The 288,358-nt window shown below is 39.6% G+C and overlaps 3 protein-coding genes, 3 long non-coding RNA genes and 1 pseudogene across 10 annotated transcripts; 1 reads left to right on the top strand and 6 right to left on the bottom strand.

The window, feature by feature from the left end:
* Positions 1-2,345: 2,345 nt before the first annotated feature.
* LOC143888550 (serine/threonine-protein kinase/endoribonuclease IRE1a-like) lies at positions 2,346-76,056 on the bottom strand. Its single transcript, XM_077393000.1, has 5 exons — positions 75,878-76,056; positions 3,740-3,933; positions 3,385-3,634; positions 2,995-3,280; positions 2,346-2,659 (listed from the first exon to the last, which is right to left on the bottom strand). The coding sequence occupies exons 1-5, from the start codon at positions 76,054-76,056 to the stop codon at positions 2,528-2,530; spliced, it is 1,041 nt and encodes a 346-aa protein (XP_077249115.1). The 3' UTR covers positions 2,346-2,527.
* A 584-nt stretch (positions 76,057-76,640) lies between these two features.
* Positions 76,641-77,922, bottom strand: LOC143888551 (F-box/kelch-repeat protein At1g57790-like). The gene is made up of 2 exons (XM_077393002.1): positions 77,374-77,922; positions 76,641-77,222 (listed from the first exon to the last, which is right to left on the bottom strand). Exons 1-2 carry the CDS (start codon positions 77,653-77,655, stop codon positions 76,641-76,643), a joined length of 864 nt encoding a protein of 287 aa, XP_077249117.1. The 5' UTR covers positions 77,656-77,922.
* A 12,809-nt stretch (positions 77,923-90,731) lies between these two features.
* Positions 90,732-92,875, bottom strand: LOC143888552 (serine/threonine-protein kinase/endoribonuclease IRE1a-like). Its single transcript, XM_077393003.1, has 5 exons — positions 92,769-92,875; positions 91,994-92,190; positions 91,639-91,888; positions 91,210-91,522; positions 90,732-90,869 (listed from the first exon to the last, which is right to left on the bottom strand). The coding sequence occupies exons 1-5, from the start codon at positions 92,873-92,875 to the stop codon at positions 90,732-90,734; spliced, it is 1,005 nt and encodes a 334-aa protein (XP_077249118.1).
* Positions 92,876-117,486: 24,611 nt separating this feature from the next.
* On the top strand, positions 117,487-213,341 carry LOC143888553 (putative protein phosphatase 2C 27; annotated as a pseudogene).
* A 1,289-nt stretch (positions 213,342-214,630) lies between these two features.
* Positions 214,631-215,604, bottom strand: LOC143887081 (uncharacterized). The gene is made up of 3 exons (XR_013254020.1): positions 215,427-215,604; positions 214,976-215,087; positions 214,631-214,849 (listed from the first exon to the last, which is right to left on the bottom strand). It is a non-coding gene; the product is annotated as an uncharacterized LOC143887081 (long non-coding RNA).
* Positions 215,605-216,312: 708 nt separating this feature from the next.
* On the bottom strand, positions 216,313-217,687 carry LOC143887079 (uncharacterized). 5 transcript variants are annotated; one of them, XR_013254018.1, is made up of 4 exons: positions 217,581-217,687; positions 216,691-216,854; positions 216,495-216,592; positions 216,313-216,389 (listed from the first exon to the last, which is right to left on the bottom strand). It is a non-coding gene; the product is annotated as an uncharacterized LOC143887079 (long non-coding RNA). The 5 variants fall into 5 exon arrangements; XR_013254019.1 differs by lacking the exon at positions 216,495-216,592; XR_013254015.1 differs by lacking the exon at positions 216,495-216,592 and having other exon boundaries at positions 216,659-216,854.
* A 181-nt stretch (positions 217,688-217,868) lies between these two features.
* LOC143887626 (uncharacterized) lies at positions 217,869-219,638 on the bottom strand. The gene is made up of 3 exons (XR_013254307.1): positions 219,154-219,638; positions 218,118-218,164; positions 217,869-217,983 (listed from the first exon to the last, which is right to left on the bottom strand). It is a non-coding gene; the product is annotated as an uncharacterized LOC143887626 (long non-coding RNA).
* Between the last annotated feature and the right edge of the window lie 68,720 nt (positions 219,639-288,358).

The following is a 288,358-nucleotide window of genomic DNA, read 5'->3' on the forward strand; positions in this document are numbered from 1 at the left end:
ATATATATATATATATATAGGATTGGCTTGTGAGAGCTTTTTGGGAACTGTAATAACTTTTTTACAGCTCTTTAAATACTAAAAGACAAGGTGCGTAAGTGAAAATATAAAATCACGGTTGTGCTGATATCATTTCCTTCCCAAAAAGCTCTCAAAAGTGATTTTTATAAAAATGACTTCGAATATACTTGAAGTAAGGTTTTTTTTTTTAATAAAACAATGGCAGTTCTGTCATGAAAAAAACTTATTCCTATAGGGCAAGTTGGCTGCCAGGAATTTGTTTTCATGATAAATCGGGCATCTTCAATTGTGAAGACCCTGAAAATCAGGAAACATGATCCCAGAAACGACTGTTTCCATGATGAGAAGTTGATAAAAATTGGAAACAAAAAACTCTGTTCAAAACCAGGGTAACATTTTCCGGTTTTGTAGCAACTTCTCATCACGGAGACAACCATTTTTCGGATTTGTCTTCCTGATGTTCAGAGACTTCACACTTGAAGATGCCCGATTTATCATGAAAACAAATTCCTCGCAGCCAAACGTGCCCATAAGCTTCGACACGGCGCAATAGGAAGGCTGTTAGGAAAATCCTTTACAAGAGTGTCTTCCAACATTCACAAATTTTATTGAAAATCAGGAAATCACATATTTGCCCCTTCTTTTACTTGGGACAGTGGCCGCTAGTGTAAAACGGTAGTCATAAATGCATGAGACGGGCTGTCACAAGTAAATATAAAGGGCTGAATATATGATTTCCTCTGTTTGGATGCAGGTCTGAGTACAAACAATATAGAAGTAAAAATTATGTTGTACTTTCCTTTCCTCTTAATTTGGGAGGAAACTCAAAAGGCTATAATTTGGTAATTCCTCCTTCCATGCAAGAAAAATAGAATAAACTGTGCATGGCAACTGAACGTCCCCGGAAAAGGAATTGACGCTAAGCCCAAGGACAATGGACAAAAACCATTTAATCCGGCAATAGTCCTTTGTAATCTAAACATCCAAGCTAATACCTCTAGTGATGGTCTTATAGCAAGTTAACAAAGCAAATCACAGACCGGGCATCAACTAGTACAAATGTCAATTCTAAGCAATTGACAATAAACACTTTTACCGGTTCTCATGAAAACCACCATTTCCAGTGAATCTAAGAAACATTGTAATTAATATTTAATGCCGTAACAAATTCAAATCCAATAACAATTCAAATCCAATAAGGGCCCGTTTGGATGCCGAGAGGATTTGGATTTGGATTTCTCTCATTTGCAGTCCTTTTTGCATTGTAATTTGGATCTGATCAAATTCTTGGATTTCTAATTCAGCAGCTGACAGTGAAAAAAATCAGATTTCTAAATATGCTTTGGAAATAAGAAATTGGAAATCCACAGATGTGGCAGTATCCTTCACCCTCTTTGCTCCTCAACCTCTCCCCTCCACTAGGAAGTACGCCCTTCCCTCTCTTTCTCCCTCTACATGAGCTGCCGGATCTACTCATTTTGTATTCAAAACTCAATTCCAAATTCAAATACAAAATGAGAGGCATCCAAATGGGCCATAAGCTTATTATAAGGTCCACGTGACATGTTTACGATTCATGTTAATTTATAGCTTTTAGACTATTTTCTCATTGGATGATAGGATAGTGTTAATTTTCTATATAAGAAGCTTCAGGAACTTTTTTGAGGTTTTTTATTGTCAATACAGGATTACTGTCCTTTCCGCGAAACTTCCGAGCAAATCCCTTTAATAATTGCACACTCAGCTTGTCTTTTTCTACTTTAATGGGCTTCTGAGAGCTGTAATAACCTTTGACAGCTGTTTGAATAATAAAAGACAAGATAGCTAGTGCAATTATTAAAACACGGTAGTGCCGATATCAGTATCCTTATTTTATTTCCTTGATTAAGGGCCAGTTTGGTAGGCAGGAAACTGGTGCAAAGGAAATATCACCACTTTTCTCTGTTTAGTGCACATAAAGGCTTTCCAGAGTGGAAAGACCTTTCCACCTTGAAAGGACAAGACCCATTTTTCGGCTTGCCCCCTATTTCATGTTCACTAAATGCTGATGAGTTGATGATGTTCAGCATGTGAGAAAGAACCATCAAAACTTAAAGCCATGAGAGGCCTACAAAAGTGCATCAGGACGGTACATAAATAAGGCCGCCCACATCAAAATACACAAAAAGATGTCAAAAGGACAATGAACGTAGATTACCTCCTATACTTGGGTGTCACTTGGTTCTTCCCAAGGCACCACTATTGAAATTTGAAATGAAGATGAGCATCTCCATTGAAATCAAGATGGCAATAGGTACTTGGACTATAACTTGCGTAAAAACAAATGAGATCTTCGTAACTTTTATGCTAAGTAATAAAAGAAACCAACCAATTTATTTAAAGGCTCCATCTTCCAAATCTCAACAACATAATCACAAATTAGGTACTGAACTTACTACTGAATCACTCATAAACCTTACAAGTATAAGACTACACATTGCTGTGAAGATCAATAGTCACTATTGCTTCAAAAATAATCTTGAAAGCATTGCTCTTCCTTGAAGTGTAGAGATACAACTGTATACACTTCAATTAGCAGATCTGGATATCGACTTGCAATATAATCGTCAAATCCTTCAGGAACTGGCCCAAGAAGTTCCTAATATAGCAACAATAAGCTGCACTCAGCATTCAGTATGAAACAAAATAAGAGAAAATAAATTTGTTCAAAGCGATAAAAGTATCAATATGATAATCAATTATCACTACAACTTTTTTTTTTGGGGGAATGACATCTAGGGAATTATGCATAAATCTTTTTAGCATAGTGAGGACATGTTTTGTTCAATCAAGGGAGTGGGTTTGTCTTAACTATCACCATAACTTTATCCATATGAAATAAATTCAAACAAATTAATTAATTTAAATAAAGAACCCAGTAGGCACATGAGAAATAAAATAGAAATCATATAATTATTGTGTTTAAAAGCAAACCTGGATATTTTGAGGTAGGTCTCCATAATGATGTAACATATTTCTAATAGCTCGCAACAAATCACATGTGGAGCTTCCATTGTAGTTTCTATGAATAAAAATGTCTTTTGTAACTGTAAATCCCAACCTTTTATCCCACATTTTATATACCACCATACTTTCTATTTCCTTAGAAAGAGGACCACCCCTATCTGATTGTACCTTGTCACTAACCTCCTGAAGAAACAACATGCGCTTCTTAGATTTCCAAAGCAGAGGATGGCGCATAACTGTAGTCGCTTTTGGCCTGGGAATGATTTTCATGTTCTTTGTCAAAAGTGTGATCTTATTAACAACAACAATAACAACAATAATAATAAAATACAGAAAGAACATTGAAGATTTGCTTACCTCAATTCTGGGTTAGGGTCTAGCAAACAAGAAATAACATCTACAGCTTCTTTGATGTGTTCTATTAGAAATAGTTCTAAATTGTTGGACGCAATATTGGATTCACGGTCAGAGGAAACACCAAATGGGTGTCCACCCCCTGAAATGCAGAAGAAAAGAACACAACCCAAGCTGAATAAATCAACTGCATTTGTTTGACAATGACCTCCAGCAATTTCAGGTGCTTTCCAACCTAAAGTTCCATAACGATCTACAAATAATGACAAATATGATGAATTTAAAAGAAAAATCCCAAGATCCTACAATATACTATATGTTAACAACAATAGGATGCTTGTCGAGGTTCAAAAACTACCCTTACTCTGAGAATGACTGAAAGATGTCATGGCCGTAGGAAGGTGCTTGCTTATACCCATGTCTGAGAGCTTAGCACGTAAAAATCCTTCAGTGCTTGCTAATTCGTTGGTGTTTATCAATACATTCCGGAGCTTCAAATCTCTGTGTACAATTTCTTTGTCGTGTAAATAGACAAGCCCATTGACGATATCACTACATCACACATAAGCAGATGCATTACTAAATATGAAAACTTAGGAAAACAAAAATTTTGGAAGATTAATAGCCCTTTGAAATAGCCATTCAGTTTATGCTCCAAAGATTTTAGATAAGGAGTGAGAATACAATTGAATACATTAGCCCATGAATGTGCTGAAATACGAGATTTAATAAATTTTCCCCTACATTCGACACACACCATCATATGATTAACAGTTAATACTTGCAGATTAAATAAATTTTACCCACAACACCATCTGTTTAGGGGATATAATTATCAAAATCCTATGGACAAAAAAGATAAAAAGAGAAAGAAATTTATAAAGGACTGTATGGTGTATACACTCCAAATCAGCTGTGAACATGTAGCAATGAAGATCAAAAGAGAGAGAACAAAGCCCTTTCATTGATTAGAAAAATAGTGACTATAAGTTTATAACATTAGAATCATCTGTAAATGGGTAATCTCAGAAATACCCAATTTCTTTCTCTCCACAGAACAATTGGAAAATAGATGAAAGAGAACCGATCAGCCAGCAGCTTACTCATGAAAGAGAACCGATCATCCATCAAATTAAACCCAATACAGAGCTCTCCCATAAACTCCTCTTGTCCCAACTTATCTTCCATAAAATCCTCGGAATATACTGATTTCCTGGCCTTTTCATAAAGTTGGGAGAAGCTCTTCAAAGAAAAATCCTGGCTCTGATGCGGACTTGCACCCATTTTTTGAAGAATGACCATGAAGAACGTCTGGTTTCTAGTGCAAAGCGAGCGAAAGAGAAGACAAGGAAAGATTGGAGAGAGTTGTCGAGGAAAAATGAGAACCTAAAATTCCTTGGGTTCGGCAACCATCTTAAAAGTAGTTTCTCCCGAATTTTTTAGGGGAGTAAAGACATAAAAAATGAAGAAATTAGGAATTTCACTAAACTTGGATCATTTTCATTAATAACAGAAAGTGCTTATATAGAGCACATAAAGAAAAAACATAGAAGGAGATTTAGATAAGAAAGGAAATAACAAATCCTAATCTAATAGAGTTACCTAATATAGCCCTAAATACTTAAATTACTTATCCTGCCACCTAATGTAATAAAATCAGATCTCACAATATCCCATAATCAAATCAAATCTGATCTCACTCAAATGTATATGGAGGTTTGATTACAATAAATATCTCCTAAAATATAGAAAATTTTGCCAAATTTGATGTACAATTGCAACAATTTGCACAAGAGAGATAGGAGGTAAAGTCAATGAGATGGACACAAGATTTACGTGGTTCGGAGCAAGTTCAACAGTACAAAACATGTTTACCACGTTCTTTCCATTTCCTAAGTTCAGTTTGTTTGTTGAATTTATTAGATTGGGCTGAGTATTACCATCAAAACTTGACTGCACGCAATGTAAAATCTGGTAGTTAAAAATTTATATATTTGTTGCCCAAGTTTGAGGGATCTCTGTACATTAATAGATGAGTGTTTACAAGTGTTTTTTCCCCTTCCTGTTTTTAGTTGTATAAAGCTTCTTTAAAAAAGAATTTACCTTACTTAATGCCATGTTAATGACTTACTATGGAGGGTTAGCACCGGACTAATATTTTATGAAGGGAGGATTATTGACCTACTATGCAGAATCAAGGGTGGTGCTTTTGACGTGCCGCCCCCACGGGACTTGCCGGTTGGGCACCATACCCTGCTTCTATCTTTGAATTAGAGGTAAAATCTTAAACCGTCAGGGTTTTCACACCATACATATATGCCCAAACTCTAGCCTCACAACCTCTCTCTCTCTCTCTCTCTCTCAGAGCCTTTTCTAGCCCTAAAACGCAGATTCGATACTTTTATGACCCTACCTCTCCGCTTGATGTATGTTGTTGATGATGAGGATTGATGCTAATTGCCGAAGAAGACGCAGCTTTGTTAATGTACTGCGAAGACGGCTTATAAAAGCCACTGAATCATGGTCGTAATGGGCCAAATATACCCAAGTCTCGATGGGTGAGTAAGAACAGGTCACTATGGACCAATGCTAGAATGGGCAAGAAATGGGTCATAATGGACCAATGCTGGAATGGGCAAGAAATGGGTCATAATGGACCACTGCCGGAATATACAAGAATGGGCCACGGTGAGCGAGACAACATGAGTCGGCTCTTACCGATCCTCATGGAAATGAAACTCTTTCACGCACTTCAAAGAGAAATGAAGCACCTCACTGAAAGGAGGGAATATTCAGGGCACGCACCTCAAATGAGGTACCTCAACCGAAATATATCAACAAAAGAAACAAAATTTAAGAGAGAGAAGAAGAAGAAGAGATAAAGGAATGATGAGAAGCGGCAATTAGCGGATAAAAATGTAATGGCAATTATCAATCATCTTGGAAAAGGGGCAGTGATATTAGGACATGGAAAATGCATTTTTTTAAGGAGTGCAAGTATAAAAAATATATAGGGAGAAAAATTTTGTCGAAGAGAATATGATGGGTTGCAATTTCCTACCCCTTTCGCACGGATGAAAATTTTTGGAATAACAAGGGGTGCCAATATAAGATTTTATAGAAAGAATTGTCATTTTCCAAAAGGCTCTTTTCAAGTGGCTATGACAGAAGTATGTCGAGATAGCTTCACCAGAATAGATAGTGGACGTCTTCCTTTAATCTTGAAGAACAAGGGCCAAATAATAAAAAGTATGTCTGCAGCATCCATGTAGCAAATATGGATGTCCATGGAAGCATGCCATTCAAGCAATGATACAGGGGCAGCATCAGATCTGAATTCAATATGCCAAAGATTGGAGGTGGGCGATCTTTAGGGGATCAAGCAAGAGGGTTACAGAAACAACAAGGACGGAGACGGCGCAGCAAGTGCAACAACAACAGCCACGCGAGGATGAATGGATGGTAGGACTTATTGTAGCCAGGCAGACGGCATCATCGGCCGTCTCCGTCCTTGTTGTAGCCAGAGAACAAAACTTGATGGATTGTGATCGGAGCAAGGTCCGGGTCGAGAAATTAGGAATTTCACTAAACTTCATTTTCATTAATCACAGAAGGTGCTTATATAGAGCACATAAAGATAAACATAGAAGGAGATTTAGATAAGAAAGGAAATAACTAATCCTAATCTAATAGAATTACCTAATATAGCCTTAAATACTCGACCTACCACCTGTGTAATCAAATCAAATCTCTCAATATTCCATAATCAAATCAAATCTGATCCCACTATCTCCCATATACATATTGTGGGACCCGATCCCGCGAGAGGAGTGGGGCACGAGCCGCCACGCTCTCTCTCTTGGTCTCTCGTACCCACGCGATTGGCGTGTGCATTTTATTATTGGTTTTAATTCGTCTTTTATATGAACTTGGGATCACTAAGGCAATCCGAATTCCACACAAAAGAAGCTGACAGAGTCGCCACCTAGATGTGAGATCTAGGACTCATAATTAACCAGAAATCTAGACTCGCTACCTGGTTACAAGAATGGAAGGTATGGGGAGTTATCCACCACATGCACCATTCCTGCCCGATAATCGGTCTTCAATTCCCAAAAGCTAACTCTTTTAAATTTATTTTAAATGGCTCATTCAACTCTCTGTTAATGTGCTAACTACGGGACATGCATCCTATGATCTAATTTCAATGTGAATCCTAAATGTGTATCTTGATTTCTTAATTTGTCTGGATTCAATCTAAGTGAAAGTTCTCCTAAAGTTCTAATTTCATGAAAAATCCTAAGTGATTTGATTAAGCATTTACAAGAAAATTAATATACAAAACACCACAATTTGTTGTGGTGCCGACTCGCGGTTGGTATGCCATCAGACATCCAAGCTGCCTACGTACCCAAGCCTCACTGGGATCAGAGTCGACGTAGTTCGGTGCACCTAAGCTAAGCTACTTATGCCTAACTCAACTAAGACACCGATCTAGACGGGATCGACTGTTTCAACAGTTTTAAGAGAAGTTATTTAATTGAAGTTGTGGATTTTATTATCCTAGGATTTCATTTAAGATGCTATATGATTCTTATCTAAATGCAAGTGGTTCCTTAGACTAATGCAGGTTAACCTACATCCTAGTTTACTAGGCTTGTCCTAGGGAAAGATTGGGTGACTAGTGTAACTAGACCTATGGCACGGTTGCTATCCAAAGCAAACGTCCGTGATGAGGCTGGACTCCTAACTCTAGGACCCCCTAAAATCTAAGACTCCCTAAAACCTAGGACACGACCTGACACCAGTGTTCCTAAATTGGGCTCTAATGGTTCTTACGACGGAAACCGCGATCCAACGGTTCCGAAAGACACAAGACAAATCGGTTCAAGTTCTTGAAGTTAATGAATTTTAGATTTCAAGGATTTTCAGTTTCTGGACATTCAAGGATTACCAATGGTTCTAGGGTTCACCAATTTTGGCCCAGAATAGCATCCAAGGAAGGGAATCGTGCGCTCTTTCCTTGTGCAATTTAATACTTAGGTTATAGCACCTTATTGCCTGGCATATCTCAGGATTTCCGTGAACAGTAACCTCGGAGCCAACAACGTGCTATAGCTTAAATATTCAAATTGTCAAAGATCAGTTGCAATTGGGATACGATTATGGATGCACTGGCCATTTTTCCAGGGAAATCTAAAGATCCTAAGATTTCTGTTTCAATGGATTAAGGAGTTAATATGTGACAGAGATTTAAGGTTCTTTAGAGATTTTCAGATTATTTTCAATTGATTTCGATTTTTCAATTAATTTTATCAATTTTAAACATATGAGTGATTTTACAAGTGAAACTGTTGCAAACGAATTCAACATGAGTTGAAACTTCTACAGCAGAAAGATATGATGAAATGCAGCTTACTGAAAGATTTTTACAGATTTTTACATTAAGCTCATATTTAATTTTGATTTAACAATTAATTGATCAGATTGCCAAAATAACACAGAAACTACTAGAAATAGAAATCTAAATTTAATGAAATTTCTACAGAAATAAGATATGAGTAAATATAGCATGCTGTGAGATTTTCATGAATTTTAGAAACTATATACTATCAATTTCGGATTTTTCAATTTCCAGCCTAGATTATGAATTAACACTACATCCCATATGAAACAAGATCCAACGCACTTGAAACTTTTACAGAAACTAGAAATATGGAATATAAGACTACTATAAAAAGTTTGGGAATTTAATCTATGATCTGATATCAGTAAAAATTCTCCCAAAATATGATAATTTTCAAAGAAAGCATAAAATAATATACTAAACAGATTCAATAAATTCTCAAAAATTCCTGGTAGAATGTATCAGTATCATATTATTGTCCGACGAAATTTCATTAATTTTGGAATTCATTTAGTATATATTTTATTTTTCTTCATCGAAAAGATATTTTTGAAGAGTTTTCTATTTTTAAAACACGATTTTCGAGAAAATTACGACTCCAGAAAACATCCTTTAACCTTGTTCTGATGTGATGAACACAAGAAAAATTTAAAATTCCATAAAATGATCATCCTGAGATGGCTATTTTTTCGAATTTCGTAATTACTCAGCCATTATTTTAAATAAAATTCCACTCTTTATTCAAATTTTTGAAACCCTTTGATTCAATGTCCGATCCGATCCGATGGTTACCTATACTCTTCTTAGATAGAACATTGTATTAAATTTTGGGACGAAACGGATTTGAAACGCTCATGCAGATCATGATTTTAAGCACACGCATTTAATATTCAATTAAATTCAATTAAAATGTTTAAAAATCATGCAAAATACGTGAAAAATACCAAATAACCTTGGAAAAATCCAAAAATTGAGCACCTACCTATGATCGAGATCCTCGCCGAATCCAAGAGCCGAAAAGTTCGAGAAAGCCCGCCGACGCTGCGATCCGATCCGATTCACTTTCCTCCTTTTCTTTCTCTTTTTTGTTTTTTTCTTTTACTGTCTCACTGCTGATGGGGAGGATATGGGTGATTGACAGAGAGAAATATAGAGAGGGTGTGAGTAAGAGAGAGTGATAGGGAGGGAGAGTATGAGAGTGAGAGTGATTGAGAGATAGATAGAGAGTGTGGAGAGATGAGAGTGCGAGAAGTAGAGTGGGAGAGGCATATAGGAGCTGCTGTTGGGATGCTCTGTTCTTTAGGGATCGTGAGCGAGGAAACTTGATGAGAGAGATGAAAGGGCTGTAGGGTAGAGATTTAAAGGGAGGAGAGTAAGAGAGATGAGGAGAGCATGGGAGATGGAGTGAACGTGACACACACACACACGCAGAGAGAGAGAGAGAGAGAGAGAGAGAGAGAGAGAGAGACGTGAAAAAACAGAGCACGCAATGCTCTGTTTTTTCACGTTTTTTTTTTCTTCTTTTTTTTTTTTTTTTTTTTTTTAAGAAAAATGTGTTGTGAAGGTGAAGGAGATGAGAGGGTGAGTATGAGATGGACCAAGAGAGCAGAGAAACTGAGAGAGGGAGATCTCCCGTGTGAGGGTGAGAGCTGTTTTGAAATGGAGATGGGGTATGAGTATCGGCTGTGGAGAGATGAGAGGGTGAGAAAGATGAGAGAGTAGGAAAAACAGAGGGTGGGAGAGGCAGAGAGAGATCTGTGGAGAGTGGGAGAGATGGAGGGAGCTGGAGGAAGCCGAGAGATGGTTGGGAGATCTATCTGTGGAGATTGGTCCCCTCCGAGAGAAAGAACCGAGGGAGAGAAAATCAGAAAAGCCGATCCTCCCTAGGTTGCTGTGTTCTCCTTCTTTTCTTTCTCTTTTCTTTCTCTTTTTATCCTCGAATTTCTTTTTTTTTCATGCAATTGCTATCTCTTTCTTTCTTTCTTTTTTTATCAGAAAAGGACTCTTGCTTTATAAACCTCTCCCAGCTCAGAAAATTACCCAGATTTTCCCCTCTTGTAGACGTGTATCCCTTCCTTTCCATGGTAGAATCAGTTACTTAAAATAAGGATTTTCCCTTATCGAGCCATGCAAAGAATCTTATTGGTTGGCTAAAAAAAAAATCCTCTTCTATTAAAAACAGATCACACAGAATAGGCCCGCATCATAGTGTTTAACTATACCAAATGAATGGTTTGGATCATCTCATTATCAGTAATAGTATAGTCCATCCTGATGTATGTTGGTCTACCATTTGCACATTAAATGGATGGTTCTGTTTATTTGGTGGACCTTGGTGCAAATTAGGTGTGTACCTTAATTATTTCCAAAGACCGATCTGAACCGTTTACTTTGACAGGCCATGACACGGACAACTTGTATTCCCCAAACATCACCCTCATGGGATGGTCCAAGCCTTTAATTTATAAAGATATGCCCCAAAATCGCTTCCGAGGATTATCCGAACAGTTCAATTTGCTGGCCACAACAAAATTAATTGTTTTAAAATAACCTTCCTGAGATCGTGACTATTCCCTTGATGGACACCTTTATGCATTGAAGTAGGCTTGAAACTCATTTTTCATTAAAATAATATGCGGGCCCCCCGTTTGATCCGAATCGCAACAAATGTACAATGCGGGCCCACCAAACGGGTCCAAATTCTCCCCTTTGCTCGGATTCTCACGAACAACCCCTCTCAACACTTAGCGAAAAGAAAAATGCGGAACATTGCGGAGAAGATCAGAAAAATTGAGAAAACACAAGGGACGGACACGAGAATGGGGAAACACTGACAAACTGACAGCGAAACACTAACTTCTTTGTTGATTAAGGCGGAGCAAAATGGGGGTGTCTACACACACACACATATATATATATATATAGATTTGCTAGCGTCCATCGCAGATGGTCTGTTGCATGTCAGATAAGGCACCTCATGAATGAAGATAGAAGCTGCTGTAAAGTGAGCTTGTGTGGCTGGTCTGACATGCAGCAGACCATCTGCGATGGATGCTAGCAAATCCCATATATGAAGGCATCTCATTCTAGCCGAACAAATCGGGTAGAAGCGGATATGAGATTCTGTCAGCAGAATCTTAGTGTTACATGCCTAAATGGAATCCACTTGTGGTGGAATAAATTAATATGCTATATGAAATATTTTCGGATCGTCAGACAGGCGGAGAAAACCTAAGGACCTTCCAAAATGATTTTCTATAAATACCATAAATACCCTTAGAATATATGTAATTACACAAATTATACAGCGCATATTTCCTTAAAGAGGAATCATATAATGGTGGGATTCATTCCACTTTTCCATTTTCAAACGAAAACCCCGTTCTTCTTCCTCAGTCCCTTTCTTCTTGAAATCCTAATCTATTTCCTACACGTCGGTCGTTGCTAACTTGCTAGCCACTCGTCGTCACTGCAACCTGGCCCTTACCACCCCCAACCTTGTTGTAGCCAGAGTGCTCTTTACCAGTTTTACATCTAGGTAGGCATCTTAAGATTTTAACCAGTCAGTTTTTTATTTTAAAAAAAAGATCTGCATGCTAAGAGGGAAAAATTAGTTTCTAATGTCATCTTATGGGAGTTGAAACTTATGTTATGCCTTGGGGTTTTCTTGGTATTATTCTTGCAATCTGTGATATGATTTCTAGTGTCATCTAATGGGAGTTGAAACTTATGTTGTGCCTTGGGGTTTTCTTGGCACTATTCTTGTAATCCGTGATCTGAATGTGATCTGAATATAGAGTTTTTCTGACTCTCTACACTCGTCACTAGTAAGTATAATGGTGGGGTTGATTTTGAAGGAGAGGTTATTCAAAAGTAGTCATGGAAAAACATATTCTTTGTTTTCTTTCTGATTGCATGTTTTAATTGGCAATAATAAACTCGGTAGATTTGGAGCTTGTAGTTTATCTACAGTAATGATTGTGCCTTACATAGATATCATAAACTAATGTTCTTGTTTGAAAGTGATTTATGTCTTCATCTTGACAAAGAGGCTATTGTTATTGCTTTCTTCTTAGCTAAAGAAGGATTCCATTAGTTATATTAGTTGTGAACAAGGAAATCTCTGCCAATGGTGTAATCCTGTGTTTTATTTTGAAGGAGAGTGTAAGCCCAAGGGTCTACTCTCCTATCTTGTTTTGATGATCCTAAACATAATTGATTGTGTTTTTGAATACTAATCAATTTGCTTTAAAGTGTTGTGTTTGAGATAGGATTGATCATTGAAGAAACCAACACACAACATGGTCATGCTTGGAGATATCCCATACAAGAGTCAAATGAGCTAAGTGAAGCTCACCTCATCTCTCAAGCAAGCATACACAAGATGGAAGATCAATTGAAGACCAAGACTAAAGAGAAGTTGAAAGCTACATAAGTATCATTGTACATCCTTTCTCTTTAGATTTCCAAGTCAAGGCAAAGTGTTTTCAAAATGTTTTTTCAAAGAACACTTAAGAACTTAAAATGGATTAGTGAATGGTTATGTGGTGGACCAACATGTTGGGACCCTCATAAACATTCCAAAATAATCATAGGAGATGAGTTCCAAAAGCCAAAAATCAAACAAGAAATAAAATCTCAAAATATGTGGATTTTTAGGCTTCTCGGAACTCCGAGATTTTTCTCGTAGCTCCGAGCTCGGAACTCCGAGAGTTCCCTCGGAACTCCGAGAAAAGGTCCAGTAGCGTCTGGACATTTTCTCGGAACTCCGAGAAATGGTCCAGTAGAAATTTTATTTCTTCTGGCCGTTGTCTCGGAACTCCGAGAACCCTGCGACAGCTCAGAATATAGCCGTTGGGATTTGAATTAATTCTTGTTTTTTGATATTTCCACCCCCAAACGGTCATATTCTTTTGAGAGGCTATAAATACAATATGTAGAGAAGTTTTTCTCTCTCTCTTGATTTTTGAAAAACCCTCTTAAGCACTCAAGCAAACTTGCAACCCTTTTAAGCTTAAGATTTTTGGTTTTTCCCAAACTTGCCTTTCACTTGTGAACCTATTGAGTTTGGATATTTTAGAGCTATCACTTGCAAATCCTTATTGAAGAGCAATCAAGGAACTACAAAGGGCATCAAGCTTTCAAGAAGAAGCCAAGCTATCAATCTTTCATATCTTGTATAGGTGGCTAGGGCATTCCGTTTTTAATTCCCTAGAGAGCAACCGCTTAGAACTCGGCGGAGAAGGAGAGTCTTTGTAAAGGTGTAAGGGCATCCTTGTTTAATATCCCTTGGAATTGTAATCGCCTCGGAGCCGGGCATCGTGGAGGTCTCCAATAGTGGAATCCCTCAAGTGCGACCTTGAGTAGAGTGGAGTAGGCCGTTGGCCGAACCACTATATATCGGTGTGTCATTTCTCACTCTTGCATTTCCATTATTGTTTGGTTTGGCATTTCTTTTTGTTTTTCAATTATATTTGCACTAACCAAATATTTAATTTAGTGAAGAAAAATTCCAATTAGGATTCATAGGAAATATTAAAAAGGCCTAATATTGAGATAAATTCAATTCACCCCCCCTCTTGTTTATTTCAATTGGTATCAGAGCCTCGTCTCTAATTTTTAGAAAACCCTAACCGGTCTAGAGTAAAGATTCTAAAATGGCAAACTACCCTCAACACCATGAAGGTTATTCAAACACTAGGCCACCCTATTTTGATGGAACAAACTATGGTTTTTGGAAAACCAAAATGAAAATCTTTTTAACCCAAGACTATCAAATGTGGAGAGCAATTAATAATGAATACATCTTACCCACAAGAAATTTAAATGATTGGACCGAAGCCGAACAACAAGCTTCGAATTATAATGCCAAAGCCATGAATTCTCTTATTTGTGCTCTATCTCCCGGAGAATTCAATAGAGTATCAAATTTGAATTCGGCTAAGGAAATTTGGGACACTTTAGAAGTCACCCATGAGGGAACCAATCAAGTAAAAGAATCTAAAATGAACCATCTTTTTCGGCAATACGAACTCTTTCAAATGACACCCGATGAAACAATTGCCGACATGTACACTAGATTCACCAATCTTGTAAATGGATTAAGGGGTCTTGGAAAATAATTTTCCAATAGAGATTTAGTGACTAAAATCCTTAGGTCCCTACCTTTGTCTTGGGAATCCAAAACCTCCGCAATCACCGAAGCTAAGGACATGAACACATTGAACCTAGATGAACTAATAGGGTCCTTGATCACCCATGAAATGATTTTCAAAACAAAAGCACCCGAAATCGAAACTAAAATCGAAAAAGGAAAAGGAATTGCTTTTGCTTGTAATGTAGGTGAAAATGAAGATGCAAAAGAAGACATGGAAGATGAAGTTGCCCTCCTAACAAGAAGGATCAAATTCTTGCAAAGGAACATGGGAGGGATGAGAAATAGAAGGACAAACCCTCCATTCAAGAAGAAAGAAGAACTCGGTGATGGATCTTCTCAACCACGATGTTACGGTTGCAAGAAGCTTGGACACATTCGCCCGGATTGTCCACTCAACAATGAACCCACTTCAAACAACCGCTTCAAGAGAAGAGAAGGCAAGAAAGGAATGACCGCCACATGGGATGAGGAAATTGATAGCGAAGGCGAACAAAATGATGGCGAAGATTGCTTGATAGCAAGGAACGTATGCTTCATGGCCTCAACAAACGACAACAATGAGGTAAACACTTTAAATGATGTTATTGTTTTAAAAGAAGTTCTTGATTCTCTACAAAATGCAAATGATGAACTTGAAATTCAATTTGATAAAATTGCATCACTTGAAAATTCTCTTGCTAACATGACAAAAGAATTTGGTTGGTTAAAAAAGGATCATGAATTTTTAGATGATAAGAATGAAAAATACAAAGTAGAAATTCATGAGTTAAATGCTTCTATCAAAATCTTAAATAAAAACCGACAAGAACTCTCAAATGAAAACAACAATCTAAAGCATGAAAATGGTAGATTATCTTTTGAGTATGATGAACTAAAGAAACTTTTTGAAAAATTTGAAAATAGTTCATTAAAATTGGATAGGCTTGTAAATCTTCAAAGAATGTCAAGTGACAAAAGTGGACTTGGACATAAATGGAACACCACAATATCCAACTATAAAACTAAACTTGAAAAGGTTTCTTCTAGCGGTACCAAAATTTGCTTTTATTGTGGTCTAGAAGGTCATTACAAGGTTGCTTGCTTACATGCTAAACAAGATAAGATTAAGTTGAACTCTAATGTGAAAACAAATGAACATAGCAAGATTAGGAAGATTTGGGTACCTAAGGGATCTCACTTGCCTATTCATATGTAGGTATGCCTTAAAAGCCATAACAAGAAGAACACATGGTACCTTGATAGTGGATGCTCTAGACATATGACCGGAGAACTTACTCAATTCGCATCCCTATCGCTCAAGGATGGTGGAGACGTTACCTTTGGAGATGATAAGAAAGGAAAAGTCAAAGGTGAAGGCACCATAGGTAACTCTACCTCTCCCATACATGATGTACTATTTGTTGATGGCTTGTCCCATAATCTTATTAGCATTAGTCAATTATGTGATAATGGTTTCGAAGTTGTCTTCAATCCCGATAAATGCATTGTTAAAAATAAGATAAATGGAGAAGTAAAATTCATAGGGTTTAGAGACAATAACATTTATACAATTGGACTAGATGATCTTAGACTCCAAAATGTGACTTGTCTAAATGCCATTAGTGAGGATTCTTGGCTATGGCATAGGAGGTTGGATCATGCCGGAATGGATCTCATTTCGACCCTCTCCTCAAAAGAAAGTGTTAGAGGATTGCCTAAGTTCAAATTCATCAAGGATCACATTTGTAGAACTTGTCAATTAGGAAAACAATTGAAAAGCTCATTTGCACCTAAAAATATGATTTCAACTTCCTACCCCTTGGAGCTACTTCATATGGATCTTTTTGGACCAATGAAGACTAGTAGCCTAGGTGGAAAGAGGTACGTGTTTGTAGTTGTGGATGACTACTCACGATTCACATGGGTCATATTTCTTGGACATAAAGATGAAACTTATGAAAACTTTCTTACATTGTGCAATCAAATTCAAAATGAAAAAGGTATTGCCATCTCCCACATTAGAAGTGATCATGGAACGGAATTTGAAAATGTACATTTTGACACTTATTGTAATGAACATGGCATAAAACATAATTTTTCCGCACCTAGAACACCTCAACAAAATGGAGTGGTTGAAAGAAAGAATCGAACTCTCCAAGAAATGGCTAGAACTATGTTGCATGAAAATGATCTCCCTAGATATTTTTGGGCGGAAGCGGTTAGCACCGCTTGCTATATTATAAACAGAGTATATTTAAGGCCAATTTCTAAGAAAACACCTTATGAGCTTTGGAAAAACTTGAAACCAAATATAAGCTATTTTAGAGTGTTTGGATGTAAATGCTTTATTTTAAACATCAAAGATAATCTACATAAATTTGATAGGAAATCGGATGATGGAATATTCTTAGGGTATTCTTCTCATAGCAAGGCATATAGAGTATTTAATAGGAGAACCCTAGTAGTAGAAGAATCCATGCATGTGACATTTAATGAAAGAGAGCCAACACCACAAGAAATGCCACATGATGAGGATGAACCCATTGAACATCTTTTTCCAAAATTGAGTGCTCCTCCTCATGCATCAACAAGTCATACATTACCTAGTGAGGAAGTAGAAACTGAAAATGATGACTCATTGCCTAGGGATAGGAGAACATTGGTAGATCATCCTGAATCCCAAATTTTAGGTGATGCCACATTGCCAGTAAGAACTAGATCATACTATCGTAGTGTGAGTAACAATTTGGCGTTCCTATCCGAATTAGAACCAAAATCCATCAAGGAAGCTGAAAAGGATGAATATTGGTTGATGGCCATGCAAGAAGAGCTAAGTCAATTCGAAAGGAACAAAGTGTGGAGGCTAGTGCCTAGACCTAGTGATCATCCAGTCATTGGCACGAGATGGGTGTATAGAAATAAATTGGATGAAAATGGAATAATCACTAGGAATAAAGCTAGGCTTGTAGCCCAAGGGTACAATCAGGAGGAAGGGATAGATTATGATGAGACATTTGCTCCTGTTGCCCGTATGGAGGCTATTAGGATACTTTTGGCATATGCATCTCATAAAGGATTTAAACTATATCAAATGGATGTCAAAAGTGCCTTCCTAAATGGCTATATCCAAGAGGAAGTGTATGTTGAGCAACCTTCAGGTTTTGAAGACTTCAAACATCCAAATCATGTCTTCAGGCTTGATAAAGCTTTATATGGATTAAAGCAAGCTCCTAGAGCTTGGTATGAGAGGCTTTGCACTTTCTTGGTTGAAAAAGGATTTGAGATGGGAAAGGTGGATAAAACACTGTTTATCAAAAGAGAAAATCAAGATATCCTCCTTGTCCAGATCTATGTGGATGATACCATCTGTGGCTCAACTAATCAAAAATTATGTGATGAATTTGCAACTCTTATGAAAAATGAATTTGAAATGAGCATGATGGGTGAGTTAACCTACTTCTTAGGACTCCAAATTAAACAATATAAAAATGGAATATTTTTAAATCAAGAAAAATATACAAAGGAGTTATTAAAGAAGTATGGCATGGATAGCAGTAAGATATCAAGAATTCCCATGAGTACTACTGCTAAGCTAGAAAAGGATGAATTTGGCAAATCTGTGGATCAAAAGATGTATAGGGGTATGATAGGTAGTTTACTCTATTTGACGGCCAGCAGACCAAACATTATGTTTACTGTCTGTCTCTTTGCTCGATTTCAATCGGATCCAAAAGAGTCTCACCTATCGGCAGTTAAGAAGATCTTCAAGTACCTAAGAGGAACCCAAAGTTTAGGACTATGGTATGAAAGATCATCTTCCTTCACTCTCATCGGATATTCAGATGCAGACTTCGCTGGATGTAGAGTAGATAGGAAAAGCACTAGTGGGACTTGCCAATTCTTGGGTAAATCACTTGTTTCATGGTTTAGCAAGAAGCAAAATTCAGTAGCTCTGTCCACAACAGAAGCAGAATATGTGGCAGCTGGAGCTTGCTGTGCTCAAGTCCTATGGATGAAAAGCACATTGATGGACTATGCAATTAAAATGGACAATATTCTCATCCAATGTGACAACACTAGTGCTATAAGCTTAACAAAGAACCCCATACAACACTCAAGAACAAAACATATTGAGATCAGGCACCACTTCATTAGAGATCACTCACAAAAAGGGGATATTTGCTTAAAATATATCAACACTGAAGAACAATTAGCGGATATCTTTACAAAACCCCTTAGTGATGATAGAATTTGCTATATCCGAAGTGCCTTAAACATATGGAGTGCGGATCAAATCAAAGAAATTGCCAAATAAATACTTTGTGCCTTTCACCAGCTTATCTATATAGTGTTTATATATATATCATCTTTGTTTGGTAGTATCTGCATGAATGAGATGTAAAATACTAATCTTAAAAATCACTCAATTGATATTCTTAGCCTTCTTAGTTTTCTAAGTTGGAGAGGTATCTTCACTTTAATTAAAATACCTAACATTTTGACATATGTCAACATCTGGATCATGAACAGGTATATGTACATTACTTGGTTATATATTTCTATACCATAAGCATTGATGTAGGGGGAGTTATCCACTCCTAAATTTTTTTTTACACCCTTTCTGTCGATGACAAAAGGGGGAGAAGTTTGAAATTGATTATCTATTCAATTGACTATATGCACCACATGCTCATAACTTGTATCATTTATATGTGTGCATATATTGAGGGGGAGTTCCAGTATTCACTTGCCTACTACTATGTCACTCCACACACACCTCATAATCAATTTTGTTTGTCATCATAAAAAAGGGGGAGATTGTAAGCCCAAGGGTCTACTCTCCTATCTTGTTTTGATGATCCTAAACATAATTGATTGTGTTTTTGAATACTAATCAATTTGCTTTGAAGTGTTGTGTTTGAGATAGGATTGATCATTGAAGAAACCAACACACAACATGGTCATGCTTGGAGATATCCCATACAAGAGTCAAAGGAGCTAAGTGAAGCTCACCTCATCTCTCAAGCAAGCATACACAAGATGGAAGATCAATTGAAGACCAAGACTAAAGAGAAGTTGAAAGCTACATAGGTATCATTGTACATCCTTTCTCTTTAGATTTCCAAGTCAAGGCAAAGTGTTTTCAAAATGTTTTTTCAAAGAACACTTAAGAACTTAAAATGGATTAGTGAATGGTTATGTGGTGGACCAACATGTTGGGACCCTCATAAACATTCCAAAATAATCATAGGAGATGAGTTCCAAAAGCCAAAAATCAAACAAGAAATAAAATCTCAAAATATGTGGATTTTTAGGCTTCTCGGAACTCCGAGATTTTTCTCGGAGCTCCGAGCTCGGAACTCCGAGAGTTCCCTCGGAACTCCGAGAAAAGGTCCAGTAGCGTCTGGACATTTTCTCGGAACTCCGAGAAATGGTCCAGTAGAAATTTTATTTCTTCTGGCCGTTGTCTCGGAACTCCGAGAATATTTCTCGGAACTCCGAGAATTCTCGGAACTCCGAGAATGGTTCTCGGAACTCCGAGAACCCTGCGACAGCTCAGAATATAGCCGTTGGGATTTGAATTAATTCTTGTTTTTTGATATTTCCACCCCCAAACGGTCATATTCTTTTGAGAGGCTATAAATACAATATGTAGAGAAGTTTTTCTCTCTCTCTTGATTTTTGAAAAACCCTCTTAAGCACTCAAGCAAACTTGCAACCCTTTTAAGCTTAAGATTTTTGGTTTTTCCCAAACTTGCCTTTCACTTGTGAACCTATTGAGTTTGGATATTTTAGAGCTATCACTTGCAAATCCTTATTGAAGAGCAATCAAGGAACTACAAAGGGCATCAAGCTTTCAAGAAGAAGCCAAGCTATCAATCTTTCATATCTTGTATAGGTGGCTAGGGCATTCCGTTTTTAATTCCCTAGAGAGCAACCGCTTAGAACTCGGCGGAGAAGGAGAGTCTTTGTAAAGGTGTAAGGGCATCCTTGTTTAATATCCCTTGGAATTGTAATCGCCTCGGAGCCGGGCATCGTGGAGGTCTCCAATAGTGGAATCCCTCAAGTGCGACCTTGAGTAGAGTGGAGTAGGCCGTTGGCCGAACCACTATATATCGGTGTGTCATTTCTCACTCTTGCATTTCCATTATTGTTTGGTTTGGCATTTCTTTTTGTTTTTCAATTATATTTGCACTAACCAAATATTTAATTTAGTGAAGAAAAATTCCAATTAGGATTCATAGGAAATATTAAAAAGGCCTAATATTGAGATAAATTCAATTCACCCCCCCTCTTGTTTATTTCAATTGGTATCAGAGCCTCGTCTCTAATTTTTAGAAAACCCTAACCGGTCTAGAGTAAAGATTCTAAAATGGCAAACTACCCTCAACACCATGAAGGTTATTCAAACACTAGGCCACCCTATTTTGATGGAACAAACTATGGTTTTTGGAAAACCAAAATGAAAATCTTTTTAACCCAAGACTATCAAATGTGGAGAGCAATTAATAATGAATACATCTTACCCACAAGAAATTTAAATGATTGGACCGAAGCCGAACAACAAGCTTCGAATTATAATGCCAAAGCCATGAATTCTCTTATTTGTGCTCTATCTCCCGGAGAATTCAATAGAGTATCAAATTTGAATTCGGCTAAGGAAATTTGGGACACTTTAGAAGTCACCCATGAGGGAACCAATCAAGTAAAAGAATCTAAAATGAACCATCTTTTTCGGCAATACGAACTCTTTCAAATGACACCCGATGAAACAATTGCCGACATGTACACTAGATTCACCAATCTTGTAAATGGATTAAGGGGTCTTGGAAAATAATTTTCCAATAGAGATTTAGTGACTAAAATCCTTAGGTCCCTACCTTTGTCTTGGGAATCCAAAACCTCCGCAATCACCGAAGCTAAGGACATGAACACATTGAACCTAGATGAACTAATAGGGTCCTTGATCACCCATGAAATGATTTTCAAAACAAAAGCACCCGAAATCGAAACTAAAATCGAAAAAGGAAAAGGAATTGCTTTTGCTTGTAATGTAGGTGAAAATGAAGATGCAAAAGAAGACATGGAAGATGAAGTTGCCCTCCTAACAAGAAGGATCAAATTCTTGCAAAGGAACATGGGAGGGATGAGAAATAGAAGGACAAACCCTCCATTCAAGAAGAAAGAAGAACTCGGTGATGGATCTTCTCAACCACGATGTTACGGTTGCAAGAAGCTTGGACACATTCGCCCGGATTGTCCACTCAACAATGAACCCACTTCAAACAACCGCTTCAAGAGAAGAGAAGGCAAGAAAGGAATGACCGCCACATGGGATGAGGAAATTGATAGCGAAGGCGAACAAAATGATGGCGAAGATTGCTTGATAGCAAGGAACGTATGCTTCATGGCCTCAACAAACGACAACAATGAGGTAAACACTTTAAATGATGTTATTGTTTTAAAAGAAGTTCTTGATTCTCTACAAAATGCAAATGATGAACTTGAAATTCAATTTGATAAAATTGCATCACTTGAAAATTCTCTTGCTAACATGACAAAAGAATTTGGTTGGTTAAAAAAGGATCATGAATTTTTAGATGATAAGAATGAAAAATACAAAGTAGAAATTCATGAGTTAAATGCTTCTATCAAAATCTTAAATAAAAACCGACAAGAACTCTCAAATGAAAACAACAATCTAAAGCATGAAAATGGTAGATTATCTTTTGAGTATGATGAACTAAAGAAACTTTTTGAAAAATTTGAAAATAGTTCATTAAAATTGGATAGGCTTGTAAATCTTCAAAGAATGTCAAGTGACAAAAGTGGACTTGGACATAAATGGAACACCACAATATCCAACTATAAAACTAAACTTGAAAAGGTTTCTTCTAGCGGTACCAAAATTTGCTTTTATTGTGGTCTAGAAGGTCATTACAAGGTTGCTTGCTTACATGCTAAACAAGATAAGATTAAGTTGAACTCTAATGTGAAAACAAATGAACATAGCAAGATTAGGAAGATTTGGGTACCTAAGGGATCTCACTTGCCTATTCATATGTAGGTATGCCTTAAAAGCCATAACAAGAAGAACACATGGTACCTTGATAGTGGATGCTCTAGACATATGACCGGAGAACTTACTCAATTCGCATCCCTATCGCTCAAGGATGGTGGAGACGTTACCTTTGGAGATGATAAGAAAGGAAAAGTCAAAGGTGAAGGCACCATAGGTAACTCTACCTCTCCCATACATGATGTACTATTTGTTGATGGCTTGTCCCATAATCTTATTAGCATTAGTCAATTATGTGATAATGGTTTCGAAGTTGTCTTCAATCCCGATAAATGCATTGTTAAAAATAAGATAAATGGAGAAGTAAAATTCATAGGGTTTAGAGACAATAACATTTATACAATTGGACTAGATGATCTTAGACTCCAAAATGTGACTTGTCTAAATGCCATTAGTGAGGATTCTTGGCTATGGCATAGGAGGTTGGATCATGCCGGAATGGATCTCATTTCGACCCTCTCCTCAAAAGAAAGTGTTAGAGGATTGCCTAAGTTCAAATTCATCAAGGATCACATTTGTAGAACTTGTCAATTAGGAAAACAATTGAAAAGCTCATTTGCACCTAAAAATATGATTTCAACTTCCTACCCCTTGGAGCTACTTCATATGGATCTTTTTGGACCAATGAAGACTAGTAGCCTAGGTGGAAAGAGGTACGTGTTTGTAGTTGTGGATGACTACTCACGATTCACATGGGTCATATTTCTTGGACATAAAGATGAAACTTATGAAAACTTTCTTACATTGTGCAATCAAATTCAAAATGAAAAAGGTATTGCCATCTCCCACATTAGAAGTGATCATGGAACGGAATTTGAAAATGTACATTTTGACACTTATTGTAATGAACATGGCATAAAACATAATTTTTCCGCACCTAGAACACCTCAACAAAATGGAGTGGTTGAAAGAAAGAATCGAACTCTCCAAGAAATGGCTAGAACTATGTTGCATGAAAATGATCTCCCTAGATATTTTTGGGCGGAAGCGGTTAGCACCGCTTGCTATATTATAAACAGAGTATATTTAAGGCCAATTTCTAAGAAAACACCTTATGAGCTTTGGAAAAACTTGAAACCAAATATAAGCTATTTTAGAGTGTTTGGATGTAAATGCTTTATTTTAAACATCAAAGATAATCTACATAAATTTGATAGGAAATCGGATGATGGAATATTCTTAGGGTATTCTTCTCATAGCAAGGCATATAGAGTATTTAATAGGAGAACCCTAGTAGTAGAAGAATCCATGCATGTGACATTTAATGAAAGAGAGCCAACACCACAAGAAATGCCACATGATGAGGATGAACCCATTGAACATCTTTTTCCAAAATTGAGTGCTCCTCCTCATGCATCAACAAGTCATACATTACCTAGTGAGGAAGTAGAAACTGAAAATGATGACTCATTGCCTAGGGATAGGAGAACATTGGTAGATCATCCTGAATCCCAAATTTTAGGTGATGCCACATTGCCAGTAAGAACTAGATCATACTATCGTAGTGTGAGTAACAATTTGGCGTTCCTATCCGAATTAGAACCAAAATCCATCAAGGAAGCTGAAAAGGATGAATATTGGTTGATGGCCATGCAAGAAGAGCTAAGTCAATTCGAAAGGAACAAAGTGTGGAGGCTAGTGCCTAGACCTAGTGATCATCCAGTCATTGGCACGAGATGGGTGTATAGAAATAAATTGGATGAAAATGGAATAATCACTAGGAATAAAGCTAGGCTTGTAGCCCAAGGGTACAATCAGGAGGAAGGGATAGATTATGATGAGACATTTGCTCCTGTTGCCCGTATGGAGGCTATTAGGATACTTTTGGCATATGCATCTCATAAAGGATTTAAACTATATCAAATGGATGTCAAAAGTGCCTTCCTAAATGGCTATATCCAAGAGGAAGTGTATGTTGAGCAACCTTCAGGTTTTGAAGACTTCAAACATCCAAATCATGTCTTCAGGCTTGATAAAGCTTTATATGGATTAAAGCAAGCTCCTAGAGCTTGGTATGAGAGGCTTTGCACTTTCTTGGTTGAAAAAGGATTTGAGATGGGAAAGGTGGATAAAACACTGTTTATCAAAAGAGAAAATCAAGATATCCTCCTTGTCCAGATCTATGTGGATGATACCATCTGTGGCTCAACTAATCAAAAATTATGTGATGAATTTGCAACTCTTATGAAAAATGAATTTGAAATGAGCATGATGGGTGAGTTAACCTACTTCTTAGGACTCCAAATTAAACAATATAAAAATGGAATATTTTTAAATCAAGAAAAATATACAAAGGAGTTATTAAAGAAGTATGGCATGGATAGCAGTAAGATATCAAGAATTCCCATGAGTACTACTGCTAAGCTAGAAAAGGATGAATTTGGCAAATCTGTGGATCAAAAGATGTATAGGGGTATGATAGGTAGTTTACTCTATTTGACGGCCAGCAGACCAAACATTATGTTTACTGTCTGTCTCTTTGCTCGATTTCAATCGGATCCAAAAGAGTCTCACCTATCGGCAGTTAAGAAGATCTTCAAGTACCTAAGAGGAACCCAAAGTTTAGGACTATGGTATGAAAGATCATCTTCCTTCACTCTCATCGGATATTCAGATGCAGACTTCGCTGGATGTAGAGTAGATAGGAAAAGCACTAGTGGGACTTGCCAATTCTTGGGTAAATCACTTGTTTCATGGTTTAGCAAGAAGCAAAATTCAGTAGCTCTGTCCACAACAGAAGCAGAATATGTGGCAGCTGGAGCTTGCTGTGCTCAAGTCCTATGGATGAAAAGCACATTGATGGACTATGCAATTAAAATGGACAATATTCTCATCCAATGTGACAACACTAGTGCTATAAGCTTAACAAAGAACCCCATACAACACTCAAGAACAAAACATATTGAGATCAGGCACCACTTCATTAGAGATCACTCACAAAAAGGGGATATTTGCTTAAAATATATCAACACTGAAGAACAATTAGCGGATATCTTTACAAAACCCCTTAGTGATGATAGAATTTGCTATATCCGAAGTGCCTTAAACATATGGAGTGCGGATCAAATCAAAGAAATTGCCAAATAAATACTTTGTGCCTTTCACCAGCTTATCTATATAGTGTTTATATATATATCATCTTTGTTTGGTAGTATCTGCATGAATGAGATGTAAAATACTAATCTTAAAAATCACTCAATTGATATTCTTAGCCTTCTTAGTTTTCTAAGTTGGAGAGGTATCTTCACTTTAATTAAAATACCTAACATTTTGACATATGTCAACATCTGGATCATGAACAGGTATATGTACATTACTTGGTTATATATTTCTATACCATAAGCATTGATGTAGGGGGAGTTATCCACTCCTAAATTTTTTTTTACACCCTTTCTGTCGATGACAAAAGGGGGAGAAGTTTGAAATTGATTATCTATTCAATTGACTATATGCACCACATGCTCATAACTTGTATCATTTATATGTGTGCATATATTGAGGGGGAGTTCCAGTATTCACTTGCCTACTACTATGTCACTCCACACACACCTCATAATCAATTTTGTTTGTCATCATAAAAAAGGGGGAGATTGTAAGCCCAAGGGTCTACTCTCCTATCTTGTTTTGATGATCCTAAACATAATTGATTGTGTTTTTGAATACTAATCAATTTGCTTTGAAGTGTTGTGTTTGAGATAGGATTGATCATTGAAGAAACCAACACACAACATGGTCATGCTTGGAGATATCCCATACAAGAGTCAAAGGAGCTAAGTGAAGCTCACCTCATCTCTCAAGCAAGCATACACAAGATGGAAGATCAATTGAAGACCAAGACTAAAGAGAAGTTGAAAGCTACATAGGTATCATTGTACATCCTTTCTCTTTAGATTTCCAAGTCAAGGCAAAGTGTTTTCAAAATGTTTTTTCAAAGAACACTTAAGAACTTAAAATGGATTAGTGAATGGTTATGTGGTGGACCAACATGTTGGGACCCTCATAAACATTCCAAAATAATCATAGGAGATGAGTTCCAAAAGCCAAAAATCAAACAAGAAATAAAATCTCAAAATATGTGGATTTTTAGGCTTCTCGGAACTCCGAGATTTTTCTCGGAGCTCCGAGCTCGGAACTCCGAGAGTTCCCTCGGAACTCCGAGAAAAGGTCCAGTAGCGTCTGGACATTTTCTCGGAACTCCGAGAAATGGTCCAGTAGAAATTTTATTTCTTCTGGCCGTTGTCTCGGAACTCCGAGAATATTTCTCGGAACTCCGAGAATTCTCGGAACTCCGAGAATGGTTCTCGGAACTCCGAGAACCCTGCGACAGCTCAGAATATAGCCGTTGGGATTTGAATTAATTCTTGTTTTTTGATATTTCCACCCCCAAACGGTCATATTCTTTTGAGAGGCTATAAATACAATATGTAGAGAAGTTTTTCTCTCTCTCTTGATTTTTGAAAAACCCTCTTAAGCACTCAAGCAAACTTGCAACCCTTTTAAGCTTAAGATTTTTGGTTTTTCCCAAACTTGCCTTTCACTTGTGAACCTATTGAGTTTGGATATTTTAGAGCTATCACTTGCAAATCCTTATTGAAGAGCAATCAAGGAACTACAAAGGGCATCAAGCTTTCAAGAAGAAGCCAAGCTATCAATCTTTCATATCTTGTATAGGTGGCTAGGGCATTCCGTTTTTAATTCCCTAGAGAGCAACCGCTTAGAACTCGGCGGAGAAGGAGAGTCTTTGTAAAGGTGTAAGGGCATCCTTGTTTAATATCCCTTGGAATTGTAATCGCCTCGGAGCCGGGCATCGTGGAGGTCTCCAATAGTGGAATCCCTCAAGTGCGACCTTGAGTAGAGTGGAGTAGGCCGTTGGCCGAACCACTATATATCGGTGTGTCATTTCTCACTCTTGCATTTCCATTATTGTTTGGTTTGGCATTTCTTTTTGTTTTTCAATTATATTTGCACTAACCAAATATTTAATTTAGTGAAGAAAAATTCCAATTAGGATTCATAGGAAATATTAAAAAGGCCTAATATTGAGATAAATTCAATTCACCCCCCCTCTTGTTTATTTCAATTGGTATCAGAGCCTCGTCTCTAATTTTTAGAAAACCCTAACCGGTCTAGAGTAAAGATTCTAAAATGGCAAACTACCCTCAACACCATGAAGGTTATTCAAACACTAGGCCACCCTATTTTGATGGAACAAACTATGGTTTTTGGAAAACCAAAATGAAAATTAGGTGTGTACCTTAATTATTTCCAAAGACCGATCTGAACCGTTTACTTTGACAGGCCATGACACGGACAACTTGTATTCCCCAAACATCACCCTCATGGGATGGTCCAAGCCTTTAATTTATAAAGATATGCCCCAAAATCGCTTCCGAGGATTATCCGAACAGTTCAATTTGCTGGCCACAACAAAATTAATTGTTTTAAAATAACCTTCCTGAGATCGTGACTATTCCCTTGATGGACACCTTTATGCATTGAAGTAGGCTTGAAACTCATTTTTCATTAAAATAATATGCGGGCCCCCCGTTTGATCCGAATCGCAACAAATGTACAATGCGGGCCCACCAAACGGGTCCAAATTCTCCCCTTTGCTCGGATTCTCACGAACAACCCCTCTCAACACTTAGCGAAAAGAAAAATGCGGAACATTGCGGAGAAGATCAGAAAAATTGAGAAAACACAAGGGACGGACACGAGAATGGGGAAACACTGACAAACTGACAGCGAAACACTAACTTCTTTGTTGATTAAGGCGGAGCAAAATGGGGGTGTCTACACACACACATATATATATATATATATATAGATTTGCTAGCGTCCATCGCAGATGGTCTGTTGCATGTCAGATAAGGCACCTCATGAATGAAGATAGAAGCTGCTGTAAAGTGAGCTTGTGTGGCTGGTCTGACATGCAGCAGACCATCTGCGATGGATGCTAGCAAATCCCATATATGAAGGCATCTCATTCTAGCCGAACAAATCGGGTAGAAGCGGATATGAGATTCTGTCAGCAGAATCTTAGTGTTACATGCCTAAATGGAATCCACTTGTGGTGGAATAAATTAATATGCTATATGAAATATTTTCGGATCGTCAGACAGGCGGAGAAAACCTAAGGACCTTCCAAAATGATTTTCTATAAATACCATAAATACCCTTAGAATATATGTAATTACACAAATTATACAGCGCATATTTCCTTAAAGAGGAATCATATAATGGTGGGATTCATTCCACTTTTCCATTTTCAAACGAAAACCCCGTTCTTCTTCCTCAGTCCCTTTCTTCTTGAAATCCTAATCTATTTCCTACACGTCGGTCGTTGCTAACTTGCTAGCCACTCGTCGTCACTGCAACCTGGCCCTTACCACCCCCAACCTTGTTGTAGCCAGAGTGCTCTTTACCAGTTTTACATCTAGGTAGGCATCTTAAGATTTTAACCAGTCAGTTTTTTATTTTAAAAAAAAGATCTGCATGCTAAGAGGGAAAAATTAGTTTCTAATGTCATCTTATGGGAGTTGAAACTTATGTTATGCCTTGGGGTTTTCTTGGTATTATTCTTGCAATCTGTGATATGATTTCTAGTGTCATCTAATGGGAGTTGAAACTTATGTTGTGCCTTGGGGTTTTCTTGGCACTATTCTTGTAATCCGTGATCTGAATGTGATCTGAATATAGAGTTTTTCTGACTCTCTACACTCGTCACTAGTAAGTATAATGGTGGGGTTGATTTTGAAGGAGAGGTTATTCAAAAGTAGTCATGGAAAAACATATTCTTTGTTTTCTTTCTGATTGCATGTTTTAATTGGCAATAATAAACTCGGTAGATTTGGAGCTTGTAGTTTATCTACAGTAATGATTGTGCCTTACATAGATATCATAAACTAATGTTCTTGTTTGAAAGTGATTTATGTCTTCATCTTGACAAAGAGGCTATTGTTATTGCTTTCTTCTTAGCTAAAGAAGGATTCCATTAGTTATATTAGTTGTGAACAAGGAAATCTCTGCCAATGGTGTAATCCTGTGTTTTATTTTGAAGGAGAGTGTAAGCCCAAGGGTCTACTCTCCTATCTTGTTTTGATGATCCTAAACATAATTGATTGTGTTTTTGAATACTAATCAATTTGCTTTAAAGTGTTGTGTTTGAGATAGGATTGATCATTGAAGAAACCAACACACAACATGGTCATGCTTGGAGATATCCCATACAAGAGTCAAAGGAGCTAAGTGAAGCTCACCTCATCTCTCAAGCAAGCATACACAAGATGGAAGATCAATTGAAGACCAAGACTAAAGAGAAGTTGAAAGCTACATAAGTATCATTGTACATCCTTTCTCTTTAGATTTCCAAGTCAAGGCAAAGTGTTTTCAAAATGTTTTTTCAAAGAACACTTAAGAACTTAAAATGGATTAGTGAATGGTTATGTGGTGGACCAACATGTTGGGACCCTCATAAACATTCCAAAATAATCATAGGAGATGAGTTCCAAAAGCCAAAAATCAAACAAGAAATAAAATCTCAAAATATGTGGATTTTTAGGCTTCTCGGAACTCCGAGATTTTTCTCGTAGCTCCGAGCTCGGAACTCCGAGAGTTCCCTCGGAACTCCGAGAAAAGGTCCAGTAGCGTCTGGACATTTTCTCGGAACTCCGAGAAATGGTCCAGTAGAAATTTTATTTCTTCTGGCCGTTGTCTCGGAACTCCGAGAACCCTGCGACAGCTCAGAATATAGCCGTTGGGATTTGAATTAATTCTTGTTTTTTGATATTTCCACCCCCAAACGGTCATATTCTTTTGAGAGGCTATAAATACAATATGTAGAGAAGTTTTTCTCTCTCTCTTGATTTTTGAAAAACCCTCTTAAGCACTCAAGCAAACTTGCAACCCTTTTAAGCTTAAGATTTTTGGTTTTTCCCAAACTTGCCTTTCACTTGTGAACCTATTGAGTTTGGATATTTTAGAGCTATCACTTGCAAATCCTTATTGAAGAGCAATCAAGGAACTACAAAGGGCATCAAGCTTTCAAGAAGAAGCCAAGCTATCAATCTTTCATATCTTGTATAGGTGGCTAGGGCATTCCGTTTTTAATTCCCTAGAGAGCAACCGCTTAGAACTCGGCGGAGAAGGAGAGTCTTTGTAAAGGTGTAAGGGCATCCTTGTTTAATATCCCTTGGAATTGTAATCGCCTCGGAGCCGGGCATCGTGGAGGTCTCCAATAGTGGAATCCCTCAAGTGCGACCTTGAGTAGAGTGGAGTAGGCCGTTGGCCGAACCACTATATATCGGTGTGTCATTTCTCACTCTTGCATTTCCATTATTGTTTGGTTTGGCATTTCTTTTTGTTTTTCAATTATATTTGCACTAACCAAATATTTAATTTAGTGAAGAAAAATTCCAATTAGGATTCATAGGAAATATTAAAAAGGCCTAATATTGAGATAAATTCAATTCACCCCCCCTCTTGTTTATTTCAGAGAGGTTATTCAAAAGTAGTCATGGAAAAACATATTCTTTGTTTTCTTTCTGATTGCATGTTTTAATTGGCAATAATAAACTCGGTAGATTTGGAGCTTGTAGTTTATCTACAGTAATGATTGTGCCTTACATAGATATCATAAACTAATGTTCTTGTTTGAAAGTGATTTATGTCTTCATCTTGACAAAGAGGCTATTGTTATTGCTTTCTTCTTAGCTAAAGAAGGATTCCATTAGTTATATTAGTTGTGAACAAGGAAATCTCTGCCAATGGTGTAATCCTGTGTTTTATATTCTTTGTTTTATTTCATTTTTATCATTCAACAAAAAATTAAAATTATGCAACTCTTAGTAAGACCTACGAGGACACTCCGATGGACGGTCTGATTTGAAATGTGACGTGGGAAGTAGAATCCAAAGAACAATCCCAATCCGATTCAACCGATAAGGAATCTAAATTGATCTTGACTAGGACATAGGTGGATCCGATCCGAAGTGGATCTAAATGGATCTTGAATAGGACATAGGTGGATCCGATCTGAAGTGGATCTGTTGACACCCCTACGCATGGGGCTTTTTACTTTCCTGGAATGATTTCTTTTTTTTATATAATAAAAACGAAGGAAATGATGTTCTTTAATTGATTTTCAGGCTACATTTTATGGAGCGAACGCTTCTCAGTCCAGGGAATTGAATTCAAAAGAAGGATATTTCGGGTTCGATATACTCATGTCCCCCCCTCTCTTCCTTCTCTCCTCTCCACCCTCTATCCATATTTTCACAACCCAGCTCTCCGATTTCCACCATTTCCCTTCTAATAGTGTTTTTTCTGATCTCTTCAAATCACTCTCCCAAAGACCCAAACCATATCCTATGTTGTTGCACTCACGGCTAACTCCTCTATGGGAGCTGTAGATACAGAGTGATGTTGATTCGATCTCATCAAGGCTTTATCAGCATCTCCTAGAAAACAGCAGAACCTCATCAAGAGCGTGTGCACCGGGAAATGGCAGATCAGGATTTCAGAATGAAAGAATTCTGCCTTGAATTTGCCACAATCTGCTTCAGATCATTGAATACCAAAGTGGGTTTACGAAGGAGAATGGCATTTGTGGTGAACTAGGATCAGATGGCAGCCGAATCATGGTATAAAGGGCGTGGTCTCGCGTAGTCTTGGGATGGTATAAAGGTGAGAGGGTCTTTGTGGTGGCTGATTTTAGATGATTTTAGAGGGTCTTTTGCAAACTTTGGGAAGGAGGATTAGACAAGGATTTAGGCTGAGATTGAAGATGGTCTTTGGGCTGGGAAATTAAGGGGTTTCGGATGCAATAGGATGAACAACAAGGAGACGTCAAAGGCTGGGTCACTGGGTCAAAACAGAGAGGGAAAAAAGAGTGGAAGGGACTGGGTTATTGCTGAACTTTGGGAAGGTGAGGCTCAAGGTAAAAGAAGACGAGCAGCAGATGGCTCATTTTGTGCTACTCTTCAAAGGCAACAATGGAAACAATTTTAATTGGCAAACTGAATTTTATTTCCAATATAAGATGATGAGAAACTTAAATTTGTCCATGTACTCATGTCAAGACATGGTGGAACCTAAACATGATGGACTTCTAGTGGGGACACGTGACTGGCATTTGGGATATAGGTTTCTTAATTGTAAAGTCCAGAGATGAGGGAATATGGGCAATTGTGCACATGTGAGTGTGTTTGGTATGTGTACATATTAGGGGCAAGTAATAGGGTGTGGTAAATGAGCCAAATCAGCATTAGATGGCTCAAGGAGAGGAGTTTTCTCCTCCATTAGAGGTGAATGAAGCTTCTTTGTGTAAGAGTTTCTTTCCTCTATTTTTACTTTCTTGTAATATGTTCCTTACCAAAGATCATTATAAGGTTTGTTTCAGCTTTAGCCTGAATATCAATCTCTGTTTCATGCTGTTTTGTTCTTACTTCGATCCAATTCTTGACATTATTATGTTCGTCATATGGTAAAGTTTGTCCAAGATTGAATCCTTCTTTTGCCTCCACCCTGGTGAACAACATTTCGGTTCAGATCTATGCATTAGATCTAGCCTAGAAGTTGTGTCTTTTCTAGGTGTTGAATGATTTTAAAAGCCTAGCTTAAGATCTGGAGCTGATCCTTCAAGGTGTCTGCCATATTTCCAGTTCTCCAAAGGACAAATCTCATGTTTAATTCCAAGATTCTTCTATAATCAATTTACCCGTTGTTGTTTTTTTTTTTGCTCTCTTCCTAGCTCAATTTCTTACGATCTAGTCTATGATCTTCAACTAAGAGTTCTTAATCCTATATTTTAAATTCTTTTGAAACTCTCTGCTTTACGTTATGAAAGATCACAACACCTCACTGCTTACTGTTGCACTTCACCCCACTGGTTTCTCAACATCTTTCTTCCTCCGTGATTCCAATCCGCATCATCTGGTATCAGAGCACAGCTTGCAAAAGATTCTTATCTTTTGCAGATCCTAGTGCTGGAGTACTCTGGATTTATAGAGCACTAATAGATCTGATCTACTTCTTGTGGTTTGCACACTTTGAAAACCTTGATCTCCTAGTTGATCTTGAGACCAAGGGCAACAAGGTTCACGGGAGTAGAAAACAACGCATTGCCAATTGCTCCGATTCATTTTTGGCAGATGCAATCCACAAAATACTCTGATTCCTCCATTTTTTTGTGATCTTCATTGCTCAAAGTTCAATTATTCCTCGCCTACAATATTTTTTTTGTAATCTAGCAGTTTCCTTTCCTCAACTTTAACTCTCTGTCGAATCATCACATTCATGTTTAAGTACTACAGAGAGAGAGAGAGAGAGAGAGAGAGAGAGAGTATCATTTTTGCTCTGTTCTTTTAATCACTATTCCTAGTGTGTTCTAGCAAATCTAATTGTACATCGTCTGCCTTAGAGAATCAAAAGTTTTTCCAGCGTGTCCATCTTTCTTTCTTTCTTTCTCTCTCTCTTTTTTTTTCTTTTTTTCGGTAACAAATCAACTAGATCCAATAGATCTCAGGAAGAATAGTAGAATATTTGCTCGTTCTTGATGGATCCAGATTTCACTCCTTGAAGGAAGCCTTGGTGGTCACGGGTTAGAGCAACTAAAACTGCAAAGCAGAGGTAAGGCTGTGTACATCTAGCCCTCCCCAGACCCGAGTCTTGTGCATTGGGTCGCCCTTTTATGTTATTCAAGAGATATTTACGAAGGTCATAGTATATCTATATAAGCCGGGCCGGTTTTTGGGTTTTTTTCTCTAAACCCGACCCTACCCAAGATTTGAGCCGAGTTTTTCAAACTAAAACCCGACCCAACCCGAAACCCATGATTCCTAAACCCGACCCATGTTATTTTCGGGTTGGGTCGATGCACCGACCCAAGTTGCACCCCTAATTTAACCTGGCGAAAGAATGAAAAACGTCTACAAGTGATTTTATTTCCAATAGTTTGAAAAAAGAAATCCTAATTAAACTTAAATTACTTAATTTCCTACTTTAACTCAAACTACTATCCTAATCCCACTAAAAAAAAATGAAAAACGTCCAACTCTGTCATAGAAGGAAACACGTCTTACCCATTTCAAGTGATTTGTCACTAGACCTATGTTGGTGTGAATCATTATTGTACAATATCACTTATGACACCACTTTTCATGGATACGCGTCACATGATGAGAAATTATGATTAATAGTGATCCTTGTGTGCCTCAACCTGCTGAACGATTGCTCATTAGTATGCTTCAACATGCAACTGCACTAATTTAGATGAAGGTTTTATTGTTAACCTATGGAGGTTTGGTTTAGTAGACTACGAGATTGATAGTAAACTCTAATCATAGTGAGACATCTATTATTAATAAATTAGGCTTGTTATGTTCGTCTCACAAATTAGTAATATTAGTCTAGAGTCAATTTGTTTAACAAAATAATGTGATCATGTTCTAATAAATATTGAAAAATAATTCTTACAATTAAGTTAAAGAATGCGATTTTAATACTGGAAGCGCTCCAAAGAATATGAATTGATTCTGATAATTAAAGAATGCACATAAAATTTACTGACCTCATTAGATCAATCAATAGAGATGTAGGGCGGCCAATTGGAGTCCATAATTTCATATCTTCAGAAATTTTCTCTTTTAAAATCTTCAACTCAACCTCACTTGTAGAGTGCATCGTACTCTCGGAGCAGTACAAAATGAAAGAATATAGTGTGAAATCGCAGCGCTGTAGTATAAGATAATAAAAATCTTTGGTCTCATGCAGTCCATAGAACCCAATAACGTTTTTATTTTCATGTGCAACCCTAAGAATTTCAAGCTCTCTAAAATTTGCCTTATGATGGGACTTAAGGAGGCGTTTTGTAACAATATTGTGGCCCTGATAAGTACCTTAAAAAACAATTGAACCTTTAGATAATGAACATTCGAAAAATTTCAATAGTTATAATGACAAAACCTGAATGATCATTTCAACATAAAGATTAAACTTTGCTCACAATTCCTTTGGTATTTGAAAATCTTAGTTAATGTATCATGAGCCCAATAAAACCAAAGTAAAGCACACCTGAATATACACATACTGAAATGAAACATGACCAAAAGATCCATGTATCTAAACCTAAACGAGAAAACACCTTGAATAAAACAGGGTAAAAAAAATTAAATGTGTAAAGGTTTTTGACAGAAATATTCCTTGCATTTAACACTATAAGCTGAGTTAAGGTACATAAATTGCTAAACTATAAAAATTATGACCGTTGTAGCCCACAAGTTACAAAGACACAAAGCATGCCATTAGGATATGAGGACTCTAACAACAGATCCCTAAAAGCAAATGTAAGGCTGAAATTAAAGCTAAATAAAGTGCCCAGACCCTGTCATTATGTCTTTCTGAGCATGCACTTGTGAGAGTAATATATGCAAAGCTGAGTCAAATGAAAGACCTTGTCATTATGTCCTTTTACCAAAAGTCATAAACACAAGGCAAGATCAAGACTAAAAACTACATCTCCCTATTTCTAAAAAAATTCATAGCTACAACTGCTAATGAATTTTAAACCTTATCCTATCCTTTAAATCCTCATTTAAAGTCTTCAAAAATCACAAAAATTCAATCTGAATTCCATCATTATGCCATCCATACATGACTTGAGCTCTCAGGACAACTCACTCGTTAACTCTTGCACCCAACTCAACAAATAATTTCGAAAACATGGTCTATCAATGCGAACTCTAACATGTTTTTAAAACAAAAGAGAGTCCCTATGCCACACCAAAACTATTCTGAACTCATCCTTACCATGATAGAGAAAACCTCACAACCATACCAGTGTTCCTAAGTAAACTGGAATTCAAAGATATAGAGCAGGCTATTTTGATGCTAATTAAGGCTACATGCCTACACGCACCTCACATATGTATGGATCCTAACTATATAGGTCTGGATGAAGGCTAACACGTATGACCTGTTAGTGAACTACAAGAATGTTTCACTCATAATTTTCGTAAGTCAGTCAAGAGAAAATGCACAAATAACAGAGAAAATATTTAGATATGAAGAAAAAGTACAAATGACAGTAAATTAACATGTTATTTTTAAAAATGAAATGATCTTATAGATTCTCAAAGATAAATTCTCCACAATTAAATTTAACATCACACTGAAACCTAACAATTAAATTTACCTTCAAAAACAGTTGAACCTCTGCTCCCCAAACCAATTACGTTATCCGAAATACGAAGCTTCTCCAAAATAATTCCACTACCTCCCTCTCTGACATCCTTGGATACCCTCTTCCGCATGGCAGTCAGTGAGAGGGCACATTTCAAAAGACATGGAGGAAGACTCACAAAGAGGATGATGTGGTGGAGGAGGAGGAGGAGGAGAAGATGATGGTTCGGTTGGTGGTGTCGAAGGTGGTGGTTGGAAAGGGGCCAGCTGTGTGTTTTTTCTCTGCCCTCCGTGTTTTCCGTGTTTTCCTCGAAAAACATTCTTCATTTTCTCTCAATGGTTTTGCAAAAACACCCTTTCTCTCTCTCGATCTCTCTCTGTGTGCTAATTAAGATTTACTGTGATCTCGTTCGTTGTCTGCAATCTTTATGCGAAACAAAAAAGAAGAAATATCCAAACTCCTACTCTCGCTCTTTCCGCTGTGTTTGAATTCCTCGCTCCTGAGTACTTTAATATTTGTTTTCAGTAAATTCCCATCAAAACTCACTCTCCACCAAATGATATCCAAGCTTAATAACAGAGCAAACAAGCACCTGTAACAACCATACTATACTAAGGGCGCTGATATTTGTACCCCGTTGGAGACTATTTCTCACTAACGGGAAATTCTGATCTACTTTTGACAGGTAACACTATCCCAATCCGGTTCTCTCTCCAACATGCATGAATGGTTGGTGGGCCCAACAATTAATTTGTTTTAATATGTGAGCCACCATAGGATGATCCAAACCATCCATTCGATGGCCCACAACGTAAATAGGTTTCTCTTTAGATCGAAGGGCTAGGATCATCCTTTGGAAATGATATTTTGGGGTGCAACCTATTTACGTTGTGGGCCATCGAATGGATGGTTTAGATCATCTTATGGTTCAAGTCGTACAGTGACATTAAGGCCCAATTATAGGCCCCACTTATATTTTTCAAAATGAAGTATACGGTCTACACAATAGGATGATCCAAGCCATCCATTTGATGGGCCACAATGTAAATAGGTTGTGCCCCCAAAATCATTTCCACAAGATGATCACAGCCCTCCAAAATATTATAGATCGGAGGGCTGTGATCATCCTGTGGAAATGATTTTGGGGGCACAACCTGTGGGACCCGATCCCGCGAGAGGGGTGGGGCGCGAGCCGCCACGCTCTCCCTTGGTCTCTTGTACCCACGCGATTGGCGTGTGCTCTTTTATTATTGATTTTAATTCGTCTTTTATGTGAACTTGGGATCACTAAGGCAATCCGAATTCCACACAAAAGAGACTGACAGAGTCGCCACCTAGATGTGGGATCTAGGACCCATAATTAACCAGAAATCTAGACTCGCTACCTGGTTACAAAAATGGAAGGTATTGGGAGTTATCCGCCACATGCACCATTCCTGCCCGATAATCGGTCTTCAATTCCAATAGTTAACTCTTTTGAATTTCTTTTAAATGGCTCATTTAACTCTATGTTAGTGTGCGAACTATGTGACATGCATCCTAAAATCTAATTTCAATGTGAATCCTAAATGTGTATCTTGATTTCTTAATTTGTCTGGATTCAATATAAGTGAAAGTTCTCCTAAAATTCTAATTTCATGGAAAGTCCTAAGTGATTTAATTAAAAATTTACAATAAAATTAATATACAAAACCCCACAATTTGTTGTGGAGCCGACTCGCGGTTGGTATGCCATCAGACATCCAAGCTGCCTACGTACCCAAGCCTCACTGGGATCAGAGTCGACGTAGTTCGGTGCACTTAAGCTAAGCTACTTATGCCTAACTCGACTATGACACCGACCTAGACGGGATTGACTGTTTCAACAGTTTTAGGAGAAGTTATTTAATTGAAGTTGTGGATTTTATTATCCTAGGATTTCATCTAAGATGCTATATGATTCTTATCTAAATGCAAGTTATTCCTTAGACTAATGCAGGTTAGCCTACATCCTAGTTTACTAGGCTTGTCCTAGGGAAAGATTGGGCGACTAGTGTAATTAGACCTATGGTACGGTTGCTATCCATAGCAAGCGTCCGTGATGAGGCTGGACTCCTAACTCTAGGACTCCCTAAAACCTAAGACTCCCTAAAACCTAGGACACGACCTGACACTAGTGTTCCTAAATTGGGCTCTAATGGTTCTTATATCGTAAACCATAATCCAATGGTTCCTATATCGGAAACCATAATCCAATGGTTTCGAAAGACTCGAGACAAATCGATTCAAGTTCTTGAAGTTAATGAATTTCAGATTTCAAGGATTTTCAGTTTCTGGACATTTAAGGATTACCAATGGCTCTAGAGTTCACCAATTTCGGCCTAGAATAACATCCAAGGAAGGGAATCGTGCGCTCTTTCCTTGTGCAATTTAATACTTAAGTTATAGCATCTAATTGCCTGGCATATCTCAGGATTTCTGTGGACAGTAACCTCGGAGCCAACAACATGCTATAGCTTAAATGTTCAAATTATCAAAATCGAGTGCAATAGGGATACGATTATGGATGCACTGGCCATTTTTCCAGGGAAATCTAAAGATCCTAAAATTTCTGTTTCAATGGATTCAGGAATTAATATGTGACAAATATTCAAGGTTCTTTAGAAACTTTATGATGATTTTTAATTAATTTCGAATTTTCAATGGATTTTATCAATTTTAAACCATATGAGTGATTTTTCAAGTGAAATTATTGCAAATGAATTCGAAATGAATTGAAACTTCGACAGCAGCAAGACATGATGAGATGTAGCTTACTGGAAGATTTTTGTAGATTTTTACATTCAGCTTATATTTAATTTTGATTTAACAATAACGAGACCAGATTGCAAAAATAACACAGAAACGACTAGAAATAGAAATCTAAATTCATTGAAATTTCTACAGTAGTAAGATATAAATAAAAATAGCATGCTGTGAGATTTTCATGAATTGTAGAAATTATTTACTATCAGTTTCGGATTTTTCAATTTTCAGACCAGATTATGAATTAACACTACATCCCATAGGAAACAAGATCCAAATAAATTGAAACTTTTACAGAAGAAAGAAATATAAAATATAAGACTACGGTAAAAAGTTTGTGAATTTTAATGGTGATCTGATGTTAGTAAAAATTCTCACAAAATCTGATAATTTTCAAAGAAAGCATTAAATAATATATCAAACAGAATCCAAAAATTCTTAAAAATTCATGGTAAAATGTATCAGTACCATATCATTTTCCCACCTAATTTCTTTAATTTTAGAATCCAGTTAGTATATATTTAATTTTTCTTCGTCGAAAAGATATTTTTGAAGAGTTTTCCATTTTTAAAACATGATTTTCGAGGAAATTACGACTCCGGAAAACATCCTTTAATCTTGTTCTGATATGATGAACACAAGAAAAATTTTAAATTCCAAAAAATAGATCATCCTGAGATGGCTATTTTTTCGAATTTTGTAATTTCTCAGCTATTATTTTAAATAAAATTCCACTCATTACTCAAATATTTGAAATCCTTTGATTCAATGTCCGATCCAATCTGATGGTTATTTTAGTCTATTTTAATAGATCAGTGTATTAAATTTCGGGACGAATCGGAATTGAAACACTCATGTAGATCGTGATTTTGAGCACACACATATAATATTGAATTAAATTCAATTAAATGCTAAAAATCGTGCAAAAATACATAAAAAAATATCAAATAATCCTGAAAAAATCTGAGAATAGTGCACCTACCTGTGATGGAGATTTTGGGGATCCTTTGAATAGGACAAGATTTGAAGGCGGGGGATATGGAGGATTTCTCTAGTAGTTTTCTTTGAGTCTTCTTCCTCTTTTTTTTCTCCTCTTTTGAAAGAAGAGAGCATGGGTATTTATAGGTGAGGGATGAGCCATGTTGCCATCTTTAGGGCCTAGAGGTGTAGGGTGGAGATTGAGTGATGGAAAAAGGAAGGGGAAAAAATGGCCAAGATCGGATTTTTCTAGAATATTCTCCCTCTTCTTTGGCATCTTCCATTTAAGCCATGGCTATGTTAAAAATGGCAGGCACTTATGCGGCCAGGATCAAGTACTAAAGATTTAGGAACAATTCAAGGTCCAAGATGATGCCATTTGTCCTTGGAATCTTTGTAGATTTTGGAAGCAAATTTCAAGGTAAGGGAAATGTCCAATTTGGTTGCCTTTGTAGAGAATGGCAATGATTTGGATGGTTGCGATTAACTGTAATCTCCATGTGATCGAAAGAACGGGCGAGATCGGGTCTCCAAATATCCTGAAATCTTTGCAATGATATAGAATAAGATTGGGTGGTTGAGATCAATTTCGATCAAAAGAATGGACGAGATGATGCCTCCAAATCTCCTAGAATCTTGTAAAAGATTTTTCAAATATTTTGAATGTAAAAATTGAAAAACGCAGTTTCAGGAGATTTTGAAGTTCGATTTCGATAATTCTTTCGCTATTAATATCGTTGATTTTTCCTCTTTCATTTAAGCCCAATGTTGCCATAGAAATATTATTTTCAGAATTTTTGACCAATGCGAGCCGTCGGTTTTTAACAGCGAATCGTTTTTCCAACCGTTAATCAAATTGACGATTCGATTGATCCAACCAACTTAATCAATTTTTGACGAATGATCCTAACCTTTGAAATATAAATTTTGACAACAATTAAAGTACTGAAAGCACTGTTGTTGATAATTTGGTTAAATTATTTCGACGGCTCTCGTTCACCCACATTGATCCGTGATTTTTCACTGGGTTTTTGCTCAATTAAGTGACACAATGTTTAATCTGAATTTGAGATTAACCTTGATCGATCCTATTTTGACTAAATGATCACAAATTCTTAGTAAGGAAAGACACCCAGGTTAAGATCTGCCCTTGATCTAACGATTTATGGAAATCGGGTCTCGGAATGGAATCAGGTCCCGGGCTGTGAAGTGACCCTAGCTTATTTTGTCCCGATTGATGATCCGTAAAGTCTAATCGAGATATTAATGACCTAAAACATATAAATCCATGATAGAGGGGCTCTCACATGGATTTAACACACTAAATTCACCAATCAGGGTATTTTTCAATTTTTCGGATCTTATCATCTCACCAGGTACATCTCTTTATCATTTCGGTTTTCAGAAAATTTGAGGATGCATACTTTACCAATGAAATTCAACGAATCAATATATTAGGTTATTGTTGGTTAAAGTGTAGCAAAATGAGGGTGTCTACAGATGCCCCTCTTTGGTAGAGATGACGTAGTCATCGAATACCAAAGTAAAAGTGACAGAGCCATTTTGCGTAGCTTTAATCGACAAATGACTCCCTAGACACAATGCAACCTACTATAATGCAAGACCCTAGATGAAATCCTAGAATTGGAATGATAATAAAAAAAACTCGATGCGACGCCGTTCACAAACGGGCAATTAGAGAATGAGATATCATTTTCGAATGGATTCTGAAGGGAAAGGACAAAGATCGTTCTCAAACAGTTTTTAGAAGGAGATGAGACGCCGCTCACAAGCGGGTTCAACGAGGATAAGAAGCATTCCCAAATGGACTTGGACAATGAGGCACCTTTCACAAACGGCCTCAAGGAGGATAGAAAACCATTCACAAATGGACTCGAGAAAAGAGGCACCGTTCACAAACGGGCTCAAGGAGAAGACAAGACCATTCACAAATGGACTCGAGAAATGAGGCACCGTTCACAAACGGGCTCAAGGAGGACGATACCATTCACAAATGGATTCGAGAAAAGAGGCACCGTTCACAAACGGGCTCAAGGAGAAGACAAGACCATTCACAAATGGACTCGAGAAATGATGCACCGTTCACAAACGGGCTCAAGGAGAAGACGAGACCATTCACAAATGGACTCGAGAAATGAGGCACCGTTCACAAACGGGCTCAAGGAGAAGACGAGACCATTCACAAATGGATTCGAGAAATGAGGCACTGTTCACAAACGGGCTCAAGGAGAAGACGAGACCATTCACAAATGGATTCGAGAAATGAGGCACCGTTCACAAACGGGCTCAAGGAGAAGACAAGACCATTAGCAAATGGACTCGAGAAATGAGGCACCGTTCACAAACGGGTTCAAGGAGAAAACGAGACCATTCACAAATGGATTCGAGAAATGAGGCACTGTTCACAAACGGGCTCAAGGAGAAGACAAGACCATTCACAAATGGACTCGAGAAATGATGCACCGTTCACAAACGGGCTCAAGGAGAAGACGAGACCATTCACAAATTGACTCGAGAAATGAGGCACCGTTCACAAACGGGCTCAAGGAGAAGACGAGACCATTCACAAATGGACTCGAGAAATGAGGCACCGTTCACAAACGGGCTCAAGGAGAGGACAAGACCATTCACAAATGGACTTGAGAAATGAGGCACCGTTCACAAACGGGCTCAAGGAGAAGACGAGACCATTCACAAATGGACTCGAGAAATGAGGCACCGTTCACAAACAGGCTCAAGGAGAGGACGAGACCATTCACAAATGGACTCGAGAAATGAGGCACCGTTCACAAACGGGCTCAAGGAGAAGACGAGACCATTCACAAATGGACTCGAGAAATGAGGCACCGTTCACAAACGGGCTCAAGGAGAAGACGAGACCATTCACAAATGGACTCGAGAAATGAGGCACCGTTCACAAACGGGCTCAAGGAGAAGACGAGACCATTCACAAATAGATTCGAGAAATGAGGCACCGTTCACAAACGGGCTCAAGAAGAAGACCAGACCATTCACAAATGGACTCGAGAAATGAGGCACCGTTCACAAACGGGCTCAAGGAGAAGACGAGGCCATTCACAAATGGATTCGAGAAAAGAGGCACCGTTCACAAACGGGCTCAAAGAAACAAGATAGCTTTGATTGATGAATTCAACAACGAAGAATTTAAAGATTTTTCATGAACTTGAATTTGACGTTGGATTGGATTTTTTTTTGAATCGGGGATTGGTTTTGATGAATTTTTGATTTTTTGAGAAATGAGGCACCATCCACAAACGGGCTCAAGGAGGACATGAGACCATTCACAAATGAACTCAGAAAATGAGGCACCGTTCACAAACGGGTTCAAGGAGAAGATGAGACCATTCACAAATGGACTCGAGAAATGAGGCACCGTTCACAAACGGGCTCAAGGAGGACATGAGACCATTCACAAATGGACTCAGAAAATGAGGCACCGTTCACAAACGGGCTCAAGGAGAAGACGAGACCATTCACAAATGGACTCGACAAATGAGGCACCGTTCACAAACGGGCTCAAGGAGAAGACGAGACCATTCACAAATGGACTCGAGAAATGACCCACCGTTCACAAACGGGCTCAAGGAGGACATGAGACCATTCACAAATGAACTCAGAAAAGGAGGCACCGTTCACAAACGGGCAAGGAGAAGACGAGACCATTCACAAATGGACTCGAGAAAAGTGGCACCGTTCACAAACGGCTCGAAGAAACAAGATAGCTTTGATTGATGAATTCGACAACGAAGAATTTAGAGATTTTTCATGAACTTGAATTTGACGTAGGATTCGATTTGATGAATTTTTTATTTTTTGAACTCAACGAAATCGGGGATATTATAGATCGTGCCCGACAAAGATATTGGAAACTAGGACTTTGACGAATGATGAAACGGCAAACCTTAGGAACGAAGAACCATTACTAACAAGAATGGATTAGGAACACTTTTATGAAACTTCAACAAGATTTTTCTCAAAGAGACTGCTGGTCTTGTCTTCTGGGGATTTTGATAACTGAAACCTTGAACAAGATATTTGAAATTGGTAATCTAGAACAACGACTCTCTTGGATATAATCATGGAAAAGTGGGATTTGCCTCTTGACAGGTGTTTAGATAAACATTTGTTGACCAAGATAGTATTTAACTAACTGGAAGGAAATTCTGAATTTTAATGGTTCATCTTTCAGAGAAATTGGCTCAACCACCATTGCATCTGAGGCTCTTCCAAGCTCAAGGCGCCTTCCTGGGGTATGATCTTTTTACGGAAGCTGGGCTTTCTGATGTTTCTACTTCTGAATTTTTCTGAGCTGATCTTCTTTGAAATGAAACTGCTTGACTAGATTACCGAGCTCTTTCATACGATCGCAGGGAACTGCCGAGGCCGGGCCTCGTTCACCAAGACAGTTGCATCATTTGGACATAAGAACGACGATTGACTCTTTCTAAAGAGAAAACTTAGATAAAAGGCACTACTCAAAGGATTGAGCAGCCCTGAAGGAGTGAACATAGAATGACAAAGATTGACTAACTACACTGACAGACACAGTAATGCTTCTGGCTTAGTTAACGTTTTATTTGGTAAGTCTATCCTTTCAAGGATTTTTTTTTTCAATTGGTACACACTGGACTTTTTCCTTAAAACAGTCATGCCTCAAGGATTTAATTACGACCCCTAAGATTGCTTAGCTTCAATGCCCCCAGTTTTGAGGATGTCACTTGAATTTGCTTGAACTTCAGTTGATCTTCAGTCTTGATACCGGCTGTAGCCTTCTTATAATGGTTCTCTTACCGTGACCAAGTCACCTCTTCGGGGTTTTTAACTTGGCGGACCGTGTTAGCCTTAACTTTTGCCTGAACCACCTTTCTAGGTTTTTGATCCAGCAGGCCATCCCCTTAGCTTTTGCCTAAGCCTTCCCTTTCGGGTTTTCAACTTAGCGGGGAATGATCTTAAATTTTGCCTAGACCGCCCATTCAGGTTTTCAGTCTAGCAGATCTTCAAACTCCGTTCTTTTCTTATTCATCATCATTTTTTTTGTTACTTATTGTGTCTCGGGACCTAGATCATTAGTTCTGAACACCAGAAGGACTTTATAGGTAAGATAGGGCTTTTCAAAGAATGGCTTAATGCTCGACAAAGATTTCGACCGAACCTGTGAACAGGTTGCCTACGTATCCCAGGGTAGGAATCAGGTCGTGCGTAGTTCAGGACGAATGCCCCTAGTTTGAAGATAGATTGTTTGAAGGTTAATTGATTTTTCTTTTTTTTCTCTTTCTGGAAGAATTGACTTCTCTTCTTTTGGAACTTGTCCCCTTTTTTTTCTTTTTTTTTTTTTAATCGACCGAACTCGGTTCAACCGAGCTGCCTACGTACCCCAGTGTAGGGATCAGGTCTTGCGTAGTTCGGGGCGGATGCCCCTAGTTTGATGGGTTTTCAAGAAAATTTTATTCAGGCTCGAAGGGTTTGCAAACCGGTATTCTTTTGACATTGGGTTCTGATTTTGGGATTTATTCGGCCAAAGGAGGCCTTTCGATGTTCAAATTGAGAATCGATCTAGGTTACTAGAGTCCCTCTGGTACTGATTATTTATTTATTTTTTCTCTCTTTTGTTTTTTTTTTCACGGAGTTTGACGGCATTTCCCGGTAAGAGATAATGACTCTTCTTCTTTCAAGATTCTAATAAATGCTTTCGACTTTCATAGAGCGAAACTTGTTCTTTGACATCCTTCATCTATGAATTTGTAACTCTTGATATCTGATGATCATTTTTCAATGCTTGCTCTTGAACTTCTTATCTTGAATTTGTTGGCTTCATGTTATGAATTTGAGAACCAAGGTCATTGATTGGAAATATGAAAGTTGTTTCCGCTCTATGCCTCTTGTATAGCATATGTCTCTCACTTTTCTCATTCTCTTGAGCTTCCTATCTATGTCTTGCCCCTGGTATCGGTTGTAGCTTTTCTAGACAATCTTCTTATTCTTGAAATAAGTTTATCAATTCTTCACACTCTTCAGAGGGTAATGTACTTTTAATCGGCATTCACTGAATCAAAGTTTCAGTGCCAATGTTTACCACTTCAATTTCATCTTTGAAAGGCTGGGACTGGCGCTGCTCCTCTTGTTCAAGTAATCACTGTAACTCAAGTGGAGTTTTGTCATTTTTGTCCTCATTTGAGGAGGGAGTCTTATTTTAAGATCAGAAGCATACTTAAGAAACAGACACCAGTTAACTTTTGGAACTGAAATTTTATTTAAAGAAAAGGCTATTACATCTGACGACCTATCCTGAACATTCTCAGGATTCACAACTCTAAATAAAAGGAAAGCAAAAGATAACTTGCCATGGACTAGGCATTGACCTTGAACCGTAAGACCGGACTCAACAATTGTACTGACCATGATGACTGACTCAACATAAAATAGTAAATGACTAAAACTTTAACTGCTGCAACTGTCTAGCTTCGGAGGCTCGGCGAAAACTGAATCATCATCATAACAAGTGCCTTTTAACTTCTGGTTCTTCTCATTCACTGCAACTGAACCTGAGCTTCTCAAACCCCAAGTGTCTAAACATCATCCAGCGGCGGTACAACATGGTTTTGCATAGGATTATCAATAATATTTGGCACTTGCTGAAATGGTAGCTTGCGCTCATTGATCAACTTCTGGATCACATGCCTCAGAGTTATACACTGATCAGTACTATGCCCCGATCCTCGAGGAAAATCACAGTGCTCTTCCGCCCTCCATGTCCTGGGGAGCGGATTAGGAGGTTCCTTAATGCGAGGTAAATAGATATCGCCGGATTCCAATCCTTGCTGTAGTATGACAGATGGTGGAAACAAGAGAGGGGTGAATTCCCTATTGGGCTTTTGCTGAGCTGCAATACCTGATTGATTATATTTGAATACCATAGGGTTCTGTAGCTCGTTGATATTTTTTGAAGTACAATTGCCCCCGCTATAAGCCCCATGTGCTGTGGCCACTTTAATTTCCTGACCTATGGAGACCGGGCTCAATGTATTTCGACCCATCATTGTGCATTGCTGGTTGCGATTATCGTGAGACTTTCTCTTCATTTGCTCAACCTACGGTTGGCGGTCATCAGGAAAGGATGGAGCTTCGCCGCTTGACAAAAGGTTTTGAGGGTCGAGGAGCCCCATGTCTATAAGGTCTTGAATATCATATTTCAAGCTGAGGCATTCATCAGTTGCATGACTATGACGTAAATGATAATCACAAAATTCTTTCATTTGGAAGGTCCCGGGACTGGGAAGAGGATTAGGAACAGGCTCTGATCCCAATGGTGTTATCATTCTTTCCTTGAGCAACCATTTCAAAGCATCAGGTCGCGAGATCGGCAAGTCAGTGAATTCTCTTTTAGGAGTTTCAGATGGCGGCTCTTGGTCATATTCAAGAATTAAGGGCCCAACAGAATCCTGCTGGTGCTGAGAGACAGAGATTCTGGTAACAACATCCTGGACTTTGGTATTTTTGTCAGCGAAGTGCTCCGAACTTTGGGACTGACAATACCAGGTTTGCATTTGTTGCTTCATCTGATGAACTTCTTCTGTTAGCGCAGCCATTTGTCTAGAGAGATTCACAATTAGCTCTTCCGAACCCATAACCATGGAGAGGCCCAGATTTTTGCCGTAAGAAACAACAGTGGTTGGACCAAATTTCTCAATAAGTTGAGCTTTGATGAATTGATTTTCTTCCTTCAATTCCTTCACCTGTTGGACGAGCTGGGTCAAGGCTTCCATGGTGTAAGAGAGTTGTGAATTTTTCATAGAGACTGCCATGAGTATGGAAGGAGAGGATTGGAGACGCTTCCAAAGAAAATGGGGAATTAGCTTCTTCACTGGCCACGAATAGATTCAAACCCGAGAAGCTTTCCTGGATTTTCAGCAGTGAACAATCCTGACATAGAAACAATAAATACGAGATGTAAGCTTGAAATTCAGGGAATTTTTCCTCTCTATGATTGACATGATAATTATGATACGACTAGATAAGGAATGGGAGGTAAAGTGATGGTTCCTCAAAACAAATAAACACAACAATGATGACATGATAGCATGTGGGGAATGCCCCTAGCTCAAGGATTATGAGAGTGAACTCTGAAGGACTTAGCAAAATAATTTTGAAAAAGGTAGCCCTTAGAGGAGGAAGAGACCAAGGGTACAAGCAAGATTGGATCATCTGGACCAGGCATGATCAGATCATGAGATTGCATAATCGAAAGATTGTGAGATTTTGTTCCTGCCAGTTAGGGGATGGCATGAAGATACGATCGAATCGTATGACAGAAGAATGAAAGACGCACGATCAAAAGATTAGATGAGATAGCATAAGATTGCTTTCAACGGATAGATCATGAATGACTAATCCTATGAGATCTTTGGAAATGATGGGATTTATATCCTAACCCCAAAGGGAAAGTTTTTAATCTTCACACATTTTATTAGTGTTACCTGAAGGCATCAACCCTAATCCTAATCTAGCAGAGTGGAGAAAGGATCTCGACTCATGACTTCGTTCGTGTATCTAAGGACCGATCGTAGCCATTGGAAGATGGACTACGGCCTAATCTAGACACAAATGGGTAGGATATCCTAAACTAGGCTCACACACGTGATGCACATGTGTTCGTATACTACATGCATGTGTGGGTTAATCTAGGGGTAGGCTAAGAGTTCCCTTAGCGCGAATCCATGTTCGATATACTGTACCAGTGTCCGGTGTATCAGTACGTGAACAAGAGATCCGTTTACGTACCATAAAGGTACTAGGCTAAGGGTGGAATGCTTCTCTAGCACAGAGGCACCAGGTGATGAAATCCCAGTCAACCATGCTAGATAACACTCAGGGTTCCTAAAATAGGACGTGTGTGCACGTGAGATGCAAGGGTTTAGATGCAAGTGATGTAAGTGTGTGCAATATGTTTGCGCAATCTATGATGCCTTCAGGTTTTGTTAGATTAAGTTCAAGTAAAATGTGATGAGAAAATAAAACAAGACAAACTAATCTAACAAGTATAGAGTTTTTATGAGCCGGTTAAATTAAATTCAAATGAATTATCTTTTGAAATTTTAATGAAGTTAGGTGGTCCCCAGCAGAGTCGCCAAACTGTGGGACCCGATCCCGCGAGAGGGGTAGGGCGCGAGCCGCCACGCTCTCCCTCTTGTGGGCCATCGAATGGATGGTTTGGATCATCCTATGGTGGGGCCTACCTTGCTTGATGTAGTGTTGTACAACTGTAGAGTAGATGGGGTGATTTTATCCTAGAAAGAGAGTGAAAAAGGGAGTGACTGCTTAGCCGGTAAAAAGTAGATAGGAAACATACTTTATAGTTAGTGGCCCGTCATGGGGAATATCAGCGCCCTAACCTAAATTCGAATGAACTTCATTCAGTCTAAAGAGACAAGAGTATGTCACTTCACTTAAATTTAGGGGCATTTTAATCATGTAACAAAGTTTAGAGTTTATTCCATCCAAAAAAATACAAAGTTTAGGGTTTAAGCTTATATGATGCATTCCAACAACAAAAAAAACATTCCTTTGGGTCATTCTGTGCATTTAAATATAATAAATAACAATATGCATTCATCAAATAATACGAATTCCAACCTTATAATCCAATGCAAGAATCAGAAGTTCGAAGACGTGTAAATAAATAAAAACTCACGCCATAAATTTGCCAAGCTTTTCCATTAGGATTTAGGGTTTGGGGTTTGGGGTTGAATGTTGGGGTTTATGGTTTTGGGTTTTAGGGTTTCGGGTTTAAGGTTTAGGGGTTAGGGGTTAGGGTTTAGGGTTTAAGGTTTAGGGTATAGAGTTTAGGATATAAGGTTTAGGGTTTAAGGTTTAAGGTTTAGGGGGTTAGGGGATTAGGATTTAGGGTTTAAGGTTTATGGGGTTTAGGGTTAACGATTTAGGGTTTAGGGTAGGGGTTTCGAGTTTCGAGGTTCGGGGTTCGGGGTTCGGGGTTCGGTGTTAAGGGTTCAGGGTTCAAGGGTTCATAGTGAGGGGTTCATGGTTTAGGGGTTCAGGAGTTTAGGGGTTTAGGGGTTTTGGGGTTTCCGGTTTCGGGTTTTGGGTTTTGGGTTCAGGGTGTTAGGGTTTAGGGTTTTGGGTTTAGGGGTATATGCGTTAGGGGTTTGGGGTTGGGAACTTAGGGGTTTGGCACTTAAGGGGTTTAGGGGTTTGGGTAAGTACGCACCGTGGATGCAGGTAGGATTTTAAATGTCTGTTAAAGGTTGCAAAGAGTAAGTAAAGTTCCTGTTTGGATGCAAAGTTAACAGGTGGAGAGGAGAATGAGAGGAAGAGATAGAGAGAATTAGAGAGAGGAAGGAGGATTACCTAAAAATCTCTTCCTTTTTTAGATATTTCATATGAAAAGAGAAGTGGTGCCACATCACCAGACATTCAATAATTGCACATTTTCTTGTCTGGTAAACTCTAAGGATTTGGGTGTTAATTCAAGCAAACACTACAAGCAAACCACATGTAAAGCAAAAAGTGTTTTTTTATATAGGGATTGATTGAGGATCCCTTTTAGTTTCCATCCAAACAGAGCTTAGGGATTTTGCTAGGGACTATCATAAAAAGGCATTTTGTGGCTCCTGTTGCATGTGAGAGCAGCCACCTCGGATGAATAAAATGAATAAGACAAAATCTGCTAAAAGTGAGCATTTGTAGTTGCTCTCATATGCAACTGCCAGCCACGATGTCCTTAGCAAATCCCTTATAAGTTATATCGAGAAAAAAACGAGTATGATACTTGGTCATCTGGGCTTTGAATCTGTGGACATCTAAGCTACTATGGACTTTATGCAAACTTCGATGAAAACTTTAGATCACGTGGGAATTGAGGACATGCGGTAGTTGTCAATAAATAAGAGATGTTGAAGTCTTGAAAGTTTAACATTCAATTTTTTACCGTTACCTTGTAGATTTATGAGCTCCATATATGAATTTGAATATTACTGAGGTTTATCAGCCACGCAGAGGAATCTAAATACCAGCTAGGACGCTTGCTCTAGGAACCGATTACGTCCATTCCACCCATTATTATTATGATAATGCTAGAATATCTGAGATATCGCCATTGAATTAGGTTGAGATTCACCATTGGATCATCCTGGTTGTAGATTAGGAATTGATTAGATGAGGTAACCTAGGTTGATTAGGCAACTAAGCTAGATATGGTAATTAGGTTAGATTAGGATGGATCTTGATTAATTAACCCATCACCAATGGATCTTGATTAGAATGAATTTTTCCTTGCTTGCAGAAATAAAATAGATCAAAATAAAACAAATCTTATAAAACCACTGCAAGTAAAACTGAAAATTCCAATGTAGGATCTAGAGGCAATCTGGGATGGATCTTGATTAATTAACTCATCACCGATGTACCCATAATTGTCTTGTGGGTTTTTTTTTTTGAAGTGGTCCAGTTAGAATATCTAGAACAACCACGTGCGGGGCCTTGTAATGGATGGGGTCAAAATACAAAAATTGAACTGATACTACAATATCACCATCTGATTAATTGGCTTCACTAATATGGGTTAAAATAAATCAGGTAGTCTAAATCAAGGTTTGAAGGTCGCAATATATAGGCCATATAAGAAAACGTCCGATGTCAATATATCGGCTCATATATGAGGAATATTCTGCAATATTACCAAATATTTCTGATATATCAGCATATCGGAGGGTGCTGATAGGGTGCTGATATCGATATAATTCAGTATATCGGCCGATATATATTGATAGTTATAACATCTACATTCAACATACAAAAGTCTATTAATTAGATTGGTTAGGATTGATAAGTTAATAGAATTTTGCCCTCGGGTTCATCTAGCACAGGGTATATCATATAAATGATTGGGCTAATGCGCAGTTAACCAAAATGGGCAGTTGTAGTTCACCTCAGGCCTCAAAAAGTTAAAAGTATAAACCACGTGATTGCTAAGATTCGGTTGACCTCCAACCGTGTCTTTTTTACCCTACCCTTCTCCAGCCTTGGCACTTTGGCAAAGCCTTTATCGTCACTCAGTGCAAAGTTTCATTTACAAAAAAATCACTAACAATACATACAAAAAATAAAACGCAAAATTCAAACAGAATGAAATTTGGCTACCTCCATCTGCAAGACCATGTTCATCCCCCAAAATTAACCAACAGAAAAACCACAAACCATAAGCTTAATACCCAAATTGCTCAAAACCAAAACGTGTTACATGGATGTTTTGTAAAACACTCGTTTACTGCCTTGGTAATTTTGCATGCCCAATTCGATATTTCCACCTAAACCCTTACTTAAAGCAAAATCAAGGGGTGGCTTCTGCCTTTTATACAAACACCCCTTGTTTCCTCTTTTGTGAGGTTAATTTAGAACTATACAAATTGTTTTTAATGCAATTTCGGAATCCGTTTTTCCTTAAATTGTAAACACGGATATCTGAGATTGTGGTCCGCCCTATGAAATTTTAAAGAGAAAACATTTCCTACACACTTGTGTAGGTAAGTTACCTACACAATAGGTTAAAATACAGTGGGCCCACATTGTTTGGGTGATCCAAACCATTCATTTGAATGGTCCTCACAGAGATAGGGTGTCCACAAAAAATCAGATCCATAGGATCATCCCAACCCTACGATTTGTGTAGGTAAAATGGACGTGTATAAACCTTCACAAATTAGTCCATTTTTGCCTCCATAGTTTGAATGGTTGGGATGATCCTATGGATCTGATTTTTTGTGGACACCCTATCTATGTGAGGACCATTCAAATGAATGGTTTGGATCACCCAAACAATGTGGGCCCCCACTGTATTTTAAGCTAGTGTGTAGGTAACTTACCTACACAAGTGTGTAGGAAATGTTTTCTCAATTTTAAAAGCCCGAAAATTCCTTCCATAGGACCATTACTTTATACTTCTTGTAATTCATTTGAAACATCTTACGGTATTTTTGGTAATGGGGCCCACTTTGCAAGGGCTATTTGAAGAAATTTCCAGGGCCACAAAAAGGATATAATATTCTGTTAATTTTAAGAGATTGAGGGGTTACGAGTGTTCCTCTTATCTCTTAATGATTAATTAGAAATTAAAATGGATCTGTCATAACCTGAGTCTTAATATTGAATGCAAAATGAATGGGCAATATTTTATTTCTTACTAAATTCTTTATGGGATTTGTTAGAGTTAAATTTCAATTTCCTGAATAATTTAACTGTTAACTTTGTGTTCTTTATTCGAGAAAAAATGTTCCAAAATTATTCAACTGGAAATTCTCCATGAGAAATCTTTTATATTTCTACTTGGATAAAATTGGAATTTTAATTGGGAACACTAATGGAATTGAATTGTGTAACATTAATTCTAGATGCCCCGACTATCGTATAACATCAAGGTTTATTTTTCGATCATTTTACTATAGATGCTGAATTTGATTTTTTTCTCCTCACTTTGCAAGTTTGGGTTAATTTTGGTTCAGCACTGTAATAATTGACATGAAAAATGCTATTTGATAGTGTACACGATAGATCCTGATCGTGTGATTATAACCATCGAACTATCCACATAAAATTTATGTATGCAATTCTTTGCTTTTGTGTAGTGGTACAGAATGGCTTCGAAGGGTATGATTTACGAGCTCGACAAGGGAGAGAAACTAGACGGTAATAACTATGATATGTGGAGATGTAAGATGACCTACGTTTTGCATGAACAAAAGGCCTCATGTACTCTGAGTAGGACTATGATTCAACCCGTGTCAGACAAGGGTGAGCCGGTGGTTGATGCCACATATGAGTAGACCTAGCAAACGGGTAACCCCGCGAGGGTACGGATACAACCCGTGCGGGTACGAGTACCGGCGGGTACGGGTAAGAAACACCAGCACAGGTACGGGTAGCCTTTCATAAACCCGGAACCCACCTGGGCAGGTACAGGTGTACCGGCGGGTAACCCGGCAAATTTAAAGAAGAAATTATATATATATATATATATATATATATATATATATAAATATACCAAAAGAAATTATATGATGAATGGGTGTATGAACACATAAAGGTGGTACGATGGATGTACAAGCCTTGATATTTAATCCAACAGCATCTTCTTAACAAGTCAGCTGCTGTTGGATCAAATATCAAGGATGGGATGATGAGTACGTACTTGTTTATACGCCCATTCATCATACAATTTTTCATTTACTTTAACAAGTGTTTGTTTTGGTACAACCAAAGATACCAGTCACATAGTCTGATTGCTTTGACTTTGTTTTCTTGGCCCACCCACATAGTCTAGTTTTTACTGTTTAGTGTTTATGCCATAAGAATAAAAAGTTGAAAACCGAATGGCGGGTAACCCGCGGGCACCAACGCTCGACCCAAACCCACCCGCGGGTCACGAGTCCGGGTTGGGTGCGGGTGTTTTTTTTTCGCGGGTAATGAAATTGGTACTTGCACGCCTGCGGACCGGGTGTACCCGCAGGTACGGGTCCCATTTTGCCAGGTCTACATATGAGAAATGGTATGAGGATGACAAAACCGCTAGGTACGCGTTACTTAGCGCTATACATGATGACCTTATCACCACCTTCGAGATCCATGATAATGCCAAGGGCAGGTGGGATGCACTTAAGACTCGATATGCATCGGTGACAACCAATAAGCTTAGAGTCATGGTTATGCAGTTACAAAACTGTAGGATGGAAGAAGGTTCAAACGTTTGTGACCATCGATCTGCCAGTTGACAGTTGTCGATCATGTACTCAATGACGAGAAACAAATTTGTGTCGTTATTAAATCCCGTCCCCCTTTTGGGTAATGATTAAAACTCTATTGACCCATAACGCCAATGTGAAGAATCTTAATGACCTTAGTTTTTACCTAGAGTTAGAGGCTGAGCGACGTTCTGCCGAGGGTGAGACTCATGTACATCTGGTAGAGCCTAAGACAACGAAGGCTTTATCCCCAAGGCAAAGAAAGGGTAAAGGGGGCAAGGGATTTAAGAAAGGGCAAAAATTCGAACTTGAGAAAAAGAAAGACTTTATCCCCAAGGCAAAGAAAGGGCATCAGAAGAAGCGTGCTAGAATTGACAAGTCAAAGCTCACGTGCTTTAACTGAGGTCAGAAGGGTCATTTTGCAAGGGAATGCAAAGAACCGAAGGTATGCCCATTGTCTCACCTTAATGTGAGTGCTTTAAGTTTGCTCAAAGGTTTTGATAGTTGACCAATCTTGTCTTTATTGGTTTTTGGATTCAGGGGCAACAAAGAACATGACGTGGGATAGGAGTGGATTCGTAGATTTCCACCCAATCGCCAAGGGAGTTCACCATTTATACATGGGAAATATTGTGGCTTAGGATGTGCTTGGAGTCGACACCTACCACCTTCAAACACGCATTGGCCTCACCTTAGTTCTTCATGATACTCTTTACTCTCCTGGCATGAGAAATCTGATTCCGATTTTAGGACTAGTTAGAGATGGATTTGAATTGAAGTTTTTAGGCGATAGGGTTTCTATTCGTAAAAACAATACTTTATATGGTTGGGGTTTCATTTGTGATAATTTATTTCGATTGGATTCTATTTGTTCTAAATAATGCATGAATTTAAATATTATGCGTGAATGAATCATTTAATATTATTGATGCTTCCAAATTGTGGCATCAAGATTGGGACACTTTAGTAAGGATCGTATGTCCAGGTTAGCTAAGGACGGTTAACTTGGACGACTAAATGCCATTGATTACCCCACCTGTGAGTCATGTGTGTCAGGAAAAGCGAGTAGAAAACCCTTCCCTAAAGCTAAGAGAATTGAAAATTTATTAGAAATAATCCACTCTGACATATGTTGGCCTATGAGTGTAAGGGCTAGGAACGGTTCCCATTATTTCATCACTTTTATAGACGATTTCTCCAAATACGGTTATGTATACCTTATAACTAGTAAACACGAAGCGTTGGACATGTTCAGGCGCTATAAGTTAGAGGTTGAGAACCAATTAGAGAGAAAGATTAAAATCTTAACGATTGATAGGGGTGGAGAATATACGTCTGATTTGTTCGATCAATTTTGTATGGATAATGGCATCGTCCACCAAACCTCCATGCCATACACGCACCCAAAAAAATGGTGAGGTAGAGAGGCAGAATAGGACCCTTCTTGATTCCATTATCCATGGAATCGTGAATTAGGGGTGCACAATAGCTCTAAGTCCTATTTTATAATAAGTTATCTTTCAAATGATTCCATTATCCACGGAATCGTGAATTAGCATGACCTCGCGATCAAATTCTTGGTGGAAATCATTAACTTTATATTGTTTTAATAATGGCTCACACTCCTTTAATGATCTTTTTTTTATGGTTACGCAAATCAGACAGTTCATATATGGGAATTTGCTGAAAACTGTTTTCATCTCGTTCGTCGATTGGGTGATCTGCCAGTGATTTTTGCATATCACCGTTTTCATCTCGTCCGTTAATTGGGTGATCGTGAATTGATTGTTAGAATTGATCCGATTAATATTCTAACGATCAATTTTTGGGTCCCACAAGGGGACGTGTATTTGAGACTGTTGATCTTGTAGGCCAGCACGAGTCAACCCACATGGTTCTAGTCTCATGCTGAACGCACATATCATTTGCAAATCAAGGCTTAGGAAAATCAATGCTTCTCTTGGCCGAAGGAAAAACTAGGCTTGATGGTTCAAATGGCTAGGATCATCCAATCAAGATGGGGTCAATAGAAATGGGCCGGATTTGTGGTCTCCGTTCAGATCAACAGACTCGATCATGCCAATGTGGCACATGTGCGGCCAAGAAAAGTGGGGTTACCACTTTTTAAACTCGAAACCTTGCAAAGTGATTTCCTGCTTTTATTTATTTTATATTTTTTACTAATACGATGTTTCAGAGGAATGATAGAGGCAAGGGCGCCCTTGAATAAAGAGCTGGAAAAGGGGCCCTCGATTACATTCCCAAAGAAGTTTAAAAAGTCACCGAAAATGACATGGATCCAATCAAGGGCCCTTTTTCTGTTCTTTGTGCAAGGGTGCCCTTGCCTCTATCATTCCTCAAATTTTCGATAATAATTTTGCCTCGAAAAAAATGAAAGTTTTTATAAAAATGACGGTAACAAGATGTCTATTGACGTTTGCACTGTCACATTTGGTAATTGCACTAATTCACCTTGTCTTTTATTATTTAACAGCTGTCAAAGGTCATTACAATTCCCAAAAAGCTCTCAAAAGTCAATTAAAAAAGAAAAGACAAGATGAATTAGTTCAATTATCAAACATGGTATTGCTAATTTTAGTAGCCTAGAGTGACACTGATAAATTTCTATCCGAAATGTTTTTTTTTGTAATCCAAACCACACCTGGTGGCCCTGTTTGGATCGCAAGAATTTTGTGGAAAAGTTTGAAAAGGAATTTTTTTTTTTTCTAAAATTTCTTAATGTTTACCCACTAAAAAGATAATTGGAACCGACCCTATTCAAATTTTATTTAGAGGAATTTACAATTTAGACTAATATCAGTCCAAATGATCAACAATCATTTTTTTGTTTCCCTCTAAATAGCTGGGGAAGAAATCTCCACATTTTTTTCCATCAGAAATGTTTTTCTTGCAATCCAAACAGGGCCTAGTGACCTTCGATAATTGATAATATCCCTCTAAATTAACCATAATCATATCATGTCCCACTAAATCATGGGAAGATAAAATTCTCCCAAGTAAAAAAAAATCTATGAGAGAGATTTTCTGGCAATCCAAATGGGGAGGAAAACTATTTCTCCCTCGAGGTGTAATACAGTCTCCACCACTCCCAAAAGAGGAGTCATCCCGTCTTATTCGGCAATGATCTAGGTCAGTTGGTAGTCCTCTTCCTGATTTCTAGAGACCCTTTAAGAATATGAATGGCGCAGATGAGCATCTGAAAGATCTAGCCCAAGGGTCTGTCTCTTCCCAAATGTCAGGTTACCAAAAAAGCTCAAAGTAAAGGACATGAAAAAAAATAGATAGAACAACAAGTTTGAAGACCCATTAGGATGTATGTGGGGTTATTGGGGCAATATGGGCTCAGTAATGATAAGTTGGGACAGTCGTTTTAGAGCCAAATTGACTATCAAAGACCCAGAAACGATTGCCTTATACATCAATTCTCTGTCACGTGGACGCTAAATTGACGATCATAGACCTCTAAATAACCAAACAAAGCCTCTGTATTAGCTCACTTTCTAGATCACCCGCTGGAGGAGGAAAGCCACATAAGGAGCAAGTTCAAATGGTCCTTTCAAATTTAAACCACCAGTATTCCCAATACTTAGTTGGCCCATTTCCATAATTTCTTTGATTACTCAGTCCAAGAAGAAACCCGGGTGGAATTTAAACTGGGGCAAACTGCAATGATAATTTCAAAGGAAAGAAGCAGTACAACCAAGAAAGAAAAGTGGGGGAACAATGTGTAAGATGTTGCCATTCACTTGTAGTGGTTGTTAGCCTTGTCTATTCAACCTCAATTGCACCAACAACAACAACATCAAAACCGTGTGCCGCAAGGTGTTCACCCAATTGGAAGTGTCTTTGAGCTCCATTTTAAGGCAAATTCCAGCTCATCCTGTCGCAACCAAAAGCACCGACAGATCCCCTCCCTACAGGATATAATCCCAATAGAATATGTGCATAGCACTAAGCCCAACATATTTGATGGACAAATGCAGTACACTTGAGCATGTCATGCAGAACCAGTGTTTCAAAATGCGGTTGCGACTAAAAAACGGACAAAGTAAATCTTATTCGACTCGGCAAGACACGGTCATTGTTCAGTTGACGCGGGCATAACTTGAGTCCAATGTAGGGTGCAATGATTGACTTTGTAGGGTAAAATGCGACCAAGGTAAAAGGGGGTTGACTCGGGAGTCAATGAAGATGCATGGGAGTTTTGAAACACTGTAGAACTTGTTGAAGGAAGAGAGAATGGTCCAATGTAGCAACAAATCAATTCCTCCTACTCATGCAGTACCGCTACCAGCCAATGTCAAAGTCATGGTCTCAGAAGTATCAACATTAAATCCCACAAAGTGCATTACTAGTCAAGAAGAGAGAATACGGTCCCTTGTAAACATGGTGGTGTTTCAGATGTCAGAACAAGTAAAACCATATGAACTGATCCTTGAATCAGGGAATCCAGGGTACCAACTATTTATATTGCCCAGCACATGAATTTTGCAGTTCTTATAGCCAGAGCTAAAAGTCATGGACAATCTAGACAATCCATACCATCAGATTTGAGGAGTTCTGCAAGTTGTGAATGGTACAAGAGAGTCGACCATCTTAATGAGATTCAAACATTAAGGTTCTTAACTAAAATACAATAGCAAACAAACTAAAAATGTTCAATATTTAGTGAAGACAATGCCTTGAAACAAATCTCAGTTTGAACTCCATATCCAATTGAAAAAAATGAGCATGCTAATCTAACAAGAACAACCAAACAAAGCTACAGATACAGAAGATACTATTATTCTAATAAAGGTGGCAATAGAACATTGATCAAATTTATAACATTAGCAGGTTCGAAATATAAGTACAATATTGTTACAAGAAACTTTTTAGTAAATAATATACAGTTACAATTAAATCACTTATGAACCTTACATGTACAAGATTATACATGGTTGTCATATTCAGTTAGGAACCTGGATGTTGGAACTCGCCATGAGATAGATAGTCACTATTTCTTCTAAAATATTTCTCAAAGCATTGCTCTTCCCTGCAATATTTATATACAACTTTATAAACTTCAATTAATAATTTTGGAAATCAACTTGCAAAGTAGTCATCAAACCCTTCAGGAATTGGCCCGAGAAGTTCCTAATATAGCAACAATAAGCAGTACTCAGTATTCAATATGAAACAGAACAAGAGAAAATAACTTTGTTAAGAGCGATAAAAGTATCAATAATAGAATGCAAATCTTTATCATGTATCCAAATCCTTATTCTAATGTAAAACAATGGATTTAGTTAGGGCCTCTTTGGCTACCTGTGAGAATTATTTGTCTATAATCTTATATGCAAATTGTATTGAAGTTATATATATATATATATATATATATATATATATATATATATATATAGAGAGAGAGAGAGAGAGAGAGAGATTATTAGAAAATAATGATAACAATAGTTTTAGAAATAGTATAGTTAATAGCCTCCAAGGAGAGGTGTTATTATCCCATTTGTAAATAAGATTAACTTAAAGAGGAATGCTAACTGCAAACTCAATTATTTAGGTACTATTTGTTTTGGATTCTGAGAACTGATTGTGATTGCAATATGGAATTTATTGTATGATGAATATAGTTTGTATTTTGTTTAGTGATTTATTGTATCATGAATATAGTTTGTGCTTTGCTTTACTAATCAGAGAATTTTATATTTAATTTAATGCTTTTGAATGGAAAACAGATAATTACTCAGTTTATTCTTGTTTCTGACATTTTTATATTTTCAGTAGCTTTTCTCGTCTTTATATATAAATATGAAAAAAAAATCTTATGATTTACGATTCGAACCCTGTTACGATTTACGATTCGATTCCGATTTTCAGAACCTTGGAGACATGTATGCGTGTTTGAGGTGCATAAGCAGACCTTGCTTCTGTAGATAGACCTTTCTCTGTAGCCGGCATTTTACAAACTTAAGATAATTTTATTTGCAAATAAGGTCTCGTTTTGGTGACATCCAAAGCAGCCCTAAAACTATTATCTACTATTCAATACAATAATATAGATATCCAGTTCATACTAGGGGGTATCAAGAGAAACGTTGCACTTTTTTTTCTCTTTGTCCAACCACCTTGGATTGGTCCCATGCAATGAGGAACGCCTGAAAACTCTGATTGGTCCCATACAACAGCTCAGAACCATTACATTATAAAGTTGTCATTTTTAAGCTAGATTGTAGGTGATTGTTACTCTCCTTAATTAAGAAAGTCGTCTTTTTCTTGCATTTTGCAGTCTCTTATTAATCAATATTTTTATTGATAACTTATTACTCACTGGCAGGGACCTGTCAATGGCCAGACAATTAATGTAAATCTTATCGAGAATGAGCAACAAAAAATAGACGTCCCAAAGTCAATAAAGACAACAAATATTAATTGATCATGTACATCAAAGGATTGCATGGGAAACTCTTCATCTTTGGAGGGATGCCGTGATACCACTTGGAAGAGACCCTGACTCGAAGCTCTGGTACCACTTTATACGGGCCTAGGAATCTTTCATACCAATCTCAATAATCAACATGGGACACAGTTCCAATTAATATCAACAAGCCCAAATATGGAATATCAACTACTTGAAAATACGAAGGAATCAAGAACCAATAATATGTGATAATAACCCAGCAATATGTAAACTCATCTCCAAATAATTGCCAAGGATCAAATCCAATGCTATACACAATCAAACCAAGAATCCCAAAAATAATATGATTTTACCCCCGCACCCCGCCGCGTCCCCCCCCCCACACACACACACACACGCACTGTCAATCAAGATTTTGGTTTCTTAATTTCCCTCAAATATCAACATCCTTGCTCCACAATCAGTCAAGAAACTGAAAACAAGATGAAGATAATCCCGTATCGAGGCAAGATATCTCAATAAAAGTATCAATAGCAAGGAACCCAATTGAATAATCAACAAACTGTCTGCAATAATCTTTAAAGAATCATGAATGTAATCAAGAAAGACGGAGATATTTTGGAGAGCTTTGATCCGCCTAGTGTGCCAATTCCATCGTTTGTGTATAAGTGAAGGAGTGGAGGTTTGAGGGGATGGATCAATTATATCCGAGCCAGTTTCTGCGGCAGCTCTGGGTTGGTTGTAAGCACTGTGAGGATTTGGAAGGAGGCACACAACTCTATTGACAAATGGTTAGTTGTGTATCTGCTTAATAATTTGAGTGATCTTACTCATCTGGTATTGTTAGAAATTTACAAAATTTAAGAGTCTTCATAAATTTTTGCAAATTGTGACACCATTGTTAGAATTTCACAAAGGGAAGTGATATATCTGCCCCTTTTGATTACTGTGGACCCCGATCCGAGATAGGCGCCGAGGGAACGGGTCCCTAACACCATCATCTGGATCATCCACGTGAATGAGAGCTCTGCCAAGGAACTCTCGAAACGGTGCCACCCTCATAGCATAGCACGAGTGGCGATATAAAAAGAAAGAGATATGTCTCGATCCGGAGCCAAGGCTCGAAACCAAGACATACCTGAAATAAACTCAGAGTCGCCATCCATGGATATGCCATGGAACCCTAAAATCAAATCCTCTGTGCAATGGATAACCAGAAATATATATGGGTTCGTGCCTGGTTACGAATGGGGAAGGTCTGAGAGCACCCCCAATTCGTCCGAGTGCAAGCACTTGGTCTCTTATGCCATTTTTAGTAACTCCAAAGAAGTTTGAATAAAAAATCATGTGAAATGGGAACAATCCTCAGGACTCGTCTACCTAAGCATGCATTTCCTGAGGATAAAAATAATAAACACATATAAAATAAAATGAAAGATGTGTTGCCTAAGCATAGCTAGGTTATGAGTGACAAGCCTAATGGGTGTCTAAGTTCTGATGTGCAAACACATGCAAGCTATAGCTAAAGGTATGAGATCAGTACAAAAAATGAGAAAACATATCAAATCATACAATAACTACACAACAAATCCTAAGACTCTAAATTATTAGCCTGAATCCTCGGATGGTCTGGTATTCATCCAAAGAAGCCTACGTATCCCCGCCTCCACGAGAATCAAGGCAACGTAGTTCTTCGCGCCTATTCTAAGCTATGATGCCTAAGACACCTAGACCTCTATCCTAGACTCGATCTAAAAGACCGGACTAGTTATTAAAGTTTATTATATGATTATTTAAATTCCAGTTAATTGTGGATTTTAGGACACCCTATATGCCCTAACTAAATGCAGATTAGCCCTAGGCTAATGCAGGTGGTTCCTACAACCTATGTGTAACTAGGCTGTATTTCCTAAGGAAAACCAAAGGTGGACTAGCGTATCCTACTCTAGTCATCACTCAGCGATGTGGATCGCCGACTGACCGGACGGAGGCGCTCCTATAACTCTAGGACAGACCCCTAACTCTAAAACAAGCACACAGCAAACAAACAATCAAACAACCTATCAAAACAAAAACCTTAACTCTAAAACTCTCTATCTAGGAGAAACTCCTAACTCTAGAGGAAGATCTTTTGAAAACAAGATTTTAAAGGTTTTTGAAGAAGGTTTAAAACGTTAATTTACAAAAAAGTTTGGCTGGACTTGGGATGTAAATCCCAAGCTGCACTACGTACCTCGTGAAAGAGGATCAAGCCAACGTAGTTCGAAACGAACTCTCTACCTATCAAACACTTACAGCAAATCAACTATTTTTTGTGTTTTAAGTTTCTAATGTTTTTGAGATTTTTAATGATTTCAATGTTTATGGATTTTAAAATTTCTGATGTTTTCACCCTTTTGGTCAAAGACCGGAGGGAATATACAAAACAACAATCTAGGGACGAACCCTAGAGTTAAAAGGAGAAACTAGGCTCTAATAATACCATTATAAGAGCAAATGAGTCCAAGACTCTCTAATAACAGCACAAAGGAAGCAACCGAGTCAAAGACTCTCTAATAAAAGCAACTAGAGGATAAATGAGTCAAAGACTCTCTAATAAGAGCAACTGGAGGATAAATGAGTCAAAGACTCTCTAATAAGAGCAACTGATAACACTGAAAATGAGATAACGGAGTCAAAGACTCTCTAATGATACTGCAAAAGGAAAGGCGAGTCAAAGACTCTCTAATAAATCCAACTGAAAGAACAAATGAGTCAAAGACTCTCTAAGAAAACTGCGAAAAAGATAAATGAGTCAAAGACTCTCTAATAACATCACCAAAGGAATAAATGAGCCAAAGATTCTCTGAAAGAAAATGGAAACACGATTCAAAGACTCTCTAAGAGAGAAGAAAACACGAGTCAAAGACTCCACTGACAACAACTAAAGGATATACGAGTCAAAGACTCTCTAAGAGATGGAAACATGAGTCAAAGACTCCAAAAACACCGACTAAAGGATAAATGAGTCAAAGACTCTCTAAGAGATGGAACACGAGTCAAAGACTCCAAAAACACCGACTAAAGGATAAACGAATCAAAGACTCTCTAGAAGAGAAAGAAACACGAGTCAAAGACTCCACTAATGCTAATTAAAGGATAAATGAGTCAAAGATTCTCTAATAACACTACATTAAAGACAAATGAGTCAAAAACTCTCCTATAACACCACCTAAAAGGCAAATGAGTCAAAGACTCTCTAATAACACTATCTAAAGGATGAATGAGTCAAAGACTCTCTAATCAAGGGCTAACTCCTATGCGAATGAACTATCGAATAAGGAGAAGCTCACAAGTAAAAAGGAATAAGAATTTGTGCACATTTGGCAGAGGTAAAACACCCAGCCGGGCCGGACAGCTACCTAGCCCTAGGGTGCAACAAATATGCAACCCAATACCCATAAGGGTAGGGGTATGAAGCCAAGCCGAGTAGGGTGTTCTCCCAAAACCAAACGACGCACAAAGAGGAGGTTTAGCAAGAGAGTGAGACTGGGCAAGTCTCCTATATACAAAGGAGGGGTATGCTACTTGGACTGAGCAAGTCCCCTAAGGATGGGCTTGGGCTATCGCCTTCATCGCCCTGGCGATTAATAACTTTTAGAAGCTAAATGATCTAATCAAATTGACAAAAAAAATCAACAGATGCAATAGCTAAATGGACCTGATCATTAGCAAAGCAAACCACCCAACATAATTCCTCACACTATAAAATTCTAAGACCGAATCAGTATAGCCTAAGCTCCATTTTCATCTAAATTGACTGCCAAGCTCATTTTCAACAGGTGCAATAGCTGAATTAGTTTGAAATTAAAGGATGGCACTTGAAACAAGATATGAAAGCGTATAAATTGAAGCATGCTTTAATCACACATCTAATATCAGCATCATTTCTTTTTGTAACTAACCAGAAACTCAAGGACAATTATTCCCACAAGAAAATAGACATGCAGATATACAAAACCAAATGAACTATTCATAGAGAATCAAAGAACTCACAATATGATTAGTCGCATCACCCTCTTGAAAGAAACATTAATACTATCAAAGGGCCAACATTCAGGGCTAGTTTAAGTGAAAACTCCTTGCGATAAGAACTTCTTATCATTAAGAATTTGTATCAGAGCCTAAAAGAAATAAGGGTGATAATATCAACAGTTCCATGCTCAAATACTTGCATTGACACCCACAAAGGCAAATGAAAACTGATATGGACACCCTTGTCTCGACAAAGGTATAAAGCCAATTTATCCCTTACAACAGACCATCACAAAATCTTAAGAGCATGTCAAGGGAGAGAAAAATACAATCACGATCAGGCAAAATTCCCATGTCCTTTCCTTACACTAAAAACACTAGCTTAGAAAAAAAAAAAAAAGAACCTGATTGGAGATTATGCCGGAATGAACACCCTTCGATGCCTCGCAACTAGAATTACGTGAATAGGAGGCGGATCCAAGACAGCAGAAAGCTAATCCGATTTGGGGAGGCACGAAGCGATGACCGAATTCGCAAAGAAATGATCGGCATCTCGTCCTGAGATGAACTCTCTCTTCTTCTTCTTCTTACTTCTCCTTGAAATGATCTAAAATCTCAGATCGGAATCCATGGGGCTTGCCGAAATTTTTACAGATCTAACCGGAGGAGGTGATATGGTTTACACAGAAGGACCCATGACCGCAGATCTAAGTGACAAGCTTGCCGGATTTCCAGTAGAAATGTTCTAAGAAGATGATTGGGACATGGCCGGAGCGATGGTGGAGGAGGTGGAAGAAGGCCGGAGAAGGATCGGACGGAGGAAGAAAACCCAATTTTTTTTTCTTTCTCTCTCTCTCTGCGAATTTTCCGGTCGTGAACAATGTCCCTCTTTTTCCTCTCTTCTCAGATCTGAGATTTCAAATCTCAGATCTGTGCTAGATCGGCCGGCTTGGAGGTGAGAGAGATGGCGGTGCGGTCGGAGAAGATGGAGGTTGTGGGGAGGTGGATCGGAGAGGAAGAGTGTGGAGATGGAGGAGGTGCTGCCGGCCGGAGACAATCGGACGGAGGAGGATCGTAGATCCGGTCGGATTTGCAGAGAAAAGGTTGGAGGAGAAGGAGGTTGCTAGAGGAGGAGGTGGATCGGAGAGGAGGAAGACTGCCTGAGGTGGAAGAAGGCCGGAGAAGGATCGGAGACGATCGGATCTCTCTCTTTCTCTCTTTCTCTCTCTCTTTTCTCTCTCTCTCTCTCTCTCTCTCTCTCTCTCTCTCTTTTTTTTTCTGCAATCCGCGAGAATGAGAGATCCTCCTCTCTTTCTGATATTTTTCGATTTTTTATATGAAAATAAGAGCCGTTGATATTAACACTACCATATTGATGGGCGCACCACATTTGATAGGCGCACGAATCGGTTCCGCCCCAGACGGGCTAAATCACTCCCCTTTTGTATAAAAATGATATATTTGCCTTCTTTTCTCCCATGGACAACCCCCCTTTTCAAATGACTCACCCCCCTTTTATACTGCATTACACACATTCTCTCGGTTCGTTCACTGAGCAAACGCGCTCGGATCTCAACAAAATTTTACAGAGACCTAAGGGAGACCTTAAGCTATCTCAAGGTTCAATTTGGGACCCCAGCTCACTGATTTGACGAGGCTTCACACAAACAACGCGAACCCGGGTCCGGTCAAAATGGGGTGTCTACAATTACTAGGGACACCTAGCGCCAAGCACAACAAAGCTTAGATTAGATTAGACTGCTCTAGCACAATGTCTATTATCACAAGATCTCAAACAGCTGTGAGATGAAGTTTCCTATTATTATTTTTTTTTTAAATGGTGATAGATAAATTTAAAGAAAAGGAAAATCCCTAGACCAAGGCGGTCAAAAGATGAGTACAACGGAAAAGAGATAATGCAGGAGAAGAAAAGAGCAAATCAAGAAGGAAGAAAATAAGTGCTAAGTTTTCATAAGTGTTGGCTTACATAAACAAAAGAGATGGGTGGTAGTAGCCAAAATTGGGTGTCACAAACATTGTCACCGACTTCGCCACACAAATTGACCGAGAGACTTCCATCGTCTAAGTCGAATGTGTTATCTTCAGCCGCGTAGTTGTCGTGTAAGAAACACAACGACTGCCAATACCTAAGAAGAAGATACAATCGGCACCTATGCTTTCCACCTGCACCCACTTCATTATACAAAAATCCATCTTGAAAACAAAAAAACTGTGGAATGTCTTGGTGTGGTGATAGTTGTGCTTATAAACGAGAAAGAGCTCTCCACGAGATTCCAATAGATATTTACGAATAAAAGGTCCGTATGTCAGTTCTTTGATCATGGGCTGCCAAGGAGCTGTTTCAATAGATGGGAAGCAGCCTTCAGATTTCACCAATTCCATATTTTCCTTCCCGCAAACAAAAATAAAATAAAAAACACAAGACAAGAAGTGAGAGTAAATTAAATAATCAATTTGGCAATAACAACAGAAAGCAATACCAAACCCTAGATAAGCATAGAAATCCACACTCTAAAAAAAAAAAAACCTTTAAAACCAACTATCACAGAGAAAATAAATAAAAAGTCATTAAAAGAACCCATAATCATCCTTAAAATGTTAAGATAATATCATTGAAATCGTTTTTTTGCAGGAAGAGAGATTTAATAGCAATAAAAATAAGAAAATCATTTTTTTTTAAATCGTGGGCGATTGGCAAAAGAAAATTCAAAACCCTAGATAAGCATAAATCCATACGATAAAAAAAAAGAAAAAACTGTAAAAGTAACTAAAAAAAAGGAAAAGAAATTCACCATAGAGCGAATTAAATAATCAATCTTTCAATAACAACAGAAAGTAATACCAAACCTTAGATAAGCATAGAAATCCAAAAAAAAAAACTATCACCGAGAAAAAAATTTAAAAGTAAAAAGTCACTAAAAGAACCCATAATCGTCCTTAAAATGATCGTTTCTTTTGCAGGAAGAGAGATTTAAAATAACAAAATCGTTTTTTTTTTTTTAAAGTCGTGATTGGCAAAAGAAAATTCAAAACCCTAGAAAAGCATAAATCCATATGATAAAAAAAATTGTTGTTAACTTACCAACTTCTCCAAAAGCTTAAGCTATTGGAGAAAGGCGTTATTTATCTTTTATACTTTAACACTCCCCCGCACGTGTGGCCCACTTGGCAAACACGCGGCACATGTGGTCCCACTTTGGGCCGACCATCGCATGTGGATTTTTGCTATCCGGGAGGTTTGAACTCGAGACCTTTGGCCTCTGATACCATGTTAACTTACCAACTTCTCCAAAAGCTTAAGCTGTTGGAGAAGTTGGTAAGTTAACAACTGTAAAAGTAACTAAAAAAGAAAAAGAAACTCACCACAGAGGATGATTCGTTTTCGTTTTCGTTTTAGGGAGGAGAGAGAGAGAGGTGATGAGAATGACAAGGGTTGAGAATCATCTACAAAAATCTCTTTCTGAGAGGGCGAGAGATGAAAATAAAAACTGCCCACAATATTTTCCATTATAAGGTAGGGCAGTGATAATGATCCAAACCATTCATTTGATTGGCTAAACAGGGCTTGGATGTAGTCGGGTGCATGTTAGAATGTACCTGTTACATGCGTAACATATAAGTCTAGCATTTTGGGTATTTCATTTAGTTCTTAAATAAAACATGTGATTATCACATGCAATGCAGTTAGAGTCCATCTTTATCTTCCTAGTTTGTAGGGATTTATGCTACGTATGGTGAGTGGGTAGAGTCACGGTGTTAGTGGATCTATTTTGTTGGCTAAAAATCTTGTATTGAACGTTGGGGAAGCTGTGTATAAATAATGAAACTACCTGAGAGGGTAGCCATGGAAATAAATTCAAGCAAACACTTTGTGTTTTAGAGGCAAGGTTTCCTCCAATGAACCTATCTCAACTTTTCTGTTTTTTATCTGTTTGATTCACTATAGGTACGTCAAAAAAGCAGAGGAATCATCCTCAGTAGTACGTACCGGTACCCCTAATAACATCTGCAAGAATGGGGAAATTGTCCTTTTTGTTGGGCGTTTTGTATGTTTTGAATATCTCTCCTTCCTTTTCCTCTGTCCTGCCAAACAAGAAATGCCTCACCCTCCCAGGTATGTTTTTCCCACCTAGGTTTTTTTTTAAGTAGGTCGGGTATAGAAACTTAAGAGCATGTTAACAAATTCTACGCTACTATTTGTTAATCTCACCCCTTAAGGACAAATGGTTCCGTAGTCAAATTACATGGTCATTGGGGGCCTACAGCATAGTAGGCACCGCTCGTCAATAATCTGAACCGTCCATCCACTTGATAGGCCTTGCTTTGGATGTTCCTATGGCCTGAAAATTACGTCAATTACTTAATTCGAACATCCAATAATCTGTGAATTTTTGTGGGCAAAAAAAAATACATACAGGCCCACAGTTCACATTCAACAATGAAAAAACAAATTATTTAATGAAATTGTTGCATGATTTGATGTATAAAGCTAATGCCCTGTTTGGTTTGGATTTTAGAATCATTATTTAGTCCACAACTGATTATTGGACTCAAAACTACTCCTATTAATTAGCTTTTTCTAGAAATAAGTTACAAAGCATTCTTTTGGTTCATGTAACCTAATCGTCTCCTATTAATTCTGTTCATGTGAAACATGCCCCTATTAATTAGGTTATTAATTTTGACACTAAACAAATCTTCCAAGAGAGAAAATCACCCTAAAATTTTTTTTGAGAGACACCACTATTAATTAGCTTTTGAAATTCCTATTAATTCAGTGAAAACTGCTCCTACTAATTAGCTTTTTCTAAAAATAAGCTATATATAGCCCAGTAACTTTCCTCCCTTTCCGATGTGGGACTATCACAATCCACCCCCCTTAAAGGGCCCAACGTCCTCGTTGGCACATCGTACTAGATGGGAGGTCCTGCTTTGATACCAACTGTAACGACCCGAATTTTTACTGCACAGATCGCTACGGACAAGAAAACATATTTATTCATGTAATTACACAACGGAGGGTTAAAGTACATCCTGAATTTACAAAAATCCCAAGTATGACATATTTAAAACCTTTTTACATCTGAGGACATTGACTAGGTTCATCATTTCCATATTCCTCAAGTGCTTTCACACTTCTCATAACTAAAGTTCCTCATTGACAAATACTCAACATCCAAATTTTCAAATCCTGGTGGGAAAAAGTGGGTTAGGAGAGCAGGTATAAATAAGCTTCGACAAGTAGTTGAAATCAATAATAAGAGACAGTTCTATAAAAATATGCATTATTTTGTATAGAACATAATGTGAATTTAAAACTAATACTAATAGGATTTTTTATAGAAACAATTTAACCAGATAGTAAAACAAATCATTTAAAACCCAATAGTTTCCAACTGTTTCTATTTCTGAAGTTTCCTGTAGCAATCCGCCTCACACTCGTATTGTCCGCTTTGGACTTGGCCCGCTTCCGCTTTTGGGTCAGTCGACGGCTCAGAGGTACAAACACATCACACGAGAGAGACTATCATACATTTACCTCTTCCATTTCTTTCATTTCTCATTTTCGTTCAAACTTTTTGTCCATATAAAATCCAACATTTCATTTCATTTTCCAGAATGAAACACATTTCATCATTTTGAAACAAATATGATTTGATATTTCCCAAATGTAAATAATGAATATTTGAAGTAAAACGGATAAGAAATATCTGAATAAAACAACATATAATCATATCCCTATCACTTTAATTGAGAAAAGATACCAGTCGAGTCTAGCTATCACCTGCCTTATCAAACCTGAGAAGTGGAAATTTGAAGATGGTTGACCTTGAAGATGACAACGATCAGGGAGAAGTGATTCTCCTAGCCTTTTCCTTCTTCTCCCTCTCTTCCTCCCTTTTCTTTTTCTTTCTTCCTTTTCTCTTCCTGGCTGCTCTAAACTGAGGGGAATAGTAACATGTGAATAGTTTTTATGCATAATAACTGTTATTTTTAATGGGTATTAAACAAACCCACCACCAAAGGCTCTCGATCTGACATCTGAGTCTTCTTCGTCGCTGCATCTCTCCGACGTGTCCCTCACCAAAGTTGGTGCCACTCTTGTTGATTTCTTTATTTTCCAGTGACACAATTGCAGAAAGCTTCGTGCTGCTGAAGGAGACTTCTATATCCATCTTTATGAGAAGAAGGAGGCCCAGGATTTCTATTTTCTAGCTCTCTTGACATAGCAACTTAACACGTTTTAGTGACCTACTGTCACCGGTCACTAAGGTTAAGGTATTCCCCTTTACTAGTTTTGTATTGACCTGATAACCTAGTGCAAAAGGTTACAATTGTAAGAGGTCACAGAGAGCAATAGGTAACTTTTGTGTTTATAAGTTGGTCACGTGACCACTTCTAACATAAAATAAAAAGCCTTATTACCCCACACCCCACCCCACCCCACCACCATTCTTCCCTTGGGCACTCCCCTCTTGTGTTTCTTTTAGAGGCATATCACTCCCCATTCTTCCCCTGGGCACCACTTTCCATTAAGTAAAGACCAATTAGCCCACCCCCCTCAAATAGAATCTCTGTCTCTGTCTCTCTCTCTCTCTCTCTCTCTCTCTCTCTCTCTCTCTCTTCTCTCTCTCTCACTGCTATCTAGTTTCTCTCTCTACGTTCGGGCTATTTCCGCTCGAAATTTGTCCGAGGTTTCAACAAGAAAGTTGAAGTACACGACCGGTAGAGTTCATCCATCTTATTTTCAGCAGCAGAACAAAGCAAAAAAATATTTATTTATTTATTTTTGTGTGGTTTCCCTAATGAATTGCATATTCATATGCAATTTTTGTTTTTTTTTTGTGCAATAAAAATGGAACTATACTAGTAGAACAGACACTATCGAATAGATAGCCTTGCAACACAATCATATTGATCTGAACCATCATCGTTAAACAAGTATGGGCCAGTGAGACTGAGAGTGCCCAATGGTCCAATGAAGTGATCCACATGAAGCACCCAGTAACATATGAGAAACCCATAGCTGGAATTGATAAAAACATGAAAGGAAAGAATGCCTCGTGTCGGTGAAACAATCAATGACATCAAAAGCTTAAGCTGTTGGAGATGGCGTTATTTAATCTTAAATACTTTAACACTCCCTCAAGTGTGGTCCCTCTTTTTTACGGTTGGCCAACATGTGACACATGTGGCCCACTTTTGGGTTGGCCATTACATGTGGATTTTATCTATCGAAGAGTTTTGAACCCAGAACCTTGGCTATGATACCATGTGAAACAACCAATTACTCCAAAAGCTTAAGCTATTGGAGAAGGCGTTATTTAATCTTTTATACTTGAACAGTGTCCAGAGATATGAATAAGATTTTGCATGAGTTGAACAAAAAAGTGATAAATCAAAAGAGCGACAAGTAATTGCTGTTGTGGGAAACCTAATCAAGAGAGCGACAAGTAACAAGGATTCCTTGCTGTTGTGGGAAACCTAATCAAGAGAGCGACAAGTAACAAAGGGCAAAAAAAAATTAAGAAATCAAGTGCAAAGAAGCATCCTGAGAAAGGAAGAGCCGGAATTGATACAAGAAGAACAAACAAAGATCCCCGCTGGGCGCTTTAGAATTTTATACATAAGTACCTAGAAAAAAAAAGTGGGGTAAAAAACAGCAATAAATTTTTGTCCAGCCAATACTCGGCGAGGGCTGCCAAGTTGCACCGCAACACGCAGTTGCGGGTTGACCTGCTGTAGGGAATAACTCATCAAACCCAATGCCATTTGGGAGAATTGTGGGAAGATGATTCCCTTCTCTTTATCGTTCCATCAAATAGAGTGTAGTACAGAACTCTCTTAGTGAAAGCATGCTATCGTTATCTAGGTCAGATAAGTCCCACACCTGCTTCAAGACCTCTGTCAAGGACCGATAGAAATAGTATTGTAAGAAACTTAGCATACCACAATTTGATGATAAAAAAATAATAGACCAATAAAATTAAATCTAGATATACATAACGTCATAAATAAATATTCCTCAAAAGAGACACAAAGAACAACAAAGTACCACATGATACACTTGAAGTTCAAGCAACATGGAAGACTGGAGACGGAAAAAGAAAGGGAACGAACATTGATAAAAAGAAAAAGGAGAAATCTTTGAGTATCGACTCCCAACCCTCTTGTAAGTCGTAACTAATTAACCCAGTTTCTCTCTCCAAAACAATAACTCCCACCGCACATTAAACCGCCTACCCCGTCTCTTCCCCTTACCCATCTACAAAAGCTTTCTTACCTTCCCTTTTATCACTCTACTAACCAGAACCCAGCACTCTTCTCTCAAAATCTTCAAGCCAAGAAGAAGACCAACCAGATAGGTGAGAATACTAAGGTATGCATTTGAAATTTCTCATCTTTAAACATAAAAACACGATTATTTTTTCCAAATCTTACATTTTTTTAAAGATTTTTTTCTCAAAAGAGAACAATAAAAATAAGAAATAGATCAAAATGCAACTTGTAGTCTTTATACGATTATTTCAAAGATATAGAACTTTGAAATCAAGAACCCACAAAACTCAATGAAGAACAAAATTAATAAAAATCAGCAATATTTTGTCAAATAAAATTCAATGGGAAAAAAAAAAAAAAATTAGCAATTTTCCTTTATCATTTTGTGTGTGTGTTTAAATATTACTATATAAAGGGAAAGAGGGAAATGTCCCCAAATTCAACACAACTCAACTCAACTCAACAAAGCCTTTGTCCCAAACAAGTTGGGATCGGCTAAATGAATCCTTTAGAAAAAAAATCATGAAGAAGGTAAAAGGAATCTACCCGGCTCTAATCCTAGTTCTAGTTGGGTTTCTACATTGATCATTTTCTTCCATTCTATCCTATCCAAGGTCATGTTCTCTGTTATGTTCCTAGCTATCTATTCCCAAATTCAACAATGGAAGAAAAAAAACTAATGTTTGTATTCTTTCTGTATTCCACTATAATACTTTTAACAAAAAGAAGTAAGAAAAGAGAAGTTCAAAACTAAAAAATAATATAATAAGGAAACAATAGAAACATTCGATATTAGAAAGAAGAAAGAGAAAAGTCTTCCTGCGCAGGGAGCTTCCCTGTGCTTAAGTGGCTTAAAAAGCCTCCCATTGGTTCGTATAGCGGGTCCACCTTTGCGAGTCCACAAAAAGTGACCAATGGGAGGCTTTTTAAGCCACTTAAACGCAGGGAGGTCCTTGCGCAGCTGTGTAGGAACACTTTTCTCAAGAAGAAATTATATAATGTTTGGGTATTTTCTAAGAATTATGCATGTCTTTGGTACTCCAAAATAAACATTTCAGCTATACAGGTTCTATTATAAGTTGTGTATGGTGCTTGCATTGCACACAATTTCATTCTTGTTTTTTGTTGGGCTTGGCAGAATTTTTTTGATTTGTTTTCATGCACCATGTGTCTTTGTACTAGTACCTTTTAAAGAAGTAGTTGGAAGAACACAGTTTTTCATCAAATCAAAATGTTAACTCTAAAGTATGGACAAAAGCTACCTCTTAGAATAAAGTAAACAAATACCTAAATACCTCTAGGCAATTTCCAACTCAATAAGAGTTGAGAACTTGTTCACCAGTAATTTTGCTGGTTCCGTCTGTGTCTACCTCCACACACACCTTGGTTTACTTCTGAATAGAAGATGGAGTGATCCTTGGCCATGGAATCTGGGACTGGCTAGAAGCAGTACTAACAGCTCCAACTGAAATACCAAGTCCAGTTAATCCTGAAGTACGGGGAATTGCATCAAGTTGATTCAGTTTAACCAGTGATGAATGCCGTTGAAGCTCATCACTATCAGTTGACATTGTCAATTTGCTCCTTAGTAGTTACCAGGGCAGTGGCGGATGAGTCAAATATGTTATTTGCAGAAAATATTGATGTAGAAACATATTGCTCTGCTCGAGGAGTTGCATATAAGACATCCCCTCCAAAAAATTGAGTCAGAAGAAAACCATTTCCAGAAACCGTCAACGACTTAGAATTCTTAGTTGCGGGTACTTTGAGAGTAAACTGTAAAAGTGACATTATACACACTTTGTCGTCAATTTATAATTTGAGCCAACAAAATACCATATAACACCAGCCCAAATATTTGCGTTAGGATCTATTAATAATAAATAACAAAACCATCTCCGTTACGTCTTTTCTCTAAAAAGTGGAAGGAAACAAAAGGCCAAATGCAATGGTACACGATAAAAATTGAAGGAGATATAATTATTCAAAAGAAATTATAAGTGCTCATATTCTATTTTTTCCACACAGTTTGAACTCGAGACTTCTCAAAAAACACCTGAAATAAACTTAACAACAAAACTAATCACATTAGTTTAATATCAGTTCAACTTTCCACTAGGAAAATCAATCTCTCGGGTTGTAAATCCAGATGCTATCAACATAACTCTTGGATGTTGAAATTTAATGCACCGGACTCTGACTTCATAAAGTAGGACAAGCAGCCACCAGTAAAATCACAGTGATACATGGGAAAATATATCATGTTCTCCATCCCTCTTTTCATTGCAGCTACAGAAAGGGATCTTCTTTGACTCACAAATAGTGTTTGATTGCTCAAGTCTTTTGCTTCCACCAAACGCTTCTCACAACGGTCTAACTGAAAAACACGAATTGAACCTTTGATATGATCTGTGAACGCTAATAGCAGCTCTCCATTGGACTCTACCATATAGTTCTCAGCTGTAAACGCCTGAGACCTCTCTAAGTTGACCCCTTTCAGCTTGTCAAGAACTGTCCAAGTGGACTTGCTAGGATCAAAAACCCCCAACCTCTCGTCCAGAGCCAAACAATAGAAAAGCCCATCATGATAAACATGATTGTTATGACCAACCTGGAAATGCAGACGGCTTTTGTATTCCTTTTGAGTCCATGTTTTGCCATTGTGACGATAGATGTAGATAAAGACCGAATAATCACAGGCGCAAATGTAGAAAACAATGAAGTTTGACAACATGGGCTGAGATGAGAATGAAAAACCATAAGGCATAAAATGTGTAAAATGTTTTCTAGATGCCCAAAACAAAGGGAGAGAAACCTTTTCGTTCGTAAAGGGATTAAACAAGAAAAAGGAAAAATTGGGGAGGGGTGATCGTTGAGGTAGGAGCAACCGGCCCGTCCGTGGAGAAATGGAATATAGTATCCTTTAGGTGGGAGATGGAAAAGTCATAAATCTTGTTATATGAGGGGTCAAAGAGCTTGCACAGACTGTCTCCTTCGTGGGCGAACAAGAGCTGTGGTCTCCTAGATAAATGTACAAGAGGGTTGATCAATCTCCAACTCTTGAAGACGGAACTGAAATGGATGTGATCTCTAGTTAGAAATAAATGTGATCTGGTCAACTCTACAATGTCATCTGGAAGCTCTAACCAATTTCTCTCTTTCACATCCATCTTGTCAAACTCGCTTCTGATGATGGTGATGGTGGTGGAGGGTCCTTGCTTAGTCTCCTTACTCTTTACATTTCCTTCCTTTGTGCTTTCTAGCTCACTGTGGCTTGACGGGACCTTCAAGCACAACAAAGCTTAGATTAGATTTAGACTGCTCTAGCACAATGTCTATTAACTATAAAATTATCACAAGATCTCAATCAGCAGTGAGATGAAGTTTTCTATAATTTTAATTTTTTTTTGTTTTAAATGGTGATAGATATATTTAAAGAAAAGGCAAATCCCTAGACCAAGGCGGTCAAGAGATGAGCACAACGGAAAAGAGATAATGCAGGAGAAGAAAAGAGCAAATCAAGGAGGGAAATGAGTGCTAAGTTTTCATAAGTGTTGACTTACATAACCAGAACAGATGGGTAGTAGCCAAAATTGGGTGTCACAAACATTGTCACCGGCTTGGTCACACAAATTGACCGAGATACTTCCATCTTCTAAGTCGAATGCGTAAAAGGCGTTATCCTCGGAATTAAAGAAGTAGATAACGTCGCCCTTTAGCAGCGTATTCGTCGTGTAAGAAACACAACCACTGCCAATATCTAAGACGAAGATACAATCGGCACCTATGCTTTCCACCTTCACCCACTTCATTTTACAAAAATCCATCTTGAAAACAAAAAAACTGTGGAATGTCTTGGTGTCGTAATAGTTGTGCCTAAACAAGAAAGAGCTCTCCATGAGATTCCAATAGATATTTACAAGTAAAAGGTCCATATATCAGTTCTTCGATCACGGGCTCTACTTCGAGCAAGGTAACTTGAGGATGGGGGAAAATTTCAACAACTGCAAGTCGATCTCTATGTGTATGGGCATAAAACTTTCCTTTGAGGCTGACACAATGCTGAATAACGGGCGCTCTATAGCGATATTTCCCCATTTAGTATCACCTTGCCGAAAAAGGAGGAGGAGTGGGCAATCTTGATGCAAAAAAAAGATGAGCCAATTGGGATCGGTTGGGGGCAATGGCAGAAAGCATTTGTAACGATTATCTTGCATATTCAATTCTGGTGGAGGTATCTTGATCATCTCCATGGACATACGTTGCAGAAGTAGTAAAAAGTGTTGCTTATCCTCAATCACTAACCACCCATGAGAGGAAACCCACACTTTATTCCAAGAGCGTATATTTCTCACATCACATTCCCTTTGGATATGTTCAAGAATAGTTGGCTTTCTTTCAAAGGAAAGACAAGCCAAGGAGCTGTTTCTAGAGATGGGAAGCAACCTTCAAATTTCACCAATTCTAAATTTTCCTTCTCGCAAAAAAAAAAGCAGAGACAAGAATAAACAATCAATTTGGCAATAACAACAGAAAGTAATACCAAACCCTATATAAGCATAGAAATCCACACACTCAAAAAAAAAAACACTGTAAAACCAACTATTACCGAGAAAAAAAATAAAAAAGTAAATAACAAAACCAACTATCACCGACAAAATACCATATAACACCACCCAAAATATGTGGGTTAGGATCTACTAATAATAAATAACAAAACCATCTCCATTACATCTTTTCTTTGAAAAGTGGAAGGAAACAAAAGGCCAAATGCAATAGTACACGATAATATTCTATTGTTTCCAGAGTTTCCACAAAATTTGAACTCAAGACTTCTCAAAAAACACCTGCAATAAACTTAACAACAAAACTAATCACATTAGTTTAATATCAGTTCAACATTTCCACTAGGAAAATCAATCTCTCGGGTTGTAAATCCAGATGCTATCAACATATCTCTTGGACTTGTGGAAATTTAATGCAGCAGGCTCTGACTTCATAAAGTAGGACAAGCAGCTATCAGTAAAATCACATTGAGACATGGGAAAATATATCCTATTCTCCATCCCTCTTTTTGTTGCAGCTACAGAAAGGGAACTTCCTTGACTGACAAATAGTATTTGATTGCTTAAGTCTTTTGCTTCCACCAACCGCTTCTCACAACGGTCTAACTGAAAAACACGAACTGAACCTTTGATATGATCTATGAACACTAATAGCAGCTCTCCATTGGACTCTACCATATAGTTCTCAGCCGTAAACGCCTTAGACCTCTCGAAGTTGACCCCTTTCGGCTTGTCAAGAACTGTCCAAGTGGACTTGCTAGATGTAGAAAATCCCATCAAGATAAACAGAATTGTTATGACCAATCTGGAAATACGTAAGGCTTTTGTATTCCTTTTGAGTCCATGTTTTGTGATTGTGACGATAGATGTAGATATAGACCGAACAACAATTTGTGCAAATGTAGAAAACAATAAAGTCTGGCAACATAGGCTGATGAGAATGAAAAACCATAAGGCTCAAAATGTGTAGAAGTATTTTGAGATGCCCCAAAATTAGGGAGAGAAACCTTTTCGTTCGTAAAGGGATTAAACAAGAAAAAGGAAAAATTGGGGAGGGGTGATCGTCAAGCTAGGAGCAACCAGCCGTCCTTGGAGAAATGGAGTACAGTATCCTTTAGGTGGGAGATGGCAAAGTCATAAATCTTGTTATATGAGGGGTCAAAGAGCTTGCACAGACCGTCTCCTTTGTGGGTGAACAAGAGCAGTGGTCTCCTAGATAAATATACAAGAGGGTTGATCAATCTCTTGAAGACAGAACTGAAATGGATGTGATCTCTACTTAGAAATAAACGTGATCTGGTCAACTCTACAATGTCATCTGGAAGCTCTAACCAATTTCTCTCTTTCACATCCATCTTGTCAAACTCGCTTCTGATGATGGTGATGGTGGTGGAGGGTCCTTGCTTAGTCTCCTTACTCTTTACATTTCCTTCATTTGTGCTTTCTAGCTCACTGTGGCTTGATGGGACCTTCAAGCACAACAAAGCTTAGATTAGATTTAGACTGCTCTAGCACAATGTCTATTAACTATAAAATTATCACAAGATCGCAAACAGCAGTGAGATGAAGTTTTCTATAACTTTAATTTTTTTGTTTTAAATGGTGATAGATATATTTAAAGAAATGACAAATCCCTAGACCAAGGCGGTCAAGAGATGAGTACAACGGAAAAGAGTTAATGCAGGAGAAGAAAAGAGCAAATCAAGGAGGAGGAAAATAAGTGCTAAGTTTTCATAAGTGTTGACTTACATAACCAAAAGCGATGGGGGGTAGTAGCCAAAATTGGGTGTCACAATAATTGTCACCGACTTGGTCACACAAATTGACCGAGATACTTTCATCTTCTAAGTCGAATGCGTAAAAGGCGTTATCCTTGGAGTTAAAGAAGTAGATAACGTCGCCCTTTAGTAGCATATTCATCGTGTAAGAAACACAACCGCTGCCAATACCTAAGAAGAAGATACAATCGGCACCTATGCTTTCCACCTTCACCCACTTCATTTTACAAAAATCCATCTTGAAAACAAAAAAACAGTGGAATGTCTTGGTGTTGTAATAGTTGTGCCTATAAACAAAACAGAGCTCTCCACGAGATTCCAATAGATATTTGAAAGTAAAATGTATATCATATGTCAGTTCTTTGATCACGGGCTCTACTTCGAGCTTGGTAACTTGAAGATGGGGGAAAATTTCAACAACTACAAGTCTATCTCTAAATGTATGGGCATAAAACTTTCCTTTGAGGCTGACAACATGCTGAATAGCGGGCCCTTTATAGTAATATACCCCCCATTTAGTATCACCTTGCTGAAAAACGAGACAGAGTGAGCAATCTTGATGCATAAAAAAGATGACCCAATTGGGATCAGTTGGGGGCAATGGAAGAAAGCATTTGTAACGACTATCTTGCGCATTAAATTCTGGTCGAGGTATCTTGATCATCTCCATGGACATAGGTTGTAGAACCAGTAAAGAGCGTTGCTCATCCTCAATCACTAACCACCCATAAGAGGAAACCCACACTTTATTCCAAGGGCGTATATTTCTCACATCACATTTCCCTTTGGATATGCTCAAGAATAGTTGGCTTTCCTTCAAAGGAAAGACAAGCCAAGGAGCTGTTTCAAGAGATGGGAAGCAGCATTCAGATTTCACCAATTCCATATTTTCCTTCCCGGAAAAAAAAAACAGAGACAAGAAGTGAGAGCAAATTATATAATCAATTTGGCAATAACAACAGAAAGCAATACCAAACCCTAGATAAGCATAGAAATATAAAAAAAAAAAAAAACCAACTATCACCGAGAAAAAAAATAAAAAAGCAAAAAGTCACTGAAAGAACCCATAATCGTCCTTAAAATGATTGTTTTTTTTTTGGCAGGAAGAGAGATTTAATAGCAATAAAAATAACAAAATCATTTTTTTAAAAGCCGTGATTGGCAAAAGAAAATTCAAAGCATAAATCCATACGATAAAAAAAAACTGTAAAAGTAACTAAAAAAGAAAAAGAAACTCACCGTAAAGGATGATTTGTTTTCGTTTTTGGCAGGAGGGAGAGAGAGGGAGGTGATGAGAATGACAAGGGTTGAGAATCATCTACAAAAATCTCGTTCTGGGGGGGCGGAAAATCCTCCAAACCGTTCATTTGATTGGTTAAACAACGGCTTGGATGTAGTCGGGTGCATGTTAGAGGCGAGCACAGTTTAACACAAATAAAGAGGGTTCGTGGCCGACCTTTGCATGTAAAGTAGACAAAACCCTCCATTGATTTTTCATCTAACAAAAGCCAATTTTTTTACTTTTTGTTGGACCAAAATTGAAGGGTATGGAGTTTCTCTCTCCGCCCTTCAATCCACACGGTCTGCCACAATATAATTTCTCCATAATTGTGTATGTATAAGATAAAAAAATCATCACTCCAACATAAGGATGCCCACAACCTTATGCCTCGACACAAAAACATTTCTTATCCTAAAAAAGTAAAAAGAATATCACCATCGCAGTTTTGCTTTAAATTTCTATGCACTTATGTGAAACAACTTGCACTCATATCTGATGGGGACCAAAATAAAACACCCAATCATTGCGTGCCATGCGGCGAGGGATAATCATGAAATTGCACCCTCGACGGCACCCAATCATATACAGACACCTGTTTAAGGGTACTTGGGTAATCCCATGCTTAACAGTCAACTATATATAGCCTTATAAGGCTCAAAGGTAAAGGTTTAGATCCCAAAACTCACTATTCATAGTATACCTTTCCTTATTTGTTGCAATCACCGACTTAAGCATCAAAGGGCATTACCAGAGCAATCACTCTGGGTCAGTCATCTGACTGTTTACTACCTCGCAAAATATGTTTGAGGCTCGCAATCGCTTGTCACAATCTCAAATGAACAGGGCCTAAATGGGAATCATCCATTGTTTCTTTTGTAGCTCTCACGAGTTTCCCTTAGACTAAAAACCTTCTTCAAGAGGCTTTCGATCAACCTCTCATTCTATTCAACCCCTCCTCTTTCCGTACACTTTTACCTTTTGAAGTCTTATTCCCATTTCTTCCTAAACTATAAATTTATGGCTTTATTTGATTTGGCCTTGTTTATTTTGGATTTTGAGAACCGATTGTGAGTCAAACACTGATTAATGGATTCAAAATTATGACCATGTTTAATCAGTTTTGGACTCACAATCAATTCTCAAAATCCCAAACAAACAGGGCCTAAACATAATTTTGAGTCCAACAATTAGTTTTGGTCTCACAATTGGTTCTCAAAATCCAAAAACAGATAAGGTAAACACAAATAGAGCTTTTGGATTTTGAGAACTGACTGTGACTCAAAAACTGATTATTGAACTCAACTCTATTTGCATTGGATTTTGAGAACCAACTGCGAGTCCAAAACTGATTATTGAACTCAATTTTACGCTTAGTCCCTGTTTGTTTTGGATTTTGAGAGTAGATTGTGAATCCGAAACTTATCAATATTCGAAATTCCAAAACAAAACCAAGGATCACGATTTCGCTCCCTCCATAGGTCAACGGAAGCCAGGGAGGCGGGTTCCTCTCTCTCTCTCTCTCTCTCTCTCTCTCTCTCTCTCTCTCTCATCCCTCCTCCTCTCTCTCTCTCTCTCTCTCTCTTCGTGAGTGTAGACACCCCCATTTTGACCGAACCCTTAAACATTTTGTTTGGTTAAAAACCCTTTAAATAATTGAATTACTGTCCCAAACTTCATCCTAGGGTAGTTTAGGATCCCAAATAGGTCCCTGTAAAATTTCATCAAAATCCGTTAAAATTTACCTAATAAGACGAGTATAGTTCGTAGCGTAGTGTAATATAGTGTAGAAAGAGGGGAGTAGTTTATCCGGTTTGGGTTGCTTTAGCTAGGCTAATTTGCAGCAGAAGGGTTGTCCCTGGCAACTAAAAGGGACTAATTTATCTCATAATTTTCATTAAGTCACTTTCCTATGGACCACCCTCATTTGGGTAATTAAAGGCTAAAATATACACATGAGGGTTGTCTCAACAACTTATGGGGGAAATTTTGGGCCCTGATATGCCAAATCGAAGATCTCAACGAACTCTACACCTCCGAGCAGGAAATTTTCATGAATTCTAACCGAAAATTGATGAAAAATGGCAAAAACGAGGCTGGACAGCACCTAATTCTTTTGCTATTTTCACATCAAAATTCAACTAGAACTCAAAATTTGAGGTGAATTGCTTTAGATCTTTATATGAGATATATTTTTAAACATATTTTGGTAGATTTTAGCCCTCTGTTGATAGATCTAACTATTTTTAGGCATTTTCCACTTAGATTTATCATTTTAGGCTAGATTTTCAAAGAAAACTTAAAATAAACTCAAAATTCACTAACCTTGTGTGAGAAACTTCAAATTTTAGCATCTCTTGAACTCTTCTCTTGGATCTCTCCTTGAAAGTTTCTTCTCCTCCTTCTTTCTCTCTCTAGATCTTCTTCTTTCTCTAGAATTCTCTCTCTCTAGAAAACTCTCTCTAGAATCTTCTCTCTCTCTCTAGAAAGCTCTCTCTCCCCCCTCTCTAAAATTAGATTAAGAACCCTATTTTTTTTTCAAAATGAGAGCCCACATGCTCTATTTATAGAGTTTTCTCTTAATTTTTCGCCCCCCTTCTTCCTCGGGACACCCCTCCTTCGTATATTATAACTTGCTTCTATAGAGAATAGGTGGTCTAGTGGAAAAAGTATAATGAAAAATTAAGCAAATGAATTTCGGCCCTTTCCATTGCCCAGGGACATCCCTCACTGCAAATTACACATGTTTTATTTCTCCCAGGCAACCCCCTGGCCGGGATAATACACCCCCCTTCTGCTACACTATACCACACAATGCTACAAACTACACTCGTCTTATTTGCCATTGTTTGGCGGATTTCGACGAAATTTTAAAGAGACCTAAATAGGATCCTAACCTACTCTAGGGTACAATTTGGGACTCTAGTTAATTCATTTGGTAGGGTTTTTAGTTAAACAAAGACATTTGGGGTTCGGTCAAAATGGGGTGTCTACAGGTTCTTAGATTTTGATAGATGGAAGCTTGGAATTTTGCATCTCAGAGGAATAGTTTGATACATACCTCTTATGGTGTATGTGCTGTAGTTACAAAGTAGTTATTAGATGGTTATTTATGTTAGGGTTGTGGGTTCTCTTGCCAAATTGATAGAGTAAAAAGAGGTAGGGTAGACTGAAAACAACTTGGGTAGAAGCGGTGGGGAAAAACTTGATAGCTAGGAACATAACAGAGAACATGACCTTGGATAGGATAGAATGGAAGAAAATGATTCACGTAGAAGAACCCAACTAGAACCAAGATTAGAGCTAGGTAGATTCCTTTTACCTCCTTCATGAATTTTTTTTCTTCTAAAGGATTCATTTAGCCTACCCCAACTAGTTTGGGACAAAGGCTTTGTTGAGTGGAGTTGAGATTTCAATGGAATTAGGTTAGAAGAAAAAATTTTACAGCAAAGGAAACTTTGTTTTGAGGAGAGTCACGGTTCCTCTCGAATTGAACCTCTAGGAAGTCCGGTTGCCTCGAATCAACCTCTTTCCCATATTTGTCTCTCTCTCTCTCTCTCTCTCTCTCTCTCTCTGTTGTTTATTTGAGTTACAGGCAATTAGGCACGTAACATAGTTCTCATTTTTTTGGTTATAGGACCCTACAGAAATCCTGAACTGATGTGTATCTCAAAAAGAATCCTTTGCCTCTTGTACTTTTTTCTCAAATGACCTTTGTGATTCAATAACTTTGAATGGTATGTGTATCTCTTTGAATGGTGTGTGTATCTCTTTATTAGTAGCTATTTTTTTATTTCAAAAGATCCATGCCTCTAGTTAGTTCGGTTGATATATGCCATTTACCTTAATTGGAACCATGAGGCTAGAATGAGAAACTAGCCATTAGAATTCACCCTCGGTAATTGTGACTCTAAGTAGGTGAATAGTGCTGTTAATTTGAGTGTTGCCTAGCATTGTTAATATTGATGTAATTTTCGGGGGCAAGAGATGTTTGGCTACCAAATGGTATGCTTTTATTGTGCTTTTATGTGGTGCAATCTTGTGGGTCAGTATAACCTATGAAACTACTCCTTACTACATTCCCAAAGAAGACACAATTATTGCTATAAAATTCTACTCATCTATTAATTACCCTCAATAGCCAACTGCCAATATTTCACATTTTTTGTGGTTAAGATAAGGATTTGGCTATTAATCTTAGATATTGTCCATCATTTAGCTTCAACTGATGGGCATTTCTAATGTCTTATTGGAATCTTTATCTTTTAATGTAGGGTCATTTCAAAACCCATCATGCCTCTTGAGGTAGATATGATTTTATCTTGACTATGGAAGGTATGCTTTCCTGACATAGAACTATTATGTAAGGGTCCTGCATGAGCATCTTCATTTTCCTGCTTTTATGTGAGGGTGTTTTATTGCTTATACTATGTCTCTATTTTGCCTTCTTTTTCTTAAAAAGTAAGACTGTTCTTTTATGTTACATGGAAGTTTTTTCTTTTCTCTTTCCTGAAATGATATGCTAATAGTAGTATATTGGTTTTTGGCATCGTCATTTTTCTTTTTCTTTACGGAGTTTCCAGGGGATTTCCATGGATTTGTGAGAGGGAATATGAGTTGGGGTCTTCACACCATCAAAGAAGTGTCATAGATTGTTTGAATCTCCTATTCGTTTCTCCTTCATTTTGGTTTTGCTCGTGGGTTCTATTAGAAAACACAATATGTTGTGGTGCTACGTGAAGGAAATGATTGTCGTAGGATTTTATGCGTTTCTTCGGACAGTCTCTGTTGTAACTTCCCCACTTTTACTATACTCTTTTGTGTACTACTCTGCCCACGAGGAGGAAAATTTGTATAAAGGTTTATTGCTAGTAGGATGCTTGGTTGTTGTCAAAATGGTTGAATCTTTGTCACATTGGTATTTTGGTGTGCTGAGATTTGGTATGAGGATGAGGAGGAAAATTTATATTGAATTCAAATTGTTGGCAGAATTGCAAATCAAGAAGTCTTATGGTATTGTGTTGTATTGGATGTCTCCCATGTTAATTTCCTCGGTGGTTTTTGCGGGATGTGCTATTTTGAGAAGTGCACCTTTGAATGCTAGCACCATTTTCACAACTTTGCAGGTTATGTCAGAGCCTGTGAGAATGGTGCCTGAAGCTCTGAGTATGATGATCCAGGTCAAGGTCTCACTGGATCGTCTTGACAGTTTTCTTCTAGATGATGAGCTCAAAGAAGAGGATGCGAATAGGTACCCCTTACAAAGCTCAAATGCCATTGTTAGGATGCACTCATGACCCTTTAATTGGGAACCTAATTCAGTTTTGAATACTTATTTTGTTGCCTTAATTATCCTAAGTGATTGATGTTAGTTTCTTGTTGTGTTTAGGATGATGTCTTTGGATCCATACCCTATGTGTCCCAAACCAGAACGGTTTAAGATAATATTATCTATGGAAATCCAATGAACAAGACCAGATATGATATGGCCATAAAAGTATTCGCTCTGGAGAAGGATGGAGAAGGATGTTGATAGTTTTGACTATGGAGACCTTACAGAGATCGGTCAGAGAGGGCTCAACATGAGTGGAGGACAAAAACAGAGGATTCAATTTGCATGAGCTGTCTATAGTGATGCTGATTTATATCTTCATACCCCTTTAGTGCAGTAGATGCACATACGGCTGCAACACTTTTTTAAAGTAAGAAAAAATGTTAAAACTCTTGAGAAAATTGAACACATTCATATGTACACAATCACACAAAATATTCAGTCTTGTTCTCTGCTTGAATATATAGTCTTTCTCATGTAATCCTAACATGACTTCCATTCTTCTGTTCTTCATTCAAGAAAGATATTTGGAGTTAGTTGGCTGGCCTTGAATGCATTCATCAAGGGCTTAAGCTATTGGTACTGCCCACTTCGTAACACCCAAAAAAAATTTACAGACAGCATTGTCCAAGGCATGCTGGAAGCTTTGAGGCAGAGTTGATACCACATGAAAAGGAGTTTTGCAAGGTATCTCCTAATTTTTAATACATTGCAGTTGCTAATGCATTCACCTTTGAGCTTACTTAACATGGATGAACTTACAATCACTACTTGGAAACCATTCTGGATTTTTTAATTTGTTTGTGATTATTTATGTCTGCTCTGCAAGTGCCAATACTCTTAATCTTTCATTATATAGTTCAGAGGAATGTCTGTTAATTCCCATCTCGTTATTCCTTTATCTTCATCTGAAATAATATTAATATATCACCTTTTGTTCATTTAGGCAAAGAGATGTTGTTGTATATGATTCCTTCTCATTGAAGAGGAAAGTCTTTTGACTGATTGGATGATCTTGGCAATCCAAATTGAGTTGATAAAAAACCTTTCCAATGGATGGTTAGGATCGGCGTAATGCTTCTTTTAAATGTTAGATGGTACTCATTTTTAGTTCACCTCTCTTTAATTGTTCATATTGAAGCAAGTGATCAGATACCTTTGGAGGTGTCAATGGGGCAGGACGGCTATGGTGGTTCCCAACATGATATCAGCATCCTTTTCTAGAAGGTAAAAACAAAGGTACCCTTCTGTATTCTTATGGAACTCCATGATTAGAGGATTGGTAGATAATAATGCCCCAAACAAGGCTGTATTGTTCTATTGTCAGATGGTGGAGGAAAATTCCAGGCCAAATAAGTTCACACTTCCCTCCTTGCTACATACGTGTACTATATTGCTAGAGCTATTAAATCAGGGATTCAATTGGTTGCTCATGCTGTAAAACATGGGTTTGGAGGAGATGGTTATACACAGATTGCTGGAATTCAGATGTACGCATCTTGTGGACAGATAACGGAGGCACGCCGATTGTTTGATGGGAATGTGGAGCTTGGCGCAGTCTGCTGGAATGCAATGATTAATGGGTAGATGAAATCCGGGGACATGGAAGCTGCAAGGAAGTTGTTGGAGTGTATGCCGTGTAGGAATGTCAGTGTTACTAGAATGCCATGATTTCAGGTTACACAAAGTGTGGGTTGATTGAGGATTCGTGAAGTTGTTTAAGGACTGTTTCAAGAAAGATCATAAATTTTGTAATGGATATAGTAGATGTCTTGCTTTGGTTCTGTGAACAAATGTCTTGAAATCAGTGTTCATATTCTAATCTTTGATTTGTTCATCTGAGAAATGCGTCTTGCTTTTGATTTTGTGAATAGGTTGCCATAATTCTTGTACTCATACACTCATGTTTATTGCTTTGGTTCTGTTAACATGTGTCTTGATGGAATCTATTATGGAACTTATTATTTTAACTTAAATCTGTCATGTTTCAGGACAGAATTATTGCCATATTCTGAGCAAAATGCACATCATATAAAAAACTCAGTTTTTGAAATGAAATTCCCCAAAACATCTAGTACTAGATTGAGTCAATAACCAGTTTTAGATTTGATGAAACATCTGTATTTTAGGCCCGGTTCATTTTGGATTTTGTGTCAATAACCAGATTTGGACACGAATCAATAGGGTCTGTGTTTAATCTTGAGTTCAATATTCAGACGTATGAAAATTTGCACTATTGAAAATACAGGTGCATTTACAGCCTTTCAGCTATGCAATAAAGGGTATTTTAGTCATTTGACTTTTACTATACAATCACGTAGGAAATGATGTTCACGAACACCACTTTTATCGCAACCGATTATTTTGATAATCAATGGTTGGCATAATCGGTTGCCGTAATCAGCATCACTTGCTGAATAATCTGAAACGAACAGGGCCTTTGGGTTTTGAGAACCGATTGTGAGTCCAAAACTGATCATTAGACTCAAATTTACGTTTACTTTTGTTTCCAATAATCAGTTTTGGCTTAGTATCAATTCCCCAAATACAAAATGTGCTGGGCCTAAATCAGCCAAATCAGCATCATCGACGTGAGTGTCTAAGATTTGAACCACAAATTACTGGTTAAAAAAATGACCAATGCATAAAGCTGGTTTGATGGGGTTGCTATGACGGATGATCAGAACCGTCAATCTGAATAGGCCACCATTGGTATATACTGTTGGTCTAATCCCACGCTGAAATAAGATCCATAAAATAGATAAAGGACCCAAATTTTATGACAAAACTCTTTTGCAAAAGATGGGGGTTTATAGTTAGTTTATTGCTCAGCCTTTATGATGAAAGGCTAATCATGATACCCGGAAGATGGGTTCTAGTAAAAATTTTGTTAGCATAACCTACCTAGGAAGTGAATCTTTACAAAGAAAACTTGTGTGGATTCTCAAAAAGTTTAATATACACGAATGAACAGGAATTGACCATGCATTTTGTGCACCAACCGAAATGTCAATGACAACCATTGAGAATAATCAATATAACAATGGTTTTATGTCGGCTAACACAAGCAAAATAAATAAAATTGTCCTAGGTTGTTTGTTCTTGCAAACAAATGATATCTTCGTAACTTTTATGCTGAGTAATAAAAGAAACAAACTAATTTATTTAAAGGCTCCAATCTTCCAAATCTCAACAATATAATCACAACATAGGTGCTGAACTTACTATTGAATCACACTTGAACCTTACAAGTATGAGACTACACATTGCAAACTCACCTTGAGATCGATAGTCACTGTTGAAAATATTTTTTAAAGCATTGCTCTTCCTTGAAGTCTTGAGATACAACTTTATACACTTTAATTAATAAATCTGGAAATCGGTTTGTAATATAATCGTCAAATCCTTCGGGAATTTGCCCAAGACGTTCCTGATATGACAACAATAAGCTGCACTTAGCATTCCGTATGGAAAAGAATAAGAGAAAATAAATTTGTTAAAAGCAATAAAAGTATCAATCCTATAGTCAATTATCACTACAACTTTTTTTATTTGGTAATGGCATCTTGGGAATTATGCATTAATCTTTTTAGCATAGTCAGGACATGTATGTTCAATCATCGGAGTGGGTCTGTGTTAACTATCACCATAACTTTATCCATATGAAATAAATTCAAACAAATTAATTAATTTAAATAAAGAACCCAATAGGCACATATTAGAGAAGAAATAAAATAGAAATCGTATAATTGTTGTGTTTAGAAACAAACCTGGAGTTCTTCAGGTAGCTCTCCAAAATGATGTAACATATTTCTTATAGGTCGTAACAGTTCGCAAGTGCAGTTTACAGAGTACTTTCCATAATTAGAAATGTATCGTGCAATTGGAATTCCCAACCTTGTATCCCACCTTTTAATTGGCATCATCCCTTCTATTTTGTAAAAAAGAGGACCTTGCTGAACAGGACCCCACGCACTCTCCTTCCTATCTAATTGTACCTTGTCACTCACATCATGAAGAAACAACATGCGCCTCTTAGAATTCCAAAGTAGAGGATGCCACATAACTGTCTTTGCTTTTGGCCTGGGAACAATTTTCATGTGCTTTGTCAGAAGTGTGATCTTATTAACAATAACAATAACAACAACAATAATAAAATACCACTTAGATTCATGAAAGTGCATTGAAGATTTGCTTACCTCAGTCTTGGATCGGGGTGTAGCAAAGAAGAAATAACATCTACAGCTTCTTTGATGTGGTCTATTTCAAATACTTGTACCTTGTTGTACTTCGTATAGGTTGCACGTTTGTGACCCTCACCAAATGGGTGTTTACCCCCTGAAATGCAGAAGAAAAGAACACAACCCAAGCTGAATAAATCCACTGCATTTGTTTGACGATCACGATTAACAATTTCAGGCGCTGCCCAACTTAAACTTATATGAATACCTACAAAATAATAACAAATATGATGAATTTAAAAGAAAAATCCCAATATTCTACAATATATTCACCATTATTATACTATTAGTTATGTTCAACAACTACCCTTACCCTCTTCAGAATCAGAATTACTAAAAGATGTCATGCCCCTAGGAAGGCGCTTGCTTAGACCCATGTCTGATAGTTTTGCACGTAAAAGTCCTTCACTGCTTGCCAATTCATTGGTGTTTATCAATATATTATTGGGCTTCAAATCTCTATGTACAATTTCCTTTTTGTGTAAAAAGACAAGCCCATTGACCACATCCCTACATCACACATAATCAAAAGTTAATATGTTGCATTATTAAATATGAAAACTTGGGGAAACAAAAATTTGGGAAGATTATTAGCCTTCTGAAATAGTCATTCAGTTTATGCTCCAGAGATTTCAGATAAAGAGTGAGAATACAATTGAATACATTGGCCCATGAATGTACTGAAATAGGAGATATAATAAAATTTCCCCTATATTCGACACACTCCATCATCTGATTAACCGTTAATACTTGCAGATTAAATAAATTTTACCCACAACACCATCTGTTTAGGGGATATAATTATCAAAATCTTATGGACAAAAAAGATCAAAAAGAGAAAGAAATTTATTAAGGAGAGGTGGTGTACACACTCCAAAATCAGCTGTGAATATGTAGCAATGAAGATCAAAAGAGAGAACAAAGCATTTTCATTGATTAGAAAAATAGTGACTATAACATTAGAATCATACGTAAATGGGTAATCTCAGAAATACCAATTTCTTTCTCTCCACGGAACAATTAGAAAATAGGTGAAAGCGAACCGATCAGCCAGCAGCCAAAATAAAGCCTTACTCATGAAAGAGAACCAATCATCCACCAGCAAATTAAACCCATTACAGAGCTCTCCCATAAACTCCTCTTGTCCCAACTTATCTTCCATAAAATCCTCAGAATATACTGATTTCCCGGCCATTTCAGAAAGAAAAAGCTAATATAAAGTTGGGAGAAGCTCTTCAAAGAAAAATCCCAGCTCTGATGCGGACTCGCACCCATTTTCTGAAGAATGACCATGAAGAACCTCTGGTTTCTAGTGCGGAGCGAGGGGAAGAGAAGACAAGGAAAGATCGGAGGGTGTTGTCGAGGAAAAATGAGAATCCAGAATTCCTTGTGTTCGGAAACCATCTTAAAAATAGTTTATCCCGAATTTTTTATGCGCAAGTGAGTAAAGCCATTAAAATGAAGAAATTAGGAATTTCACTAAACTTATCATTTTTATTAATCACAAAAAGTGCTTATATAGAGCAAATAAAGAAAAAGATAGAAGGAGATTTAGATAAGAAAGGAAATAACAAATTCTAATCTAATAGAATTACCTAATATAGCCCTAAATACTTATCCTACCACCTAATGTAATCAAATCAGATCTCACAATATCCCTTAATCAAATCAAATCAGATCTCACTTAAATGTATATGGAGGTTTGATTACAATAAATATCCCCTAAAATATAGAAAATTTTGCCAAATTTGATGTACACACGCAACAATTTGCACAAGAGAGAAAGGAGGAAGAGTCAATGAGATGGACACAAAATTTACTTGGCTCGAAGCAAGTCCTACCGTACAAAACATGTTTACCATGTTCTTTCCATTTCCTAAGTTCAGTTTGTTGAATTTATAAGATTGGGCTAAGTATTAGCATCAAAACTTGATTGCACGCAGTGTAAAATCTGGTAGTTAAAAATTTATATATTTGTTGCCCGACTAGTTTGGGACAAAGGCTTTGTTGAGTTGAGTCGAGTTGTTGCCCGAGTTTGAGGGATCTATGTGCATCAATAGAGAGTGTTTACAAGTGTTTTTTCCCTTCATGTTTTTGGTTGAAAAAGACTTTACCTTACTTAAGGCCATGTTAGTGACTTACTATGGAGGGTTAGCACCGGACTAATATTTTATGAAGGTATGCAGTATTAGTGGCCAAGGGCGGTGCTTTTGACGTGCCGCTCCTATGGGACTTGCCGGTTGGGCACCATACCCTGTTTCTATCTTTGAATTACAGGTAAAATCTAAAACCGTCAGGGTTTTCACACCGTACATATATGCCCAAAACTTTAGTCTCTCTCTCTCTCTCTCTCTCTCTCTCTCTCTGATCATTTTGTAGCCTTAAAATGCAGATTCAATACTTTTATGACCCTATCTCTCCGCTTGATGTAAGTTGTTGATGATGAGGATTGATGCTGATTGCCGAAGAAGACGCCGCTTTGTTAATTTACCTCGAAGACGGCTTATAAAAGCCAATGAATCATGGCCGTAAGAACGGGTCACTATGGACCAATGCTGGAATGGGCAAGAAATGGGTCACAATTGACCAATGCCGGAATATGCAAGAATGAGCCAAGATGGGCGAGACAACATGGGTCGGCTTTTACCGATCCTCATGGAAATGAAACTCTTTCACGCACTTCAAAGAGAAATGAAGCACCTCAACTGAAAGGAGGGAATATTCAGGGCATGCTCCTCAAATGAGGTACCTCAACCGAAATATATCAACGAAAGAAACAAAATTGAGAGAAAGAGAAGAAGAGATAAAGGAATGATGAGAAGCGACAATTAGAGGATAAAAATGTAATGGCAATTATCAATCATTTTGGAAAAGGGGCAGCGACATTAGGACATGGGCATTGCCTTTTTTTAAGGAGTGCAAGTATAAAAAAATATAGGGAGAAATTTTTTGTTGAAGAGAATATGATGGATGCAATTTCCCACCCCCTTCGCACGGATGAAAATTTTGGAATAACAAGGGGTGCCAATATAAGATTTTATAGAAAGGATTGTCATTTTCCAAAAGGCTCTTTTTCAAGTGGTTATGACAGAAGTATGTCGAGATAGCTTCAGCATAATAGATAGTGGATGTCTTCCTCTGATCTTGAAGAACAAGGTCCAAAGAGTACAGAGTATATCTGCAGCATCCATGTAGCAAATATGGATGTCCATGGAAGCATGCCATTCAAGCGACGATACAGGGGCAACATCAGATCTGACCTCAATATGCCAAAGATTGGAGGTGGGCAATCTTTAGGGGATCAAACAAGAGGGTTGTGGAAACAAAGAGGACAGAGACGGCACAACAAGTGCAACAACAACAGCCACGCGAGAACAAATGGATGGTTGGACTTATTGTAGCCAGGCGAACGACATCATTGGCCGCCCGCCGGAGAACGAAACTTATTGGATTGTGATCAGTGCAAGGTCCGGGTCGAGAAATTAGGAATTTCACTAAACTTCATTTTCATTAATCACATAAGGTGCTTATATAGACCACTTAAAGATAAACATAGAAGGAGATTTAGATAAGAAAGGAAATAACTAATCCCAATCTAATAGAGTTACCTAATATAACCCTAAACACTTAACCTACCTCCTATGTAAACAAATCAGATCTCACAATATCCCATAATCAAATCAAATATGATCTCACTATCTCCCATATATTCTAACAAAAATCCCTAGTTCGGGAAGGCTTCTCATTCTAGCCGAACAAATCGGGTAGAAGCCGATATGAGATTCTGTCTGCAGAATCTTAGTGTTACGTGCCTAAATGGAATCCACTTGTGGTGGAATAAATTAATATGCTATTTTACATGCCCATGTAGGATCTACAATATTTTTGGATCGTCAGACAGAGAAAACCTAAGGACCATCCGAAATGATTTTCTATAAATACCATAAATACCCTTAGAATATATGTAATTATGCAAATTATACGACCCATATGTCCTTAAAGAGGAATCATATAATGGTGAGATTCATTCCACTTTTCCATTTTCAAACGAAAACCCGGTCTTCCTTCTTCCTCTGTCCCTTTCTTCTTAAAATCCTAATCCATTTCCTACACGTCGGTCGTTGCTAACTTGCTTGCCACTGGTCCTCAATGCAACCTGGCCCTTGCCGCCCACAACCTTGTTGTAGCCGCAATACTCTTTACCAGTTTTACATCTAGGTAGGCATCTTATGATTTTAACCAGTTAGATTTTTATTTTATTTTTAAAAGATCTGCATGCTTTACATAGCCAAGAGGGAAAAATTAGTTTCTAATATCATCTTATGAGAGTTGAAACTTATGTTATGCCTTCGGGTTTTCTTGGTATTATTCTTGCAATCTGTGATATGATTTCTAATGTCATCTTATGGGAGTTGAAACTTATGTTATGCCTTCGGGTTTTCTTGGTATTATTCTTGCAATTTGTGATATGATTTCTAATGTCATCTTATGGGAGTTGAAACTTATGTTGTGCCTTGGGGTTTTCTTGGTATTATTCTTGCAATCTGTGATCTGAATATAGAGTTTCTCTGACGCTCTACACTAGTCACTAGTAATTATAATGGTGGGGTTGATTTTGAAGGAGAGGTTATTCAAAAATAGTCATGGAAAAACATATTCTTTCTCATTGCATGTTTTAATTGGCAATAATAAACTTGGTAGATTTGGAGGTTGTAATTTATCTACAGTAATGATCGTGCCTTACATAGATATCATAAACTAATGTTCTTGTTTTAAAGTCATTTATGTCTTCATCTTTACAAAGAGGCTAATGTTGTTGCTTTCTTCTTAGCTAAAGAAGGATTCCGTCACTTATATTAGTTGTGAACAAGGAAATCTCAACCAATGGTGTAATCCTGTGTTTTATATTCTTTGTTTTATTTCATTTTTATCATTCAAAAAAAAAATTAAAATTATGCAACTCTTGGCAGGACCTACTAGGACACTCTGATGGACGGTCTGATTTGAAATGTGACGAGGGAAGTAGAATCCGAAGAACAATCCGAATCCAATTCAACTGACAGGGAGTCTAAACAGATCTTGACTAGGACTTAGGTGGATCCGATCCAAAGTGAATCTAAATGGATCTTGAATAAGACATAGGTGGATCCGATCTGAAGTGGATCTGTTGACACCCCTACCCGTGGGGCGGAATGATTTCTTATTTTATTTTATTTTTATAAAAACCAAGGAAAATGATGTTCTTTTTAGGCTACATTTTATGGAGCGAACGTTTCTCAGTCCAGGGAATTGAGTTCAAAAGAAGGATATTTCGGGTTCGATATATTCACTTTCTCCCCTGTCTTCCTTCTCTCCTCTCCACCCTCTATCCATATGTTCACAACCCAGCTCTCCGATTTCCACCATTTCCCTTCTAATAGCGTTTTTTCTGATCTCTTCAAATCACTCTCCCAAAGACCAAAACCATATTCTATGTCGTTGCACTCACGGCTAACTCCTCTATGGGAGCTGCAGATACAGAGTGACGTCGATTCAATCTCATTAAGGCTTTATCAGCATCTCCTAGAAAACAGCGGAACCTCATCAAGAGCGTGTGCACCGGGAAATGGCAGATCAGGATTTCAGAATCAAAGAATTCTGCCTTGGATTTGCCACAATCTGCTTCGGATAATTGAATACCAAAGTCAGTTTGAGAAGGAGAATGGAATTTGGGGTGAAATAGGATCAGATGGATGCCGAATCACGGTATAAAGGGAGTGGTCTCGGGTAGTATTGGCATGGTATAAAGGTTTCTTTTTTTTTTTTGATCGGTAAGCTGGGGTTAGGCAGACCCCTACCAGTATATTGATTAAAGAAAGATGTTACAATAAAAGGAAAAAGACGACGCCCCGATCCTTTGAACAATGGCTAAGGAAGGGGGGCAGAACAAACAAGGACATGATACCATTGGTATCAATACTTAAAACAAGAGAGAATACACATGAACACTTTTGCAAGAGAGGGTCTTTGTGGTGGCTGATTTTAGATGATTTTAGAGGGTCTTTTGCAAACTTTGGGAAGGAGGATTAGACAAGGATTTAGGCTGAGGTTGAAGATGGTGTTTGGGTTGGGAAATTAAGGGGTTTCAGATGCAATAGGATGAACAACAAGGAGGTGTCAAAGCCTGGGTTACTGGGTCAAAACAGAGAGGGAAAAAGGAGTGGAAGGGACTGGGTTATTGCTGAACTTTGGGAAGGTGGGGCTCAAGGTAAAAGAAGACGAGCAGCAGATGGCTCGTTTTGTGCTACTCTTCAAAGGCAACAATGGCAACAATTTTAATCTACAAACTGAATTTTATTTCCAATATAAGATGATGAGAAACTTAAATTTTTCCATGTACTCATGTCAAGACATGGTGGAACCTAAACATGATGGACTTCTAGTGGGGACACGTGACTGGCATTTGGGACATAGGCTTCTTAATTGAAAAGTCCAGAGATGAGGGAATATGGGCAACTGTGCACATACGAGTGTGTCTGGTATGTGTACATATTAGGGGCAAGTAATAGGGTGTGGTAAATGAGCCAAATCAGCATTAGATGGCCCTGACTGTTACTTGCCATGTCATCAAGTGGAAAGGAGCTGGCATATTCTAACAACTGGATTCACTTGCCATGTCAACCTCCCTTGGGCAACTATAAATATGAGCTAAGGGTGCTGAAATGTGGAATTCTGAAAGATAGGAGAATTGAGTTCGGAGTGTTGTCTTTGGAGAGGGCCTTAGAGCTCAAGGAGAGAAGTTTTCTCCCTCCATTAGAGGTAAATGAAGCTTCTTTGTGCAAGAGTTTCTTTCCTCTATTTTTACTTTCTTGCAATATGTTCCTTACCAAAGATCATTATAAGGTCTGTTTCAGTTGTAGCCTGAATATCAATCTCTGTTTCATGTTGTTTTGTTCTTACTTCGATCCAATTCTTGCCATTATTATGTTTGTCATATGGTAAATTATGTCCAAGCTTGAATCCTTCTTTTGCCTCCACCCTGGTGAACAACATTTCGGTTCAGATCTATGCATTAGATCTAGCCTAGAAGTTGTGTCTCTTCTAGGTGTTGAATGATGTTAAAAGCCTAGCTTAAGATCTGGATCTGATCCTTCAAGGTGTCTGCCATATTTCCAGTTCTCCAAAGGACAAATCTCATGTTTAATTCCAAGATTCTTCTATAATCAATTAACCCGTTGTTTTTTTTTTTGCTCTCTTCCTAGCTCAATTTCTTACGATCTAGTCTATGATCTTCAACTAAGAGTTCTTAATCCTATATTTTAAATTCTTTTGAAACTCTTTGCTTTACATTGTGAAAGATCACAACACCTCACTGCTTACTGTTGCACTTGACCTCACTGGTTTCTCAACATCTTTCTTCCTCCTTGATTCCAATCCGCATCATCTGGTATCAGAGCACAGCTCGCTAAAGATTCTTATCTTTTGCAGATCCCAGAGCTAGAGTACTCTGGATTTATAGAGCACTGATAGATCTGATCTACTTCTTGTGGTTTGCACACTTTGAAAACCTTGATCTCCTAGTTGATATTGAGACCAAGGGCAACAAGGTTCACGGGAGTAGAAAACAATGCACCGTCAATTGCTCCGATTCGTTTTTGGCAGATGCAGTCAACAAAATACTCCGATTCCTCCTTTTTTTGTGATCTTCATTGCTTAGAGTTCAATTACTCCTCACCTTCAATATTTTTTTTGTAATCTAGCAGTTTCCTTTCCTTAACTTTAACTCTCTGTCTAATCATCACATTCATGTTTAAGTACTACAGAGAGAGAGAGACTATCGTTTTTGCTCTGTTCTTTTAATCACTATTGCTAGTGTGTTCTAGCAACCTAATTCGGATCTTGTATATCGTCTGCCTTAGAGAATCAAAAGCTTTTTCCAGCGTGTTCTTCTTTCTTCTTTTTTTCTTTTTTTTTTTGAGGTTACAAACCAACTAGATCCAATAGATCTCAGGCAAAAATTTTACCCATTCTTGATGGATCCATATTTCGCTCCTTGAAGGAAGCCTTGGTGGTCACGGGTTCGAGCAACTAAAACTGCAAAGCAGGTGTAAGGCGCTGTGTACATCTAGCCCTCCCAAGACCCGAGCCTTGTGCATTGGGTCGCCCTTTTATGTTATTCAAGAGATATTTACGAAGGTCATAGTACATCTATATAAGTCGGGTCGGGTTTTGGGTTTTTTCTTTAAGCCCGACCCTACCCAAGATTTGAGCTAGGTTTTTCAAACTAAAACTCGACCCGACCCGAGACCCATGATTCCTAAACCCGACCCATGTTATTTTCTGGTCGGGTTGATGCACCGACCCAAGTTGCACACCTAATTTAACCCGGTGAACGAATGAAAAATGTATGTAAGTGATTTTATTTACAACAATTTGAAAAAAGAAATCTTACTTTAACTTAAATTACCTAATTTCCTACTTTAACTCAAACTACTATCATAATCCCACTAAAAAATGAAAAATGTCCAACTCTGTCATAGAATGAAAAACATCTTACTAGAAGCAAATATGAATTAATTCTGACAATTAAAGAATGCACATACAAATTTACTGACCTCATTAGATACATCAAATGAGATGTAGGACGGCCTTTGGAATCAATAATTTCAGATCTTTAGGAATTTTCTTGTCTAAAATCTCCAACTCAACCTCACTTATAGACTGTATCTCACTCTTTGAGTTATACAAAATGAAAGCATGCAGGGTGAAATCACAGCGCTATAGTATGAGGTAATAAAAATCTCTGTTCTCCTTTACTCCATAGAACCCAATAATGTTTTTTGTTTTCATGTGCAATCTTAAGAGTACGAAGCTCAGTCTCTTTAAAACCCTTATGATGAGACTTCAAGAGGCGATTTACAGCAACATTTTGATGTTCATAAATACCTTCATAAACCGCTGCTCCCCCAACCAATTATTTTATCCGACATTGGAAGCCCATCTAAAACAACGTCACTGCACCCACTACATCCCTCGACTTTGCGCATAGGACAATTGGGGTGAGGGCACGTTTCAAAAGACATAAAGGATGGTGGTTCGGTCGTTGGTATCAAAGGAGACATGGAGGCTGAAGGAGAAGAAGATGGTGGTTCGGTCGGTGGTCTCGAAAGAGACATGGAGGGTGGAAGAGAAGAAGATGGTGGTTCAGTCGGTGGTTTCCAAGGAGACATGGAGGGTGAAGGAGAATAAGATGGTGGTTCGGTCGGTGGTCTCGAATAGAAAATAGAAAAATAGAAAAACCGTCTAGAAATAATCCCCCTCCCAATCGTGCATCATTACTGTATATGTAAGGATTCTCAAAGATTCCTAAAACTAGGGTAACTAAAAAATAGAGAAAACCAAGTCTCTCAATTCGTTCAAACTCCTAATTCCAAAAGAAGAATACGGCCACTGTAAGGCGGGATTATTTTATATTCTCTAACACCCGGCCCCACAGCAAAGAAGTAAGAGGGTTTTATCTTAGAAATTAATTATGGAATGAGGCCCATTAGAAGACACCTATAAGAGAATGCGTATACATAAGTGCATCCTAGCCAATCGAGGGTTGGATCAGTACCTCGTTGGCTAACTTCCTTCCAAATTTGGCAACCTCTGAATTAGATGGGCCTTGTTACTGCTCTCCAATAATAGAGTGGAAATGGCTCAAGGGAGTTATAACAAAGTTTGGAAATATCTATATTTCTATAGATAAATAGAGTACTTAAAAGTAGTTGGTGATACTAGTATGTGTGGAACGACTGGTGCCTTCAATTGTTAAGGTTGTTAAATTTTTTAGACTTGTTTTTACCTTCCAACATGTGTTCAGTTAGGCCACTTGTTGGCAAACTTCTATTTTGGTGAGACCACTTGTTCTCTAATTCAATGCATAGGATAAAGCATAAAAGCAAGCAGGTTGCTAAATCTGACATTTTATATGAAAAAAATAAACAACTTGTTTCTCCTGTCGATCAAGATCTATTATTTTAATTCAGCTGCTGTAATTAGAATGGGACATTCAAGATTAGGCTACCTTTCTTTGGTATTTTGATCTTCCATAGGGCCATTACTTTATACTGCTTGTTATTCATTTGAAACATCTTACGGTATTTTTGGTAATGGGGCCCACTTTGCAAGGGCTATTTGAAGAAATTTCTTGGGCCACAAAAAGGATATAATATTCTGTGAATTTTAAGAGACTGAGGGGTTACGAGTATTCCTCTAGTCATTTAATGATTAATTATAAATTAAAATGGATCCATCATAACCTGAGTCTTAATATTGAATGCAAAATGAATGGGCAATATTTATTTCTTGCTAAATTCTTTATGGGATTTGTTAGAGTTAAATTTCAATTTCCTGAATAATTTAACTGTTATCTTTCTGTTCTTTATTCGAGAAAAATGTTCCAAAATTATTCAACTGAGAATTCTCCATGAGAAATCTTTCATATTTCTTCTTGGATAAAATTGGAATTTTAATTGGGAACACTATATGGAATTGAATTGTGTAGGATTAATTCTAGATGCCCTGATTATCGTATAACATCAAGGTTAATTTTTCGATCATTTTACTATATATGCTGAATTTGATTTTTTCTCCTCACTTTGCAAGTTTGGGTTAATTTTGGTTAAGCGCTATGACAATTGATATGAAAAATCTATTTGATAGTGTATACGATAGATCCTGATCTTGTGATTATAACCATCGAGCTATCTACTTAATATTTATGTATGCAATTCTTTGCTTTTGTCTAGTGGCACAGAATGGCTTCGAAGGGTGCGATTTCTAGCTCAACAAGAGAGAGAAACTTGACGGTAATATCTATGATATGTGGAGCTGTAAGATGACCTATGTTTTTCATGAACAAAAGGTCTATTGTACTTTAGTAGGACTATGATTCAACCCGTGTCAGGCAAGGGTGAGCCGATGGTTGATGCCACATATGAGAAATGGCGTGAGAATGACACAACCGCTAGCTACGCGTTACTTAATGCTATACATGATGACCTTATCACCGCCTTCAAGATCTCCATGATAATGCCAAGGGCAGGTGGGATGCACTTAAGACTCGATATGCATCGGTGACAGCCAATAAGCTTAAAGTCATGGTTATGCAGTTACAAAACTGTAGGATGGAAGAAGGTACGAACGTTTGTGACCATCGATCCGCCAGTTGACAGTTGCCGGTCATGTACTCAATGATCAGCAACAAATTCGTGCCGTGATTAAATCACTTCCCCCCTCTTGGGTAATGATTAAAACCCTATTGACCCATAACGCTAGTGTGAAGAATCTCAATGACCTTATTTTTCACCTAGAGTTAGAGGCTGAGCAACGTTCTGCCGAGGGTGAGACTCATGTACATCTGGTAAGCCTAAGACAGTGAAGGCTGTGAAGCCTAAGGGAAGAAAGGGAAAAAGGGGCAAGGGATTTAAGAAAGGGCGAAAATTCGAACCTGAGAAAAAGAAAGACTTTATCCCTAGGCAAATAAAGGGCAACAGAAGAAGAGCCCTAGAATTGACAAGTCATAGCTCACGTGCTGTAACTGCGGTCAGAAGGGTCACTTTGCAAGGGAATGAAAAGAACTGAAGGTATACCCATTGTCTCTCCTTAATGTGAGTGCTTTAGTTTGCTCAGAGGTTTTGATAGCTGACCAATCTTGTCCTGATTGGTTTTTGGATTCAGGGGCAACAAAGCACATGACGTGGGATAGGAGTGGATTCGTAGATTTCCACCCAATCACCAAGGGAGTTCACCATTTATACATGGGAAATATTGTGGCTGAGGATGTGCTTGGAGACGGCACCTACCACCTTCAAACACGCATTGACCTTACCTTAGTTCTTCATGATACTCTTTACTCTCCTAGCATGAGGAATCTGATTTTTGTTTTAGGATTAGTTAGAGATGGATTTGAATTGAAATTTTTAGGGGATACGAGTGGGAACGGGCTCAGTTCAAAAACCATATATGTCTGCAGATTCACAAAATCTATCTCTGTTGGGAACTGTTGATTAAGCCATATTTATGTCTTTCCTCGATACCGACATTCTAAGATGTATAGGTGACTTCATCATGCAGAGGATTCAACTGCTTATTAAGGCTGAGACAGGGCCAAGCTCAATTCCATTGTTACGGGGTAACAATGGTTGGGGTTTCTATTCGTAAAAACAACACTTTATATGGTTGGGGTTTCATTTGTGATAATTTATTTCGATTGGATTCTATTTGTTCAAATCAATACATGAATTTAAATATTATGTGTGAATGAATCATTTAATATTATTGATCCTTCCATCAAGATTGGGACACTTTAGTAAGGATCGTATGTCCGGGTTAGCTAAGGACGGTTACCTTGGACAACTAAATGCCATTGATTACGCTACTTGTGAGTCATGTGTGTCAGGAAAAGCAAGTAAAAAACCCTTCCCTAAAGCTAAGAGAACTGAAAATTTATTAGAAATAATCCACTCTGACATATGTGGGCCTATGAGTGTAAGGGCTAGGAACGGTTCCCATTATTTCATCACTTTTATAAACAATTTCTCCAGATACGGTTATGTATACCTTTTAACTCATAAACACGAAGCGTTGGACATGCTCAGGCACTATAAGTTAAAGGTTGAGAACCAATTAGAGAGAAAGATCAAAATCTTAAGGACTGATAGGGGTGAAGAATATACGTCTGATTTGTTCGATCAATTTTGTATGGATAATGGGATCGTCCATCAAACCTCCATGCCATACACACACACAACAAAATGGGGTGGCATAGAGGCAGAATAGGACCCTTCTTATTCCATTATCCATGGAATCGTGAATTAGGGGCACACAAATGCTCTAAGTCCTATTTTAGCGTGACCTGGCGATAAAATTCTTGGTGGGAATCATTAACTTTATTATGTTTTAATAATGGCTCACACTCCTTTAATGATCTTTTTTATGGTTACGCAAAATCGGACAGTTCATATATGGGAATTTGCTGGAAACTGTTTTCATCTCGTTCGTCAATTGGGCGATCTGCCAGTGATTTTTGCATATCTCAGTTTTCATCTCGTCCGTTAATTGGGCGATCGTGAATTGATTGTTAGAATTGATCTGATTAAAATTCTAACAATCAATTTTTGGGTCCCACAAGGGGACGTGTATTTGAGACTGTTGATCTTGTAGGCCAGCACGAGTCAACCCGCGTGGTTCTAGTCTCATGCTGAACGCACATCTCATTTGCAAATCCAGGCTTAGGAAAATCAATGGTTTTAGCTTTTCTTGGCAGAAGGAAAAACTAGGCTTGATGGATCATATGGCTAGGATCATCCAATCATGATGGCGTCAATAGAAATGGGCCGGATTTGTGGTCTCCGGTCAGATCAACAGACTCGATCATGCCAATGTGGCACATGTGCGGCCAAGAAAAGTGTGGCTACCACTTTTTAAACTCGAAACCTTACAAAGCGATTTCCTGCTTTTATTTTTTATTTTTATTTTTACTAATATGATGTTTCAGAGGAATGATAGAGGCAAGGACACCCTTGAATAAAGAGCTGGAAAAGGGGCCCTCGATTGGTTCCACTTCATTAAGTGTAACTGATATTACATTCTCAAACAAGTTTAAAAAGTCACCTAAAATGACATGGATCCAATCAAGGGCCCTTTTTCGGTTCTTTATGCAATGGTGCCCTTGCCTCTATCATTCCTCAATTTTTTCAATAATAATTTTGCTTCGAAAAAATGAAAGTTTTTATAAAAATGACGGTAATAAGAAGTCTATTGATGTTTGCACTGTCACATTTGGTAATTGCACTAATTCAGCTTGTCTTTTATTGTTTAACACCTATCAAAGGTTATTACAATTCCCAAAAAGCTCTCAAAAGTCAATTAAAAATAAAAGACAAGATGAGTTAGTTCACTTATCAAACATGGTAGTGCTAATTTTAATAGCCTAGAGTGACACTTTGATAAATTTCTATCAGAAATGTTTTTCTTGAAATCCAAGCCAGACCAGGCCGTGTTTTTCTTTGTCACTTTTGTTATGTGGCGAGTTAAAAAAAAAATTCACAGTACAGACCTTATGAACATGGATGGGTCCCAAAATTAGTTACAAAAACTCTTAAGGGGCAGTTCGGATACGCGTATTTTAGAATCCTTGTTTTCTTCAAAATTGTAGATGGGAGACGAGAGAAGAAAGACACCAGCCTTCGTTTTCAGATTTCTCACCATTCTTTCCGACAGCAAGAGAGCAGCATATCATCCCATGTTTCCGGGTTTTAGAAATCCCAGTATGTGGGAGAGATTTTTAAAACCTGGATTTCTTACTTAAACTCTAAGAAACGCTGTCAGGACAGCATACAAGAGCTTGATCATGAATCCTCTTTTACATTGTTTTCAAACAGCAAAAAGTGGGTAAATACTGAAAAAGATGAAGATGAAGGAGGAGTATGCGGATCAAATTTGAGGGTGAAGTGATATATTCGCGACCTTTTCTTCCCCGAGCCATCTCCGTAAAGACAATTTTGGGAAATCGGGGGCACAGATGGAAATTTTAGATTTCCAATGGGTAGATTTAATACGTTGGTAAGACCAAAAATAAAAAAGTAAACAAACGGGAGTTTCCTTTTTTAGGATATAGTAGTAGATTTAGTTTCCTTTTTTTTTTTGGGAAAATGATCAGAAAAATGTACTTTTTATCTAAAATTGTCAGAAAGGGAGGGGGGGTGATTTCTAAATTCTCAAAGAAGGTTGGAGTGAGAAAACTTAGCCCATTTTCGGACCACAATGCCCTTACATGGCTGTTGAAGTTAACCCATCCAATCATTCCTTTTTCACATTTTCCAAAGGCACCTTCTCACCTTGTTTCATGATTACTACCAACAGAACCTTCTTTTTCAACCTCTTCTCTTCTCAAACATATGAAAAAGCTTCCATTAAACCACTTCTCACAGTCCCATAAAGTTTTTCCATTCTTCCACTTGAGCTTCTTCAATCACTTCTCTTCTCAAACCAATAGTATAAAAACCTTGTTACCTTGTAAAACCTCTTCTCAAAGGCTTGTAAGACCATGGTTTTGGTGAGAACTCCTCAAAGCCATAGTTTAAAAACCTCTTCTTCAATCTCTTCTCTTCTCAAAGCCAAACCTTGTATTTAAAAACCTGAAATTCTTGCGAGCTATCTATTTAAGGTATTCCCTCCCTCTTAACTTTGTTTTTTGAAAATAGAGGTTCACAATGATAAATAGTAGTTCTTATTGTTAAAATAGTAGTTCGGAGTGCTAATTAGTGTTGAATAGTGTTTCTGATTAACTAAATAGTGTTTCTTAGTGTTGAAAGAGTGGTTCGGAATGGTAAGTAGTGGTTCTTAGTGTTTAAATAGTGGTTTGGAGTGATAAATATGGGTTCTTTAGTGGTAAAACAATGGTTTGAAGTGATAAATACTGGTTCTTAGTGTTTATATAGTGGTTCGGAGTGGTATTTAGTGGTTCTTAGTGTTAAATAGTAGTTCAGAGTGGTATTTAGTGGTTCTTAGTGTTAAATAGTGGTTCTGAGTGGTAATAAGTGGTTCGAAAACCTAAATAGTGGTTCTTAGTGTGAAATAGTGGTTCTGTAGATCTGAAGTAGTGGCTAATAGTGGTTCGGAGGCCTAAATAGTGGTTCTTAGTGTATAGATAGTGGTTCGGAGTGGTAAATAGTTCTTCTTAGTGTTAAATAGTGGTTCGGATTGTTAGATAGTGGTTCTAATTAATTAAATAGTGGTTTGAAGTGTTAAAAAGTTGTTTTCAGTGCTAAATATGGTTGTCAGTGGTTTTTAGTGTTAAAATAGTGCTTGGGATTGCTAAATAGTAGTTCTAAGTAACTAGCTTGTTATTGTTAAAAAATAGTGATTCTTTCATTCCTATCATATCCTTGCAGGGCTTGTGAATATAGTAGAGCGAAGAGCTTCCTTTATCCTACATGTTGATGGATGCTTGAAGGATGCAATATCGTTCGAATACATTGGTGGGAAAAGGATGCCTCTAATAGTGAATCGAAAAATTAAATTCTTTGAATTGGATACCCTAATTGACAACAAAATTGGGACTATAGGAGCTCAAGTTGCATTGTCTATAAAATGTCGATATATCAAAGATCCATTTCAAATCATTCTATATGAAGTTGGACATGATGATGACCTTGAGCTGGTCATGATGCTTTTGACAATAATGTGATCAATTCTCTGGGCCTCTATATAACTAAAGAGTATAGAGTTGGAGGAAGTAATTCTATGGCCCTATAAATGTCGGTGTCCCTCCTTATTGTACTCCGAATGCCCCAGCTTTGGGCCCCCTGATCAATTCTATCTCTACACTCCCTCTGAATTTACCCGTTCCATCAGAAGGTCCTCTGAATGAGGGAAGAGATGGCGATGGAGTTAGCACCCATTATTGTAATTCCCCATTGTTTGAAGTGGACTTGAATGAAGTTCCAAATGTTTTCCGAAGCAGAAATGTGTCGTTTTCCAGTCAACCTACATCGGGTTTACGCTCCAATAATTCTGTCCCAGCACATTATGCGTCACCTATTCCATTCTTTGTTGCTCCCAAAGAACAAAAAAGGCATAGGTATTTTTGTAGAGGAGTTGCTATGGGGATTTCTGAAATCCTAGGAGAGATGGCAACCCAAGAGGAGGGGTGAATTGGGTTTAAAAACTTTTGCCAAATAAAATGCAGAAACTAAAAACAATGGCAAAATAAAACATGCAAGCACACGGAAGCTAAAAACACAAGTGCACAATCACACAAAGATAAAGAGAGATAGATTCAAGAGAGAGTGCACCGGATTTTAAAGTGGTTCAGTCCGAGGATCCACACCAAGGCCTACGTCCACTCCACCAAGAATCTTGATGGCTTCACTAATCCGATTCCCTTATCGGAGGGGCATCAACCCAATTACAATCCGGAGAAACTTCGTGTCTCCAACACTTGCTCTGGAGAAGGTTCTGCGTCTCCTACACTCGCCCTTGAGAGAAGGCTCTGCGTCTCTACCACCACTTGTCGTTTACAAATATGTACCAAAGAAAATGAAAATAAAATGCCTATACAAAAGGCTAGAACAAACACTCAAGCTCCCAAACAAATCTCACAAGAAAGATGTACAAGATTAAGCCTAGATCTAATCCCTTTTAGATATTCCCAAAGGAGACACAAGGGTGTTAATCACTCTCTAATATGTTTAGAATATGTTCAGGGGTGAGAGAGATGAGTTCAAAGGCTTAGGGAACTCATATATATGGAGGAAACCCAAAATTAGCCGTTACATGGGCAAAACAGTAGATATTGTGAAGTTCCCACAACTAGCTATTAGAGTCCAACGGCTCTTTTTCTATGACCAGACATCTGGGCAGATGTCTGGGCAGACGTCTGGATTCAAACAGAATGCTGGACAGGTTTTCCAAGATATACCCATTAAGTTGTAAAATTTATATCTCACTCGTTTCTTGTTGGATTTTGACGTTCTTATACTCTATTTGAATGGAAACGATGAGATCTTTCTGTTAAAAATATTTGAAAAAATATTTGAAAAATGTTTTGTATTAGTTATGATAGGATTTAGGTGCTGATCTCATATTGGCCTTAGGAACTCGATATTTTCTATATTGATTTGGAATGCCATATGGGTTTAATATATTGGTACACCACTATGATCATTCACTTATCCCTTTAGGTTGTTTGATTATTCGATTATGCCTCTAAATGGGATACCTAACTGGGATTAGATTTACAATCTAACTTAAGACAAACACAAGCAATTCTTCAAGTTTGAAGTTCTTCATGTCTTAGTTACTTCCATGGATCTTCTCTTTGATTCTTTGGCTCTTCAAGATGTCTGCTTGATTTCTCCAAGCCTTCAACTTCCTTTGGCTTTCAATGCTCTTCTTCATTTGGTTCATGCCACGATCCATGCAATGTCTTTGACTTTTGTGTTTGATTGCTTGGATCTCCAACACATACACTTAAACATCAAACACAATAGTCATACAACAAAAATCAACTTGTGTTTGGAATCATCAAAATATAGAAGATTGCCAAGGTGGGAACCATTGGGCTTACAATCTCTTATCATCCTATTATGATATTGTGAATCCATTTTTCTATCTAAAATTCATCAACCTGTGCGCAAAAATGAAGCGGAGTTGAATGAAGAGTAGGAAGATCCTAAATGTTTTGCTACAATAGACGACAGAACCCAACATATGAACACTGCCAACCATTGTAGACTCGACCCAGAGTGTATGAGGGATGTCAAAAGTGATATGCATGTTAAAGATGGGTTTGAATACAATGATTGTTACAATGTAGAAGACACTGATAATGAGTACTTTGATGATGCTGAGGACTCCGGTGATAGTGACGACCTTGGCTGGATTGCGAATGAATGCGACAATGGTAACCGTATAGAGGACAATGAGGACTTCCGTGTAGAACATGATGATGTTCATAACAATGTGGGTGATCCGTTAGGTAATACATACATAAGGGAGTCGATAGAGTTGGATGAAATGGTTGTCGATGAGTTAAATGAGGGTAATATGGGACTCCATGAGTTGAAGATCGGGGGAATCTTCCCAAATATGAGAGTTTTTAAGAAGAAAGTTAGAGAGTGCGATTCGTCGGAGGTTTGCGTACGTCCCAATGGAGTCAAAAACTAAAAAGTATGTTGTTAAATGAAATGATCGGACTTGCCCGTTTAGAATCACAGGGACAACTTACTTGGATTTTGTTATAGTAAAAAGGTTTGTGCCAGAGCATACATGCTCAACTACTTTGAGTGGGAATGATCATCCCCTTGTCACAACAGCTTGGGTAGCTGAGACCTGTCTAGCCTCATTTCCCCGTCCAGAAGACATCAAGCCTAGTTTGATAAGAGAATACATCAAGAAAGAGTGGGGTATAACAATAAGCTATCGGAAAGCTTTCAATGTGAAGGTGATTATTCATGAAATTAAGTGTGGAAATGCCGAGGCATCTTATCGCATCCTTCCTGCATATGCGCAAGAGATGGAAAGATGCAATCCTGACACCATTATGCGGGTATACCGAACTCGAGAGCTGGATTGGCAGAATGGAGACGACAGATTTGGGTGTTTATTTTGGTCATTCGGCCCTGGCATACATGCTTTCAGTCGAACTATTAGACCCCTCGACTTCTTCAGTCCAATTTACACTTGATGACATAAGGAGCCGATAGGTCAACTTCAAGGTCGACCTCTTCAGTGTTTTTTACAACCTGTTGACATTAGAAGTAAATAGGACAACTTGAAGGTCGACCTCTTCACTTCATTTTACAACCTATTGACATCAGAAGTAAATAGGTCGACTTGAAGGTCGACCTCTTCACTTCATTTTACAACCTGATCACATAAGCAGTAAATAGGTCGACTTGAAGGTCGACCTCTTCACTTCATTTTACAACCTGATCACATAAGCAGTAAATAGGTCGACTTCTCCCCAAAAAAAATTATACCAATTCAATATGTCCCACTTAATTTGAATTGATTCAAACGGACAAAGATGAAAGGAAGAAATATATGCCACAAATGGATCCCACGAATAGGCCCCACACATTTACAATAGTTTTACTTTAGGTCCCACAAATGGATCCCACAAACACGGAATTTGCCCACGATGAACATACAAACATCAAAATTGATGAACATGTTTACATTTTTCCTACTAAACATGTTGTGCCCACGGAATTTGCCCATGCCACGCCTTGCTTGACGATTTTCACTATCAGGTATGATATGAACCATCTCTAGGCCATCCCCGTCTTTCCAGAGAAACTCGTTTTCATCATCCATGTCTCTAGCCTTCTTCCTCTTCAAGTTGGCCAGTTCACGTTAAAGTTGTGAAATCCTAATTTTCATCAACTTAAATTCAGCTTGCGTTACATATTTCCCTTCCTCCTTTCCTTCCTCCTTTCCTTCTTTTTCTTTCTTTCTTTCCTTTTCAAAATCTTCTCTTCCTTTCTCACTTCTCCTCTGCCCACACAAAATGCAAATGTTATAACATAACATAGATAGAAGGTAAATAGTTATTGACAGAATGGAACGAAAATATTAAGTGAATACCGATACAGGCACGAGCCTAAGTTTCCTTCCTCTGAAGGTGGCACTCCATGGAGCTTTTCCTCCCCCACACCCTTTTCCTTCAAAACCTATGACGTGCGATGGGAGACTTATTGAGCAACAACATTAATTAAAGTACGTGCACTAAAACTGCAAAGTCAATACCCCAAATAGCGGACTACTAACCTCCGAAACCGGCACTCCGTTCTACTTCTCCTTCCCCTTTCCACTATGATCATGCATGTGACCCTCTTCATCGGCTAGTAGCTTCTCATCTACTTCAACAGGCTCTAGCCTCCTCAAAACCTGAATTCTGATGATGATTTTGGTTACAAAATATGAATAAGATTGACCAACATAGAAGCAAATTCTTAGATCTCACCTCTGACTCTCCAAGTACCGCAAACTGGATGAGCTCAATCAAATATCTATGATCCTTCATCCTCGCATCCATATGACGAGTCCACTTCAGTAAACGTGGAAGCGCATGAGGAAGAGAATGATCCAAAGCTTCGTATGCTCAAATAACCATACCTAGAATCATAATAAACTTCTTTAAGGAATATTAACAAATAAAGTACAAGTGTTTTCAACAATATATGTCAAATTTACCTGTAGTAGGATGGAGCATCCCATAATATGTCCCTTTCTGTTCAACAAATATGAATTCAACGACTGTAATTTGAAGTCATGCACCGGATACGCCCAAGCAAATTTGCTAAAAATTTCGATATCTACATAACGGAAGAGGCATGACCTGGTCCTACAATCCGACTGTGCAAACAAAATAGTGCTAAACAAGAGCATCAGCACGTGCTTCACAGTTGCCTCTACAGACAATTTCTCATCCGAATTGACCTCAGCCTGTATTACGCTCATAGTCTCATCTAAGGATGCCGTTGGAGTAGGGAACCTCCAACTTCGACCTTATCAGTGGAACCCAAATTAATTTTCAACATTTCGCCTACCATACTCAACCCTAATATTAGAGCTACGTCTCTAACTAAGAAACGAATTTCCACGCCGCCTATTATGAAAGATGATGTCTTACGTTGCCAGCTTCCTACCAATATGAACATAATTTTTTTGTGCAATGTAACATCTTCAAGGTTTCACAATTTGACCAAACGAGGTTCTATTTAACAAATCTAAATGTACATCCCTAAGGTTCAATGACTGGATGCACTCATTAAACTTCAAAGGGCAACATCTAGATGTAATATATTTTTCCTGCACAAAAACACAATATCATAAAAACATATACACTACAACTCTAAATTGATGGAATCAAATTGACAGAATAACAATGCTTTTAGCCAACCATTATGTGAGGAGATGCTACCAGGTCCGTAGAAGTAATCTGCAAAAAAACCATTGTAAAATACTCAAATATGTCAAATTATGGACGACAGCGTTCAATAACAGAGTATAAAAAAAAACCCAATCAACTGGAAATGTAGATGGAATCCAATCCAATGAATCCAATCCACTAGTAAGGTAGATGGAATCCAATCCAAGGAATCCAACCCAATGAATAAGTAGATGGAATCCAACCCAATTAATCCAATCCAATTAAAAGGTAGATGGAATCCAATCCAATGAATCCAATCTACTGTAAGGTAGATGGAATCTAACTTTAGAACGACTATTACAACTATAGAGGCCAGTGATCCACCATTGAACCACTATTGAACCACTAAAGAGTGCATTGATCCCCAATTGAACCACTATTGAACTACTATAGAGGCCATTGAACAACTATTGAACCAGTAATTAACCAATATTACAACTACAGAGACTATTGACCCAGTTTTCAACCACAATTGAACCACTATGACAAAGCTATAGAGACCTTGAACCAACATTGAACCACTACTGTACCACTATTACAACTATAGAGGCCATTGAACCACCATTGAACCAGTACTGAACCAATATTACAACTATAGTTGTTTAATGGCCCCTATAGATGTAGTGGTTCAATAGTGCTTGAGTAGTTGTTCAATGGGCTCTATAGTTGTAACCACAATTGAACCACCATTGAACCAATACTGAACCAATATTACAACTATAGTTGTTCAATGGCCTCTATAGTTGTAGTGGTTCAATAGTGGTTGAGTTGTAGTTCAGTAGTGGTTCAATAGTGGTTGAGTAGTGGTTGAGTAGTAGTTCAGTAGTGGTTCTACAGTTGTAACCACAATTGAACTAGTATTGAACCAATATTGAACAACTATTGCAACTATAGAGGGCATTCAACAGCTACTGAACCACCATTGAACCACCAATAAAGGTTACAAAAAAACTCCCACCCATGAAACCAAATAGAGGGCATTCAACAGCTATTGAACCACTAATAAAGGTTACAAAACAACTTCCACCCATGAAACCAAATAGAGGGCACTCAACAGCTACTGAACCCTAATTCCATCTATAGTGGTTCTGACCTCATAGAATCCATCAATAAAGGTTACAAAAAACTTCCACTCATTAAACCCTAATCGAAGAAAATAAATATACGAATAAAATGGAATTAGGGTTTCTGCTCTTACCGTTGAAGATGGAGTACACGTTCCCCGTCGAAGGGTGGATGAGAAAAGGGCGTCGATGTTGGTTGGGTTCACTTCGCCGCCCGTAGGGTTCGATTTCTCCGACAAAACGCGGTGGAAGAGACAAGATGGAGAAGATGGAGAGAGAAGACAGAGTGTGTACAACCCCACCAGCTCAGTTCACTTCGCCGCCGGTGGGGTTCAATTTCTTCGACCCTACGGCAGTAGAGAAGGACAGAGAGAATGGAGATAGAGAGGGTTTTGAACGGTTTGGGGTTTGCAGCAGGAAGGAAAAGGTAAAAAACAAGAGGGAAAAAGTGAAAAAATTCAAAATGAGGTAAGTAAGGGTATTGTGGTCCGAAAATGGGTTAAGTTTTCTCCCTGCTCCCTTTTTTGAGAATTTAGAAATCACCCCCCCCCCCCCTTCTGACAATTTCAGCTAAAGAGTACATTTTTCTGATCATTTTCCCTTTTTTTTCTCATGAATTTCCCAAATGATTTAGGTTTATTAAGTGCTGTTAAATCCCCCTGCGGCAAAACATGATATGGGGTTATTTCTAAGCACGTTAAGGGCGATAATGGGGTTGTTTCATTCTCGACAGTGAGTATTCCTTTTTTTTGTATCTTTTTTCTTTGGTGATAGTTACAGGTATTTTTTTATCGTGTGGATTCATGCTTCATGTTATTGATCATGGAATTTTCTTCTTAATTGAGTTGTTATAAAGTTATTATTTTTTTTGAATTTCCAATTTGGTTTTCTATGTCTACAACACACTTCCTATATGCCATAAACTCTTCTTCCATACAAAATACTATGAGGAAACAGTTCCTACCATCTGCGTTCGAGTGCAGGAAACATGGTGGGCCCACATTTTTTGGGTGATCCTAAGCATTCATTTGAAAGGCCCCAACATGTATGGGGTGTGTACCAAAAATCAGCTCCATTGGATCAACCTAACGCAAATTTGTGGAAAAACAATATATGTCCATTTTCTCACCCACAAATGGACATCCTAAGATGATCCAATGGATCTAAGTTTTGGTACACACCCCATCCATGATGGGCCTTTCAAATGAATGCTTAAGATCAACCAAAAAATGTGGGCCCAAGCTTGTTTCCTGCACTCAAGCGCAGATAAGCTATTTGAGATCAAGCGGAGGAACTGTTTACTCAAATACTAAATGCTGTTTCAGAGCTCTCAATGTTTGTAATTTTTTTGCAATCATTTTACTCAGCCGGAAAATTACAAAGGAAAATACGGAATTGGAGAAGTTTGAAAGAGGCTTCCCATCTCCTGAAACAGCTCCTTGGCTCGTCTTTCCTTTTAAAAAAAAGCCAAAGCCTAATTTTTTCAGCACTTCCAAAGAGAAACATGAAGTGAGAAATATACCCAAGCTTTGTCGTGGTATCATGTGGGTTTCCTCTCATGGGTGGTTAGTGATTGAAGAACACTTTTTACTGCTTGCGAAGACAATGTCCATGGAGAAGATCAAGATACCTGCACCCCCATTTGACAAGTATGGTTGTAGTTTCAGGTGCCTTCTGCCTTTGCCCCCAACAGATCCCAATTACGTGATCCTTTTTAACAACAAAGAGAGGCCATTCTTTCTCTTTTTTCGGCAAGGTGATATTAACTGGAGGAAACATGAATATGAAGGGTTCATTATTAGGCATGTTGTCAGCTGCAAATGAAAGTTGTATGCCCGTACAGATGATAATCAGCTTGCAGCTATAGAAATTTTCCCCTGCTCTAGAGTTTACTTGCTGGAAGTAGAGTCAGTGTGGGAACACCTGCCAAGTGAACATAATGGTAGTAGATATTTATTAGAATCTCGTGGAGAACTCTTCATTGTTTATAAGCTCAATTATCTCAACACCAAGACATTCCACAGTTTACATGTTTTTAAGATGGATTTATCTATAATGAAGTGGGTGAAGGTGGAAAGCATAGGTGCTGATAGGATCTTCTTCTTAACTAGCGGCAGTGGTTGTGTTTCTTACACGGAAAATACACTCCTAAAGGGTAACGTTTTCTACTTCATCAACTCCAAGGATAAAGCTTTTTACACATTTGACTTAGACAATGGAAGTCTCTTGGTCAATTTGTGTGACGAAGTCGGTGACGATCTTTGTCGCACCACATTTTGGCTACTACCCACTACCTCTTTTGGATATGTAAGTCAATACTTATAAGGAACTTCCTCTTACTGAATTTTGAGATATTGTGCTAATTTTATAGTTAATAGACATTGCCCCAACCTTACGAATTCGTATAGCAGTCTAATCTAATCTAAGCTTTGTTGTGCTTGAAGGTCCCATCAAGCGACGGTGATCTAGAAAGAACAAAGGAAGGAAATGCAAAGAGTAAGGAGACTAGGCAAGGAACCTCCACCACCACCATCAGCGGAAACGAGTTTGACAAGATGGTTATGAAGGAGAGAAATTGGTCAGGGCTTCCAGATGACATTATAGAGTTTATCAGATCATGCTTATTTCTAAGTAGAGATCACATTCATTTGAGTGAGGTCTCCAAGAGTTGGAGATTGACCAACCCTCTTATACATTTATCTGGGAGACCACTGCTCTTGTTCACCCACAAAGGAGATGGTCTATGCAAGTTCTTTGAACCATCTTACAACAAGATCTATGACTATGCCATCTCCCAACTGAAGGATACTATATTCCATTTCTCCAAGGACAGCTGGTTGCTCCTAGATCGACGACCACCCCTCTCTGATTTTTCCTTTGTTCTTGTTTAATCCCTTTACGAACGAAAAGGTCAATCTCCCAGGTTTATGGACAGCTGATCCTTCTACAATTTATAAGCCTATTGGCTTTTCATTCTCATCTCGGCCCATGTCTCCAGACTTCATTGTTTTCTGCATTCGAATTTTTTATTCTTCTTATGTCTATATCTACATCTATCGTCATGGTGACAAAAGATGGACTAAAAAAGTATAGGACAACCATCCATCTTTCCTAGTTGGTTAAAACAATCTTGTTTATCATGATGGGCTTTTCTATTGTTTGGCTTTGGACGGGAAGTTGGGGGTTTTTTATCCTGGCAATTCCACTTGGACAGTTCTTGACAAGCCAAAAGGGGTCAAATATGAGAGCTCTAAGGGTTTTTTAGCTGAGAACTATATGCTAGAGTCCAATGGAGAGCTGTTATTTGTGTTCACAGATCATATCAAAGGTTCAGTTCATGTTTTTCAGTTAGACCGCTGTGAGATGCGATTGGTAGCAGTAAAAGGCTTGAGCAATCAAACACTATTTGTCAGTCAAGGAAGATCACTTTCTGTAGCTACAACAAAAAGAGGGATGGAGAACAGGATATATTTTCCCATGTATCACCGTGATTCCACTGACAGTTGCTTGTCTTACTTTATGAAGCCAGACTCCTCAACATTAAATTTCCACAAGTACAAGAGATATGTTGATAGCATCTGGATTTACTATCCGAGAGATTGATTTTCCTATTGGAAAGTTAAACTGATATTATACTAATGTGATTAGGTTTTGTTGGTAAGTTTTTTGCGGGCGTGTTTTGAGAAGCCCTGAGTTAAACTGGATGAAAACAATAGAATATGGGGACTTACAAATTTTATTTATTTATTTTTGTTTCTTTTGAATAAATAGTTCTCTTTCAATTTTTATCTTGTACTATTCATTGCATTTGGCCCTTTGTTTCCTTCCACTTTTCAAAGAAAAGACATAACAGAGATGGTTTTGTTATTTATTATTAGTATTACTTACCCAAATATTTGGAGTGGTGTTATATGGTAATTTGTTGGCTCAAATTATAAATTGATGATAAAGTGCACATAATGTCACTTTTACTATCAACAGTATAAGGCAAGTTTTGTGAATTACAAGAGAATGTGGCTGCAGGGACTGATTTATCGCATCCATTTATTGTATTAGAAGTTGGATATGGTAAGGACAATGGATCTTCCATGGGCAATGAAAATTCCGAGGCTCTAGGAAGTTTGAAGCAGAAAAATGAGAAACGCCCCAGCATCTTTCAGTTGTTCAACATTACATGAGTAGCACTCGTCTGGTGAATGAAAGTGAATTCGCGAGTCATTGATATTTTCCCTTCTGTAGAGAGATTCATGCCGTTTTTTTAGTTTGTCATGTCTTACTGTTGGGGAATACAAACATGAATATCCAACAGACCTCTTCATTCCCAAGCCTGGTTCTGGCTTTTATCGGTATTTCGTTCAGGGTCTGAGATGGGACCAAAGCAGTACATGGAGGATGGACGGTCTGAGATGGGGCCAAAGCAGTACATGGAGGATGGACACATGTACATAGATAATTTACTTGAACATCTCGGTGAAGCCATGGATTTCTCATCTCCAAGGGCTTTCTATGGGGTGAAATGGTGAATAACTTAGTTATTACTACTCCAACTTGTGTGATTTCATCATACTGTTAAATTATGAGAGCCTGGCATTTTTGGGCTGTTTGGTTATACTTTTTCATTTTTTTTGTCATTGGTAATTATCTATGTTCTAGTGAATGGGTTGCTATATCATGTACTTTCAGTTTCTTTTTCTTTACTTGTCAACTGAGATCATGGGTGCCTCCCATTTTCCATCATTGATGGAATTCGTATAGCAAATGAAATGGTGAAGCGTTGTGGTGGATTGATATTGGCTTGGGAGTTATATTCATTATATTTATTACCAAAATATGGTTAGATATCTAACTGTAGACACCCCATTTTGACCGGACCCAAGTTCGCTGTGTTTGTGTGAAACCCCATCCAATCACCAAGCTAGGATCCTGATGGCGTCTGAATCCGGGTCTGCGATTGCGCGGTCGGTAGAGGGCCTCCGTGGGGTCTGCAATCACAAACAAAGGGGGTCAGGGGGTCCGGGGTGGGTCCCGAACGACCACTTCGACACCCAAGTCAGATCCTTCGACCAATCAATATAAAGAACAGCGAGAGGGGGAAGGGGTTTCGATCAGGGTTACCAGGGGCAGCGTGCGGAATCTTTTCTGGGTGCGTGAGTGAGTGGGTCAGAGGGGACTAGCAGGGAGAGTAGGATTGAGTTCCTAGCCTCCTCTGTTGTTGTCTCGCCTCTTTTCCTGGTGTCCGGAGTGGAGAATGGGTGAAGTCCTTGTTTCAGAGAAAGGGTCGAGGTTCTCTTCTTCCTTTCCCTCTCTTTTTAAAGGGAGGTATGCGGCCCTTTTCATCATTATGGAGAGAAAATCTTCTTTTGCAGGATTGGGCCGTCCCCCTGCTTCGCCGGCGCGCATGGCTTTTGGCGGCCATTTCCTTACATAATTTGTGATGATGAGGCCTGGGCGGCGAGAGGGTGACACGTGTCATGATGGTGTGGTCTTTGCCGTTTTCCAACGCCCTTCTTCATGATGATTGGGCTCTGCTCGTGCATGGATGACACGTGGCAATATCTGGGAACACAGCCGTATTTGTGTCCCATCATAACTCCCCCTTACTCCTTTGGTCCATTGAATGGGCCAAGGGAGTAACGTTTTGTTCGAGCAAAATCATGATGAGGATATTTACGAGGGCTCCGGGTTACGAGGAGGCGCGCCGTTTTATCCGGCGGCCGTCCCCGGGAATCGGTAGCGTCGTTAAATGGGTTGCCTTGTTTCGAGGTACCAGGATTCCCTTCTTGAGTTTAAAAGGGGGATCGCCCTGGCGCCTTGCAGTAGGTGTCCCTTCGTACCTTTTTCAACAACATGTCTGGTTTTCCTTCGTGAGTTAGGGGCAAGGCCCGCCTCTTCCAGGAATCGTCGAGTGACCCCGAATTGTCTTCCGATCCGAGGGAAGATCTTGCGGCTCGTCGGAAGAAGCCTAGGAGGAACCCAGGTTCTTCCTCCGGCTTCCCCCCCCTTCACCTTTCCTCCTTGCCCAGGAAAGACAAGTCGTCTCGCTCCCGTGTCGCCAGGGAGTGGTCTTTTTTCTCCCGAGCCTATCACCAGGGGACGGAATTACGTGGCCGTATTGTGAAGATGGGTAAGGAGATCGAGGTGTTGAAGCGGGAGAACGAGGCTCTACAGAATAAGGTTGACCTTCTCAATGAGCAGCTGTTTTAATATGAGGTGGACCCCATGCTGGAGAGTTCTTGGGAGGAGGAGGGGAACCCTTCGGGAAAGGAGTCTTTCTCCGATTAATCTCTGGCTCTTCTTGTGTTTTTGCGTGCCTTTTCCCTTCCTTGTTGGGGATTTTTTGGGGCCTGCGTGCCCTGTGCTTTGTTCCTTGCTTCCCTTTCTTTTGTAGGCCTGTGGGCCAGGAGGATGTGAATAGATGATCTTTATGAATTGGTGCCGTGTCTTTTTGTGTTGCTTTGTGTATTTTGATGGATATTATCTTTATTTGTAAGGAATTGCGACGTTCTGACCAAACTTGCGCGAGATTCCGAGCCTTTTCTGGCGCTTTTAATCTCCTTTGCTCATTGTGCTCGTGTGCCGTGGCCTTGCACCTGAGCTCCGGGCCTCGTCCTTTTTTTTTTTTTTTTTGAAGGCCTGCGCTCCGGGCCCCGAACCTGCGTGGGGTCGATATAGCGATACGTGTTGAATTCGTACGGTCTTGCCGTTTCCCATCGCCTTTCTTTATGAAGTTTAAGCTTTATATAGGTGTGGGGGCGACACGTGGCGTGTTCTAGGAATAGCGCCGTCTTTATATCTCATCATGATATTACCTTTAGTCCATTGATTGGTCCCGGGGAGCGGGCTTGCTTGCCTGGTTAAAGAATATCGTGACGAAGGCATTTATGGGAGCTTTGGGGTACGAGAGGACGTGCTTTCTCGTCCGGCGGTTCCTTCCCGAGGAATTGTGTTGCCATTACACGGCGCCGCTCGGTCATTCAATAGGAAACGAACACGCGGATGGCAATCGCTTCGTTTTCCTACCCCAGGGTTTCCCATAGGGTTGAGCTCTCCTGCTTTCATGCAGATTGCCTTTTGTTCTTTGTCGTTCCTTTTTCTTTTTGCTTTCTTCCGGCCTTTCTTCAGGCTTGTCAGAGATGTCGTCGTCTTTCCAAGGTCTCTCCATTAGCGGTGGGGGGAGAGTTGCTACCGAGGGGAGTTCTCCCAGCAGCCCCGAGAGTAACCCCTACGGGTTGGGGCCCCGGCAAACGATTCCTGAGAGGAACCCGCCTCCAGGGTTTTCCCCGCGTTCTCCCCTTCCTCCGTTTTACGAGAGGGAGTCCCATGAAGCTTTTGTCCATCGCCACCGGTCGTTCTTCTCCGCTGTCCATCGTAGGGAAATGGCGGTTTGCAGCCGGATGATTGACATGGATCGGGAGATTGCGGCCTTGCGGGCGGAGAATGATTTATTGAGGAATCAGGTGCGCTGGCTAAATGACCAGGCCCGATTTGCTGAGAATCGCCGCTGGGGGAGCTCTTCGGAGGGGGAGCAGAGTGATAAGGAGCTCTCCGATGCGGAGAACTCTTTTAGCGGCCAGTCGCTCTGAGCTGGAGGTGGCGGGAAGAGCAGGGTTTTGGGGGATGCCTCTTTTTGTTAGGATCTTGGGGGCCCGGGCCTGTGTGCCTTTTTGTTTTTACTCCCCCCTTTTGTAGGCCTGCGGGCCAGAAGGAAGTAGTTTATGAATGGTTCTCTTTTTTTGTGGTTCATGGTTTGTATCTTGTGTTTGCTTTCCTTTGGCCGTGCTTGACATATTTTTGTTTGGTGGTACTGCCGTATGCTGTATTTTCCATCTTGTCGATTTGTATGTCAGGCCCTTGTTGAAGGGTTCCGAGGCTCTTGCCATCGCGCGTGGCCTTTTCCATCTTGTGGATTCGTACGCCGAGCCCTTGTGAAGGGTTCCGAGGCTTTTGCCATCGCGCGTGGCCTTTTCCATCTTGTGGATTCGTACGCCGAGCCCTTGTGAAGGGTTCCGAGGCTTTTACCATCGCGCGTGGCCTTTTCCGTCTTGTGGATTCGTATGCCGGGCCCTTGTGAAGGGTTCCGAGCCTTTTAGGGATGGCTTGTTGGGGAAGTCACTTCGCGGTAGGGGTAGCGATGTCTTTTCAGTATGGCGCTTCAACTTTGGCGGTTCCCTTGGGTTTCCCAATCAGCACCACGTGTGCGTGTCCCATCGATTTAGAAAAGGAGGGAAATCAAACAACGCGTGTCGAAACCCTAGCCCTTTTTAAAGCCTTTTGGGGATTTCATTCTTTGCTTTATTTCTTCGTCTTCCTCGGGTTGAACGGGTTTTCCTCCGCGGCGGTTTTTCTGTGTGTTGCTTGTTTACCAACCTTCTGCCGGTGAGTTCTGTGTCTTTTTTTTTTCATCCGCCATTTGATAGTTTACGATGTCTGTCACGACTGTACCTCAGAGCCCTTCTTCTGAGTCGGTAGAAGTAGTGGAGAGGGCTCCTCCAAGAAAAAGGAGGCGGTTGTCTGTAGAGGGTGGGGGCGGCGTCTCTGAAGATGTACGGCCCACGGAGTTGAAAGATAGCTCCGGGGCCTCTGGGTCATCGGTGGGGGCCGCTCCTTTGGAACCTCTGGCTCGAGTTTCTTCTGCTCGTGAGGCGGAGATTGGGGATATTCGGTCTGGTGCTGTTATTTGTCCCGGTCGGGTGGCGTGTTTCAGGAACACTTTGGGAGAAGGGGCGGCGGAGAAAATTAGGAGGGAGTTCCACATTCCCGATGATTATGGGATTAGGGTTCCTTCCTTTGTAGAGGGGGTGTGTGGAGGTACCACTGAGGAAGAGGTAGCTTTCTACGTGGAGGCTTTTCGGGCGGGGGTTAGGTTCCCACTCTTAGGCATTATAGTAGAGGCCCTTGAGTTTTACCGGGTGGCCCCCTCCCAACTGGCGCCTAATAGTTGGCGTACTCTCTTGGCCTTTGTGGCCAAGGCGGGTCTTCACAAGGTTCAGCCTACCCTTCCGCTGCTCCCGGCCTGTGTTGCCCTTAGCCCATTGGTGAAGGGAGAGGACAGCTGGCTATATCTGACCCAGCGTCCTCAGGTGAAAATGGCGGCGAACTTGCCTTCCTCCATCAAAAAGTGGAAGGAGGAGTATGTGTTCATCACCCCTCCGTCGGACGCCGGCTGGGACTTTCCTCGGTCTTGGAGGCGCTCCGTTGAGTGGCGAAGGAAGTCCCTCGCCGACGAGTCTGACTATAGCAAGTTTGACTTGGGGAAGCTCGCCTCTGGGGAGTCTATTGACGTTTCCGAGTTTAGATGGGAGAGGAGCTTGAAGAGGCTTGGTTTGCTGGGAGTGGTGGAGAGGAGGACCCGCTGTATGGGCGAGAGAACGGGGGAGAGTTCCGCCAGCCGTCGTGGTGAGCGCCTCCCCTCTTTCTCTCTCTCTGTTTCTCCTCTTTTTTTTTCTTTTTTTTTTGTTGCTTTCCTTCGTTCTGAGCGGTTGTGGTTCTCCTGTTTTTAGCAGGAGGTATGTCTTCTTCCGGTGACGCTGGGAAGGGGAAAGGAGTTGCGGTGGTGACGAAGGGTCTGATGAGTCACAAGAAGATCCCTTCTGATTTTATGGCCGCGGCCAGGCTGGGCCGGTCGCAAGCGAAACTCGCGGCATCCGTGCCTTCTAGCCCCTCTGTTAGAGCGGTCGGAGAAAAGGGAACGGCTAGGCTTTTTCCTTCGGAATCGGTGCCGCCCGCCAAGAGGGCTGCCCCTTTTAGCGCTCGACAGGGGGATGCTGTTCGTGTGGCGTGTTCTCCTGCCTTTGCGGAGGACGTGCCAAGTCGAATGGAGGGGGCGGTTATGACCAAACTTCTTCTGGAACGGGTGGTGCTTCCTCCGCAGAGCTTCCAGGCGCAAGGAGAGCTGTTTAAGCCTAACTGGAAGATTGGCGTTGAGGATAGCGTTCTTGCGAATCCGCGGGTTGGGGTGGAGCTGGGGTGACGACCGCCCTTCCTGGCGACGAGGCTGAGCTGGAGTGATATGATCGTAGGGCCCTTGGGGCTCAGTATTTTCTATCAACATCTTGCGTAAGTACCGGGTGGCCGGTGTTCTGTTTGTACGTTTCTCTCTTTGCCATTTTGAGAACGTACGTTGGAAATTTTCTGATAGGTTGCTTTTGCAGTCCCAGAGCTATGCCAGGAGGATGGTGCAGTGTCTGCTCGAGGATGAGGCTGAGATAAGTGCCTTTGAGGAGCGAAACCGGCAGCTAAGCGAGGACTTGGATAGAGCCTGGGCGGAGAAAGCGACCTTTGATGATACTGTCGCTCGACTTCGGGAAGACCTCCGGACAACCATGGAGGGGAGAAGTCGTGCGGCGGACAAATTGGCGGTGGCTCGTCGAGCGCATGCCCGGGAACTGGCGGAGGCGCGGGAGGAATGGCGTGGCTCAGTGGAGTTCCTTAGGGCTGCGGCTGCGTTTAGCGTGGATGTTGAGATTGATGCTTTCGGTGAATGCCGGCGGCGTGTTCAAGAGGTTGATCCTTCCTTTCCCCTTGACAGATTGATGCATGAGGCTGAGGTCGATCCTCCGCTGGTACCAGTAGAGGCACCGGAGCTGGTCGGGGAGGAGGTGGCTGCCCTGGCGGATCCTGTAGTCACTGAGACCTCTGAGGGGGCTCAGTGATGCCAGGATGCATTTTGGATCTTATATTTTACTTTTTCTTACGGGGTCTGTAATAACTTTTGAATTCTCCTTCTTTTCTTCTTCTTTTCTGCTTTCTTTTTTTTTATATCTACGATGTGCTCCGGGTTATCCGAGCCTGTTGGTATTGAATTTCAATCTGACCGTCGAGAATATTTCTGGTGCACCCTGTGGGGTGTCTTTTTTGCGGAAGGACTATCTTCCCCTCGAGTGATCAGTCCGGGGTTAATGGGTCCCGCCTGCCCTTTAAGGGGAGGTCTTTTCTTCATGGGGAGAGTTTTAGGGTATTCTCGAGGGGATCGGCCCCGATGCTACCTCTGTCTCACTCCCTGTCTTCTCTCGGGTCCCTCGTTCATTATGGGCCGGAAAGTGGAGATACGTATGGCTTTAAGTAGAAATGCTATTCCAATGATTCGTTTAAGGAGAAAATACATCTTTGCTTCTAGAGACACAAAAAGAAACAAACAAACATTCGTCATGCTTTTAAAGAAAAACACGGAACTTACCCTGTCTTTTTACTGGTAAAATTCTCGGAGGTTGTCCATGCTCCAGCTTCGAGGGACTGGGGTCCCGTCGAGGCGTTCTAGTTGATAGGCCCCGAGGCGGAGTGCTCGAACGACCCTGTACGGTCCTTCCCATTTAGGTGCGAGTTTGCCGGTGTTGCGGGGGTCGGATAACTCCGCACGCCGTAGCACCAGGTCTCCGGGCTTTACCGAGCGCTTTTTTACCCGGGCGTTGTAGTACCGTGCCACCTTTTGCTAGTAGGAGGCGGTTCGGAGAAGGGCTTGCTCTCTTTTTTCGAGCACGAGATCGAGGGTGTTCCGGAGGAGCTCGGAATTTCCCTGTTCGTCATAATTCGCGGTGCGGAAGCTGGGGAGGCCAATTTCTAGCGGAATGACCGCTTCGGCCCCGAAGGTTAAGCTGAAAGGGGATTCTCCAGTCGCGGTCCGCGGCGTTGTTCGATAGGCCCAGAGGACGCTAGGGAGCGCCTCTACCCAGTTTTTTCCGGCTTCTCCCAATCGCTTCTTGAGGCTCTGAAGCAAGATCATGTTGGTTACCTCTACCTGCCCGTTGGCCTGCGGGTGTGCTACAGAGGCGAAACGATGTTCGATGCTTAGGTTATCGTAGAATCTGTTGAATTCAGCACTAGCGAACTGGGGACCGTTGTCTGTTACAAGTGTCTTTGGAATGCCGAAACGGCACACCACGTCGTGATAGAAGAACTTCTCCGTCGCCTTGGAATTGGGTTTTACCACGGCTTTGACGTCGACCCATTTGGTGAAGTAGTCGATGGCGACGTACAACATTGTATGCCCCCCGGGGGCTTTTGGGGAAGGGTCCGAGTAGATCCATGCCCCACATGGCGAAAGGCAGGGGCCTTGCTATCGCGGTGTATGGTGTGGCCGGTTGGCGGGGGGTGGTCGCGTACCTTTGGCATGGGCTGCACTTCTTGATGAACTCCTTGGCGTCCCTCAGGATCGTAGGTCAGAAGTAGCCGTGCCTCACAATTTTCTGAGCCAGAGTCCTGCCGCCTCCGTGGTCTCCGCAGATCCCTTCATGTACTTCTCGTAGTGCGTAGTCTGATTCGGAGGGCACCAGGCATCGGAGGTACGACCATGTGTATGACCGTTTGTAGAGCCTGGGCCCGTGGACCACGTAGTGGGCGGCTCTTGCAGTTAGGCGCCGGGCTTCCAGCTTATTTGAGGGCAGTATACCGTCCCACGGATGGCGCCAATATGATGGCGTCTAAATCCGGGTCTGCGATTGTGCGGTCGGTAGAGGGCCTCCGCGGGGTCTGCAATCACAAACAAAGGGGGTCAGGGGGTCCGGGGTGGGTCCCGGACGACCACTTCGACACCCAAGTCAGATCCTTCGACCAATCAATATAGAGAACAGCGAGAGGGGGAAGGGGTTTCGATCAAGGTTACCAGGGGCAGCGTGCGGAATCTTTTCTGGGTGTGTGAGTGAGTGGGTCAGAGGGGACTAGCAGGGAGAGTAGGATTGAGTTCTTAGCCTCCTCTGTTGTTGCCTCGCCTCTTTTCCTGGTGTCCGGAGTGGAGAATGGGTGAAGTCCTTATTTCAGAGAAAGGGCTGGGGTTCTCTTCTTCCTTTCCCTCTCTTTTTAAAGGGAGGTGTGCGGCCCTTTTCATCATTATGGAGAGAAAACCTTCTTTTGCAGGATTGGGCCGTCCCCCTGCTTCACCGGCGCGTATGGATTTTGGCGGCCATTTCCTTCCATAATTTGTGATGATGAGGCCCGGGCGGCGAGAGGGTGATACGTGTCATGATTGTGTGGTCTTTGCCATTTTTCAACGCCCTTCTTCATGATGATTGGGCTCTGCTCGTGCATGGATGACACGTGGCGATATCTGGGAACACAGCCGTATTTGTGTCCCATCAGATCCCAAATTGTATTGCAAGTTAGGTTAGTGTCTCACCGAGGCCCCCGCCAAATTTCACCAAAATCCGACTTGATTTCTCAAATAAGACGAGCGATTGAAGGAGTATAGTGCGAACCTAAAAGGGGGGTGATTTAGCCGCAGCAAAGAATATCTAGTTGAGAAGAGGGGTGAGTTATCCTGTGATAGGCGTGCCCAAGCCGAATAAGACAAATCTGGTGGGCGCGCCTCATCAATTTCCGCGCGCCTTATTAAGTGGGAGTGCGGATATCAACATTTTTATTTTATATATATAAAAAAAGAAAAGAAAAGAAGGGGGACTGTTCATTTTTTCGTAGAAAATCGAGAGAGAGAGAGATCTGAGAGAGAAAAATCCCAAATTCTCAAAATCCAAACCCTAACCCTCTTTTAGCCATTTTCTTCGGCCGGTCTCCGGCAAAGCTCCGGCTGATTAGTTCTCTGTTGGATCCTCTCATTTGCTAGCTCTTTTTACTGATTCAGTGTTTGGAAACCTTAGTTTTGAACTCTATTTCTCTTTAAACTCTTTTATTAGCTTTAGAAACCCTAGATCCAAACTCTAATCTCTTCATCTCATCATCTACTCCGGCTACTTTTGCCGGATTTTGGCTAAATCCCGGCCAATCTTCCTCTGCTGCAAGCTTTGCTTCTTTCTCCTCAAATTAGATCTATGTCCTTTTGATCTTAATTCCTTTAAATCCTAAATCTCAGATCTAAATCTCTAAACCTTAGGCTATCTCATCCAAACCTTAGATCTGAGGGGTCAAATTCTTGATCTATTTATATACGTTATAGATCTAATTGTTACTGATTCAGATCTCCTTGTTAGTGGATAAGGTTTAGACGTTCCACTTGATTTTGAGCAAGAGGACATCATTTGCAAGCAGATCATGGCATAATACCTTTGCAGAAGAAGGAAAAAGGCTTGGATCTTCACAGAGGTAACAGAAATTTCAGGTATGATTTATTTTCCTTCTCAATTTACAGATTTCTGGTGTATTTCATTTGTAGATCTGATTTGGACACGATTTCTTTAGCTTCGGTTGTAATTTGGATCTCAATATTTCATGATTACTTTAATCTATGTGGAAAGTTGGTTAGAAACTCTAATAATTTATAACTCTCTGATTTCATTTTGATTTTTTTTGATGTGCCGGTTGCCAATGATAAAATCTTAGTTTCGATACTTGTGAAAATTTCTTATGAAAATTCACTCCGAAGCATACGGTTGTGTAGTTTCATGAAGAATTCATAGTTATAGTTTCAAGATCTGAATATATTGCTCATAAAATCTGCTTGTAATTTTTTTCCTTGCTACAGATTTTGTTTTCACTCAATAGCTTAGTATAGAATCTATTGCTCTGAAAGTAGCTGATAATCATTGTTCATCTCTAACCATGTATGTCTTACAACACATGTTAGCATGGAAATCCATGGATGTATAGGTCAGTAAACCATATCTTGTATGAAAATTTGGATATTCCATCGTATCTTTATCTGTTATGAGCATTTGGTATAAAAATGGTGGCGGAAAAATTGAGAAAATTGAGAAAAATAAAACTCTTATTTAAGGCTTTATACGCTTGAACTCTTGGTTCCCTGTATGTTTGGTCTCTTATGTGATGGCTTATCCCTACTACAGAATTGGTTTGGCTATCTTGTTTGAAATGGGGATTGCTATAAGCATTTTCAAATTCAAAATTTGCATAAAAGTAGATATGATATGAATCATTTTGAAAAGGAATCTCAGCGGCCATCTCAGGCCAATTTCTCATTTTAGTGGTTCGAAATGCATGTTAAGATGATGATCTGAATTAGTGCTTTGAACTGTTTGATTTTTATAATAATTTTAATGAGAGGCTATAGTTATCAATTCACTACTTTCTTCATATAATTTTTCTTCAGAAAAATGATTTTTAAAGATGTCGTTTGGTTGTTGTATTAATTAATGAATAAATGGATGTAATACTGTACAAGGATTTTGTGAAGAGGAAGGATGTCAATTGATACAATTAATCCCAAAGTAACCTGAGATTCTGTCAAAATGATTTTAAAGCTGTATTACAAAAAAAAAAAATTTAACAGTTAGCACTGCACTGTATGAATTTAGTTCTCTTCTTCACTGCTTATATTACATATTGCATACAGTTCAATGGATCAACCCATGTTTGGTACATTTCAGCTCACATTTTGACATTGCTCAGCCCTGTTTTTCTATAGATCAGTCCCAATTTTTTGCACAAAATTAGTTCACATTTTGGCCCAGTTATTACCCCAAGTTTCTACTCATAATTTTCCCCTGTTTGGTACAGGTTTTAGCTCATTTTCTACACCAGATTCTGCCCATGATTCTGTCCCTGTTTTGCACAGGTTCAGGCCATGAATCAGCCCAAGATTCAACCTCTTCACCTATGGTTCAGCCTTGTTTCAATGTTCTTCTCTGCCATAGTGTAATAATAATACATCATAATAAATTGGGTGCCTTTGGTTAAGCATAGTATCTCTTCGTCATTTCAAATGGTCACAACAGTGTGATTGAATTATGATGTGTTCAGAATTTTTGTCATTCCATTTGATTGGTTTTTGTGCATGACATGGCAATTATTAAATGATGTGTGATGCACATGTTCTATCCTAGTGTGATCATTTTCTAATGCCTGATATTTTGGACTCATTAATAATTTGGTTTTTCATGGAATCTAGGAATTCAGAGCCTTTAAAATTAAATTCTATTTTGATTTCGTTCCTTAAATCAACCCCAGCCATGTCTCTAACATTGTGTGATTCTAACTTGTTTATTCCCTCGAAAGTGACATGGTAGGTGTGATTGACCGAACATTTGATATTAAAATTTGGTAGTGATTGGGTTGATGTTAAAAGACACACTATCTGCCATCTATTAGTGCATATATCTGTTGTCATATAGGCTAATGCACTCCATAGTTGAAATTTTTGCGACACACAGCTGCTGTCCTATAAGCCTATGTACTTCACTCGTGAAATTTTTGTTTGACATAGGCACAAAGCTGCAACCCCACTAGCTATGTACTTAACTGTTAAGACAATAGGGGGAATAGAAGCACATAATTGATGTCTATAATTGCATATCTACTGTCTTGTTGTTGCTACACTTTAAAATTGTGAGTTTGGTTGAACCAAAAGGGACATGTCTGCTGCTCATTAATCTATAACTGCTGTCCCAATGTGACTATTCATTTCACAGTTATAGTATAACTGCTGTCCCATTGTTTCAATACTTTGCAATTGTAATTTTGGTTAAGGTTTCATAATTATGGTATTTGTACTCTCATAACTAGGCTATCTGTGAAGATTAAAATATCAAATTGCTTATGTGCATCATGCCTAAGTTTATGAATTCACGGTAATATTGTTCATTGTATTGGAGTGAGATAAATGTGTTGCCATGTGTGGTTTGAGTTTCATTTTCTTTTTCATGAAATATTAATTGTGTCCTGCTACCTTATTACTTGGGTTATATTTTTTATAGCAGCCCACATGTTGCTCTTTGAACAGGGTAATGATCATAGCTACCCTGCCTGCCTATACATTTCACAGTCATGACTTTTGTTTGGTTATATGTATATATATATATATATATATATATATATATATATATATATATATATATGTGCGCCTATTACTTCGCAAAGTAGTGCTCATGTTTGTACCAATGGTCAAAAGTATTATCATTATCGTACCTCTATAATTACCTTTGTTAAGATTGTACATTCTACATTCTTAGTTGGTCTCAATAAAAGTAGTGGCCGATATTCAATGTCTAAGAATCAAAGCTAATGTCAATGTCTTGAGGTCCCTTAGACATGTTGTCGCTCAGATGATTGAATTCTAGTAGCTTAATGTTCTTTAAAATTAAATTTGGATAGGCAAAATTGGATTCTAAATAGTGTGTCGATTATATTTGTACAGCAACTCATGCCATTCTATAGTATTGTTACTCGTCAACTTTAAAGGATTTGGGTTACTTAATGGCTTATATTGTGACATCTGATCATATAAAATTTTCCAAATTTAAAATTGTAGTAGAATCCATGTTTTGATGCTAATGGGATACTTGAACTGTAATTTTGAGGCTTTAATTACTATTTGGAAGTAAATAATTGATCAATCTTATATAATGCCAATTTTCATCTGCACATTAGATCATTTGTTACAGATTTGGTACTATGTTCATGCCTTCCCGCTTTGCACTTGAATATAAATTTGGAGTTGTTCCTTTGAGCCTTAAATCTTGTCATAATATAAGTCTGTTAACATCATTTAAAATAGCCATAAGGGAAGAATATCATATCTTGTTGCCACAATGGTTATGGAGTAGTACTTGTTCTAAGAATTCTATTTTATTTTAGCTGTAGGAATAAGTGAAATTCATGGTTGTATCTTAACTGCTGGTCATCTCATTCAGGGTTGTATTATTTCCATTTAAAGCACAGAATATATATTATAAGAAAAATCCAATTAGAGATGCAAGACTACTCATTTGTTTCAGTATAGCTTCAAGCTAATGAAATATTGGCTGTGTAACCATCACCTAATCTCCTACTATTCATTCACATAAAGCACATTAATCAGATTATCTTGTTTATGATTTTGATTAATTCGTGAGAGATATGCCTGAACTTGTTAAATGGTTAGAAGAGTGTTACTTGATCTTAAGCTTTTAAAGTGTTTATAGAATCCCCGTAGGAGACAGGCTTTTGTCTCATTTACAGAAGCCTCCTCTTTTAGGAGGCTTGCTTCGCCTCATTCGTGGAGCATCTCTGTAAGTAAAAGACTAACTTAGTCTTGTTAGTTGCCTCATTCCTCTTATTCATTGCAAGGGCGATGAAGGCGCTAGCCCAAGCCCATCCTTAGGGGACTTGCTCAGTCCAAGTAGCATACCCCTACTTTATATAGTAGACTTGCCTAGTCTTTTAGACGCCTTTTAGATATGAGAGCCATTCTCATTGCAAGGGCGATGATAAGGATACTTTGAGCCATCCTTTGTATATAGGAGACTTGCCCAGTCTCATCAGAACCTTTGTTTACGTCATTTGTGTCTCAGAGATAAGCCTTGTATCATATAGAGAGTTTCCCCTTTAGGAGGCTTACCTAGCCTCATGTTAGAGTGGCCTCCTCTTTTAGAGCGAGTCTTTGACTCGGTAGTGTTATTAGAGAGTCTCTGACTCATTTGTACTCCCTCCCTAGTGTTATTAGTTAGGAGTTTTTCCATTAGAGACTAACTCAGTCATATAGAGCCTTCCCTGCTTGAGATCTTAGATTGTTTTCTCTGTTCTTGGGACACTAACTTTCTTGTTGTGGTTCATCTCTTTGAGATGCCTGTTGCTTATTCAGGGTTTTCCCTTTTGCTTTAGGGCCTTGCCCTAGTTTGTCGTGTTACTTGCGTGTACCCTCTAAGAGTGAAAATATCTAAAGCTCCTAAAACATTTGAAAAGTTTTAAAATCCAAAAACATTAGAAATTTGAAATTCAAAAACATTTGAAAACTTTAAAAATATCAAAAAAACATTTGAAAACATCAAAAGCCTTAAATCATTTGGAATGTTAAGTTTTTAGTAGTAATTAGAAGAGTTCGATTTTCAAACTACGTTGGCTTTATCCTCTTCCACGAGGTACGTAGAGCAGCTTAGGATCCATATCCCAAGTCCAGCCAAACTTTTGTAAATAGCTTTTTAAACCTTTTTTGAATAAACATCTTTAAAACCTTGTTTTCAAAAGATCTTCCACTAGAGTTAGAAGTTTTTTTGGATAGATTATTTGTTTGTTTGTTTGTTGTGTGCTTGTTTTAGAGTTAGGGGTTTGTCGAAGAGTTATAGGAACGCCTCAGTCCGGTCAGTCAGCGATCCACATCGCCGAGTGATGACTAGAGTAGGATACGTTATTCAACCCTTTGTTTTTCTTAGGAAACACAGCCTAGTTACACATAGGTTGTAGGAACCACCTGCATTAGCTTAGGGCTAATCTGCATTTAGTTAGGGCATATAGGGTGTCCTAAAATCCACAATTCACTGGAATTTAAATAATCGTACAAGAAACTTTAATAACTGGTCCGGTGTGGATCCCAATCCGAGGACGTTGAGGAAACGAGTCCCTACATCCTCTAGATCTCCACAACGTGAAGGAGAGCTCTACCAAGAAACTCTCCAAACTGTTTCCACCCTCACAGCATAGCATGAGTGGCGATACAAACCGAATGAGATACATCCTGATCCTGAAGGAGAGCTCTACCAAGGACTAGTTATTAAAGCTTCTTGTGCGATTATTTATATTCCAGTGGATTGTGGATTTTAGGACACCATATATGCCCTAACTAAATGCAGGTTAGCCCTAAGCTAATGCAGGTGGTTCCTACAACCTATGTGTAACTAGGCTGTTTGTCCTAAGAAAAATAATAGGATCGCTAATGTATCCAAGACCTAGTCATCAGTCGGCGATGTGAATCTCCAACTGACCGGACGGAGGCACTCCTAGCTAGGACAACAAATCAAAGACAAACACCCTAACTCTAAAAGAAACTCTCTATCTAGGAGAAACTCCTAACTCTAGAGGAAGAGCTTTTGAAAACAGGTATAAAAGATTTTTGGTATTTTTTTAAAAGGGTTAAATGATTTATTTACAAAGGTTTGGCTGGACCTGGGATAAGAATCCCAAGCTGCACTACGTACCTCGTGAAAGAGGATCAAGCCAACGTAGTTCGAAAGCAAACTTTCCTAACTACGCACAAAATGCTTTAAATTTTCAAATGCTGTTAATGTTTTTTTTTAGTTTAAAAAAAAAGAGTTAACACCCTTTCAGCTAAAGGGGATCCGATAGAAGAGCATCTATACCCACCATATCGCGGTAGAGTATTACAGAGGGAAACGGGATCCCTAAAGCCTAAGAGGGACAAAATCAAAATGGGGGAACTAAAGTCCCAAGGAAAAGAACAATCTCAAAGAGACGAAAATAAAACTAACGAACCCTAATCAATCTCCAAAGAAGACGATATCAAACCCGCGAGGGAAAACCCTAAACAAACGAGAGATGAAAAGCTTCTAACCCCGAGGGTAGACTTCTAAACAAAAGGGACAGACAAAAATCCTATAAGAAGAATTATTAAACAATCAGTCACTGAGGAAGGGTCCTAACTAGTTAAACACTCTAAGAGGAGGGAATCCCTTAACCTGTGAAAACTCTAAGGCAGGAAGGGAAGAGATTGGCTCAAGAAATATTCCATAGTCGCCGCCTAAACCCGAGAGAAGTGTTCTAAAATCGATGGAATCCCGAAACTCAGAAAGGATCCCAAGGAACGGGCAAAGAATAGTCCCGGAAAGAAAGGAAACCCCTCAAACCCTGTGAAGACCCTAAGATGGGGGTGCCGACCGGCGGTGATGGTGTGGAAGAGATGGGAGATCGGCAAAGCGGCTGGAAGTGAAGATGGAGCTCAAACTCCCTTTCTCTCCTCTGATTTGTAGCTTCTCTACAAATAGGAAGAAAAACCTCCCCACTGAATGGGATTTCCCCTTCTATTTCTCCTCCATCTCCCTCTGTTTCTTTCTCTCCCCCTGTAATTTTTGCCCAACTACGGAGTCCTCCTGCTGAAATTTCCAATGAAAATGGGGGATTGGGGAGGCGATTGGGTGTGGCTGAGATGGGTTTGAGATGGGGGTTGAAGAAGATGGTGGAGATTAAGGTGGTGAAGTGGACGGTGGGGGGATGTGGGTATGGCCGGATTCCGGGTAGGATGGTCATGGAAGAGGGTCTGCAAATTGGGGAAATTAGTTAGGTTTTTTTTTTTTTGGGATTTTGGATGTTGCAGAGTGGGGTTTGACGAAGACGACCAAATGGGTTTGGTGTTAAAAAGGAAGAGGTAGAAACAGGGAATGTTGAGGGTAAAGGTATGGGTTGAATACGATGGTGATTGCTTGTGATGGAGGCCGGAATCCATGGAGATGGTGGGATTCGGCCGGAGCTCCGGCGGGAGTGAGGTTGGAGGTAGGGAAGAAGAAGAAGAAAAAGAAGAAGAAGAAGATGGAGAAGGTTGGAGAAGAGGGGTTTGGATTTTTAGGGTGGAGAAGATGGGTCTGGGTTTTTAGGGATTTCCCTTTTCTTCCTCCTCCCTCTGCTACTCTTCTCCTTCTTTCTTTTTCTTTTTTTATTTAGAAAAATAAAAATAAAAATCCCCCCTATACCCATGAGATTTATGATTTTATAGCTAGGGTTTTCACCCTCCTCCTAATCTCAGCCATCCATTTCCCTTTTAATCCTATGGTCCTTGTTTGATTCTTGCAAGACAAGTCAAAAGGACAAATTCGGTTCCCCTCTTCTTGCCTTGGACAGACTTATCTAGTATTTTATGACTACTCCTTTTAGCTACGAGGTGAACTAGGGTAAAAATGACCATACAAAATAATGATATATTAGCACTCCTTCTCTTACTCTTAACAGCCCCTTCTAGTGTATTATGAATGCTCTTTTCAACTCTACAAGGGGTGGTCCGAGTAGAAAACAGGGCACATTTTCTCTTCTTTTCTGGATTGATATGGGCACCTTCCTGAATGGACAATCCACTCCCCTTCTGCCTTTGCACTATGCACACTGTCTTGGTTAGCTCATTAGGTAAAACTACTCGGATTTCAAAGAAATTTTGCAGAGAACTCGGTGGGACCCTAACCTGCTCTAAGGTAGAATTTGGGGTTCCAATTCAATGATTTGATGGGGTTGCTCAAACAGGTCCGGTCAAAATGGGGTGTCTACAGATGCCCCTCTTTGGCAGAGTGTGCTTGTCACACGAATGGCAAAGCTGACAAGACAACACATTTTGGCCGACCCGATTGTCAAAACAAAACAAAATTTTTTTTTTTTTTTTTGGGTTTTGATTCTAAAATGATATTCACAAAGGTAAAATAACAAAGTAACACTATGAGACTCAAAGACTGAAAGCAAAGGGGAGATAACCTCTCACCGACTCTTAACTCGGTGCTTGCATTGAAGAATGAAGATTTTGATTGACAATTTAAACCAAGAATCACTTGGCTAATTATCGGGAGCTAAAACGGGTAAAGAATACATGAGAAGACTCAAAACCGGATTATGAAATTACCAAAACGGGTAAAGAAGTATTTGAGAAAACTCAAACTTTCAATACCAGACTACAAGGCGAGTAGAGAATGTTTGAGAAGGCTCAAACTATCAATACCGGACTACAAGACGGGTTGAGAGTGTTTGAGAAGACTCAAACTATCAATACCGGAATACAAGACGGGTAGAGAATGTTTGAGAAGACTCAAACTATCAATACCGGAATACAAGACGGGTAGAGAATGTTTGAGAAGACTCAAACTATCAATACCGGAATACAAGACGGGTGGAGAGCGTTTGAGGAGACTCAAACTATCAATACCGGAATACAAGACGGGTAGTGAACGTTTGAGGAGACTCAAACTATCAATACCGGAATACAAGACGGGTAGAGAATGTTTGAGAAGACTCAAACTTTCAATACCGGAAGGATGATGATACATCGAGTTTTTATCCTGGAATCGAGAGCCAGATCATTCAAAACGGGTAAAGAATGTTTGAGAAGACTCAAACTTCCGATACCAGATTACAAGACAAGTAGAGAATGTTTGAGAAGACTCAAACTTTCAATACCGAATAGGATGATGATACATCGAGTTTTTATCCTGGAATCGAGAGCCAGATCATTCAAAACGGGTAAAGAACGTTTGAGAAGACTCAAACTTTCGATACCGGATTACAAAACGGGTAGAGAATGTTTGAGAAGACTCAAACTATCAATACCTGATAGGATGATGATACATCGAGTTTTTATCCTGGAATCGAGAGCCAGATCATTCAAAAACGTATAAAGAATGTTTGAGAAGACCCAAACTTCTGATACCGGATTACAAAACGGGTAGAGAACGTTTGACAAGACTCAAACTTTCAATACCGGAAGGATGATGATACATCGAGTTTTTATCCTGGAATCGAGAGCCAGATCATTCAAAACGGGTAAAGAATGTTTGAGAAGACCCAAACTTCCGATACCGGATTACAAAACGGGTAAAGAACGTTTGAGAAGACTCAAACTTTCAATACCGGATAGGATGATGATACATCGAGTTTTTATCCTGGAATCGAGAGCCAGATAATTCGAAACGGGTAAAGAATATTTGAGAAGACTCAAACTTTCAATACCGAATTACAAAACTGGTAGAGAATGTTTGAGAAGACTCAAACTTTCAATACCGGATAGGATGATGATACATTGAGTTTTTATCCTGGAATCGAGAGCCAGATCATTCAAAACGGGTAAAGAATGTTTGAGAAGACTCAAACTTTCAATACCGGATTACAAAACGGGTAGAGAACGTTTGAGAAGACTCAAACTTTCAATACCGGATAGGATGATGATACATCGAGTTTTTATCCTGGAATCGGGAGCCAGATCATTCAAAACGGGTAAAGAATGTTTGAGAAGACTCAAACTTCCGATACCGGATTACAAAACGGGTAGAGAACGTTTGAGAAGACTCAAACTTTCAATACCGGATTACAAAACGGGTGGAGAATGTTTGAGAAGACTCAAACTTTCAATACCGGATTACAAAACGGGTAGAGAATATTTGAGAAGACTCAAATTTTCAACACCAGATTTCAAAACGGGTAGAGAACGTTTGAGAAGACTCAAACTTTCAATACCGGATTACAAAACGGGTAGAGAATATTTGAGAAGACTCAAATTTTCAATACCGGATTTAAAAACAAGTAAACCAAAAACTCTGCTTATATTTTGAAGACTGTAAAACTGAATTCCAAATTCTAATGAGGATTGGATTTTTTTTATTTTTTTTCAATACCGGATTTCGAAACGGTTAGAGAACGTTTGAGAAGACTCAAACTTTCAATACCGGATTACAAAACGGGTAGAGAATATTTGAGAAGACTCAAATTTTCAATACCGGATTTAAAAACAAGTAAACCAAAAACTCTGCTTATATTTTGAGGACTGTAAAACTGAATTCCAAATTCTAATGAGGATTGGATTTTTTTATTTATTATTATTTTTTTTTGAAAAGAAACCGGAAATCGAGGGTCCATAGTAATAAACCATGAAGAGCCTAGCAATAAATCTGAGGTCCAAGGTAATCGGCCACAAAAAGCCCAGCTGGAAAGGAATCGTGGGTTCACGACAATAAACCGTGAAGAGCCAAGCATTAAATCCGGGGTCCGCAGCAATAAGTGACGAAGAGCCCAAAAGGAACAAAGATAAGTAATGGAAATGAATGAAATGATCATGGATAGTGGGTCCATGATATACCTTAGAGAGTATATCACAACGCCGCTCATAAAGCAAGGGTTCATGTTGTACCTGACCGGTAGACCATGAAGAGCCAAGAATGAACAAGGATAATGACAAGCAATGGAGATGAATACAATGAGTATGGATAGTGGGCCCATGATACAACTTAAAAGGTAGATGACGAAGAACCACTAAAAAGCGAGGGTCCATAGTGTACCTGAATGGCAAGCCATGAAGAGCCAGGAATGTATAAGATTTACACAGAGGACTTACTGATCGGAGAATTGATTTTTCTGGGATTAAATGTCTCTTGCCGAGAAAAATGGGAGTACGAGTTCCTTGCTGAGGATCGGACTCAAGTAACTTGCAGGGATTTTCCAGGTATTGACCCTTACATGTGAAAAACATTCTGCTGAGGTTTGAAGGTTGCGGGAGCAAATTCTAAACTGCGCTGGGGAAATTGATTTCTTTGAAAATTGACTCTTTTAGAAAGATGGCTCATTTGAAGAGCCTAGAGATTTGGCTTAAGACGTGTTCGCATCTCTCTTACTTCAACTTGTTGTAAACACTAGCATCGATTGCCTTTGCATGCCTGATATCTTTTATGACGCAAGTCATAAAAGATGCCCTAGTGTATTGTACTTCCATGACAAGAGTCTCAAGGAAAGTAGAACAAGGATCGATAAGGAAATTTTTGGATTTGCATAGGTTCTTTCTTTGGAATAAAGATGGAAAAATGGCTAAGCTCAAAGACTTCTCCTTTCATTGACCACTATTTGAGGTTCGTTCTTTCCGCCACCAACTGCTTGAAACTTGACATATTCAGCCTGTCCGAACAGGACACCTAAACCAGGATCTTTCATTTTGGAAGGTATACACTCCTTCCTTTCAGTGCCTTACAATGTGGACCTTGAAAGAAAACACATACAAATGAGGAGCAGACTTCCAAGGACTCTATCAAAGAAGATGTACATTATTCAAGGGACTCAACTCACTTTTAATTCACCTTTAGATAAAATGGGTTATTTTTTAAATGCTAAGGTTAGCCACCCTCGGAGTAATCTCGAAAACCATGTCAAGATGATCTAATTTCCTCCATCAGGATTTCTGTCATGGTTATTACCCCCTTCGAATTGTTCCGCCTTAATGCCCCTAGTTTAGAAAAGTATCAAAGCAAGTATTGCCGACACTACTCGGGTTCTGGGATCCTACCTTGTTTGAGAATGCTTCTCCGTTTCCTTGATTTCTCTCTTCGAAAGAAGTCACAACTCAAACTTGAAAATTCTGCATAACTAAAGAACTCATTTTGTACCTCATCAATTCTCTCTTCATGAAAATTCTTTGACTCTGACTAGATTACCTCTTCAAATTTTCAATCTAGCAGACCGCTACCTTGCCTTTGCATAAGCCAACTTCTTTGGTTATTGACTTAGCAAGCACATGATTTCATTTAGGCCGCCCTTTCGGGTTTTCAACCTAGTGGGTCTTCAGACTCTCATTTTTCTCATTTTTCTGTTTTTCTTTTGATTCGCCTCGAACCTTTGTTTGTTTCACCAAATGGACTTTTTAGGAAGGCTTAGGTTCAAAAGGGTGGGATATTTAAAGTTCAAACGATTTGGACCGAATCTGGTCTTGCCAGACTACCTACGTACCCCAAAAATGGAGGATTAGGTCCTCGTAGTTCGCCATGGGGTTTAACAAAGAATGGTTTAGCTTTTTAGCTTCAAAATTTTGAAATGGGGATGATTTAGCTTTTATCCCCTAGGTTGACCGAATCTGAATTAATCAGACGCCTACGTACCCCTGAAGAGGTGGGGATCAGGTCATAACGTAGTTCAAACTCTCTAAAAAAAAAAATGCCCCTGGTTTATAATGTGGTTAGAAGGAAAGGGTTTGATTTGACTTTTGGCCCAAAGGGTTTACAAATGGATTTTAAAACGTTAGGATTTTGGCTAATAAAGGTTCAAACGTCCAATGATGGCCTCCTGATATATTTGATGTACAAGCTCTTTTGGGTGAAGTAGGTTCAAAGGCATTGAATATTTTTGCCGAGGAGTCTGGCGGTTTTCTGACGAGACTTCAACCACGGTGCCCATCTCTTGTCGTGAAAATCTTGAATCCATATCTAAGATTCCACAACTCTCATGAGTCTCCAAATGTTGAAGACATTAATCATATTCAATTTATCTCTCTGACTCCATCATCTGGGTCCTTGATATTTCTAAGGAGTTGTCTTAGAGACCCAATCACTTCTCTTTTTTTTTGTTTCTCTCACTTCTTTTTTTATACATTAGAAATGTCCATACGCTTGAGATGTTGCGACTCGAAATCTCATTGAATACACGTAGCCCAAGTGTTTCTTTTCTTTAGGGCTCAAATCTGTGACTTCAATTTCTGAAAGTCTTCTCTCAATATCTTATCAGCTCCACTGGATGTCTGATGCTTCACTCTCTAAAATTTTCACTTTCAACTTGATGTCTGAAGATGGTGGAGCCCTGTCTTGCATCACACCAGAGCATTCACCCGGTTTATCCTTGTAGGATCAAACAAAACTTCCTTGAACCCCTCTAAATAGGTTTATCAATTCTTCACGCTCCTCGGGAGATAAACTTTTGCCAATCCATCTTTCCCGAGTCTCGGATTTCGATACCACTATTGATAGCTTCGATTTCTTCTTCAAGTGGCTATGCTAGACGCTCTTCCTCTCGTTTGACCTTTTCAGATCTCGAGGGGAATTTCGTCTGCAATCTCATCCAAGATGGTGTCTTTAGTTATTTAAACATTAGATCTAAGAGTGAATCATAGAACATCAAAGATTCGAAACCAACAACTTTATTGAATTGAAGACTCTTAAGTACATCAGAAACTCTCTTTTTTTTTACGCACCTCAATGGGCTCTACATTGAACTTGACAAAGGACGTAAACTACAGACTCTCAATGAACACGACTGACAAACATGACACACATCATTTCTTTTTTTCTTTTTCTTTTTTGACATTAACATAGTAGGACTTATCAACTCTGAGAGAAGAAAGTTGGTACAAACTCAATGAAAAAAAAACCTTAACAACACAGGACAATTTTTTTTTCGATAATGATGAACTGGCACTGAAAATATATGAGTAGTACACCTTCTTCCATGATGTCAATGACTTGGGATTCAACCCTGATATGAGTCCTGTTGACCTGATTAGGTGAAATGAAAGGAAACTGGTTCAACAAATGGGTGAGGTCAATTAGGTCAGACTCCTGTCATGGAATTGACAAAAACTGATTTTAGTATGAGGCAATCTCATGGAAATGTCATACACAAGTTGAAACAAGAGATAATACAAACGCATCTCTGCATTGGGTAGGAACCAGCATCATAATCATTGTAAGAGGGATCATGGTAGGGTAAGCACATGACTTATCAATAATCCTAAAGGATAGCGATCACACTGAAAATGAGTTGAGTAAAATCTGACAGCATGACGGCCTTAAAAAGGATCGTGGTAAAGTAAACTCATGGCCTATCAATAACTCTGAAAAGATAGCGATCACGCTCAAGGTGTTTATACAAAATTTGGCAGCATGACGGCTATATAGGGTGATCCCCGCAACTCAACATAAGGGTAAATGAATAGAAACTCAGTAATGTATGACTCTCTGCAAGGATACTTGCACTCAAATAATGATGGCAAGATAAGCACACAATCAGCAAGCAGAATATGGTCACCACGGAGATGTAATCACATGAAGGACTGACCATGAATGACGACGCTTGGTCATGGTTCGGATTTTGTGACCAAAAGACCAAAAGATATATCATGGCTATAGAGACACAGGACAAGCCATCGACCAGATCTAAGACACAACTAGTAAACAAGCAAGAATCTAACCTAATGAGTAATATATACACAACATGAATCTATGACACAACAAAAGAATGGATATACAATCAAAGGGCAGTAAGTAGACTATGGCCATGAGAGTGACAAGTACAGGCCACCCGTCAGGTGAATTTGAAAGAATGTAAATATAATTGATTAAACCAGGAATCCCCCACTAGAAATGGGTCCTAATCTAATCAACCGACAGAATCATACACACACAAGAGAAATGTACAATCCGAAGACGAGAAGACAGATTATGGTTTTAACAATGGCAAGGGAAATGCCACCAACCAAATCAAGAGAATGTAGATAGGATGAGTTAGACCAGGAATACCCACTGAAAATGGGTCCTAATCTAAACAATACATCTCAACAATGGTGTAGGTACAGGAAGGTAACTACAAATCGACTCGGCAAATAAGTCATGTACAAAGGAACGACACAACTGTACACTCGAGAGACAAAAGGCAGACCATGATCAGAATGACGATAGAGGAAAATTATTGACCAGGTCCGAAGGCTGGGGAATGAAACAATGTGGCTAATGGATAGACCAGAAAACTTCATTGATAGACATGCCCTGGTCTAACAGCTAGCAAGAAATGATTAGGTTCATAGATTTTAAATGAAACGGAGGACGAGGAATCAAGAAACGTACCATGGGCATAAAAGGTGGTGAACAAGAACCTTTGGCCAGATCCAAGACTGAAGTAGTGAACAAACTCTAATCGGCGATAATAGATTAGAAAATCTTTGTAGAAAGCAGGCCCCGATTTGACAGCCGACAAAACGGATATAAATTCGAGATACAAGAATAATCATATGATAAAGATGACAGGGTAGACTGCGATCTGGATGATGACCAAGCAAGAGCAAGAGTCATCGACCGGGTCTGAAAGAATGGTATGACTGAAATAGATAAAGAAACCTTATTCGAAAGGATAAGCCCTAATCTAAGAAATAATACATTATACACACATATATATACACACATATATATATATATATACACCCTAACCAGGGGCACCAGCCCTAATCTAATCTAACAGAGTCGAGAAAGTCTCGACTCAAGACAGACTGATGAGTGTACTAGGACCGTGTTGTAGCCACGCAAGGTGAGCTACCCTAGTCTACAAATGGGACAAAGCTCCTAACTCTAGGCTTCACATGTGTAAGCAACACACGCTCGTCCTTATATAAATGCAACATGTACATATATAAACACGGGTACTTCCTAGTTGGGTTTCACTAAGTCAGTAAGTATATACATAATATATAAAACAAGGTAGGGCTCCGGACTCAATTTATCGGGTACTATGCGTATGAACCATACTTAATATGTATAACAAAAGTACGCCCAATGTTATACATAGTATGCTTCACTGCTCATCGGCTGCTGTAAACACAAGTACGCCAGTGTTTACGGCTGCAGCACCGGCGCATAGCTTGGAAATAAATACAACAGCACCATCAGGGTATGGTATCCCAGTCGGGCACGCATTGTATCTATCCCGTGGAGCTAATAATGAAAAACAATGAAAGAAATAAAAAATATGATAATGCTTAATGTGTAGTGTGTGAATCCCTTGTTTTAATTACGCACCTATCTGGTGCCCCTGGATTCTAAGCGAAAAGGTTCCCATTTAAAATGATTTTAACCCAAATTCCTCCAAAGTTAGTAAAAATGGCATTTTAACAGAGTTAGGCAATGTTTCAAGAACTCCCCAGCAAAGTCGCCAGCCTGTGGACCCCGATCCTGAGGGAACGAGTCCCTACATCCTCTGGATCTCCACAATGTGAAGGAGAGCTCTACCAAGGAACTCTCGAAACTGTTGCCACCCTCACAGCATAGCATGAGTGGCGATACAAACCGAATGAGATACATCCTGATCCTGAAGGAGAGCTCTACCAAGGACTAGTTATTAAAGCTTCTTGTGCGATTATTTATATTCCAGTGGATTGTGGATTTTAGGACACCATATATGCCCTAACTAAATGCAGGTTAGCCCTAAGCTAATGCAGGTGGTTCCTACAACCTCTAAAAGAAACTCTCTATCTAGGAGAAACTCCTAACTCTAGAGGAAGAGCTTTTGAAAACAGGTATAAAAGATTTTTGGTATTTTTTTAAAAGGGTTAAATGATTTATTTACAAAGGTTTGGCTGGACCTAGGATAAGAATCCCAAGCTGCACTACGTACCTCGTGAAAGAGGATCAAGCCAACGTACGAAAGCAAACTTTCCTAACTACGCACAAAATGCTTTAAATTTTCAAATGCTGTTAATGTTTTTTTGGAGTTTAAAAAAAAAGAGTTAACACTCTTTCAGCTAAAGGGGATCCGATAGAAGAGCCTCTATACCCACCATATCGCGGTTGAGGATTACAGAGGAAAACGGGATCCCTAAAGCCTAAGAGGGAAGAAATCAAAACGGGGGAACTAAAGTCCCAAGGAAAAGAACAATCTCAAAGAGACGAAAATAAAACTAACGAACCATAATCAATCTCCAAAGGAGACGATATCTAACCCGCGAGGGAAAACCTTAAACAAACGAGAGATGAAAAGCTTCTAACCCCGAGGGTAGACTTCTAAACAAAAGGGACAGACAAAAACCCTATAAGAAGAATTACTAAACAATCAGTCACTGAGGAAGGGTCCTAACTAGTTAAACACTCTAAGAGGAGGGAATCCCTTAACCTGCGAAAACTCTAAGGCAGGAAGGGAAGAGATTGGCTCAAGAAACGTTCCATAGTCGCCGCCTAAACCCGAGAGAAGTGTTCCCAAAATCGATGGAATCCCGAAACTCGGAAAGGATCCCGAGGAACGTGCAAAGAATAGTCCCGGAAAGAAAGGAAACCCCTCAAACCCTGTGAAGACCCTAAGATGGGAAAAATGATAAGAAGGGCAAGGGGTTGGCTCAAGAAATATTCCATCATCGCCTCTACTCAAGAGATGTTCCTAAAATCGATGGGTCCATAAATTCAAAGAGACACATATCTCAAATGTAAGACAAGGTTCAGAAGAATTAAAGAGATAGTGATTTGAAATTAAAATCTAGAACAACTCGAGGCAGTAGAAGTTTGAAACATTCTGGCGAGGATAGACAAGCATAGTAAGATTAGGCAATATCCTTATACTATCTCAAAATGAACCTCTGAGCAAGCCGAGTGAAAGAGAACAATAACAAGACATGAGATTTGGATCACGCAATTGCAGACAAGCAGCCTGGACCACGCGCAATCATCCCAACTCCAATTCTAAAATAAGGAACCCCTCATTATCATGACTAGATAATCAGGATATGCTCTTCAAAAGTCCTCAAGTCTACCCAAAGGCAGACAAAGCCAAGAATCCCCTTTACACGCCATCCGAATGCACTTATTTGAAATCTAAAATCCAACTGGGTTCAATATATTAATCAAGGCAGTAGAGACTAAGAAAGATATAATGTCCGAATTAAGTAAAAGCCTTGAAAGTAAGATTTTATCAAAAAGTAAAACCCAACCAAAAGATTTAATGGCTATAGAAACTAAAAGAACTTAAACACCGCCAAGCCAGAAAATAATAGAGGATCCTTATGATTTCCAAAGAAAATATGAAAACATAACAAGGCAAGAAGGACAAGCTAAATTCATGTATTTATTAGTGCTAATAAATAGGGGAAACTGTTATGAGCACCATCATGCCCTAAAGACCACATTATAATTAGCTTATCTCTTCTAGTCAAAGCAATCAAACTAATTACGATGGGACAAATAAATCAAGCACATTCCATTGTAATAGATTGGTGCTTCCTATGATAAAAATCTTCTTTATCATGAAAGTAAATCAACACCAGACAAAATTGGGGTTCCAGATGCCTGTTATGATATGGATAATCCAGACCCATGAATCGTCTTACAGCAGCATCCAAATTACAGTCATGCACATCATTCTCATGGATTTAGCAAGTTAGCAAATGAACTATATTCAGACGAGATATATAAACCAAGATCAATGATAATTGAGTGAGGATCCAATTTTATCAAAGTCATAAGGTATTGGCTGTTAAAATTTTTCGAAATAAAAGAACCATTTGATTTAGAAATTCATAATGCTATTAAAACAAAACTGGTGAATGTTGAAGTTCCTAATCCAATCCAAGAGAAAAACAAAGAATCCAAGCTTTTAGAGGAGAAAATCCAGCATCACAAAGAGAAGATAACAAAAATTCATATGAATTACCAGAGTAATTCGAGTGAAACCCACTGAGAATCACGACTTTTCGCCTTTGTCTTTCCTAGAGCCCTCACCAATGCCGCGAAATTTCCTCGAGAATCCAAAGGAAAGGGAAAACGGGTAGCTAGAAATGGGGGTTTAATGAGGGATTTAATATGGGTTTCAAAGTAGATTGAGGAGATGAAAATGGGTTTGACCAAGGGATTTTTGGATGAAGGATAGGCCTTGGGGTGGTTCGGTAGTGGGGTTAAGGGGAAGATGAGGGTTTGGTTCTAAAAAAAAGGGGGTTTGGGTTTCAACAGCTACAAATGGTGTGGAAACGTGATTTGGGGAAGATGGAGAGGTGATCTGTAAGTGAAGGTGGAAGGGGTGATCTCGGATTTTGAGTGGGATGGCCGGATTCCATGGTGGATGATCGGATTCCGGCCGGAGTTGGGGTTGCAAGAGAAAATGAAATTGGGGTTTAATTGGATGGTTTCAATGGGGTTTTGATGGTGTGATGGGGTAGAGGTGAATGTTTTGGAAATGGTGAAAATGAAATGAGTTTCAATAGGGGCTTAGGATAACATGGGTTTAAAATGGGGTGATGGATGATGGCAGAGAAAAGAGATGGGGGTGCTGACCGGCGGTGATGGTGTGGAAGAGATGGGAGATCGGCAAAGCGGCTGGAAGTGAAGATGGAGCTCAAACTCCCTTTCTCTCCTCTGATTTGTAGCTTCTCTACAAATAGGAAGAAAAGTCTCCCCACTGAATGGGATTTCCCCTTCTATTTCTCCTCCATCTCCCTCTGTTTCTTTCTCTCCCCCTGTAATTTTTGCCCAAATAGGAAGTCCTCCTGCTGAAATGTCCAATGAAAATGGGCGATTGGGGAGGGCGATTGGGTGTGGTTGAGATGGGTTTGAGATGGGGGTTGAAGAAGATGGTGGAGATTAAGGTGGTGAAGTGGACGGTGGGGGGATATGGGTATGGCCGGATTCCGAGTAGGATGGTCGGGGAAGAGGGTCTGCAAATTGGGGAAATTAGTTAGGTTTTTTTTTTTTTTTTGGATTTTGGATGTTGCAGAGTGGGGTTTGACGAAGACGACCAAATGGGTTTGGTGTTAAAAAGGAAGGGGTAGAAACAGGGAATGTTGAGGGTAGAGGTATGGGTTGAATACGATGGTGATTGCTTGTGATGGAGGCCGGAATCCATGGAGATGGTGGGATTCGGCCGGAGCTCCGGCGGGAGTGAGGTTGGAGGTAGGGAAGAAAAAGAAGAAGAAGAAGAAGAAGAAGAAGAAGAAGAAGAAGAAGAAGAAGAAGATGGAGAAGGTTGGAGAAGAGGGGTTTGGATTTTTAGGGTGGAGAAGATGGGTCTGGGTTTTTAGGGATTTCCCTTTTCTTCCTCCTCCCTCTGCTACTCTTCTCCTTCTTTCTTTTTCTTTTTTTATTTAGAAAAATAAAAATAAAAATCCCCCCTATACCCATGAGATTTATGATTTTATAGCTAGGGTTGTCACCCTCCTCCTAATCTCAGCCATCCATTTCCCTTTTAATCCTATGGTCCTTGTTCAATGCTTGCAAGACAAGCCAAAAGGACAAATTCGGTCCCCCTCTTCTTGCCTTGGACAGACTTATCTAGTATTTTATGACTACTCCTTTTAGCTACAAGGTGAACTAGGGTAAAAATGACCATACAAAATAATGATATATTAGCACTCCTTCTCTTACTCTTAACAGCCCCTTCTAGTGTATTATGAATGCTCTTTTCAACTCTACAGGGGGTGGTCCGAGTAGAAAACAGGGCACATTTTCTCTTCTTTTCTGGATTGATATGGGCACCTTCCCGAATGGACAATCCACTCCCCTTCTGCCTTTGCACTATGCACACTGTCTTGGTTAGCTCATTAGGTAAAACTACTCGGATTTCATCGAAATTTTGCAGAGAACTCGGTGGGACCCTAACCTGCTCTAAGGTAGAATTTGGGGTTCCAATTCAATGATTTGATGGGGTTGCTCAAACAGGTCCGGTCAAAATGGGGTGTCTACATCCGGTCTGTTAGATCGAGTCTAGGATAGAGGTCTAGGTGTCTTAGGCATCATAGCTTAGAATAGGCGCGAAGAACTACGTTGCTCTGATTCTTGCGGACGCGGGGATACGTTGGCTTCTTTGGATGAATACCAGACCATCCGAGAACTCGGGCTAAATGGTTTAGAGTCTTAGGATTTGTTGTGTTGTTATTGTATGTTTTGATGTATTTTCTTACTTTCTTGTACTGATCCTATACCTGTAGCTGTAATATGCATGTGTTTGTATACCAGAATTTAGACACCAATTAGGTACTACACTCATAACCTAGTTATTCTTAGGTGACACTTATTTCATTTCTTTTGTGTGTGCTTATTAATCATCTCCGAGACATGCATGACTAGTTAGAAGTCTTCTCGGAGATATATGTTCCCATTTCACATGATTTTGCCCAAAGTTGTTTAGAATTAATAAAAATGGCATAAGAGACCAAGTGTTCGCACTCGGACGAATTAGAGGTGCTCTTCGGACCTTCTCCATTCGTAATCAGGCACGGACCTATATATATTTCTGGTTATCCATTGCACAGAAGATTTGATTTTGGGGTTCCATGGCCTATCCATGGATGGCGACTCTGAATTATTTTGTATCGTCACTCGTGCTATGCTATGAGGGTGACACTGTTTCGAGAGTTCCTTGGTAGAGCTCTCTTTCATGTGGAGATCAAGAGGATGTAGGGACTCGTTTCCTCATCTCTCTCAGGATCGGGGTCCACAGGCTGGCGACTCTGCTGGGGAATTCTTCAAACATTGCCTAATTCTGTATAAATGCCATTTTAATTAATTTTGAAAAGATTTGAGTTAAAATCATGTGAAATGAGAATTTAATTGCTTAGAATCCAGGGGCACCAAACAGGTATTTAAAACAAGGGATTCACACACTGCACAGCATACCTCATTTTGTTCTTTATTTTCTGAAAATCCGATATAGGGGGTCCCAAGTTATAATAGAAATGGCAACTATGAGGAGGGAGAATACGGTTGTTTAAGAAAACTAGAATTTACCAATTTGAAAAACTTAAACCGATTAAGAGATCAAAAACAATATTTTAAGCATACAAGTTAAATCTAATGGTGCAATGCAAATGAAAGAGCAAAGAGATAGAAAGAGTGCACCCGAGATTTAAAGTGGTTCGGTCCTCAAACCCGAGGCCTACTCCACTCCACCAACCAAACCCGTTGATGGCTTCACTATTTGATCTTCTTAACCTTGGCGAAGATCGGTGCCAATTACAATTGCTTTAACCTTGGTGGCAATCCTCACCACGGAGAAAAAGGGCTCCGCTTCTCCGAATACTCGCCCGAATACAAATCTTGAAAGATGAAAGAAAGAACTAAAAAATCCCTTCACAAGGGTTACAAAAGATGTACAATTGAGAGCCTATGATCCAAATCCTAGAGTTGGTGATGAGATGCACAATTGAAGCTTGATTCACTCTTGGGTATTCAAATGAAGTTTAAGAGTGTTAGGATTGATTAGTTTGTATGTTTAGAACACCCATATTTATAGGAAAAATAAAATATGACCGTTCAGTGGCATTACGGTAATTCCAGCAAAATTCCAAACGGCTCTTTTTCAGACCGTTGGAGTGTTCTCGGAGTTCCGAGAATAATTCTCGGAGTTCCGAGAAAAAATCTCGGAGTTCCGAGAAGCCACACAGAAGTTGGAAAAAGTCTACTGGACCATTTCTCGGAGTTCCGAGAATAATTCTCGGAGTTCCGAGAATTCTCGGAGTTCCGAGAAAAACTCTCGGAGTTCCGAGAAGCCTATGCAGAGCAGATTTTCAATTCTGTTTTTGGGCTTCCAGTTCTCAACCAAGATGGGATTGCTATGAGGGTTCCAAGGTGTTGGAACTCCACAAATACAATCACTTGTTTATTTAGGGTGTGTGAGATTACTTTAATTATGCCTCTAAAAACCTAATCTAGGTTTGGATCAATTACATTCTAAAAGACAAAAAATGGTCTTCAATATTAATTTCTTCATGTCTTCAAGTCTTCATGACTTCTTGCTTGATGACTTTGGCCTTCCAATTAGTGGTCCAATGTGGGCTTCTTGGCCTTCAATCCAAGCATCCTTGATCTTACTTTATCAAGATCTACAACTTAGACAAACAAACACATTAGTGATAAATGATCACTTGTGTATTGGAATCATCAAAACAAGATGGGAATGCCAAGGTAAAAACCATTGGGCTTACAATCTCCCCCTTTTTTATGATGACAAGCACAAGAGATTTACAAATCAAAGCATATACTCTTTTCACATTTTTCTTACACTAGAGACTTTACTCTAGATTCTTCTCCCCCTTTGTCATCAACAAAAAGAAGGGGTAAGAAAAACAAGGGTTTAAAATTTACAATTTTAAAGCTCCCCCTTTTTCAAAGAAAAATTCAATTTTAACTCCCCCTAGTTAAAATAATTTTACAATACAAGAGGGGTTATCAAAAAAAAACATACAAATGAAATATATTCAATTTTAAGTTCAAAAACCCCTAATCTACACAATATGAATATCATCATATGGGGGTTTTGGGAACCCAAGATTTCTTGGTCCCACATCTAGCCCTACTCTTGGATGCACATTGGAATTGGTAATGACCATTCATTCCACAAAATGGCATCTAACAAGAGGGTTAGATACACTAGTCCTATCATGATAAGCATGTTGAGGTCTAAGACTAGTTTTACTTAGGATTATGTCAATAATTTTATTTCCATTTAGAAATCCATGTAAACATAATCTAAGTCTTTCATTTTCATTATGAAGATGGGATGTTTGAACTAAAAGCTCATTTCTTTCATCTTCATAAGAATTGGAGGAGCTTGCCATATTTTGAAATTTTAAAAGTTGGCAAGTTTTCTCATCCAAACTACCCTTAAGGGTATTAATCTCAAGTTTATGATTTTCAAGTGTAACTTGTTCTTGAGATATGGAAGAAGATAAATCACTTTTCAAAAATTCAAGTTCTTTTTCTAACTTTAAAATGGATTTTTTAAGAACTTTGTTTTTGGAAATTTGGGTATGCAAGGTTTCACATAATTCATCATAAGGTATGCTATCACTTTTACTACTAGATGAAGAATATGAGGGGTTAGAGTTTACCTCAACTTCATGGGTGAATGTCATGAAGCAAAGATCATCTTTTTTATTTTCTTCCCCTTCACTTGAGCTTTTGCCCGATGTGCTTAACGCATCCCAACCGGCGGCAAGAGCCTTATGCTTCTTCCAATCCTTCTTACCCTTGTACTTAGAGGAAGTTGATTTTAGAAGTGGACAATCCGGTCTTTTGTGTCCTATCTTCTTGCAATTGAAGCATCTTAAGGCTCCATCAACATCACTTTCTTCTTTCTTTTTCTTATCTTTCTTATGCTTCTTTCTCCACAAGCTCTTGAATCTTCGTAAAGCTTCTTCTTCGTCACTATCCGCTTCACTTGATGAGTCTTCCTTGGAAGTCTTGAGTGCTAGGGATCTAAATTCCCTCTCCTTCTCCTTTGGCTTCTTTTCCTCTTGTCGGCTAGTAAGGAGCATCTCATGGGTGATGAGAGATCCTACAAGCTCCTCTATGGTTAGCGTCTTGAGATTTTTTGACTCTTGAATCGCGGTCACCTTTGGATCCCAATGGGGAGGAAGAGACCTAAGTAACTTACTCACAAGCTCATCGTTAGGATAAGATTTACCAAGATTAGCTAGTTCGTTAGAAATAATAGAAAAACGAGTATACATTTCCGAAATACTCTCGTTTGGACTCATTCTAAACATTTCATACTTGCTCTTTAACAAGTTTATTTTGGAATCCTTGACTTGTGATGTTCCCTCATGGGTAGTTGCAAGGGTATCCCAAATAGTCTTGGCGGAATCAAAAAGAGCAACTCTATTAAACTCCTCGGTAGCTAAGGCACAAAACAAGGAATTTATTGCTTTGTAGTTCAAATTAGCTTGCCTTTTCTCTACCACATTCCATTCTTCAAAAGGTTTGGAAGGTACATTGTATCCATTTTCAACAATGTACCAAAGTTCCACATCTATCGAAAGAAGATAGATGCGCATCCTTGTTTTCCAATGTCCATAGTTTGACCCATTGAAGAAAGGAGGTCTAGTTGTGGAATGGCCTTCCGGAAGTCCGGTTCCAATTTGGTGTGCCATTTCACAATTAGAAGTTGCCAAATAAAATCTTTCCCTAGTTAGATTTTGAAATAACTTTCACAAAAAATTTTAAAATCTTTTAAGAGCCAAGGCTCTGATACCAAGTGAAAATCCGATATAGGGGGTCCCAAGTTATAATAGAAATGGCAACTATGAGGAGGGAGAATACGGTTGTTTAAGAAAACTAGAATTTACCAATTTGAAAAACTTAAACCGATTAAGAGATCAAAAACAATATTTTAAGCATACAAGTTAAATCTAATGGTGCAATGCAAATGAAAGAGCAAAGAGATAGAAAGAGTGCACCCGAGATTTAAAGTGGTTCGGTCCTCAAACCCGAGGCCTACTCCACTCCACCAACCAAACCCGTTGATGGCTTCACTATTTGATCTTCTTAACCTTGGCGAAGATCGGTGCCAATTACAATTGCTTTAACCTTGGTGGCAATCCTCACCACGGAGAAAAAGGGCTTCGCTTCTCCGAATACTCGCCCGAATACAAATCTTGAAAGATGAAAGAAAGAACTAAAAAATCCCTTCACAAGGGTTACAAAAGATGTACAATTGAGAGCCTATGATCCAAATCCTAGAGTTGGTGATGAGATGCACAATTGAAGCTTGATTCACTCTTGGGTATTCAAATGAAGTTTAAGAGTGTTAGGATTGATTAGTTTGTATGTTTAGAACACCCATATTTATAGGAAAAATAAAATATGACCGTTCAGTGGCATTACGGTAATTCCAGCAAAATTCCAAACGGCTCTTTTTCAGACCGTTGGAGTGTTCTCGGAGTTCCGAGAATAATTCTCGGAGTTCCGAGAAAAAATCTCGGAGTTCCGAGAAGCCACACAGAAGTTGGAAAAAGTCTACTGGACCATTTCTCGGAGTTCCGAGAATAATTCTCGGAGTTCCGAGAATTCTCGGAGTTCCGAGAAAAACTCTCGGAGTTCCGAGAAGCCTATGCAGAGCAGATTTTCAATTCTGTTTTTGGGCTTCCAGTTCTCAACCAAGATGGGATTGCTATGAGGGTTCCAAGGTGTTGGAACTCCACAAATACAATCACTTGTTTATTTAGGGTGTGTGAGATTACTTTAATTATGCCTCTAAAAACCTAATCTAGGTTTGGATCAATTACATTCTAAAAGACAAAAAATGGTCTTCAATATTAATTTCTTCATGTCTTCAAGTCTTCATGACTTCTTGCTTGATGACTTTGGCCTTCCAATTAGTGGTCCAATGTGGGCTTCTTGGCCTTCAATCCAAGCATCCTTGATCTTACTTTATCAAGATCTACAACTTAGACAAACAAACACATTAGTGATAAATGATCACTTGTGTATTGGAATCATCAAAACAAGATGGGAATGCCAAGGTAAAAACCATTGGGCTTACATTTTCTTTTATTGATTGTAATATTATTGGCTCCATGGGATAGATACAGTACATGTCAGATGGGATGTCATTACCCTGATGGGATTGTTGTATCTATTTCCAAGCTATGCGCTCGTGCTGCAGCCGTAAACACTAGGCGTACTTGTGTTTACGGCAGCCGATGAGAAATGAAGCATACTATGTATAACACTAGGCGTACTTGTGTTATACATCTAAAGTATGGATCGTAAGCATTGTACCCGATATATTGAGTCCGGAGCTCTACTTTCATTTTAAATATATTATGTATATGAATATATCTGCTGACTTAGTAAAACCCAATTAGGATCTGCATGTGCTTATATATATATTGCATCTATATAAAGACGAACATGTGTTGCTTGCGCATGTTGGAGCCTAGATTTAGGAGCCATGTCCTATGCATAGATTATTGTAGCTCATCTTATGTGGCTACAACGCAGTTCTAGTGTACTCACATGTCTGTCTTGAGTCAAGTGTTTTGACTCTGCGGGATTATATTTAGAGCTGGTGCCCCTGGTTAGGATATATATGTATATGTCTATCTATTGATTATCAGATTGGGGCCTACTCTTTAGTGAGGCTTCCTTATCTAATCTAATCAGTTGTATCAGTCCGTTTTTCAGATCTAGACCCGACCAGTGGCTTTTACTTGCCCCTCTCATGGTCGTGGCCTATCTTTTGCTCTATTCATTGAGATTTTTGTCCATATATCGCTTGATTATAAGATTAGGACCTACTTTCTAGTAGAGATTCCTGGCTTGAATCAATCTGTCATGTCTATTCATCTCTCAGATCTAAACCTGGCTACTGGCTTATACTTGTTACACTCATAGCTACGATTTATTCCTTGACCCAGTGATGATAAATTTCACCTGTTTTTATCCTTCAGATTCAAACCTCATTTATCCATTCTTTTGTTGTGTCATTCATATTGCGTATGTATTAATCAAATTTTTGCTTGTTTTGTCTTTAGATATGGTCGACAGTTTGTCTGCTGTCTCTATGACCATAGTCTATCATTGTTGATCTCCTTGTTCATACAGTTTTGACATCCATCTTCCAGATTTAGATCCAGTCTATGATCTACTTTTGTCATTTTGTGACCGCAGTCTCGTTTCTGAGTTTCTGATCATCTTTGATCATCAGTGGAACATTCGATGTCGCCAATTGTATCCTTCTTATGTTTGATCGTTAAGTTTATCTCTATTCTTTGATTATTCCAAGTTATCTTCATTCCCTCATTATCCCTTCCTATCTTTGTGTGAGGTCTGATTATGGCGAACATTTTGTTGGACAACTGGATAGCCGATGCTATTAAAGCTCTTCCGCGTGAACATTCACAGAGAAATATGGCTGATCATTTCATCAATTCGTTCACTCATTTGAACAGTAGGGATATTGTGGGACCCAACCAAGCAGGCAGCAACCAAGCCATAGGGTGCAAACAAACGTGCAACCCAGTACCCATAAGGGCAGGGGTAAGCCGCCGAGCCTAGCAAGGTGTGATTTAATTCATCTTTTCCGTAAACTTGGGATTACTAAGGCAATCTGAATTCCACACAAAAGAGAGTGACAGAGTCGCCACCTAGATGAGGGATCTAGGACCCATAATTGACCAGAAATCTAGACTCGTTACCGGTTACGAGAATGGAAGGTATGGGGAGTTACCACCACATGCACCATTCCTGCCCGATAATCGGTCTTCAATTCCAAAAGTTATCTCTTTTGAATTTCTTTTAAATGGCTCATTTAACTCTATATTAATGTGCGAACTACATGACATGCATCCTAAGATCTAATTTCAGTGTAATTCCTAAATGTGTATCTTGATTTTCTTAATTTGTTTGAATTCAATCTAAGTGAAAGTTCTTCTAAAATGCTAATTTGAGAAAAATCCTACATATTTTAATTAAGAATTTATAAGAAAACTAATATACAAAACCCCACCATTTGTGTGTGGAGCCGACTCGTGATTGGTATGCCATCAAGCATCCAAGCTGCCTACATACCCAAGCCTCACTGGGATCAAAGTCGACGTAGTTCGGTGCACCTGAACTAAGCTATTTATGCCTAACTCATCTAGGACACCGATCTAGACTGGATTGACTGTTTCAACAGTTTTAAGATAAGTTATTTAATTCAAGTTGAAGATTTTATTATCCTAGGACCTCATCTAAGATGCTATATGATCATATCTAAGTGCAAGACGTCCCTTAGACTAATGCAGGTTAACCTACATCCTAGGTAACTAGGTTTATCCTAAGGGAAAATTGGGTGACTAGTGTAACTAGATCTATGGGACGGTTGCTATACATAGCAAACGCCCGTGATGAGGATGGACTCCTAACTCTAGGACTCCCTAAAACCTAGGACACGACATGACGTAAGTGTTCCTAAATAGGGCTCTAATGGTTCTTACGATGGAAACCGCAATCCAACGGTTCCGAAAGACATGAGGTAAATTGATTCAATTTGTTGAAGTTAATGATTTTCAGATTTCAAGGATTTTCGGTTCCTAAACCTCTAAGGAATACCAAAGGCTCTATGGTTCGCAAGCTTCAGCCTTGAATCGCAACCTTGGAAAGGAATCGTGCTCTCAACCCTCGTATAATTTAGCATGTAAGTTATGGTATCTTATTGCCTGGTATATTTCTCAGGATTTTCATGGACAGTGGACCTCGGAGCCAATAACATACTATAATTTACACACTCTAATTATGCTGGGTTGATCGCAATTAGTATACGATTATGGTTACGATCTCGGCATCTAAATTATCCTAGCATAGCCAATTTACAAAGGCAATCTAGGAACCCTAAGGTTTCTGTTTCAAAAAGTTGGGGATTGAATTTATGATGAAAATTTAAGATTTTTTGGAGATTTTTACTGACTTTTGAATTGATTTGCTATTAAATTGTGATTTAATATCATTAATACCAGATTGCTAGGAATACACAGTAACCCTAACCAATCGAACTCCAAATTAGTGAAAAATTTTCCAGTAACAAGATATGGATGATTGTGGCTTACTGAAAAAATTGCATGAATTATCATTAAGATTTAATATCAATTCCCGATTTTTCAAAATCCAAATCAGATTATAGATTAACACAGTAACCTATATCATATCACTTTTAAATTACTCCAAACTTTTACAGAATAAAGATATAGATGAGTAAAGAGTACTGAAAAATTTGCATAAATTATCATTAAGATTAGATATCAATGTCCGATTTTTCAAAATTCAAATCAGATTATAGATTAACACAATAATCTATAGGATATTAATTTCAAATGAACTTAAACTCTTACAGTATAAATATAATCATGAAATTAGACTAGTGTATGACTTTCATGAATTTTTATGACGATTTGATGCCCATTTAAATTCACACAAAAATCAGATGAAACCACATAATTACTTAAAAAGCAAACCTAATGGTATCCTAAAATCAAATGAAAAATTTCAGTAGATATATAATAGATTATAGAATTTATTATCAAAATTTCAAAACTTAAAACATAAATCTCCTCCATAAAATTGGTTTTTAAATATAAGAGATCAATTCGTTTCGTAGGCGTTAAAACCCGTTTATTAAAATAAATTTTAAAACCTTATCAAATCTTTGCAAAATTAATTGAAAATATTTCTCTAACATTCCAGTAACCAAAGTTACTGGTTTGTAAAGAAAAATTTTGAAAATATATTAATTTAATAAGAAAAAGAATTATGGCACGTAAAATGGGAAAGCGATTAGAAAATAGTAAAAAACATATTTGTTTTAAAATATTTTTCAATGGAAACTTCCATTTATTATTAAGCTTTAATTCTTGAAAGTTTCATCAATTTTTGAAATGATTTGGTATTTATTAAAAATAGCCGAAATTTAAAATAATTAATAATTCGATTAAATAAACTCCAAAAAATATGAAACTTTTTGGGTGATCTAAAACCCTTGTAAAACTACTGGAAACAAACTTTCACTAAATTTGGACATGATTTGATAAACGTTTGGCTCCATTCATCAAGAAATAACCCTTTTCAGGATTATTCTTTGAAAAATAGAATGAAAAATAAAACGACCGAACCGCGGTTGGAAATTAAGTTTCCAGTAGTTTTGTATTTTATATAAAACCCAAAATATATCATTTTTTAAAAAGAACCATGTTTTCAAACACTTTCTTTGATAATCTAATTTAAATCCATATTGAATAAAAAACGAAAGAAAATCATTATTAAATGGAGAAAATTTAACTTTTTGGTGAAATTTTAAATTTTGAAAAGTTATAATCTATATTATAACATACTGGAATTGCAAGGAAAAATTCATTGATTTGATCTATCAAAAGTAAAATCCTAGCATGTTTTTCTACTTTTGATATTACAAAGATAAAGATCCTACCGTTGATCGCGCTCATTGTCTCTAGGGTGCGTAGATCCAAGGTATACGCTTTGTCGCACCCTTTTATATGATGAAGAAGACCCAAAGAACACCCCAAAGATCCTTGATGTGTGATTTGTTGAAGAAGGAAAGGGATTTTAAGCATCTCTTTTGTGAAGAACCCTTGAGAGATATGAACACACTTCAAGAGAGAGAAAAAAAATTTCTTTTCTTGGGAGGAGAGAGAAAAAGAACGAATTTGGATTTTTTGTCTATCCTTTTTAGGATTGTTTGCTTTGATTTTTATACATAAAAAAAACTAGGTAAGAGAGAAATAGTAATTTCCAATGTGAGAGCTCCCTTTTTGGCTTGTTTCCAATTTTTCCCTCTTGCTTTCTTTCTTTCTTGTTTCCAAATTGGTTTTGATTCCAATCTTAATTTCTTGTCAATCAAGACATGCTATTCTCATTCGACATTGCTTCTTTGGAAGAAAACATTTTTAAGCAATCATTCCTCTTTTCCTTCTTTCATTCTTTTCATTTTTTATTCTTTTTATTTTTCTTTTAACAAATATGATGTCACCATTGTGACATCATCAAGGTTGGGTGCTCAACTCATGTGGGTCAACCATGTGGGCCGCCCACCATGGTGGTTGACCCATATGGGTGAACCCACATGAGCTCCATCTTTGCGGGCTTTAGCCCAATGGGCCATTTCAGACGGGTTTCGGGTTTTTCCGTAAAAAATCAATAAAATCTTTCTAAATTCAACATTCTATATATAGACCCAACCCATTTGACATTTATGGTGCATCCCTCACACATGATCGGACCATCTTTTTTGGAAAATAACTTTTCGGACCAAAATGCCCCCTATTTGACTGTTAGACATCCAAATGCGACCAAAATACCCTGAGATTGGTTGACCCCTAAAGGGAAAAATTAAAAATGGAAAGTCTTTGTGGTCAAACTTCAAAAATTGAAACTTTTAAAATTTGGTCCTTTCGATGAGCAATATTAAACAAGATCATTTGGTATCCCCTGAAAATACCCAAAATGCCCTCAACACTTAGAATTTCCAAATTAAGCGAAACTCCTGAGAAATTCTAAATTTAGTAGGTTTTCCAAAATTCAGGAAATCATTCATAATCTCTCAGACATATTTCGGGGATCGAAAGAATTACACAGGAAAAGACCAAATTACCCCGATGTGCTAGAATTTGGCGAGACTAGGGAAAACCCTGAGAAATTCTAAAAATAGCAGATTTTTGAAAATTTATGAACGGACTCAAGATTTCTTAGACACAACTTAGGGACCAAATATGATATGTTTAGAAATGTCTAAAATACACCCGAAGTGCAAGACTAAGAGAAAATCTGGAGAGATCTAAATTTAGCAGGTTTCTCAAATCTTACGAAATTACTCCTAATCTATCAGCCGTACCCTTGAGATGGTTTTGGACATATGAGAAATGATTGAAATATCCATAAGATGATGAAAATGTGGAAGCCCCATGAGTTTCTAAAAATAGCATCTTTTTCAAAATTTGTAAAATCACTTAAGATTTCTCAAATATAACTCGGGGGTCAAACGAGACACATCGGGAATGACCCAAATACCCCTGCAGTGCAAAATAGGCAAAAATGAGGGAAACCCTGAAAATTCTAAAAATAGCAGGGTTTTTTTATTTGCTTGGAAACTTAAACTTTCATCTTCCAGAGGCCAAAGGAACCCCCTAGAGACCTTCAGGATCGCGAATCAACTTCAAAACTCCCATAATGAAATGAAATCTACCCTAAAATGCATGGACGCCTAATCTAATGCTGAATACGGATTCAAAACTCGATGATATTACCGAATCTTTTACTTTTTAAAGCGTAGCAAAATGGGGGTGTCTACAGATATAAATTGAAAGTTTCTCCAAGCAGCTGCTGGACTTTGGGATCCTGTTCTTCATGTCTTCCGATTTGGCCGTTTTGAACTCTGTCCCATATTTGAGGACTGGTGTACCCTGCTAGAGCTCCCATCTGAGGGACTCTGGATTAAACCTTCAAGAATAAAATCTCCTCATGATCTGTTTTGCAAACTGTTCAAAAATGAAACTGTGGATGCTCTGTCATGTCTAACGGATAAGTGCGTAAAAATCCAAGACCTGATTAAGCTTTTTTCCAAAAACGTCGATCCTACCAATTCTCGTTTTCAGGATTGTCGACGTAGCGCTTTAATCTTTATGGTCTTCGCACGTCACGTTCTTCGCAGAAACTCCCATGTTGCATCTTTGACCCTATTAGGAGTGGTAGATCAGATTAATGAGGGGAGGAATCCTATACCCACCATGTTAGCAGAGACCTTCTTGGGATTAGACCTTATTGCTTCCCAAGAAGTCAAAGACAATTTCTGTGGATGTGTTAAATTGCTATATGTCTGGCTTGGTGAGAAACTTCAGGTCCTTCAACGACAAAACCAGAATCCATATACCCTGAAGAATTTTTGTGCATGGCAACCAATAGCTAATTAACCTCAATCAATTGATGAATGACGCAATTGGTTGCAGCATGTAGAGGAGAGCCAGTTTCGTTGGGTGAGTCATTCATGCTTCCAAGTTTTCACTAGCACCTACCCACATCCATTTCTTTACCTCATGGGTCTTGAGAAATCATCTTTTTATGCACCCATGCGATTTCTCCATCAGGTTATGGGAATTCCATGTCCTCCCGGAGCCATAGTCCCTCCTCTTTGTGAAGATCTTACTCCTGATCTTATCAGATCCATTGTGGCTGCTTGGGGAAACAAAAATATGGAAAAGAGGTTCAGTTTATCATCCAAAATCCGACGAGGAGAAATATCAGAAGAACCTGCAAGCAGGAGAGCTCGGATTGAGGAGCCTTGAGGATCCATATCATGTTTTGTTATCTTGATTTCTGCATTTCCCATTAATTGTCAATCTGCTTATCCAATTGTGATCAGAGATTAGTATTGTCATCTGTTGTAATCACAGTTCAAGTTTTATCAATGAAAGTGTGTTTGTTTTCTCTTACTGTAAGCCCAAGGGTCTACTCTCCTATCTTGTTTTGATGATTCTAAACATAATTGATTGTGTTATTGAATACTAATCAATTTGCCTTGAAGTATTGTGTTTAAGATAGGGTTAATCATTGAAGAAACCAACACACTACATGGTCATGCTTGAAGACGTACCTCACAAGAGTCAAAGGAGCTAAGTGGAGCTCACATCATCTCTCAAGCAAGCATACACAAGATGGAAGATCAATTGAAGACCAAGACTAAGGAGAAGTTGAAGGTTACATAGGTATCATTGTACATCCTTTCTCTTTAGATTTCCGAGTCAAGGCAAAGTGTTTTAAAATAGTTTTTCAAAAACACTTAAGAACTTAAATGGATTAGTGAATGGTTATGTGGTGGACCAACATGTTGGGACCCTCATAAACATTCCAAAATTATCATAGGAGTTGAGTTCCAAAAGCCAAAAATCAAACAAGCAATAAAAACACAAAATCTGCTGATTTTTAGGCTTCTCGGAACTCCGAGAATTCCCTCGGAACTCCAAGAAATGGTCCAGTAGCCTCTGGCCATTTTCTCGGAACTCCGAGAAATGGTCCAGTAGAAATTTTTCATCTTCTGGCCGTTCTCTCGGCACCGTCAAGTTGTACTAAGAGAGTTGAATGCTGCACAGGTATCTGTAGATATTACATCTGATGAGCTGGCTAGTTTAGTAGTGATGGCTAGGGTGTCCAAGACTCTTTCTTTCACTGATGAAGATCTGACATCTGAGGGTTGCAATCATACGCGTCCACTGAAAATCACTGTTATCTGTAACGGTAAGAAGGTCCCAGATGTATTAGTTGACAACGGGTCCGCACTAAACGTATGTCCGTTAGCCACTGCTACTGTCCTGGGATTTGGGCCGAATGACTTTATCCCTTCTGAGCAAGGAATTTTGGCATATGACGGTACAAGACGTCATGTTATTGGAACAGTAGCAACCGAAATTCTGATAGGAGGAGAAATCTTTGAAGTAGAGTTCCAAGTGCACGATATCAAAGCGTCTTTCCTTCTCTTGCTTGGCCGACCATGGCTCCATAAGGTTGGAGTTATCCCTTCTTCACTGCACCAGAAGCTGAAGTTCATCAGAAACAACAGGGTGATAACAGTCAAGGGGATCCTGATTTAGAGGTAGGCCAGATTTCGTAAGAGGGTACCTCAGAAAAGAAAGGTGATGTTAGTCTAACCGGGTTCTCTGTAGAAGTCACAACCATATCATTTGAGAAAGCAAAGAATGAAGAGATTTTGTTCCTCACCAGCAGTAATCCCCGGATTGTAAAGATGATGCGTAAACAGGGGTACCTTCCCGGTGCAGGTCTGGGTCGCAATCATCAGGGGATAGTCGAATGGCCTGTAATGAGAAAGAATGAAGGGTTGTTCGGACTCGGATATGAACCTTCTCGTGATGAGATAAGAAATGAGAAATTACATGCGAAAATGGTCCGAGCTCCGTCGCCAGGGCCTAGGGCTGCCAATTAAATCATTTAGTCTGATCAGAAATGGTAAGTACCGCAGAGAGGGAGATGACTTTGCATTCTGTGGGTTCGCCGAGCCGTGGGTTGATGAGCTAACAGGGCAAGAGCTGCCGAGGTTTGAGATATTTTTTGATATGGAGCTACCAGATGAGTACCCGAGTTTGCAGATTCATGAGATCGAACCAGAGGTGGATTGGGCTGATATCCTTGAGCCGTGTCTTCTGAATTTCCTGTTCCAGGTTGAGTTACCGATTGTAGCCATGATCGGAGGAGATGCACTGATCCTTGATCCTGAAAGCCTTATCACCCCAGCCGAGGGACCTCTCACGAACTGGAGTTCCCAGGTCATACCCCAAGTCGTCATCCAGTACAGTCCTGTTTCTATCAAAGAGTCCGTTGTCTCTAGCTATATGTCCATCTCCGAGTCAAAAATAGAGTTTGCTATATCTGATGTTTCTTTTGATGTAGGTACAGTTGTGATTAAGCCCGTTGATGAGGAGTCTTTTGATGCCGTTTTTCAGTCTGATGCAGAGTCCGTCGCATCTTCCGTTGAGTCTACCGAGTCTGTTAAGTCTGCTCATACGATAGTCCAGTCTGATGATGAGTCTGTAAAGAGTTCTAAAGATTTCAATACTGAGCCCATTGAAGGCGCGTCAACAGATGTAACTTCGATTCTTTTGAATGAAATGAAAGACTCTTCTTTTTATTCGCCTGTCTCTACTTCAATTTCTGCTTCTCTATTTGATCAAATTGATAATAATAATAATCAAGACTCCCCCTCTATTGAGGATGCCGACGAAACTCCCCCTGAAATCAAACACATGATTAGGCAGGAGGAGCAGCGTCGAGCAAAACCATCCGAAGAGGAAATCGAGACCATCAATATCGGTGATGAAACCCTAATTCGGGAAATTCGAATTGGCAAAACATTAACTCCTGAAGAGCGTGCGGAATTAATTGCCCTATTAAAGGAATTCAAAGAAGTTTTCGCTTGGTCCTATGATGACATGCCGGGATTAAGTGAAGACATTGTTCAACATAGACTTCCCCTAATCCAGGTGTCAGGCCGAAAAAGCAAAAACTCTGAAAAATGAAACCAGAGTGGGACTTGCTAGTCAGAGATGAAGTTCAGAAACAATTGGATGTTGGCTTCATACAAGTTGTTGAATACCCTGAATGGCTAGCCAACATAGTACCGGTGCCCAAGAAGGACGGAAAAGTCAGGATGTGTGTGGATTTCAGAGATCTGAACAAAGCAAGCCCGAAAGATGATTTTCCTTTGCCACACATTGACATCTTGGTGGACAACACAGCGGGCCATGCCCTCCTTTCATTTATGGATGAATTCTCAGGATACAACCAGATCAAGATGGCTCCTGAAGACATGATCAAGACGGCCTTCATCACTCAATGGGGGACATATTGTTACAGAGTTATGCCATTTAGACTCAAAAATGCTGGGGCAACGTATCAGAGGGCTGCTACCACTTTACTGCATGATATGATACACAAAGAGGTCGAAGTATATGTTGATGACATGATCGTTAAAGCGAAGACCAAGGAAGAGCATGCAGAGGCATTGAGAAAGTTCTTCCAGCGAATCCAAAAATTCAAGCTCCGTCTCAACCCGAGTAAATGTGTATTCCGGGTTACATCAGGAAAGCTGCTGGGATTCTTGGTCAGCCAGAGAGGGATTGAAGTAGATCCGCAGAAGATCAAAGCTATCCAAGAAATGCCACCTCCAAAGACCGAGAAGCAGATCCATGGGTTCTTAGGCAAGGTCCAGTACTTGAGAAGGTTCATTGCACAGTTGACAACGACTTGTGAACCGATTTTCAAGCTCTTAAAGAAGAATGCTTCAAAGGAATGGAACGAAGAGTGTCAAGAAGCTTTCGAGAAAATCAAGCAGTGTTTGGCTTTACCACCGGTTTTGTCACCAATCATACCAGGACAACCGATGTTGTTGTACTTGTCTGTTACTGACACAGCGATGGGGTGTATGTTAGCGCAGCAAGACCCGGAGTCGAAGCGAGAAAGAGCCATTCACTATGTCAGCAAGAAAATGTTGGAGTACGAGCAGAAGTACACCATCCTCGAAAAGACTTGTCTAGCCCTGGTTTGGGCTACTCAGAAGCTGAGGCATTATTTGTTATCGAATAGGGTTCTTCTACTTTCACGGATGGACCCATTGAAATACTTGTTTGAGAAGCTAGCCCTCACCGGGAAAACAGCCAGGTGGTTGTTGTTATTGTCTGAGTTCGATATCACTTATATCACACAGAAGTCAATTAAGGGGCGCGTGATAGCTGAGCAGCTAGCTGATTCACCAGCAGAAAATAATGAATTTTTGAAAGCAGAGTTTCCGGATGAGGAAATAATGACTGTGGAAGATGAAGTTCCCGACACAAAGTGGTTGATGTACTTTAATGGAGCAGTCAACAATCGAGGCCAAGGTGTAGGGGCGGTGTTGGTATCACCAAGAAAAGAGTATATCCCTATATCCATCAAACTTCAGTTCAAGTGCACAAACAATATGGCAGAATACGAGGCATGTATTGCAGGTTTGGAAGCAGCCATGGCCTTGCACATTCAGGACCTAGATGTATTCAGGGACTCAATTCTGATTATCTGGCAAACCAACGGAAACTGGAAAACAAGAGACGATAAGTTGATCCCGTATAATACGTACCTAGAGTCTCTGGTCAGAAAATTCAGAAATATCACATTCACTCATTTATCTAGAACGAAGAATCATTTTGCTAATGCATTAGCTACTCTGGCTTCGATGCTTGACATTTCTGCGACAATGGAGGTTCAACCATTAGAAGTACGGCTTCAATGGGCCCCATCGCATGTTAACGCTATTGAAATAGCAGCGAGGTGTTCAGATGGCAAGCCTTGGTACACAGATATCAAAAACCTCATCTTAGGCAAAGGACATCCGCCGGAAGCTTCAGGAAAAGAGCGAAGGTCTCTTCAGAAATTGGCCTCTAACTTTGTCATCTGTGGTGAAGAGTTGTACAGAAGGTCGTTCGATGCAATCCAACTTTTGTGTATAGATGAGGATCAAGCCGCTGAGCTCATAGAGCAGACACCGAAGGGGTCTGTGGACCGCATATGAACGGAAAGATGCTGTCAAGGAAGATTCTCAGACTTGGATATTACTGGCCGACAATGGAAGCAGACTGCTATGCATATGTGAAGAAATGTCACAAATGTCAGGTCTACGCCAATCTCATCCATGTGCCGCCTTCTCAGTTACATTCTCTCACTTCACCGTGGCCGTTCTCAGTATGGGGAATAGATATTATTGGGAAGATAAGTCCGAAGTCTTCTAGTGGGCATGAGTACATTTTGGTTGCCATTGATTACTTCACAAAGTGGATAGAAGTGCTTCGTATGCGTCATTGACCTCGGCTTCTGTTGCAAGGTTCATCAAAGCGAATATTATTTGCAGATATGGAGTACCACATGAACTAATTTCAGACAATGGGTCCCATTTCAAGAAGGAGGTGGCGCATCTGTGTGAAGAGTTTAAGATCAAGCATCATAAGTCTTCGCCATATAGACCCCAAACGAAAGGAGCCGTTGAAGCTGCTAATAAAAACATCAAAGTAATCATCAGCAAGATGACCGAGACTTACAAAGACTGGTCGAGCAAACTCCCGTATGCTTTGTGGGCCTATAGGACATCGATCAGGTCCTCTACAGGTGCAACTCCGTATTCTTTGGTGTACGAAATGGAAGCTGTCTTGCCTGTTGAACTGCGAATTCCCTCCCTAAGAGTGATGATGGAAGCTGGGTTGCCAGAATCTGTTTGGGCTCAAGCCAGATATCAAGAGTTACAAATGATTGACGAAAAGAGGCTGAAAGCATTGTACCATGTTCAGGGGTATCAGCGCCGTGTCGAGAGAGCCTTCAACAAGAAAGTTCGTGTTTGAGACCTCAAGAAGGGAGATCTTGTTCTGAAATCCTTCCGGGCACCGGTATATGATTGCAGGGGTAAATTCAAGCCGAAATGGTCAGGTTCATACATTGTTGATGAAGTCCTGCCTGGAAAAGCCGTCAGACTCCTCGATGAAAATGGAGAAAAGCTAACAGAGCCAACAAACCTTGACCAACTCAAGAAATTCTATGCTTAAAGCACCAGAAGGCCTTCCTTGGCCCACCAAAGCTTCAAACCAAAAATCCTTTCGTAAAAAAAAAAAAAACATATCAAAAGAATCCTTTGCAAAACCCTTTTGAGCTTACACAAAATCAAATCCATTCTCTTTGAAAACCCATAAACTAGGGGCATTTGTGCCTTGAACTACGCGCGACCTGATCCTCATCCTTTAGGGGTATGCAGGCAGTCTGGCTAGTCCGGATTCGGTCGAAACCTTGGAAAACTTATCAAAACTCCGGTCTTTCAAATCCTAACCTACCCAAAAGTGCTTTTGGTGCAATAGGCAAAGGTTTGTGTCTAAAAAAAAGAAAAAAAAAAGGGAGTCTGGAGACCCGTTAGATTGAAAACTCGCAAGGGCGATCTAAGCAAAAGTTAGGGTTATTCACCTGCTAAGTTGAAAACCCGAAAGGGCGGCTTAGACAAAAATCAAGGTGTGAGCCTGCTAGATTGAAAACTCGCAAGAGCAATTCAGGCAAAAATTAAGGCAAGCGGTCCGCTAGATTGAAAATGTGAAAAGGCGATCTGATCGGTGGCAGTGATTTCTAAAGAAGCTGAACAGCTGAGGCAGACAAGACTTGTAACCCAGTAATGGCGCCATCAAAGTCTGAGTAGTGCCAGCATGACTTGCTTTGATCTTCCTCTAAATTAGGGTCATTTAAGACTAAGCAATCGAAGGGGTTTAATGACCATGACGGTAATACCGAACAGGGAATGAATCACTTTTAAGCATGGTATTCGGGTCACTCTAAGAGTGGTTAACCTTCACCATTTAAAATATTTTTCAGGTTAAGAAGCAAGTTGAGTCTTTCTTGAAATCCAAGTCCTGTGTTTGTCAATGTCTTTTACTTGTCACTTGTCGAAGTCTGTCGCGTGTCAAGTCAAAATATCCAAGGTCTTGTACGGTCTGTACCTTTCCCAGAGCTGGGGTGACGGGCACCAAAGCAAGAAGTCTCTTCTCCGGAAGACAGATTAAATCAGAACAAGGTTCAGAAGAATAGCAAGCTATCAGGCCTATTGAAATTTTGTCAGCTGGCAGGTTTGAAAGAGTTCTTTTAGGCAGAAATGATCTCATTGTTGCCATGTTCCTTCTGCACAGAGAGCTTCGTAAATCCAATATTCATGAAATGAAATATTTATTTCCCTGCATTCGTATTTGCTTTATTAAGACTCTAGTCATGGAAGTATGAAATAACTAGGGGCATCTTTTATGACTTGGCAAATCACGCCAAGTCATAAAAGTTATCCAATCCACAAGGACAATCAGAATAAACCAATGTCTCCAGCAAGTTGAGATGAGAGAAGCTCGAGCACATCTCGAGTCAAACCTCCAAATTCCCCAGCTAAGCCTACTCCATAGTCAGCTCATCGGCAAAGCTAATCCCCAAGGGAGTCTAACATCTATTTCCCAGAGAGTCTGCTGGCAATTGCTCAAAGCGTTTAATTCCCAGCAAAAAATCTAATTTTTTCAAAAATGGGTCAGTACCCAAAATCCCAGCAAATCATGTGAGTCCGATCCTCAGCAAGGAACTCGCACTCCCATTTTCTCGGCAGGAGACAAAGTAATCTCCAAAGAAATCAATCCAAATCAATCAATTTAAATCAATCAATCGATCAAAAACGTGAGAGCATCAATCTTTTCACAAGAATTTTACTCCGCGAGCAAATTTCCATTGCTTGTTACTGCGTGAGGGTTCCGCATAACAGCGCTTTCTCTTTTGATTAGTGCGTGAGGGTTCCACCTAATTAAATTCCACCTTTTGTTACTATGAGAGGATCCAAGCCCGTTTCATACGGCATCTAAGCCCGTCTCATACGGCATCCAAGCCCGTCTCATACGGCATCCAAGCCCGTCTCATACGGCATCTAAGCGCGTCTCATACGGCATCTAAGCCCGTTCTCACGGCGTCTAAGCCTGTTCCCATGGCATCCGAGCCCATTCTTACATGGCATCCAAGCCCGTTCTCGCACGGCATCCGCCATCCTGAGGCATCCACTCTGAGTAAGACCCTTGTGGCATCTGACCCTTCAAGAATTCAATCTTCACAAAATAATTTTCTTTACGTTTTCCTTCTTTAACCAAGTTTTCGGGGCAGGTCAAAATGCGTCGTCCTTTTGGCTTTGGCATTCGTGCGACAAGCATCCTCTCCCAAAGAGGGGCATCTGTAGACACCCCATTTTGACCTGACCCAAATTTCCCAAAAATTGAATAAATCCCGAAATCCGAGTCCCGAAACCGAATTCACTGTCTTCCCAAATCAAGTCTCAAGTTCCCGAAACCTAAGGTCCGGAACCAAATTTAAAGTTTCCCAAAATATCCGAACCCGACATGATCCTAAGTTAATAGCCCAACCTGACTTTGAGAAAATTTAATCCAAGTTGCACTCTAATCTTTCTTTTTTTTTAATCTCAAAATCAAGCAGGAGGGAGGTGAAATATCCAATATGGGTGTGCTAATACCAACCCCATGGGCAGTAAACAACTAAGAGCTAAATGTTAACCCCCCAATTTTCTACCCAGGCCACCCTCCCTATAGTGCAAGACAGTAACAATGCACCAGATAAGGGGTGTCCATGGAGCAAAAGGGGGTGGAATATATCACTTCCCGAACAAAGGGGATCGAACTAGGGTTTTCAGAGGAGGATTTTTTTCAAGAAAAAGAGCAGCAGAGAGAGGGAGAGGGGAAAAGGGATTTGCAGCCACCTCATCTTCTCTTCCTTCTACCACCGCCTCCAACCACCACCCCCAAACCCTCTTCCTCTTCCACTCTTCTCCAACCGCCACCTCCATCTACCCCGTCCACCACCAATCTCCACCATCGAAACCCCATACCCACCACCATCTCCACCCCAAACCCAAAACCCAAAACCCATCTCCACCGCACCAGCCACCATCCTCAACCTCAAACCCAAAACCCACCTCCACCATCCTCCAGCTCCATCTCCACCCCAACACCACCCTTCGAAAACCCTCTTCCATCCTCCACCTTCACCTTCCTCAACCCCCAAAACCGAAACCCCTTTTTCTGCACCTCTAAAAATTGAAACCCACCTCCACCATCCTCCACCCCAACACCACCCTTCGAAAACCCTCTTCCATCCTCCACCTTCACCTTCCTCAACCCCCAAAACCGAAACCCATTTTCTGCACCTCCAAAAACCAAAACCCACCTCCACCGAACCACCACCACCACCACCCTTCACAAAACCCTCCTCCACCACCACCAACCGCAGCCACCAAAGAAAACAGAGGGAGAACCAGAGAGAGAGAGAGACAGAGGGAGAACCAGAGAGAAAGAGAGAGAGATAGCAGAGAAAGAGGGAGGGAGAATCGGCTCCACCTTCATCTTCCTCAACCTCCATTTCTTCTCCTCCACCTCCATCTCAGCCATTGCTACCTCTAAACCCATTTTCTGCACTTCCAAACCCATAACCATCCACTACCTCCACTAGCCGCCACCCTCTTCCTCTTCTACCCCTCTCCGACCACCATCTCCAACCTCCAACTGGATTTAGCCCAAACCCATTCCACCTCCATTTCCATTGAATGGACCCCTCAAACCCTCAAACCCTCTTTTTCTTTCTTTAAAAAAGAAAAAGAAGAAGAAAACAGAGCAATAGAGAGAGAGAGAGGGAGAGAGAGAGAGCTAAGAGAGAGGGGTTTTGGCAGGTTCTCTTCTCCGGCAAGCTCGCCGGTGCCGGCTCCTCACCTCCACCCTGGCCGCCCACCTTCAATCATTTTCCTTCTTCCCTCCTACCTTTGCTACCTACTCAAACCCATTCCGCCGAACCCCCTACCCTCATCTTTTAAACCCTCCTTATGATCACCATCATCTTGAGAAGTCTCGGATCCGGCCCCTTTTCTGGCAAACCTCTCACGGCGATTTTCTTCCGCTAACATCGGAACCCGGCTTAGCTAATCCAATCTCTGGTAATTCCGAAGATTCTGTCGACATCAGTTGAAGTTCAACCATTCTACAGGTAATTTTCCTTTTCTTCTTATTTCGTCTGTAGATTTCAATGAGTTCATCGCATGAATTAGGCCCATGTCATTAGCCTGTTCTTATGATTTCTAGTGGGAAGGATAGTAGGCATAAAAGAAAATTTACTATTGGATTATCTATATTCCTCATTTGGGTGTCTTGACAATATGAGAGTAATCGATTTTGCTGATTGGAAGTTGACTCCCCCCATGATTTTGCTCTCCCATATTGTTTCACTCACCCTCTGCCGTTTCTTCTTTTGGGAAGCGATGTTCACACTGCAGAATGTTTCCTGACCCATCCCTTTGCCCTCCAGGCCTCTATCCTTATCTCATCATTTCTCATGGGCTTAGGGATTTTCCTTTCTTGGAGGCCATCCTTTCTTACAGGACTCAAGGGTTCCTTCCTCTCCGAGATGATCATTTTCCACAGGATTAGGGATTAATTTCTTTCCTTCTTCGGGTTCATCTTTTCACACGTTCCTTGGGATTCTCTTTGCATTTCGGGATCCCCATCAATTTTGGGAACATTGTCGGGTTTAGGCGATGACGGACAGCAACCTCTTGAGCCAAAACCCCCTTTCAATCAAAAGGGATAAAAATACATAAAAAATCAAATAGCAAAAATCCAAAAAACATAAAAAAAAAAAACACTCAAAACGTTTTTCGAACTACATTGGCTTGCCCTTTCTACAGGGTACGTAGGCAGCTTGGGACCGTTATCCCAGGTTCAGTCAAACTTTTCAATAAAATCATTTAAACCCTAAAAAAAAATCATTTCAGCATCTAAAAATATCTTTCAAGCTTTTCCCAAAAATATAAAAATCAAAATGGGCAAGGATGGTGATTGCCAGGTCACTCGGAGCCTTCCTTTCATTTCATTTCCGATTTTGATCGTGGTTTTCCGGTTTTATCGGTTTTCCGACGTTTTATCGGGTTTTGGGATGGGCGACGACGTAGCGTGGTCCCTTTACAGGGATTGTCCTCGCTGAGCCCAACGATAGGCTATGACGATCGTGAGACTTGTCCGATCTTTAGCGGATCAGGATCACTGAGCTCGATTCCTTTAGAATCGCTCCCTGAGTCTATCGTATGTCCCATTTTCTTTTCCCTAGCATTTTGGGTTTGCGCATACCGTCTATTTTCTGATTCCTTCCTTCCTTCGCATCTTTTAGTTTATCGTGTGTTTGTCTTTGGTTCCTTGTGTGTTTACTTTCAGCTTGCTTATTCTTTGTGCGCTTAGTTTCACATGCTTAGCTGTAGATATTTACTGCTTTTCTGCTTATCATATCTGCTATTACTTGCTTAGCTGTAGCTGTGCATGCGGACGTTATTGCTTTCCTAAATGTGATGGGTTAGGAGTAGATGCGGTGAGTTAGGATTTGGATGTTTGTTTTCTTTTGCCCATCCCCGGGTCATGCATGCTTAGATAGACATTTCTTCAGGGATACTCGTTCCCATTTCACATGATTTTAGCCCAAAACTCTTCAAAATTAATTAAAAATGGCATAAGAGACCAGGTGCTTGCACTTGGGCAAATTAGGGATGCTTAATACCTTCCCCATTCGTCATCAAGCACGGACTTTTGTATCTCTGGTTATCCGTTGCAACAGAGTATTTCATGGGATCCAGGGCCTACTTCCTTGGATGGCGACTCTTCTTTGTTATAGGTACATCTTGGTTCCGGGCTGGTCCTTGAATCGAGAGGTATCTCATTTATATCGCCACCCATGCTGTGAGTGGCACCATTTCGAGAGTTCCTTGGTAGAGCTCTCCTTCACATTGTGGAGATCTTAGAGGACTGACGTGGGATCTCGTGTCCCTCGCCCAGCCGTCCTTGGGATCGGGGTCCACAAGATGTTACCTTTGGATATGACAAGAAAGGAAAAGTCAAAGGAGAAGGCACCATAGGTAACTCTACCTCTCCCATACATGATGTGCTTTATGTTGATGGCTTATCCCATAATCTTATTAGCATTAGTCAATTATGTGATAATGGTTTTGAAGTAGTCTTCAACCCCAACAAATGCATTGTTAAAAATAAGATAGATGGAAAAGTGAAATTCATAGGTTCTAGAGACAATAACATTTACACTATTGGACTAGATGATCTTAGACTCCAAAATGTGACTTGTCTTAATGCCATTAATGAAGACTCTTGGTTGTGGCATAGGAGGTTGAGTCATGCCGAAATGGATCTCATTTCGACCCTCTCCTCAAAAGAAATTGTTAGAGGATTGCCTAAGTTCAAATACACCAAAGATCACATTTGTAGAACTTGTCAGTTAGGAAAACAATTACAAAGCTCATTTGCCCCTAAAAATATGATTTCAACCACCTACCCCTTGCAACTACTTCATATGGATCTTTTTGGACCAATGAAGACTAGTAGCCTAGGTGGAAAGAGGTACGTGTTTGTAGTTGTGGATGACTACTCACGATTTACATGGGTCATATTTTTAGCACATAAAGATGAAACCTATGAAAATTTCCTTAAATTGTGTAATCAAAATGAAAAATGTATTGCCATATCATACATTAGGAGTGACCATGGAACGGAATTTGAAAATATACATTTTGACACTTATTGTAATGAACATGGCATCAAACACAATTTTTCGGCACCTAGGACACCTCAACAAAATGGGGTTGTAGAAAGAAAGAACCAAACCCTCCAAGAAATGGCTAGAACTATGTTGCATGAAAATGATCTCCCTAGATACTTTTGAGCGGAGGCAGTTAGCACCGCTTGCTATATCATAAATAGGGTATATATAAGGCTAATTTCTAAGAAAACACCTTATGAGCTTTGGAAAAACTTGAAACCAAATATAAGCTATTTTAGAGTGTTTGGTTGTAAATGCTTCATCTTAAACATTAAAGATAATTTACACAAATTTGATAAGAAGTCGGATGATGGCATATTCTTAGGGTACTCTTCACATAGCAAGGCATATAGAGTATTTAATAGAAGAACCCTAGTTGTAGAAGAATCCATGCATGTGACATTTGATGAGAGAGAACCAACACCTCAAGAAATGCCACATGATGAGGATGAACCTATTTAATACTTCTTACCTAAGTCAAATGCTCCTCCCCCTGCATCTACAAGTAATACTTTACCTAGTGAGGAAGTAGAGAATGAAGATAATGACTCATTACCTAGGGATAGGAGAATATTGGTAGATCATCCTGAATCCCAAATCTTAGGTGATGCCACATCGCCAGTAAGAACTAGATCATACTATAGAAGTGTGAGTACCAACTTGGCGTTCCTATCCGAATTAGAACCTAAGTCCATCAAAGAAGCCGAAAATGATGAATATTGGTTGATGGCTATGCAAGAAGAATTGAGTCAATTCGAAAGAAACAAGGTGTGGAGGCTAGTGCCTAGACCTAGTGATCATCCAGTCATTGGCACGAGATGGGTGTATAGAAACAAATTGGATGAAAATGGAATTATCACTAGAAATAAAGCTAGGCTTGTAGCCCAAGGGTACAATCAGGAGGAATGAATAGACTATGATGAGACATTTGCTCCTGTTGCCCGTATGGAACCTATTAGGATACTCTTGGCATATGCATCTCATAAAGGATTTAAACTATATCAAATGGATGTCAAAAGTGCCTTCCTAAATAGCTATATCTAAGAGGAAGTGTATGTTGAGCAACCTCCAGGTTTTGAGGACTACAAACATCCAAATCATGTCTTCAGCCTTGATAAAGCTTTATATAGATTAAAGCAAGCTCCTAGAGCTTGGTATGAGAGGCTTTGCACTTTCCTAGTGGAAAAAGGATTTGAGATGGGAACGGTGGATAAAACTTTATTTATCAAAAGAGAAAATCAAGATATCCTCCTTGTCCAGATTTATGTTGATGACACCATCTGTCGCTCAACTAATCAAAAAATGTGTGATGAATTTGCAACTCTAATGAAGAATGAATTTGAAATGAGCATGATGGGTGAGTTAACCTACTTCTTAGGACTCCAAATTAAACAATACCAAAATGGGATATTTTTAAATCAAGAAAAATATACGAAGGAGTTATTAAAGAAGTATGGCATGGATAGCAGTAAGACATCAAAAATTCCCATGAGTACAACTGCTAAGCTAGAAAAGGATGAATTTGGCAAATCTATAGATCAAAAGATGTATAGGGGTATGATAGGTAGCTTACTCTATTTGACAGCCAGTAGACCAGACATTATGTTTACTGTCTGTCTCTGTGCTCGATTTCAATCGGATCCAAAAGAGTCTCACCTATCGGCAGTCAAGAAGATCTTCAAATACTTAAGAGGAACCCAAAGTCTAGGACTATGGTATGAAAGATCATCTGCCTTCACTCTCATTGGATATTCAGATGCAGACTTTGCTGGATGTAGAGTGGATAGGAAAAGCACTAGTGGGACTTGTCAATTCTTGGGCAAATCACTTGTTTCATGATTTAGCAAGAAATAAAATTCAGTAGCTCTCTCCACGACAGAAGCAGAATATGTGGCAGCTGGAGCTTGCTGTGCACAAGTCCTATGGATGAAAAGCACATTGATGGACTATGCAATTAAAATGGAAAATATTATCATCCAATGTGACAATACTAGTGCTATAAGCTTAACAAAGAACCCCATACAACACTCTAGAACAAAACATATTGAGATTAGGCACCACTTTATTAGAGATCACTCACAAAAAGGGGATATTTGCTTAAAATATATCAATACTGAGGATCAATTGGCGGATATCTTTACAAAACCCCTTAGTGATGATAGAATTTGTTATATCCGAAGTGCCTTAAACATTTGGAGTGCAGATCAAGTCAAAGAAATTGCCAAATAAATACTTTGTGCCTTTCACCTGCTTATCTAAATAGTATTTATATATATCATCCTTGTTTGGTAGTATCTGCATGAATGAGATGTCAAATATTAATCTTAAAAATCAGTCAATTGGTACTCTTAGCCTTCTTAGTTTTCTAAGTTGGAAAGGTACATTCACTTTAATTAAAAATACCTAACAAATTGACTTATGTCAACATCTCGATCATGAACAGGTATATGTGCATTACTTGGTTAAATATTTTTATACCATAAGCATTGATTTAGGGGGAGTACCTAACTCAATCTTCATTTACTCCTAAATTGCTGTACATTTTAGTTCACCCTTTCTGTCGATGACAAAAGGGGGAGAAGTTTGAAATTGATTATCTATTCAATTGACTATATGCACCATATGCTTTTGATTGTTATAATTTATCTGTGTGCATATATCGAGGGGGAGTTCCAGCATTCACTTGCCTACTATGTCACTCCACACACACCTCATAATCAATTTTGTTTGTCATTGTAGACACCCCATTTTGATCGGACCCAAGTTCGCTATGCTTGGGCGAAATCCCGTTCAATCATTTCCGCCATGTTTCGCACTTTTCCGTTAAGTGTTGAGAGAGATTATTCCCAAGAATCCGAACAAGAGAGAATTTGGATCCGATTGATGGGCCCGTCTTGAGCATTTGTTTAGATTTGGATCAAACAGGGTGGCCCGCACATTGTTTTAGTGAAAAATGAGTTTTGAACCTACTTCGATCCAACACCTAAAGATGATCATCAAGAGAACGGTCAAGATCTCAGAGAAGTCGTTTTAACAACCAATTTTGTTTCGATCATCAGGTTGAGTTACTCGGATCAGCCCATTGAAATGATTTAGGAGGACACAACCTACTTAGGTAGGGGACCCATCAATTGGATGGTCTGGATCGTCATAGAGGAATGATTTAAGGGGGCACAACCAATTTACATTGCGACCCACCATTTGAACGGTCAAGATCATCAATTGTCGCCCATCAAATGGACGGTTCGGATCATCAAATAGGAGTGATTTAAAAATGGGGTAACATATTCACATTTTGATCTATTGGATGGCTTGGATCAGCCCATAGGATTGATTAGCGGAGCACAAATTAAATCACATTGTCGCCCATCAAATGAACGGTTCCGATCATACTTTGGAGTGGGGCATATGATTTTATGCACAATTGGGAATTTGGTCACATATGGGACCCATTTGGGTTATCTTTTACCTACTCAAAAGAACTTTAAAAAACATGCATGGGGCCACACACATGTCAAAATTCAATGTCCACAATGGTGGCCACCTACCATGGAATATGTCCACAATGGTGGCCACCTACCATGGAATAAGTCCACAATGGTGGCCACCACCCTCCCATTCCTTTGCTATAAATGGTTCAATGAGGGTGAGTAAGAGGGAGGGAGAACTCATTTCTCTTCTATCATGTGTTCTAACAAAGTTGCTATGTGGGGTTGAAAAGAAAAAAAAAAGAAGAAAAAGAAACAAGAAAAGAAGAAAAAGAAACAAAAAAAGAACGAAAAAGAGAAAGAAAGCGGAAGCGATAGCACGGAGGCGGGATTTTTGAGTTTTTCGGCTCTCGGATTCGGCGAGGATTTCGATCACAGGTAGGTACACCGTTCTCGGAATTTTTTTAGAATTATTTGGTATATTTTCGGATTTTTGCATGATTTTTAACAAAGAAAACTAAACGATATACTAAACAGATTCCAAAAATAATGAAATTTTGTGGGAAAATAATATGATAATGATACATTCTACCATGAATTTGTGAGAATATTTGGATTTTTTTTGGTATATAATTTTATGCTTTCTTTGAAAATCAGCAGATTTTGGGGGAATTTGTACTGACATCAGATCACAAAGAAAATTCTTAAAATTTTTACAGTAGTCTTATATTTCATATTTCTTGCTTCTATAAAAGTTTCAATTACTTTGGATCTTGTTTTACATGAGCTGTAGTGTTAATTCATAATCTGGTTTGAAATTTGAAAAATCCGAAACTGATAGTAAATAGTTTTCTAAATTCATGGAAATCTCACAGCATGCTATTTTCACTTATCTCTTACTACTGTAGAAATTTCATGGAATTTAGATTCCTATTTCTAGTAGTTTCTGTGTTATTTTTGCAATCTGGTCAATTAATTTTTAAATCCAAATTAAATATGAGTTTAATGTAAAAATCTGTAAAAATCTTCCAGTAAGTTACATCTCATCATATCTTGTTGCTAGATAAGTTTCAACTCATTTCGAGTTCGTTTGCAACAGCTTCACTTGTAAAATCACTCATATGATTAAAATTGATAAAATTCATTGAAAATCCGAAATTAATTGAAAATCATCTTAAAATCTCTAAAGGACCTTAAATTCTGTCACATCTTAATTCCTTAAGAAGGTCTGCTTTGCCTCATTTGTAGAATCCTCTCTGAGGTTGCACCTCAATTTGTGCCTCTGTTAATTAGAGACCAATTTGGTCAATTAGTTGTCTTAGCCTTGCTTCCCCCTTGCAAGGGCAATGATAAGGTTACTTGGAGCCCATCTTTGTGTTTGTTTGGGAGACCCGCCCGGTCTCATTCTCTCGTTAGTCCTCTTTGTGCGCCGTTTGGTTTTGGGAGAACACCATACTCGGCTTGGCTTCATACCCCTACCCTTATGGGTATTGGGTTGCACATTTGTTGCACCCTAGGGCTAGGTAGCTGTCCGGCCCGGCTGGGTGTTTTACCTCTGCCAAATGTTCAAATTCGTGTTTCCTTTTTTCTTAGAGAGTCTTTGACTCATTTATCTTTAGTTGGTGTTAGTGGAGTCTTTGACTCATGTTTCCATTTCTTTTATAGAGTCTTTGACTCATCTATCCTTTAGTGGGTGTTAGTGGAGTCTCTGACTCGTGTTTCCTTTTCTTTTAGAGAGTCTTTGATTCACTTCGTTTTCTTAGTAGGTATTATTAGAGAGTCTTTGACTCATTCGTTCTTTTGTGGTATTACTAGGGAGTCTTTGACTCATTGGTTCTTCTGTTGGCATTTTTTGGGAGTCTTTGACTCATTCCTCCTCTAAGTTGTAGTATTAGAGAGTCTCTGACTCATTTGTTCCCCTCTTTAGTGTTGTTAGTTCGGAGTTTCTCCTTTAGAGTTGTTGATTACTTCGCTTTGATTAGAGGCTAACTCAGTCTTATTAAAGCTTTGCTTGCTTGGGATCTTGGATCGTTTTCTCTCTTCTTGGGACGCTATCTTTCTTGTTGTGGTTCGTCTCTTTGAGGCGTTAGTTGCTTGTTTGGGGTTTCCCCTTTTTGCTTTAGGGCTTTGCCCTAGTTTATGGTTATGCTTGTTTGTTCTCTGTAAGAGTGAATTCATCTAAAGGTCCTGAGCATTGGAAAAGCTTTAAAATCCAAAAACATTAGAAATTTAAAACTCAAAAAACATTTGAAAACATCAAAAACCTTAAAAAAAATCTAAAGTGTTGAGTGTTTCTTTTAGAAGCGTATTAGGCGAGTTCGATTTTCGAACTACGTTGGCTTGATCCTCTTCCGAGGTACGTAGTGCAGCTTGGGATTTACATCCCAAGTCCAGCCAAACCTTTTTTGTAAATAAACGTTTTAAACCTTCTTCAAAAACCTTTAAAATATAGTTTTCAAAAGACCTTCCTCTAGAGTTAGGAGTTTCTCCTCGATAGAGAATTTTAGAGTTAGGGTTTTTCTTTTGATAGGTTGTTTGATTGATTGTTTGCTGTGTGCTTGTTTTAGAGTTAGAGGTCTGTCCTAGAGTTATAGGAGCGCCTCCGTCCGGTCAGTCGGCGATCCATATCGCCGAGTGATGACTAGAGTAGGATACGCTAGTCCACCCTTGGTTTTCCGTAGGAAATACAGCCTAGTCACACATAGGTTGTAAGAACCACCTGCATTAGCTTAGGGCTAATCTGCATTTAGTTAGGGCATATAGGGTGTCATAAAATCCACAATTCACTGAAATTTAAATAATCGTACAAGAAACTTTAATAACCGGTTCGGTCTTTTAGATCGAGTCTAGGATAGAAGTCTAGGTGTCTTAGGCATCCTAGCTTAGAATAGGCGCGAAGAACTACGTTGCCTTGATTCTCGTGGAGGCGGGGATACGTAGGCTTCTTTGGATGAATACCAGATCATCTGAGGACTCGGGCTAATCACTTTTAAAACTGTTGAAACAATCAAATCACTTAGGATTTTCCATGAAATTAGAATTTTAGGAGAACTTTCACTTAGATTGAATCCAAACCAATTAAGAAATCAAGATACACATTTAGGATTCACATTGAAATTAGATCATAGGATGCATGTCACATAGATAGCACATTAACAGAGAGTTGAATGAGCCATTAAAAATGAATTTAAAAGAGTTAACTTTTGGAATTGAAGACCGATTATCGGGCAGGAATGGTGCATGTGGTGGATAAATCCCCATACCTTCCATTCTTGTAACCAGGTAGCGAGTCTAGATTTCTGGTTAATTATGGGTCCTAGATCCCACATCTAGGTGGCGACTCTGTCAGTCTCTTTTGTGTGGAATTCGGATTGCCTTAGTGATCCCAAGTTCACATAAAAGATGAATTAAAATTAATAATAAAAGGCACACGCCAATCGCGTGGGTACGAGAGACCAAGAGATAGTGCGTGGCGGCTCTCGCGCCACCACACCCCTCTCGCGGGATCGGGTCCCACAGACTGGCGACTCTGCTGGGGACAACCTAACTTCATTACAATTCCAAAGGATAACTCATTTGAATCTATTTCAACCGGCTCATGAAAACTCTATCTCTTTTATGCTTGTTAGATTAGTTTGTATGCTTTATTTTCTCATCACATTTACTCAAACTTAATCTAACAAAACCTGAAGGCATCATAGATTGCGCGAACTTATTGCACACACTTACATCACTTTCATCTAAACCCCTGCATCTCACATGCACACACGTCCTATTTTAGGAACCCGGAGTGTTATCTAGCATGGTTGACTGGGATTTCATCACCTGGTGCCTCTGTGCTAGAGAAGCATTCCACCCTTAGCCTAGTACCTTTATGGTACGTAAACGGATCTCTTGTTCACGTACTGATACGCCGGACACTGGTACAGTATATCGAACATGGATTCGCGCTAAGGGAACTCTTGGCCTTACCCCTAGATTAACCCACACATGCATGTAGTATACGAACACATGTGCATCACGTGTGTGAGCCTAGTTTAGGATATCTTACCCATTTGTGTCTAGATTAGGCCGTAGTCCATCTTTCAATGGCTACGATCGGTCCTAGGTACACAAACAAAGTCATGAGTCGAGATCCTCTCTCCACTCCGCTAGATTAGGGTTAGGGTTGATGCCTTCAGGTAACACTGATAAAATGTGCGAAGATTAAAAAACTTTTCCTTTGGGGTTAGGATGTAAATCCCATTCATTTCCAAAGATCTCATAGGATTAGTCATTCATGATCCATCCGTTGAAAGCAATCTTATGCTATCTCATCTCATCTTGATCTAATCATATTGATCTACAGTTGTTGATATCCATCATTCAGATTTTAGATCTGGCCCTGGACTCTACTTTTGTCATTCTTATGGCCATGGTCTATTATCTGAGCCATTGATTTTTCATTGATCAATGTTTACCTATCATATATCTTTTACCTTTGGATCATATCGAAATCATTGATGGAAAAGTTTGATCTTACCTGTATTCTTTGAGTGCATGATCGTTGCTGAGATCGAAACTTATTCTGATTAGGGATGTTTATCGTTCCTGACTCTTTCATTCCCAAAAGAAGAACGGTTATACCCAAAGAACATCTTAAGGAATAGATTGAGGATTCTTTCCAAATTAACATACCCGTTGATGTATTTCAAGATTACTCTTTTCTCTATTTGTTTAGAATTTTTATCCCATGACTATTGAGATAGTGTGATTGCTTCTAAGTCAAAAGTCTGTGTTCAACAAAAAGCCCCTCTTCCAAAAGACTGACCATTTCTGAATTCATTCGATACATCAGTCTATTGCTTTACCCACATTGTCAGCATAAGCCTTTTGTTGCCCCATTTAACCTAGACCTTGTGGAGTTGCCTTTTCTGGGATTCCTACTTCGGGATCGAACTTTGTAATTATCATTATCATGAAGAAAGGTGTATCACCTATAAACTTTCAGTGCCGGTTCACTACCTTTGAAGAAGTGTCCTGTGTCTTTAGATTTGTCTTTCATTAAGTGTACATCAACTTTCTTCTCTCGAACTTGGAAAAGTTCAGTTATGTTGATGTTAAAAAAAGAAAAGAAAATGTGTCATGTCAATCAGTCTTTCTCGTTCAGAGTCGGTGTTTAGCTTTTTGATTAAATTCAATGTAGAGCCTATTGAGGCGCGTTCAAAGTCATCTATGTACTTCAAAGTATTTCAATTCAATAAAGCATTTGAGTCTGTATCTTCAAATTTTTATGATTCACTCTTGGATCTAATGTTTAAACAACTAAAGACCCCCTTTTCGGATGAGAATGCAGACGAAATTCACCTCGAGATCTGAAAGATGGTCGAACGAGAGGAAGAGCGTCGAGCATAGCCACTTGAAGAAGAAATCGAAGCCATTGATAGTGGTATCGAAATTCGAAACTCGGGAGAAATGGATTGGAAAAACTTTATCTCCTAAGGAGCGCAAAGAATTGATAAACCTGTTTAGAGGGGTTTGAGGTAGTCTTGCTTGATCCTATAAGGATAAACCAGGGGAATGCCCTGTCGTTGAGCAAAGCAAGACTTCATCTGCTTTAGGCATCCAGTTGAAGAGTACAATTTTAAAGAGATAAGTCTCAGACATCCTGTGGAGCTGATGAAATACTGGGAGAAGATTTTCGGACAAGGAGTTGTGGAATCTTGAGCATAAATCCAAGATCTTTGAGATGAGAGTGGAGCACAGTGGTTGAAGTTTTGCCAGAAAACCGCCAGACTCCTCGATAAAAAAAAAAAATTCTAAGTCTTTGAACCTCAGCATTCAAGAGCTTGTACATCATATACATCAGGAGGCCATCATTGGACATTTGAGCCTTAATAGCCAAAATCCTAAAATCCTTTTGAGAACCCTTTGGGCCAACAATTTAAAGCCAATGTTTCTTTTCAAACACATTATAAATCCGGGGCATTTATGCACCCGAACTACGTCGGACCTGATCCTCATTTCTTCAGGGGTACGTAGGCAACTTGATTAATTCAAGTTCGGTCAAACCTTGGGATAAAATCCCTTTTCAAAATTTTGAAGCTAAATGCTAAACCATTCTTTGAAAAATCCTTAAGCGAACTACGCGGACCTGATCCTCCATTTTTGGGGTACGTAGGTAGTCTGGCTAGACCAGATTCGGTCTAAATCCTTAGAAACTTAGGTATTCAACCCTTTTGAACCCAAGCCCACCTAGAAAGTCCTTCTGGTGAAACAAGTAAAGGTTCGAGGCGAATGAAAAGAAAAACAGAAAGAAAAGAATGAGAGTCTGAAGACCCGCTAGGTTGAAAACCCGAAAGGGCGGCCTAGAGAAAGGTGAAAGTCGTTTTTTCTTGCTAAGTCAGCAAGCAAAATGATTGACTTATCAGAAAGTAAGGGTAGTGGTATGCTGGATTGAAAACTTGAAGAGACAATCTAGTCAGAGGCAAATACTTCCCATGAAAAGTTGAGTTGAATAGAAGCAGAAGGAGTTCCTCAGTTACGTAGAATTCCCAAGTTTGAGTACAAGCAAAAATTGAGATAAGTAGTCTTTTAGACTGAAAGCTTGGAAAGCAAAAGTTGAGATAAGTGGTCTTTTAGACTGAAAACTTGGAAGACATTAATTTTGACTTCTTCCGAAAAGACAAATCAAGGAGACCGAGAAGCAACTCTATAGGGCAGGATCCTGGAATCCGAATAGTGTCAGCAAGGCTTACTTTGACACCTTTTTAAACTAGGGGCATTAAAACCGAGCAATCCGAAGGGGTATAACCATGACGGATGTCCTGATGGAGGAAACTAGAGCCTTTTGGCATGATTTTTGAGACTACTCTAAGAGTGGCTGACCTTACCATTTAAAAAATGATACATTTGATTTAAGAGTGAATCAAAATTTAGTCAAGTCCCTTGAATATTGTAAGTCTTCTTTGAAAGAGTCCTCAGGAGTCTATTCCTTGTTTATCATTGTTTTCTTTTAGAATCCAAAGTGTTTGGCACTGAAAAGAATGGGTGTACACCTTCCGAAATGTAAAGAAAAAAATCTAGAGTAGATCCTGGTTTAAGAATCAAGGAAAACAAGAAACATTTGGTCCAAACCTACCTGAAACATCAAAGCCTCAAGCAATGAGCAAAATGAAGAACTCTTACGTTCAGACTTTGTGAAGGTGGTCTTACCATTGTACCAAAGAAAGAACCCATGCAAACTCAAATTTTTCCTACTTACCTTGGTTCTGCTTTCTTAAGACCTTGTCATGGAAGCACATCATACTAGGGGCATCTTTTATGACTTGCGTCATAAAAGATATTACACAATGATAACTGGGATATCTATTCTTAGCAAATAGAAACCAGAGAAGCTTGAACATACTCTTTGAGTTGAATTCCTTGATCAAGTTGTTTCTTTTGGAGTCAAAGTTTCATAAACTTCAATTTCCAGCGGGGTATATAATCTACTCCTACATCCTTCAAACCTCATTAGAATGCTTTTCATCTGTTAAAGAGAGTCAGCACCTAAAAATCTCATCAATCTACTTGAGTTTTGCTTTCAGCAAAGATCATGCACTCCAATTTATTCTCAGCAGGAGATAGCTATGCTATCAATGAACTCGATATAAGATCGATAAATATTTTCGTGTTGATTTGAGACTCTTTGAGTATAAAGGTTTTTTGTGTGCGTTTGAGACTCTTTGAGTAGTTGAGACCCTTTGAGTGTTACAAACTCTTCGGGTAGTTGAGACTCTTTGAGTATAAATGTTTTGTGTTGATTTGAGACTCTTTGAGTAGTTGAGACCCTTCGAGTGCTGCAGACTCTTCGGGTAGTTGAGGCTCTTTGAGTATAAATGTTTTTTGTGTTGATTTGAGACTCTTTGAGTAGTTGAGACCCTTCGAGTGTTACAGACTCTTCGGGTAGTTGAGACTCTTTGAGTATAAATGTTTTTGCGTTAATTTGAGACTCTTTGAGTAGTTGAGACCCTTCGAGTGTTACAGACTCTTCGGGTAGTTGAGACTCTTTGAGTATAAATGTTTTTGTGATGTATTTGAGACTCTTTGAGTAGTTGAGACCCTTTGAGTGTTACAGACTCTTCGGGTAGTTGAGGCTCTTTGAGTATAAAGGTTTCTCTATGTAGTTGAGACTCTTTCGAGTATAAAGGTTTTTGCATGTGTTTGAGACTCTTTGAGTAGTTGAGACCCTTTGAGTGTTACAGACTCTTCGGGTGGTTGAGACTCTTTGAGTATAAATAGATTTTGGTGTATTTGAGACTCTTTGAGTAGTTGAGACCCTTTGAGTGTTACAGACTCTTCGGGTAGTTGAGGCTCTTTGAGTATAAATGTTTCTCTATGTAGTTGAGACTCTTTCGAGTATAAATGGTTTTTGTGTATTTGAGACTCTTTGAGTAGTTGAGACCCTTCGAGTGTTACAGACTCTTCGGGTAATTGAGACTCTTTGAGTATAAATGTTTTTGTGTGCGTTTGAGACTCTTTGAGTAGTTGAGATCCTTTGAGTGTTACAGAGTCTTCGGGTGGTTGAGACTCTTTCGAGTATAAAGATTTTTGCATGTGTTTGAGACTCTTTGAGTAGTTGAGACCCTTTGAATGTTACAGACTCTTCGGGTAGTTGAGGCTCTTTGAGTATAAATATTTTTTGTGTTGATTTGAGACTCTTTGAGTAGTTGAGACCCTTTGAGTGTTACAGACTCTTCGGGTAGTTGAGACTCTTTGAGTATAAATGTTTCGCCATGATTTGAGACTCTTTGAGTAGTTGAGACCCTTCGAGTGTTACAGACTCTTCGGGTAGTTGAGACTTTTTGAGTATAAATGATCTTTGTTGATTTGAGACTCTTTGAGTAGTTGAGATCCTTTGAGTGTTAGTTGAGACTCTTTGAGTATAAATGTTTTTGTGATGTATTTGAGACTCTTTGAGTAGTTGAGATCCTTTGAGTGTTATAGACTCTTCGGGTAGTTGAGACTTTTTGAGTATAAATGATCTTTGTTGATTTAAGACTCTTTGAGTAGTTGAGATCCTTTGAGTATTACAGACTCTTCGGGTAGTTGAGACCTTTTTTTTAGTATAAATGTTTTGCGTTAATTTGAGACTCTTTGAGTAGTTAAGGCCCTTTGAGTGTTACAGACTCTTCGGGTAGTTGAGACTTTTTGAGTATAAATGTTTTGCGTTAATTTGAGACTCTTTGAGTAGTTAAGCCCCTTTGAGTGTTACAGACTCTTCGGGTAGTTGAGGCTCTTTGAGTATAAAGATTTCTATGAAGCTCTCTGAGTGTTTGATTTGAGACTCTATGAGTGTTACATACTCTTTGAGTAATTTGATTTAATATTCTTTGAAGGGTTGATTTACGTCTGCATCGATAGTGGTCTGCTTTCTTTGAGGTAATTTCATTGGGTTCGTTTTCTTAAAAGCTTTATTTTAACAGAGTATGTTTGTGTTTGCTTTAAAAGAGTCTTTGCGTATTGATTTAAATAGTTGAGTTGTGAGTATTAGAGAGAAGCCATCTCATTGAGATGTCGTGATTGCCGAGTTACGGGTCGGTGAGAGGTTATCTCCCATTTGCTTGTTGTTTATGAGTCTCTTAATGTTACTTTGTTGTGTGCCCTTGTGAATACCACCCTTAAAAACCGAGAACCCAAAAATTTGCTTTGCTTTTGGGTCAGTCAAAATGTGTCGTCTGTTCAGCTTTGCCATTCGCGTGTTACACACGCTCTGCCAAAGAGGGGCATCTGTAGACACCCCATTTTGATCGGACCCAAGTTCGCTATGCTTGGGCGAAATCCCGTTCAATCATTTCCGCCATGTTTCGCACTTTTCCGTTAAGTGTTGAGAGAGATTATTCCCAAGAATCCGAACAAGAGAGAATTTGGATCCGATTGATGGGCCCGTCTTGAGCATTTGTTTAGATTTGGATCAAACAGGGTGGCCCGCACATTGTTTTAGTGAAAAATGAGTTTTGAACCTACTTCGATCCAACACCTAAAGATGATCATCAAGAGAACGGTCAAGATCTCAGAGAAGTCGTTTTAACAACCAATTTTGTTTCGATCATCAGGTTGAGTTACTCGGATCAGCCCATTGAAATGATTTAGGAGGACACAACCTACTTAGGTAGGGGACCCATCAATTGGATGGTCTGGATCGTCATAGAGGAATGATTTAAGGGGGCACAACCAATTTACATTGCGACCCACCATTTGAACGGTCAAGATCATCAATTGTCGCCCATCAAATGGACGGTTCGGATCATCAAATAGGAGTGATTTAAAAATGGGGTAACATATTCACATTTTGATCTATTGGATGGCTTGGATCAGCCCATAGGATTGATTAGCGGAGCACAAATTAAATCACATTGTCGCCCATCAAATGAACGGTTCCGATCATACTTTGGAGTGGGGCATATGATTTTATGCACAATTGGGAATTTGGTCACATATGGGACCCATTTGGGTTATCTTTTACCTACTCAAAAGAACTTTAAAAAACATGCATGGGGCCACACACATGTCAAAATTCAATGTCCACAATGGTGGCCACCTACCATGGAATATGTCCACAATGGTGGCCACCTACCATGGAATAAGTCCACAATGGTGGCCACCACCCTCCCATTCCTTTGCTATAAATGGTTCAATGAGGGTGAGTAAGAGGGAGGGAGAACTCATTTCTCTTCTATCATGTGTTCTAACAAAGTTGCTATGTGGGGTTGAAAAGAAAAAAAAAAGAAGAAAAAGAAACAAGAAAAGAAGAAAAAGAAACAAAAAAAGAACGAAAAAGAGAAAGAAAGCGGAAGCGATAGCACGGAGGCGGGATTTTTGAGTTTTTCGGCTCTCGGATTCGGCGAGGATTTCGATCACAGGTAGGTACACCGTTCTCGGATTTTTTTTAGAATTATTTGGTATATTTTCGGATTTTTGCATGATTTTTAACAAAGAAAACTAAACGATATACTAAACAGATTCCAAAAATAATGAAATTTTGTGGGAAAATAATATGATAATGATACATTCTACCATGAATTTGTGAGAATATTTGGATTTTTTTTGGTATATAATTTTATGCTTTCTTTGAAAATCAGCAGATTTTGGGGGAATTTGTACTGACATCAGATCACAAAGTAAATTCTTAAAATTTTTACAGTAGTCTTATATTTCATATTTCTTGCTTCTATAAAAGTTTCAATTACTTTGGATCTTGTTTTACATGAGCTGTAGTGTTAATTCATAATCTGGTTTGAAATTTGAAAAATCCGAAACTGATAGTAAATAGTTTTCTAAATTCATGGAAATCTCACAGCATGCTATTTTCACTTATCTCTTACTACTGTAGAAATTTCATGGAATTTAGATTCCTATTTCTAGTAGTTTCTGTGTTATTTTTGCAATCTGGTCAATTAATTTTTAAATCCAAATTAAATATGAGTTTAATGTAAAAATCTGTAAAAATCTTCCAGTAAGTTACATCTCATCATATCTTGTTGCTAGATAAGTTTCAACTCATTTCGAGTTCGTTTGCAACAGCTTCACTTGTAAAATCACTCATATGATTAAAATTGATAAAATTCATTGAAAATCCGAAATTAATTGAAAATCATCTTAAAATCTCTAAAGGACCTTAAATTCTGTCACATCTTAATTCCTTAAGAAGGTCTGCTTTGCCTCATTTGTAGAATCCTCTCTGAGGTTGCACCTCAATTTGTGCCTCTGTTAATTAGAGACCAATTTGGTCAATTAGTTGTCTTAGCCTTGCTTCCCCCTTGCAAGGGCAATGATAAGGTTACTTGGAGCCCATCTTTGTGTTTGTTTGGGAGACCCGCCCGGTCTCATTCTCTCGTTAGTCCTCTTTGTGCGCCGTTTGGTTTTGGGAGAACACCATACTCGGCTTGGCTTCATACCCCTACCCTTATGGGTATTGGGTTGCACATTTGTTGCACCCTAGGGCTAGGTAGCTGTCCGGCCCGGCTGGGTGTTTTACCTCTGCCAAATGTTCAAATTCGTGTTTCCTTTTTTCTTAGAGAGTCTTTGACTCATTTATCTTTAGTTGGTGTTAGTGGAGTCTTTGACTCATGTTTCCATTTCTTTTATAGAGTCTTTGACTCATCTATCCTTTAGTGGGTGTTAGTGGAGTCTCTGACTCGTGTTTCCTTTTCTTTTAGAGAGTCTTTGATTCACTTCGTTTTCTTAGTAGGTATTATTAGAGAGTCTTTGACTCATTCGTTCTTTTGTGGTATTACTAGGGAGTCTTTGACTCATTGGTTCTTCTGTTGGCATTTTTTGGGAGTCTTTGACTCATTCCTCCTCTAAGTTGTAGTATTAGAGAGTCTCTGACTCATTTGTTCCCCTCTTTAGTGTTGTTAGTTCGGAGTTTCTCCTTTAGAGTTGTTGATTACTTCGCTTTGATTAGAGGCTAACTCAGTCTTATTAAAGCTTTGCTTGCTTGGGATCTTGGATCGTTTTCTCTCTTCTTGGGACGCTATCTTTCTTGTTGTGGTTCGTCTCTTTGAGGCGTTAGTTGCTTGTTTGGGGTTTCCCCTTTTTGCTTTAGGGCTTTGCCCTAGTTTATGGTTATGCTTGTTTGTTCTCTGTAAGAGTGAATTCATCTAAAGGTCCTGAGCATTGGAAAAGCTTTAAAATCCAAAAACATTAGAAATTTAAAACTCAAAAAACATTTGAAAACATCAAAAACCTTAAAAAAAATCTAAAGTGTTGAGTGTTTCTTTTAGAAGCGTATTAGGCGAGTTCGATTTTCGAACTACGTTGGCTTGATCCTCTTCCGAGGTACGTAGTGCAGCTTGGGATTTACATCCCAAGTCCAGCCAAACCTTTTTTGTAAATAAACGTTTTAAACCTTCTTCAAAAACCTTTAAAATATAGTTTTCAAAAGACCTTCCTCTAGAGTTAGGAGTTTCTCCTCGATAGAGAATTTTAGAGTTAGGGTTTTTCTTTTGATAGGTTGTTTGATTGATTGTTTGCTGTGTGCTTGTTTTAGAGTTAGAGGTCTGTCCTAGAGTTATAGGAGCGCCTCCGTCCGGTCAGTCGGCGATCCATATCGCCGAGTGATGACTAGAGTAGGATACGCTAGTCCACCCTTGGTTTTCCGTAGGAAATACAGCCTAGTCACACATAGGTTGTAAGAACCACCTGCATTAGCTTAGGGCTAATCTGCATTTAGTTAGGGCATATAGGGTGTCATAAAATCCACAATTCACTGAAATTTAAATAATCGTACAAGAAACTTTAATAACCGGTTCGGTCTTTTAGATCGAGTCTAGGATAGAAGTCTAGGTGTCTTAGGCATCCTAGCTTAGAATAGGCGCGAAGAACTACGTTGCCTTGATTCTCGTGGAGGCGGGGATACGTAGGCTTCTTTGGATGAATACCAGATCATCTGAGGACTCGGGCTAATCACTTTTAAAACTGTTGAAACAATCAAATCACTTAGGATTTTCCATGAAATTAGAATTTTAGGAGAACTTTCACTTAGATTGAATCCAAACCAATTAAGAAATCAAGATACACATTTAGGATTCACATTGAAATTAGATCATAGGATGCATGTCACATAGATAGCACATTAACAGAGAGTTGAATGAGCCATTAAAAATGAATTTAAAAGAGTTAACTTTTGGAATTGAAGACCGATTATCGGGCAGGAATGGTGCATGTGGTGGATAAATCCCCATACCTTCCATTCTTGTAACCAGGTAGCGAGTCTAGATTTCTGGTTAATTATGGGTCCTAGATCCCACATCTAGGTGGCGACTCTGTCAGTCTCTTTTGTGTGGAATTCGGATTGCCTTAGTGATCCCAAGTTCACATAAAAGATGAATTAAAATTAATAATAAAAGGCACACGCCAATCGCGTGGGTACGAGAGACCAAGAGATAGTGCGTGGCGGCTCTCGCGCCACCACCCCCCTCTCGCGGGATCGGGTCCCACAGTCATCATCAAAAAGGGGGAGATTGTAAGCCCAAGGGTCTACTCTCCTATCTTGTTTTGATGATTCTAAACATAATTGATTATGTTATTGAATACTAATCAATTTGCCTTGAAGTGTTGTGTTTAAGATAGGATTAATCATTGAAGAAACCAACACACTACATGGTCATGCTTGAAGACGTACCTCACAAGAGTCAAAGGAGCTAAGTGGAGATCACATCATCTCTCAAGCAAGCATACACAAGATGGAAGATCAATTGAAGACCAAGACTAAAGAGAAGTTGAAGGTTACATAGGTATCATTGTACATCCTTTCTCTTTAGATTTCTGAGTCAAGGCAAAGTGTTTTAAAATAGTTTTTCAAAAACACTTAAGAACTTAAATGGATTAGTGAATGGTTATGTGGTGGACCAACATGTTGGGACCCTCATAAACATTCCAAAATTATCATAGGAGTTGAGTTCCGAAAGCCAAAAATCAAACAAGCAATAAAAACACAAAATCTGCTGATTTTTAGGCTTCTCGGAGCTCCGACCTCGGAACTCCGAGAATTTCCTCAGAACTCCGAGAAATGGTCAAAATTTTTCATCTTCTGGCCGTTCTCTCGGAAATCCGAGAATTTCTCGGAGCTCCGAGAATGGTTCTCGAAACTCTGAGAACCTCGCGACAGACCAAAATATAGCCGTTGGGATTTAAATTAAAACTTGGTTTTTTATAACAACACCCCCAAACGGTCATATTTGGACAAGAGGCTATATATACAACATCAAGAGGATCATTTCCTCTCTCTTGAACATTTGAAAAACCCTCTTAAGCATTCAAGCAAACTTGCAACCCTCTCAAGCTTAAGATTTTGTTTTTCCCAAACTTGCCTTGCACTTGCAAATCTATTGAGTTTGGATTTAGAGCTTTCACTTGCAATCACTATTGAAGAGCAATCAAGGGACTTCAAAGAGCATCAAGTTTTCAAGAAGAAGCCAAGCTATTTATCTTTAATCTCTTGTAAAGGTGGCTAGGGCATCCTACCTTAATACCCTAGAGAGCATCGCTTAGAACTCGGCGAAGAAGGAGAGTCGGTGTAAAGGTGTAAGGGCATCCTTATTTAATATCCCTTGGAAGTGTAATCGCCTAGGAGCCGGGCATCGTGGAGGTCTCCAATAGTGGAAATCCTTAAGGATGATCTTAAGAAGAGTGGAGTAGGGCTTTGCCCGAACCACTATATATCGGTGTGTTCTTTCTTATTCTTGCACTTTCATTCTCAATTGTGGTTTGGTATTTCTATTTGTGTTGATCTTATTTGAACTAACCAAAATCTAATTAAGAGAAGAAAATTCAAATTAGGGTTCACTAATTAATTTTCAAAAGGGCTAATTTAGTGTTAAAATCAATTCACCCCCCTCTTGTTTATTTCACTTACCTTTATTTGCTCAGAATGTCTTATTTCACTCATCATTCATTTAATCTAATATGTTCATTTCCATTCAGGATTCTAAAAGAGAGCAACCATCGCTCCATCAAAAGATAACCAGTCCAAACCTACCTAGTCTAGACCTTCCTCTGTCTCTAGACTTGTCCGTCATTTTGACTCACCTATATCATCCAGAGAATCTTTATCCCCTACACTTGAGTTACCTAACTCATCTGAGTCTGACCTAATGGCTGATTTAACTGATCCCATGATGGTTATACAAGAAATGCTGAGAAACATGTCTCGAGATATCTCGGGATTGAAAGAGGAAATGGCCGTGTTAAAATCCCAAAATACCGACAAGACCTCTACTTCTAGAGCGCCTGTCATCCAGCCTACTGCTGCTGCATTTCCTACCCCCAATAGACCTCATATTCCTCCCGTGGAAATTGACCTCGACGAGGACCAATATGCCGAAGAATATTGCGCTCCGCAGACGAATAAGGAGAAAGAGTTATTCAGTATGTGTCAGAGGATGGCCAAAGACATTGAAAGCATGAAGTTCCTAGGGCCAAAGAGATTCGATATTTTTGAATATTTTGAGACCCCTAGTGTCACTTTACCACCAAAGTTCAAGGCACCAGATTATGACAGGTATGATGGAACTGGGTGCCCGAGAAACCATGTCAGATGGTTCATAACCCTCTCTCAGCAGCACGGGTTGAGTCGTGAACAAATGGCTCAGCTATTTCCCATGTCTCTCATAGGGATAGCTAAAAAGTGGTTTCTGAGATTGAAGCCCGAAGAAACCAGAACTTTGGATGATATATCGAACCTGTTTGTTGAACAGTTTTCGATGGAAGAGGGGATAGAGATAACAAAGAGAGACCTGAAGCAGATAAAGCAAGGTCCCCAAGAAACTTTCACGTTGTTTATCAGTTGCTGGAGGCGCAAATCTGCACAGTTGAGTCAGAGGATGCCAGAAGAAGATCAAATTAAGTTGGTGATCAAAAGTCTGTCTCCACCGTACTTCCATTTCATAGCACCACAGCACTATCCCAGTTTTGATCACTTGATAAAAATTGGCACCCAGACAGAGGACGCTATAGCTAAGGGCCTCAGAGCAAAGACATTGTCTGATGTGCGAGAAGGCAAGAGGCCTATGGCCCCACCTAAAGAGGTCCATACAAGGAATTATTTTAAGCCAGCTTTTAGACCAGAGGTCAAGGCTGTTGCTGAGGTGGCCAGACCAGTAAGAAAAAATGTTTTTAGGCAATTCGATCCTCTCCCTTACCCTTTACCCATGATATTGAAAAAGCTGGTAAGGGACAAAAAGATAAAACTTCCAGATCTAAAACCTGTGCCAAATCCATTACCACCATACTGGAGGCTAGATCAACATTGTGAATATCACAGGAATTCAGGTCAGTTGACTGAAAATTGTCTCGCCTTGAAGCATGTAATCCAAAACATGATTGATAAGGATGAGCTCGCAGTTAAAGGGCCAAATATTACTCAGAATCCTCTCCCGAATCATCGTGCTGCTCCTCCTCCTGCAACCAATGCCATCTTTCTGGATGAGCTCATCCTTGATCCCTCTACTCTTATATGTGCTATCATGTCAGATAACACATATGTTTTGGAATTTGACGAGGAAGACTTCGAGGATGTGAAAGGGAAGCAGCCGTATGTATTGTCATTCAGTGACATCGAGATTGCGGAGTCCTCTTCATCTCGATCGTATCTTCCTCATTATGATGACATGGGGAAAGGAATCAATACTGCATATGTTTTAGGGATGGATGACTTTGAACAAGAAGATGTCAGAATTCCTTACGTTTTAAGTATGGATGATGATGAATTATTGTTGCTGGATGATCAATGTGACGAGATGCGTCACATGACCAGAGGAGGGCGAGTCTTTAAACCTCCTGAGTTGAGCGCTGATAATCCGGCTAAGATTGCAAGGGCTGCTGATGGCCAGAGGCAGAATCGACTTGTGGTAAGTGAAGAAGATGATAACCTTCTGAAACAATTGAAGAAAACCCAAGCGAACATCTTTGTTTGGGGTCTCTTGATGTCATCTTCGAAACATCGGAAAGTGGTGTTGAAAGAGCTAAACTTTGCTCAGGTGTCTGTTGAGATAACTCCCGACGAGCTTGTCGGCGTAGTCTCCGTGGCTAGAGCAACGAAAACTCTTTCGTTCACAGACAGTGATTTGCCCCCAGAGGGGAAAGACCATATGAAACCGCTTCGAATTACTGTCATTTGTAACAAGAAGAAGGTGCCTGAAGTCCTTATTGATAATGGTTCTGCACTGAATGTATGCCCGCTCAGTACAGCGACTACTCTTGGTTTCGGACCTGAGAGCTTTGTCCCTTCTGACCAGGGTATTCTGGCTTATGATGGGACCAGAAGAGATGTGATCGGGACTCTAGTTACAGAGGTACAGATAGGAGGAGAAGAATTTGATATCGAATTCCAAGTGTTAGATATTAAAGCCTCATTTTTGTTGCTCTTGGGGCGTACTTGGTTACATAAAGTCGGAGCTGTCCCATCGACCTTACATCAGAAATTGAAATTCATTCTGAACCATAAGGTGATCACTGTTAAGGGAGACCCGAATTTTGAAGTAGGTCAGACTTCACAAGAATTGACCATGGGAAGGAGGGAGATATTAGTTTACTGGTTTCTCCTTGGAAGTGGCGACAATAACTATTGAAGAAGCGGTGAATGAAGAGATCTTCTTCCTGAGCAGTACAAACTCCAAAGTCGTCAGAATGATCCGTCTACAGGGTTACATCCCAGGTGCAGGATTGGACAAATACCATCAAGGTATGACTGAGTGGCCAGTGTTCAAGACCTTTAATGGTTTTTTTGGGCTTGGCTATGAACCGACCAAGGCGGAAGTCAAAGAGATGAAACGATACATGATGAAATGGGCAGAGTGTCGCCGCAGAGGTTTGGACTTGCCGATGGGACCATTTGATCTGACTATGAATGGGAGATTCCGCAAAGAAGGATCTGACATTCCATTCTGTGGCTTTGCCGAGGCATGGAAAGATGAATCTACTGGGCAGTGGCTGCCAGGCTTTGAGATTTTCTTTGACTTAGAGCTTGATGATGAGTTGATAAGTCTGCAGGGCACAAGAGCTAAAACAGATGCTGAAATAGACTGGGCAGATGCAATGGGGCCGGATGCACTGAGCTCCATTTTCCATGAGAGGTCACAGACTGTGGCCATGATCAGCAAGAGCCGGCTCGTACTCAATCCCACTCATCTTATCACCCCGGCTGAAGGACCTTTGACTAACTGGACCTCTCAGGTCCTACCTCAGGTTACTTTTCAGTCTTGTCATTCTCCCTCAAAAGAGTCAGTTATTCATAGGTATGTGTCAGTCTCTGAGTCTAATTCAGAGGCTTTTATTTCTAATGATTCTTTTAATGCAGGTACCGTAGAGGTCAAGTCTATTTCTGAAGTTGGGGATGAGTCCATTTCTCATAGTGAAGTCAAGTTGGAGGCTGTTTTTGCTGATGGGCCTGATGTTTCTTCTTTGCATATGTTTGAATCGGTTGATACTGATGTCAACCTATCATTTGAGTCTGTAAATACATTTCATGAGTCCATTGTAAAGCCTGATGTGGGCCATTTATCATTGGATGTATTCAATTCTACTTTCAATGAAATAAAGGGGTCTTCTTCTGTGTATATTCTTGTTTCTGTTTCATCTACTGAATCTACTTTAAAATCTGATAATCATAATGATAATCAAGACTCCCCCTCTGATGAGGATGCCGACGAAACTTCCCCTGAAATCAAACATATGATTCAACAGGAGGAGAGTCGTTGAGCAAACCCACTCGAAGACGAGATTGAAGTCGTGAATATTGGTGATGGAACCTTAATACGGGAAATAAGGATTGGCAAAACTTTATCTCCTGAGGAGTGCAAGGAATTAATCTCTTTACTTAGAGTTCAAGGAGGTTTTTGCTTGGTCTTATGATGACATGCCGGGATTGAGTGAGGATATTGTTCAGCACAAATTACCCTTAATCCCTGGCATTAATCCAAAGAACCAAAAGCTCCGAAAACTCAAAACTGAATGGGAGTTGAAAGTTTATGAAGAAGTCAAGAAGCTTCTAGAGGTGAAATTCATCCAAGTGGTCGAATACCCTGAATGGCTCGCTAATGTAGTACCGGTACCTAAGAAGGATGGGAAAGTTCGAATGTGTGTCGATTTTCGGGACCTGAATGAGGCAAGTCCAAAAGACGATTTCCCATTGCCGAGCATTGATCTCCTGGTGGATAATACGGCTAGACATGCACTCTTATCCTTTATGGATAGATTCTCCGGGTATAACCAGATCAAGATGGCACCTGAGGACATGATGAAAACAGCGTTCATTACTCAGTGGGGTACTTACTGCTACAGAGTGATGCCGTTTGGTTTGAAAAATACTGGCGGTACTTATCAGAGGGCTGTAACCACTCTTTTTCATGATATGATTCACAAAGAAGTCGAAGTCTATGTAGATGACATGATCGGTAAAGCAAAGACTAGACCAGAGCATACAGTTGCCTTGAGAAAATTCTTTGAGAGAATAAGGAAATATCAGCTTCGCCTGAATCCAAACAAGTGTGTATTCGGAGTTACATCAGGGAAACTCCTTGGATTTATGGTCAGTGAAAGAGGAATTGAGGTGGATCCTCAAAATATCAAGGCAATCCAGGAAATGGAACCGCCTAAGACAGAAAAGCAGATCAGAGGTTTCCTTGGGAAAGTTCAATACTTGAGAAGGTTCATATCTTATTTAACTATGACATGTGAACCAATTTTCAAGCTTTTAAAGAAGAATTCCTTGAAGAAATGGAACGAGGAGTGTCAGGAAGCTTTTGAAAAAGTTAAACAATGTTTATCTTTGCCTCCTGTTTTATCTCCCGTTATTCCAGGCGAACCATTGTTGTTGTACTTGTCCGTCACAGACACAACAATGGGTTGTATGCTTGCTCAGCAGGATGCAGGGTCTAAAAGGGAGAAGCCAATCTATTACATCAGTAAAAAGATGCTAGAATATGAGTTAAAATACACTGTTTTGGAAAAGACTTGTCTAGCATTAGTCTGGGCAACTTAAAGGCTTAGACATTATTTGCTGTCAAACAAGATACTATTACTTTCATGGATGGATCCGTTAAAGTACTTGTTTGAAAAACCCGCCCTTACAGGAAGGACTGCAAGGTGGTTGTTGTTACTGTTAGCTGATTCTCCTACAGAGGAGAATGTTTTTCTGAAAGCTGAGTTTCCTGATGAAGAGATCATGGATATTGAAGAAGAAACTCTGAGTACCAAGTGGTTGATATATTTTGACGGAGCAGTCAATAACCAGGGTCAATGAGTGGGTGCAGTTTTGATATCTCCAAAGAAAGAGTATATTCCTATATCCATCAAGCTTCAGTTTGAGTGCACAAATAACATGGCAGAATATGAAGCTTGTATTGCAGGACTTGAGGCAGCTTTAGCTCTTCAAGTTCAAGACATAGATGTGTTTGGGGACTCAATGCTCATTATTTGTCAAATCAATGGGCAATGGAAAACTCGAGAAGATAAATTGATCCCTTATAATACATATTTGGAATCTCTGGTTAAAAAATTTAAGAATATCACTTTTACTCACCTGTCAAGAACCAGGAACCATTTTACTGATGCTTTGGCTACTTTAGCTTCGATGCTAGACATCTCTGCAAATATGGAGGTCCAACCCTTAGCTGTGAGATTACAGTGGGCTCCTGCGCATGTGAATGCGATTGAAATATCAGCCAGGTGTCCAGATGGGAAGCCGTGGTTTATTGATATCAAGAACCTCATTTCTGGTAAAGGACATCCTCCTGAAGCTTCGAGCAAAGAGAGAAAGACTCTTCAGAGATTAGCTGCCAACTTCATCATTGGTGGTAAAGAGATGTACAAGCGATCTTTTGATGGTATACAACTCCTATGTGTCAATGAGGACAAAGCCGCCGAGCTTATTGAGCAGACTCATGAAGGAGTCTGTGGCCCTCATATGAATGGGAAAATGTTATCTACAAAGATTTTAAGACTTGGTTTTTACTGGCCCACAATGGAAGCAGACTGCTTTGCCTTTGTGAAGAAATGTCATAAGTGCCAAGTCTATGCAAATCTCATTCATATTCCTCCTTCGGAGTTGCATTCTTTATCTTCGCCATGGCCATTCTCAGTATGGGGAATAGACATCATTGGAAAGATTTATCCGAGATCCTCGAGTGGTCATGAGTACATTTTGGTAGTTATCGATTATTTTACGAAGTGGATCGAGGCTGCATCCTATGCTTCCATAACTTCGAACACAGTTGCGAAGTTTATCCATACAAACATTATTTGCAGATATGGAGTACCTCACGAGTTGATTTCAGATAATGGGTCACATTTCAAAAAAGAGCTTTTACACCTGTGTGAAGAATTCAAGATAAGACATCATAAGTCATCTCCTTACAGACCTCAAACAAACGGGGCTGTAGAGGCAACGAACAAGAATATCAAAGTCATTATCAGTAAGATGACTGAGACTTATAAAGACTGGTCGAACAAACTTCTATATGCTTTGTGGGCTTATCGGACATCGATCAGGTCTTCGACAGGTGTGACTCTGTATTCTTTGGTGTATGGAATGGAAGCCGTTTTGCCAGTTGAGCTGAGAATTCCCTCTTTGAGAGTGATGATAGAGGCTGATTTACCAAAGTCTGAGTGGGCAAAAGCCAGACATGATGAGCTGCAGATGATAGATGAGAAGAGGCTGAGAGCCTTATATCACATTCAGTGATATCAAGGCGGATTGAGAGAGCTTTCAATAAGAAAGTCCGAGTCCGTGACTTGAAGCCTGGAGATCTTGTTTTGAAGTCCAACAAGGCACTAATATTTGATCCGAGAGGTAAATTCAATCCAAACTGGTTTGGTCCTTACATTATAGATGAAGTCATGCTTGGAAAAGCCGTAAGACTCCTCAATGAAAACGGAGAAAAATTAAATGAACCTACAAACCTGAATCAGTTAAAGAAATATTACGCCTGATACACCAGGAAGCCATCTTTGATCGATTTGAGCTTTGAGCCAATAACTTATATGCTTAAAACCATTTGCGAACCCTTTGGGCCAATAAAAAATAATACTTCCTTTCTTTGACAAACTCAAACCAGGGGCATCTTTTATGACTTGCGTCATAAAAGATATTGAACATGAACTACGTTATGACCTGATCCCTTCTTAAGGGTACGTAGGTAGCCTGATTAATTCAGGTTCGGTCACATCTTTCGTAACATTTTGAAAATAAAAATCTTTGAAATCCCAAATGGGCGAACTACGCAAACCTGATTCCCATTTCTTCAGGGATACGTAGGCAGTCTGGAGGGTCCAGATGCGGTTTAAATACATTCAAACACACCAATGTTTACCTTGATAGAACCTAAGCCTACCTGAAAGTCCTTTTGGTGTATTTTAGGCCCAGGTTTGTAGAGAAATAGAAAGAAAAAAAATGATGGAGTCTTAGACCCGCTAGACCGAAAACCTGCAAGGGCGGTCTAGGCAAAAGTTAGGGTCATTCACCCGCTAAGCTGAAAACCCGAAAGGGCGGCTTAGGCAAAAATTAGGGTGCAAAGCCTGCTGGATGGAAAATCTGCAAGGGCAGTCAGTCCAGGCAAAATATAAGGCATACGGTCCGCCAAATCAAAAACCTAGAAAGGCGATTTGGTCATGACAGTGACTTCATGCAAGAAAGGACAGAGCTTTAAAGAGCCAGCTAGACTTTCTTTTTCTTTGGCATTACTTCAATGTCTGAGTAAGCACCAGCAAGGCTTTCTTTGATACTCTTTGAGTTACAGAGGTTGAGGCTAAGCAATCCAAAGAGATAATAACCATAACTGAAATACCGAAAAGAGGAATGAAACACCTTTAAACGCGGTATTCAAAAGATTCTAAGAGTGGTTGGCTTTTACCATTTTAAAACATTTATCAGTCTAAGAAGCAGATTCAGTCTCTCTTAGTGTAAAAGTCATGTGTTGTCAAAGTCTTCGTTTGTTTTTTTTGTCAAAGTCTTTCCTTTGTCGAGTCGAGTTCAAGTTTCGAGGTCTCGTTAGTCAAAGTTCTCCCAAAGCTGGGTGATGAGTAAAAAAAAAACCCTTAGAGAAGCAGAGAGTTCATGGCTCCTGTGGATAATGTGAAACTGCGCAAAGTTCAGAAAGTGACAGACTCTTAAACTCATTTGCAGTATCAACGGATGGCAGAGATGAGGAGAATTTTGAGCAGAACAAGTTTCTTGTACCTGTGAAAAGCCTTGTAAATTCAAATGTTCGTGAGAAGATATTTTTGTAAATCGTGTTTGATAATGAAAAGCCTTTGGCCTATTTTTCTTGTGTTGCTCTATAATGAATCTTGTTATGGAAGTAATCATACTAGGGGCATCTTTTATGACTTACGTCATAAAAGATGTCAATCAAGCAATGATATTTGAGATGGATATTTTCATCAATTAGAGACTAGAGAAGTTTGAACATGCTCTTTTGAGTTGAATTCCTCAGTCTAGTTGTTCTCCTTTGGAGTCAAGTCTTTTGGAAATTCTTTACCCCAACGGAGCCTAGAATTCATTTTGGCAATCTTCAAACCTCCGTTGAATATTTTCCATCTTTGAAAAAGTGTTGATACCTGAAAATTTCTTCAAGTTACTTGAGTTCGGTCTTTGACCGAGATCATGCTTTTTTTTTTTTAGTCACTCTTTGTGAGAGATGACTGGTCCATCAATGAAATCAATAAGAGTCGATCTTTTGCTTCATTTGTTTTGAGATTTTTTAATAAGGTAAAAAGTTACCAGAGTCTGTATCTCATGGCCTGGTCCTTTTCTTTCATCAATTTGAAAGTTTATAATGTCTTTTCCTTCAATCATCCATTGTTTTGAGTTTCTAAAAAGATTAGAAATTGAATGCTCCATGTTTTACGGTCTTGATTTTCTTTCATCGTATTGAGAAATTTTCAATAAAGTGGGAAATTACCTGAGTCTGTGCCGCGCGGTTTGGTCTCTTTCTTCAGTTTTCGAAATAAGACTCTTTGAGTGTTTGATTTTATACTCGTTTTGGTGAAGTTTTTCATACAATGATTAAAAAAAAAAAAAACTCTTTGAGTGTTTGGTTTTGTATTTATATGAAGCTGGTTTATGCGGCACCATACAAATCAAGGTTGATCCACAATGTGTTGCTACCTAATGAAATTAGGGGTCAGGAATATCTGCGAGGGTTCATATGGAGCTGGTTTATGCAGAGCCTTATGAATCTGGGTTCATATGGAGCTGGTTTATGCAGAGCCTTATAAATCTTGGGTGATTCGCTACCTTGAAAGAGAGGAGTCAGAGTTACCTTGATAGCTAAATAGATGGATTTTCAACAATGGTCTGTATAGCTATCTTCCTGATATTAAACTCTTTGAGTGTTTGGTTTTATGCTTATTATCGTATATCTGTGAAAGGTTCGCATGGAGCTGGTTTATGCGGCACTACATTTATTTTGAAAAATTGTATAGAGCTGGTTTATGCAGCACTGCATTTATTTTAAATTGCATGGAGCTGGTTTATACAGCACCTCGCTTTTGAAAAAGAAATCTTTGGATGTTTGGTTTCGTAATATCTGTGAGAGGTCATATGGATCTGATTTTTGCATAACCATAAGAATCTGGATTTATAAGGAGCTGGTTCATGCAGCACCGCATAAAAAAAGGGGATTCTTTGAGTGTTTGGTTTTATGCTTGTTTTAGTATATCTGAGAGGAGGTTCATATGGATCTGGTTTGTGCAGAACCATACGAATTTGGATTTTTAGAGAGCTGGTTTATACGGCACCATGTATATAAAAAAAAAAATTCTTTTAGTGTTTGTGTTTTGTGTTTGTTTGCTTAGTTGAGTCATGAGCGTTAGAGAGAGGCTATCTCCACAATGTTTACAGAGTTTTAGTCTTGTTAGAGTCATTTAGTTTGCTTTCAATTTCGGGTCAGTCAAAATGTGTCGTTTGTTCAGCTTTGTCATTCGCGTGACAAGCACGCTCTGCCAAAGAGGGGCATCTGTAGACACCCCATTTTGATCGGACCCAAGTTCGCTGTGTTTGTGTGAAACCCCATCCAATCACCAAGCTAGGATCCCAAATTGCATCGCAAGTTAGGTTAGTGTCTCACTAAGGCCCCCGCCAAATTTCACCAAAATCTGACTTGATTTGTCAAATAAGACGAGCGATGTAAGGAGTATAGTGCGAACCTAAAAGGGGGGTGATTTAGCCGCAGCAAAGAGTATCCAGTTGAGAAGAGGGGTGAGTTATCCTGTGATAGGCGCGCCCAAGCCGAATAAGACAAATCTGGAGGGCGTGCCTCATCAATTTTCGCGCGCCTCATTAAGTGGGAGTGCGGATATCAGCATTTTTATTTTATCCATATAAAAAATCAAAAAAAAGGGGGACTGTTCATTTTTTCGTAGAAAATCGAGAGAGAGAGATCTGAGAGAGAAAAATCCCAAATTCTCAAAATCCAAACCCTAACCCTCTTTTAGCCATTTTCTTCGGCCGGTCTCCGGCAAAGCTCCGGCTGATTAGTTCTCTGTTGGATCCTCTCATTTGCTAGCTCTTTTTACCGATTGAGTGTTTGGAAACCTTAGTTTTGAACTTTATTTCTCTTTAAACTCTTTTATTAGCTTTAGAAACCCTAGATCCAAACTCTAATCTCTTCATCTCATCATCTTCTCCGGCTACTTTTGCCGGATTTTGGCTAAATCCCGGCCAATCTTCCTCTGCTGCAAGCTTTTCTTCTTTCTCCTCTAATTAGGTCTATGTCCTTTTGATCTTAATTCCTTTAAATCCTAAATCTCATATCTAAATCTCTAAACCTTAGGCTATCTCATCCAAATCTTAGATCTGAGGCGTCAAATTCTTAATCTATTCATATACGTTATAGATCTAATTGTTACTGATTCAGATCTCCTTGTTAGTGGATACGGTTTAGACGTTCCACTTGATTTTGAGCAAGAGGACATCATTTGCAAGCAGATCATGGCATAATACCTTTGCAGAAGAAGGAAAAAGGCTTGGATCTTCACAGAGGTAATATAAATTTCAGGTATGATTTATTTTCCTTCTCAATTTACAGATTTCTGGTGTATTTCATTTGTAGATCTGATTTGGACACGATTTCTTTAGCTTCGGTTGTGATTTGGATCTCAATATTTCATGATTACTTTAATCTATGTGGAAAGTTGGTTAGAAACTCTAATAATTTATAACTCTCTGATTTCATTTTGATTTCTTTTTATGTGGCGGTTGCCAATGATAAAATCTTAGTTTCGATACTTGTGAAAATTTCTTATGAAAATTCACTCCGAAGCATATGGTTGTGTACTTTCATGAAGAATTCATAGTTATAGTTTCAAGATCTGAATATATTGCTCATAAAATCTGCTTGTAATTTTTTTCCTTGCTACAGATTTTATTTTTGTATAGAATCTATTGCTCTGAAAGTAGCTGATAATCATTGTTCATCTCTAACCATGTATGTCTTACAACACATGTTAGCATGGAAATCCATGGACGTATATGTCAGTAAGCCATATCTTGTATGAAAATTTGGATATTCCATCGTATCTTTATCTGTTATGAGCATTTGGTATAAAAATGGTGGCGGAAAAATTGAGAAAATTGAGAAAAATAAAACTCTTATTTAAGGCTTTATACGCTTGAACTCTTGGTTCCCTGTATGTTTGGTCTCTTATATGATGGCTTATCCCTACTACAGAATTGGTTTGGCTATCTTGTTTGAAATGGGGATTGCTATAAGCATTTTCAAATTTAGAATTTGCATAAAAGTAGATATGATATGAATCATTTTGAAAAGGAATCTCAGCGGCCATCTCAGGCCAATTTCTCATTTTAGTGGTTCGAAATGCATGTTAAGATGATGATCTGAATTAGTGCTTTGAACTGTTTGATTTTTATAATAATTTTAGCGAGAGGCTATAGTTATCAATTCACTACTTTATTCATATATTTTGTCTTCAGAAAAATGATTTTTAAAGATGTCGTTTGGTTGTTGTATTAATTAATGAATAAATGGATGTAATACTGTACAAGGATTTTGTGAAGAGGAAGGATGTCAATTGATACAATTAATCCCAAAGTAACCTGAGATTCTGTCAAAATGATTTTAAAGCTGTATTACAAAAAAAAAAAAATTAACAGTTAGCACTGCACTGTATGAATTTAGTTCTCTTCTTCACTGCTTGTATTACATATTGCATACAGTTCAATGGATCAACCCCTGTTTGGTACATTTCAGCTCACGTTTTGACATTGCTCAGCCCTATTTTTCTATAGATCAGTCCCAATTTTTTGCACAAAATTAGTTCACAATTTGGCCCAGTTATTACCCCAAGTTTCTGCCCATAATTTCCCCCTGTTTGGTACAGGTTTTAGCTCATTTTCTACACCAGATTCTGCCCATGATTCTGTCCCTGTTTTGCATAGGTTCAGGCCATGAATCAGCCCATGATTCAACCTCTTCACCTATGGTTCAGCCTTGTTTCAATGTTCTTCTCTGCCATAGTGTAATAATAACACATCATAATAAATTGGGTGCCTTTGGTTAAGCATAGTATCTCTTCTTCATTTCAAATGGTCACAACAGTGTGATTGAATTATGATGTGTTCAGAATTTTTGTCATTCCATTTGATTGGTTTTTGTGCATGACATGGCAATTATTAAATGATGTGTGATGCACATGTTCTATCCTAGTGTGATCATTTTCTAATGCCTGATATTTTGGACTCATTAATAATTTGGTTTTTCATGGTATCTAGGAATTCAGAGCCTTTAAAATTAAATTCTATTTTGATTTCGTTCCTTAAATCAACCCCAGCCATGTCTCTAACATTGTGTGATTCTAACTTGTTTATTCCCTTGAAAGTGACATGGTGGGTGTGATTGACCGAACATTTGATATTAAAATTTGGTAGTGATTGGGTTGATGTTAAAAGACACATTATCTGCCATCCATTAGTGCATATATCTGTTGTCATATAGGCTTATGCACTCCATAGTTGAAATTTTTGCGACACACAGCTGCTGTCCTATAAACCTATGTACTTCACACGTGAAATTTTTGTTTGACATAGGCACAAGGCTGCAACCCCACTAGCTATGTACTTAACTGTTAAGACATTGGGGGGAATAGAAGCACATAATTGATGTCTATAATTGCATATCTGCTATCCTGTAGTTGCTATACTTTAAAATTGTGAGTTTGGTTGAACCAAAAGGGACATGTCTGCTGCTCATTAATCTATAACTGTTGTCCCAATGTGACTATTCATTTCACAGTTATAGTATAACTGCTGTCCCATTGTTTCAATACTTTGCAATTGTAATTTTGGTTAAGGTTTCATAATTATGGTATTTGTACTCTCATAACTAGGCTATCTGTGAAGATTAAAATATCAAATTGCTTATGTGCATCATGCCTAAGTTTATGAATTCACGGTAATATTGTTCATTGTATTGGAGTGAGATAAATGTGTTGCCATGTGTGATTTGAGTTTCATTTTCTTTTTCTTGAAATATTAATTGTGTCATGCTACCTTATTACTTGGGTTATATTTTTTATAGCAGCCCACATGTTGCTCTTTGAACAGGGTAATGATCATAGCTGCCCTGCCTGCCTATACATTTCACAGTTATGACTTTTGTTTGGTTAAAATATATATATATATATATATATATATATATATATATATATATGTGTGTGTGTGTGTGTGTGTGTATATATATATATATATATATATATATATATGTGTGTGTGTGTGTGTGTGTGTGTGCGCGCCTATTACTTCGCAAAGTAGTGCTCATGTTTGTACCAATGGTCAAAAGTATTCTCATTATCATACCTCTATAATTACCTTTGTTAAGATTGTACATTCTACATTCTTAGTTGGTCTCAATAAAAGTAGTGGCCGATATTCAATGTCTACGAATCAAATCTAATGTCAATGTCTTGAGGTCCCCTAGACATGTTGTCGCTCAGATGATTGAATTCTAGTAGCTTAATGTTCTTTAAAATTAAATTTGGATAGGCAAAATTGGATTCTAAATGGTGTGTCGATTATATTTGTACAACAACTCATGCCATTCTATAGTATTGTTACCCGTCAACTTTAAAGGATTTGGGTTGCTTAATGGCTTATATTGTGACATCTGATCATATAAATTTTTCCAAATTTAAAATTGTAGTAGAATCCATGTTTTGATGCTAATGGGATACTTGAACTGTAATTTTGAGGCTTGAATTACTATTTGGAAGTAAATGATTGATCAATCTTATATAATGCCAATTTTGATCTGCACATTGGATCATTTGTTACAAATTTGGTACTATGTTCATGCCTTCCTGCTTTGCATTTGAATATAAATTTGGAGTTGTTCTTTTGAGCCTTAAATCTTGTCATAATATAAGTCTGTTAACATCATTTAAAATAGCCATAAGGGAAGAATATCATATCTTGTTGCCACAATGGTTATGGAGTAGTACTTGTTTTAAGAATTCTATTTTATTTTAGTTGTAGGAATAAGTGAAATTCATGGTTGTATCTTAACTGCTGGTCATCTCATTCAGGGTTGTATTATTTCCATTTAAAGCACAGAATATATATTATAAGAAAAATCCAATTAGAGATGCAAGACTACTCATTTGTTTCAGTATAGCTTCAAGCTAATGAAATATTGGCTGTGTAACCATCACCTAATCTTCTACTATTCATTCACATAAAGCACATTAATCAGATTATCTTGTTTATGATTTTGATTAATTCTTGAGAGATATGCCTGAACTTGTTAAATGGTTAGAAGAGTGTTACTTGATCTTAAGCTTTTAAAGTGTTTATAGAATCCCCGTAGGAGACAGGTTTTTGTCTCATTTACAGAAGCCCCCTCTTTTAGGAGGCTTGCTTAGCCTCATTCGTGGAGCATCTCCGTAAGTAAAACACTAACTTAGTCTTGTTAGTTGCCTCATTCCTCTTATTCATTGTCAGGGCGATAAAGGCGCTAGCCCAAGCCCATCCTTAGGGGACTTGCTCAGTCCAAGTAGCATACCCCTCCTTTATATAGTAGACTTGCCTAGTCTTTTAGACGCCTTTTAGGTATGAGAGCCATTCTCATTGCAAGGGCGATGATAGGGATACTTTGAACCATCCTTTATATATAGGAGACTTGCCCAGTCTCATCAGAACATTTGTTTACGCCATTTGTGTCTCAGTGACAAGCATTGTCTCATATAGAGAGTTTCCCCTTTAGGAGGCTTACCTAGCCTCATGTTAGAGTGGCCTCCTCTTTTAGAGCGAGTCTTTGACTCGGTAGTGTTATTAGAGAGTCTCTGACTCATTTGTACTCCCTCTCTAGTGTTATTAGTTAGGAGTTTTTCCATTAGAGACTAACTCAGTCATATAGAGCCTTCCCTGCTTGAAATCTTATATTGTTTTCTCTGTTCTTGGGACACTAACTTTCTTGTTGTGGTTCATCTCTTTGAGATGCTTGTTGCTTATTCAGGGTTTTCCCTTTTGCTTTAGGGCTTTGCCCTAGTTTGTGGTGTTAGTTGCGTGTACCCTCTAAGAGTGAAAACATCTAAAGGTCCTAAAACATTGGAAAAGTTTTAAAATTCAAAAACATTAGAAATTTAAAATTCAAAAACATTTGAAAACTTTAAAAATATCAAAAAAACATTTGAAAACAACAAAAGCCTTAAATCATTTGGAATGTTAAGTTTTTAGTAGTAATTAGAAGAGTTCGATTTTCGAACTACGTTGGCTTGATCCTCTTCCACGAGGTACGTAGAGCAGCTTGGGATCCATATCCCAAGTCCAGCCAAACTATTGTAAATAGCTTTTTAAACCTTTTTTGAATAAAAATCTTTAAAACCTTGTTTTCAAAAGATCTTCCTCTAGAGTTAGGAGTTTCTCCTAGATAGAGAGTTTTAGAGTCAGGAGTTTCTTTTTTTAGGTTGTTTGTTTGTTTGTTTGTTGTGTGCTTGTTTTATAGTTAGGGGTCTGTCGTAGAGTTATAGGAACGCCTCCGTCCGGTCAGTCGGCGATCCACATCGCCGAGTGATGACTAGAGTAGGATACATTAGTCCACCCTTTGTTTTTCTTAGGAAATACAGCCTAGTTACACATAGGTTGTAGGAACCACCTGCATTAGCTTAGGGCTAATCTACATTTAGTTAGGGCATATAGGGTGTCCTAAAATCCACAATTTACTGGAATTTAAATAATCGTACAAGAAACTTTAATAACTGGTCCGGTCTGTTAGATCGAGTCTAGGATAGAGGTCTAGGTGTCTTAGGCATCATAGCTTAGAATAGGCGCGAAGAACTACGTTGCTCTGATTCTTGCGGAGGCGGGGATACGTTGGCTTCTTTAGATGAATACCAGACCATCCGAGGACTCGGGCTAAATGGTTTAGAGTCTTAGGATTTGTTGTGTTGTTATTGTATGTTTTGATGTGTTTTCTTACTTTCTTGTACTGATCATATACCTTTAGCTGTAATATGCATGTGTTTGTATACCAGAATTTAGAAACCAATTAGGTACTACACTCATAACCTAGTTATTCTTAGGTGACACTTATTTCATTTCTTTTGTGTGTGCTTATTAATCATCTTCGAAACATGCATGACTAGTTAGACGTCTTCTCGGAGATATATGTTCCCATTTCACATGATTTTGCCCAAAGTTCTTTAGAATTAATAAAAATGGCATAAGAGACCAAGTGTTCGCACTCGGACGAATTGGAGGTGCTCTTCGGACCTTCTCCATTCGTAATCAGGCAAGGACCCATATATATTTCTGGTTATCCATTGCACAGAGGATTTGATTTTGGGGTTCCATGGCCTATCCATGGATGGCGACTCTGAATTATTTTGTATCGTCACTCGTGCTATGCTATGAGGGTGACACTGTTTCGAGAGTTCCTTGGTAGAGCTCTCTTTCATGTGGAGATCAAGAGGATGCAGGGACTCGTTTCCTCATCTCTCTCAGGATCAGGGTCCACACTAACACATTATATGAAGGTAGACTCGTGGCTATGCAATGCCTAAGATTAATAGTTTATCTTGGCTGGTATTTGACGAACATGGTGGTTCAGATGCGAAGGGCTCAAAGAACAGAAATGGTGGTTGAATTCATACGTGGAGGAAGGATGGGGAGTGGGGGGGTTGAATTTATCATTGCCGTAGTGTTTTTACTACAACATGTAAAACACTTACTGTTTATAGTTTAGGCTGCTCAAAATTATGTCCCCTACATGTGATTTCGCCGGTCTGTAATCAGTGTTGAAGCTGAAATACGCAAAACATTTTCAACACACATCAGACAAAAGGGATGTTTCATATTATTTTATGGTTAGACAAAATTAAGTCATACTTTATACTCAGGTGCCGGCAATGTTTCATGAATAATGGGCATGACTTTGAATGGAGATAGACATGGATGCTGTACTAGAGTTATATGTAGCTACGTGCTACTCGTATATGTACTCAACGTGTAGCTTCCCGTATGCTATTCAGAATGAAATGCCTGTTCGGGGGTTGTGGTCATCCTGCTTCATTGTGTGCTTTTCTTGTTTAGGGAAGGCACTCCTTTCAAGTTCCAGTGTTCTGGAAATAACAAATTGGAGGTGGATGTGCGGGAGAAATATGCCCCATCTTTGTTCCTCTTATTTGTCATACAAGGATGAATAGAATGATTTCCGCTACAGTGTCAAGTTGTTTAGTCACAGATTTAGGAGCAGAGACAAGAAAAAAGCTATTGGCCGATTCTCTCGCTGGATGGGCTTTAACTGCTGAGAGTACTATTAGCGAGATTCTGCATGTTTAGGACAGATTTCCATTCTTAAGGTATACCATGCCATCTGGTGATTTATTATATGCCAATTTTAGTGTTTGATTGCTCTGAAAAAGAGTTATATGGAAGATTCTTGTAAACCTTTTTCAGTGCAACGATAACCACCAGTAGTTGTTCCTTGTCCTTGGTAGGGATATAATCTTTTCTATATATGTGGAGTAGGCTTTCTTCATGTCTCACTAATGATGAGCACCAGTACTCAAACTTTTTAGAAGTTGGTGTCTTTTGGTTCGGACAGAGAGAGCATTCTGGTTTGGTGGCAGGAAATTGTTTCTTTTCAGAAGAAAAAAAAAGAGAAAAAAAAACTAATACAAAAACTAAAATATCCATTTATATATACAAAAAAAACTAAAATATGCATTTATACAAACAAAAAACTAAAATATGCATTTATATTTGGTAAAATACAGAAATAAACTAATTTATTGATTTTATCTAGCAACAGAGAAACGTTTGTATTGGAAAATACAGAAACTATTCTGGAGTTACCATGGGAGCGCAATTTTGGGAGAAGGTTCCTGCTTCCAAGAGTCTCATTTTCCTTCCCTTGTTTCTTCTTGGTGATCATTCTGGTGTGTGGGATGGAAGGTATGTGTTTTTCTGCTAGATTTGTAAAACTATTGCTAAGCATTATACTCTCTAGCAACTATATCGATAGGTCTGTTTGGACTTATTGTTTAGTGCCTACATCTCTACTTGAATTGGAGGATTCACTAGTCTGGCTTGCTTTTTGGGTCGTGGGTTTTATGTACTTAGACATGTAGAAGATCACATGGTTTTCTTGACTCTTGACTCTTGACTGTGGAATCATTAGGAGTGTTGCCTCCATCGTTCTGTGGTCTTCTTGAGTGCATTTTAGTAGTTGGCATTAATGGATCTACTTGTAATGGTGCATGTGCTTCATCTTTTGATCTCTCTGTTGGCAGACATAGAATACTCATTGGTATGGCTCTTTGGTCTCTTTTACCCTATCTGGGTTTTATGTGGTCACATTCATCTCAAAACTATTCAGGGTGGCTGTACACTTTGGCTGTTGATCTAGTAGAGATAGTCATCCAAAGGGGCGGGCGTCTGCCGTGCTTCATTAGGATCACCATATCCCTTTCTATTTCTGATTCAGCATTATGTCTATCGTCCATTCTACATTTCTGTTCTTTGAGCCCTTCGCAGTGACAAGTCGTGGTCCTAGACAGGCTGCTGGTCTCGTCATTTTCTAGGATTAGTTTATAATTGAGGATTCTCAGTTCCCTTCTTGTGTGCAAAAGGCCATTAAGAGTGCATTTGTGAAAGCCGATCATGCATTTGCTGATGCTCGTACTCCGGACAATTCCTCTGGCACCACAGCACTGACTGCCCTTATTTTTGGAAGGTAAGAGCCAGAATTTCTTTACAAAATCGACCCATCTATTGTTATTTTCTGACAGACCCGAGTTGGAATTCATGGCTCTTCTGAAAGTCAATCTCACTATCATAATTGTTTTTTGTTTGTTATGTTTATTTTGGGTCGATTAAGTTTTCATTACTATATGTTGCATTTCTTTTTCAAGGCCATGGATGCATTGATATTCCCCATTGTTCTTGCAGAATGGATTGCTAAAACCTAAATTGAATCTTTTACTAGTATTTTTAGCAACATTGTGCTTTAAGGCAACAGGGTCTTTCTGGTTAAGTTTGAAAACTTAGCATTTACTTGGAAACAGATTAGTAATAGTCCTAGCTTTTCCAAACCAAAGCATAAAGATGAAAGCATTGGATGACCAGTTGCTTGTGATATTGTCTGCTTATTATCCACGATCTTCTGTGTCATGATTTTTTGGTAATTCCTCCTGATTTCCAGATTGTAGGTCATAGGTGCACAAAGGAAGATGCGCCTTGAGTTGCAATCACGGGTTTGACATACAATTGCACCCTGATATTAATTCAGGGATATTGCCAGTTTATGTCTTTCTATCTTCCACTAGCTATGATTCACTTGCTGCTTATGTTAATTTCTGATTTGTGATCTAATGCTTCCAGATCTGTTTGTCTTATCCATAGACTAGAGTTTTATGTTTCTAACACATTTTTATAATGCAGAACCATGCTTGTAGCCAATGCTGGTGATTGTCGAGCAGTTTTGGGTAGAGCAGTTGAACTATCCAAAGATGATGTAGGACACGCTTGCAATTTTATTTTTCTTTTGTTTATATTTTATTTGTAAAAGAAAAAAGATTAAGATTTAGAGATAAGGTAGGAGTCCTGGAGATAGAGATAGAGTTTATCCTAATCTTAGAGAAAACCCTATAAATATGTGGTCATATAATATGTCAGGGAAATCTTTCAATTGGATAATACAGTTTCAGTTTGCTTTTTTTCCCTGTGGAATCAAGGATTGCTTATTTTCTTTGTGGATTGAAAGAGTTTTATTGAAGAAGACGGTGCTCTTCTTCTACCGGGATTGAAGACGGTGATCGTCACCTTTTCCACACGCTTCCGCCTACGCCAAAAGATCACAAACCAAACTGTAATAGCGAAAGACTAAGAATCGAGAAATCGGGTGGCATTGTCTATGACACTCATGGGAACTAGTAAGGGAGGCGCTCAAGCAAAACTTTTGTGATAATTTGACTGTCATTGTTGTTTGTTTCTCTTGGGACCCACCTCAAAGCCATCTGCAGATTAAAAACGCCTCAAAGCTAATTCACAACTTTTTAGCAGATTTTGTCTTATTCATTTTATTCACCTGAGGCTGCTGTTCTCTCCTGCAAAAGCGAGCCGCGATATTGCCTAGCAAATCCCATTTTTTTACCGAGTTTGATGTCAAAAATGATTCCATGTTTTAAATCCCATTTTATTGCCTAGTAAATGATTCCATTATCCAAAGAATCATGAATTGGAGGTTCATATGAGATGGGATTTTGCTAGAAACTGCTTTTATCTCCTCCGCCGACTGGGCGATCTACAAGTAATTTGGCACATAACGATTTTCATCTCGACCGTTAATTGGGCGAGTGTGAATTGATTGTTAAGACTCAATCTGATTGAAATTCTAATAATCGATTTTTGGGTCCCACAAGGGGACATGAATTTGAGAACGTTGATCTTGTAAGATATCATGAGTCAACCCCTCATCGGCCAAACCTAGGCTTAGAAAAATCAATGGTTTAGCTTTTCTTGGTGGAAGACAGATAACATAACAATTCTTTCTTATTCAAATTATGAATTGTAATACCGTAATCACAAATGACTGATATAAGTAGAATATCGATTGGAGAGGTATAACATAAATGGACCAAACGGGAATCTTAGGAAAAAACCGGCTGGTGATAAAGAAGCATAACATTTTGAAGGAAGGGAAAAGAAAAGGATTGGGAAATAAAAATAATCAGAACCGGAAATAACATTCATCAAAACAAATCAATTCTCTGTAACTATTAAAAAAAAGCAAGAAAAAGGGACCACGAAACCTAGATATAGAAAAAGACAACCCTTAGAAGACATCAAGACAAAACCAACCCCAAAAAAAAAAAGAATAGCAGCAGGTATTTATTGTTCTTTTATTTATTTATTTTTTTGCCTTGCATATAACAGAAAAGGGAATTGCTAGTCTGGCACGTCAAACCAGCCGCGAAAACCCTTCTGCGATGGACCTTAGCAAATCCCAATAACTTAAATGATTATCATGAGATTTTAATCTTAAAAGTAGGCATTGATATGATTCACATACACTTAAAATTGCAAAACATCATTGACCTTGGATTCATATGTCGAACTACAACAAGGAGGAATGTGTGCAAAAAGTAAAATATTTTTCGTTGATGTAAGAAAAGATGACTCCTATCAGCCACCAACAGAGTCTCAACAAAATAGTTGAAAAGCATGATTATGTCATATACTCGTATTTAGAATAGAATGCATATTGAGGATAGTATTTTTCTTGCAATCCAAATAGGGCCTAAGATATTTCCTCACAAAATTCCACAGGAAAACAAATGAAAATGGATAAAAGAAAATAGCGTTGTAGAGGAGATTTGAGCTTACATTAGCTTTATCCTTATTCCAAAAGTGACCCGAATAGCAATTGCTTCACCTGCTTCCTGCCACATCGCAAAACAAAAGAAAAATAAAAGGAATGAAGAAGTAGAAAACCTAAATTAGTAACGGCTAATCAGAGAAATTTAAAGTAAATAACATTGTAAAATTACTAAAGAAAAAGATTGTACATGTCACTGAAATAGCCTCTTCCACCACACCTCGGATTCCATCATTCTACTTTATAACCCTAAAATCCTTCTGCCCTTTGAACTCCTTCATAATCCTGCTCGACCTGCTTCCCTGTGACATCACAAAACAGAAGAAAAATAAGAAAGAAGAAGAAAACCTAAAGCCTACAAAACGGTAGGGGAAGGGGCAAGAACTTCTCGGAGGAAAGATAGAACATTATATAACAGAAATAATCCAAGCAACCGCGGCTCCATATGTGAGAAAATGTTATGAAACTTTATTTCCTGAAACAAAGGTGTGCGGATATCCATTCCCAAATCCAAAAAAGAAAAAAGAAAGAAAAAAAAAAAACTCAACCCCTTATCTTCTCCCTTCCCTTTTATTTACAAATTAAGAATAAAAATTACAGTATTCATTCTTCTTTATAGAATAAAATTTAGAGAAACTTACAGCATTATCAATCTGGGATTCATAAAAAGACTGGAATTCCAATACCAACCGCCACGCTGGCAACGCCGATGAAGATCGCAATCACCTTAAAATGAGGCCTACTTATGCTGTCTAGATCACCAGCTGAACAAAAATGGACCAAAACCTGAACTAATAAGAAATTAATCTAAAAGTTCATGTTGGGGTGAAAGTTCATTTAGATTGAAAAAAGAAGATGCGAGAGAATAAAAGTTGAATAAAGAACAAAAGGATGAGCGAGAGAATAAAAGTTGAATAAAGAACAAATTGATGAGCGAGAATGAAAGTTGACTAAAGAACGAAGCACGTGGACTGAGGAACGTTATAAGGTTTACATGCAAATTTTACGAGTGTGTGCGCACATGTGTGGCATAAAAATGTTTAATTTATTGAAATGCGAATGCTTATTGGTGGAAATGGTATTCATTATGTGCAAAGCTTCAAATTCTACATATGGAACTCCATCACACATGATATCTCTGTACAGCCATTTAACCTTGTAATGTGTCACTGGATTTAAGACCATGTTGAGCACCCATATCCGTTTTCAAGCACGACATTAACTGCTCCAATCTATTATAAGCTCTCCCCAGATCCACATATTATCATGACCACAGAGTAAGCCTTAATTAAGTTTGATAGTTTATATTGAATGTCCATAGAAAATGTGAATTTTACAGCAAATGGAATTGGGTATAGTAAAGATGCTGTGGAAAATGGAAATGGGTTATTCGATTGGCTTTAGACCATGGCAAAAATGAAATTTTGCAGCATGAACACACAAAGTATGAAACAGCCTGATAGTTTTATATAGTATCAAACATAAGATGAAACAGTGACTTGGTTAACGAAAGGAAAATTTGTCTTCCCAACAATGATTGATTCAGTTACCCGGGCATTGCGTCATAATCCCCCAATCTCACTTCAATCGTTTGAGCTTCCAGACTGCAACACAAATACCCAAATAAGATATTTAAACGTTTGCAGGTTTTCTTAAACAATCTCCATGGCCCCAAAACCATATCATGCTTCCAATTTCTAATGGAGAACCTGCTTTTAAGAGAAACAGGTGAAACGTGAAACAAAAATAATCTGAACACCAACATGGCATGCAAATCCTAGGCACATGTTCATGTAACCTTCCTAATCTGAGATGAAAAAAAAAACATATAAGCTTGACGACAAACATGAATAGAGAAAGGGTAAAGAATAACAGGGAAAAAAGAATAAGCTTGCAAGGATGCACTCGAGGAACTGCTACAGTGCAATCTCGATGATGCCCCTGAATCAATGCTCGGATGCGTGGTACTGCCTGAAAGTCCCGCAAGCCACCGGCTGGAACACAGTCGTCAACATTCGAACCAACTACAGCGGCAGAACATTTCTTGGAGGAGAAAGTCTCCACAGCAACTACAAATAATGTACAGGGACAGCATGAGATCAATAGAACTGGCCTAAAATAGCACCCAAACTCAAAAACCAGAAAGACCCCCACAAAAAAAAAAACCGAAAGATATTAGCTTTTACGTTGAAAAATAAGGTGAAGAACGAAACGTCGTGATGTGTATTTATATTTTATTTTTTCAATGCTGTTTGGAACTTTGGAAGTAACCACGTTTCTTTCTGTTGCTATTTACTACCTCTTTTTCGAATAAGTTCGGAAAAGTTAAAAGGCGAAGAGTCTAAAAATTATGGGCTATATAAAGGGAATGCGTGTATCACCGTTAACGTTAGAATATGAAACGTTAGAATAGAAACCTCTAACATATAGAGAGGGTTCCACGTGGTAGCACCAAAATTTAGTAAACCCAAAATTTAGGACACCGGATTTATTGAGATTTTATTACGTAATTTATGGAGAAAAGTCGGGAAAAGAAACCATGGGAAACGGCTGTGGAAACTTTTTGAAATTACTTTTCATGTAGAAAATCATAATGCAGTGGGGGTGCCACGTGGCGGCACCCCAGCTTACCACATTCTCCTTTACATATATATACTAGTTGCAGACCCGTGCGTTGTACGGGAACGAAAAAAAAATAGAAAGAAGAATACCAATAAGTATATTGAAAAAGATGGAGCACATGTAATAAATATATGGATATTGAAAAAGATGGAGAAAACAATGAAGAAGAATACCCATGATAAAAGAAGAAGAAACTTAAGCAGTTCGTTATCTTCATTTCCAAGAAATTCCAAACCATGTGCAGACAATCCCAAGTCTATGTCATCATAAAATCATTAGAAGCATGAAAGAACCCCTAAAAAACAAAAACATTTATAAATATTATGAAGAATAAAACTGTAAATTTGACTCAAATTTATGTTTGATTGAGTCCAATGATCAGTTTCAACCCAAATTTAAAATGTAAATAGAAAAGACAAAAATAAGAAAATAAAGAAAACAAAGTTATTGATCAAATACCTGGTTTGGAACAAAAAGCACAGACCATTTGTCTGAAAGCAAATGAAGCCAATATATTCTCACATGATGCCCCAGACCAACTATATTTTAAAAGAAACAATGCCGGCACTAAAAATTCTGGACATACAAATGTGAAGCAGGAAAAGTTACTATAGTGATATCAATCATAAAAAAATTTAGCTACTGAAACAGGCATGAAGTGCTCAAAGCTGCACAAAATAATAAAAAAGGAAAATCGGAAGGATATTTACTTGCGTAGAAGACTCAAGTGAACAAAATTCGCTTGTAACTCCTTCCCCTAATTCAAAGTGAAAAACACACAGCGATTAGTAACTTGTCAGAAGTGAAACAACATGATTATATCAACTAATCGCTCACTTCAGCCTTGTGACCCTCAAAATCTGGCATAAAGTAAAACCGCTATCTCCGTTATCATGTTTCACTTCTTAAATAATCATTCAATTTCTTATAGAATACAGAACAACCGCAAACCAAGACCGTTCGATTTCTTAGGGCTGAGATAATGAGATCTCATCAAATTTACGAAAATAAAAAGCGCAAAAAGAGAACACCATAAGCAAAGCATTGCAAGATTCAATATACAATGGCAAGAATATAACATAATTAATGAAAAACAAAAACAAAAATGGAAATAAACTACTAAGAAAACACATACAGTTTCGCATCCAATCGCCGTCATGTTTGGAATGACAGAAATATAGATGGAAAATACAGAATAATAAGGAAAAATCAAGAACCTTGCAGAGAGTCGCAAATCGAGCTTCCAATCCACTGACATTGAGATGCGAATTGATAGAAGGAATCACAGGCTTCAAATCGATTAGCGAAAATCAAGGAGATTTTGTAGCTAACACCTCATCGTGAAAACCCTAATATGGGTTAATCTTACTTTGCTTGGTAATCATATATTTATTTTTGGTAGTTTTAGCAAATGACTCATGAGTTCAATGTATTTAATTTGAAAATCTTGAACTCAAAAGAGAAGAGCATGAATACTTTTTACTGATGTAAAATAAGTTTGGAAAAGAATTTTGTTTCAATTTTTTTTTCTTCTTAATTTCGCCTTTATCCCCAATTATTTTTGTCTGATTTTTCCTTTCTGACATTAAAATAGAAAATCAAAAGTAAAAGGAGTGAATTTCTCTTTTCTGACATTAAAATAGAAAATCAAAAGCAAACCTAACTGGTATGACAGCAATAGATGAAAGTTAAACTTAGCTAATGAAACAATCTCTTTTATATAAAAGCATTAGTAATATTTCTTACATGAAGGCATAGAACAGTATGATGCAATGCATCTAGTCTTGGTCCCATCCCAAACAGCAACTCTAATCAAGTCGATTTTGGAAAATCTTCACAATCAGTTGGCAAAGTATGTTGGAATCCCATCCATCAGGAGAGCCCCATTCATGTCCAGAGAACATGAAGCAGAGAGAACCATTAAAAAAGTTCCCTACGTAAACGACTGAGAAGCCAAAACAATTCAACAAAGAGCACAAAAAGGAAAATCCAAATTCTATTTAAGTAAACAAATAATAAAAGAAAGAAATATTGGATCTGTAAAAAAGGATTGCCTGAATGGATGATCTGTGATTTCTTTCCTATGCGTGGTTGCGGAAACCCTTCTGTACAAATTTTATTTCGGTGGGATTGTGATGGTATATCAAATAGGAGCGGGAATTCAACAAGCCCGGATGGGAGCAGAAGTAGGAAAATCATAAATATAAATATAGATCTTGTCTTAGAATGTGAGAGGCCTCTGCAGCAGGCCCAAAAGAAACGTTGTCCAAAATCTTTGTAGAAGAAAAAATCTCGATATGGTCGTCTTCAGGAGTGCAACCTGGACGAAGACCAGACGCCCGTGGTCTTTTTTCTAATGGCAAATTCATGACTAGTGGTAGGATTGCCACTGTCCTCAACCTAGACTTCATCCCCATCTTTCTGGCGGATCGCCTGACATGTTCTGCAGTTGCTCCAGCAGCATACCGAGAAAGACGAGACCCCCCTTTGATTTCCTCCAAACAACCTGCGGAGGCCCTAGTTTTTTTATTCCCCCTAGCATCCGTCACGGTAACAAAGGTATTATTGTGGGTGGGACTGAAGGAGGGATCCGATTCTTCTTGATACGATCTTCGATGTTGGATGATTTCCAGACGCTCCTTTCGATAGTTCAGTCTGAGAAAAACGGGAGGACTTATCTTAGTGATTCGACGTAAGGTAAGCTTTTCAATCTTCGGTTTCGAGGTCATCGGTCAGTCTTCTTCCTGGATGCTAGTGACGTGAAGGAGTGCCATCTCCGAATGAACCGGATAAGAGCGAGAGTGCTTGTGAGAGAGTCAGAATAAGTTAGTCTTTCTCTTGTTCCTGTTGTTTTCATGATCGAATGATAGAGAGACGCACTTTTATTTCAAGAAAATGGTCTTAGTTAAAAAAGAAGAACTGGTAATTAAAAACCCCTAGAATCGGGTTGACACTCCCTCCATAGGCTAGGCGCCGTTAAGCCCTAGAAAGAAATTCTAATGCCGGAGTGGAGTCTTTCTTATGCGACGATTGGTACCATCATTGTAGTGCATTGGATCTTTCGGCTTCTCAATCCTTGATTGGATTTCTTTTCTAAGCGAAGGCGCTGTGTTGCCCTCTTTTATTAGTAGAAAAGGAGCCATGGTAGACCGGATCGGAGAATGAGCAGTAGATGAGTTTATAACAGAACAAAGAAGCCATCTCATCTAACCTTCTGTTCAGCGAAGAGAGGAATCAATAATAGGTAGTTTCATTAGAAGCCAGGGCGCGGAGCCCGCTACGCTCAGTCAAGTAACTAGAAAAGCAAAATGGAATGAATGTCAGAAGCGACTGATGAGTGAGAGCGCTACGAAGAGCAAGTTGTTTCTCAACACTTCTAATAATATGCCCCCAGAAAAAACGACGGCCGAGCGCCAAGGTATTGGGGCTTCTACTCGAGTTCAAAACAATCCATTGGAAAAGATTGACCTTCTCTTGTTGTTTGTATTGCTTTTGTAAGTGATTTCATAATCTCATTTAAAATGCACCAGATACACATGAATAAAGAATTATCCCCCACAAAGTATGAACAGAAAATGTACCGAATTTCCTACAGTACGTCACAATGATTCAAGAGCAGCCCATTCCAAATCAAATACTCTCGGAAAAAAGAAAGATGTGTATTTTTAAATCAGATACTATATGGTATTTTAAGAACGTGACATTCCATAGCAAAATTAAAAGGAGTGAATTGTCCTGAACTCATATCTTCCATTGAATCAATAACTCAATATTCCTAATCAAATAAAAAAGATCCAAACATCCCATTTCTCCAGAAATAACAACAAAGCAATAGACAATGATCAGAACAGTTGAATATAATACAATCCTGTGTAACTAACTGAAAATCCACATCACTCGAAGCTATAAACCTTCCACATAGCTTCTTAGGAGATCGCTTGAGAGGGCTTTTAGGGCGCAACCAGCGTTATTTGCTTTCTCTTTCTTCATTCCTTTGCTCCATTTATGCAACAACAAAATACAAAAGCCCAATTCTCAAAACACTAACCCACAACAAAAGGTACCAAAACAATGGTCCCTAGCAAATCCCTATTATTTTCTCACACAGCATAAAAATCCATGGAAATAAAGAAAAAATGATAGGAAATCAGTAGAAAATCTATCAAATCCTAACATCACAGTTAAATCACAGAAAAAACTATACAACATGAGAGAGAAAAGGATCGAATACGAAAGGCAAAGGGGCAAACACTTGAGGCTGATTTTAAGGGATTTACATGCATATTTTAGGAGAAAAATAGAAGAGACACAGGGTTGAGATCTTATTAATAATTTTCGGAGGATTTGTGGGGTCTTTATGAGATTTAATTACTAATTTAAGGAGGTAAATCGGGAAAGTTAGGAAACGAAGAGTCTGTGTTGATAGAAAGGGAATAAAGGCTTCTGTAATAATAAAACCTTGATTTTAGGAGTTTTTTAAATTCCGTGATTTGGAATTTAAATGGGCGCGTATTTGGATAGATGAGAGAGACGTTTAGAAAACGTCTTTTTTAGTATGGCTCGCTTTTGGGAAATGCATAGTTGAACGGGCAGATTGTTGGAGGGAAAACCAGTTAGGTTTAGAATTTTAGATCCATTAAATCAGGAAAAGATTGGTAACCTTTGACGATTTTGTATAATACCCCCGAAAATAAAGCCATTTAAAATCGATTAATTGTAACTGGTTGAGAAGGTAAAGCCGGTTGCTTAAAGTGAGGTGGCGTTCTGAGTAACCTAACAAATAGGCCAGAATTTATTGGGTATAGAAGAACGGGGTATAGAAGGGTGCCAGGTGGCGACACCGCAGCTTATCACATTCAGCTTTACATATAGATATATAAGATATAGATAGATTGGCTTGTGAGAGCTTTTTGGGAACTGTAATAACCTTTTCACAGCTCTTCAAATACTAAAAAACAAGGTGCGCTGGTGAAAATATCAAATCACGCTTGTGCTGATATCATTTCCTTCCCAAAAAGCTCTCAAAAAGTGATTTTTATAAAAATGACTTCGAATATACTTGAAGCAAGTTTTTTTTTTTTAAGTTGTGTCATGAAAAAAAGTTATTCCTATAGGGCACGTTTGGCTGCCAGCAACCCTGAAAATCAGGAAACAAGATCATGGAAACAGCTGCTTCCATGATGAGAAATTGATAAAACTCGGAAACAAAAGACTCTGCACAAAACCATATCAACATTTTCCGGTTTTGTAGCAACTTCTCATCACGGAGACAGCCGTTTCCAGGATTTGGTTTCCTGATTTTTAAGGACTTCACACTTGAAGAAACCCAATTTATCATGAAAACAAATTCCTCGCAGCCAAACGTGCCCATAAGCTTCGACGCAGCTCAATATAGGAAGGGCTGTTAGGAAAATCCGTTACAAACAATGTAGATGTAATAATTATGTTATACTTTCCTTTTAATTTGGGAGGAAACTCCAAAGGCTATAATTTGGAAATTCCTCCTTCCATGCAAGAAAAAGAGAATAAACTGTGCATGGCAACTGAACGTCCCTGGAAAACGAATTGACAATAAACCCAAGGACAATGGACAAAAACCATTTAATCCCGCAATAGTTCTTTGTAATCTAAGCATCCAAGCTAATACCTCTAGTGATGGTCTTATAGCAAGTTAACAGAGCAAATCACAGACCGGGCATCAATTAGTACGAATGTCAATTCTAAGCAATTGACAATAAACACTTTTATCGGTTCTCACGACAACCACCATTTCCAGTGAATCTAAGAAACATTGTAATTAATATTTAATGCCGTAACAAATCCAAATCCAATAAGCTTATTATAAGGTCCAAGTGACATGTTTATGATTCGATAAAACTAGTGGGGACTTATGCTGTTTAAAACATATGAACTACATTTACAAAGAACATAAACTAATTTCTTCAGTGTTCGGGTTCCGATACACCTTTTTTTAATGTTCGGAGGGCTTCAAAAATCCTTAAAAAAGAAGAAAAGAAATAAAAAATGCAGCATCTCAGTCACATGTTCATATCCTCGCATAAAAAAATGGTAACAAAGTCATCACCTAACTTCATAAAAATAAGTCCAAAATTTTTCAAAAATGGATATTTACCATATGCATAGATGCCTCTCAAAAGGTTCTCTTGTAAACCCATTGAATCAAAACTATCATAGACCTCATTAGATTCAGTAAAAAAAAATATCCTTTCCTTCAGATGCAAGCCTACTTTCACATTACACATTTACACCCATACCTAAAAAAAAATACAAGCTCAAATATTTTAAACCAGGGAAAGAATAAAAGATGCACAAGAAAACAAGCTGATAATGAAAAAAAGGCATCTTACAATTCATTCAGCTTGCCATCATACCGACGAGCACCAAACTGTGAACCTTCAAGAGCGGATTCCCAACCTACACAACCGAAAGGAAAACGGAAAACCTAGGATCAACCCAGACTATCACATTTGATAAGAAAGGTGGAAAGCACATAAACTCAAACACAATCTCTCTCACTGCATAGCAATCCTCCCCTCGTATTGGAACACCTAGATGAGTAATATTTGGTACACTCCCTTTAAGTGAGAAGATGAACGAAAAAATTACTTATCTATAGTAAGGTATGCTGTCTCCATGAATTGCCTTTCTTGCAATTCATATCTTCACCTGCCAGGAGGTTCAAGAATCATAAAAATTAGAATGAATCAGTAGAATGCACAAAGCCAACAAGATAAAAAATTGATAGTACTTGACTTTTGAACATTTTGGAGCATTTGGAAGGGACTAATTGTCTTTTCGTTTTGAGGATATTCGCCAGAGAGAGAGAGAGAGAGAGAGGCTCATTTCATTCATAAACTCGAATTCTAAAACAAATATTTCATTCATCAAATATATTCAGAAGGGAAATGATAAATGCGCCCCTATTCATTACTTGGGACACCTAGGTGCAGTGAACAACGGCAATCAGGTCCCTTCAATCCTTAGTATGTGATGTACAGTTGCCTCTTCTCAGTCATAGATAAAGTGCACCTGGGTGTCCCAAGTAATGAAAAGGGGTGCATTTATCATTTCACAAAAGTAAGTATGTTCTATTACAACAACCATGACCCTCACAATGCATACACCATCAATGGAAAAGCAAACGAACAGACGACCAAAAGAAAAAGTCCAATATAGTCCAACGACATACACTATACATCAAAATTGAAACTGAAATAAAATAACTCAAAAAAGTCAGCTCAAGTACGTGAAGAGTGTTTAACATGAAAACAAAATAAATAAATAAAATAAATTAGTAAACATGTCAATGACATTATCATCATGCCCCAATAAATCTATCTATCTATATATATATATATATATATATGAGGAAACTGTTGGTGAGCTAGCTTGCCCAATCACATGGGTCCCACATTTTGGGGAGTGATCCAAACCATTCATTTGCAAGGCCTTATCAGAGATAGGGGGTGTACCAAAAATCAGCTCCATAGGATCATCCTAACCCCTCCATTTGTGGAGGACAAAAATGGGGCAGATTTGTGTCTGTCCATTTTTGTCCTCCACAAATGGAGGGGTTAGGATGATCCTATGGAGCTGATTTTTGGTACACCCCCCATCTATGTAAGGGACTTTCAAATGAATGGTTTGGATCATCCTAACAAAGTGGGCCCCCATGTGATTGGGCAAGCTAGCTCACCATAAGTTTGGTGAGCTTAAGCTCACCAACACTTTCCTCATATATATATATATATATATATATATATATATATATATATATATATATATATATATATATATATATATAGAGAGAGAGAGAGAGAGAGAGAGAGAGAGAGAAGAGTTTCTACACACTAGTGTAGATAATTTATCTACACACTAGCTTAAAATACAGTGGGGGCCACATTGTTTGGGTGATCCAAAGCATTCATTTGATTGGCCCTCATATAGATAGGGTGTGCCCAAATAATCAGCTCCATAGGATCATCCTAACCCTATGATTTGTGGAGGTAAAATGGACGGGTATAAACCTTCACAAATCTGTCAATTTTTTTATGATAAAAAAAAGATGAGTCTTGGGAGATTAAATCTAGATATACATAATTACTCACGTCATAAATAAATATTCGTCAAAACAGACACGAAGAACAACAAAGAACCACATGGTACACTTGAAGTTCAAGCAACATGGAAGACTGGAGACGGAAAAAGAAAGGGAATGAACATCGATAAAAATTAAAAGGAGAAATCTCAACTTCGAGTATTGACTCACAACCCTCTTGTAGCCGGATAGTTACCCATTAGTCATCACAATTTTGAATTCTTTTAAATTGGAAAGTGGTGCACATCCACAAAAGCCAAAAATTTCTCCTCCATATGGAGGAAACAAATTTGGTTTGAAAAAGAAATTTTTTTAGGGATTGACGAAGGGCAGAGGCAAGGAGAAGATGGTGTGGAGGACTATAGATTGGAATATTGAAGTTTCTAGATTGGAATATTGAAGTTGGAATAGAATGATGCATTGCTGAAATGTATTTAATTTGGTGCAGGGGAAGAGGCATTTTTTAAAAGACGCAATGTTTGAGAGATAGAGATAGAATGAGAGGGAGAGAGATACGAAGGAGTATTTAGAAGGGCCTAACGAAGGGCTGTGTTTTTTGGGTGATTTGTAGGGATCTATAAAGAGCCTAATTTTAAGGGGTGCGAACACAAGCTTTTAAAAAAAATATTATAAAATACGGAGAATGGGCGTGTGGGAAAAAATTACGGAGAAGAGGCGATTGGAATGGTGTCCGTTAAAGAGTAGATACTAATTTTAAGGGGTGCGAACGAAAGAGGCTCGACAAAAGACGAATACGCCATTAGAGAGGCTAGGGATGTCCAAAACTCTTTTATTTTCCACGGAAAAATGAAGGATTTTCTTGTGTTTGGTGAGAGATGGGTTTGGAAAATGGTAGAGGGTTTTGGAGGTGGGTTGGGTTCCTCTGTTTCTCTCAGGGTTTTTTTGTTCTCTGTTTCTGAGCTTTTGTGGTGTGAAATTTATAGAAGAGATGAAGAACAGGGAAAGGGTAGTTTTGTTGGAAGAGGATGGATTTTGTGGGGTGTTTGGTGAATAGAAAAAGCAAAAACAATTGGTGAGAAAATGAATAGGGGGGCTGATATATCTTGGAGAGAGAAAATGAATAGGGGGCTGATGTTCAAAGGAGATATATCATCTTTTGCACAAGGACGGAGGACGGTGAAAGGAGATATATCTTGGAATGCGTGTTGATTTTATTTGATTTTTTTCCATAATTGTCATATTTTACTACATTATTTTTTGTATTTTTTCCATAATTTTTCTACTTTGCTTCCTTTTGTCTGTAATGTTTCATTTTAAACATAGTATTCGGCCCATCTTTCTTCAAATAGCTGTAATGATTATTATTATTTTGCTAGATTTATTGCTAGCAACCTTTACACAAATAGTACGTCGGCCAATCTTTGCACCTCGAAGTAAGCACAGGCAAGTTGTAGCCTCGGAGATGCTAGCTAGCAAATTGATGATTATTATTTTTTGCTAAATGTATTGCTAGCCACCTTTGCACAAATAGTACTTTGGCCAATCTTTGCAACTCGAAGTAAGCACAGGCGAGTTGTAGCCTCGGCGATGGTGGCTAGCAAATTCCTAAAAAGAAAAAATTTCTTAAAAAATCCGGTTATAGAGGGGGGTGCACGTGTGCCACGGGGCAGCACCACAGATCCAAAAAATCCACCCCTTATCCCTCACGCTACCACGTCAACATTGAAGAGTTTGGATAATGAACGGTTTAAAATTGCGAGAAACGTTGGATAATGAAGAGTCACAACGTTTGGGGCTTTTGAACATTTGGACGTTTTTGGGTTTTTTTAAATTGGGGGATGGAGGGTGGATGCCACGTAGGATCAAACGCCGGATGGGAGGACTGTCCACGTGGGCGTGAACAGTGAAACCCCCATCCAGCTACCTTATATTAGATAATAGATTAGATACTAGCAAAAAAACCCATGCGATGCACGGGCCGACAAAGAATTGTACAGACCACATCATAGGTTGATCTAAACCATCCATGTGATGGAACACAACATAAATAGGTTGTGCCCGTAAAATAATTTGCATAGGCTGATCCTAGCCCTCCCATCTATAGAGGTTTCGATAATTGTTGTTCCTCTTAAGGTGCTCAGAATTCGTCAATATTTTTACAGGTGTCATGCATTCGTAATATCAAACTTTCCGTAATTTGACCCCAAACCGACTGGGTTCAACCCGACCCAACCCGATTTGCAATTTCCTCAACCCGACCCAACCTGATTTCCAATTCGGGTTTGGTTGGGTCGGGTTTGGTCTGGTTGACCCGATTTGATATGGTACCAATTGTTGGCCACCTCAACTCAAGCCGGGTTGTTTTGGATTTTGAGAACCAATATTGAGTCACCAATAATCAGTTTTTAGCTCACAATCGATTCTCAAAATCCAAACCAAACAGGGACTAACAATTAACAAAGGGAAATGTTATCCGCACTACTATATTTTGATGATCACACTCCTCACTTTATTAAAGTACGGTATGGCTCGCACCATAGGATTATCCAAACCGTCCATTGTGGACTGTGGAGACTATTTCAATGTTGAAAAAGAAAAACACATATACAGAACTTCTTCAGATGGAACCCAAATTCGGGTTTCGGGTCGGGTGGGGTTGCCCGACAGCCCAAACTGACCCGACCCAACCCAACCCAAATTTGGGTTGAACCTGACCCGCGTGGGAACATCCAAGTAACAATGATGGTTTCAAATTATATATAGTGCTAATGTCCTCACTACCATATTTTATAATGGCACTACTCACCGTATTTTGATGATCATACTCCTCACTTTATTAAAATGTACGGTATGGCCCGTACCATAGGATGATCCAAACTGTCCATTAGATGGGCCACTGTCTACATAGGTTGTGCCCCAAAAATAATTTTCATAGGTTGATTGGAACCCTCCGATCTATAGAGGGTTATAAGTTGATCCAAACCGTCCATGTGATGGAACACAACATCAATCGGTTGTGCCCGTAAAATCATTTCCATAAGTTGATCCTAGCCCTCCAATTAATAGAGGTTTCCATAATTGTTGTTCCTCTTCAGGTGCCCGGAATCCGTCAATATTTTGCAAGTGTCCTGCATGAGTAATATAAAGTAGTTCTTTCGTCATTGTCATGTCTTTACCTCTTCTTGCTAGTTTTTTTCAGTAATTGTCATAGACAGGTACCCTGTGTCGGTACTTTTCGTATGTAGATTACGATTTTACCCTCAAATAATTTCTCATAAAGATAGATGTTAGATATCAGCAAAGGGGTTAATGGTAAAAGAGTAATGCCGACATGTAAATCTCCGGTAAAAAGAAAAGAAATTCCTTTTTTCTCTAGCTATATATATATATATAAATAAATAAATAAATTATATATATATATATATATATATAGAGGATAGATAGATAGACTAGTGGGTCCAACCGTGCAATGCACGGGTTAGAAGTTAATTTAGGTTGGAATGAAACCCATAAAAAGTGAAAGTTGATTGAGCTACAAATGATTCCTAACAACGACATATAAATAGGTAAAAATGAATGAAATGAATTTTCTATAGTAACTAATCAAATATTTCTATTTGCTGCTTCATTGTAGAAATTTAAAAAAACAAAGATTTTAACTAAGAATAGTTATGCTGCAGTTTTTAAATACTGAATGATACATCACAACAATCTCATGAAAAATGAGAGATGGGAAATAAAAAATGAGAAAGCAGTCATATTTATTATTGCATTGCATAGTAGAAGGAGAATATTAAAAAAAAACTAACTACTTAATGCAATCAAATTTGTGCGGCCTCCACGAAAAAAAAAAAGCATTTAATATTTCTAGGAAAATACATGTGCTCAAAGAGAAATAAGGTGAGAGTGGACTGACAAAATGGCATCTTACAAATTTTAGGGAGAAAATTTCAAAGAATGATGATTAATAAAATGGTTGGCATTCATCTCAATTCTTCCACCCAACAGTGTGAAACCAATCATTCGAAAACAAATATCCAATTGTTATCTTGCCAAGTTATGTTGCTTGGAAAAGATAGTGGAAACAATCCTACAGAAAAAAAAGGTGGCCTCCGAAAGAAGATTGCTCATTTTGAATCATATTAAAAGAAATCAGTGAGAACATATTCATAACTTGGTTTTATAGTGCTTAAATTCACAACGTTTGACCCAAGACCCATTAAAAATTGTCAAAAAAGTGCCAAGTTTTGTTGCTTGGAAAAAATAGTGGAAAATTAAAACACAAACCACACAGAATCCAAAAGCCCGGGCTATATTAGATGGAAAAATCTTGTAGAATCTAAATGTCTGGATGGGGTTGTTCTAATGAAATAAAGGACTGCCGTAAAGTAGAGTCAAGAGGCTAAAACCACAAATTTTCTTTAAAATCCACAAAAAACCATTGAATTGGGCATGCATATCAACCGATTCAATAATGAAGGTAAGATTAAAACAAATAAAAAAAACTAAGAAAAAGACACCGATTACACTAAATCTATTAAAATCAAGTTTACCAGTGACTACAAACGGCTGGGATGATTTCGGAGGGGATCGCCATGGAAATACCTGCAAAATATCCAAAACTTAAAAGAAAATGTGGAGAGAGTTAATTAAATCGTGGAGGAAAATCAGGCTTTAATTACTATTAGGAAGATCAGGCCATAATTAAAACGTGGAGGAAAATTAGGCCTTAATTAGGAAGATTGATTAAGAGGAAACGAAAGTTGTGGAATATGAAAAGGCAACTTCTATGTGAAGAGGGAAAAATTAGAAAAATGCCACGTTAGAAATTAAAAAGCCACATAGATTAGGCAGAGGAAGGGGGGCTGTCCACGTCAGCAGTAACAGTAAGCCCTCCTTCCTCTTTATTTTAATGATGATGATTAAACTTGGTGGAATGCGAAAGGTTGCTTAGAGGATTTGGAAAGCCGTGTAAAAATTATAGCATATGCAAACGTTATATAATATTTATGGCTTGGTTTATGGGAAGCAGTATCCCTCAGCTTTTGTTAGGTGAAACGCCACCAATTATGGAATTGAAACGTTCCTATTTTATTGGGATTTGTAGAATCGAATGAATTGAAACGTTCCTATTTTATTGGGACTTGTAAAATCGAATGACCTTTTTTTTACAAAATTCCAAGTAAAAATTAATTGACACGTAGACTTGAGGGAGGAAGGGGAGGGCTGCCACATCAGCGGTGAACAGTAAACCCCCCTTCCTCTTTATTATATATATATATATATATATATATATATATAAGTAAAGCGGAATCCTACAAACTATGGTGGTGCCACATGGCACCCTCCTATACCCCGTTCTTCTATACCCAATCAATTCTGGCCTACCCGTTACGATTTCCATTTATTTCAATAATTACTCAAGACGTCATAATGTTTCTTTCCAAATAAGTGCCCATTAGTATAATGTAAAATGATACTTAATAATTGTGGCAGCCCCTCCTCTAAGACGTATGTTAGTCAATCCCACAAATTCAGTCGTTTTAACGTAGGAATATTTAGGAAATCCCATAAATTCAGCCGTTTCAAAGTTTTCTTTTCCTAAAAGAGGTTTCATATGCAAATTGTCCTTTTGTAAGGATAAAAACGTATATTAGCAAATCCCATAAGTTCAGCCACTTCTCTCTGTTTCTTCTGATCCCCAAATCCGAGAGCCCAAGAAACACACACCAAACCTACAAGAAGTTGGGTTTCTTTCTTACGTAAAAAATGGTGAATTCAGAGGTTTTGAAGGGTGAAGAATACATTCTTGGTTTGTCAATCTTTAGCCGACAAAAATGCTATTATCCCTTCTTCAATCTCTTCATATTTCCTCTTCTCTATTCCACTTTTTGGCACACGAGTGAAGTGTACATGCTTTGTCAATTTCCATTTTCGTTAGATTTCGATGCAACACCACAAATTTGTGCTCTTCTTAATATAAAATTGATGACCTATTTGGTTGTGAGATTTTACATTTGTTCTTCTGTTGTTCTTAGTATAAATTTGAAAACCTAGATTTCTTTCCATGAAACTTAATAGAATTTCTTGACATATTTCGATATTGTTTTTTTGTGATTCCATCTAGCTAAAGATGGAGAGAGATAGAGAGCAATAGCAAATGGGCTCCGATCTTGATCTCTATCATTTCATATTCCCATGATGAGATCTATCTTTTCGTATCTTTATCTCTACGGACACCTTCCTCAAGCAAAACTCTACCAAAACTGCTCTCTAACATTTTTTATTCCTCAAATCTCTCTCTTAACAATCCACTTTCTTTTCTTTTCTTTTTTTTGCAGGATTTTTTGTTGCACACGTCATGAGTTAGGTAAAAGGAAACGGCCTCTTATTTAAATAATGGAGTTTTTATATGCTAAGAAAAAAAAAGTGAACAGTGAGGCAACATACTTGGATTAGGGAAGTGGAGGTTTTATATGGTGTAAACTCGTGAAGTCCAGGTTTTTTTTTTTTTTTTTTTAATTACAGTACGGCTTACACTATAGGACGATCCAAACTGTCCATTTTATGTGCCATACAATATTCCCCCAAAAATTGTTTCACTAGGATGATCCTACCCTTCTGATCTATAGAGTAATTGCATATTTTGTAAAACTCTATAGATCCGAGGGTTGGGAGCATCTTATGGAAAAGAGATTGTTTTTATGATAAATTATATGGTGGACGCCGTGCATGCACCTGCCGCACACATTTTTTTGGATGATCGAAACAATTTATTTGTAGGGCCCTGATGTAAAAAGGGTGTGCCCAAAATTTCTTCTAACTGTTTGATTTATGGAGGTTTAAAATGGACGGTTTAGATTACCCGTATTTGTGGTGGGTTTTAAGTTACTCAACGACTCTACCATTATTTGAGAGTAATCTAATATCCCATTTTCCTCCACTTTTGGTTCGAAAATTTTTGCAATAAAAAAATAGGCGAGAATTAAGGGGCAAGAACTATAAAGATGAATGTCGCACCTGGCAGCCCTCTAAATCTCCTTTTCCTCCCCTTTTGTTTTTATAATTTTTGCAAATTCCCCCCTGACGGAAATGGGAAAAAATGATGCAAAAAAAAAAAAAGGTCAAAATAAAAAAGTTTCATTTAATTTTTCATTTGCCCCCATCGCACAGTTCTGCAATTAGTTACATATAAAGGGTGGAGAGAGAAAATATCAACCACGTTGATTTTTGATGAAGGTAAAAGTCAAAAAAGGGAGTTTGACCTGGATAAAAAATCAAGGGGGAGGATTTTTTCTCTCTCTGCCCTTGTTGTTTGACGGTCGGCCACCATATAAAAACTCCAGAATTGTGTATCTATAAGAACAAAAAATCATTGCTCAACATAAGGTTGGTTTCTAATCCTAAAAAGGATATCGGCATGGCAGTTTGGCTTTAAATTTCTGAACACTTATGTGAAACAATTTGCACTCATATCTGATGGGGACCAAAATAAAACACCCAATCACATGTTGCCATGTGGAAGAGGGATAATCATGTAAATACGTTCTCAAAAGCACCCAATCACATAGAGACACCTATCTGAGGGTACTTGGGTAATCTCATGCTTAACAGTCAACTATAAATAGCCTTATAAGGCTCAAAGGTAAAGGTTCAAATCCCAAAACTTACTATTCATAGTATACCTTTCCTTATTGTAGACACCCCATTTTGACTAAGCCCTAAACCTTCTCGGCCCGTGCCAAATCTATCCGAATATCAGCATTAGGGTCCCAAACTTCGCCCTAGGCTGGATTAGGGTCTCTTCTAACCCCTTGCAGAATTTCATCGAGATCGGGACTCGTTTGCCCAGCAATCGGACCGAAATAGTGTGTGTAGTGCAAATGAGGGGGTGGCCCACTAGGTTTTCATTTTACCCTAAAAAAACCTTGCATTTTAGGGAAAATTCAAGTTATCCAAAGACCCTAAGTACCCATGAATACATTTTTGGAAACCTTAAGACCCCAGAAAAATCCCTGCAAAATTCCAGAAAGACCCGACGAAAAAATTCGAAAAAGACAAGCGGAGTTAGTGCAGTTATCAAGCAAGGGGGTGATTTAGCCAGTCAGAGTCGCGCATTTGTGCGCTTATCAATTAGGGTGCGGATATCGGTTCGAAAAAATGCCTATAAATAGCTCATTAACCCTCATTTATAAAAAAAAAAGAGAAGAGATATTCGTTTAGAGAGAGAGAGAGAGAGACAAAGAAAGAGAGAGAAAGTAGATCTGCCATTATCTCCGACCATTCCTCCGGCCAACTCCCGCCGGCAAATCTTCATCTTCTCCGGTTCTTCCCACCATAGCCACCTTTTAACCGTCATTTGAAGGATCTAAGTTGTAGATCTGGTCAATCTTCATTTTTCCGATCAACACTTCCTCTTCTCCGATCGATTTCCGCCGGGATTGAGAGCTCCGGCCGGCCAAATTCTCTTGCTATTCTTGTTTTTTCCATTTTTAAATTCATCTCCTACACTAATTTTGAACCAAACGTCTGTTGATTAACAGAATTCTGATCTTTCTTCATTTGAAACCCTAACCTGCAACTCTTATTTTCCGATCAAGAAATCACATAGCTCCGATCATCTCATTTTCTTCGGTGAGCACATCTTCGTCCGGATCTTGCATTCCGGCCAAAAGCTTTCTTCTCCGGCAAACATAAATTCCGGCCGATCATCTTCTTCTTCTTCTTTTTCTTCTATGATCTCCATTTTCCGGCAGATTTGCGCTCCGGCCTTCTTATTCTTCTCTGGCTACTCCCTCTGATTCGAAAACTTAAAGCTCAGATCTTGTCAATTCTTCTGCATCTCCTTTCTCTTCTCCGATTCTCATGGTCCGATCTGTAAAATCCTAAGCCTTTCAGCAATTTTCGAGAAGAAGCAGAGGATTTGGTCTCCTCTGCAACTAGATTTGTGTAGACAAAAGGAAGCTCAGAGAGAGTGAAAGAAAGATAGTATCTTGTGACTAAATCCAGTCATTTCTCCTTCTGTTACAGGTATTTTGATGCTTATCATGTTTACATTGTTATATATTTGTTCACAACTAGTTTGATGTTCTGATTTGATCTCTTGTTAACACCTATCACACAAATTTAGTATTTGTTCCTCTTTTTCTCTTACGAATCTTAAATCTATAACATCTTTATAGTTGAAATCCTAGATGCATATCTTCTTATCATCAGAAACCTTATAGATTTCAGAAACCTCAGATCAAGGATACATAGGCTTGGATTTAGTCATTGTTAATCAAGATTTGTGTATTGTGAGTGTGAATTTTAATCGATCTATGTTTAGATCATCTCATTAATGCTAATCTTTGTCATAATTTGGTATTTAACAAGTTCAGATAACATTATTTTTTTTATCTAAGAGCCTGTCTAGTTCTTTCTTCTTGATTTGATTTCTGTATTAGTTTGGATCAGATTTCTGTTGTTACAATATATATATTTTTTTATATTATTGTGTGTATTTGCATTGTGGCTGATTTGTTTGACTTTATACTCGGTTTACAATACTACGAGAAATTGAAGCAATGGTGTGTAGTTAATGATTTTATTTTATTTTCGTGTCTAATATGGTGTATGATCTCAACATGGGTAACGCCTAAGAAGCTGTGTTGATTTTCCAACATAAATTCTACTTCATTTTCTTTTAGCCTTAGATTTCTATAGCATATGATGACATAATTTTTTTTTATATGAAATTTGCATTTAAGGAAAGTGACATTGACTCATTCAGTTTTATAGCAGTGTCTGTTGTACATTGTTAGATTAGAGTAGTATATTCCTTTGTTTATTGGGTTGTGGGCTCATTAAAATATGCTTCATTAGAAAAAAGTTCTATCAATACTCTTTATCTTAGTACTATTTGGGTCATGACCTTGAGCATGCGAAGTTAAATGGTTCATTAGCTGCTGTTATAATAAGAGTGTGTTGGGAAGGCTTGTAGTGCTATTAAATGTGAAGGCTTCTATTTGTTGCTTTTTGCTATTCATGGTGAGAGTTTCTTTTCAAAAGAATGGTCAAATAATTTGCCTTATGATCATCATGTCCTAACAGCCGCATGATTTTTTTTTAGTACATTAGTAAAAGAAGAGGTAGTAAGAGAATTAGATGTTGCTACGGAAAATGAAGGTTTCATTGGTTTTCAGGACATAATTGCTTCATCTTGTAAAATGCTATGGATTCATTTTGGCTATTGACGAGTAGTACTCCTTTGGGCTCATTCATTTTCTTTTGAAATAAAGCTTCAAGCATTAGTTTGGTTAATTATTATAGAAATCTTTTTGACAAGATTAGGATTATTTTCTTCTGTTAGGATAAAGTATCAAATATTTCATTTTTTTAGCATTTGTTTCAGTAGCTGCTGTCTCAAGTTATGCTGCCATATATTTTTTAGGAAGTGAGTTCACCTCTTAGAAGTGTTTGATTTATGTAGGTATTTACATAGTTAAATTGAATCAATATATTCTTCTTTATTTGGACGAACATTCACGTACCTCATCTTTAGGAGGCATTGTAATGATTTAACCTTCACATCACCTGTAATCCATAATATCCTATTTTCTCTGAGGAATAGTGTACACATTGTGTAAAAATTATGTGAACAAAATAACTTTTCATTTCCATTTGAATAGCATGTTATATTAATATCATACTGTGGACTTGCTTTTATTAACTCTTCTAGAGATCTTATCATTATTTCTTTGAGTTTACATATAACATTGTATGTACTCTCAGGATTCAAGCTGTGATGTTTAGCATATTTTGGTAACATGATTAAGCCTACTCTCTTTTAAAAAGACTATTTTTATCTTTTAGACTTTTTTTAGACATTAGTTTCTCTTCATTTCAAGGGCGATGAAGGCGATAGCCCAAGCCCATTATTAGAGGACTTACATAGTTTGAATAGCGCTCCCCTTTTCATTTTTTAGGTTTATCCAGCCTTTAGTAAGTCTTAGAATTTTTCCTCTCACACCTTAATAGTGGTAGCCATTTCCATTTTGATATTAACAGTCTTATTTCACCCTGACAATAGCAAATATCATTTTTTTTTATTTTTCGCTGCTTACCTATATTAAATAAATGCCTCTTTTAATTTATACTTTGTATAGATTAGGAATATTGAAAAAATTTGTATAAAATATTTAGAATTTATTACTTCTCTTTCATACTAAGTTTTGAGTTAGGGTTCGAAGACGGTAATAAATGGATTGTTCAGGTGAGATTATCTCAAAGCTTATTATACTCATTCCTTATTATTTAAATGAATTGTTCATAGGAAGAAGGAGATCAGATGACTACTCTATTCGATATCATCGACATGAGTACTGTCTGATCTCAAGGCGGGATTAGAAATATTATCATGTGTATTTGATATCAGATGATTACTTTAGCATCATCTGATTTCATTGGAGTCCCCGTATTGGGGTTTGTGGTTGGTTTTGAAGTGTTTGATATTGTTTTTACTTTATTAGGCTATCCAGCGGCTGGTCTGAACTAATTAATGTTATTTATCATTTTATGATTGCTATTAGATTGTATATTCTTCTTTGCTTAGCACTTGATTTATTCTTAGAATAAAATTTGCGATTATCTGGTAGCCTTTTCTTCTCTTTTTGATAGACTAACACAGTCTTATAGATTTCTGTTAAAATTCTTTAGATATTAGAATTCCCTCTCGTTGCAAGGGCGATGAAGGCGCTAGCCTAAGCCCATCCTTAGGGGACTCGCTTAGTCCAAGTAGCACTCCTCTCATTTATTTAAAGACTTGTCCAAGTCTTTATGGTGTGTATCCCCTAGAAATTAGAAATCCATTCATTGCAAGGGCAATGAAAGAGTTCTCTAGAGCCCTCTCAGGGAGACAGGCTATGTCTCAGACAGAGAAAGTTGTATCCTTTAGAGACAAGCTTTGTCTCATTAGTGAGTCCATCCTTAGGAGACATGCCATGTCTCGTTAGCACCTCTCTTGGAGCTCATCTTTGTGTCTAAGAGACTTACCCAGTCTCATTCTCTTGCTAAACCTCCTCTTTGTGCGTCGTTTGGTTTTGGGAGAACACCCTACTCGGCTTGGCATCATACCCCTACCCTTATGGGTATTGGGTTGCACATTTGTTGCATCCTAGGGCTAGGTAGCTGTCCGGCCCGGCTGGGTGTTTTACCTTTGCCAAATATGCACAAGGTCGCTTTTTCCTTGTTAGCATTTTTCTTTATCTTACCTCTGTGTTTAAGAGACTTACCCAGTCTCATTTTCTTGCTAAACCTCCTCTTTGTGCATCATTTGGTTTTGGGAGAACATCCTACTCGGCTTGGCATCATACCCTTACCCTTATGGGTATTGGGTTGCACATTTGTTGCACCCTAGGGCTAGGTAGCTGTCCGGCCCGGCTGGGTGTTTTACCTTTGCCAAATATGCACAAGGTCTCTTTTTCCTTATTACTTGTTGAGCTTTATCTTAGTTTGATAGTCCACTAGCATAGGAATCCGTCCTTACTCTAGAGAGTCAGTCCTCTTGTTCAGGAATCAAATTCTATTATCATAGGGGTTAGGATTCTTTCCAACCTCTCATCAAATCATGTGATTTTTATCCGCTCCTGCAAGGTATAGGAAGCTGTCCAACCCTTGCAGAGCTGTGTTTCTGTTCTTTTCCCTCGCAAAGCATAGGATGCTGTCCAACCTTTGCGGGATATTCAGGAGTCTGTCCTCCCCTTATGATGATAGGATTTGTTCCCCTTGAGTCAAAAACACTTAAAAACAACAAAAACATCTGAAAACCAAAAATCTCAAAAAAATCTTGAGTCATTAGGAAAGTAGTTAGGATTTCTTCTCCGAACTACGTTGGCTTGATCCCTTTCAACAGGGTACGTAGTGCAGCTTTGGATCCATATCCCAGGTCCAGCCAAACCTTTAAAAATAAACATTTCGAACCTTCAAAAATACAAAACTTCTTCAAAACCTTTTCAAAAAGATCTTCCCATAGAGTTAGGAGTCCGTCCTAGTTTGTTTGGGGTGTTTTAGAGTTAGGAGTCTGTCCTGATTTGTATTGATATGGTGTGTCCTGTCGTGTGAGTGTCCCTAGAGTTAGGAGGCCTCAAGTCGATCGGTTAGACATTTAGTCGAACCGATGGCTAGACTAGGAAGCATATAGTTAGCCCATGGTTTTCCTTAGGTTGCACAGCCTAGTTACACATAGGATGTAGGACCCACCTGCATTAGCTTAAGGCTAATCAACTTACATTAGTTAGGGCATATAGAGAGTCCTGAAAATTACAATTCACTTGAATTTAAGCAATCATACAAAAAAGCTTTAAAAATCAGTTGAGTCTAATGGATCGAGTCTAGGATAGCGGTTCTAGATGGTTAAGCATAGTAGTTTGGAATAGGGCATCGAACTACGTTGACTCCGATTCTTCCCGAGGCCGGGATACGTAGAGCAGCTGGGATGGACGGCCATCTTGGTCCGAGTCAGGTCGCATTAGAGTTAGGACTCATTTTGTCCAGTCGGGTATAGAGTTGATTTGTGTTGTATGTTTTTGCTGTGTTTTCTTACTTTCATGTACAGATCCTATACATTTAGCTGTGACATGCATGTGTTTGCACACCAGAACTTAGACACCCATTAGGCATGTCACTTATAACCTAGTTTTGCTTAGGTGACACATTTTTCATTTATTTTGTGTATGTGTTTAATTTTCATCTCTGAGACATGCATGATTAGGTAGACGTCTTCTCAGAGATATATGTTCCCATTTCATATGACTTTCGCTCAAAACTCTTCAAAATCAATAACAAATGGCATAAGAGACCAGGTGCTTGCACTTGGGCGGATGAGGTGCTCTTCAGACCTTCCGAATTTGTAACCAGGCACGAACCCTCTTTTTATAATCTCTGGTTATCCGTTGCAGCAGAGCATAGTATGGGATCCTTGGCCCACTTCCTTGGATGGCGACTCTTCTTTGTTTAAGGTACGCCTCGAATCTGGGCTAGTCCCCGAATCGAGAGGTATCTCACCTTTTATATCGTCACTCATGCTGTGAGAGGCACTTCTTTCGAGAGTTCCTTGGTAGAGCTCTCCATTCACGTGGATGATCTTGAGACTGACTCGCGTGGGGGCACACGTCCCCGCCGCCTCTCTCGGATCGGGGTCCACACTTATCTGTTGAAATCACTGACATAAGCATTGGAGAGCCTTTCCGAAGCAATCAGTCCGAGTCGGTCGTCTGACAGTTTGCTACCTCACATAGTTCCACATCAGCTCTTCCTAAGCCACACCAACAGATATCTACTTTTTGGCCGCAACAGATTAGCGTCATCCGTGGGACTCGAACAAAAAGCCTTCGCATATCTTATTATGACAGCTTTGAAAAGAGGCTGATCTGGCTCAGCCCGAGGTTCAAAATATTGGAACAAATGCACAAAATAAAATAAGATACTACCCGAAACAAAGCAAGAAAGAACCAAGACTTAGAGGCGCATAAACGCTTCTTGAAGATAGTTGAAGCCTCTCCCACATGCAAACGGAAGACAACTATGGCAGCACTATCTCCGGGATTCAACCAAGCCCAGATTCCTTGTACATCCAAGAGAGTTGCACTTCTCTACAATGGATCGTGTATCCACCTCCAATCGATCAAACAAGTGAAACAAGCTTTTGTTCAAATGATTTTTCTCTTTAAAAAATAAATTCTATGAACAAGGATTGTATTTTTCATGCTTCACAAAAATCATTTGATCTCTTGCAAAGATATAGGTTCATTGAAGAAACATACCCATTCAATGTCACTATTAATGGAACACAGAATTCCAAAAGTCATTTCTAAAACCAAGAGTCACTCTAATGAGAGCACCAAGACAAACCACTAGTGAGAGAACCAAAGAGTCACCATTAATGGAATATGAAGAGTCTCACAAAGAGTCCAAGCTTATCATGAATCTATTAATGTAACCAATTAAATAGATTCATTAGTCTAACTCTTCACTTATCCAAGTAATGGCTTTTGGAGTTCCAAGGAATATGAAAAGTCACAAATTTAATTTTCAAGAATACAATTTGAAATACATTTCTAGCAAAATTAATTTTCCAAAATTGCATTTGTAAAATATAATTTGAAACGCTTTTCCAACCCAAAACCAGGACCTCTCAGGGACCAACCTCAAGGGCGACGCATAGCCTCGCAGGTTGTCGTCCCTCCCTTACTAGAGGGGCAGCCCTTCACCCCGCAAGAATCTCAAGCGCCCATAGCTGCTCAACAACCAAACAATTTCATGTGCTGGTGCAACAAGTAGCTGCTCTTGCGAATAAATTCAAAGACCTTGCAGTGCATCCTCCTTCGAGGGACCAGCAACAGGGGTAACCAATATGAGGAGAAAGTGTAAAAGCAGAACAAGAAGAAGTGCCCATGTACTACGAACATCACACAGCCTCTTCAGATCTATACGCACCGCGCACCCGAGAGCAGCTGAACCATCCAAAGATCACAAACCAAATTGTACCAGCGAAAGACTAAGAATCGAGAAATTAGGTGGCGTTGTCTATGATGCTCCTAGGAGCTAGCAAGGGAGGGGCTCAAGCAAAAATTTTGTGATAATTTGAATCTCATTGTTGTTTGTTTCTCTTCGGACCCACCTTCCCGAATAGAGATTGCACGAGTGCGGAGTGCCTGAATTTTCTCCAAGGGGTTTTGGATGGTAATGTATGAGATGGGAAGGTCTGGACTAGAGGGGGTTGGATTTTGGGGAGGATATGACTCTGTATAAAATGGTTTTGGGTGGGAGGAGGTTTCATGAGCTTTGCCGCCCTTGGCCTTGGGAGGTTTCATGAGCTTTTGAGTCCGAAATTGTTTATTTAACTCAAATTTAGGTTTAATTTTGAGTCTCATAATCAGTTTTGGACTCATAACCCGTTCTCAAAATCCAAAACAACCTGTGGACCCCGATCCGGGACGGGCGTGAGGGGACGGGCCCCCGCGCGAGTCTCTCTAGATCGTCCACGTGAAGGAGAGCCCCACCAAGGAACTCTCGAAAGAGTGCCCCTCACAGCATGAGCGGCGATGTAAAGTGAGATACCTCTCGATTCGGGGACTAGCCCAGATTCGAGGCGTATCTTAAACAAAGAAGAGTCGCCATCCAAGGAAGTGGGCCCTGGATCCCATGCTGTGCTCTGTTGCAACGGATAACCAGAGATATAAAATAGGGTTCGTGCCTGATGACGAATGGGGAAGGGATTAGGCGCCCCCAATTCGCCCAAGTGCTAGCACCTGGTCTCTTATGCCATTTATTATTAATTTTGAAGAGTTTTGGGGCGAAAATCATGCGAAATGAGAACGAATATCTCCGAGATAACGTCTAGCTAATCATGCATGTCTCGGAGATGAATAAGAAGCACACACAAAAGAAATGAAAGATATGTCGCCTAAGAATAGCTAGGTTATGAGTGCCATGCCTAATTGGTGTCTAAGTTCTGGTGGACAAGCACATGCATGCTACAGCTAAAGGTATAGGATCTGTACATAAAAATAAGAAAACACGGCAAAACACACAACACAACACGACTCGACACATGACCCGACACGACAAACCCTAGACTTTAATGCAATACTTGACTCGGACCAGGATGGCCATCCATCCTAGCTGCACTACGTATCCCGGCCTCGGGAAGAATCAGAGCCAACGTAGTTCGGTGCCCTATTCTAAACTATGATGCCTAAAACTCTAGGACCGCTATCCTAGACTCGATCCACTAGACTCGACTGATGTTTAAAGCTTTTTGTGCGATTGCTTAAATTCAAGTGGATTGTAATTTTTAGGACTCTATATGCCCTAACTAATGCAAGTTGATTAGCCTTAAGCTAATGCAGGTGGGCCCTATATCCTATGTGTATCTAGGCTGTGCATTCTAAGGAAAACCATTGGTTGACTATATGCTTCCTAGTCTAGCCATCGGTTCGACTAAATGTCTAACCGATCGACTTGAGGCCTCCTAACTCTAGGGACACTCACACGACAGGACACACCACATCAATACAAATCAAGACCGACTCCTAACTCTAAAACACCCTAAATATCTAGGACAGACTCCTAACTCTAGGGGAAGATCTTTTTGAAAAGGTTTTGAAGTTTTTTGTATTTTTGGGAGGTTTTGAAGTTATGAAAAATGGTGAAAGTTGTGAGAAATATTTACAAAAATGGTGACTGAAAATGGTGAAAGGGTGTAAAAATGGTGACTGAACTCAGGGTGCCAGCAGCACGCCTGAGCTGCCTACGTACCCCTCAGCTAGGGATCAAGCCATCCGTAGTTCGGACCAGAATTCCTAACTACTCTGCACATGACTCAAGATTTTTTTGAAATTTTGATTTTTAAAATGTTTTTGGATTTTGAATTGTTTTTGAGATGTTTTTGAATTTTCAAGTGTTTTTTGGAATGTTTTTGTTGTTTTCAAGTATTTTTGAAATGTTTTTATTGTTTTTTGACACCAGAGAATAAAATCCTATCATCATACGGGTAGGGAGACTTCTGGAATCCCGCAAAGGTTGGATAGCATCCTATGCTTTGCGGGGGAACGAACAGGAAAATAACTCGGCAAGGGTTGGACAGCATCCTGTACCTTGCAGGAGCGGGTAAAGATCACGACTTGATGAGAGGATGGACAGAATCCTAACCCCTATGATAATAGGAAAAACTCCTGGACTGACTGAAGGACTGACTCCTGTGCTGAAGACTGTTATAATTACTATTTATAATTACTATACAAGATTACTATTCAAAAATACTATTAATAATTACTATTTATAGGTACTATTCAAAACTACTATTCATAATTACTATTTATAAGTACTATTCAAAACTACTATTCATAATTACTATTTATAAGTACTATTCAAAACTACTATTCATAGTAGGACTCGTTGATGTGGGACCCGCTGTTGTGGGACCCGCTGTTGTGGGACCCGCTGCGGGACCCGCTGTTGTGGGACCCGTTGATGTGGGACCCGCTGATGTGGGACCCGCTGATGTGGGACCCACTGCTGTGGGACCCACTGTTGTGGGACCCGTTGTGGGACCCGCTGTTGTGGGACCCGCTGTGACCCGCTGGGACCCGCTGTGGGACCTACTGATGTGGGACCCGCTGTAGGACCCGTTGTGGGACCCGCTTTGGGACCCGCGGATGTGGGACCCGCTGTGGGACCTACTGATGTGGGACCCGCTGTGGGACCCGCGGATGTGGGACCCCCTGTGGGACCCGCTTGTGGGACCCGCTGTGGGACCTACTGATGTGGGACCCGCTGTGGGACCCGCGGATGTGGGACCCGCAGATGTGGGACCCTCTGTGGGACCCGCTGTGGGACCCGCGGATGTGGGACCCGCTGTGGGACCCGCTGTGGGACCCGTGTGTGTAGTGCAAAGAATGAATAATTAAAAAATAATAAAAAAAAAAATGAACTTACGCCACAAGAGATCCAGGAAGGTGTTGACAGAGTCGTGCTTGTGTGGGGCCCGCTGATGTGGGACCCGCTGGAGGTGGGGCCCGCTGGAGGTGGGGTGGAGGAGATGTGGATGCCGGTGGAGCTCCGGTGGTTGGTTGGGAGGATGTCGGAGAAGGTGGCCGGAATCCGGTTGGGTTGCCGGAGGAGAAGAGGTGGTGGTCTGTGGTGGATGGAGGGTCGGATGATGGTGGTGGTGATCGGTGGATGGCCGGTCGGAAATGGGTTTGGCCTCGCCGGATTCCGGCTGGGTTGCCGGAGGAGAAGACTCTCTCTCTCTCCCTCTCTCTCCCTCTCTCTCTCTCTACAGATCTCTCCTCTCTCTCTCTCTCTCCCCTCTGCAGATCTCTCTCTCCTCTTTCTCTCTTTTTTTTTTTTTTTTTTCTCTGGTTTTCCTCTCCCTCTGGTTTTTTTCTTCTCTCCCTCTTTCTTTTTTTTTCCCTGGTTTTTCCTTTCTTTTCTTCCTCTGGTTTTTCTTTTTTCTCCTTTTTTTTTTTCTCTCTTCCCCTCTGGTTTCTCCTCGCGAGAGAGAAGAAAACCATCATGAGTCATCATGAGGGGGAGAGAAAGTGAGAGTGGTTGTCCCCCTCATGTCCCCCATTTTCTTAATTTTTTTTAAAAAAAATAAAATAAAAAATCATTACATGCATAGGATACCAAAAGAAAACAAAAAACATAATCATTGCTTACAAATTTTAAAAATCAAAAGAAAATGATGATGTCCCCTTTCTTCTTTCTTTGAATATAATCGGATCCCACATCAACGGGTCCCACACAAACGGGTCCCACACCAGCGGGCCCCACACAAGCGGGCCCCACACAAGCGGGTCCCACACAAGTGGGCCCCACACAAGCGGGTCCCACATTATATATATATATATATATATATATATTTTTTTATTTTATAAAAACAGGGTGGTGATATTGACACTACCAATATTGATGGGCGCACTATTGGCGGAAAAATTGATGGACGCACCATCCAATCGTGTCTTATTCGAAATCTGCTCTGCACCGTTCCAGGATAATTCACCCCCCTTTTCTGGTTTACACTACGGTCCTTTCTCTGCTCGTTCGCTAGGCAAATGTACTCGGATTTTGACGAAATTTTGCGGGGACCTAGCTGGGACCCAAAGCTAGCCTAGGGTTAAGTTTGGGACCCTAGATCATTGATCTGATGGGGTTTTGCACAAAATTGGAAGGTTTAGGGCACGGTCAAAATGGGGTGTCTACAGATGCCCCTCTTTGGCAGAGCGTGCTTGTCGCGCGAATGTCAAAGCTGAACAGACAACACATTTTGACTGGCCCAAAATCAGAGGTTTTTTTTTTTTTTTTTTTTTTTTTTTGATTTTTGAAAATGATACTCACAAAGATAACATGGTGAAATAGCCTTTCACCGGACTCTGACTCTACAAACGCTGGTGAGATAGCCTCTCTTGAACTCGTAACTCAATAATGGATGTATGGATGAGATAGCTTCTCTTGCAGAACCTTAAAAGATTGATTTGGCTGCGAGAGAGCCGGGAAAGATATTGGCATGGTTGCGATTGAACCAGAAGCCTAGAATTGACTTGATTGCGAATGAGTCGGAAGGTCAAAAATTTGCTTGGTTGCGAGCGAACCGAGAAGCGAAGGGTTGACTTGACTGCAAATGAGCAAAAATCAGGGATACTGGCCGAGTTGCGAATGAACTATGAGACCGAATAATTGACTTGGTTGCGAATGAACCAGAAAGTCAGGGATTGACTCGACTGCGAATGAGTCAGAGTTAGGGAGATTAGCTTGATTGCGAATGAATCAAGAAATCAGCAAGAAACTTGGCAGCGAATGAGCCGAAGAGTCTAAGATTTTAGCTTGGTTGCGAATGAACCAAAAGACTGGAATTTGATTTGAGCTGCGAATGAGTTAAGAATTGGAAGATTGACTCGACTGCGAAGGAGTCGAAGTCAGGGAGATTATCTTGATTGCGAATGAATCAAGAAATCAGCGAGAACTTGGCAGCGAATGTGCCGAAGAGTCCGAGATTTTGACCCGGTTGCGAATGAACCAAAAGGCCAGAATTATGACTTGGCTGCGAACGAACCGAAGTCAAAGAGATTAACTTGACTGCGAATGAGTCAAGAAATTAGAAAACAGGCCTGACTGCGAATGAGTCGGAAACCTAAGATTTTGACCCGGTTGCGAATGAACCAAAAGGTCGAGGATATGAGCGAGACTGCGAATGAGTCAAAACTCAAAGGATTGACCTGGTTGCGAATGAACCGAAAGGTCGAAGATATGCAAACCTGAATTTGGATCTGAGAAGATAGCATCTTGGCAGATGATCAGGGCGGAATGATTAGACAGTTATCATGATCAAACCTATGACCTGGTTGCGAATGAACCGAAAGGTCGAGGATATGAGCGAGACTGCGAATGAGTCAAAACTCAAAGGATTGACCTGGTTGCGAATGAACCGAAAGGTCGAAGATATGCAAGCCTGAATTTGGATCTGAGAAGATAGCATCTTGGCAGATGATCAGGGCGGAATGATTAGACAGTTATCATGATCAAACCTATGACCTGGTTGCGAATGAACCGAAAGGCCGAGGATATGAGCGAGACTGCGAATGAGTCAAAACTCAAGGATTGACCTGGTTGCGAATGAACCGAAAGGTCGAAGATATGCAAACCTGAATTTGGATCTGAGAAGATAGCATCTTGGCAGATGATCAGGGCGGAAAGATTAGACAGTTGTCATGATCAAACCTATGACCTGGTTGCGAATGAACCGAAAGGTCGAGGATGTGAGCGAGACTGCGAATGAGTCAAAACTCAAGGATTGACCTGGTTGCGAATGAACCGAAAGGTCGAAGATATGCAAACCTGAATTTGGATCTGAGAAGATAGCATCTTGGCAGATGATCAGGGCGGAATGATTAGACAGCTATCATGATCAAACCTAAATTGGGATCTGGGAAGATAGCATCTTGACAGATCAACATGGTGGAATGATTAGACAGCTATCATGATCAAACCTAAATTGGGATCTGGGAAGATAGCATCTTGACAGATCACCATGGCGGAATGATTAGACAGCTATCATGATCAAACCTAAATTGGGATCTGGGAAGATAGCATCTTGACAGATCAACACGGCGGAATGATTAGACAGCTATCATGATCAAACCTAAATTGGGATCTGGGAAGATAGCATCTTGACAGATCAACACGGCGGAATGATTAGACAGCTATCATGATCAAACCGAAATTGGGATCTGGGAAGATAGCATCTTGACAGATCAACAGGGCGGAATGATTAGACAGTTATCATGATCAAACCTAAATTGGGATCTGGGAAGATAGCATCTAGACAGATCACCATGGCGGAATGATTAGACAGCTATCATGATCATACCTAAATTGGGATATGGGAAGATAGCATCTTGACAGATCAACATGGCGGAATGATTAGACAGCTATCATGATCAAACCACTCTAAGAATCAAGAGCACGAAACTCAAGGAGGAACAATTTTGATTCAAGAAATCGAGATTTCGATCGATTCCATTACATGATTGATTGTCTCTTGCCGAGAACGTTAGGAGTGTGCGATCTCTGCTGAGAACCAGACACAGGTAACTTGCTGAGGTTTTGAGTATTGACCATTTTTCTGATTTTGCCGGGGATTGAAGGCTGCGCGAGCAAATTCTAGACTCTGCTTGGGAAACTGATTTTCTGGGGAAGTAGACCTTTTAGATAGTGCACTCGTCTGAGAAGTTTGAAGTTTGGCTCGAGATATACTCGTACATCTCTTATCTCAAATTACTGAAGACATTGGCACTGATTGCCTTTTGTGCTTGATATCTTTTATGACGCAAGTCATAAAAGATGCCCCTAGTATATTGTGTTTCCATGACAGGAGTTTTAAGGAGGCAGGGCAATGATGGTTGAAGAAAAGATGCTTCGTTTCATGAAGGCTCGAGGATGCAAAGTTCTTTTGTATGGAGAGAATAGGACAATAACCATGATGGCTGAGTCTGAAAATCTCTTCTTTCGCATGGCTCACTTTTGGAGGCTTAAGGTCTCGGGTAGGTTTGAACAAGATGTCTCCCGCCTTTTCTGATACCTAAACCAGGATTTACTCTGAATTTTGTTCGCATTTTGGAGGACACGCTCCCATTCTGCACCCGACAGTTTGGACTTTGCAAGGAAAGGGAACACAAATATGAAGGAGGAACAGATTTCCAAGGACTCAATCAAAGAAGACTCTTATTGCACGAAGGACGACTCGCTTTCGACTTCGCTCTTGGATCTGATGTGTTATTTTTTAAGGGTATGGCTTAGCCACTCTTAGAGTATTTCGAAGACCGTGTCAAGAGGCACCACTATCCTCTTTCGGTGTTTATGTTATTGTTATTACCCCTTTCAGATTGCTCGGTTTCGATGCCCCCAGTTTAGAGGAATGTTAAAGTAAGCTTGCTGGCACTACTTGGACTCCGAGATTTTACCCTGGTTGAAGACTGTTTCTCCACCTCAATGATCCACTTTTTTGTTGGAAGTCATTACCATTGACCAGATTGCCTTTTCAGGTTTTCAATCTGACGGACCGCTTGTCCTAACTTTTGCCTGGTTCGCCCTTTCAGGTTTTCAATCCAGCGGGCTCGATACCCTAACTTTTGCCTAAGCTGACTTTTCAGTTGTCAACTTAGCGGGTGAATGACCCTAAATTTTGCCTAGACCGCCCTCTCGGGTTTTCAGTCTAGCGGGTCTTCAGACTCCATCATTTTTTGTTCTTGACTTTGAACCTCTGCTTGTTCACCAGAAGGACTTTCTAAGTGGGCTGGGGTTCAAAACGGTTGGATATTTCTTTTGGATTTCAAAGTTTCGACTAGACTTGGATTGGCCAGGTTGCCTCAGTACCCAAATAATGGAGGATCAGGTTCGCGTAGTTCACTGAGATTTGGAACAGAATGATTTGGCTTTTAAGCTCAAAGGTTGAAAGGGAATAAATGGACTTTTATCCCAAAGGTTGAAAGGGAATAAATGGACTTTTATCCCAAAGGTTGAAAGGGAATAATTTGACTTTTATCCCAAAGGTTGAAAGGGAATAATTTGATTTTTATCCCAAAGGTTGACCGAACCTGAATTGATCAGGTTGCCTACGTACCCCCGAAGAGTTGGGGATCAGGTCAGACGTAGTTCGGGACGAAATGCCCCTGGTTTGCGGGTGTTTGAAAAGAATGTTTGATTTTGTTGAGGCTCGAAGGTGTTCGCAAAAGGATTTTTTTTGAACTTGGGATTTTTGGCGTTTAAGGCTCAGGCGTCCAAGGATGGCCTTCTGATGTTTTGGCATACAAGCTTCTTGAATGGCTAAGGTTCAATGGCTTTGAACTTTTTTCCTTTCTCTTTTTTTTTTGAGGAGTCTGGCGGCATTTCCTGGCAAGACTTCATCTGCACTGTGCAAGCTAGACTGATTGAATTCTCACTTTTTCTTTGGGATCTCGCACTGATATTCGGGATTCTACGGCTCTGGGTCTTCTATGAATGCTGAAGATGATTTTGAAATTTTCAATCCATTTATCGACTCTGCTTCCTGCGATTCTGACGTTCTTGAGGAGTTGACGTGGGGCATGCTCCCTTCTCCTTTCTTCTCTGGATTCTATCTTATTTTTCTTTGTTCATTCTGATTTTAATTTTTTTGCTTGGATGTGGGGAATGCCCCTGCACCTGGAATGTTTTAACTTGAAATTCCATCGCAATGTATAGCCCAAGTATTCTTTTTAGGGTTCATGCTCTATGCTCATGACTTTGTTGTCTGAAAGTCTTCTCTCAATTTTTCATTCATTGCATTTGATGTCTGGTATTCTTCATTTGAATTTTTTTTTCTTTCGACCTGATGTCTGAAGCTGAGGGTGACTCACGTTGAACAGTGCCAAGGCACGCTTCTGATTTATCCTCATAGGACCAAGCAACACTTCCTTGAACCCTCTAAATAGGTTTATCGACTCTTTGCACTCTTCGGGAGATTTTGCCAATCCTTATTTCCCGAGTTTCAGATTTCGATACCACTATCCACGGTATCAATTTCATCTTCAAGTGGCTTTGCTCGACGCTCTTCCTCTCGTTTGATTATCTTTCAAATCTCGAGGAGAATTTCATCGGCATCCTCATTCGAGGAGGGTGTCTTAATTTGTTTATTAACATTAGATCCAAGAGTGAACATATACAAGAATATTGACGACACTGGAATCAAATGTTCTTTTCATTGAATGTTTGAAGTACATACAATGATTTTTGATGCGCCACGATAGGCTCTCCATCAAATTCAGCAAAAGATTGGACATTGGCTCACAATGAGAGAGACCGGTAAACACAACATACTTAGAATTGATACTGACATGGTTAGACTTACCAACTTTGACAGGAGGGTTGGTATACACACTTCAAAACAAATTTCAAAGATGAGACACTTTATCGGAGGCAACGGATTGGCGCTGAAAGTTCAAGGACAACGTGCCTTCATTAATGGCGATAATGATCGGAAAGAGTAATCCTAGAGTTAGAATCTCAGAAGGGAGGGTCTCTTCGGTTTCTGTTGACCCAGCTCAAATTGTTCTTTGGCACCTGACAATGGCAAGGCTTTCTCTGGTATGATATTTTTCTTTTCTCTTCCCAATCATTTTCCAGCCCAGAGGTGGTACAGGTAAAGGTGGTGAGATCTATGAAGGGTTGAAAGGGTAGAGTGGTTCCCATGGTGGGTGTAGGAGGTGCAACACGGTTATGTGCAGGGTTCTCAGAAGCATTTGAGTTCAAGAAGAATGAGGGGATCCCTGTCTATCAGGTCATGGATGTCATCACCATCTCTCTCATTTATGTCAAGATGAGATTTTCAGTGTACTCGGCCATCTGGGCAATGTGAGAGGAAAAAGGTACAGCAGACTGGCTAGACCAAGCGAGTTTAGAAATGAAAGCTCTTTTGGGGTTGATGGGAGACGAGTGACTAAGACTCCTTTCATGGACACCACAAACACTAAGCTCAATGAGAATTAATCACATGGCAATGCAATGCGCAAGTTGAGACAAAAGGTAGCACCAATACATCCTTCCGTTGGGTAAAATCCGACAGCTTAATGGTTGTACATGAAGATGTGGTACGACAAGTACATGGTTTGTCAACAAGCCTAAAAGGATGATGACCACACTCAAGGTATTTGGAAGAAAATCGGCAGCATGACGGCTATACTAGGAGGGTCTCAGCAACTAAACATGAAGAGTATGCCGTCATGGTCAAGATAAAGCAGGGCTCTCAGCAAAAACACACACTCCGGTAATGATGATGGCAAGATAGACTCATAATCGACATGCGGAGTGATCTGATCAGGATCGATCAAATGATCAGGCTTACGGAAAACAGATCATGACTAAAAGAGCCAAGAATCTGATGATAATCCACAGAATGGATAGATGGGGAAAAATTGATTAGATTAGAAGGAAACCTAACTAAGAAGCAAGCCCTAATCTAATAATAAATATATACATATATATACATCCTAACCAGGGGCACCAACCCTAGTCTAATCTAGCGCAGCCAAGAAAATCTTGACCCAGAAGTGTCTGTGAGTGTACTAGATAACGCGGCGGGTAACCACGGTGTGACTTACCCTTCTACACTACATGGGTAGGCTGACTTCTATCCTAGGCTTACATATGCTAGTCGCACATGTTCGTCCTATATGAGTACATATATATAGTGTCCTAGCAAGGGTTCCCTAATTTTGGTTCTAAAGGGAGAAACTAATATATATACATAATATAATGAAATAAAAGTAGGGCCCGGGCATTTCTGCAGGGTACTATGCTTATGACCATACCCTTGATGTATAACGCCAGCACACCCAGCATTATACAAAGTATGTTCATTGCTCATCGGCTGCTGTAGAACACCAGCACACCCAGTGTCTACGGCTGCAGCTCCGGCGCATAGCTCGGAAATAGATACAACGGTTCCCATCTGGTACGCGTCATATCTATTCCCTGAGGCCAATAATGAAAATGATGAAAGAAATAAAGAATATGACAATGTATGATGTGCGATGTGTGAATCCCTTGTTTTATTTACGCGCCTACTTGGTGCCCCTGGATTTCTAACGATAAAGTTCCCATTTAACTCGATTTTGGCCCAAATTTCCTCAAAATTAGTAACAATGGCATTTTTACAGAGTTAGGCAATGTTTCAAGAAATCCCCAGCAGAGTCGCCAGCCTGTGGACCCCGATCCGGGACGGGCGTGAGGGGACGGGCCCCCGCGCGAGTCTCTCTAGATCGTCCACGTGAAGGAGAGCCCCACCAAGGAACTCTCGAAAGAGTGCCCCTCACAGCATGAGCGGCGATGTAAAGTGAGATACCTCTCGATTCGGGGACTAGCCCAGATTCGAGGCGTATCTTAAACAAAGAAGAGTCGCCATCCAAGGAAGTGGGCCCTGGATCCCATGCTGTGCTCTGTTGCAACGGATAACCAGAGATATAAAATAGGGTTCGTGCCTGATGACGAATGGGGAAGGGATTAGGCGCCCCCAATTCGCCCAAGTGCTAGCACCTGGTCTCTTATGCCATTTATTATTAATTTTGAAGAGTTTTGGGGCGAAAATCATGCGAAATGAGAACGAATATCTCCGAGATAACGTCTAGCTAATCATGCATGTCTCGGAGATGAATAAGAAGCACACACAAAAGAAATGAAAGATATGTCGCCTAAGAATAGCTAGGTTATGAGTGCCATGCCTAATTGGTGTCTAAGTTCTGGTGGACAAGCACATGCATGCTACAGCTAAAGGTATAGGATCTGTACATAAAAATAAGAAAACACGGCAAAACACACAACACAACACGACTCGACACATGACCCGACACGACAAACCCTAGACTTTAATGCAATACTTGACTCGGACCAGGATGGCCATCCATCCTAGCTGCACTACGTATCCCGGCCTCGGGAAGAATCAGAGCCAACGTAGTTCGGTGCCCTATTCTAAACTATGATGCCTAAAACTCTAGGACCGCTATCCTAGACTCGATCCACTAGACTCGACTGATGTTTAAAGCTTTTTGTGCGATTGCTTAAATTCAAGTGGATTGTAATTTTTAGGACTCTATATGCCCTAACTAATGCAAGTTGATTAGCCTTAAGCTAATGCAGGTGGGCCCTATATCCTATGTGTATCTAGGCTGTGCATTCTAAGGAAAACCATTGGTTGACTATATGCTTCCTAGTCTAGCCATCGGTTCGACTAAATGTCTAACCGATCGACTTGAGGCCTCCTAACTCTAGGGACACTCACACGACAGGACACACCACATCAATACAAATCAAGACCGACTCCTAACTCTAAAACACCCTAAATATCTAGGACAGACTCCTAACTCTAGGGGAAGATCTTTTTGAAAAGGTTTTGAAGTTTTTTGTATTTTTGGGAGGTTTTGAAGTTATGAAAAATGGTGAAAGTTGTGAGAAATATTTACAAAAATGGTGACTGAAAATGGTGAAAGGGTGTAAAAATGGTGACTGAACTCAGGGTGCCAGCAGCACGCCTGAGCTGCCTACGTACCCCTCAGCTAGGGATCAAGCCATCCGTAGTTCGGACCAGAATTCCTAACTACTCTGCACATGACTCAAGATTTTTTTGAAATTTTGATTTTTAAAATGTTTTTGGATTTTGAATTGTTTTTGAGATGTTTTTGAATTTTCAAGTGTTTTTTGGAATGTTTTTGTTGTTTTCAAGTATTTTTGAAATGTTTTTATTGTTTTTTGACACCAGAGAATAAAATCCTATCATCATACGGGTAGGGAGACTTCTGGAATCCCGCAAAGGTTGGATAGCATCCTATGCTTTGCGGGGGAACGAACAGGAAAATAACTCGGCAAGGGTTGGACAGCATCCTGTACCTTGCAGGAGCGGGTAAAGATCACGACTTGATGAGAGGATGGACAGAATCCTAACCCCTATGATAATAGGAAAAACTCCTGGACTGACTGAAGGACTGACTCCTGTGCTGAAGACTGTTATAATTACTATTTATAATTACTATACAAGATTACTATTCAAAAATACTATTAATAATTACTATTTATAGGTACTATTCAAAACTACTATTCATAATTACTATTTATAAGTACTATTCAAAACTACTATTCATAATTACTATTTATAAGTACTATTCAAAACTACTATTCATAGTAGGACTCGTTGATGTGGGACCCGCTGTTGTGGGACCCGCTGTTGTGGGACCCGCTGCGGGACCCGCTGTTGTGGGACCCGTTGATGTGGGACCCGCTGATGTGGGACCCACTGCTGTGGGACCCACTGTTGTGGGACCCGTTGTGGGACCCGCTGTTGTGGGACCCGCTGTGACCCGCTGGGACCCGCTGTGGGACCTACTGATGTGGGACCCGCTGTAGGACCCGTTGTGGGACCCGCTTTGGGACCCGCGGATGTGGGACCCGCTGTGGGACCTACTGATGTGGGACCCGCTGTGGGACCCGCGGATGTGGGACCCCCTGTGGGACCCGCTTGTGGGACCCGCTGTGGGACCTACTGATGTGGGACCCGCTGTGGGACCCGCGGATGTGGGACCCGCAGATGTGGGACCCTCTGTGGGACCCGCTTTGGGACCCGCTGTGGGACCCGCGGATGTGGGACCCGCTGTGGGACCCGCTGTGGGACCCGTGTGTGTAGTGCAAAGAATGAATAATTAAAAAATAATAAAAAAAAAAATGAACTTACGCCACAAGAGATCCAGGAAGGTGTTGACAGAGTCGTGCTTGTGTGGGGCCCGCTGATGTGGGACCCGCTGATGTGGGACCCGCTGGAGGTGGGGCCCGCTGGAGGTGGGGTGGAGGAGATGTGGATGCCGGTGGAGCTCCGGTGGTTGGTTGGGAGGATGTCGGAGAAGGTGGCCGGAATCCGGTTGGGTTGCCGGAGGAGAAGAGGTGGTGGTCTGTGGTGGATGGAGGGTCGGATGATGGTGGTGGTGATCGGTGGATGGCCGGTCGGAAATGGGTTTGGCCTCGCCGGATTCCGGCTGGGTTGCCGGAGGAGAAGACTCTCTCTCTCTCCCTCTCTCTCCCTCTCTCTCTCTCTACAGATCTCTCCTCTCTCTCTCTCTCTCCCCTCTGCAGATCTCTCTCTCCTCTTTCTCTCTTTTTTTTTTTTTTTTTTTCTCTGGTTTTCCTCTCCCTCTGGTTTTTTTCTTCTCTCCCTCTTTCTTTTTTTTTCCCTGGTTTTTCCTTTCTTTTCTTCCTCTGGTTTTTCTTTTTTCTCCTTTTTTTTTTTCTCTCTTCCCCTCTGGTTTCTCCTCGCGAGAGAGAAGAAAACCATCATGAGTCATCATGAGGGGGAGAGAAAGTGAGAGTGGTTGTCCCCCTCATGTCCCCCATTTTCTTAATTTTTTTTAAAAAAAATAAAATAAAAAATCATTACATGCATAGGATACCAAAAGAAAACAAAAAACATAATCATTGCTTACAAATTTTAAAAATCAAAAGAAAATGATGATGTCCCCTTTCTTCTTTCTTTGAATATAATCGGATCCCACATCAACGGGTCCCACACAAACGGGTCCCACACCAGCGGGTCCCACACCAGCGGGCCCCACACAAGCGGGCCCCACACAAGTGGGCCCCACACAAGCGGGTCCCACATTATATATATATATATATATATATATATTTTTTTATTTTATAAAAACAGGGTGGTGATATTGACACTACCAATATTGATGGGCGCACTATTGGCGGAAAAATTGATGGACGCACCATCCAATCGTGTCTTATTCGAAATCTGCTCTGCACCGTTCCAGGATAATTCACCCCCCTTTTCTGGTTTACACTACGGTCCTTTCTCTGCTCGTTCGCTAGGCAAATGTACTCGGATTTTGACGAAATTTTGCGGGGACCTAGCTGGGACCCAAAGCTAGCCTAGGGTTAAGTTTGGGACCCTAGATCATTGATCTGATGGGGTTTTGCACAAAATTGGAAGGTTTAGGGCACGGTCAAAATGGGGTGTCTACACAACCAGGGCAGGATACTGGTCGGGCCCAATTGTTGCAGAATGATCCAGAGCATTCATGCAATGGGACCCACTTCGGAGATGCCAAAGCCTAGACATCTCCTTATTGGATGATCCCAATATCAATGGTCCATGGTTATTTCCATGCTCATATTGCTGATCATGCGACCGGGCGGATTGTCAAGATGGGACCTGTTAGACCGAAAATCGGTAACAGGTATGGCAGTGACGTGAGAGCTGAGCTAGAAGACCAGAGGAACTGAGTCCTGGGGGACCAGAGTGGAGCGGAGTGGAGGGACTGAGTCCTGCTGAGAGAGCTAAGTCCTGCACAAAGGCAAGCGAGGTCAGAAGACCAACCCGGGTTTTACTCCGGACAGGACCTTCGACACTCAAGTCAGTATGAGCAGGAGTGCAGAGCTAGTTTTAGGAGTTTTGGGTGGAGAGAAGGTTTTGCATTACCTTTGATTTGAGTTTTGAATCCCCTTTTATAGAGGGAAATGTGGTGACGTGGGATGACCTGTACGAGGACAGGTGGAGGCCTGCTAGAGTCTTCCTCCAGTAGGGGTCGTGCGCGGATTATGAGCTTTCTACTCTACCCGGTATTCTTCTCAGCCTTTCTCTTTTCTACTTCATGTCTCACAGTAGTTCTAGTTTCGAGTCCAGCTCGGAGTCTTCCTCCAGTAGCTCAGAGTCTAGTCCGATTCAGGATCCTATATTGTTTAGTCCGGACGTTAGAGTAGAAATTGTAGATAGTGATGACAGGGGGAAATCAGGACGAGGTGATTTTGGATCTGAACGTCAAACCACTCCCAACGGATAGTTATCTCCGAACAGAAGGGAGTGTTGGTAGTGACGTCGCTGAGGCGTCCACAACGTTTCATTCTGGCCGGGCCGTTGAGGTCGTAGCTAGGGCCCGGATGGAAGCCAACCCTAAATACAACATGCGGGCTCTTGTCGAGGAGAACTATCTTGATGACTCCATGATGAAGGATATTAGAGACAAGTACTGTGTGCCCCCCAGGTTTAGGCTGAGGGCGGCGATAGAGGGAGATAGAGCTTGTAATGAAAGTTCGGATGTCTGTATCTACGATGAGTCGCTGAGGGCCGGACTCAGGTTCCCTTTGCACCCGTTCTTCACCGCGGTGCTTCGATATTAGGGACTGGCCCCAGCCCAGGTTGCCCCAAACTCATGGAGGTTACTGACTGGGTTTGTGTTCCTTGTTCATGGTCGGCTGGAAAGAAGCGTGTCTGTGCCGCAATTCCGTGCTTGTGCTCACCTGAAGAGGCATAAGGAGGGGGGCTGGATTTATATTAGCCAGCGCTCCGAGTTGAAAATAATCACTGGCATTCCCTCTTCAATACACACGTGGAAGAATAGGTTCTTCTATGTTGAAGATAGGGAATCCAGCGAGCCCTGGCCGGTCCCTCTAATATGGAATGTCCCTGATACAACTGCACTGAGTCGCAAACCATTTCTCGAGGGCGAAGATTTGAGAACGTTTGCCCTAATACGAGAGGAGGTGGAACGGGGAGGCCTCATTCACTGCGCAGACTTTTCAGGGGAAGAAGTTTTGGTCGGGCTTGGCCTTAGTACTGCGACCCCTGCACGTATGTAGCTAGCCTTGTTCTGAACTCTATTTGTTTTTTTGCTTTTCGCTTCTGACTGCTCTGTTTATGTTCACTTGCAGAGATGAAGCAACAATCAACAGTTGAGAGAATAAGACAAGGAGCTCTTCCAAGGGCTTAGCTGGGGGGGCTCAACAAGTGGCCCAGCAGAGCCAAAAAAGGAAAGCAGCTGAGATGGCGAGTCCGGCTATTACCCAGGACACTGCACCTCCACCGCCTCCCAAAGGCAAAACCAAGGTAAAACTGGTTGGTCCGTTTGGCCAAGGAACCAGCACTTCAAAATCTGGTGGCGCATCCGCTAGAGCCGGAGCCGGTACACCCCCAGCGAAGGCGGGAGACATTGTTTTTCGGCCCAACTGGGCCGTTCAGAAAAATGATACTGGCCTTGGCGAGAGCCAAGTAGCTGTCGAGATCCAGAGCAAGTGTATCCTCAGCAAAGACAAGCAGCAGGTTCTCCACAAACCGCCCGCTACGGTCGAAGAGGCCGTATTTTCTTCGCTTTATCAAGTAAGATGGCCAACGAGCACGCTCGCTTTCTGTCCGTCATTTACTTCGCTTTCCTGTATTCACACTTGCTTATTCGTATTTGTAGATTGGATTGTACTTCAATGATCTTCAGGAGAAGAGTAAGAAGTTCTCCGATGCAATCACGAAGTCAGAAACGGAAAATGGGAAGCTGGCGATGGAGGCTAAGGAGCTTCAAACAAGTATCAGCCGGGTGGTGGCGGAGAAGAAGCTGCTTAGGGAGGAGCTGACCCTTTAGAAGCAGAAAGCAGCCGAAGCCCTTAACGCCTAGAGGGAGAGAGCCAGAGAGAGACAGATAGCGGTCGTTAAGGAGGCCGTCGCAGAAGCCGTACAAAAGCGGGAGGACGAACTTTTCAGTTTGTCCAGTGAGGCCTACAAGATTGGATACTTTGGCTGTCTCGAGCAGGTCAAAGCGTCCAACCCAACCGCGACCTTGACCGGCCTGAATCTTCCTGAAGCACCAACGCTTGTTGACGAGGAGCCGGCAGCTACTGCCGCCGCAGTGGTCTCGGAGGAGGATTTACCTCAGAGCGGTAGCCACGGGGTCTCTTGAGCTCTCTTCTTTTTTCCTTCTGAGCCATCTCATCTGATTCTTTTTGTAATGGTCCTTGGAGACCCAACTTTTGTAGCAGCTTTTTGAGGCTCTCATCTTTTGTACTGGCTCTTTGAGGCCCTCATCTTTTATGAATGAAAATCATACTTTGATGTCTACTTGCTCTCCATTTGTCTGCCTCTGAATAGTAACACTGTTTGATTTCTTACTGTGGGCAGACATTTGAAATAAATTAACTTGTGAGTTTCCAAGTTTCGGCAAACTGGGTCTCCAAGCGTCAGATACCCAGGTTTAGAGAGCTAGGTTCAAAATAGATAATAAGTACCCAATTTTTAGCGAATTGAGTTTCTAGATAGCGAGTGCCCAAGTTTTAATGAACTGGGTTTCCATATATGAGTACCCAAGCTTTTAGTGAACTGGGTTTCCAAATATAAGTACCCAAGTTTTTGGTGAACTGGGTTTCCAGATATAAGTACCCAAGTTTTTAGTGAACTGGGTTTCCAGATATAAGTACCCAAGTTTTTACTGAACTGGGTTTCCATATATAAGTACCCAAGTTTTTAGTGAACTGGGTTTCCAGATATGAGTACCCAAGCTTTTAGTGAACTGGGTTTCCAGATATAAGTACCCCAGTTTTTGGTGAACTGGGTTTTCAGATATAAGTACCCAAGTTTTTAGTAAAATGGGTTTCCAGATATAAGTACCCAAGTTTTTAGTGAACTGGGTTTCCAGATATAAGTACCCAAGTTTTTAGTGAACTGGGTTTCCAGATATAAGTACCCAAGTTTTTAGTGAACTGGGTTTCCAGATATGAGTACCCAAGCTTTTAGTGAACTGAGTTCCAGATATAAGTACCCAAGTTTTTGGTGAACTGGGTTTTCAGATATAGGTACCCAAGTTTTTAGTGAACTGGGTTTCCAGATATAAGTACCCAAGTTTTTAGTGAACTAGGTTTCCAGATATAAGTACCCAAGTTTTTAGTGAACTGGGTTTCTAGATATAAGTACCCAAGTTTTTAGTGAACTGGATTTCCAGATATAAGTACCCAAGTTTTTAGTGAACTGGGTTTCCAGATGTAAGTACCCAAGTTTTTAGTGAACTGGGTTTCCAGATATAAGTACCCAAGTTTTTAGTGAACTGGGTTTCCAGATATAAGTACCCAAGTTTTTAGTGAACTGGGTTTCCAAGAGACATGGGGATCTGCAAAAGAGTTTTCATATTATTCATATTGAACATGTATTTATATTTACAAAATCACCTTTCACGCCTGACGTTTTGGCTACTGATAGTATTTCCTGAGATTCTTGGAGTTCCATGCGTGGGATAATAAGTGTTCCTCCAGTGTCTCTAGCTTATAACTTCCTGGGCGAATAACTTCTTTTACTCGATATGGCCCCTCCCAGGTCGGGGAGAGCTTTTCGACTTTCATTGGTTGGGAGACTGCAGCTTTCCTCAGGACTAAATCTCCCACATGGAATTCTCTGGGGCGTAGCTTCGAATCATGGTAGTTGGATACCTTCTGCTTGTAGGCGGAGACTCTGATTCGGGATTCTTCCCTGGCTTCCTCCAATAAGTCGAGATTCGCGCGGAGCCCGTCGCCATTGAGCTGTTCATTGAAGCTGGTGACTCTGGGAGACGGGGTGCCTACATCGACTGGTATCACCGCCTCTGTTCCAAAGGACAGGTTGAATGGTGATTCACCCGTTGGTGTGCGCGGAGTGGTGTGATACGCCCACAGGACATGATAAAGCTCATCCGCCCATCGGCCAACTTTGTCATCCAGCCTCTTTTTTATCCCCTGTAGTAGGATTCGGTTCGTCACTTCCATCTGCCCATTGGTCTGCGGGTGAGCTACTGAAGTAAACCTCTGTTCGATTTTTAAGTCGGAGCAAAACGTCCGAAAGTTCCGGCAGTCGAACAGTTTACCGTTGTCTGTTATCAAAACGCGGGGAATCCCAAATCGGCAAACTACTGACTTCTAGAAGAAGTTCTGCACGTTTTGCTCTGTGATCTGGGCTAGAGGTTCAGCCTCCACCCATTTGGTAAAGTAGTCAATCGCCACCACCACAAAAGAGCGTTTCTTGGAGGCCGGAGGGAAGGGGCCGAGGATGTCCATCCCCCATACTGCGAAGGGGAGTGGGCTGATGATTGGGGCCATCGCCACTGCAGGCTGGTGGATGGTGGGAGAGAATTTCTTACATCTTTCGCACCTTCTAACCAGATTCAGTGCGTCTTGTCTTAAGGTGGGCCAGTACAGACCTCTGAGTAGCACTTTGATTGCCAGGGCTTTGCCCCCCAGATGTTCTCCGCAGATTCCTTCGTGCGTCTCTTGCAGGGTGTAAGCGGCGTCGCCTGGCCGGAGACACTTCAGGTATGGGAGGGTGTACGATCTTTTGTACAGATTCTCATCACTGAGGGAAAACCGGGTGGCTCTCTGTATCACTTTGCGGGCTTCTTTCTTGGCTTCAGGAAGTTTACCGCTGTGCAGGTATTTAATGATTTCGTCCATCCAGCACGATTCATGCTCCACCTGCATTACTTCAGCGGCCTCACTTTCGATACTAGATTTCTGTAAGAACTCCATACATATACTCCCGAGGGTGGTGTATCCGGAGGCGGCCAGTTTGGACCGCACATCTGCTTTCGTATTCTCTGTTCTGGGGATTCTGATGACCTCAAAACTTTTGAACTTGCTGGCTAGCTGGCGGACCTTGGAGAGGTATTTGACCATACGCTCGTCGCGGGCCTCATAGACTCCTTGAATCTGATTTGCAACCAGCTGGGAGTCGCAGTACGCTTTAAGCCTCTGGGCTCTGGTCTGAACTGCGAGATTCATTCCGGCGAGGAGGGCTTCATACTCTGCCTCATTGTTGGACGCGCAGAATCCAAACCTCAAGGCATAATCTGTAGTGAAGTTATGAGGCCCGGTGAGAATCAGACCGGCTCCACAGCCACCCTTGTTCGAAGACCCGTCCACGTACACTTCCCAGAGTGGTTCGACGGTTGATAGACCCTGCTCTGCTGGTGAGGGGATGCTTTCTGCTTCAGTCCCCCCTGCTGTGCATTCCCCAGTCGTGATTGATTTCTCCGTAGCTGGGGTTTGAGCAACTTCAGCCTCGGTGGTCTGCTGGGAGATGGTACACTCGGCCACGAAGTCTGCCAATACTTGAGCCTTGATCGCTGGCCTTGGCATGTACTGGATGTCGAACTCGCTCAGCTCCACGGCCCATTTCACGAGTCGTCCCGAGATGTCCGGTCGATGGAGAACTTGCCTGAGCGGCTGATCGGTCAGGACTCTTATAGTGTGGGCTTGGAAATATGGCCTCAACTTCCTGGCTGCCATAACCAGCCCGTAAGCCAATTTCTCGACCCGCTGGTATCTGATTTCGGCATCATGGAGAACTTTGCTGACATAGTAGATAGGTTTTTGATGGTGATGCTCTTCACGGACTAGGACAGCTGCCAGAGCCTTGGGGCTCACGGAGAGATACAGGAGTAGCTCCTCACCTGGTTCCGGCTTTGTCAATAATGGCGGGGAGGACAAGTATTGCTTCAACTCTTCGAATGCAGTCTGGCATTCCTCCGTCCAAGGCGCAGTCTTAAGTCCTTTAACCGCATTGAAGAAAGGTAGGCACCTTTCTACGGATTTTGAGATGAAGCGCCCCAGCGCGGCTATCATTCCTGTGAGCCACTGTACTTCTCTGATAGTTTTGGGTGGAGTGAGCTCCACCACGGCCTTGATCTTCTCTGGATTGGCCTCTATCCCTCGTTGGCTTACCATAAACCCCAAGAACTTTCCTGAGCTGACGCCGAAGGTGCATTTGGTGGGGTTCAGCTTCATACTGTGTTTTTTTAGGACCTGAAATGTTTCTCTCAAATCTGATACGTGATCCTGTGCACTTCGACTTTTGACCAGCATATCGTCAACATAGACTTCCATGTTACGGCCGATCTGGTTCTGGAAAAGTCTATTCACGAGCCTCTGATAAGTGATCCCTTGATCTGTCATGAAGGAGGTCTTTGGTATATCTGATTCATACATCCTGATCTGGTTGTATATGGAGAAAGCGTCCATGAAGCTCAGCAATTCATGACCTGCGGTGGCGTCGATGAGCTGATCAATTTTTGGGAGCGGGTAACTGTCCTTGGGACAGGCCTTATTCAGATCAGTGAAATCAACGCAGGTTCTCCATTTTCCGTTTGTCTTCTTGACCAGGACTACGTTTGCCAACCAGTCCGGATATTGAATCTCCCGAATGAAGTCAGCTTTTAAAAGCCTCTCCACTTCTTCTTTTATCGCCAGCCATCTTTCGAAAGCGAAATGCCTTCTTTTCTGTTTTACTGGCTTACAAGTTGTGTCAACACCGAGTCTGTGCGTGCTGATCTCCGGGTCAATGCTAGGCATGTCAACGGGAGCCCACGCAAAGACATCCGCATTGTCTTGAAGAAACTCGGTGAGGTGGTGCTGAATGCTGCTGCTTAGAGAAGAGCCAATCTGAACGACTTTATCATTATCGTCTGGGCTCAGCGGGACGGAGATGAGGTCCTCGGCGGATTGGGTCCCCCGACATTCATCCCTCAGATCGAGTAGCTCAATAGGTAGCGATTCCACTGCATTTTTGCCTTTGAGTTCCATTGCATAGCACTCCCTGGATTGGGGTTGGTCTCCCCGAACTTCGCCCACGCCGTTTGGCGTTATGAATTTCATCTTCTGGTGATATGCTGAAGCCACCGCACGAATCAGGTTCTGGCCAGGTTGTCCTAAGATAGCGTTATAGACCGAAGTGGCCCTCACTACCAGGAAATTGACCATGGTGAATGCTTGGCAGGGTGGTTCTTCGACGAGGACTGGGAGTTCAATCTGCCCCTCCACTTTCACGACTTCTCCTGAGAAGCCAAAGAGATCTGAGTTCGCCGGTTTCAAACGGTCATCGCCTATCATCATTTTTTGGAAGGCGTGATAGTAGAGGATATCCGCCGAACTCCCATTGTCGACAAGAATTTTCTTTACCTCCCAGTTCGCGATGAGCATGGTTAGAACCAGGGCATCGTCGTGAGGCAGTATCAGGTTGTCCAGGTCCGCGTCTGAAAAGGAGATTTCATTCTCCGTCTTCGTCTTCTTGCTGCTTGTGTGCACGACGTTTACCCGGCGTGTATATGCTTTACGAGCAGCAGTTGATGTGCCCCCTGCGGCTGGTCCGCCCATAATTGTGCCAATGACTCCCTTGGCTGGGATTGATGCGCCTCTTGCTGTGAACTGGATGGCAGAGGAGACTTATTCCGGGCAGGGGGCGGCTGCGACCGTCAAGGGCTGCGGCCCTGAGGACTCTTCTCTCTTTTTTCTGGTCTACGGCCGTCACTTCGGACTTATTTTTTCAAGTAACCCCGGCCTATCAGCTGCTCGATTTTTTCCTTGAGCTGCCAGCATTCATCTGTGTCGTGGCCGTGGTCCCTGTGGAATCGACAATATTTTGATTGGTCTCTTTTATTTCCCTTGGAGATCATTCTAGCTGGCCACCTCACGAATTCTTCATCGCTGATCGCAGCCAGTATGTGCTTCCAGGAGGTGTTGAGAGGCGTGAAGTTCTCTTCTCTCCTTTTGGGGGACTTCTCTCTTCTGGGGGCAGGGGCCTTATCATCCCTACGCTGCTTGGTAGGGTTCTTGTCTTCAGAGGTTCTCCTCCGATTTGAGTCGAGGGCCGCCAGTGTCTCTTCCACCGTTATGTATTCCTCGGCACCGGTCATCAGATCTGCCAATGAGTGCGGATGTTGGCGTGCTATTGACCGGCGGAAGTCGTTGGATATAGCACCCGCGAGGAGCGCATTCATGGCAGCTGAGGGATCTAGGTTTGGCACTTGGAGTGCCTCCCTGTTGAAGCGGCGGACGAACATTTTCAGAGGCTCATTGTCCTCCTGGCGCAAGGCCATCAAGGATGCTGTTGTTTTCCTTGGCCTGCGGCTACTCATGAAATGACGGACCAGATTGTCCCCGAAATCTTCAAAGTTGCCGACGGAGTTCAGTTTAATCCTGGAGTACCAGTCCTGGGCTGCACCGGTCAGCGTTGTCGGGAATGCTCTGCAGAGGAAGCCATCGGATGCTCCGTGGAGGAGCATCATTGTCCTGAACGTCTCCAAGTGATCCACAGGATCAGTGGTCCCATCATATTGTGGGACGGTAGGCATTTTAAATCCTCTGGGTGCTGGGCCACCCATGACCTCGTCGGTATATGGTATTCTGCTCGAGAACGCCCGCACAGTAGGCGGGCTCTGATCTCTTGCCAGCTCTTCTATGCGGTGATCCATTTCTTCCATCCTTTGAAGCATTGGATCACCTCCGTGTTCCGGTTGGTCCAGCAGCCTGTTTCTCTCCACTGATGGGCTCGCCGCAGAACCGGACTGACTCTCCGGACTCCTTCGACGAGGCCGAGACTTGTGCGATTTTCACGAGCCCGGTGCCTTTGTGCAGAGCCGGACCGCGGCCTCTGGCGGCGGAGAGGCTCTGTATGAGCATGCCTGCCTCTGGGGGGATGGACTTGCCTTGAGTCGTGAGTCCGGTCTTCTCCTTGGGGTGCTGACTCTCCCCCGTGGACATTCGACCTTTCTCGTATAGGCCGTGGAGCTTCTGGAGGAGGTTGGGGAGGCGCTTGGAGTAGCTGCTGATATTGACCGACCAGGGCCGTCATCTGCTGGAAAAGAGCTTGGATTTGATCCGGAGTAGGCATAGGGTTGAGATGTTCCGAACGAGCTGGGCTCTGTTCAGCTGTAGCCGAAGCTACCACCACCAGTGAGGCGATTCGCTCACTCCGGGTCCTGCGAGGTAGCATTGCTTGAGTCGTCCTTGCGGTTGGTATCCGCGCACTCTTGCGCCCTGCCATTTTTGTAAGGGATTTGAACAGCTTTTTGTTCTGGGGTCCCACGGATGGCGCCAATCTGTTAGACCGAAAATCGGTAACAGGTACGGCAGTGACGTGAGAGCTGAGCTAGAAGACCAGAGGAACTGAGTCCTGGGGGACCAGAGTGGAGCGGAGTGGAGGGACTGAGTCCTGCTGAGAGAGCTAAGTCCTGCACAAAGGCAAGCGACGTCAGAAGACCAACCCGGGTTTTACTCCGGACAGGCCCTTCGACACTCAAGTCAGTATGAGCAGGAGTGCAGAGCTAGTTTTAGGAGTTTTGTGTGGAGAGAAGGTTTTTCATTACCTTTTATTTGAGTTTTGAATCCCCTTTTATAGAGGGAAACGTGGTGACGTGGGATGACCTCCAGACCAGGAGTGGGCTCCCGGTCTTTGCGGAGACGAGCCGTGGCGAACCAAGCAGCGAGTACCCTAGTTTTAGTGAACTGGGTTTCCATATAAAGCGAGTACCCGAGTTTTAGCGAACTCGGTTTCCAGGAAGCTTTGGTTTCTGTCCTGGCTAGTTCCGGACCAGGAGTGGGCTCCCGGTCTTTGCGAAGACGAGCCGTGGCGAACCAAGCAGCGAGTACCCTAGTTTTAGCGAACTGGGTTTCCATATAAAGCGAGTACCCGAGTTTTAGCGAACTTGGTTTCCAGGAAGCTTTGGTTTTTGCATCCGGGCTGGTTCCGGACCAGGAGTGGGCTCCCGGTCTTTGCGGAGACGAGCCGTGGAGAACCAAGCAGCGAGTACTCTAGTTTTAGTGAACTAGGTTTCCATATAAAGCGAGTACCTGAGTTTTAGCAAACTGGGTTTCCAGGAAGCTTTGGTTTCTGTCTTGGCTGGTTCCGGACCAGGAGTGGGCTCCCGGTCTTTGCGGAGACGAGCCGTGGCGAACCAAGCAGCGAGTACCCTAGCTTTAGTGAACTGGGTTTCCATATAAAGCGAGTACCCGAGTTTTAGCGAACCGGGTTTCCAAGAAGCTTTGGTTTTTGCATTCGGGCTGGTTCTGGACCAGGAGTGGGCTCCCGGTCTTTGCGGAGACGAGCCGTGGCGAACCAAGCAGTGAGTACCCTAGTTTTAGTGAACTGGGTTTCTATATAAACCGAATACCCGAGTTTTAGCGAACTGGGTTTCCAGGAGGCGCGGAGATCTGCAAAAGAGTTTCTATATCATTTATATTTAACATACATTTATATTTACAAAGTCACCTTTCACGCCTGCCGTTTTACTACTACTGATTGTATTTTCGGAGATTCTTTGAGTTCCATGCATGGAGTAATAGGTGCTCCTCCAGTGTCTCCAGTTTATAACTTCCTGGGCGAATCACTTCTTTCACTCGGTACGGCCCGTCCTAGGTCGGAGAAAGTTTTCCGACCTTCTTTGGTTGGGAGATGGCAGCTTTCCTTAGGACAAGTTCCCCTGCTCGAAATTCTCTGGGGCGTATCTTTGAATCATGATAGTTGGACACTTTCTGTTTGTAGGCGGCGACCCTGATTCGGGATTCTTCCCTAGCTTCTTCCAATAAGTCAAGATTTGCGCAGAGCCCGTCACCATTGAGTTGTTCACTGAAGTTGGTGACTCCGGGAGTCGGGGCGCCTATATCGACCGGTATTACTGCCTCAGTCCCGAAGGACAAGTTGAATGGTGACTCCCCCGTTGGTGTGCGCGGCGTGGTGCGATACGCCCATAGAACGTGATAAAGCTCATCTGCCCATCGGTCAGCCTTTTCGTCCAGCCTCTTCTTTATCCCCTGCAGTAGGATTCTGTTCGTCACCTCTGTCTGCCCATTGGTCTGATGGTGTGCTACTAAAGTGAACCTCTGCTCGATCTTCAAGTCGGAGCAAAACTTCCGAAAGTTCCGGCAGTCGAATTGTTTGCCGTTGTCTGTGATTAAGACGCGTGGGATCCCGAATCTGCAAACCACTGACTTCCAAAAGAAGTTCTGAGCGTTCTGCTCTGTGATCTGGGCTAGAGGTTTAGCCTCCACCCACTTGGTAAAATAATCAATGGCCACTACTACGAACGCGCGCCTCCCGGAGGCCGGCGGAAAGGGGCCCAAAATGTCCATTCCCTAAACTGCGAAGGGGAGTGTGCTGATGATCGGTGCCATAGACACTGCAGGCTGGTGAATGGTGGGAGAGAACTTCTGGCATCTTTCGCACTTCTTGACCAGGCTCAGTACGTCCTGCCTTAAGGTGGGCCAGTACAGACCCCTCGACAACACTTTGATCGCCAGGGCCTTGCCCCCTAGGTGCTCTCCGCAAATACCTTCGTGTGTCTCTTGCAGGGCGTACGCGACATTGCTGGGCCGGAGGCACTTTAGGTATGGGAGGGTGTAGGACCTTTTGAACAGGTTCTCACCATCCAGGGAAAATTGGGGTGCTCTTTGTATCACTTTGCGGGTTTCTTTGTTGGCTTCGGGTAGTTTTCCACTACGTAAGTAGTCGATGATCTCGTCCATCCAGCAGGACTCGTGCTCCACCTGGATCACTTCAGCGACCTTGTTTTTTATAATGGATGTCTGTAGAAATTCCATACATATATTCCCGAGAGTTGTGTATCCGGATGCGGCCAGCTTAGATAGCACATCAGCTTTTGTGTTCTCGGTTCTGGGGATTCTGACGACCTCAAAACTTTTGAACTTGCCGGACAACTGACGGACCTTGGAGAGATATTTGATCATACGCTCATCGCGGGCCTCGTAGATCCCTTGAATCTGGTTTGCAACCAGCTGGGAGTCGTAATAGGCTTTTAGTTTTTGGGCGCTAGTCTGGACTGCGAGATTCATTCCGGCGAGGAGGGCTTCATATTCAGCCTCATTGTTGGATGCACAGAATCCGAACCTCAGGGCGTAGTCTAAAGTGGAATTATCCGGCCCGGTTAGAACCAAACCGGCTCCACAGCTACCCTTTCTCGAAGACCCGTCCACGTACACTTCCCATAGTGGTTCGATGGCCGGTGGGTCCCTTTCTGCTGGTATGTTGATGATTTCTGCTTCGGTTCCATCTTCTGTCCGCTCCTCAGCTGGGATTACCTTTTCCACAACTGGGGTATGGGCAATTTCGGATTCAGTGATCTGCTGGGGGATGGTGCATTCAGCCACGAAGTCTGCCAGTCTTGGCATGTGTAGACACCCCAATTTTGCTATGCTTTAAAAAGCAAAAGATTCGGTAGTATCATCAATTTTTATATCCGTATTCAGCATTAGATTAGGCATCCATGCATTTTAGGGTAGATTTCATTTCATTATGAGAGTTTTGAAGTTGATTCGTAATCCTGAAGGTCTCTAGGGGGGTTCCTTTGGCCTCTGAAAGATGAAAGTTCAAGTTTCCAAGCAAATGAAAAAACCTGCTATTTTTAGAATTTTCAGGGTTTCCCTCATTTTTGCCTATTTTGCACTGCAGGGGTATTTTGGTCATTCCCGATGTGTCTCGTTTGACCCCCGAGTTATATTTGAGAAATCTTGAGTGATTTTACAAATTTTGAAAAAGCTGTTATTTTTAGAAACTCATGGGGCTTCCACATTTTCATCATCTTATGGATATTTCAATCATTTCTCATATGTCCAAAACCATCTCGAGGGTACGGCTGATGGATTATGAGTAATTTCGTAAGCTTTGGGAAACCTGCTAAATTTAGATCTCTCAAGATTTTCTCTTAGTCTTGCACTTCGGGTGTATTTTAGACATTTCCAAACATATCATATTTAGTCCCTAAGTTGTGTCTAAGAAATCTTGTGTCCGTTCATAAATTTTTGAAAATCTGCTATTTTTAGAATTTCTCAGGGTTTTCCCTAGTCTCCCCAAAATTCTAACACCTTGGGGTAATTTGGTCTTTTCCTGTGTAATTCTTTTGATCCCCGAAATATGTCTGAGAGATTATGAATCATTTCCTGAATTTTGGAAAACCTGCTAAATTTAGAATTTCTCAGGAATTTCGCTTAATTTAGAAATTTTAAGTGTTGAGGGCATTTTGGGTATTTTCAGGGGATACCAAATGATTCTGTTTAATATTGCTCAGTGAAAGGACCCAATTTTAAAAGTTTCTATTTTTGAAGTTTGACCACAAAGACTTTCCATTTTTAATTTTTCCCTTTAGGGGTGAACCAATCTGAGGGTATTTTGGTCGCATTTGGATGTCTAACAGTCAAGTAGGGGCATTTTGGTCCGAAAAGTTATTTTTCAAAAAAGATGGTCCGATCATGTGTGAGGGATGCACCATAATTGTCAAATGGGTTGGGTCCATATATAGAATGTTGAATTTAGAAAGATTTTATTGATTTTTTACGGAAAAACCCGAAACCCGTGTGAAATTGCCCATTGGGCTAAAGCCCGCAAAGATGGAGCTCATGTGGGTTCACCCATATGGGTCAACCACCATGGTGGGCGGCCCACATGGTTGACCCACATGAGTTGAGCACCAACCTTGATGATGATGTCACAATGGTGACATCATATTTGACATCATATTTGTTAAAAGAAAACTAAAAAGAATAAAAAATGAAAAGAAGGAAAAGAAGAATGATTGCTTAAAAAGGTTTTCTTCCAAATAAGCAATGTGGAATGAGAATAACATGTCTTGATTGACAAGAAATTAAGATTGGAATCAAATCCAATTTGGAAATAAGAAAAAAAGAAAGCAAGAGGGGAAAATTGGAAACAAGCCAAAAAGGGAGCTCTCACATTGGAAATTGCTATTTCTCTCTTAACCCTAACTTTTTTTTATATAAAAATCAAAGCAAACAATCCAGAAAAGGAAAAAAAAAATCCAAATTCGTCCATTTTCTCTCTCCCCCCAAGAATTTTTTTTTTCTTTTCTCCCTTGAAGTGTGATCTCCCTCTCAAGTGTTCTTCAAAAAAAGGAATTCCTGAATTCCTTCTTCTTCTCCAAGGCATCATACAATCAAGAATTATTGGAGTGTTCTTTCGGTCTTCTTCATCATAAAAAAGGGTACGACAAAGTGTATACCTCGGATCTACGCACCCTAAAGACAAGGAGCGCGATCAACGTGGTGGAAATAAATAAAAAAAGCAAAGAAAGAAAGGGAAGAAAGGACGCAGGATCGAGCGTCGGCGAGATTTTTCGGCTTTTGGTTTCGGCGAGGATCTCCATCATAGGTAGGTTCACTATTCTCAGATTTTTCCAGGATTATTTGGTATTCTTTATATATTTTTGCATGGTTTTTAGCATTTAATTGAATTTAATTCCATATTATATGTGTGTGCTCAAAATCATGATCTATATGAGTGTTTCAATTTCGATTCGTCCCGAAATTTAATACACTGATCTATTTAAATAGACTAAAATAACCATCGGATCGGATCGGACATTGAATCAAAGAATTTTGAAAATTTGAGTGAAGAGTGAATTTCATTTAAAATAATGGCTGAGAAATTACAAAAGTTGAAAAAATAGCTATCTCAGGATGATTTGTTTTGTGGAATTTCAAAATTTTCTTGTGTTCATCACATCAGAACAAGGTTAAAGGATATTTTTCGGAGTTGTAATTTTCTCGAAAATCGTGTTTTAAAAATAGAAAACTCTTCAAAAACATCTTTTTGACGAAGAAAAATAAAATATATACTAAACAGAGTCCAAAATTAATGAAATTTCTTGAAAAAATAATATGATACTGATACATTCTATCATGAAGTTTTGAGAATTTTTGGATTTTTTTTGATATATTATTTAATGTGTTCTTTGAAAATTATCAGATTTTGTGAGAATTGTTACTGACATCAGATTGCAATTAAAATTCTCAACATTTTTACAGTAGTCTTATATTTTATAATTCTTTCTGGCGTAAAATTTTCAAGTGATTTGAATTTTGTTCCCTAAGGGTTGTAGTGTAAATCCATAATCTGGTCTTAAAATTGAAAAATCCGAAATTGGTAGTAAATGGTTTTTAAAATTCATGAAAATCTCACCGCATGCTATGTTTACCCATATCTTATTTCTGTAGCAATTTCAATGAATTTAGATTTCTATTTCTAGTAGTTTCTGTGTTATTTTAACAATCTGGTCATATTATTTTTAAATCAAAATTAAATAGGAGCTTAATGTAAAAATCTGCAAAACTTTTCCAGTAAGCTACATACATTCCCATCTTACTGCTGTAGAAATTTTAATCCATTTCGAATTCGTTTGCAATAAATTCACTTGTAAAATCACTCATGCGGTTTAAAATTGATAAAATCCACTCAAAATTGAAATTAATTAAAAATCATTATCAAAATTTCTAAAGAACCTTAAATTTTTGTTACATATTAATTCTTTAATCCATTGAAACATAAATCTTAGGATCTTTAGATTTTCCTGGTAAAATGGCCAGTGCATCCATAATCGTATCCCAATTGCAACCGATCTTTGACAATTTGAATATTTAAGCTATAGCATGTTATTGGCTCCGAGGTTACTGTCCACGGAATTCCTAAGATATGCCAGGCAATAAGGTGCTATAACCTAAGTATTAAATTACACAAGGAAAGAGCGCACGATTCCCTTCCTTGGATGCCATTCGAGGCCGAAATTGGAGAACCCTAGAACCTTTGGTATTCCTTAAATGTCCAGAAACCGAAAATCCTTGAAATCTGAAATTAATTAACTTCAAGAACTTGAATCAATTTATCTCATGTCTTTCGGAACCATTGGATTATGGTTTCCGATATAAGAACCATTAGAGCCCAACTTAGGAACACTTATGTCAGGTCGTGTCCTAGGTCTTAGGGAGTCTTGGGTTTTAGGGAGTCCTAGAGTTAGGAGTCCAGCCTCATCACGGACGTTTGCTATGGATAGCAACCGTGCCATAGGTCTAGTTACACTAGTCACCCAAATTTTTCCTAGGACAAGCCTAGTTACCTAGGATGTTGGTTAACCTGCATTAGTCTAAGGGACAACTTGCACTTAGATATGATTATATAGCATCTTAGATGAAATCATAGGATAATAAAATCTTCAACTTGAATTAAATAACTTCTCTTAAAACTGTTGAAACAGTCAATCCAGTCTAGATCGGTGTCTTAGTTGAGTTAGGCATAAGTAGCTTAGCTTAGGTGCACCGAACTACGTCGACTCTGATCCCAGTGAGGCTTAGGTACGTAGGCAGTTTGGATGTCTGATGGCATACGAACCGCGAGTCGGCTCCACAACAAATTGTGGGGTTTTGTATATTAATTTTCTTGTAAATGCTTAATTAAATCACTTAGAATTTTTCCATGAAATTAGAATTTTAGGAGAACTTTCACTTAGATTGAATTCAAACAAATTAAGAAATCAAGATACACATTTAGGATCCACATTGAAATTAGATCATAGGATGCATGTCACATAGTTCGCACCTTAGCATAGAGTTGAATGAGCCATTTAAAATGAATTCAAAAGAGTTAACTTTTGGAATTGAAGACCGAGTACCGGGCAGGAATGGTGCATGTGGTGGATAACTCCCCATACCTTCTATTCTTGTAACCAGGTAGCGAGTCTAGATTTTTGGTTAATTATGGGTCCTAGATCCCACATCTAGGTGGCGACTCTGTCACTTTCTTTTGTGTGGAATTCGGATTGCCTTAGTGATCCCAAGTTCACATAAAAGATGAATTAAAATCAATACTATAAAGCACACGCCAATCGCGTGGGTACGAGAGACCAAGAGAGAGCGTGGCTGCTCGCGCCCCACCCCTCTCGCGGGATCGGGTCCCACAGTTTGGCAACTCTGCTGGGGACCACCTAACTTCATTACAATTCGAAAGGATAACTCATTTGAATCTATTTTAACTGGCTCATGAGAACTCTATCTCTTATATACTTGTTAGATTAGTTTGTATGCTTTGTTTTCTCATCACATCATACTCAAACTTAATCTAACAAAACCTGAATGCATCATAGATTGCGCAAACATATTGCACACACTTACATCACTTGCATCTAAACCCTTGCATCTCACATGCGCACACATCCTATTTTAGGAACCCGGAGTGTTATCTAGCATGGTTGACTGGGATTTCATCACCTGGTGCCTCTGTGCTAGAGAAGCATTCCACTCTTAGCCTAGTACCTTTATGGTACGTAAACGGATCTCTTGTTCACATACTGATACGCCGGACACTGGTACAGTATATCGAACATGGATTTGCGCTAAGGGAACTCTTGGCCTTACCCCTAGATTAACCCACACATGCATGTAGTATACGAACACATGTGCATCACGTGTGTGAGCCTAGCTTAGGATATCCTACCCATTTGTGTCTAGATTAGGCCGTGGTCAATCTTCCAATGGCTACGATCGGTCCCTAGGTGCACAAACAAAGTCATGAGTCGAGATCTTCTCTCCACTCCGCTAGATTAGGATTAGGGTTTGATGCCTTCAGGTAACACTATTAAAATGTACGAAGATCAAAAAACTTTCCCTTTGGGGTTAGGATATAAATCCCATCATTTTCAAAGATCTCATAGGATTAGTCATTCATGATCTATCCGTTGAAAGTAATCCTATGCAATCTAATCTTTTGATCATGTGTCTATCATTCGCCTCTTGTGGGATTCGATTATGTCTTCATTCCCTTTCTCAATTGGCAGGAATTGTGTCTCAATCATTTGATTGTGCAATCTTGATGATCTGATCGTACTTGTACCTTTAGTCTTTTCTCACTCTAAGGGCAACCTTTTTCAAGAATATTTTTCTAGGTCCTTCAGAGTTCACTCTCATAATCCTTGAGCTAGGGGCATTCCCCTATACGAATCTGTCATCATTGTCATGTCTTGGTCCTTTAGGATTCATTCTATTGTCCCAATTACTTGCTTAAATGTGTAATCTTCTTTTCAGTCATTGAGAATGGACACTCCTTGAATGTCAAGCTCATATACCGTTCTTATTGTTTCCATGTCAGGACTGTTCACAGCTGAAAATCCAGGAAAGCTTCTTGGGTTTGAATCTATTCATGGTCAGTGAAGAAGCTAATTCCCCATTTTCTTTGGAAGCGTCTCCAATCCTCTCCTTCCATACTCATGGCAGTCTCTATGAAAAATTCACAACTCTCTTACATCATGGAAGCCTTGACCTAGCTCGTCCAACAGGTGAAGGGATTGAAGGAAGAAAATCAATTCATCAAAGCTCAACTTACTGAGAAATTTGGTCCAACCATTGTTGTTTCTAAGGGCAAAAATTCTGGCATCTCCATGGTTATGGGTTCGGAAGAGCTAATTGTGAATCTCTCTAGACAAATGGCTGCGCTAACAGAAGAAGTTCATCAGATGATGCAACAAATGCAAACCTGGTATTGTCAGTCCCAAAGTTCGGAGCACTTCGCTGATAAAAATACCAAAGTCCAGGATGTTGTTACCAGAAACTCTGTCTCTCAGCACCAGCAGGATTCTGTTGGGCCCTTAATTCTTGAATATGACCAAGAGCCGCCATCTGAAACTCATAAAAGAGAATTCACTGACTTGCCGATCTCGCGACCTGATGCTTTGAAATGGTTGCTCAAGGAAAGAATGATAACACTATTGGGATCAGAGCCTGTTCCTAATCCTCTTCCCAGTCCCGGGACCTTCCAAATGAAAAAATTTTGTGATTATCATTTAAGTCATGGTCATGCAACTGATGAATGCCTCAGCTTGAAATATGATATTCAAGACCTTATAGACATGGGGCTCCTCGACCCTCAAAACCTTTTGTCAAGCGGCGAAGCTCCATCCTTTCCTGATGACCGCAAATCGTGGGTTGAGCAAATGAAGAGAAAGTCTCACGATAATCGCAACCAGCAATGCACAATGATGGGTCGAAATACATTGAGCCTGGTCTCCATAGGTTAGGAAATTAAAGTGGCCACAACACATGGGGCTTATAGCGGGGGCAATTGTACTTCAAAAAAATATCAACGAGCTACAGAACCCTATGGTATTCAAATATAATCGATCAGGGATTGCAGCTCAGCAAAAGCCCAATAGGGAATTCACCCCTCTCTTGTTTCCACCATCTGTCATACTACAGCAAGGATTGGAATCCGGCGATATCTATTTACCTCGCATTAAGGAACCTCCTAATCCACTCCCCAGGACATGGAGGGCGGAAGAGCACTGCGATTTTCATCGAGGATCGGGGCATAGTACTGATCAGTGTATAACTCTGAGGCATGTGATCCAGAAGTTGATCAATGGGCGCAAGCTACCATTTCAGCAAGTGCCAAATATTGTTGATAATCCTATGCAAAACCATGTTGTACCGCCGCTGGATGATGTTTAGACACTTGGGGTTTGAGAAGCTCAGGTTCAGTTGCAGTGAATGAGAAAAACCAGAAGTTAAAAGGCACTTGTTATGATGATGATTCAGTTTTCGCCGAGCCTCCGAAGCTAGACAGTTGCAGCAGTTAAAGTTTTAGTCATTTACTATTTTATGTTGAGTCAGTCATCATGGTCAGTACAATTGTTGAGTCCGGTCTTACGGTTCAAGGTCAATGCCTAGTCCATGGCAAGTTATCTTTTGCTTTCCTTTTATTTAGAGTTGTGAATCCTGAGAATATTCAGGATAGGTCGTCAGATGTAATAGCCTTTTCTTTGAATAAAATTTCAGTTCCAAAAGTTCACTGGTGTCTGTTTCTTAAGTATGCTTCTGATCTTAAAATAAGACTCCCTCCTCAAATGAGGACAAAAATGACGAAACTCCACTTAAGTTACAGTGATTACTTGAACAGGAGGAGGAGCGCCAGTCCCAGCCTTTCAAAGATGAAATTGAAGTGGTAAACATTGGCACTGAAACTTTGATTCAGTGAATGCCGATTAAAAGTACATTACCCTCTGAAGAGTGTGAAGAATTGATAAACTTATTTCAAGAATAAGAAGATTGTCTAGAAAAGCTACAACCGATACCAGGGGCAAGACATAGATAGGAAGCTCAAGAGAATGAAGAAAGTGAGAGACATATGCTATACAAGAGGCATAGAGTGGAAACAACTTTCATATTTCCAATCAATGACCTTGGTTCTCAAATTCATAACATGAAGCCAACAAATTCAAGATAAGAAGTTCAAGAGCAAGCATTGAAAAGTGATCATCAGATATCAAGAGTTACAAATTCATAGATGGAGGATATCAAAGAACAAGTTTCGCTCTATGAAAGTCGAAAGCATATATTAGAATCTTGAAAGAAGAAGAGTCATTATCTCTTACCGGGAAATGCTGTCAAACTCCGTGAAAAAAAAAACAAAAGAAAAAAAAAAAATAATCAGTACCAGAGGGACTCTAGTAACCTAGATCGATTCTCAATCTGAACATCGGAAGGCCTCATTTGGTCGAATAAATCCCAAAATCAGAACCCAATGTCAAAAGAATACCGGTTTGCAAACCTTTGCACAATTCGCTTCTGATCTCGATAAAGCCACTCAGAATCAGTTGGCAAGAGGTCAACGATTACGCGAGTTGTTCGAGCCTGAATAAAATTTTCTTGAAAACCCATCAAACTAGGGGCATCCGCCCCGAACTACGCGAGACCTGATCCCTATACTGGGGTACGTAGGTAGCTCGGTTGAACCGAGTTCGGTCGATTCAAAAAAAATAATAATAAAAATAAAAATTTTCGTTCCAAAAAAAAAAAAAAAATTTGTTCCAAAAAAAAAAAAAGGGGATAAGTTCAAAAAGAAGAGAAGTCAATTATTCCAAAAAGAGAAAAAAAAGAAAAATCAATTAACCTTCAAACAATCTATCTTCAAACTAGGGGCATTCGCCCTGAACTACGCACGACCTGATTCCTACCCTGGGATACGTAGGCAACCTGTTCACAGGTTCGGTCGAAATCTTTGTCGAGCCTTAAGCCATTCTTTGAAAAGCCCTATCTTACCTATAAAGTCCTTCCGGTGTTCAGAACTAATGATCTAGGTCCCGAGACACAATAAGTAACAAAAAAAAATGATGATGAATAAGAAAAGAATGGAGTTTGAAGATCTGCTAGACTGAAAACCTGAAAGGGCGGTCTAGGCAAAATTTAAGATCATTCCCCTGCTAAGTTGAAAACCCGAAAGGGCAGGCTTAGGCAACAGTTAAGGGGATGGCCTGCTGGATCAAAAACCTAGAAAGGTGGTTCAGGCAAAAGTTAAGGCTAACACGGTCCGCCAAGTTAAAAACCCCGAGGAGGTGACTTGGTCGCGGTAAGAGAATCATTATAAGAAGGCTACAGCCGGTATCAAGACTGAAGATCAACTGGAGTTCAGGCAAATTCAAGTGGCATCCTCAAAACTGGGGGCATTGAAGCTAAGCAATCTTAGGGATCGTAATTAAATCCTTGAGGCATTACTGTTTTAAGGAAAAAGTCCAGTGTGAACCAATTGAAAAAAACATTCCTTGAGAGGATAGACTTACCAAATAAAACGTTAACTAAGTCAGAAGCATTACTGTGTCTGTCAGTGTAATTAGTCAATTTTTGTCATTCTATGTTCACTCCTTCAGGGCTGCTCAATCCTTTGAGTAATGCCTTTTATCTAAGTTTTCTCTTTAGAAAGAGTCAATCGTCGTTCTTATGTCCAAATGATGCAATTGTCTTGGTGAAGGAGGCTCGGCCTCGGCAGCTCCCTGCGATCGTATGAAAGAGCTCGGTAATCTAGTCAAGCAGCCTCATTTCAAAGAAGATCAACTCAGAAAAATTCAGAAGTAGAAACATCAGAAAGCCCAGCTTCCGTAAAAAGATCATACCCCAGGAAGGCACCTTAAGCTTGGAAGAGCCTCAGATGCAATGGTGGTTGAACCAATTTCTCAGAAAGATGAACCATTAAAATTCAGAATCTCCTTCCAGTTAGTTAAATACTATCCTGGTCAAGAAATATTTATCTAAACACCTGTCAAGAGGCAAATCCCACTTTTCCATGATTATATCCAAGAGAGCCGTTGTTCTAGATTACCAATTTCAAGTATCTTGTTCAAGGTTTCAGTTATCAAAATCCCCAGAAGACAAGACCAGCAGTCTCTTTGAGAAAAATCTTGTTGAAGTTTCATAAAAGTCTTCCTAATCCATTCTTGTTAGTAATGGTTCTTCGTTCCTAAGGTTTGCCGTTTCATCATTCGTCAAAGTCCTAGTTTCCAATATCTTTGTCGGGCACGATCTATAATATCCCCGATTTCATTGAGTTCAAAAAATAAAAAATTCATCAAATCCAATCTTACGTCAAATTCAAGTTCATGAAAAATCTCTAAATTCTTCGATGTTGAATTCATCAATCAAAGCTATCTCGTTTCTTTGAGCCCGTTTGGGAACGGTGCCTCTTTTCTCGAGTCCATTTGTGAATGGTCTCGTATTCTCCTTGAACCCGTTTGTGAATGGTGTCTCTTTTCCTCGAGTCCATTTGTGAATGGTCTCATGTCCTCCTTGAGCCCGTTTGTGAACGGTGCCTCATTTCTCGAGTCCATTTGTGAATGGTCTCATATCCTCCTTGAGGCCGTTTGTGAACGGTGTCTCATTGTCTGAGTCCATTTGAAAATGGTCTTTTCTCTTTGAACATCATATAAATGTGATGTCTCATTCCTTGGAATTCGTATAAATATGATATTCCATTGTCCCTGAGTTATCCTTGAGCATCATATGAATATGGTGTCTCATTTTCTGGAAATCCGTATAAGTACGTCATTTCATTCTCCCTGAGTCCATTTGAAAATGGTCTTTTCTCTTTGAAGATCATATAAATGTGATGTCTCATTCCTTGGAATTCATATAAATGCGATATTCCATTATCCCTGAGTTATCTTTGAGCATCATATGAATATGGTGTCTCGTTTTCTGGAAATCCGTATAAATACGCCATTTCATTCTCCCTGAGTCCATTTGAAAATGGTCTTTTCTCTTTGAACATCATATAAATGTGATGTCTCATTCCTTGGAATTCGTATAAATACGATATTCCATTGTCCCTGAGTTATCTTTGAGCACATATGAATATGGTGTCTCGTTTTTTGGAAATCCGTATAAATACGTCATTTCATTCTCCATGAGTCCATTTGAAAGTGGTCTTTTCTCTTTAAACATCATACGAATATGATGTCTCTTTTCCTTGGAATTCGTATAAATACGATATTCCATTATCTCTGAGTTATCTTTGAGTATCATATGAATATGGTGTCTCATTTTCCTTGGCATTCGTATAAATACGATGTTCCATTATCTCTGAGTTATCTTTGGACATCATATAAATGTGATGTCTCATTTCCGTGGAATTCGTATAAATGCGTTGATTCATTCTCTCCAGGTCCATTCGAAAATGGTCTCTTACTATCTTGAGCACCGTACAAATACGATATCTCATTCTTCCTTAGTCTATTCAAAAATAGTCTCTTATTCTTCTTTGGGATCCATAAAAATATGGTTGTTCATTCTTTGGGAAACCATACAAAGTCGGTGTCTCATTCTGATATCTCATTCCTTGTGGGCCTGTACAAATACGAGGCCTCATTCTTGTTGAATCCATTCGAAATGATATCTAGTGTCCTTTCAATCCATATAAATATGTCTGAGCTCATTCAAAAATGATGCTTCGTTTTCATTAAAAATCTTTCGAAAGTCATCAATTATTCTCTCTAAGACCATTTGAGAATAGCGTCTCATTTCCTCGGAAACCGTTCAAAAACGGTATTCCTTTTTTCCTCCGAAAATCCGTTTGAAAATGGTATCCCATTCCTTCATTGCCCGTTCGAAAACGGCGCCGCATCATAATCATCTTTTGTTCTGGATTGCAAGATTTTTGCACCCAGAATAAATCCGATTCTCTGTTATTCTAAACTAACATCTCATGGTGTTTAGAGTAAATGATTTTGATATATGTTCAAATTCTAGGATTTCATCTAGGGTCTTGCATTATGTTAGGTTGCATTGTGTCTAGAGAGTCCTTTGTCGATCAAAGCTACGCAAAATGACACTGTCACTTTTGCTTTGGTGTTCGATGACTACGTCATATCTACCAAAGAGGGGCATCTGTAGACACCCCCATTTTGCTAGGCTTTAAAAAGCAAAAGATTAGGTAGTATCATCAATTTTTATATCCGTATTCAGCATTAGATTAGGCATCCATGCATTTTAGGGTAGATTTCATTTCATTATGAGAGTTTTGAAGTTGATTCGCAATCCTGAAAGTCTCTAGGGGGTTCCTTTGGCATCTGAAAGATGAAAGTTCAAGTTTCCAAGCAAATGAAAAAACCTGCTATTTTTAGAATTTTCAGGGTTTCCCTCATTTTTGCCTATTTTGCACTGCAGGGGTATTTTGGTCATTCCCAATGTGTCTCGTTTGACCCCCGAGTTATATTTGAGAAATCTTGAGTGATTTTACAAATTTTGAAAAAGCGGCTATTTTTAGAAACTCATGGGGCTTCCACATTTTCATCATCTTATGGATATTTCAATCATTTCTCGTATGTCCAAAACCATCTCGAGGGTACGGCTGATGGATTATGAGTAATTTCGTAAGCTTTGGGAAACCTACTAAATTTAGATCTATCAAGATTTTCTCTTAGTCTTGCACTTCGGGGGTATTTTAGACATTTTCAAACATATCATATTTGGTCCCTAAGTTGGGTCTAAGAAATCTTGTGTCCTTTCATAAATTTTTGAAAAAATCTGCTATTTTTAGAATTTCTCAGAGTTTTCCCTAGTCTCCCCAAAATTCTAACACCTTAGGGTAATTTGGTCTTTTCCTGTGTAATTATTTTGATCCCCGAAATATGTCTGAGAGATTATGAATGATTTCCTAAATTTTGGAAAACCTGCTAAATTTAGAATTTCTCAGGAATTTCGCTTAATTTGGAAATTTTAAGTGTTGAGGGCATTTTCGGTATTTTCAGGAGATACCAAATGATTCTGTTTAATCTTGCTCACCGAAAGGACCCAATTTTAAAAGTTTCTATTTTTGAAGTTTGACCAGAAAGACTTTCCATTTTTAATTTTTCCCTTTAGGGGTGAACCAATCTGAGGGTATTTTGGTCGCATTTGGATGTCTAACAGTCAAGTAGGGGCATTTTGGTCCGAAAAGTTATTTTCCAAAAAAGATGGTCCGATCATGTGTGAGGGATGCACCATAAATGTCAAATGGGTTGGGTCCATATATAGAATGTTGAATTCAGAAAGATTTTATTGATTTTTTACGGAAAAACCCGAAACCCGTGTGAAATGACCCATTGGGCTAAAGCCCGCAAAGATGGAGCTCATGTGAGTTCACCCATATGGGTCAACCACCATGGTGGGCGGCCCACATGGTTGACCCACATGAGTTGAGCACCCACCTTGATGATGTCACAATGGTGACATCATATTTGTTAAAAGAAAAATAAAAAGAATAAAAAATGAAAACAAGGAAAAGAAGAATGATTGCTTAAAAAGGTTTTCTTCCAAAGAAGCAATGTGGAATGAGAATAATATGTCTTGATTGACAAGAAATTAAGATTGGAATCAAATCCAATTTGGAAACAAGAAAAAAAGAAAGCAAGAGGGGAAAATTGGAAACAAGCCAAAAAGGGAGCTCTCACATTGGAAATTGCTATTTCTCTCTTAACCCTAACTTTTTTTTATATAAAAATCAAAGCAAACAATCCAGAAAAGGAAAAAAAATCCAAATTTGTCCATTTTCTCTCTCCCCCAAGAAATTTTTGTTTTCTTTTCTCCCTTGAAGTGTGATCTCTCTCTTAAGTGTTCTTCAAAAAAAGGAATTCTTGAATTCCTTCTTCTTCTCCAAGGCATCATACAATCAAGAATTATTGGAGTGTTCTTTGGGTCTTCTTCATCATAAAAAAGGGTGCGACAAAGCGTATACCTCGGATCTACGCACCCTAAAGACAAGGAGCGCGATCAACATGGTGGAAATAAAAAAAAAAGCAAAGAAAGAAAGGGAAGAAAGGACGCAGGATCGAGCGTCGGCGAGATTTTTCAGAATTTTCGGCTTTTGGATTCGGCGAGGATCTCCATCACAGGTAGGTGCACTATTCTCAGATTTTTCCAGGATTATTTGGTATTCTTTATATATTTTTGCATGGTTTTTAGCATTTAATTGAATTTAATTCCATATTATATGTGTGCTCAAAATCATGATCTACATGAGTGTTTCAATTCCGATTCGTCCCGAAATTTAATACACTGATCTATTTAAATAGACTAAAATAACCATCGGATCGGATCGGACATTGAATCAAAGAATTTTGAAAATTTGAGTGAAGAGTGGAATTTCATTTAAAATAATGGCTGAGAAATTACAAAAGTTGAAAAAATAGCTATCTCAGGATGATTTGTTTTGTGGAATTTCAAATTTTCTTGTGTTCATCACATCAGAACAAGGTTAAAGGACATTTTCCGGAGTCGTAATTTCTCGAAAATCGTGTTTTAAAAATAGAAAACTCTTCAAAAACATTTTTTTGACGAAGAAAAATAAAATATATACTAAACAGATTCCAAAATTAATGAAATTTCGTGTAAAAATAATATGATACTGATACATTCTACCATGAAGTTTTGAGAATTTTTGGATTTTGTTTGATATATTATTTAATATTTTCTTTGAAAATTATCAGATTTTGTGAGAATTTTTACTGACATCAGATCGCAGTTAAAATTCTCGACATTTTTATAGTAGTCTTATATTTTATATTTCTTGCTGCTGTAAAATTTTTAAGTGATTTGAATTTTGTTTCCTAAGAGTTGTACTATAAATCCATAATCGGGTCTTAAAATTGAAAAATCAGAAATTGGTAGTAAATGGTTTTTAAAATTCATAAAAATATCACCGCATGCTATGTTTACCCATATCTTATTTCTGTAGAAATTTCAATGAATTTAGATTTCTACTTCTAGTAGTTTCTGTGTTATTTTAACAATCTGGTCATATTATTGTTAAATCAAAATTAAATAGGATCTTAATGTAAAAATCTGCAAAACTTTTCCAGTAAGCTACATACATTCCCATCTTGCTGCTGTAGAAATTTCAATCCATTTCGAATTCGTTTGCAATAAATTCACTTGTAAAATCACTCATGCGGTTTAAAATTGATAAAATCCACTCAAAATTGAAATTAATTAAAAATCATTATCAAAATTTCTAAAGAACCTTAAATTTTTGTTACATATTAATTCTTTAATCCATTGAAACATAAATCTTAGGATCTTTAGATTTTCCTGGTAAAATGGCCAGTGCATCCATAATCGTATCCCAATTGCAACCGATATTTGACAATTTGAATATTTTAGCTATAACATGTTATTGGCTCCGAGGTTACTATCCACGGAAATCCTAAGATATGCCAGGCAATAAGGTGCTATAACCTAAGTATTAAATTACACAAGGAAAGAGCGCACGATTCCCTTCCTTGGATGCCATTCGAGGCCAAAATTGGAGAACCCTAGAACCTTTGGTATTCCTTAAATGTCCAGAAATCGAAAATCCTTAAAATCTGAAATTAATTAACTTCAAGAACTTGAATCAATTTATCTCATGTCTTTCGGAACCATTGGATTATGGTTTCCGATATAAGAACCATTAGAGCCCAACTTAGGAACACTTATGTCAGGTCGTGTCCTAGGTCTTAGGGAGTCTTAGGTTTTTGGGAGTCCTAGAGTTAGGAGTCCAGCCTCATCACGGACGTTTGCTATGGATAGCAACCGTGCCATAGATCTAGTTACACTAGTCACCCAAATTTTCCCTAGGACAAGCCTAGTTACCTAGGATGTAGGTTAACCTGCATTAGTCTAAGGGACAACTTGCACTTAGATAGGATCATATAGCATCTTAGATGAAATCCTAGGATAATAAAATCTTCAACTTGAATTAAATAACTTCTCTTAAAACTGTTGAAACAGTCAATCAAGTCTAGATCGGTGTCTTAGTTGAGTTAGGCATAAGTAGCTTAGCTTAGGTGCACCGAACTACGTCGACTCTGATCCCAGTGAGGCTTGGGTACGTAGGCAGCTTGGATGTCTGATGGCATACCAACCGCGAGTCGGCTCCACAACAAATTCTGGGGTTTTATATATTAATTTTCTTGTAAATGCTTAATTAAATCACTTAGAATTTTTCCATGACATTAGAATTTTAGGAGAACTTTCACTTAGATTGAATTCGAACAAATTAAGAAATCAAGATACACATTTAGGATACACATTGAAATTAGATCATAGGATGCATGTCTCATAGTTCGCACCTTAGCATAGAGTTGAATGAGCCATTTAAAATGAATTCAAAAGAGTTAACTTTTGGAATTGAAGATCGAGTACCGGGCAGGAATGGTGCATGTGGTGGATAACTCCCCATACCTTCCATTCTTGTAACCAGGTAGCGAGTCTAGATTTCTGGTTAATTATGGGTCCTAGATCCCACATCTAGGTGGCGACTCTGTCACTCTCTTTTGTGTGGAATTCGGATTGCCTTAGTGATCCCAAGTTCACATAAAAGATGAATTAAAATCAATATTAAAAAGCACACGCCAATCGTGTGGGTACGAGAGACCAAGAGAGAGCGTGGCGGCTCGCGCCCCACCCCTCTCGCGGGATCGGGTCCCACAGGATGTACTGGATATCGAATTCGCTAAGCTCCACAGCCCATTTCACGAGTCATCCTGAGGTGTCTAACTTATGGAGAACTTGCCTGAGCGGCTGATCAGTCAGGACCTTTATTGTGTGAGCTTGAAAGTACGGCCTCAACTTCCTAGCTGCAATCACCAGCGCGTAAGCAAATTTCTCGACCGCTGATACCTAATTTCGGCATCATGGAGAACTTTGCTGACATAATAGACAGGTTTTTGTTGGCGGTGCTCTTCACGAACTAGGACAGCTGCTAGAGCCATGGGGCTCACGGATAGATACAGGAGCTCCTCACCTGGTTCCGGCTTCGTCAACAATGGTGGAGAAGACAAGTACTGCTTCAATTCCTTGACTGCGGTTTGGCACTCCTCTGTCCAGGGCGCAGTTTTGAGTCCTTTGACTGCGTTGAAGAAGGGTAGGCACCTCTCTGCAGATTTCGAGATGAAGCGCCCCAGTGCGGCCACCATTCCTGTGAGCCGTTGCACTTCTGTGATAGTTTTCTGTGGGGTGAGCTCCACCACGGCCTTGATCTTCTCTGGATTGGCCTCTATCCCTCTTTGGCTTACCATAAACCTTAAGAATTTTTCCGAGCTGACGCCGAAAGTGCACTTGGTGGGATTGAGCTTCATCTTATGCTCTCTCAGGACTTGAAATGTTTCTTTCAAGTCGGATACATGATCCTGTGCACTTCGGCTTTTGACCAGCATGTCGTCGACATAGACTTCCATGTTACGGCCGATCTGATTCTGGAAGAGTTTGTTCACAAGCCTCTGATACGTGGCCCCAGCATTTTTCAGGCCGAAGGATATGACACGATAACAGTAAGTACCCTGATTCGTCACAAAAGAAGTCTTCGGTATGTCCGACTCGTACATTCTGATTTGGTTATATCCGGAGAAGGCGTCCATGAAGCTCAGTAGTTCGTGACCTGCGGTGGTGTCGATGAGCTGATCGATTTTTGGTAATGGATAGCTGTCCTTGGGACAGGCCTTGTTCAGATTGATAAAATCAACGCAATTCCTCCACTTTCCATTTGCCTTTTTTACCAGGACCACGTTTGCCAACCAGTCCGGGTATTGGAGTTCCCGAATGAATTCAGCCTTTAAAAGCCTCTCTACTTCTTCTTTTATCGCCTGCCGCCTTTCGAGAGCGAAATGCCTCCTTTTCTGTTTCACCGGCCTGCAGGTTGAGTCAACACTGAGTCTGTGTGTGCTGATCTCCGGTTCAATGCCGGGCATGTCAACAGGGGCCCATGCGAAGACGTCCGCATTACCCTGGAGAAACCGGGTGAGGCTGTGTCGGGTGCTGCTGTTTAGAGAAGAGCCGATCTGAACGACTTTCTCATTATCATTTTTGCACAAGGGGATGGAGACGAGGTTTTCAGCGGGCTGAGTCCCCTGGGCTTCATTCCTCAAATCTAGTAGCTCAATTAGCAGCGATTCCACCGCATTCTTGCCTTTTAGTGCCATGGCATAGCACTCTCTGGACTGGGGTTGGTCTCCCCGTACTTCTCCCACGCCGTTGGGCATTATGAATTTCATCTTCTGGTGGTACGCTGAAGTGACGGCGCGGATCAGGTTCTGGCCAGGCAGTCCCAAGATAGCGTTATAGACCGAAGTGGCCCTCACTACCAGGAAGTTGACCATGGCGAAAGCTTGGCAGGGCGGCTCTCCGACAAGGACCGGGAGTTCAATCTGTCCCTCCACTTTGACGACCTCTCCAGAGAAACCAAACAGATCCGAGTTCGCCGGCCTGAGGCGGTCGTCTCCTATCATCATTCTCTCGAAAGCATGATAGTACAAGATATCAGCCGAACTCCCGTTGTCGACCAGGATTTTCTTCAACTCCCAGTTTGCGACGAGCATGGTTAAGACCAGTGCATCGTCGTGTGGCAGTATCAGATTGTCGAGGTCCGCATCTGAAAAGGAGATCTCATTGTCAGTCTTCATTTTCTTGCTGCATGTGTGCACGGCGTTGACCCGGCGTGCATATGCTTTTCGAGCTGCAGACGATGTTCCCCCAGCGGCGGGTCCGCCCATAATTGTGCCAATGACTCCCCTCGGCTGGGATCGGTGTGCCTCTGGTTGAGGACTAGATGGTGGAGGAGATTGATGTCGGGCTGGGGGCGGCTGCGACGGTCGAGGGCTCTGGCCCTGGGAACTTTTCCCCTTGCGCTCACTTCTATGGCTGTCGCTTATGACATACTTCTTCAAGTATCCCCGAGCAATCAGCAGCTCGATTTCTTCCTTGAGCTGCCAGCATTCGTCTGTGTCGTGCCGTGGTCCCTGTGGAACCGACAGTACTTCGACTTGTCTCTCCTGTTTCCCTGGAGATCATTCGGGTCGGCCACCTTACGAACTCTTCTCTACTGATAGCGGCCAGTATGTGTCTCCGGGAGGTGTTGAAAGGGGTGAAGTTCTCATCCCTCCTCTGGGGGGGGACTTCTCTCTTCTGACTGCCTTCTCATCCCTACGCTGTTTAGTAGGGTTCTTGTCTTCAGAGGTCCTCCTCCGATTCAAGTCCAAGGCCGCCAATGTCTCTTCCACAGATATATACTCCTCTGCACCGGCTATTAGATCTGCCAGAGAGTGCGGGTTCCGGCGTGCTACTGCTCGGCGGAAATCGTTGGATCTAGCGCCTGCGAGGAGCGCGTTTGTAGCGGCTGAGGGATCTAAATTTGGCACTTGGAGTGCCTCCCTGTTGAAGCGGCTGACGAATGTTTTCTGCAAGGCCATCAAGGATGCTGTAGTTTTCCTTGGCCTACGGCTGCTCATGAAGTGGCGGACCAGATCGTCCCCGAAGTCGTCGAAGTTGCTGATGGAATTTGGTTTGATCCTTGAGTACCAGTCCCGAGTCGCACCAGTCAGTGTGGTCGGGAATACTCTGCAGAGGAAGCCGTCTGATGCGCCGTGGAGGAGCATCATTGTCCTGAACGTTTCCAAGTGGTCCACAGGGTCAGTGGTCCCATTGTATTGCGGGACGGTTGGCATTTTAAATCCTCTGGGCGCTGGGGCGCCCATGACATCGTCGGTGAACGGCTCTGATCTTTTGTCAGCTCTTCTATTCGTTGGTCCATCTCTTCCATCCTTCGCAGCATTGGATCAGCTCTACGGTCTGGTGACCTGTTTCTCTCTACCGATTGGCTCGCAGCGGAGCCAGACCGGCTTTCCGGACTCCTGCGGTGAGGCCGGAGTT

The sequence above is a fragment of the Tasmannia lanceolata genome, unplaced genomic scaffold, assembly GCF_043159265.1.
Source record: "Tasmannia lanceolata isolate RefF3 unplaced genomic scaffold, GAP_Taslan_0.1 ptg000012l, whole genome shotgun sequence".
NCBI classification, from domain to species: Eukaryota; Viridiplantae; Streptophyta; class Magnoliopsida; order Canellales; family Winteraceae; genus Tasmannia; species Tasmannia lanceolata.

Coding starts and splice junctions, on each gene's coding strand:
- LOC143888550 (XM_077393000.1), bottom strand. CDS start 76,056: ATGTCAACTGATAGTGATGAGCTTCAACGGCATTCATCACTGGTTAAA. Junction 3,934..75,877: donor ACTCCATCTTCTATTCAGAA/GTAAACCAAGGT, acceptor TGTGTGATGTAG/TGATATCGTCAATGGGCTTG. Junction 2,660..2,994: donor ACCTACCTCAAAATATCCAG/GTTTGCTTTTAA, acceptor TTGCTATATTAG/GAACTTCTTGGGCCAGTTCC.
- LOC143888551 (XM_077393002.1), bottom strand. CDS start 77,655: ATGGATGTGAAAGAGAGAAATTGGTTAGAGCTTCCAGATGACATTGTA. Junction 77,223..77,373: donor ATTTCTCCACGGACGGGCCG/GTTGCTCCTACC, acceptor TTCTCATCTCAG/CCCATGTTGTCAAACTTCAT.
- LOC143888552 (XM_077393003.1), bottom strand. CDS start 92,875: ATGGCCGGGAAATCAGTATATTCTGAGGATTTTATGGAAGATAAGTTG. Junction 92,191..92,768: donor AATTTGCTGGTGGATGATTG/GTTCTCTTTCAT, acceptor TGTGTGATGTAG/GGATGTGGTCAATGGGCTTG. Junction 91,889..91,993: donor TAATTCTGATTCTGAAGAGG/GTAAGGGTAGTT, acceptor ATTATTTTGTAG/GTATTCATATAAGTTTAAGT.